General features: G+C 41.8%; 11 protein-coding genes and 1 non-coding gene across 23 annotated transcripts in view; 8 read left to right on the top strand and 4 right to left on the bottom strand.

The window, feature by feature from the left end:
- Window positions 1–5,855: 5,855 nt before the first annotated feature.
- Window positions 5,856–100,582, top strand: marchf8 (membrane-associated ring finger (C3HC4) 8). Of its 5 annotated transcripts, none has more exons than XM_086179783.1 (9): window positions 5,856–6,193; window positions 35,055–35,240; window positions 71,867–71,917; window positions 83,556–83,635; window positions 83,941–84,882; window positions 89,781–89,961; window positions 92,370–92,505; window positions 94,908–94,922; window positions 97,181–100,582. In XM_086179783.1, the coding sequence occupies exons 2-9, from the start codon at window positions 35,145–35,147 to the stop codon at window positions 97,483–97,485; spliced, it is 1,806 nt and encodes a 601-aa protein (XP_086035909.1). In that variant the 5' UTR covers window positions 5,856–6,193; window positions 35,055–35,144; the 3' UTR covers window positions 97,486–100,582. The 5 variants fall into 5 exon arrangements, with proteins under 5 accessions (XP_086035909.1, XP_086035911.1, XP_086035913.1 ...); XM_086179784.1 differs by lacking the exon at window positions 5,856–6,193 and adding an exon at window positions 6,202–6,463; XM_086179785.1 differs by lacking the exon at window positions 94,908–94,922 and having other exon boundaries at window positions 5,860–6,193; window positions 97,181–100,581.
- On the bottom strand, window positions 100,417–108,199 carry alox5a (arachidonate 5-lipoxygenase a). Its single transcript, XM_086179782.1, has 14 exons — window positions 107,849–108,199; window positions 106,900–107,098; window positions 106,741–106,822; window positions 106,543–106,665; window positions 106,046–106,152; window positions 105,799–105,971; window positions 105,468–105,614; window positions 105,174–105,377; window positions 105,004–105,090; window positions 102,868–103,046; window positions 102,663–102,784; window positions 102,294–102,394; window positions 101,539–101,709; window positions 100,417–101,308 (listed from the first exon to the last, which is right to left on the bottom strand). Exons 1-14 carry the CDS (start codon window positions 107,996–107,998, stop codon window positions 101,129–101,131), a joined length of 2,025 nt encoding a protein of 674 aa, XP_086035908.1. The 5' UTR covers window positions 107,999–108,199; the 3' UTR covers window positions 100,417–101,128.
- A 461-nt stretch (window positions 108,200–108,660) lies between these two features.
- slc25a16 (solute carrier family 25 member 16) lies at window positions 108,661–116,443 on the bottom strand. Of its 2 annotated transcripts, none has more exons than XM_086180214.1 (10): window positions 116,012–116,443; window positions 115,614–115,749; window positions 114,429–114,521; window positions 114,212–114,345; window positions 113,998–114,061; window positions 113,763–113,884; window positions 113,581–113,647; window positions 112,827–112,989; window positions 112,641–112,709; window positions 108,661–111,141 (listed from the first exon to the last, which is right to left on the bottom strand). In XM_086180214.1, the coding sequence occupies exons 2-10, from the start codon at window positions 115,693–115,695 to the stop codon at window positions 110,973–110,975; spliced, it is 963 nt and encodes a 320-aa protein (XP_086036340.1). In that variant the 5' UTR covers window positions 115,696–115,749; window positions 116,012–116,443; the 3' UTR covers window positions 108,661–110,972. The 2 variants fall into 2 exon arrangements, with proteins under 2 accessions (XP_086036340.1, XP_086036339.1); XM_086180213.1 differs by having other exon boundaries at window positions 115,614–115,727; window positions 116,012–116,432.
- Window positions 116,444–118,620: 2,177 nt separating this feature from the next.
- tet1 (tet methylcytosine dioxygenase 1) lies at window positions 118,621–155,967 on the top strand. 2 transcript variants are annotated; one of them, XM_086180055.1, is made up of 12 exons: window positions 118,621–118,961; window positions 119,563–121,756; window positions 141,791–143,987; window positions 146,086–146,176; window positions 146,705–146,798; window positions 147,575–147,783; window positions 148,257–148,407; window positions 148,626–148,715; window positions 151,589–151,726; window positions 151,821–151,997; window positions 152,449–152,593; window positions 152,696–155,967. In XM_086180055.1, the coding sequence occupies exons 2-12, from the start codon at window positions 119,723–119,725 to the stop codon at window positions 153,754–153,756; spliced, it is 6,387 nt and encodes a 2,128-aa protein (XP_086036181.1). In that variant the 5' UTR covers window positions 118,621–118,961; window positions 119,563–119,722; the 3' UTR covers window positions 153,757–155,967. The 2 variants fall into 2 exon arrangements, with proteins under 2 accessions (XP_086036181.1, XP_086036182.1); XM_086180056.1 differs by lacking the exons at window positions 118,621–118,961; window positions 119,563–121,756 and adding an exon at window positions 138,219–138,544.
- A 1,755-nt stretch (window positions 155,968–157,722) lies between these two features.
- On the top strand, window positions 157,723–168,963 carry eif4e1c (eukaryotic translation initiation factor 4E family member 1c). Its single transcript, XM_086180773.1, has 7 exons — window positions 157,723–157,792; window positions 158,798–158,883; window positions 164,143–164,238; window positions 166,610–166,673; window positions 167,444–167,557; window positions 167,654–167,793; window positions 167,901–168,963. Exons 1-7 carry the CDS (start codon window positions 157,775–157,777, stop codon window positions 168,013–168,015), a joined length of 633 nt encoding a protein of 210 aa, XP_086036899.1. The 5' UTR covers window positions 157,723–157,774; the 3' UTR covers window positions 168,016–168,963.
- A 1,781-nt stretch (window positions 168,964–170,744) lies between these two features.
- On the bottom strand, window positions 170,745–176,353 carry LOC147247510 (transmembrane protein 150A). Of its 2 annotated transcripts, XM_086181166.1 has the most exons (8): window positions 176,315–176,331; window positions 176,087–176,154; window positions 175,467–175,514; window positions 175,328–175,390; window positions 175,175–175,242; window positions 174,965–175,095; window positions 173,101–173,278; window positions 170,745–172,238 (listed from the first exon to the last, which is right to left on the bottom strand). In XM_086181166.1, exons 2-8 carry the CDS (start codon window positions 176,149–176,151, stop codon window positions 172,045–172,047), a joined length of 747 nt encoding a protein of 248 aa, XP_086037292.1. In that variant the 5' UTR covers window positions 176,152–176,154; window positions 176,315–176,331; the 3' UTR covers window positions 170,745–172,044. The 2 variants fall into 2 exon arrangements, with proteins under 2 accessions (XP_086037292.1, XP_086037291.1); XM_086181165.1 differs by having other exon boundaries at window positions 176,087–176,353.
- Window positions 176,354–177,634: 1,281 nt separating this feature from the next.
- Window positions 177,635–181,467, top strand: LOC147247509 (NFU1 iron-sulfur cluster scaffold homolog, mitochondrial). The gene is made up of 8 exons (XM_086180128.1): window positions 177,635–177,777; window positions 178,184–178,284; window positions 178,369–178,504; window positions 178,750–178,816; window positions 179,568–179,679; window positions 179,770–179,833; window positions 179,963–180,137; window positions 180,328–181,467. Exons 1-8 carry the CDS (start codon window positions 177,713–177,715, stop codon window positions 180,394–180,396), a joined length of 789 nt encoding a protein of 262 aa, XP_086036254.1. The 5' UTR covers window positions 177,635–177,712; the 3' UTR covers window positions 180,397–181,467.
- A 295-nt stretch (window positions 181,468–181,762) lies between these two features.
- ccar1 (cell division cycle and apoptosis regulator 1) lies at window positions 181,763–196,383 on the top strand. Of its 2 annotated transcripts, none has more exons than XM_086180126.1 (26): window positions 181,763–182,133; window positions 183,119–183,280; window positions 183,429–183,604; window positions 183,723–183,860; window positions 184,467–184,499; window positions 184,910–185,106; window positions 185,613–185,739; window positions 186,268–186,387; window positions 187,458–187,650; window positions 187,771–187,915; window positions 188,008–188,163; window positions 188,255–188,480; window positions 188,568–188,681; window positions 189,008–189,174; window positions 190,018–190,228; window positions 191,433–191,516; window positions 191,732–191,920; window positions 192,055–192,246; window positions 192,346–192,582; window positions 192,671–192,803; window positions 193,034–193,122; window positions 193,205–193,345; window positions 193,848–193,968; window positions 194,088–194,270; window positions 194,651–194,856; window positions 195,350–196,383. In XM_086180126.1, exons 2-26 carry the CDS (start codon window positions 183,169–183,171, stop codon window positions 195,428–195,430), a joined length of 3,771 nt encoding a protein of 1,256 aa, XP_086036252.1. In that variant the 5' UTR covers window positions 181,763–182,133; window positions 183,119–183,168; the 3' UTR covers window positions 195,431–196,383. The 2 variants fall into 2 exon arrangements, with proteins under 2 accessions (XP_086036252.1, XP_086036253.1); XM_086180127.1 differs by having other exon boundaries at window positions 192,674–192,803; window positions 195,350–196,382.
- Window positions 188,722–188,789, top strand: LOC147247508 (small nucleolar RNA SNORD98). Its single transcript, XR_015109638.1, has one exon. It is a non-coding gene; the product is annotated as a small nucleolar RNA SNORD98 (small nucleolar RNA).
- A 15,006-nt stretch (window positions 196,384–211,389) lies between the features above and the next one.
- Window positions 211,390–229,632, top strand: stox1 (storkhead box 1). Its single transcript, XM_086180269.1, has 4 exons — window positions 211,390–211,879; window positions 225,657–225,809; window positions 225,901–228,535; window positions 229,167–229,632. The coding sequence occupies exons 1-4, from the start codon at window positions 211,549–211,551 to the stop codon at window positions 229,318–229,320; spliced, it is 3,273 nt and encodes a 1,090-aa protein (XP_086036395.1). The 5' UTR covers window positions 211,390–211,548; the 3' UTR covers window positions 229,321–229,632.
- Window positions 229,633–230,883: 1,251 nt separating this feature from the next.
- LOC147247505 (uncharacterized) lies at window positions 230,884–237,969 on the bottom strand. 4 transcript variants are annotated; one of them, XM_086180992.1, is made up of 2 exons: window positions 237,792–237,969; window positions 230,884–234,440 (listed from the first exon to the last, which is right to left on the bottom strand). In XM_086180992.1, the coding sequence occupies exon 2, from the start codon at window positions 234,317–234,319 to the stop codon at window positions 232,655–232,657; it is 1,665 nt and encodes a 554-aa protein (XP_086037118.1). In that variant the 5' UTR covers window positions 234,320–234,440; window positions 237,792–237,969; the 3' UTR covers window positions 230,884–232,654. The 4 variants fall into 4 exon arrangements, with proteins under 4 accessions (XP_086037118.1, XP_086037120.1, XP_086037121.1 ...); XM_086180994.1 differs by lacking the exon at window positions 237,792–237,969 and adding an exon at window positions 237,002–237,260; XM_086180995.1 differs by lacking the exon at window positions 237,792–237,969 and adding an exon at window positions 236,811–236,830.
- A 2,333-nt stretch (window positions 237,970–240,302) lies between these two features.
- Window positions 240,303–243,980, top strand: part of ftr14l (finTRIM family, member 14-like) — a 4,126-nt gene continuing 448 nt past the window's right edge. Inside the window, exons 1-7 of the mRNA XM_086179700.1 lie at window positions 240,303–240,973; window positions 241,073–241,168; window positions 241,240–241,473; window positions 241,562–241,721; window positions 241,838–241,951; window positions 242,643–242,779; window positions 243,721–243,980. The exon at window positions 243,721–243,980 is cut by the window's right edge and continues 448 nt beyond it. Of these exons, the coding sequence (XP_086035826.1) occupies window positions 240,575–240,973; window positions 241,073–241,168; window positions 241,240–241,473; window positions 241,562–241,721; window positions 241,838–241,951; window positions 242,643–242,779; window positions 243,721–243,980 (1,400 nt within the window). The 5' untranslated portion in view covers window positions 240,303–240,574. The remainder of the gene's footprint in view (window positions 240,974–241,072; window positions 241,169–241,239; window positions 241,474–241,561; window positions 241,722–241,837; window positions 241,952–242,642; window positions 242,780–243,720) is intronic.

Here is a 243,980-nt window from a genome sequence, read left to right as displayed (position 1 = left end):
GACGGCAGTATTCTAGTTTTGACCTGATCGAGGCAACATTTGATTAAACATTGTGTTTATTGAACATCAAAAATTAAATTAAAGCGATACTTCACCCGAAACAAGTATTTTGCCTTTCAAATACTCACAAATAATTGTGTTTAGCTCACAAAGATCATTTTTAATTTTACGACTCCAGAATGCTGAAAGAGCCAGTCACGTATATTTAGCTTGAAGCTAATGTGGACTAACAATGATAGAAATGTCCAAAAATGGCGGCGTATAAACTCTCAAGCGCTTAGTCCGATTAAATCCCTGTCATTACACAGCCGTGTACTCGATAATCCACAAACAATTTGATATGATTTTAAACAAACGAACAAATGAATCTGATGTGTGTGGAAATAAACGATGTTTATGGAAAACTAGAAATGGGTTTCAGCTTAAATTCCAGATGATGACTGACCTAGAATGTCATCAGTTATTAGTCAAATTTGAATGTTCTTCCCCAAACTCATGTCGAAAAATTGTCTTAAATAGAATATGGTCAATTCTTAGATTATTCATGGAAATGTAGCCAGTGACTCAAACTCTTCCCTAGTTTCTTCGCAACAAGCGGAGGTTTTTTTTTTTGTGTTGAAATTGAGTTTAAATTTAAAAGTCAAAGACAAATATTGTCACTAAGACATTTACAGAACAGCTTTTTGTCTTAGTACCATCCATTTTCTTTACCACTTAACCGTCAAGGATTGCTGGAACCTGTCCCAGCTGACATTGGGTGAGAGGCGGGGTTCACCCTCGACTGGTTGCCAGTCCGTCGCAGGGCCATCAGGAGCCATTAGGGGTTTAGTATCTCCTCAAGGACGCTTTGACTTGGTCACCAGGGGAAGTGAGGATCGAACCAGCGACCCTTCGGTTGCTAGACAGCCACTCTACCTCTGAGCCATGCCGCTCCCTTAGCACCATATCAACATGTGCGTTAAGTCCGCCGCTGCCAATTGATCTTACGCTCCTAATTGGCAAATGTTGGAAGTACAAAAGCATGAACCATGAATGGACTCTGTAAAGAAATAAACAATAAAGGTTCCGTATAAAAAGACAAAAAGCTCTTATCACGTATGTAGAAACCCAGAGAGTGCTGATTAGGGTTGATAAAAGAACATTTCGTACCATTAAAAACAAACGTGTTTTCCTTTGCTGGTCTCTAACTAAAGAAGTTGAACTAAGTAGGGAGTGCAGCATCTTATTTCCTTTATTTACTTTACACGTGAGCCACCTCAGATAGAACGTGACCTGAGTCATATCTCACTGTTTTCAGGCTTTCATCTGAGATAATTGGGCTTTCTAGTAGACATACTTGTGAAACACTGCTTATCTCTTAGCAGACAAGTAACAGAGACAGAGTTTTGTTTCAAAACACGGACTGTGTAGAAGATGCGAACGGAGTCTTCTTCTAAGAGATAAGACAAACCTTAATTGTTTCAGATGGCCTGCAAGGAGCGACACGAGAGGTCCAATTTTACAGACGTCTGTAAGAAAATGACTCATTATTCTAATTTGACTTATTTCATCCGCTTAATATTAGCTCTGTTTGAAGTTTTGACAAGATTAAGCAGTTTTCAGATCCAATGTCGTAAACTTGAACACATCTTAGCGTGGGAGTCATTTTACTACCGGACCCACACGGGATTTGTTAAACCGGTCGTAACTTGCTGATCACAGTGTATGAATGACCTGCTGTTGATATGTGCAGCAGCTGAAAACAATTGTAATTCAAATGTCATTCTTGATATTTCCTGGTTTTGCTACAGCATAGAGAAGTATAATTTAGCCAAGAAGAGGAACTTCCCTGACCTGGACACCGAAACTTTCACATCACCTGATCAGCTGACCAATCAGTTTTGGCCGATACCCTGAAAAGCGAAATAAAAAGAAGTCGGAATATGTGTGTATGTGTGTGTAGATTGAACTCACTGGTGTACATTTTGATATTTAATTGACGAAAGACAATCACCATTGATTGATGATAACTGGAGGGGCGCTTTGCTACGCTTGCGTGGGTCAAGTGGCAGAGCAGACACGGAAGCTCCACTGGGAACATCAGAACATCCAACAACACCCTGATCAGAAACCCATGGACATATGGCGAAGTTGACACCCAAGGGAACCATGGCTCCTTGCACCAATTTTTGCCAAACGTAACATGGGGTCAAGAAAGAATGAATGAAAATTTTGGTTGAATCCCGAGTTGAATCAGTGACTTTTTTAAATTTTTTAAACATTCATTAACATTGTGAGTTTGCCTGTTGCTGAATGGAAAATTGAGAGCCGACAGTGGGAGGCATCACACACCGAGTGGGAGAAGGTGTTAACCTGCTCATCGTATCAGCCACAATATTCACTCTTCACACCTTAACAGCAAATTTGTCCTCTTTCACACATATTATCAGCAGTTACTTTTCCCGCCTTAGGTCTTTGCTTAATTTTTTTTTATAAATATAGACATCTGAAGGCATTATTTCGACCTACATGATTACAACATTGTTATAATCTAAGTTTAGGGCTTAGCGGATGGGGGATTTACCAGTCTGGGAAGAGGCATGATGAGTTATGTAAGCAATTCAGTCACAAAGTCCTTCAATGCACCAAGTTGTTACTTTTTAAATCTTTGTGTTTGTGAGTTCAAAGAACAGTGGATTCTTTACATTCTTTTACCTTTCAGATGCTCTTATCAAACCACTTTCTTGGTTTAAAAAAACCCCATAAAAGACTCCCACTGCTCCTGCTGCAGAAAGTGTCAACCAAACACACCAACCAAATCTATTTTCTGTTTCGGGATGGCTCAGCTTTCCTCTCGCTGCTCTGCCAAGAGCCGGGAGTCTATATTTTACACAGACCAAAAAAACAATGCTTTTGTGTTATTTTCTAAACGTAGCTCATTGTGGGTGGCACTGGACCTAAAATGTGTCGAGGTCTGATAAAGCTTCTCAGAAAATACACAAGTTACTAGTTACCCCTTTAATCCATGACAAAATACATGCTTTGAATAATTTCTCAGCTTAAAACCCGTAAGTACTGCGTTTAGCTACATTTGCTATGCCGGTATAGAGACTGTGTTTCATACTGGGGTAGTTAAAATACTCAGTGGTTGTCTGCCAGCTGGATTATGCAAAAACTAAAAGGGCGATTTTCTTCTTCTCTTTGCTGCGGGTTGAAGTATGGGTCGAGGAAGAACCCTTCGAATTTGGGGGCAGATCAGTCATCACCACCTTGTGGTTACAGGAAGTAACGATGTAACAACGATATTCAGCATCATATACAGAAAGTGTGTTTTCTCTAGAGCCACACAGTTGGTACAGGATATGGTATTTGCACCACAGTGCACACATTAGTCTACTCCATGCACTCCTCAGTTTTCCCCTCTCTCACGTGCTACTGGACAGACACGCAGGGACTCACTCATCACTGCTTGTGGCTTTATAAGGCCCAAATATTTGCCTTGGCGGAGTTCTCTGAGTGCTTTCTTGAGTTTGAATATGAAATAAACTCTCAAAGTCTTGAGTAAACGTGTAACGGGTCTCAGATATACAAAGTTTATCAGGAATTATATTGCACAACAATCAAGTATTACTTGTCTGACAGGCTCTCTGTGCTCCTGGCATAACAACAGGAAGGACTCTTACTGGAAAAGTCATACCTGCGAAATGTTTGACAGCATGACCACACATGCAGCTTCTATTTACTATCTACAATTAGAGTGTGCCCTTCTTACTTTGTTTTTCTCACCCTGTCCTAGATTCAATGTGAGAACCTTCACTTTGGCCCTTTTTAACAAGTAAGATGAAGATTTTTCATCCAGTAAAGACGAGGCTGTTCTGGTGTCAACTCAATAGCTGTTTCGCTCATTCAACACAACTTGCTTCGTCTTAATTTGTTCACACCATGCAGCGAGACAGCCTGTATCTCTCTGACGCAAAGACACATGCATGACAATTTGGCAGACCCTCTACTGAGGTGCCCACTTTATCCAGACAGAACACAGAGGCCCCGTTGTCCCACCCTCAGGAAGGAGTGGCAGAATGCGCATTAGCAATAAGGCCAAAGACAATGACAGGTTTCACAGTAATGGAGCCGAGCCTTCCAGTTAACAGAGGATACATTCCCTTGTTTGATAAGTGAGCTTCTCCCAACATGCTGCTGTGAGAGAGCGACTCTCTGTGTGGTATTACAGAGCTGGTCAAACACTGAGGCCTATTCATACTCGGCAAGTAGAAGTGCACTCAGCGAACATCGACCTCCCCCAAGGTCTCTGTCGTATTTCCTGCCTAAACTAACGGAAAGGTACAGACACCAGACTCTATATGTATCTTTTTTTTTATTAAAATGAATATATTCTGACCCTCTGTTGGACATATCTGATGTAGTATGGCACGTTATAAATGAGACCAGCAGCAGTGTCTTTATCCCCTGCATAGAGCCATTATTTAGATGAACACAAAAAGGCAGGACTCCAGGTCATTATTCAACAAATACATGATGAAAATAGAAAGCACTACACAGACCTTGAAGCAGCTACGGAATATGAACATGGAATAATAGAAATCTGTTCATACAGTTTCTTCCCAATCGCCATAAATAGAGGTTCCAGAACATGATGAAGAACAGTATTCATACCAGCTCCATCCATCCATCCATTTTCTACCACTTATCCTGTTAAGTGTCGTGTGGGGCTGGAGCCTATCCCAGCCTTCAGGCAAGAGGCAGGGTTCACTCTTGACAGGTCGCCAGTCCATCACATGGCCAACACATAGAGACAGACAACCATTCACGCTCACAGTCACACCTACAGTCAATTTAGAGTATCAATCAGCCTCGTCCTCTCTTGATGTCTTTGGACTGTGGGAGGAAGCCGGAGTACCAGAGAGAACCCACACAGGAACAGGGAGAACATGGAGACTCACACAGAAAGATCCTGTACTTGAGCCGGGACTCGAACCTGGAACCGTCTTGCTGTGAGGCCACAGTGCTGACCACTGCACCACCGTGCCGCCCTCATACCATCTTCTGGAGCTGTAAAATGTATCCCTCTGATCAAAATAGACTACCATAACAAAGAGGGTTTTTGGAAGCAGACGCACTCTTCTTTCAACCTGTTTCACAATGGCTGAAGGAATTTAATGAAAATTCATCAACCGCTAAATGCGCTATCTTGGCCAGTGACCTAGAACAGTTTTCATGAAGTCAGAGAAGACAGACAAGCATGCTCAGGCACTTTTAAATCCCTTTAAGGCTAGAACATCCTCTCCAGGTATTCAATAATAATTATAATAATAATAATAACAAGAATGGTGCTAATAATAAATAAATTAATTAATACAAATAATAATAAAGAGACTTTATCAAGGACACAACAGAAGGAAGTCCAATAAACATATTAGTTGCATTAATTAATTTTATTTTTTTGCTACTTGAATCCTTAAGACAAACAGCTTACCGGTAAACACGTCATGTTTGCCAACATGTAGCAGCAACATTTGGGTTTGTCCTCGTGATGAAGGGAGAGTAGAGAGAGGAATATTTGCGGCCACAAGAGTCATGTTGTTTTGATGCTTCGGCTAATTTCTAGCCTCCAGTTCATCAAAGTGTGGGAACAACTTCTATCCCGTGGCCACAAATTAATCGAAGCACGGGAACAAGTTATACATCCTGGACATCAAATCAGTTTTCTCCTTTTATAATGAGGCTACACGTCAGCAGTCCACCTGCAGCAGCACAGATGAAGATGCTAACATCTCAGCTAGCTCAGAACTGCCTTCTTATAGTCAGTAATTAAACCGACCTTTCACTGGCAATCGGAGTGGTTATTTTATCACATTTTAATCAATAAATATATGGATCAGCGGAGCTACGAAATCCTCCCCATCTCTAATAATAAGGCAGGAGACATTATCATATCATTAACATTACCCTCATCCTCCTCATCATCACTACCTTCATCGTTTGGAGTGCGCCGCCTGTGCTTTAAACGTATATGTCTCTCCTGTGTGTGCGTGCATGCGTGTGTGCGTGCGTGCGTGTGTGTATGTGTGTGTGTTTGGTTTTTTTTTTTTTCCCCCCACTCCATCTTAACGCGGAAGTCGGTGACGCACCATCCAGCTGCTCGGCGGGTGCAATGAAGTAAACAACGCGTTGTTATTCGGGGGCCAACACAGCGGTGAGTGAGTCTTCTTGTTGTGTCGCTAGGAATATGGAGCCATGCAGTGATGCGTCCGTCTCCGTCCACGCTGACGCTGCCACCGGCTCTCCGCGCCGCCGCCTCGCGCTTTATTAAGTCCAACCGGAGGCGGCTGACGGCTCGTTCGGTCGGTCGGTCTGACGGACGTTTGTCTAGTTGGTACTCGGACGTGGCTGTGTGAGAATTTACCTTTTCCTTTTTATTGCATTGAAGCCAGCAGTGACGGTCCGGTAGCCTGCAGTGATTAAGGTACGGAAATACATTTTAATATGCTTTAATGTATTCATCCATGAGGTTCGTCTATTCAGCAGGAGTGTTTGACGACTCCCGAGGACGCCTTTGTTACTTCCTTTTGTAACGCTTGATGGGACACCATGAAATTCTCATTTATTATTGTGCAACTCGGTTATGTTTCAGTTTGTCTGTGCTCTAGGGTGCTTTTGATTTGTAATTTAATATGATTTAATCAGCTGCCACAGTGCATTATGTGCACTAAGGACTACAGATACGCATCTCTCTGGGTGTCTCATCTGCAAGTGTGTGTCAGATGTACAGTCAGTGGGGCTGCTAGTGCCTATAATGAAACCAAGAGGAGCGCCCTATATAGCTGCAGTCACACTCATTCCTGCATCCACACACACTTTCATGAAGCTGCCGCTGCTTTGCCTGATAAATAGTTAGATGTGCACCATCCCTGCCCCCCTGAACGTTACAGGGGCTCTCGTGTTACTCTGCTGCAGTATCAGCTTTCTTCTCCATCCCCCTCTACTGTCCTGCCATCATAGCTACTGTATAGGCAAGATACCATCTCAGTCCTTCTTCACACTTCTGAACAGAAGGTCCCAGGTTTGAGTCCTGGCCACCCCAGATCCTTTCTGTCCCACATCTGCTTGGGTTCCCTTCACCATACATGACATGTACATTGATTTTATGCTCCTGTTAAGACAGCGGGAAGCTGGGGAGTTGATCCTGGAGTGCTGCTGCCGCCGCTCACTGCTCCCTAATGGTTTGGTGAAACGCATGTTAAATGACAATGTTTTAGTGTTCTTTAAATTGTCATGTGAATTTTAAGCAAACTTAAGAAATGTTGCAGAAAAGGACACATGCGTTAGGTGTGCCTCCATAAATTGGTTCTGCATGAATAAAATTGGCTGCTTAGTACCGCCAGAAGGTGGCGATATAGGTAACGTTACATATGGCTGTAACAAAGAAAGGAGAAGAGGAAGAAGAGCCTCCAGTCTGAAAATGAGCGGTCTTGAGGAATTACTTTCAGTTTGACAGGCTGTAATTCCAGTTTCACCTATTGGACAAATTACTGTTGTAAGGAGACTTGGTCTTCTACTGTCAAATTAAATAGTCCCATCTTCCGTTATATGTGTTAATGCTTTTTCAAACAACTCTAACACCTGAAGCAAGCTTTTTTAAGATTTTGCTGTTTCCATCAACCTTTTCCAAGGTGATATGATGGAAAGACTGGATGCCCACCAGGAGGTCAAACCTGTCTTCATAACAAGTCTTTCATATCAAAGACTGCTTTATGATCTTAATCATGCGGGGGATGCTTGTGTGTGTGTGTGTGTGTGTGTGTGTGTGTGTGTGTGTGTGTGTGTGTTGCATCACTGTAGCCATTGGTTGCAAATTGGTTGTGAGAGATTGAAGGCCTGTGAGGATGTGAAGCCTCATTGTGCCATTAGTTTCTGTTGAGTGTGCATGGATAAACTTGCTAAATAATACAATGCTTATTCTCTCGGCCTCGCTACTAATCTTGCCTCCTCCTCACATTGGATTACCGCTTATAGACTGGCTTCTTTTTCCCTGCTCTAACACTTTTTTATGTTTCGGCTTTTGAATAATGGTGGCGGACGGGCGCCTTTTTTGAAGGAGAGCACTTGGAGCTCTAATCTCAGTTTCATGTTTGAGCTTTTTAATTTACCGTCTGAAAAAAACAAAACTACAAGTCACCCTTTAATCCGTCAGCTGTTCTCAAATTACAGTGATTTCAGGTTTTGATTTCTGTACTTACAGCAGAAGTAGGAAGCCATGATCAAGAGATTTTATTTGAAGATAGAAAAGAACTGGTAATTTTTCCATGGTTAAAGCTCAAAAACTTGGAATACATTTGCACCAACCTGTCATTAGATACATGAACTTCTCTCCTTTCATACGACTCCATCCAAGTGACAAAATGATACTTCACCCATAAAATGTATTTTTCCTCTCAAGTACTGACAAATGGGTGTCACGAGCTCACATATACATCCCCCCCCCCCCCCCCCTCATTTACTTGTGACTCCAGAATGCAGGAAAGGCCAGCCTCGTAGTTTAGCTCGGGGCTAAGGGCGACTGACGGTTAACAACAGCAAGACTGGCTAAAAATGTCCATACTGTATGCAAACTCTCAAGCACACCCAAATCTTCCTTATCCAGCCGTGCTTTGTAATCCACAAACACTTTTATTTGAGCTAAAAACTATTGCGACCAGCTAGCACACTGATATGAACCACCCCTCTGGTGGTCGTCCATGTTAGCCCCAAACCAGAGGTGTTACGGTTGGTTTTTAGTGGAAGCGACCTTATCAGCCTATCACGGGCCTATCATAGTTATATTGTATCAGTGTATACGTATTCCAATATGTGCCCATATCAGAAAAACTTTAATCTAGAGCACAAATTATGCAGAAAACAATGGCTGAAAAATGGTGCAATGCCATGTGTCCATAAAGAGTGCTCTGGCACCTCAGCCTTGTTTTTGTTTTTTCACCATTTCAATTTGGTTTTTATTCAAGTGGTCATGTTTAGTTTTGTTTTTACATTAACTAAGTTATTTCTTCAAGAAAATAGCCTTCTACCTTTTTAACATACCATTTCAGCACAAAATTTATGCACAGTGAACGTTGCTCTTTTATCAGTCCAGCACAAAATTTTACCTTAGCAGTTTCAAATGTTGGTTATCAGTGATTTTTCTGCTCTTAAATCAAGGCTTAAAAATCCCATATTAGTCGGACCCCAGTTTATTATTGATTAAGGAGGATATGGATGGATAAAGACTTCATTAAGTGTACCAGGCGATGCGCTTCAGAGTTTGTAAACCAGAAATTTTTTGACTGTTTTGCTGTTGTTCGCTGTCAGTCGCTATTAGCTTCAAGCTAAACGTGGCCTGGCTCTTTCTGCATTCTGGAGTCACAAAAAAAAAAAAAAAACAGATGCAGAAGAGAAAAAAATGACTTTGAGCTCAAGACACCCATTTGTGAACACGGAAGGCAAAATACTCATTTTGAGTGAAGTATTGGCTTTGAGGCAGCATGCCGCTCTCCTCGTGGATCTTCTTCATGACTGGGTTGCCTGTGCGCCCTCTGACAACGAGGGATTTTGCTGGTATCAACAAGCATTCTGCCATTATGAAAACCTCATCTGTTCCTGAGCTGCCAGAGCTGTCTGCGGACTTTGAAGTCATCAGTCGTCCTGACAGAGCCAACTCCAGGAGAAAAGAAAAAGTTAAAGCCATAATTATGATTCCAAATGTGAGGAAGAGGGCGACTGAGCCCGTTAAGCTGCTGGAACTGAGAACGAAGGAGCCAGCAGTCTTAATGAACTATGCCATTGTGCGCTTGCAAATTAACTCATGCTTCCAGTCGTCAGAGATGCGTTCGGAGGAGAGTAATTGAAGGGCGGAAAGAATGCAGTCAAAAGTATCTGAAGGCTGCTAGAGTAGCTTGCTGCCGTCATTGTTAAACACAATAGGTTGTGATGGTGAAATATGCCTCCCACAGTGTTCCACAATATGGAACAGAGGAGGGTTTGACAGCCTCGGTGCTACTTTTCTATTGCCGTTTCAATCAAATTCAACTGAACAACTCCTGGAGATGATTTCAACAAGAAGAATGGCTCATGTGCTGGTGTTACTGCTGCTTTGGCAGTATCTTAAAGGGACAGCTCAGATGGAGTTGTGTGAAGTGGTCAGCCGTAGTCTAAGGGGTCTTACTTCCACTAGGTGCGGGTTCGCGTGTCTTCTTTGCAGGGAGCCTGGAGCAGTGGAAACTCCAAAGATTTGAAAAAAAATAAATAAATAAATCAGCAATTGCATGTATGCAATAACTGTAGCATATTCACTGCTTTACTTTTGTTATTAGACAGCCATTTTTGGGGGCTCAGCATGGCAGACACGCTGATCCACATCTACTGCAGACAGGTTCTGGTGCTGCATGATTTGGTAAAACACATGTCGCAATTATTGTGTACAATATGGCAGTTGTGATAAAATAAACAAATCTACTTATTTGTTTTTGTTGTTAAGAAAAATGCACACAAATGACTGATCAGTTTTAAAATGAGTATTTCCTAACTCAAACATACAAATTTAAATATTACCTGTGCAGGACTCGTTCCAGAATAACAGTGTTTTACATAAATAGCTAAGAACAAGAACATATCTTTTAACAAACTTAAAAACACAAATTTGAGCAGTATGCAAACGTATAATAACTCTGACATGTTTGCTTATTTCCCTGCACTGGCGCATGTAAGTGATGTAAACGAGCGCACGACGTGAGCAGACTTCTGCGTCTTTAGCAGTCTAGACGGGAACGCGACGGTGGAGCGTTTTTTAAGTTTTCCACTCTGGTGGGTTGTTCCAGTTTTTTGCGTTTTCAAGCCCCCCAAAACACCTTCGCCATCTAAACGGAAGGCACGTCCGTTAAAATATTTTGTTGTTTCCACCCGCAAGCTTTTTCACGTAAACAGGGTTTTGATGATTGTAGGTGATACTTTAAGTGTAACCCCCCCCCCCCCTAAAAAAAACCCTCTTTAAAGATTTGATTTCATTTTGTTGACAACGATGATCCACATCGTGTTTCTCTCCTGTAGCTGTGGTGGTGTTGCAGGTTGTGATCATGTTCTAGTTAACCATAACACTGTGATGGCAGCATGCATTTCCAAAGCACTCAACAGCTGTTTTCTTCAGTCTTAATATATTTCCATTTCTGATTTGAATGTCAACCCATTTCACGCATCCTTGACTCACTCTGCACCCCTACTCAAGCTGCTGACGCCCCCGTCTTCTCATTCGGGTGGTTAATCTCTAAAACAATATTGATTGCATTCTGAGAAGAGACAGGAAATGGATCCAGGAAGCAGCAACAACAACAATAACTTGATGATTTTTGTTCCCTTTTACAGCATACTGCGTGCACATTATTCAGGATGAGGGTGTTTCTGGCCTCCTGTGGCTATAAGGCAGCTCTGGTGGTGTGGGGCGTCCCCTCTTTTTTTTTTTTACTAGTAACTTTTAAACTTGATCTTCAGCTGAAATGATTAACACTATATTAACAATACCCACATGGCAGCTGCAAATGTACCACAAGGTTTCTAACGCCACATTGCCTCTGCTCAGATTTTGCTATCTGATCCTGGACTATAATCTCCTACGTGTCTTGTTGTATCAGCGTCTGTCTGGCTGTAATACAATAACATAATAATCATACTGTGTCGTTCCTGTCCTCCTCCAGCTCACTAACTCAATCCCAGCGGCCCTGCTTCTCTGTCCCACGGGGGCCGGGCTGTCTTCATCCGTAGGGAGTTATAGTATTGATCCAATCTAATGACTTCCTCCTGTGGATGATGTCATCTACACACGTGAAATAAAACTCACCGGAGTAAAGGCAGTAGTTAAAATGAATGTGCATGTCGTGTGAGGATGCAAAAAAATGATGATGTATGAGGGGGAGATGGGGGGTGGTGGTGGTGGTGGGAGGGGGGGGGGGTGCTCGACAGCTGCTATACATCAACCGTGCAGAGGTGCTGGCTCAGCTGAATGGACCCTTGTGGGATGGCACCGCTGCAGGTAGCAGTCTGTGGTTGATGACATCATTAGAGCACTCGCTGGCTCTAGTGGTGTAGGACAGTGCTGGATGCTTATTTAACTACACACTCAACACACACACAGGCTAGGCTCCGCTGGAGTAATAGAGCTGTGTGGGAGTGCCTCCTAAAACCTGGAAGTAAACTAAATGTCTGCTTCCCTCGGCTCCAAGTCAACAGGTTTTTTTGGCCGAGACTAGAGGGAGGGGACCTGTGAATGTGTTAGGGGCTGAGTGAGTGAGTGATTCCTCATTGTTGATGTGTGAATTAAGTAGCAGAGAAATTTACACTCAGGAGCTGAAGGTGGCACTAGCAAGCTGGATACTGACGTGGCTGACATCCCGTTGAGTCAGAAAATGGAGAACGAGACATCTGAGCTAGTGGTAGATTTGGGGATGAGTTGGTGATGTTGGTACAACCATGGTGGCCCTGCATGGGACCGTTGTTGATGGTGATTGTGAGCACTGACAGCCAGGTGAACAGAAAGATATAGCATGCTAGCTGTTCAGCCTGACCAACGTTGTACCAGGCTAGAAAGAGTTTTCTTTCACTCAGTCTAGTTTGAATGGGCGAAATAAGGTCTGCAGTTAACAAGGGCTCAAAATACTCTGGTCCATATACCATCCATCCATCCATCTTCTTTCACTTATCCTGTTAAGGGTCGCAGGGGGGCTGGAGCCTTTCCCAGTGGCTTTCGGGCTACAAGGGGTTCACCCTGGACAGGTCACCAGTCCATCACAGGGCCAACACATATAGACAAACAACCATTCACACTCACAGTCACACCTACGGTCAATTTAGAGTATCAATCAGCCTCGTCCCCAATTGCATGTCTTTGGACTGTGGGAGGAAGCTGGAGTACCAGAGAGAACCCACACAGGAACAGGGAGAACGTGGAGACTCCACACAGAAAGATCCCGTTCCCGAGCTGGGACTCGAGCCCGTAAACTTCTTGCTGTGCCGTCCTGGTCCTTATTCTTCAGCATAAAATACAACAGACAATACCACACATTAGTTTTGAGGTTTCATCTTTATTAATAACTTCTGTCGGTAACAAGTGGCTAAATGAGACCACAGAGGCTGTCAAGGATGTTAAATTTCATCATGGTGAAGAAGCTAGTTGGGATGGCGTTGAAGTCATGCATCTATTGTGTATTTTGTTTGTATCTTCAAGTATATTTCTGCAAAAAGTCTACTAAACTCTTGTTTGCCTCAGAGTTCATATCTTTTTTTCTTATTCTTTATATTACAATCCGATTGTTTTTTTTGGATCAAGAGAGCCTGTGGAGATGCTAACTTGCTGTTGGTCTACAACAGTACCTCATCCCTGCAGCGCTCTGAACTGTTGTGAAGAAATTTGAGATTCATCTGTGCGCATGAACAGAAATTTCCCATTTATTGTGACAGAAAGAAACTATTAAATGACACAAAAGGAAAAATCAATGTAAACGGTCTGCTTGTGGAGACGCTCCTGCTGGCGAATGAAGCCTTGCTGATGATTGGGGGAAAAAAAAACTGCTCCTAATTTGCCTCTGTTGATTGTTCTGGTGGAAGAATCATTCATCACCATCTTCAACTACTGGGTGATTCGTCATCCCTCATATAGAAGCATCACCTGTACAGTCTGTACATTCAGGTGTTTCCTTTTAAATTTATCTGAGGCACGTAGAACTGATGGTGTCTTGAAAAGCAGCGAGCGATAAACTGATGTGGCGCGTGAAACCGGAAGATGATAATTGGCTCCACTTTAGGAACAGAGGTGCTGTATACATCTTTGCTCTGCTAATGTTGTCTCCGGTATATGTGGATTCTCTCCGTATAGCCTCTAATTGTGTGCAGGCTGGGACGTCAAATGATGCACATTTAAAATGAATAATGAATCAATCAAAAACCAATTAAACAAAGGCCATGCCCTTTTTATTATCATCAAAGAGCGTGTTAACTCACATGTATGACCTCTTACGTTAATGGATATTTTATAATTCTTCTACGTGCTGAAGCTAGCTCCTTTTATTCAAGCTACAGCTGAATTATTAGACCTTGAAACTAACCTCCTACCAAACTTAACCTTCAACACACTATACATCACTGGATTTCTAAAAGATAGACAGAGATGTATTTTCATTCGTCGGAGTAAACCTTCATCTCGAATAGGCGTGTGTGATATATAGACGGGAACAATCAGGTTGTTTTTTTTCCTCTGCAAACTTTCATAAGCAGAAATCCTCCTGGTAAATAAGAATGGTTGCAAAGGTCCCGTGTATCACTCACATCTCCTGACTCCCCATTACGTCGGTTTGATACAAACTACAGTGCATTATTTTTCATAGGTTTAAGTATGAAGAGTGAATAAGATCATCCTGGGTATTGATTTCCAAGTTTTTGTCTTCTGCTGGATTTAACATGGTGATGATCAGCATTATTATTTGTTTGCTTTCTGGCTAAATGTCACTTCAACATCAGGCTGATTCACAATAGAACTGGACTCATAGTGGCCAGATGTTCTGTCCGCATCTAGTTAAACTAGTCCACCTTCAAGCTTAGACTAAAGTTAGTCTTTGCTGTGCTGGACCACTAGAGCATTTCTGGTCTGTGCAGTTTTACGATCAGATATATTCATGATAGAATATATATGCGCACAATGACTGTTGGTGACCTTTGCTTCTCAATATATTCCTCTTCCTCCTTGTCTGTCTCACTGATATTATGCAGTTGTATTTGTCTTATTGGCATCTCTTTAAAAGTTTCTGTGTTTTTCCTCCAAGCATTCGTCATGCAGCATCAGTGTTGTTTGGACTAACGGGAGGAAAAATGGCGTAATTGGCCCGAGCTTCAGCCTCTGTGGCTGCAAAGAAAGATGACTTTGTATTTTAAGCGCTGATAGTCATGCGATCTCTGGGAAGTGCTGTGCAACTACAGTGGAATGTTTGTTTTTCTTCTGGAACATTATCAAACCACCATTTACAAGACGGTTTATGTACAGTTAGAGGTGTAATTTTAATGCGGCTTTCTGCAAGTCGAGTCCCTTCTGTAATTTAACTACGGATATGAAATAAGTTTTTATTGCTAATAACTTTCTTTTTGCTGTTGCTCTGTCAATGCCAAAGATTTTCATGACTGAGATCTCAAGTACATCCTCATGTCAGAGACTTTTTACTGTTCATTGTTTTAAGAATAATTCTCCTTCGCTTCAGTGTCCTTGAATTCTTTGATTATTTTAATTAATTCCTGCGTGTGTTGAAGTTAATAATGGTGATTTGAATAATTAATTCCTTTTGCTGTTGTTTCTACAAATACATTTGATGCTTGAATGAGTGTGTGGCAAATATTATTTTAGTTGAATAAATATATAAGGCCGTGTATGTGTGTGAGAGCTGTGGAATGCGGCGTGACCGTGTTCATGGTCACATTCAGACCATTCTGGCGAGCAGCTAATGAAGGGTGAGATTGGGTATCTGTCTTTTCTGAGAGCCTTTATCATAATTCAATCTGTGCAGGGCGGAGTCAGGAGACCTGCTCTTGTACTTTCCTAGATAATGAAACTCAAGAAACCAAACATGACTGGAGTGTGTGACATCATTAGGTGTATAAAAGCACAAATGTGTTGGTCATGCCGATGTAACCAGTCCATTGTAGCCTCCAGGCTTTAATGTGTTCTGAGAAGAACAACATGTCTCATAATGGGCTCTTTGCTTTGTATATGCAGCATCACATGGGTCAGAGGAGTGCAACTGCTCCCTCTAATAAACCCAGATGTGTGTGTGTGTGTGTGTGTGTGTGTGTGTGTGTGTGTGTGTGTGTGTGTGTGTGTGTGTGTGTGTGTGCGTGTTGTTGGCAGGTTATTATGGTGCCTGATTATTCCAATTATAAAGAGATGAGGGCTGCATGTGGAGGATGCTGGGTCGCCATGTCAAACCATTCAGACATCATCATTTGCTCCGTTACCGTGGATATGGCTACTGCACGGAGGAGGATCTGGGTCTAAATTAGTGGCCATCCGATATGCAGGGTTTTTCAGTGGCAAGGAGGCCACGTATAATTCTGATTTCATGATGATGATGCTTTTGTGTTCTAGTAATAAGCTGATATTTTCTCAACAGGAATGAACATTTATTTAACATTAACATTATTGTCTCTGTTTACGTACATGCAGTCCTTCTGCAGTCTACATTGATTCCTGCCTGCAGTCCTTGGCAACATGTCACACTGTTCCTCATTTTCTGTCTCTGCTTCCACTTTCAAACAAAGGCATAATCTGCCTGTAGGGAAAAAAAAAAAATACACTGACTGCCTAAGTGTCCAAGGGTGCTAAACATTATATAAAAACATTTTTTTGTGCATTAAGCAGCATTTATTGCATACAGAATAATTTCCTTGTTTGCGAGAGAGAATCAAACATTAACAAAGTACATCTGCATATGAAAAATGTCTGCTGATGCCATTATTTCTTGATGTACCCAACTCCTCGTTCATGAATTGTTCATAAGCACAAATTTATTCTCACTAGCGGTGGGACTTTTTTAGCCCTCAAAATAGGCTTGCAGATAGGAAGCAAAGCCTGGTGGCCATTTATAACTCCTGATATCTACTTTAATGTGGACCTCATATAGCTGTCAGTCACTCAGGCTTGCAAAAACCTCACTTAGAATCGAGTTTGTGGCATGTGTCAACTGTGAAACTGTGTATTTGTGGTACATGAGAAATACCCAGATTATAGATTATAAGTAAACAGCAGCAGAAACTCACTCATATCCCTGCTGACTCACAGTGGAGTGTCTCATCTGACGGTTCAGTGTATGATATGTTTTCTTATCGGTGAGATTATAACAGTTCATAATCTATACAGGGTGAGCAATATTTTCTCCAGAAGGCTGTATTGACTTTGGTGAAGGCCAAACATGGGTTTGTTTGCACTGTATGGCGCGCTTGTGTGACAGCATGTAGCTAAAATTCATTTATATGGGGATTTCAGGAGTTTTTCCTCTTTTAACCACATTTAGTTGGCACATCAAACATACTGCCATAGAAACAACACTTGTGACGAAATCTTTAGGCGTCTTGTTAGATAAAAATGTGACTGAGTCAACTGAAGCAGCTAACGTTCTAGCCGGTTGCTTTGAGTTAGCAAGAATCACTTTGAGGCCTTTAATCCAGTCAAAATGTAAACAGCACCCTCTGTTGGAATCAAGTTTAATAGTTCAGCTTCATTATAGTCACCCCCACATGATTCAATAACATGTTGCTGTCTTTTATCATTTGTAGAGGGACATTTTGAGAATGTTGTGTACCAGCTTAGGCCCATCTGTGATTTTACGTTCTCAATATGTGGTCGCAGTAGTGTGTGTGTGTGTGTGTGTGTGTGTGTGTGTGTTTGTTTGTTTGTTTTGTGTATGTTTGTAAATTTGCTACAGTGTTTTCTGAGAGGCGAGGCAGATATTGACTTTTTTCAAAAGTATTTATTGCAGTTTTAACTATGGAAGAGAGAGAATTCAGAGAAAAGAGAGAATGCAAGAAAGGTTTGTGGCCGGACTCGAATCAGGAACATTTAAGATGAGTTTTTTGTTTATTGCTTACATAAACTAGCTTTTTTAGCCGGAGACTCATTACAACATGTGGACTTCCTGAGTGTGATTGTAGGTGTCTTTATGTTACATTTGCTGGTTAACTGCTGTGTAAGGGGCCACGCAGCCCTTCAGATACTGCGCTGCTGCTGGCCAGTCAGCGAGAAAAGCCACCGGTTCAAACCAGCAGCCTCTCAAGCTGTCCGGCAGTGTGTGGTTTCCTGATTCCTACATCCTGGGTCTCTCTCTCTCTCTCTCTCTCACACACACACAACTTTCATGTCTTGTGCTGGTTCATGCAGCGCTGTGGTGGGCTGTTACAGCCTGCTGCTCCTCCACACAAAGTGCAGTTATTCTGCTGTTGAGGGAAAATAAACACTGGGCTGAGGAATGGTGGATGTGTGGAGAAACAAGAACTTACCAGTAACAGGGATGTGTTTACTGGTAATGTCACAGCTGTGGTTCTCATTTAAAAATACTTTTAGTTTGTCTTCTGGTGAAAATATTTCTCATTTCCTCATTCTGGCACAGCAAGGGGCCTACTTGTCCTTTTTAGTCACAGTAATACTGCGCTACTGTGAACTACTGTATTCTATGACTGTCATCAACTTTGAACACATCGAACCACTGTAGTTGCCTCGAGAAATACAAGTTGCATCCTGCTTGACTGAAGGAGCAAAGTAAGTGTTGTGCAACTTCTGTACTGAATAGTGACACACTGCAGGAAACCGGACTCATTCCTCATTACTCTTCAGCTGAGTTGTGACATGTCTCAAAGTTGCTGGCGGATTAGCCTTAAATGTCCCCTGAGACAGGAGGTATGAGGAAGTGTGCAAACATGGTAAAAGATGAAGTTAACACGACGACAAGTCAAATTTGTTTTTTGTTTTTTTTAAAGCCAATTTGTTTTTTGATATGAAACAGGCGTCGGTGTGTGCATACATCATAGGCTTTGCTGTATGTTAATGTCATGGCACCATCCCCATAATCAGGATAAATGCCTTAAGCCTTGTTGCAACGCTGAATTTGCTGTATGGACGGCAGCTTTGAATAATAATCCTCTCAGATTTTATAGAGTTAGTGTCTGTTGCTGCATGTTGGTCATTAATGATGTGTTCCCTTTATCTATTGCGCCCCGGATCAGATTATATTTCGGAACAAATTATGCTGTCATTGCAGTTTGTCAGCCTGTCTCCAGCAGGATTGCAAAATTTACAAAACTACATTCAGGGGTGTACCATGAACCAAGAAAGAACAGCTTACTGGATGCAGATACACAAAAGTAAGCGTAAGCAAGCTGTTCTGTAATATTCCACTAGAAAAAGTACTTTTGATGGAATGTTGGCAAATTTCTCATCTTTTTCACATCGTAACTATCTAAGCTGAGAGAAGTACACATTTTGTTCCATGATCCTCCTAAGGTACAGCTAAAGGAGACTGTGTTTTTTTTCCAACTTATATTTACCACATTTTTGACACCTCAACAAAGTGTATATCAACAGTGCTGCAGACTCCCTCGCCTCTCACAATTTAAAAATTGAGATAATGGCAGTGATGAGCAACAGCTGGGATCCTTGTAGACTCAGGCTACACCACAGCAACTCTTAACTGGAGCTGATGCAGACCAGCTGATGCAGACCAGCTGATCCGACCAAACATTTGATTGGCGTTTCTTTTAGTCTGATTTCTATTATAACACATGCTGTAGTTTCCATCCATCCATCCATCCATCCATCCATTTTCTTCCACTTATTCCTGTTAAGGGTCGCGGGTGGGGGCTGGAGCCTATCCCAGTGGCTATGGGCGAGAGGCGGGGTTCACCCTGACAGGTCACCAGTCCATCACAGGGCCAACACATAGAGACAGACAAACATTCACACTCACATTCACACCTACAGTCAATTTAGAGTATCAATCAGCCTCGTCCCCTCTTGATGTCTTTGGACTGTGGGAGGAAGCTGGAGTACCAGAGAGAACCCACGCAGCAACAGGGAGAACATGGAGACTCCAGCCGGGACCCGAACCCGGAACCTCCTTGCTGTGAGGCGACAGTGCTGACCACTGCGCCACCGTGCAGCCCTGCTGTTGTTTCATCATGCATTTGCCCCCCCCCCCCCCCAAAAAAAATCACTAATACCCACGTACACAATGGAAAACAGTCATGAAAACAGTTTTAAATGGCATTCAGTCCAGGGTCAAATGATCCTGCTGTAGATTTACTCGCTAGACTTCAATTGACATCAGTTTGAACACAAAACTCAGCCGAACACCGTAATTTGCCGCCAGTCAAGCAGTGGTTCTCTAACATTGTTCAGATGGAAGCTAAGTTTGAAAACCAGACACGGTATCAGGAACACAGTCGCTGTCCTCCATGCTGCTTTTACCACAATTACCAAAGATTGTAACTAAGCCCAAGATGACTTCTTTTCAGTGCGATCAGCACGGAGCTCAGTGACGGTACCAGTCTATCTTGTGGAACACATGGCTAATGCAGCTGAGATGACTCTCGTCTCTGGATATTTTCCTTAATTTGATTAGGTTTAATTAAAAGTTGCTGGAAGTACCCACGTTCTGTCATTGCACTACTAGTTGCTCAGGAAGTAATTTGGTGTCGATCACATGTATAAATGTTTACACAGTGTATTCAGTCCATAAATGTTAAAGGAGATTGATGTTTGTGTATTAATGACCCCCACGCCTTTTTTGTCCTTCAACATCAGCAATGAGGGGAACAGACATATTAGCTCCTGCGCTGGACTTAAAAGAACTAATACACCTACAATCTGGGGGCCGTTATTGCATCAGCATTCAATTAATCTCTCTCAAAGCAAAACATTTGACCAGCGCCTTTGATGTTACTGCTTTGATGTGTTTGCCTGAGAAACGGCACGCGGTAAAACACAGGAACACACACCTTTATTTAACAGGACTGGGGAGACTTGTGGAATTCATTTGCAGCTGTTTGGAGAGTCAGTTGATTCCATCGATCCTGTTTTTTTTTTTTAATAAATAAAACCGAAGCTTCTGTTTGCTGGAACAAAAACATTTGCCCCTTTCTTTTTCCTGATTTTCAATTTCATCAACAATGCAATTGCAGGCTTGTATGTGATTTGCTGGCTGACTGGCTCACTTGTAGGCCAACATGTTTCAGCATCTTCCTTGCACAACACCAGTTCAACAATTTCGCAATTCACCTGCTGCTCCGTCTCTCGGTTTTGTCAGTGTGTCATTAAAATGGAGAGTTTCTTCTGCAACCACTCCTTCACCGACGGTCAACCTGACCCAAAGCACTCAGCTGAGCTGACAGTGAGAGTCCAGACCTGCGAATGAGATCCTCTCGCCTGCCTTCTCTCTGATCGTGTTCCTCCTGCTGAAAGGTGCATGTGTTGTTGTATGGAGGTCTTGTGATGTTTGTTCATCTCCGCTCATCAACAGCCAGAAACTGCACCTGCTCACTTTGCAGTAACATCAGCTTTGGCTAAATTCCCAGAATGGAAATCTGTACTTGTCGGTGTGAATTTGCATCTGTGCATTTTTGAATTTGTACGAACAGTTAAGCAAATTCGACAGTAATGTTTCCCTCATACTTGTATAAATGGGCAATAAATAGAGATGAGAAATTACTTAGAAATGGAAAAAGCAGGAGAGAAAAATCTGATTTCATGGAGTTACATGTTTAGTGTGTTCTCATACAATAAACAAGGGATCTGTGGCTTCCTGAGTTCGAAACTTCCCTTTCTCTACATTTAGGGCAGCAGAGAGTTCACAAAGATATTGAGTAGAAAAACATTTTCCTTCTCTCTAAGTTGCATTTCACAAAAAAAGTTTCTGTGGACGGAAGCTCACAGCGACCCTCTATACTCCCGAGGACTAGACTAATTTGGATTTTATATCTAATTGCAATTACTTTGGCTTATTGAGAATGTTAAGTTTTACATTATTATTTTCATTTAGAACTGCGTAAGCAGGTCTCTGCACCACCAAATTATTCAATTTGTAATGGAATTTTGACACACGATTAGCCTTTAACAAACATAACACCTTCTTTTGATTGAATTGCGATTTCACTCACATTTTGATGGATTGCGCCGCTCCGACGCTCACAGTTACTTTTGAAATGCTGCTTTCTCGTGACAGCAATCATGAGAAAACCTAAGATCTCATCCTCTTGCTTCAGCCTGTCGCTGCTTCAGGCCAATTTATTTCATTTATGTCCTGTTCACTTATGAATTGTGATGGGGGACAAAAAACAACGGCTAGACGTTCATATTTGAAATACCCATAATTACACCATGGCCTTGAAACAATTTGATATATTATCTCAAGAAATCAACCTTTTGTATTCTCAAGATAATGAGAAATTCCCCCTTTTATGACAAGAAAATTTGCTCTTTTAAATTCTTGAGATGCTGAATAATTGATCACTTGTTTTCTAAAGCTAAATATATTTGTCTCATTTCCTTTTGTTTTGTGGAGAAAAGAAAATCTATTCACCTGTTATCACAAAAAAAAAGTCGCTTCATGACAAAATGAAATAATTCATATAATGGCATCAAAGCAAGACTTATGAATAGCTGGGCTGTACAGCCCTGATTTTTTTTTTTCTTCTGCCTAGATAATTATTCTGCTTCTCTGTCAAAATCTGTATGCATTCGCTCTCTCTCTTCATCGTTATAACACACAGGGTTGTGCAGTATCCTGTCTAAACCTATCAACCTGTCTTTGACGTGTGTGGATGAGACATCATTTCCCAGTAATTTCCTGGCATTTAGACTGTTTTCTGCCTTTTCATTGCAGCTTCCTCTGGACAGAAAAGGAAGGATTTGTTTTATGTTGAACATGTTTGAGGTTCAGCGGTAGTTTACTGAATATGAAATATTCAAAATCAAAATCACTCATCATATCTGTATGGGTTTAGTTTTCAAATTTTTAGAAAGCAGGAAGGACTCAGAGAGCGCCTGTATGCTTAAGCCAAGGATAAAAATCCTGCTCATGGTTACTGTGCATCTTGCAAAGACCCTAAAACTTATTTAGGATCCGCATCCAAATCACCTCCAAAAGTGAATCACTTTCCCCCTCTAATATCGCCAACATTTGCAGCTTTTGAAGTTTTGATCAAAAATCCCTCGACTAATTTCTGAGATAGTCTTCGAACACACACACACACACACACACAATGGCAGCTCACGGTAATAACAAAATTTGATGAAAAAAAACCAACCTCAAAATCAATAAGAGATGAATCTTGGGCTGAGTTTGGAGGAAGTGTTTGGCTCATAACGATAACTATCATGTTTAAGTGCACTTTTTTTGGTTAATGTACTTGAGGAATTCATATTGATTAGCTGCAGGCTGCTGCGGATTTAATCTGCTGCCGGCTGTCTGTTTTTTCAAGCGGTAAACCAGCTATTGATACAGCTCTCAATAGAGATACAGAGGAAGGGGAGTAAAGATTCAAGGAGTGATTCATTAACCTCAGACCAAAGCAAACACTGTGAAGTTATTTGGTGGTTTGTTTGTTTTTTGTGCTGTCAAGCGATTAAAAAAAAAAAAGTAATCCAGTCCATTACATGTTTTGCAATCACTTTTGGCCGTGGCAAACATTTAAAAATGGTTCACCTGATGGTTTACGTGAGCATTTATCTTTGGCGAATGGATCTAAATATATTCATATATATATATATATTTTTGATATCTTATGTGGTGTTTTGGGCTGATACGGATATCAAGAATCTCTTTTTTTTGTGTCTTTTCAGAACAAAAGCACTTAAAGCAATTTATTGAGGAATAATTTAGCGTAATTTGAACATGTCATGTCAAGAGTTGTTCATAATGAGAGCGACATTCACCCTGTGAATGGCTCCTCCTTTATACGATGTGCGGAAATAAGAGAAATGGCTGCTCAAAGGTAATCTCATCCATCCTGCCTCATCTCTGAAGCTCATAATTAACATGTTGTATCTTGTCTGTGAGGATGCTGTTTGGAAGGTTTCCTCTGGGAGATACTTCTCAGCTCCCTTTTTGTTTTTCAGACAAAGTTGGCGACGGCTGGAAAGCTTGCATGACATGTGGGGTGTACATGGTTGAGAGCTTGAATTAGGCAAAAAACCGAAAAAAAACAAAAACGACAACATCTAATTTGATCGATGACAAAAAAGATACTGAATAGAAGTTGGGTTGCTTTATTTTGAAGGAATCAATAGATGGTATTTCTTGAAAGAATGTCCTTCCAGGCCATTATATATGATCCATCCTCAGTTACTCTGAAAGCACACATCTTGTTACATCACATTTTCATTTATTAATGGTGTTTCGGGAATTCTCTACATTCATGGTTTTCATCATCCGTGGAAAAAAATGCCGAGCTATGGTGGAGAGACAGAATCCTCTACCTCTGAAGGCTATTGAAGTTACATGTCCAGACAGTTCTAGTCATTTTTGTTGTTGTTGTTGCTGTTTTCTTTTACATTTGCGGTGCAAGTAATGCGCACTTGTGGATAAAGGTAAATCTCTGTGGTGGCCAGACTTTATCACAATAATTTTGGTTTCAAAGCATTTCTCCTCAAAGGTGTCCTGCCTTCGAGGGAGATAGGCAGTGATGCCGCTGACTTCTTTGCCTTTCAACTTCACAGGCAATGACAAGTTGCCGTCAAACTCTTCGTCCTGGGGAGGGAAACACTAAACAATCTTCCAAATGTGTGTGAGCGCTCCCTAAAGCAGCTGTGGAAGAAGGATATTTGTCATATTTCTATCACAACCTGGCAGTTGAATAATTTAGTTTCTTTTTGATTTGAAACAGAGTGCATGAAATGTGTTTACTTGGGATCTGTTGGAAAATCGATGGCGAGGGGGAAGGTTGAAGGTGGTTGAATGATTTCTCGATGCCTCTGGCATTTCAGTGATCAGGGTCACTCCACTGAGCTGGGAAGTCAGCAAGGATTCCTTGGAATAAGCAGATCCATATGAAGTATTTCAGTAAACTTTGAATGGTTCACTTTAGCGTATCAGGCGAAGAGCTGCTGTCTAATTTGGCAGGAATCCGCAAATTAAATATGAACTGTAAATTCACTGACCTTTTATTTATTTAAAGCAAGGCAGTTTCACAGTCAGTGATTGCGGTGAATTTGGGTGTCTATTGCTTTTTTCTCCATATCCTCTTGAGTTTATGGTGGCTTTTTTCTGTCTTCGTAAGATTACAGAAAAAAACTATTAAGCCGAAGCCCAAGTTTTTGTAATAGCGCTAGCTGGTGGGATCAAGTAATGGTATGGGTTTTTTTTTTTTTTTAGACGTTGATCTACTCCTCCTAGTCGGCTGATGGGATCCATCTCAAATTTTGTCATTAACACCTGAAGAACTTGGTGATACTGTGAAGACTGTGAGTTTGTTAAATGGTATTCAGGGGTCCTCTGAGGAGTCCATTTTTTTAATATTTCAGCATAGAACGGGAAACTTTGATCATATCTTTTCCATCTTCACACATTTGATGTACTGCAATCTCAGAGCCCATCATATAGGCCTGATCACTAAGCTTCTAGGAACAACGGCCAATTTTGGGGTTTCAGGTGTGGCCAGCAGATATCTGATCCAAGACTTCCTTGTTCCATTTGCCACTCATTATTTAGAGTCTAGCACCTTGTGATGTCTGCATGGAGTTTAAAACTTCTACAAAGGCTTTGTTAAATCATCAGACTACTTTTCAAACCTTGCATTTGGCCGATGCGTTCCATCTTTTTTTGGACTTTTTTGACACACAGACTGTTCGGTGGACGTGACCGAGGTCCACTCTAATGTGATCGGTCAAAGTTACTCAAACAGCAACCAGAGGCTTTCCTGTCCCGATTTTGTCCCTTTTTAATACAGATTCTGTATTTGTATGCACAATCTGTGTGATAGACATTTGATGTCAATAAACACAATACGTAAATAGCAAGTGTGTGTGCTCTGGTGCCACCCAGGAGCTGATATCTGCATCGCAATGCATGCACTTGTTTGCTTCTTCATGCAAAATCCAAATACTATCAGGTCTCAAATGCATTTGCCCCTATGGACAGTCACACTCTGGCGTGTGCGAGGGGTGGGAGGGTCATTGCTGTTTGCATGAGTTTTGGTTGAGTTCCTCTTGACGCCCTCAGGGCGCTTCCTATTTGTTTTTGCCATCCTTTACACTTACATGGGCTGCCCACAAAGTTTGTGTGAAGTTAGAGGGTTGTTGTTTTGGAATTGCTTGTAAACCTCACTAAGGGCACATTTCCTCTGGCTCGGGTCAGGTGGGGTTGGGTCGGTACGGGTACGTCAGCATGGGTGGACTCACCGGCCGACAGTTCCCCAGTGTAATTTGTGTGCCACACAACAACAACAAAGGACGACATGGAGGCAGCGTAATGCCTGTTGCTCAGTCAGTGGATTTTGCTCAAACTAAAAATGAGGGACGACAGACAGGCAAGGCTACAAGCGGCTAAACAGAACCCCCAAGAAGAGTATAAAATACTTCACCCAGCAATCGACCTGTATTCTGGCGAGGACAAGTAGATACGAAGTAGAGGACGTAAGTGGGTAAGTTAACCAATCAGCGCCCCGCTATGTGTTTATGTCACATTTTCGTCCCCGCTTGACTCGCTTGGAACCCCAGCGGAGCAGGGACCAAAATGGTAACGGTGAGTACCGTGTTGGGGTCAGTGGAATGGGGGCAAACCGATCCGACCCGAGCCGAAGTGAGCCAGTGGAAACACGCCCTAAATTTAGCTCATGAAAAACATCACGTCTTGTTTTTTTCTACACCTGTTTTTCTCATCACCAAGTATACACCTACCATCACTAAAGTGGGATTCATTAGCATAAATCAAGCATGGTGGGTAAAGGTGGTATTATGAATTCAGAAGACCTAAATATCGTAGATGCTTTTGATTAATCCTGCATGTATTGTAAATAGACTTGGAGACGTTTAGCAGGCAGCACAGAAGCCGCAGCATTATTCAGCCCGTGCTGGGTCTAATAAATGATGAAGCTACATCCGAAATGACAATGAGCTAAACACATTATGATAATTTATTCCTGCGATGTTATAAAAAGAGAAAAAGAAAAGTGTAATCACCAGTCTTCTAGCTCAGTGCAGAGCGGGTCCGTGTGTTTCGGTTCAAAATTAAACAATGCCAGTGATGGTTCAATTAATCCAAAATTGTAAATTTCATAGTTGGATTGGATTAAAAATGATCAGAAATGTATGAAGAACTGCAGTCAAACGTGAGGAAGCAAACTGCAGCAGGCATTATCAGACAAGTCCATCAGGTTTTACTGATGCGCTGTTAATCTGTGCTCAGACTGGTGAGTGTGTGAGTGTTGGCAGGGCGTTGAGTCCAATCAGTGCTGCCAACACGGCTACAGCATCTGTGCCATGATGAAATTAATGCCCCATCCCTCCACCCCTACTCTGACTGGTACCTTTCACAGAGGAAAAGTCTAAACCTGCAGGCTTATTGGAGGATTTTTTTTTTTAAATGAAGTTTAAAATGTTTAGAAGGCAACACATCACCTGAGGGAGCAGCAGACAACAGAAAATTGCCATTTACGTATGATAGGAATGTCACATACAGCGATATTACAGTGGCTATGACATCATTCTTTCCACAGCACCAAAATTATTCTCTCTGAAGCTGTAATGTCAGCATAAAAGAGACTTCCATTAGTGTTCCTAAATGTGCGGGGCTAATAGTCACTTGCCAATGAATTGAACTACTTAAAACCACCATTTGTCAGCGTTATATAAACTCATTTGTGCTCCAGGTCCATATTGTAAGCCACCAGTCTCCCTAGGGAAGACACCTCTTTAAATCGAGATTATAGGCGTAGTACAGTAATGCTAGCACTGATTGATACACAGCCCAGTTTTTCTGCCTGGTTGCACATCAGAAGAGGAAAACGGGCTGTCAGCCACATCTCAGGTCTGATCTGACAGCAGGGACTCAAAGGGGCCTCCTGGCAAACTGAATAATGGCAGAGCTCAGCTGAGCAGAACCTGGAGGAGAAGGGGCTGTGATTTACGTGTGGTAGGCTTAAAAAAAAACAACCCAGAGCCCTGTACAACATATACGTCAAGGCCTCGGTGTTGTAAATCTCTCGCAATAAAATGTGTAGTTTCAAATCATGTCTCTCTTCAATATAAGCTTCGGTTTCAGCTTTTTTAATTTGACATTTTCTTGTTCATTTCTCATGGGTTAGGAGACAGGCATTTAACAATTTATCGTTAAAAAAAATGGATGGACTCTGTTGTAAGTATTTAATTAAAGGTAGTTAAAAACAGATTAATCTGTTCTGGTTTCACTGACAAGCAGCTGTTTCACTGCTGCACAAAATCAAGTACAAGTCTGAAAGTGGGATTCCTGCAGAGATTGTGAAGAATACAATGACCCCACCGGCATCACAGGAACATTTACATTTAATGTGCAACAGCAAATGATCTTAAAAGGTATTTTTTTGCCGGCAAACTTACATTAACAGTGGATTCTTCCCTGCTGTTCAGATTGTTGGGCTTTTTCTTACAGCTAAGGGTCATGTTTGAGATCCTGGCAGAGAGTTCTTAGTTTTAGTACCATTAGAGTATCTCGCTAGTACATTAAATTCCAGAGAGGCATGAACTCTTCCTGAACTAAGAATAACAGAGCTTTGTGTCTCTGCTGTTATGGTCTTGCAGGTTTATTTAATGTAAATCTCATGGTTGTCTGTGTGTGTGTGTACGTGTGTGTGTCTGAACTTTTGTTATTTTGTTTCTTTGACTTTACTCCTCAGCTTTTAGTTTTTCCCCAATCGATTGCCTTGTACTCCTTTTTTTTGAAAGCACCAACTATCTTAGGTTGTCGTTCTGGTTCTAGTGGTGTGAGTGTGTGTGTGTGTGTGAGAGAGAGAGAGAGAGTGTGTGTGTCTCATGTCTCATAATGGGCTCTTTGCTTTGTATATGCAGCATCACATGGGTCAGAGGAGTGCAACTGCTCCCTCTAATAAACCCAGATGTGTGTGTGTGTCTGTGTGTGTGTGTGTGTGTGTACGTACAGGAGACCGCCTGCCTTTGATCAAAGGCCATGTTATTGATTTATACTAGATTTGACTCCATTCATTGTACAGGTGGGTTGGTCCCTCTGTGGCCTCCCTCAGCAATCCATTATTACTTTTTCTTTTTAATTAACAGTAATGGTAAACAGAGAAAAAAATAAATAAATAAAGACGTGTCTTCGTCCTACTTTCAATCTGCAGCGGGCCACATTCTCCTCCTTATGATGGCGATGTGGTCGCATTGGGACTAGTTTATTCATAATATTTTACTTGATGACATTTAAAGAGAGGAGGAGAAAATAATGAGTTGGTGCATAAAACATGTGGAGGAAGTAGATTGCTCAGATCTTTATTGAAGTAAAAAACTTTTTTTTTTTAATTTAAATTTTTTAAAAAACCAAACACATTTGACACCAAGTAAACCTGCTTAAGTGGCAACTGACTTATTTCCTGGATTATTTTGTCTCCTTGTTTTTCTGCCCAGGTGTGTTATGTTGCATTAAGTCTTTTTATTCATGTGTTGGTTCTCTTCAGTGTAGGAAATGTATGTTCTTAGATCTTAGCCCTAACTGCAGCCCTCTCAGCATGCCTGCACAGCAGTTACTTAGCGTGTCGTTAGTGTAACCATGGCGCGCCACAGTATAAACATATGTAGCCATTGTGGTTTTGGTTCAACGGAAGCGTTCGGCGCAGGTGACACATGCGAACAGGAGGAGCTGATAAACACCTCCATCATTTGATAGGAGCGTGCCTGCTGTACCCTTTAAAGTAGAAGACAAAAAAAATGACAGATGTCAGCGGGACTTTGTGGGATTTTTTTTTTTTTGTCTGGCCTGAAAGTGTTATTACAAGCATAAATCCTGCATTAAAATGTTATTTAAGTGTAAAGAATGTAAGTATTATGTGTAAAAAGAGCTGAAAATGCCCGAGCAGTGATGTAAACTCATTCATATGGAGCTATTTTTCATTGTTTAAAGAAAATCATTTACTTTTCACACATTATCGCCTCATATTACATCTCGATCTACTGCTCAAGTTTTTGTGGACGTTGTCAAATGTTTACTGTTAGTTCGATATATTATGGCTGCTTCATTCAGTCAAAAATACTCTGTCTCCTACATGATTTTCTTACCCCGAAGCTCAGCCTGACATATGGCTGCTCTGGCCGCATTCCAAACTTCTGAATATGCATCCACAGCTTTGATTTGTTTAGTCTGGTGTTGCAACCATCGAAGGCTGCTCCTTGATTTGGAAACGGACTAATCGGAGCTTAGTGAGCCAGCAGGATTAAGACGCGGGACATCATCCCTCTACATCATCACCTTCTTAAAATAAGTGCCTCAGTCATTTTTGGACAAAATTTGGGTCGGCATGGTGGTGTAGTAGTTTGCACTGTCGCCTCACAGCAAGAAGTTCCCGGGTTCCAGTCCCGGCTTGAGCACGGGATCTTTCTGTGTGAGTCTCCATGTTCTCCCTGTTCCTGCGTGGGTTCTCTCTGGTACTCCAGCTTCCTCCCACAGTCCAAAGACATCAAGAGGGGACGAGGCTGATTGATACTCTAAATTGACTGTAGGTGTGATTGTGAGTGTGAATGGTTGTCTGTCTCTATGTGTTGGCCCTGCGATGGACTGCCGATCCATCCAGGGTGAACCCCGCCTCACGCCTGAAGGCTGCTAGGATAGGCTCCAGCCCCCCTGCGACCCTTAACAAGATAAGTGGTAGAAAATGGATGAATGATGGATTTTAGGAAAGAGACACGAGACTGGACTCATTCTGGTATTGTTGCTAGTGACTCCATGCTGGCAATCTCCCCACGTCTGCTGTTGTTACCAGTGCAACTATCCAGTCGTAGATATTGCTTACTTCACTGGATTGTGGAAAAACAGTTCAGGGATACATTAATTGCTGCTTCTAAACAAAGAGCGCCACCTAGTTATTTGAACCGGCATACAAGTTTTGCACCAACTGGTGTCAAAATTTTTTCAAGGATATGTGTCAGCTAGTGTCAGCACTCAAAAGATACTCTAGCCTTTAGCTCTAAAAAAGGGAAAAAATCCTTAAAATTCAAAATCACATTGAATATAAAGAAAACTGCAAATTTTCAAGCTGAAATGATCATGTTCCAGTGAGTCAAAGGGGCTAACAAAGTTGAATTGAAATGAATGAGTATTGATTTATTCAAAAGTGTGTAAGTGTATCATGTCTGAACTCCTAACTTTTCAGCTGAAATGTCAATAACTCGTGTTGGTATTTTAAAGTTTGTGAAACAAAACAATTATCATATCATGACCTAATAACTTTACTTTAATGGACGAAGCCCTCCTGCCTCAGCCTGCTTAGTTTGAGTTTTTACGAGCCCTGTCAGAAAAAAAATCAATTTCTCCAGAGCGATCATCGCCTTGACATCTTAAACCAACCCTGAGAGCAGTTGCCATGGCAACAGCTCAATATTAAATTGGAACCCAGGGAGTCTTGTGATTGGTTGGAGTGCTGCTGGATTTGTAGCTTATAATATTGTTGCAGTGAACTTTGATTGGCAGCCAGCCCAGAGGACACACACACGCGTGCACACAGACACACACACACAAACACACTCACCTCTGCACACAAATCTGGAAACGACCAAATTTCACATCCAAGGGACCTTGACAGCTTGATTGACAGTTTGAGTTTAGCTTCATTAATCCTAAAAATATTCAGTGTATAAAGCTGAGCTGAATGTTTATATATATACACACACAGTGGAAGAATAATCCCAGCTATGTATCTGCACATCTCTCCGCCCATTAGCGCAATCTCTCTCTGTCCAGCCAAGACCTTCGGCTTGAAACACAATGCCAATTAAGAGTGGAGTGAAGGTTTTCTCTGCAGTACCTATTGTGTGTACAGTAACAAGTCTGCTGCGGTGGGGGTGTATGTGCGCGTGAGTGTATGTTGCGGCCTCAGTGATGGATGCCATTCATTTGATAAAGTGAACCACACTTCCAGTGTATCTGACTTATTTGTATACATCCCATCTTCGTGATGTGGAGCTGCACTCTGTAATGAACACAGACTTAATTGCAGCTCGTGCTTCAACGATTCGGTCACGTGACGATGCCCTTGGGAGGGTCATTTTGTCCCCCGACCCACGCTCATTTACTGCTACTCATTAAAATCACCCATATAATATGGCCAAGCGCTCTCCGTCCGTCCAGAGCGACCTATATTCTTCAGCTTGAACTCACAGGGAGGTCACATCCACTGATGTGATGACACAGGAATAAATGTCTGCTTTTGCATTCAAGTCATAAAATCCACTTTCCTTTCAACACGATTAAGATGAATGGCTTGAAGGGGGGAAATAGAAGAGAAGGATGAATGATTGAATGTAAACAGACCATCTTAGGTTTGGATTAGAGATTTCCATTATACAATCTGTTGACAGCAGAGCTGGCTAGAAGCCAACCCATGCAGCCAGCCTTTTAAAATCCCAAATGTTTGGTGGAACGCCAGTCAGAGAGATGAGTCATCTCTGCATCAGCAGAACCTCATCTCCTGTCAGCCCTGACCCCTACATACGGGGAAGGGCACACCGCCTCTTGCTTTACATCCGTCTAACAGAAATCTGTTTATTTTCACGGGGGAGATGCTTTTCTGCTACAACACACCGAGTTTTTCTCTGAATCAGCATTTTAAAAGCATAAATGTGAGCGAACTGAGCAAATACGCTACCTTTGGTGGTACTGAGGTAATCTTGATGCTGTTTTAACTAAGGCTGCCACTAACGCAGACGGTTATTTTTCATTTTTATCTAAATGATAAAGAAAAAAAATGGAGTCCCAAAGTGGTGTCTACAAATAGCTTCTATAGTAAATCCAACAAAAACTCTTCCTTTAATCTCTTTAATAATAAAAAAAGCAGCAAACCATGACGTTTAAGAGTCTGTAACTAGCATATACTTGACTTTTTTGTTTGAAAATTAGAATGAATCTGTTACACAGCTGGTCCAGTCAGAAGTCAATTACATTAGCAGCCTTGTTAGAGTTGATGGGTTATAAATAAAACCATTAAAAACCTCCTCATTGCTCTTTTTCATACGATCTCTAAATATCTGGAATGAGAAAGGTTTAAACATTATTCTTTTAAATCATTTTGGGTGTCTTTTCTACACAGTTTCTTGGATGTGTTCAGCGGGTGGCTGTGTGGGCACGAGTTTATTATTTTGTTTGTGTGCTTTTTCTATCAATTCTGTGACTTCTGATGCTAGTTGGAAGCATCTGAATAGGTTATGTTTACTTCTGTAATTAATCAGTTGGTTTGTCTGCAAGCAGGATTATGCAAAAACGTCCAGATTTTCACAAAATGCAGTAGACGGGTAGAGCAAGGATGAACCTAGGGGCTGTGAATCTTCACTCATTTGCTTTATGGCTGCAAACGTTAGCTCCTCAGGAGGAAACCGGCTAATGTGCGTGCCATATTTTACACACAGCGTGCATCCAGCCCATAAAAGTTCATAAAATCCTAAATGTGCCAAGATGTCTTTCAAAACCACCGGGTGTGTTTTATTATTACTTGCTGCAGGTGTCTGCCTCCTTCTGCTGTATCTCATATAACATTAGCTTAAAATGTGGCTACACAATTCAGCACATTTTCAATAGAATGGTCAATATTTGCGAAACCTTCAAGCACATTTCTTTTATATTTAATAAATAAGCTCCTGAAGATGATATGGATCATGTTCCGGAGGTATGTGCTCTCCCAGTGCGCTGTACTTTTTCCTTGAGTCTGTTGACTGGCAGCAAAAGTCTATCTGTGGTTTGAGTGGAAAATAAATCATCAAACAGCTTAAACGTAATCTTTGTCTCAGGAGTTCTGCTCTCCAAACCTTGAAGTATCTTTTATAATTGTGTTATCCATCAGAGAAAAGCTTTCATGGAACACACCAACACTGATTACAGAGATGAAAGATTATTGATGATCATTAGTTGCAGCCATAACTCATAAAAGTTGAGATTTTCACTGACTATGGTTTTATTTGAACGCCTGTAATGGGATGGATTTTCAGCTAAGAGCAGGGGCGCCAAAAGTAAACCCGCATCGTGTTGCTAAAATACCTCGTCTGTGTATCACTATTGCTGCCTTTCAGGGTTTTTTCTTAATTCACTCAGGTTTACAGTATCAATGTATTTTTTTTAAATTTTCTTATAATGGGGCCTGTTGTTACGAATATAATTTGATATCTCCAGGGCCAGATCAAAGCTTATGGAAGGTCAAATGTTGTTCTCTTGCCCCACTTTCGACAGCCCATCCATCATCAAACAGATGCCGGGTCAAAGATTGCAAAATGGTTAAGTTGTGCAAATAAACACGAGTCAAAATTTAGACAAGTGCTGCGCCTTGTTAGGGTGACGTGTGACCCTGACCTTTCCTGACTTCTTCTCCACCTCGCCACCTTCTACGTGCGATGAGCTGAAACTTCCAGCTGTTGCTGAAGAAGCCTACCTGATCCCTGACGGAGTGTGCGCGTGTTTGCCTGCGTCTCCTGTCCTACGTGAACCTGTGTAACGCTTTCTGTCTCTCTCTGTCCCGATCCAACAACATCACATCGCTCTCCTGCTGCCATGAGCGCTGGTTTCTGATTACTGCCATCCCACTGACCTCCCATCTGTCCGCTTGCTTTTTGGTTTCTTAATCCTGTCATTTTCATACTGTCGAGCTTGAGGGTTTGCTTGGCAGACGGGTGTGCGTGCAAACACATACGCATAGACACCACGCACGCGCACACAGTGCACTGAGCCTGTTGGTGCGAAGGAGCTTAATTGCTGTCAGTGGCGGTACAGATGGCTGCATTAAGTGAAGTTAAAACGACCCGCTTGTAAACCCTCTTGTGTAACTCCTCAGGACAACCCCACACTGCTGCTGCTTTCATGGCTGTCTCTCTGAATCTGTCTAAGAACGGCAGGAACCACACGGGCCGATGCCCTCTGTCTTTTGTGGAAATGGAGCTTCTGATTTTCTTTACTCGCCCAGAGGTACCCACAGACAAAGTATCACCTCTGTAGTGATTTATGACACGCTTGACAGTCACATCAAACCACGGCTCTCATGTATGAAGTCCCATGTATAGGAGAAAGCCTTTGGTGGTTTGAGAATGATGCTTTAGTGATTCACTCCATCCTCTCCAAGCTTGACTTTAATCTGTCTGAAGTCATCAACAATCCAGATAAACAAATCGCAGTGATTAAAATCAAGGTGTGATACTTAAGTATTTTCACTTCTCTTATCTAATGGTGGACTTTGATTTCAGCATTCCAGCTGATTATTTCATGTGTTTAAGTCTCCTCTGTCTAATCTGTTCGTGTGTGTGTGTGTGTCTCTCTCTCTCTTCTCCTTTGCAGGGCTAAGGTGTTACTGTTCAGACCATCATGCTCGTTCTTGCATCGGGACAGGAAGTGTGTGTGTGAGCTTCCCCGGTCAGCTCTGCTGGGATGAACATGCCACTGCACCAAATCTCTGTCATCCCCCGTGATGTCACCTCATCGCGGGTGTCGGGCAGTGGGAAAGCAAAGGATAAGGACAAGCAGGTATGTGAGCAGTTCGCACATACATAGTTTGGATATTTTCACCGAAGTCCTCAAAGACGCGTGAGCTGCGGCAACTATGGCTGGATGACGCCGATTTGTATCCAGGGGAGATCTTAGTTGAATTCATGATGGAGGATCATGTGTGCTGAACGCAGATAGCATTTTAGGCGCCTCGCCACTCGAAGGCTGTCTGCAATTGGGGAGTCATTAAGAATGGCACAACATGGGGCAATCAATTATGCCATAGGCCGGAATCGCTGTCGGAGTAGAACATGGTGTTTTCAGGGATGTGAGGTCCTGTGAATGTGGACAGCAAACAGCCAGTCAGCATTCACCGTGCATGGCCACAACAACTTAGATTAGCAAATGCTGAACTTTATCCAGACAAACAACCACAAATTAAAGCTTTTTACAACTCCATTCTCATAACACAGGAACAGTAATAGTCTAACAGCAGCTGGGTTAAGGGACTATTCACAGATTCCTCATCTGGAGGTCAAAATAAACACGAAGGATCCCGCTGCCAAAGTCAAGTGAGAAATGCTGGCAAGTCTGAGCTTCTCAGCTTGAAGAATCTTAGTCCAAATTCAGCATTTCCTCCTGCTGCAGCCTCCCGGTAAAAGAATTTAACTGGTGGTACTCACAAGCAATGAAATTTGTGCATCAGGGAGCCGAGCGCCAGCTGCTGCTGTTCATCATAATGCATCAACAGGAAAGGACAACGGTCATTTATGGTGTTTTATGACAAGGGATCAGTGTGAGATATTGTAGGAAGTTATGGAACAAGCTCAGTGAGCCAGTAGGCGATGAGCTGCAGGCGACAGGCTGCATCTCCAACTTCTCAGCGAGGTACCGACTCCTTTCACTGAGTCCTGCTGACACACAGACTCCAGTCATGTGCAGTGTGAAATCAGACGACAATACCTCAGAGGATGATGGGAAAATTACGACAGTGCTTTGGTTCGCCGCCCTCAGATGTCTTGTAGATGTATTAAGGAACCACCAGTTATCACCAAATCAAGCAGCACTGAAGCCTAAGATTGTAACTTTAACAGCTAAACCAGGCCACGCACTCTGAAGACTCAGCTGAGGATTATGCTGTGGATTTAGTTCACAACATGCATTTTTTTTCTTTCAAACCCGGATTTCGAATTGGTCTGCGTGATGGTGGGGGGTGGGGGTCTTGAACAGTTTTGTTCATGTCAAATTATAAACAGATCTAATAACACACATCTTTGCAGATTTCAAATCAATGAACACAAACATCTCGCTTCAGTTAAAAATGAACCATGGACCTTATTTGAATTGAAACGTGTTAAATTTTTAAATGATTCAAGTAGTTTCTAAGTGTGTATCTTGGCTGGTAGGAATAATAACTTTACCTATCAGTGTCTGTATGCATTCAGAGAGATGACGCACTTTCCTTATTTTATTTACAGGATGGAAAAAGAATTAATTTCCTTCAGTTTTGCTCGTGAGGTGCCTCCACTTAGTGTTGTTTTGTTCTTGACAAGCTGCTAAGTTATTATCGCTTAAACCTCTTCTCTGCTGGCAGTCACATATCCTCTGGGAGACATTCTTTCCTTGTAGCTTTATTCTTCTCCATATGTTGAACCTAAGTCTCCTATACATCTTGGCCAGTGGATTTTGATGAGAGTACAATCAGAAAGTTATTTTTCATGGCTGGGGGGTGTTAGTATCAACAAAGAAATATGAATTCTGCATGATACAGTTTCTCTAACAGACCGATCTGTCTCTGCGCTGCCTGTGGGTTGAAGAGGTTTTGCATCTACTAAAGTTGTTCTAAATGTGGTAATCATTTGTGCCTGGAACTGGCCTGGAGGCTGTCCGCTTTTTGCAGTCTAGTGGTCGAAATTTTAAAGGTAGAATTCAGTCATTGTAAGTTGTGATTCCTTTGATTTGGTCAAATAAACCTGAGCACTAACATGTCAACCCTGAGCCCTTAGTTTAATCACCAAAGACGAGACGATTGTTGACCTTGTCAGGTCTTATCAAGGAATTGTTTGTCATCCAGAATCCCTTGCAGTACAGTGATCTTCCCTTCAAAATAAAAGCATTAATGCATCGCTACTATGGTGGTTTAATCAGAGCTGGCTTTGAGAGCCTCATTCTGGAAAATGGGTGCTTCTGTTGCTAGCTTGTTGTTTACAGCTGAGCTAACATTGCTCCATCTATTGTTTGTGCACATGTTACACACTTGACCAGTGATTGGCTGTTTGCATGTTACAGGTTCTTTCTCAAGGGATATGATTGGCTGCTCATGAGCAGGGACGGAGCAACCATGAAGTTTTGTTAGCGGAGCTGACCTTAGCATATTTATGCACTCTCATGATACTTAAAATTGAACTGAATTTTTGAAATTATTGTACATTCTAAAGAACAATTTCATTATTGGGCTTGACAAAGTGTATATTGATGATATTGGCAGACGGCCCCCCACCACCTGGATCTGGCCTTTCCCATCATCAAACAGAAGTACTCTCGTGGTGCAATTTATTTTTTTGAGCTCAGGAACAAAGAGAGGTGCTAAGACAATATGTCAGTGGCGTGGCCTCCTTTTCTCTTGAACCTCATCACACCACAATAGAGTCAGGCCATCAAGTGCAGCAGCACAGGTGTTCTGAAGAGCACGTGTTCTTCAAGTGTCATGTTCAACCCTCCAGGACATGTGATCATCACACAAACTGTAAACTGGCACACACAGACACGTACACACACTCTCTACTGATAATTCCTTTTAGACACACCTTGTCCCTTTAGAAGTATAAATAAAGTGCAGGGTGGAGCAAGTTAATTAATGACATAATCTCATTCAAAAGTACATGTATGAAAAGTTTTGTTCATGCATATAAACGCTGTGTAGTCTCCAGCAGCTCCCTCTGATGTCTCTCAGTCCTGGATAAACAAAAATGACCACAGATGGCTTTTGTTCCTGCTAAATGTTTATGCGAGGTTGCCAACTGCCACAAATAGAAACTCAGAATGGCTGCACATTATTAGTGGTGGGTTTGTTTTGTTTCTTATGTTGTGTTCGATTGTCCAAGGGATGGAATAAAAATGACTAAACATGAATGTACAAAGCTGAGTGTTCCTGGATTGACCGCAGCCACCAACATCTTCTCACTCCGAGTCAAAGCCCACAACTCACATTCGTGGCTTTTAAAGCGACCTGAGGATTTTTATTTTTATTTTTTTTAATTTTCAACACATTTCTTGAATTGAAACTCGCTGGAAATTTATCAGTATTTAATCAGTTTGACTGGATTAAAAACAGGATATGAAGCCATAATTACTGATCTGGATATCTACAGGCAGGATGTTTAGATAGTGATGACGTTCCAACACATTCACCATTAATCTCACCATCATCAGTAGTGACGATTAAAGTGTGTGTGTGTGTGTGTGGGGGGGGGGGATGTGTGTTCCAAAACAAAACAGAAAACTGGTCTGGCCTCATGTAAGCCTAAATGATGGCTAAATGATTAACGCTGAATACAGGACATCCTCTGAAAATTTGGGAAAAAAAGATGTTTTCAGCTTTGTGTCAAGTGCTTTACTGCCAGCTTTATATTTAGTCAGCCTCAGGAAAGGGATCGCCTTTTGACGAAATTTCATTTCGGAAACATCAGGAAAATTAAGGATTTGACCATACTAAACAAGTAGTTAAACGGAGCGTTTTTCCTCAATGAAATCTTCATTTCAAGAGGAAATTCTAATCACACTACATCCTCTAACAGAAACTTGAATGGCCTTGTTTAAAACAAAAAACGAAAAAGAGATGCGGTGCTCGTAAAATCAACAGGCCCAGAGGCTCCGTGCAGAGCCTCTTCACAAATTAACGAGCCCACGCTACTATGTGAAATTAATCTTGACAACCTTTACCTTCCTCTATACTTCTGGGACGCATATTCATCTCAATTAATTTGCTGAACCACTGAATATGCTGGGCTGTTGTTGTGTTTACTTATATGTGGCACTGAAATATTTACCGTGAGCTTCATTATTTCTTGATTGGATATAATCCTAACAATGTAACATCCAACCCTGCGACTCTCTGCTCAGCATCAGCCTCCCGTCGTCTGACTCCTCCTCTCCCTGAGGAGCGAGCAGACAAACAACAGTGACTCCTGTCCTCCTCCCCACAGAGCCATCAGCTGAATGGAGGAAGGAGAAAGGAGAAGCGGAGAGGGAAAAAACAGAGGATGTTCAGTTGAATGCTGATCAGTTTGAGGCTCCTAGAGGTGTGTGTGTTGGGGTGTGTGTGTGTTTAATCACGGCGCGCAGGCCCATCTGGCTCTCTTGGACTGGTCTTTTTTCGCCTGAAGAGAAAAAAAATCAAAACTTTGGTCTACTTAGAATTCAAACTTGGTCAGCTGCTCCTTTTAGAGAGAATCACCCTCTCTGGCCTCTCTCTCCTCCAGCTCCACTCGGCTTCATTTGTCTGCCTCCAAATCCTCTTCAGATATGTGTTCACGGCCACGTTGTCTGCGCACTGTGGTCTTCTGCTTCAGAACTCTATTTGGCTCGATAAATGGAGGTTTTTTTTAAGAGTGTCAAAAGACTTGGGAGAGTTTTTATTCCTTGTGAAGTGTTCGCTGACAGTTCTCAGCCTTGGCGCATCATTTGGTCGGATTCACATGAGTCTGTTTTGTTTTGGGTTTTTTTGGGGGGGGATAAGGCTCATAGAGGATAGATTCAGTAAGAAATGAGCATTGATACAGGTGAGAAAGGAGGAAAACATCTTTCCTACTGAGCTCTTTGTGTTTGATGATCATATTTACCAGCATATCTGGTGCTTTACTGTGGAATATAACAACTACCTTTCACACACACATTCTGTCCAACACACTAAAATCTCATTTGCACTTGTTTTATATTTAGTAGCATATTTCTGTATGACTGCACACAAACACACACACACACAGCGCTAGAAGCTTTGTGCTTTTCCGTGTGTGTGTGTGTGTGTGTGTGTGTGTCAGAGTCAAGGACAGGGAAGAGTCCTCCTCTATCCTCTGATGTCTAACTCAGTCATCGCAGAGCTGCTGGGCACTGATGGAGCATCGCCGAGCTTTGTAGAGACCCAGATCAAACACTGACCGCCACAACAAAAAAAGTTTCAACCCCTCTCCCGGGCAAGACAGGAAGTGTTTGATGCATCTATCTTCGCTGGTTTAATGAAGCGCTTCCAGTGGTATTTCTATCCCTCCATTTTCATGTTTATCCTCAGTCTGAGGCTGGTTTCTCACACTTTTGATTCATAGAGTGCTGCCAGGATGAGGCTCATTTGTAGGCCAGCAGGAAGTTAGCGTCGCCATGCATTCCATCGACCAAAAGCCAATGGGATTGCAACGTTGGACTGAAGGCAAAAGAAAGTTTTGTTCAGAAGGATCACTTTCAGGAAGGAACACCACTTGTAGAAGAAAAAGTTATTATTATGCTCCTAATGAACTAAACTGCAGATGCATGACCTGAATGTCACACAACTGCTTCTTCTGTTGAAACGTTGAACGTTCATGATGCTGTTAAATGTCTGCCAGCCTCTGTCAAAGGGATGGAGGATATTGGATCTTTAGCTGATATTTGATATTTTTACACCAGAATTATCTATTTTGCGGACATTTTCTGATGTCAGTGGTATCCGTATAAAAAAATTTAGAAGATAGTTTAGTTACATACTGAAAATTTGTTATTCCGTGAATGTTAAAACCATTTTTTTATTTCCAAAACATTTGGAAAAGACCATTTCCTATATATTTACTGAATTATATAAATGATGAGCAATGATGACAAGACTGGCCCGATATCTGAATCGACCATCAGAACAATTTAATCAAAAAAATCCAGCTTACTTTGAGACAAGGGAACCAAACACAACAATTCTAACTTCAGAGTCGTAGGACTCAGTTCTCTGCCAGCCTATAGGAACATTTACACTCAGCATTGCTTAATCAGTGCAATATTGTCCAGGAAATACTGTTAGAGAAATTCTACAAATGTATTTAAAAACTTTTGAAAATTTGGCCAAACATTTGGATCCTTTACTCTCCAAATCAGTCCCCTCCAGATTTCTGTGCCCAGAGGCTTGCAGATGGATGGTTATTACTCTGAAGGGCTGGGAGCTCAGTCAATTAGCCATGAAATTCTGCATTACCATGAATCATGTAGCCATCGTGTTTACATAGTGTGTGTGTGTGTGCGTGTGTGTGTGTGTGTGTGTGTGAAGATAGTCACATCTCTACGGAGGCAGATTAGAATGAAAAGAGGATGTGATCGGTGAATAATTCTGTGACCAGATATATTGGTGCTTTTCAATGCGCAGATGAACAGTTTATCTCTGACTGGCACGCACATCCTGAATGTGCACCTGTATGGTAGGACCATGTAAGAGTTTGGACGCACACACATACACACTTACTCACACACCTGTACGTACATTCAGGAATAGATTTTCTGAGGCCAAGCGGCGGCTGCCTGTAAAGCAGAAGCTGTGGACAGAAGATAACACAGAGGAGGAATGGAATTATTTCTGTTCTCACAGACATTTTCAAAAAGGAATAAATGCAATGTGTCAGCAAATGAAGCAGTTTTATATGTGCCTCTCCCGCTTTCCCCCTTCATAGAGTCCCCCTCAAATAAAATAACCTTAGTTCAATCCAAAATCGTCTTGCCTGCAGACCTTGGAGGAGTATAGAAGTTTCATACCTTTCTTCTGTGCACAACCAAAGGTTTTAATTTATATTTTCATTAGCGGGCTGCACGGTGGTACAGTGATCAGCACTGTCGCCTCACAGCAAGAAGGTTCCAGGTTCAAATCCCGGCTTGAGCACAGGATCTTTCTGTGTGGAGTCTCCATGTTCTCCCTGTTCCTGTGTGGGTTCTCTCTGGTACTCCAGCTTCCTCCCACGGTCCAAAGACATCAAGAGGGGACGAGGCTGATTGATACTCTAAATTGACCGTAGGTGTGACTGTGAGTATGAATGTTTGTCTGTCTGTATGTGTTGGCCCTGCGATGGACTGGTGACCCGTCCAGGGTGAAGGCTGCTGGGATAGGCTCCAGCCCCCCCGCGACCCTTAATAGGATAAGCAGTAGAAAATGAATGGTTGGATGGATGGATTTTCATTCGCGATTTTCTTTTAATCGACTGAGAATAAAATTTTAAAAAATAATAATAAAATCACAAGTTGTCACAGTTCATGCCAGCCAGCTGTCCAAATTAAACTTAATCAACACATTCTCAACAGCTGTGTGCTTGTTCAGGGTTTTTTTTTTTTAACTGTGTGATGACTCATTGACTCATGGCTTCAGCAAAACTGGCAGGATTCACTACAGGCAGTATATTTACTGCCGTCTGTAAAGCCACCAGTGTATTTGTCTCTGGCTTTTTGAAACATTCAGGCAAGAATGTGAATTTCTGCTGCTACTCATACACACACACATGCAACCTGCCAGCAGCTGCTACTGTTAGTGAATCCATTCATGCACGAGTCTCCCGCTGGACCTGGCTGTGTTGAGCCACTTGAGGTTGAAGAGCTAAAAATCTAATTAAATGTGGAAGAGTAGACATGACGGCCAGGCCTTTGAGGGCCTCCACTGCTGTGAAGAAGGACTCTGCTTTACCTTGTTAAAGATAGCTGTAAGGGTTATTTCTTTTGTGGTGGCAATGTCGCTCTGCAATGTTACACTTTTTATACATGCAATTACATTTGACCTGTGGAAGCAGAAAATAGAGAGAAGAGAAGGAAATAATTACAGCCCTTTTAGCTGCTCTTTACACGAGTACACACGGAATAATTCTCCATGAGTCGAGAGATTTCATTTTGTTTTAAGTGTGAGGGGGCGCATTCTTTTGTCGTGTGTGTTTCAGTTCTTGGTTTTGGAAGAGCAGTGAACAGTGGAGAGATATTCAGAGGAGATGATATCATCTCATTAGCCGTGGCCCATTACCTTCCAGCGTCCCCACCCACACTCCTAGAAAACACTTCCAACTTCTTAAATTTTGTTCTTTACATAACCGAATCTGATAAAAGCGCAGCTAGTAGTTACTTACTCGGAGAAATACTTTCATCCTGTCAACGAAGCAGGAACGGGAATTGCACCTGAACTCAAGTAAAAGCCCTCACACACTCTATGAAAGCCACCAACTCGACTTTAAGAGAACCAATTTAATATTTGCGCACGACTCAGAGCTTGAATGTCTCGGTCACACGAGCGATTGCCGGTATAGCTCACAACGACACAATTGAAGAAGCGGCAGATAACCAGAAACAGCCAGACGGAGTCAGACAAAAAGGAAAAGAGATGAAGTTATTTTCTGGATTAAAGGCTGAATCGACCGCTCCTCCCCTATTTGATAAGCTGCTGCCTCAGTCTCTGCTGTTGTCTTTTCTGTCAACTGGAAGGTATCTTTGTGGCGTGTGTGAGCCGAAAATTTACGCCTATGATTTGCATGGTTTTTAAACAGCCAGTCAGATTGTTGGTGGGGGGTTTCCCCTGAACTCACCCTCCTTAGGACGTGTTGATGACTCCCTTGCTGCAGCCTGGCCCCTATCCCACTCTGTCACTTTTCATATGTAACCGATGCAGAATAAAAGTCTGCTTTTCTATTCATTCAAACTGCCCCATCATACTGGCTTGTGGTGTCTGGTGTGTGGGGACCACTCAGAAGTCTTTTGTACATTTAATGAAAGATACTTAGCCGTGAGGTGTTTGCTTCTCCTAATACATTTGCAGCGAGATAAAACCGTGAAATTCCCAGTTGTCGGTCATTTCGTGGGGAAGTTAGTTTCATCGGCCCCTGCAGGCACGCGGCCTTCATTCACAAACACATTCAATACTCCCTTACCACAAGGCTTTATTTTGGATCTTTCTCCAGTTTCCCTTAATTTCTTCATCTATCTTTCTTGAGGTAAAAATGCCAGAATTACCCAAGAGGCTATTTTTCATCTGTAGTCTTCTAGCCAAGTTGTTAAAAGGCTTTCTAAAAATAATGAACAGGAGTTTAAACGTCACCTCTACTGACAGAAATTTCAGTCAAGCGTTTTAACCTCAGAGAAGATGTATAATCAGCTGATCTCAACCACATAAAGGCTGCAACTGCAGTTGGATGTTGTCATGGTGATGCTAACTGCTTAGTTTCTACACAAGAATTCAACACACCCCTCCAATGCCTGGCTTATTACCAATAAATCTTAACTGATATAACTGGTTTGAGTCCAAGCCCTCAAAAAAATATTCTAAGTAAACATGTTTCATCCACATCACCTCTTTCCCAGACTTCAACAATTACCTGACATGACTGATGACCACTTTATAACACTTTCCTCCTTTCTCCCATTGCTCGTCGTCCACTCCTTGGCATTTCTGCTGTCAGAATAAACCACAAGTGAAACACAGAAAATACATTTCACACACGTTTCCTTACGTAAATGAGAAAAGCTCCTTCATCCCTTTCGTGTTTGTCCAGAATGAGTTGACCTCGCCCTCGCCCTCGCCCTCGCCCCACTAGTTCTGAGACTTTAACGGCCCCACGCAGCCATTATGTTTCAGTCTTTATTCCAGTATATGGCAAAAGAAAACAATTCACCTGCTGAATCAGTGAATGGAAGCTATAATTGGCATGTTTTGATCTCAACATATTTTGGATTTAAGGATATGTGATATATTTAGCTCATCCAAATTTCAAACCCCGAACTGAAGCACCACGTTGCAGCTTGTACGCTGCCTCATAGTTGGACATTGTCCACATCAGAAAAACACGTTTGCTTCAGTCAAGCTGCCGCTGAAATGAATGCAGTCAAAACTATTATTCATATTTCGTCATTCAGTATAGAGATAAGAGGTGTTTAAGAGACACGGAGAACATTACCTGGTGAAGGTACCAAAGAAGGAAAAATACCAGGTTTTTCATAGGTCATAAATATTTTTGATAGGCAACACAAATATTACTAACTTTGGATGCTCTTTGCTTTTGGACATATTCTACATTACCATTATTTTGAGTTTTTTTTATATATTTTTCCTGTTTCAATCTGAAAGGCAAAAAAATGTCCAATATTATAGAGCTCGTCGTCCCTATGCTTATTTACATACGGTCCTGTAAAAATGCACAGTGGTACCCATGGTGTAGTAGGTGCATACTACAGCTATCAGAGTAGAGAACACAGCGTTGTTGATAATCTGAGTCTGGATTAGTGACATCATTTACGCCAACGTGTGTCAACAATGCATAATTTTAAACTTTAATCAACAATGAACTAGACATTTGTCAATTTATTGTGATAATTATTTTGGCCCATGTGCCCCATTTTGGGCATCACTTCTCTAAAACAAAGGTTACCAGAGTTACCATTTAAAAAAAAAAACAAAAAAACAACTAGATTTATTCTGCTTGGTAGAGCTTTTTGTTGCCTGGAAGGCTTATATTTATCTGGTGTCCGCACAGCCCTTCTCCCTAACCTTTTAAACATAAGTTGCAGCTGTAGTGTTAGAAAAATTTGGCTGCTTGACCTTTCCACTTAGTCTCCAATTAAAGAGAGGAACCAATAACAGGGAAATGGTTTTAGGATTGAACCTGTGAAATTGTCTGCTCAGTGCCCTCCACCCCCCATCCCTTGCCTGTAGACATTACAGCTGTGTCCCTGGACAAGTAGCTGGTCTCCTGATGAAGCTTCCGAGGACTGCAGCCAGTTATTGACATTCCTTGTCTAGCGAGAGGAGAAATTGAGTGCAGGTAGAGTGAACAAGCTGGCAGAATAGGTTCAGGTGAGAGAATGAAAAGATAAGGTGCAAGAGAGCACAAGTATGGTCTGTTGTAAACAACGGGGGCAGGAAGGGAGGGTGAGAGAAGAGCATGTTGCCGTAGAAACAGCAAAGTCTCTGAATAGGAGTACTATTGGCAGCAGAGGCCGCAAGTGACTGCAGATGAGAATTAGCTTTTGGGGCAGCAGAAGGTGGAGTGGCGTCAAACAATTGCAGGGTTCCTGGTTTGGTTCCCAGCTCCTTCAGAGACTGCGCCCAAGTGTCATTGAGCACGATATTGAGCCCCTAGTTGTTCCTGATGAGGTAGGTTGGGACCTTGAATTGCAGCCTCCACAGCAGTGTGTGTGAATGATTAAAAAAATACCTTTGAGGGCCCTTTTGATGTAATTTACCATTTAAGAACAGGTTTGATAGAGGAGCATTGTCCTGCATTTACTGCTTATAGTGACTGACGTGCTGTCAACACATTTTTAAAGTTTTCTGTCCTGCATTTTAAATAAAATAGATGCGGTTTAGGCCGTATACAGTATATAACCGTATACTGTATATAAGCTACAAATCAAGATCGTGACCTTTGCATGTTTTTTTTAGTTTAAGCTACTTTGTGAAACGGTTCTTTTCCAACATGGATGACACAGGTTAAAATGAGCCAGTGACGTTAGGGTAAGTTGAGCTTTTTAACAGCTTTTCTTTCCATGCAGTTTTGAAAAATCAATGCAAAAGTCTTAATATGTTGTGTACAAAAAAAAAACACATTTAGACACATTTAGCATTTCTGTGGTTGAAAACCAAAAATTTCAGATTGAAATGTGCTGTTTTACTGAAAAAAATGTACCGAAAATGCAGTTTAACACGTGGACGCAAACGAATCGTTTAACTTCAAACTGTGAGGTTTTGCTTTTGTCAGATTTCTGGGCCGTTCTAGGATTCAAAATTATCTCCAGTATGTTTGTAAAAAAATAAAACAACTTCGACACAACAATCTTACATAAAATATTAAGGGTTGCTGTTTGCAGACAGAGGACTCAATATATCCCTCAGCTTGCTTGACGAGCAAACGAGGTGTGAACCAATCATGTATGATCATAGGGGGCAGCAAACATATTCTGCTCGTCATCCTGTGGTTTTCAGAGGATATGGGGAGTAATTGGACACCCGGCAGCCAATCGGATCAGAGTATTAACCCAGACCATGACTTAAGCTGTTATACAATAATCAAATTTGTTACGTTGAAGTTAGAGGTAGTAATTTGTCCCTTAAGTCCAAGACTAAACATATTGAATAGCTGCAGACATGCCTCAGCTGTGCCTCTGTCATGGCTGTCAGACTCAGCATGGAGGAGCGCTGGGGTTTCTCTCTCTTCTACTCCAATGAGTATTCAGGTAGTGGGCTCTCCAGAGACAGATCCCATCTGCCATCTAGACCAATGTCCTATGTTGCAGCAGATCTAAGGCCTTTAAATATTCAGTCTGAATCAGAAAATCCTCTTCACCATGAAGCCTCTCAGAGCTGTGGACACGTGCTCAGTCATTTTGATTGATGTGTTTATTTGAACCCGCAGCACCTTCCACGTCGGCCCAGGGAGGCTGATAGCTCCTCCATTATCCCTTGCTTCGGGTCACTGTGCCAGGGGTGATGGAGAATCAGGATGTGCCTTTTTTGAAAACCTGAATGCACTTTGTGTCGCTTCATATCTCTCTCAGGGCCTGGCCTCCCTCAGGCTTGCTAATAGATTAGGATGGTGCTCTGTGTGAAACATGAAAATCTCTGACGGCTGAGACAAGATGAGCACAGGGACAAACTGGGAGAGAGAGAGACTGTATCATCACCATGGAAACCACGTCCCAAGGGCTTACCTAAAGTGTTATATTACTTAAATTCTCCTTTAAACACATTTCCAACCGCGCCTGTGAACTAAGAACTGCCGTGATATAATGTCTGCAGTAGCACATATTGCTTTTATCAGCACTCATGTCAGGAACATATGTGGCCACTGCTTTGGTGCTGATTGGCAAACAGGCTGGAGCTGATGAGCTGCTTTATACAGTAAAGCATGTAAATGTGGGAGAACTCACTGGTCTCTTCGCTCTGAGTTTGCTGTCACAACATGTTGAGCAAATAGATATCTTCAAAGCACACATGCAATCAGCCGTTACGACTGATGTACCGCCGGTCGAGTGCACACCTAAGACTGCTTATTTTAATTACACGTTTGTAATCTGACATTGATGGCACTCTTCGCAGCCTGAAGGGGAAAAACAAAAGTTGGATTCCCCCACACGTTTTACAGTTGCGTTTACCTACAAGATAATGCAGATGTTTCAAACATGCCTTTTTTTTCAAAGTACTTTTCTGGGACTTTGTTTCCCTGAAGGAGATCAAGCAGGTGCATCTGGATGATCCCCTTCCATTTACAGCTACCCTGTTGACGACGCTCACATTCACACTAAACACAGTGACCAGAGAAGCCGTGACGAAACTTGAAGGGCCAAAAGTGAAACCCAATGGTGCGCCACAAGCCAAAAGCAAAATGCTAGAATTTTAAACAATAGGATCTCAAATCCATCCATCCATCCATCCATCCATTTTCTTCCGCTTATCCTGATAATGGTCGCGGGGGGGCTGGAGCCTATCCCAGCAGCTTTTGAGCGAGAGGCGGGGTTCACCCTGAAAGGGTCACCAGTCCATCACAGGGCCAACACATAGAGACAGACAACCATTCACACTCACAGTCACACCTACAGTCAATTTAGAGTATCAATCAGCCTCGTCCCCTCTTAATAAAACACTGTGATTACACAATTAGGCATTAAAAAGAAACCTATATATTCAGCGATTTTAAGTATATTTTCAAATGTTTTTTATAATTCTTTTATCAGGCCAGTTATTATTATTCTATTTGGACAAAATTAACATGGTGCCTTTTTACCGTGGCGGTGCTCAGAGTACTTTACAATGTTGGCTCATTCATCATACACACACACACACACACACACACACACACACACACACACACACACACACTGATGGTGGAGGCTGCCATGCCAGGTGCCAACAGACTCGTGAGGAGCAATCAGGGGTTCAGTATCTGGTTGAGGGACATTCATTCTACGGCTTACCCATCCTGGGACAAATTTGGCCCATGGGCCCCACTGTGGGCATCCCTGGACTTGAGTGAGGACAGTGATGGTTAATGTCTGGTAGAGGAGGATGTGTCACTGACCACTGAACTGACTAGACGAGATATCCATCCCGCTGGTCTCCCAGGGAGCTGCTGAACAAACAGCCGAAAATAGCGTCAGTCACTTCGAATGAATGAAAATGCAAACGGGTTCTTATCTCTGCTGGATGATTCCAGCCAGGAACTCTCACAAGTCATAAATGGATTCTCACGTCTCTGACATAAGCTGGACAAGCCTGCTGCTCGTCCATACCCCGATGAATGACCATACAACCGGTAATTACACCGACGCTGCACTATTTTTGTTGAGTTTAGAACACACCAGCACCTCATCAGGTCAGCAGTTTTAGTGTGATGAATCACTTCTGTGTGTGTGTGTTTATGTGTGTGGGTCACTGATGGTTGAATCATAGGCACAAACCGGATTAAGCCTGCACGATAAGATCGTTCAACTTGATCACTGAGGGTATGAAGTACCAACCGCATTGGAAAACGCACAGAGAAACAACATAACACAGCAACAAACAGCAAATCAATTTAACAAAAAAGAAAACCGTACAAAACAAACCACAACAACATCCAATTCTACTGGAAACGGTCAGGTAACTGTAATAAATGCCGTCCCCCTTTTTAACGTGAGGGCAGTTTAATTGTCGCCAGGCCAGTTAAAAAGACAGTCAGCACATCAGTCCAATCATCAGTGACCCTTGCGGCCCAGTCAGTTAATGTCATCACAATTTGGCGCGTTGCTCTTTTACAACCTATAAGTGACGTCTCATTACCGACCATCTTAGGCGTCAGGTTGTTGCTGCTAAATTTGTTTTTATTTTTCTGTTGCGTTTTCTTATGTGTCATCATGATATACACCTCAGTACCACTGTAGATGAAAGGAGAAGAGGAACTGAAGAATTGCCTGGAAGTCAATCAGGAAAGCCTTGCGCTCCGTCTTTGAGACTGTATTTCAGTCCCATTCCATATCGAAACTGCGTTTTTCTATTTATTTGAAGGTGAGTTATATTGACAGGGTGGAGTGAGATAGGAACAGTGATTGGAAATAGGTTTTCAATAACTGGAGAGTTGGTGGAAAATGGAAATGAAGATGAAATGTGGCAAGGTGAGAGAATATTTGTGAGACGTAGCAGTGGGAGATGGAAATATTGGAGGAGTGGAGGCTGGAGTGTTAGGTCCAGCTGGGAGCAATGGGATTTTTACTTCATGCTTATCACATCAAAAGAGCAGCAGTCTGCTCTCCTGCATCCCCGTCCTCTTCCTCTCTGTCTCTCTCCTACTAACCCGAGGTGAAGAGGATCATTTCTGCGAATGTGAGGCCTAATAGTTACGGTTTGACATGCGGAGCAGTTTTCTTTCACAGAGACGACTTCTATGTCCGGGGGAGCCTGCTCATTCCCTTCTACTTGAAGCGAGCAGCAGCAGTCATTTTCTAGTGTGACATTGTGGCCGTAACACTTGAAAAAACCCTCGAGGGTGATGTTTGAGTCAGACCAAAATGAGTGGCATGTAAATGTAGCCTTGTGATATCAAATCTGGCCCTTTTTTTATTCCAAACTATGAGGTTTCTCATTCATGTGATTTTATAAAATGATCTGAAAGTCACAGCTTGGCGCTCTCTCTCTCTCTCTCTCTCTCTCTCTCTCTCTCTCTCTCTCTCTCTCTCTCTCTCATCTTTTCGCCTGTCAGTCGGAGATGAGGGCTGCAACAATGGAACAAGGTGGAAGGATGTTAATGGTTTCAGGTGAGACAGTTGAGAGCTCAGTAGGGGAGGGGCAGATGATGTTAACCCTGTCGGGGATTGCAGTTGGAGATTAATGGAGAGTTCAGAGGGGGAGGAACGTCTCGCTACCCTGAGTAAGCGGAAGCTATGAAGGGATGTTGTAACTACAGCATCAGTCGCCAAAAACCAACCATACTGGAATTATACCAGCATTCGTCATGGTCATGCACGAGCTCAATGATGTTATTCTTACTTATACGCTCCTAGTTTTGCAGGAATCATTCCAAGAAAAATGACTCATAACAGTTTCAAATGTGCATCAAAGGATATTTAGATGAACAATAAGATTCCCCCAAGGTTTACAACATTTTGTGCTTTAATTTGGGAATTCACACAAGTGTGTTTAAATCCTCAAACAATGAATGTTTAGTTTATTAGTTGAGTTGACTGGGAGTTAGCCAAATAGCTCATTTGTATCTGAGGTCCCTGGGTCATGAGAATGTATTAATTGTCAACACATTTTTAACACCAGTGAGTCACACATCCATTTTTGAACAATTTGAGGAAGTAGCAGTTAAAATGGATTGTTTACCATGAGGCAGGTGGAGAGAGCACCCCCTCCCTCATGTGCATCTCACTCCAGAATTGACTTCATGTATACAGTTCCTTTTATTTAAATTCAGTTACAGAACTCCTTTACAGTTTCACACGTTTATCTGCCAATAGAGCTCTAAAATTTGGATGTTATTATAGGTATAATCCACAGTGATTAAAAAAAAAATACATTTGCAACCTTTTAAACACAAAGATGTTAATGTTTCAAAGTGAAATCATTCAACTTGTGAAGATTGTTTTTAATTATAAGGGAATAATGAATACAAATTTGTTCCACGTGAAATGTTTTAAACATTAGTGTAAAATAACCAGAAAAGCAGCCTCCATAATCGGTTTGTATCAACAACAACAACAAAAAAATGGAAAGAAAAAGCATTCCCTTCAGTGGTTTGACTCAAGGAGAGGTTGTTAAAGGGCATGTACAATAATGTGTCAGCAGGGGGCAGTAGAGCAGACAGTGTATCTGAGCTGAAGTAAGTTGGACTGTGTAAAACCAGGGGATTTAAACCTGGAATTTCCTTTTGATGACTCTCAGCTTTTCTGCACTGAATAATGGTTCAATCAAAAACATCACCCTGGTTCGAGAGATAAATGTGTCCCATTACCTCCTGACACTAAATAAACTTCAATCTGTCTTGTCATTTTAGTAATTACAAGCAAATGATAGATGATCCAGCTCATTAAATCTAAAATACTTTAGCTTCCAGAGAGTTTTTTTTTTTTTTCAATTTAAATTCAGTGTTGCTGGTTTGAGCATTTCCAGGCATTCAAAATGCAAATGTAGCTCACAGTAAATTCCAGGGATGAAGATGAACCTTTAAATGCAAATTACTGCTGCTGCCCTGGACTGTATTTATATGGAAGCTAAATGAGGCTGGACCTTTTTTTAAAAAGAAAAAAAAAAAAGTAGGAGCAGCAGGACAGATTCATTTCTCCGTCCCTCATCAATCATCGCTGGATTGAGGTGCAAAGATGTGTAAATCCAAGGTTAGTTGCCTCAGGTAGCTGCAGAGTTGCATCCCACCGCTTTACAGAACATCAAAGCATCAACAAACAAGCTGAGTTAGAAAGAAACTTTTTGTTTAATGGAGTCTTTTGTTCACAGGGAAGGTTTCTGAAGATGCTAATGCAAGAATTATGTATACTTCTACTTTGTGTAGTTTGTTTCATTCTGGTCTGGATCAGAGCAAAAGCTGTTCAATCCCAGCAGCTGTCTGCTGGAGGAAGTAGCTTCCACTCAGGTGACTTTGACCAGTTTATTTGTGAATATAGGGAGGCGAGGTTTGGGTGCACGAGAGCTTGCTTTGATGCCTTGCCAAATCCCCCTGCTGATGGTTTGCATCCTGCAGAGAAGCAGCCACAACTTCTGATCAGGTCTTTGAAGGAGGGGAAGGAAGTGGCTGATCAAGGCGTCGCTGTATATACTCCAATCAGTAGATTTGCATTGCAGACTTCTCCAGCTGTCCAGGGTCAGTCATGGGGCGCCATCTGTTTACCAGCAGGTCATGATGTCATAGCTAGTGGACGGGTGCCAAAGAGGAAAGAGCTCAATCCTGGGGCCCTCCCTTAGTGGTGATTCTTGTAGAGATACACAGTTATATTGGCATGTCATCAGTATTGGCTGATATTGATATACTATTTTAATGTTTATTGGAGCACTATTATTAAGTCCCATGTTATTGTGCCTGCCAGGCACGTCCTAATAATTACAGATTGTTAGGGTATTGTTACCTTGACACCCGAAACACAGGTTTCGTTTGGTTGCGATTGCTCTTTGGCTCCGGTGTAAACACCAGAGTTTGTCTGCACTGGAGTTACTTTTCTGACTGTACGACATTTTTGACATCCCCCTCAGTACAAAAAAAAGAAAAAGAAAAGAGAGATTCAAGATGAATGTTGTATTCCTTGTCCCGAGTAATCCTTCTCACTGCAAGTACTCATCTGAATATGTTCTGTTAGCAAATGCTAATATCTAAATCTACCTAGTTTGGCTCAAGTCTTTTCTTAAGAAATAACAGTAGGGTCAGGATTTGTGGGCTTTTCCAAGTGTTTTGCATATAAAGACATATGTTACTTTGCTTAAATGTGTCACCAGTATGTACAGAATGTGACTGGCATATCAACTCTTTAGTAGAGAAAATATTGACAATATCAGCAAAACAGTCATGTGAGTATCATGCATCCCTAGAGTGTCTATTGAAGTGAATCCTGTAGTTATACACAGGATAAAGGTACATAACTGTATCAAGTTATGAGAAGTTGAAGGGGATCAAGCATGTTCAAACATACGTGAGGAAGGCTTCTTGTGACATGCCAGAACAATAAAGGAGAGAAACTACTCACGTTGCTGTCTCATTTGTGAGAGTCGTGACATAAAGTCTTTATTAGTGCTGTCAGGCAGCTGATGTTTGTAGGAGACGGAGCTACAACTCAACAGCCTGCCTGTTGATTTGACTTCATATAGCGACTGTAATAACTGCCACGTCTTCTAACTCAGTCGTGAACAGTCTGGTCACTGGTTTTAACTTTGGGCCTCTGGGAGTCTGTTCATCTAACCTGTGGTCAGATGGATTCATAAAACTCTAATAGAATCAAATGCGTGTGCGCACAAGAGCTAAAGTGTACAGTCTTTTCATCTGATTCATAAAACTGCACACGTGATTCTGTATTTACTCGTTCACACAGGCAGATCCCTAAAATCCGCCGCCCAACAATAGCTATAAACTGACACACCCCTAATGAGCCAGTGTGTGTATGTATCTCTGTTGCAGTTCATTCATTTTTCAGACTTGAGAACAAAAACAATCGCAATTTCCCAGAGTGTAAGAATGAAACAAATGTCAGAGAGGAGAACTGTTTGCAGCAGCATTATCACCAACAAAATGAAATACATAGAGCTGCAAAAAGTGACTGAAGTAATCAATTCAGTTTAGTTCTAGGCTCCCAACCTTGAATGAAGTAAAAGAAATGGACTTCAAATGCATCAGTGAACACAAATGAACGTGTGAGCCACAGGTGGGAGGGTGGGGGGGCTGACTCCACCTCACTCCAATTGAGATGAGCGTGCGCCGTCTCCGTTCTTCTGTGACGAGGTCCTCTGTAAGTCTAACACACCACTGACCCTTAATATATGTGCTATTAATTGATCACACATCAATCCACAATCACATTTCCCACCGCTCTGCCCCAGCCTGAGGCCCTCTGTGCATAAATGTGTGAAGTGTGCAGTACCTGCTCATTTTAATGTCTTTTACAAATGCCAATGTCTGTGTATAAAAATCCATACATGTTTTTATGCATATACAGTATTAATAGTGGAGTTGTACTGAATTGATACTTGGGATTGCTGTTGGCCCAAACCTGGCCCAAATCACTAGATTGGTGAACTGAAATGTATTAAAATAATTCATCCATTAATCCAAAATTCCATGTTAATACTCTTGTAAACATTGAGCAACATTCGGTAAAGACAGACAGGAATGACACGGATAAGCACTGTCTTAAATGTTTCAGGTTGTTTTTTTTTTTTATGGAAGTGTAGAATACTTTTTTTTTTTTAGTTTAGTTAAATTTACAAATTGAATACAATACAAAAAACTGAATTAAAAAGGATCATAAAAATACTACTAACAATCGGTGCAGTTTGAAACAATTGCACAGAATCAATACAACTCACACTTGATAAACAAAAGTGCCATCCCCATGCATAGCCTCAGCAGGCTAGCTCATGTTAGCGCCGTCCTACAACCCTGAATGTCACCTATATATTCATATGCACACACATATACCTATATATTTGTCCGTGTATTATGTTGCTATGAAACTAAAAAAAAATTAAACTCATAAAATATACCATTCTATCCTACAACAGTATGATTATTCATAATACAGTCTTTACAACATAATTTAATCATGTTGAACTCCATTAACCTTTTTAGTGAGCCACTATATTGTTAGTAAATTAGCTAGTGATAATTACTGAGATGTCATTTACGCAATGAATACACTGTATTCATTTTTGTAATTGGGTAGGTAAGGAGTTCCCTGCTGACATTACAGTGGAATATTTCATTCATATTAACATGTATTTTACGTGGCAGTTGGATTGATATGTTATTAACTGCTTGGTTGTCTAAGAGAGAGAGAGTGAGAGTTTTCAACAAGGTTGTGGTATCGGAGGAGTTAACAAGTACTTGAAGCTGTGGCGTTGCAGTTCTCAAGTGAATGCACACAGACTGGAGGTTTTATGAAGCAAGGGGGATTTTGTCATCTGTAATGAGACTCTTCTGCAGCTGGAGGTATTTAGGATTCATCGATCAACTCTACTGAAAGTGCAGAATTCACCTCTGTTAACAGCTTCTTCGTCTTTATAGATCTTTATACACCAGTGAAATACTAATCTCACTGAGAAGATTATCAATAGTGCATCATGCTGATGTTGATGCTAAAGTCAGTGCTCATATCGACATCGAAAATGCTGCCCCCCCCCCTTTTTTTTTTGGTAATAGCTGATTAAAACAGACCTTGGCAGAAGTCAAGTGAACACTGCATGGCCTCCCGCTAGCACATATTTAGCTTTTATGTATTTGTTGGTTTGTTCAAATAAATAAAAAGAACAAGTGTTAGCATCTCTGTCTGCTGTGAGAAAATCTCTGTAGAGCCAGAGTTGTGTGTCATGAGTCAAAGCCCTTCATGATCCTGACGGTTATTTCCACCCTTGTGCTCTGTCACTCATTGCTGGTTCACTTTCATACTCTTTTCTGTCTGTACTGAACATTATTGCACTTCTCTTCCCTAATGATCTGTTAAAATGTGTTCATATAGCTCCTAAATACTTGCTTCCTCTTTGTGTGTGTGTGTGCGCGCGCGCGCGTGTGTGTGTGTGTGTGAATGTGGCCTTTGTTTTGCCTCTATGACTGTGACTAGCTGAATAAAGGCTACTCTGACTCAGACATTCGTAGAATTGTATACTTGCCCTGGAATTAGCTTGTGTCTCATTGAGTTAATAGCAGATATGAGTGCGTAGACTCCTGCAGTCTTCACTCTGTTTTATTATACTATAACTGCTGTTCTGATAACACACTGCAAACCTGTTTATCACCGTTTTTCTGTTCAAGAACAATGTGCTCTGCTCTATTCCTCTACAGTGAGTCATTTATTAGTGATACAGAGTGTGTGTGTGTGTGTGTGTACTTTGTACTGACGTCTGCAGCCAGGAAAACACCAGGAGACTGTGAAAAGACACAGCGTCACGACAGACGTTTGCAGATTGTCAAAGAAGAACACTGCCTTCATATTACTAGCAGAGTGAGCATAGTCTTGACTGTATGAATTCTAACATGTCTGAAATACATGCGGCAGCTCAGACTCCTCCAAAGTGTGAGATTTAAGTGACCCGAACATCACAAACTACTGTAAATGACCTCCCAATTGGGGACCATTACAGGCTCTCCACAGTCTGGAGAAAAAGCCCAAAAATGCAGGGGGAAAAAACTACAGTTTCTGTATCTCCAAACAGTAAACTCAAAAGTACGAGGCAGTACAGTATACTCAATCAGACCATTTGCAGACCCTAATAATATATTGAAATATTCATTGTTACAGTCTGAAAAGGCAAGCAAATACGGAAGTGCTGCATTTCCTTATGTGGCCACTTGAGGGTTGCTCCAAACGTGGGTAAACCAGAAATATCTGCCTTTATATGACCGTTTGGGGCTTGCATATCTGTTAATACACTTAGAAATCCTTTCATTTCTTATATAAATGTCCACAAATACTGAAGTATTTGGAAAAACTCCTTCCATTTATTTTCAGTCCAGAATTTGCATCGACTATGTTCAAAAAACTGCCATGGAGTTCAGTTAGATTGTGGACAGTGTGCAGAGAGAAACAAACATGCTAACAATGAGCTAATTAACAGGGATTTGCTACCTCTGCCGCTGTCTTTGAAGTGCATGATGATATTCCACGTGTCAAGTCAATTTTATTTAAATGATAATCTAGGTGTCAAAAAAACAGACAAAAAAAATTAGCCTCTCGTCTCGGGCTACTCAGCCGACATTTCTACCAACCTTCGGCAGCTTCCTGCATGTGTTGTTCAAAATTGCAGACTCAAGACATTTGTATGTGGAAACGAGACATAATCCAGCTGGATGGACAGATCATGTCCTAACGTAAGATTTTTTGGTTTTGTTTTTTCAGTGATGAATAAAAACTCAGGAAACCTTCAAGGAGTTTTTTCAGTGACTCGGCTGGGTCTCTTTACAGTGCATGTGTTGCTGGTAGGACAGTATTTACAGTTACACAACTTTTACAAATCAACATCCCAATTTGAAGGGCCACCCTAAGTACTTGATTGGTTTCCACCAACCTTCAGTAGCAAAATCGCTGTATCATTTAGCCATTTAGCGCTCGGTTTCATGATCTGTCCCTCCCTTGAGTTCACTGGTCCTGCTGTCAGTGTGAACGTCTGCTGACTCTCGTGTGTTCTGTTGCACACAGGTCCCCTCCACAGGCTTTGTCATCATCCTGGATAGAAATAGCATTTGAAAGGGGTCATTCTAAGCCCCCCTTTGCCTGACCACCCCTATGATGGTCACGTTCGCTCAAACACATTATCATTGGTTTTGACAGGTCAAGCTGAATGTGTTCCATTGGGTGAGAAAATCGAAAAGCTAAAAATGTGGGGCAAGAGGACAGTGGGTAACAACTCCAGTCAATCTTTTGTTAGATTGTGATGGTAGATAAACGCCATCGTGCAGCGGAACACTGACAGCCTCCATGTTTGTGTATTTTGGTCTGAAGATTGTGTCCCCTGAATACAACAGTCTTGGAAGTCATTCTCCGCTGCATCACAAAGACATATGTAAATGATGAGCAGAGCTCCACATCAAAGCCTCGTGCATTTGGTTACTGCTTCCTCTCCGAGATATTCAACATTTTATACAATAATAAGCCAAAAAAAACGTCTTTCTCAAGCATTTCCTTTCCCTGACCTTCTCCAGCACGTCTTGATTTGCATCTCGTGGCTTGCCTCTTTCTCTTAATTTGAGATAGATTTGATGGAAAGGTGCAGCAGGCATGTTGGCTGTAGTGTTGTAGTTATCAGTGTGCATGACTGTATTTGAATATGAACTGAAAAGGCCATTACAGCTCAATTTCACGCCCAGTGGGATATCTGACATGTTTCCTCCCCAGTAGAAATCAAACTGTCAAGAGTTCTCCGTCACTCTTTCTGTCTCTCTGTCTCTCCCATTTGGCCTTACATTTCTATCTTCACCCCTCCATCCACTATTTAATTTCCTTCCCTCTCCAGTCTTGTGGCACCGCTGCTCTGCCTTCATCCGGCTGATATTCATATACATTTCTTACGACTGATATTTTTTGACACAGGCTGTAATCAGTTCAACTACACAACACTCAACTGTAGTCAACCCACTTTTTCTAGAGCGTTGCATTAGAAAGCCTGTCAGTGAGGCTTTGACCTGTGATGAAAGGCTGACGGGGCTGTTCGCTCGCTGCGGCGGGCACCTTTTTTCACGCTGTAGTTTAACCGTCTTTTTAGCGCTCTTTTGTTCCCAACAGGTTTTATGGTTTCATCATAACTGAAGTGACAGCAGTGGAGAGAGGGCTGGGCGATACGATCACGATATATGTTTCCTTAAAAGTTTTTATGCAGTTTTCCTTTTTTTTTTTTTTTTTTTTTTGCAGTACTCTTCATAAAGCTTAAGGAAGTGAAGTTTTGGGAAAGTTTTTCATACTTGGATTCAAGCACTTTTTCCTGGATCACTCTTTCTCAGGTCCTCGTTCCCTCTTTTGACACAAAAGGCTTTGTGTTAAAAAAAAGTGGGTTTTTTTTACATGATGCTCCTAAACTAACGAAGATGCTTTGTTAATGATGAAAACCAAATTCAAGTGAGGAGCCAGGAAATGTAAATTTAAGTTGTTTTAGGTCAGTGTTCGGAAATGTTTCACTGGTCATCGCTGCCATCCTTCTTATCTTCAGCAGCGCTACTGTTCGATATATATTTGGAATCACAGTATGGCATTAAGTGCAATATCCACATCAGTTGGATAAAGGCAATAGGTGTTACAATATATTGTTATAGATAGAGATGTCTGTATTCTGTGTCATCAATCAAAATCAGGGCCAATCAAGCCATTTTTTTGCCTGCTCGGAATCTAAACATTTTATTTAACGTCAGCTGTCAAAGCAAAGATGTCAAACATTTGCCGATCACAGGCTCAAATAAAATGTTTTGCTGCTTTTTTTGCGTAATTAATGTCCGAAAATTTTGAGCCTTTGGGTTATGGATTGTTTGAGGCTTTTTTATTTACTTTGATATGTAAGAAAATCCATTGAAACCCATGAGTGAAGCATCGTGGAGCTACAGATTTTGCTTGTTCGGTTCCTTTCAGTGACAATAAAAATGCAAATGTGTGATAAAGTCTGTCCAAATACTCTCAGTATCACTCCTGTGAGCAATATCTCTTTCGCACCATCTGAAAGTTGCTGGTATGTTGCTTCTTATAACCAAGGGTTTGTTAAACACTTAATTTGGCATTTTTATTAGCAAATAATCCCAGGATTGTTCAGGGTTGTAGCTTTGCCCTTGACTACAGCTGGGAGGAGGTGTGATCGAAATCCCAACCCAACCTTTTGCTCCTCTTCACATCCCTGGGTACAGGTTGCAGATTGGTTGAACCAGGAACAACGGCCTCTCTCATTCGCCGACAGTGATGTTGGTGACTGACCATTTGTCTTAATACAGTCAAAGATTGTGTGTGTGTGTGGGGGGGGGGGGGGGGGGGCAGGTGTAAGTAGGGTCAGAGGGGAAGTATTTGGTGGTTAAAGTTAGTCTGCAGAGCAGAGCCAGTCTATTTGAAGGACGCCACCCCCCCTCATGAATGATTCAACAACAGTTTGCCCCTCCCCCTCACTCTCATCAAGATCAGCTGGAGGAAGAGTTAGCTCAGCCTGTGTGTGTGTGTGTGTGTGTGTGTGTGTGTGTGTGTGTGTGTGTGTGAGAGAGAGAGAGAGGGAGAGGGAGAGAGAGAGAGCAAGCCCGGACAAGTAGCAGCTCTGATTCTGTGTTTGTGTGTGTGCAGAAAATGTAGGGCAGCCGCTCATTCTCCCTCCCTCTCTCCCTCCCTCTGCCATCTCTCTCACTCCCTACCTTTTCCTCTGTCTGTCTTTGTCTCTGTACTTTGCTGCCATAGCTGCAGTCACCACGGTGACGGCTGACATTGTGGCCGCGGCTCCACTTCCGTATTTGCCAAGGCTTGGCTTTCTGCTTCTTTCCCTCCGTCTTGGCTCACCTCTTGGATTTACAGAAGGGTCATGTAACCTCCCCCAGGAACCATTGTCTGTGTGTGTGTTTGTGTGTGTGTGTGTGTGCGTGCGTGCGTGCATGTGAGAGAGAGAGAGAGAGTGTGTGTGTATGTGGGTGTGTGTGGGTGGGTGTATGTGTGTGAAAGAGAGAGAGAAAGGTGAGGTGTCTCCAGGATCCAGCCATGAATTCCTGTTGGAAAATGAAGATTCAGGTACAGATTCTTGTTCTTGCTTGTTTCATGTGTTGTTGTTGTTGATGTTGTTGATGATGATATTCATGTCCTGTGCTACACAGGGGTGTCTCCTCTTCTTCCTGTTAAAATATGTAGCTTATCCAAGAGAGGATGACGATAATAAGTGAAAGAGAAGAATCATTAGTTGCCTTTCAGTGGTTGTTATGGTGAGGCCTTCTGTCTCCGTGGTGACGGCAGAGAGCTTCTGCTGCAGTTGCAGGGAGATGAAAGAGTTGCCAGGAATGTGTGCTTTTGTTTATTTGTGTGTATACATGAAGGAGAGAGGGAATTAATAGACAGAAGCAGAATACTGTTGAGGTGATAGATGTGTTTATGTGCGATGGAACATTCTATTTGTCTTAGTAGCTGTGTATCAGAGTGTTTTAGCTCCATCAGCACTATCTCTGAGGGATTCTGAACCTTGTATTATTGTCGTGCGAGTGTGTATTGCGAGTGTGAGTGTGAGCATCTGCCACCTCTTCGGTGTGAAAGGTTGACCCACTTTCTCTGGTGCCCTTGCCCTTTGTTCAGGACGACTGGCTGTGCACAGTAGCGGGCTGACGGATACAGGGTTGTTGGGGCTGTTGTCGATTTTAGAGAACACAATAATTCAGATACATCAAAATATGCAGTGACCAAAGACACACGTGACAGAGGGTATGTAATTATGACAGGATAATTTACAGCGAAACAAACTTTATTCTCCAAAACGACATCAATAAACTGAACAGTTTAACTCATACTGGATGTTTTGGGGTGATGACGCTGTTATCAGTATCAGTGAGTAGAGTCGATATATCAGTCAATATTCTTTGTGCATTGATCTCTGAAATGGAGTCAGAAGATGTTAAAGTTTCAAAGTAAAGTTTTTTTTCCTATTTGAAGTGGTAAATTTCACTTGGGGTGCACGATGATATCAGCATGTCATCGGTGTCAGCAGATATTGGTCATATATTAGTATCAGTCCAATGGCTGATATAAGTATCACTACGAATACAAAGTTTTGCTCGTGAGGAAACAATGATTTTCTGGCTTTTTCAATTGTTTTAAAAAGTTTACCATGTTTACATGTGTTTTCAGTATGTTGAGTATTAACAAATGTCAGCTATTGGCCAAATCGCTTGTGAAATAATGGTATATAAGATACCAGCAAAAAAAAAATTCAATATCATGCGTCTGTTAATATCGCTAAGAATGTAATATTTGCAAATGACCTCTAGCATCATTTTCCGCATTGAATTCTGAAAGGGGAAAAAAAAAGTTTTGATTATCGGTTCACACCGGATAACATACGACCATGCGATACGGCTGTGACGCGCCAAGATCGTACGATATCAGCCACACTGGTATGTTGGTCAGGCTCTTATTGTGCCTCCACTGCTCCTGAACATGGTTGAATGTTATTTTTTTTGTTTTTTTGTTCACTGCTGTGTTAAGTGATAAATGGTGACTCGCGGTACTGGACATTATAAAACACTTGACATAAGCTGATACTTCTCCCATGAACCCTGTGACGTCTCTGCTCTGCTGTCCTTGCTCCTGTGCGCCGCTGCCTCACTAACACGAGTGTTGCTGTTGCTGTCCTCACTCTGCAGCGTGGTCGTGTGCTCATAGCACGCAGACACTCCACACAAACAAACCAGGCCTCTCAGGCAGAGCCTTCTGATATATAAATACATGTTCTCCTCTTGGTTCACAGCTTAGCATATCACATCAATGAATGATGCACCAAATCACAAAGCTTTGTGTCAAATCCGCAGCTGGGGGGAGGTACAGGAGAGAGTGAGGAGGGGGGATTAATGCAGTCACATGGCGTGGCACTGCTTAAAACCTGTTGGAGAAGGGAGGAGGAAGAGAGAGATATGAGGAAGAGGAGTTTGGATTTCATGGTGTAGTTTTCCTGCAGCATGATGGCGGTTGCAGTCATCAGTTGGGTATTTTGCAACTTGCCGCAGAGAAGCTCCATTTAGAGCCACATCTTCTTGTTTCCCTCAGACAGGGGCTCAGTTTTAAAGCCCACTAGCAAGCACAGTTTTAACATCCAACTAAGAACTGTTTAGTTAGTATTCAGCACACTGGATACTGCACTGAAAGAAAAAAAAAAAGAAGAAAACAGCAAGAGAAACTTGTTTCCAATGTTCCTACTCTTCAGATAAGGCTTTCATATTCCCAGCAGGGACCAGAGCTAATGCTGCTCTAAGCAGCTGCTGAGTGCTGCGAGCTATAAAGAGCTTGTTTGCTGCGTTTGGGCCTCAAGCTGTTATTGGCACTATTTTTCTTGTGTGTGAGTCCCTTTCTAACTGTTTTAGAGTTAGTGTTTTATAGCATACCTTCTTAATACAGTCAATATTTCACTATTCTTGACTCTCAAAGCATTTCTTGGTTTCTGTGCCTGTTTGCAGAATTCTAAGAATATTCAAAATTGGAATTTGAGTGGAAATTTGGGGGTAATTTATACAAACTGTGTAACCATATCTTCTTCTTGTAAGCAGACGTATGAATACTCATGCTTAATCAAGCAGTCGGCTGGCTAACAAAAGGTGGTAGAAACACATTTTTAGATAGTGTTTGCTAATTTATTCAAATATAAATGACTAAATATGTTAAGCCCATCTATATCAGCAAAATATGTCTGACTGCATTTAGTCTGTAGGGTCAAATACCATGCAGGAGATGCCGCAAGATGCTAAGAATCTGTGCATTTGATGGTAGGATGCACGTTGGATTGTAAACTAGTATAAATCACCCCAAAATGTCTGATACAGGCCTTCTAGTTAGCATGTATTCATGCAAAAACTAGAGATGTGATATCAGATCAGCAATGTTGGAATTGCGTGGTGATACTTGATGTACCTCACATATCAGCCGACTTCTTGCACAGATCATGTACTGATCCAGTTTCCTTTCCGTAGCTTTCCCTAGACTATGATACTGTGAGACATTTCACCAAACCGTACATACGCTACGGTTCATGTACGTACTTCTACATAGGTAGAAGTACTGTATGTGTGGTTCCTGCCTGTTAAAAGGAAGGTTTTTGTCGCCGCTGTTGCAGGATGTGCTTGCTCATGGAGAATTGTTGGGTGTAAATTCATTGAGGGAGTGTGGTACTGGACCTGCTCTACTTGTAAAGTGTCATGAGATAACTTTTGTTGTGGTTTGGTGATATACAAATAAAACTGACTTGACTTGACTACTGCAGCCTCATGATGCAACCTTAAACATAATGCCAACAACAACAACAACAACAATAGTAGTGATAATATTCATAACAAAAGCACACTGGTATTGTAATCACTATCAGCAGATTTGTATGAGAAACGGATTGGAACTGAAACAAATCTGGATTGGTTCCTCTGTAGTTAATTTCTACTGATTCTCATATGTTCCCATTAATTGAATGTGTTTTGCTGAAAAATAGGTAAAAAATCTTGACTTAAATGGGCGGCACAGTGGTGCAGTGGTTAGCACTGTCGCCTCAAGGTTCCAGTCCCGGCTCCGGCACAGGATCTTTCTGTGTGGAGTCTCCATTCTTCTCCCTGTGCCTGCGTGGGTTCTCTCCTGGTACTCCGGCTTCCTCCCACAGTCCAAAGACATGCGAGGCTGATTGATAATCTAAATTGACCGTAGGTGTGACTGTGAGTGTGAATGGTTGTCTGTCTCTATGTGTTGGCCCTGTGATGGACTGGTGACCTGTCCAGGGTGAACCCCGCCTCTCACCTGAAAGGTGCTGGGATAGGCTCCAGCCCCCCAGCGACCCTAAACAGGATAAGCAGAAGAAAATGGATGGATGGATCTTGACTTAAACTTCCCCTGGAAAATCTCAAAGTTTGCCGTGTGTGTGTGTGTGTGGGGGGGGGGGGGGGGGTCACAAATTAATAACAAGGACCTGACCAGGGTCACAATAATGTCATCTTGATATAGAGCAATCACTCCCTGCTGTTACTGTCTATCCTCTGTCAGATCTGCTTCTCGCCATAATTCTCCTGAATGTTCACTGGCTCTGACTCTGCTGTCACATGTCTAATACAGTACAGATGACCATCTACTGAGCTGAATATAATAGTCCCTGTCTCTGCCTGACCATATCCTGTTCGGACATACAGATGTAATTAGTCTGAAGATGAAGAGATATGAGCAACAGATAGAGGAGGAGAAGGAAGAAGATGGGAAGCTCACATCCTGCTGCTGATGAGAGCACCGACAGACATGCCTGTTCACACACAAACTGCATGCAGTCTGGGGGTGTTTCCTGTAGTTGGCTTATTTGAAAGGCAGCTTTAGTTTGATGTGGTTTATGATGCAGCCTCAGATGCTGGAGACCCACACTACAGGCTAAGACCTCATCCTGTTTAGGCTTTCTTGTTTAAAGCAAAGATTATACCCTCAAATGTTTGACAAATTCTCGTGTTAGGATCTAGAATGTCAAGTAGGTTCTTCCTGAAGTGCATGACCTGTGTGTGGAGGCTAGCTGCTCTGGCTACATGTCTGTGGTCAGTCAAGCTCTTTCCTAAATGTTGTTACTGTGCATAGTTGAGATTTCTCATCTGGTTCTGCTCTCCTGCCCAGCTGCCTGCTCACACAACGTCTGCATTTCCTCCTTTAAGCGGCTGCTGGACACTGACGGGGACAGGAAACCACATAAAAGACGACTTCCTGTCATAATGAAGCTAGATTTTTAATATGTCTGCAAAGGCGGTGGACTGTGACCTCTACTGAGGGAGGAGCTTATCAGTTACATGTCTATCTGTGTGCCTGTTTTGGGCTGTATTGCAGGTTCTGGGTGTGTGATAAGAGACACTTTTGGAGGAGGTGTGGCCATACGGTGGAATCAGTTGAGGAGGAAATCTTGTGTCAGCTTGTCTGTTACAACCCCAATAAAAAAACAAACAAACAAACCTTTGGCTTGTTTTTAAATCTGCTTTTGACTGAATGATAGCTCTAAAAGTATTTACATGAGCTATTCTGACGTAAACCTACATTATACCTGCAGATTCAGAACTTTACTGCTCCACCTGTCAGCCACATTCCTCCCAGACATTACGATCTGTAACAAAAATACGTTTTTGCTGGCTTAAAAGTCATATCAATAGTAATCTCCATCATGGCGTTCAGTTAGTATCGATGTTGCTGATGCATGTGTGCGAGTGCTGAAAGCATCCATGCATATGTTTTTATTTTACTGACACCAGACCACATGAAATGCTGCGAGCAGTGTGAGAGCGAAGGCTTCCGTGCAACATAAAGCCTTCTAATGGCTTCACGCCAAATGAGGCTCGACTTCTACTTCATCATTTTCAAAATCCCACTTCTCTCTCTGATTATAGGATCAACCCATATTTAGTTAGAAAAGTTATTATCTATAAGTGTAGCTGCAAGTATGTAACAGGAGACTCTTTAGTCATGCTTGTCTGGGGGAAGTTTTGTTGTTGTTGTTGTTGTTGTTTTTTTCTCCTGGCAGTGTCGACTACTTTCTTTTCCCATAAGTTGTACTTGAATGATCACTTTTTAAAAGCTCTTTTAAAAAAAAAAAACAACAACTTTCATATCTATCCAGATTTGAGGGATTTTGTTTAATTATACAGCATTAGTACTTCTTCTATTGAGAGCATTTTGAGCTGTCAAGCTTCTTTATAAGTCAGACAACATATTCTGTTTGTAGTTGCGCTCTCTCTGGTGGTGTATCTGGGTAACAAGTACGCTAAAACACAATATAATGCTCACATGTGCGATTTCAGAGAAGAGGAGAGCAGTTTATGTACCTCAGCGTCTCTGCCTCTGTGTGTATGTGTTTGTTTTTATTTCGGACACTTGCTGAATGGATGTAACCAAGTAAACAGTGGCGGTCAGACAGAAAATAATGGAAAAAAATTAAGAGAAAAAAATCAGCGCGTCCCTCCCTACTGACGAGGCTGAATGTATTGATACATACATGACATGGATTAATTACTCTCCCTGAATATTAAACATAATATTTTTACCCTACAACAACGACGGTAGCTGAACTCTAACATTAAATATTAAAATCATAAACACACGCACCATTCAAGGTTATTTTAAGCAGTCAGAGGCCTGCGTAAGCTGCTTGACATTGAACTGTGATTATTAGAAAATCTTCTCTTGAATGGGGAGCTGAGATGCTCTCCGAGGCCATTCAGACATGTAATTAATTTACAGAGAGAGTTAGGAAAAAAAAAAAAAAAAAAACAAGCTAAGAAAAGAGAGAGACGTTGATTCCAATAACCCGCGCACACGTCGTATCGCTCTCCATCATTAATTCCACTAATTTAATTTCTCTGACACTCACCTCATTACCACCGTCTGATAGCTATCATTCATTTGGCTTCTTTCTACAGTCATTCCCTCCTCGTCTTGTTAAGATGTCACCAATTTGTAATAGGAGATGATAGAGTGTCTTTGGACCTGTTTTTTTTTTCTCATCTGCTACATGAAACGAACCTCCAGCAATGCTTGATAAACAGAAAATTTGATTTAGGAACGTATCTTAAACGCTCCCCTAAAATTTCAGAAGGTTTTCTTTGTATTGAGAGGATTAATTAAAGTCCTTATTTTACAGATTACAACCAAATGAATCTTCTGCTTGTAGTTGCTGTTGCTCGCCTCTGGAATATTCTTCTTCTTTTTTTTTTTAAAGAGATATTCCCACTTTTAATAAGACAAATTTAATGGCCCTGAATCCATTTTTATTGTTTAAAATTTGTCCTTGATCTGACTCTTCTCCTGACGCGCTGCGTGAAGATGCCTCCGCGTATGCCACCAGTTATTGCTCCCAAAGCACTTGTTTTCTTCCTCTTAGTGGTTCTATTAACCTCTGGAAAAATGGTTGCTCATTATTACCATAGGTGGTGAAGCTGGTGTGTTTGCTTTGCTCTGTGGGTGTGTGTGAACTTTGAATCCCCCCAGTCCCATTTTCTAGATGTCAGGAGGCCGATTTGATAGCCATCTTGATCCAAACCGAATCGATGCAATTTGATGCGTTTTAATTAACCAGGGATTTGGTTTTAATGGCACTTGGCCGTGTCATGATGTGATCCAACAGTGTTAATCTTAAAATAAATACAACTGTAACAAAAGAATAATAATGATTGTTAAGTAATGAAGGCATAACATGGACTCAATGCTTTATTGAAAGGTTAATACCACTTTACAATAAGTCTCCCTTTACTGTATATATGTCCATCTAAGTTACTAGAGCTTGTTAAGGGTTTATAATGCAGTTAATAACGCACTTACAACAATGTATCTTTTTAAGGGAAGGTTTATTGTAAAGTCATCAAGAAATGTTAAGTTGCGAGAAGAAACACTGATGAAATTTTTAAATCTACTAAGGACAGACAGAGACAAGTCGACATCTCTCCGGGAATGTGATTTGTATATGCATGAGCTTCTGTAAACAAAAATCTCAGTTAATTAGACATTTTGTCAGTAGGATGTCCGTGGAGAGGAAGATATCCACCCTACCTTTTAGGCTTGAAGCTGCAGGTGCTTCCTTCGGATGGGAAAAGAGAACTAGAATCTTTATCATTAACTCAGAAAACAATCATATGCTTTCCTCTTGTCAACGCCAGCGTATTTTTTTTCTGACAGTTGCTCAGTGGAAAACGGTGATGCAGTTGTGTCCTTGTGAGGGAAAGGAAACAAGAGCAATATAATGCAGACATCCGTCGCTTGTACCAACAGTCTTTCTACTTCTGCTTCCAGGTTCAGAGATAACAGTTGAAAACCAGTACAGGCCTTCTATTTTTTTCCACTCTTAAAACGGATCCAGAATCAATGAAGAATCAAAGAAACCAAAAAGCAGAGTTGATAACACACCAACATCAATAACAGCTTATCTCATCCCTCGTGCTAGCATGCTGCCGCTCGCTCTTCCACACTGACTCTGCTGCACCTCTTGACGTGGGTCGGAACTTTAGCGCCGCCGCGTTTCACGGCTGTTGGCAGAAAGATTTTGCATCAACATCTCTCTTCTAAAAACGCCACACTCACGCTTCTTGAAAATCTAGTGGTGTTATGTCAAATCACAACTTCCTGCCAACTTTTGAGGAAATGAAAAGCAGACAGGGCCGAGGTGGGTGGGTGGGTGGGGGGGGGGCTTGTTTTGTTTGAGCAAGCGGTGTGGGCGGGCGTCACGTCAATCACAGAGAGCGAGCGCTGCAGAGAGAGGAGAAAAAAAAGGACAAAGTAATAATGACAGTCTGTTGATGCCAAAAATGAAACAAACGCATGTAATCTTGAGGGGTATTCTCACGCCACCTGCCACATCAGTTTATCCGCGATTCCACATTTTTACAGTTCTGGTGTGTTTGTATTAATCCAGCAACGTATCATTTCAAATTAAATCGGCTGAGAATGTTTACGCTCTTGCCATTTTCCTATTCAACATGTTTACCGGGTCGCTGGCTGCTGACATAAACCTGTCAAGGCTCAGTGAGATGATTCAAACCAGAAACGTCGCAGGTGTCGGTCAGCACCGCTCACATCAGTAAAGTTCTGTTGAGAACAGAGGCTTCGAGATTTTGACCCAAAACTCAGAGGTTTCATTTTCAGATTTTTGGGGGGGGGGCATTAAAGCTAGCTGAGAACAGAGCGGCAACCCTGAAAGTGGCGGCAATCCTTCTGAACATGACCCCCCCCCCCCCACCTCCTCCTTGACTGCTGCTGCTGCTTGAATCTACCGTCTTCAACTTGTGTCGTGAAAAGTTCTGTCTGCAAACAGACCTTCAGAAGAGGTGCAGATACACAGCAGACTGTGAAACATGAAGCCGCCTTCATCAGAATTATGCATGAGGAGAGAGAACAGCCTTTCATGTTGTCAGTGAAGGTGACCCTCAGAGGGTTGTTTTTTTTTTACCAGAAATTGCCTTACAGAGACCGAGGGTAAACACAGGGTTGATTCACTTCCCTCCGCGTCTTTTGTGGCATCTTCAGCTTCTGTGTTGCCTGTTGTTGAACAGTAAGGGGCCTTGTTACTCATCAGTCTGTGCACATTCACTTGCTCCTTCTTATTTAGCCAAAATGGATGGGTTTAAGGCGAAGATTATTCATTTGTTCAGTTCTTTTGCTCTGCTTGTTATCCCAGGCATTCTCTGTAAAAACTGAATTTTTTATCCTTGTTGACACTCTTACAATTGATTCGCTGCGTAAATTGCGTCCATCGAGAGCCGTATTTACCATTCTGTAGTGCTGATTCAGAGGAAAAAGCTGAGGAGGTAATGGAAGAAAACAGCTACACTTTTAGGTTTGCTTCCTTTTGCAGTTCTTGCTGCTCCAAAAAAAAACAAAAACGTGCAAACGATTTTAGTTTTTGATGCCATTCACTTTCCTGCTTTTAAACTGTGTTTTGGCATCAGTCAAGAAATGTATTTGACAGAATGTTGGTAGATTACGACAGAAAATGAATTTGTGCCTGACATTTACTTTATCAAATTGACTGGAAGTTGTGTACCCACTTATTTAGAATTGTTCATCTTCTTAGAAGTTATTAGCTTTATTTGCCTCATCAAAGTAATTTCGTTTTTAAATTTCTGTTTACACATTTTGCTCTGTAGCAGGACGTGTGTGTGTGTGTGTGTGTGTGTGTGTGTGTGTGTGTGTGTGTGTGTGTGTGTGTGTATTTATACGTACTATGGTATGGTTAATCGTAGTGTACTACTTGTTTAGTAGCTAGCTGCTTCTGTTTCTTGATTATCACTTCCAATCTGAAAAAGTCTGAAGACACATTTCCACCCATGAGAACCATCTGACGCATCATTCTTGTCTAGTAGGAACATCGCTCTTTCGATCAGTTGTGTCTCCGTAAGCTTTTCATAATTGTTGTGGGCAGTGTTCAACGTAGGCCGCAGCGACGATGCATTTGTAAACTAACATCAGGGATAACCAACCGCCTTTTATGAAGCAAACCTATTTAAAGATACATTTACCAACTTGTTCCGCTACCCAAATCTTTGCTGTATTCGCCATTTTTACTGTGTCTTTACTCTGTCTTTGTACATGCGATAAAGACTCCATGAATGTTTTCTGTGTGTATGCACGGTTCTGAGAGTTGACAGGATAAGTTTTGGAGGAGGTCAATGCTGGTCCCTGAAAGACAAACACAGTGTTGCTCTTTAACGATTTAATCCTCCTTTGCTTTGGTTTGTTCCTGAAGTTAAAACCTACGGAGTTGATCTGCTAAGATTTGTTTGTGCGTGAAGCAGCAGTCAAACCCTGCGTGAACTCGTCTTATGTAATGATTGATTACTCATTAAGGAACAGTGCGTTTCGCTCTGAATGCAGCTCACTGCCTCAGAGGCTGCCTCTCGGAGTCTCGGATGCACACCGAGAACGAAGAATGGGAATCATTCTTGTCCCCAAACAGAACTTGACTGTGCTGAACTCTGGTGCTTTGTTTCACTCTCTGGGTAATGATACAGATATTATAACGACATTTCATTTGGAGTTTGGAAAGGATGTGTGATGTAATCAGCTTGTGCCAGTTCTTTGTATACCATCATAAGATGCCAAACAGCTCAGGCTCCTGAGCTACAGAGAAATATGCCATAATCAGACCTAACTATCAAACCTAACTATCCTTTCATCATATCTGGCTGCATTTTCCTGTTGGCGTAGTTGAGAATGGATGCTCAGATGGAGGAATTATGGGGCTTGTCAAATTTGAAGGAAAACAGAAGCTTATTTTTATTTGTTTCTGATTTTCACTCATCTATCCTTCTTTTCCTGTCATTTTACAGAATGAAAAACCTCTGGGTCATTCAGCAAGCAGATCCAGCAATATATCAAAGGTGAGCCAAGCATGCAGTGATGTTATTTAAAAAAAAATGGCATGTACGACCTTGCTCTGTCACGAAGGGAGGAATGAGGGGGAGAGTAAAGACAGGACGGATGAGATTGACAGACTTGACACACATGCAGAGCAGCTGAGAGACAACCTGCCTGTCTCGCATCACATCGCCTCAATCAGAGCCGATCAACATCCCGAAAGCACAGACGCGGTGCTTCTACACCTCTGGAACTCTTCTGTGCCTTCTCTCCCTTTTTTCCTCCCCCTCTCATCCACTTCTCCCACTGCCAGAGCCACTGTCGGCATTAAATCTGGCTCTGCAGTCTCAATCCTTGTTCTCCTGAGCCTCTTAGTGGATAAACCATTTACTTGTGCTAAGAGATGTCAGGGTCACTTCGCCACCACAGGGCTGCTCTGTCACAAACGCTTGATCCACCAGTCAGACCATCTTTAAATGTGAGTGGTACACGAGTTGCCGCGCCCAAGCAATAAATATGTCACAATTACTTTCAAGGTCGCAAGAAATCTTGTATTCTAATTCTGTGTAGTGCTTGGCGGTATACCAGATACCGGTTTTCCTTTATTGTCATTTCAGCTTAAGCGCCTCCATATGTTTAAAAAAAAAAAAAAAAAAAAAAACTAGATTTTAAATTGGCTTTAAAAACAAGGAAATTGCTCAAGTCAAGTTAGTAACTAGTCATTTGGAATGAATGAATGAATACATAAAAGCCATGACTTTAGAATACTGGTAAATTAAAAGAATCTTCATATCGTATAAGTGCTTTGATATTTGAAGTACATTCGTAGATTGTTGAGTGAAGGGCCCCTTTACTGTAAGAGTCCATTTAAAGTGCATGGAGGGAAGCTCAGATTGGTGTTAATGGGGGGGGGGGGGGGGGGTTGCTAGCAGTGGAAATTAAATCAAATTGTTTTCAGCAGGGGGCGGCACGGTGGTGCAGTGGTTAGCACTGTCACCTCACAGCAAGAAGGTTCCTGGTTTGAGTCCCGGCTCGGTCAGGGGATCTTTCTGTGTGAGTCTCCATGTTCTCCCTGTTCCTGTGTGGGTTCTCTCTGGTACTCCAGCTTCCTCCCACAGTCCAAAGACATCAAGAGGGGACGAGGCTGATTGATACTCTAAATTGACCGTAGGTGTGACTGAGAGTGTGAATGGTTGTTTGTCTATATTTGTTGGCCCTGAGATGGACGGGCGACCCGTCCAGGGTGAACCCTGCCACACGCCCGAAAGCTGCTGGGATAGGCTCCAGCCCCCCCGCGACCCTTAGCAGGAATAAGCAGTTGAAAATGGATGGATGGATGTTTTCAGAAGTTAGCAGCAGTTGTTTTTTTAAGTCACAGGGGCCAAGGAAACCATATAATAATGAAAGTGATGACTTGAATGTGTTTTTTACAGTGTAAAAAAAAAACCTCTGTAGCTGCTCCTGATAGTAAATTCCTCCTCTATAAACTTATATAAAGGTCCAGTCATGCAAAAGGATAAGAAATAATCAAATCTCCAGCCACCAGTCGAGTATACGGTGATACTAAGTCAACGCGTAGGGTTTGGCTTTATAGAACCACCACCTCTGCTTGTGCAGGTCAAAGTACATCACGGTGTAAAACTGTTATGTGTACAGCAAGTACACTCAGTCAGGATTACGACAGCAAATTTTCCAACTGACGGACTGAGTTATAACTTTAAAGTCCACTTTACAATGCTGAGATCATCATGCGGTCATGTGGTTGTCCTGTGAGCTAAATCTGTCATCGCCTCCTATTCAGTGACATTTCAGAGTCCAGAAAGAAGAAATGATGTCATGTTGTTGTTTGTTTTTAAGTTCGATGTTATATTATGTTATATTATTATTATTATGTATGTAAACAAAAAGCAGACTGTTCTCTTTTAAAGGTTTCCAGCATTGTGTTCGTGGAGGAAAGAAGTCAGTAGCTGTTGTGGTATGATAGCTTGAAGGAGCTTAGAAGTAGACAAACTCTGCAAATATGCAGGTTTTTGTCCTACATATCAATATTGCCCATCAACTCTTCCCTTACTGAAGTCCAGCCAGATACGAATATTTCTGGAATTATAGAAGTAACCAAATTCCCTTCAAAATTTGTTTTAATCCAAACATTGGGACGGATAATCAGGGTCAAATTCCCTAATAATACAGTTCAAATGCATCATTATGAAAAACAGCTCAGAGAAGACAGCTTGTTCTTCTCAGGGATTAATCGCCCTCGTTCCCATTCTAATATTACTGCTGCGAGAACCACGAAACATTTGGTATAGAAATATCCGTCTGTGGGATTCAACAGCCAACTGCCTTTTCTTTGAAATGTTATTGAGTAGCCCTCATCATGAAGGTGCATGTTGATTTTGATTTTGTCTGGGGAAAAAAAGGCAAGTGTGACATCATGATTGACTCTGAGTAGAACGCTAGTAGTCGAGGCTTTTGTTTGGAAGTTTTAGAAGTCAGGAGTGGAGGTCATGCTAGATGACTATAATGCCTTTTTCTGCTTCAAACTGCATAAATTATTGTTCTGCTGTAAATAATTTGCGTTTGATCGACTCAGGTGGGCCCTTGATACTGCCGCTGCTCTGACTTTGGTCCCAAAAAACAGTTGTTTTGAAACTTTTCACAGTGCTTATTTACTCACTCAGTCCACTTATCTCCTCTTCGGGTGGCAGAATCCATATGAAAGTGCATGTGGCCATACACAGAGTGACATGTGACGTCCACGCTCTTCGCGTAGCAACCACAACGCCACAGACGCACTTTTGGTCACACAACCATGTAACATGGATGTGTCCGAATTTCAGGTTGAAGTTTCATCAGGTCCATATTTGTTTATATTAAAGGAACAAATAAATAAGTCACACATTGATACAGACTTACATTTTCTCCATATCTTGGTCATTGACTCCTTCTGCTGAATATCCTATCCTCAAGTTGTTGTTTTTTTTTATGTCATTATTCAATACTTTTATTTCTTTGCGCAATTGTTGCGCCGTCATCTTGTTTGGATGCACTACTAGACGTTAACTCTTCTATTACAAAATGTTAATTGGTTAAAAGACTTTAATTAAAGGCATCAGTCCATTAGGTGCCCCCCCCCCCCCCCCCACACACACACACACACACACACACCGCTGCCCAGACCAGCTCACAATGTGATGGGACGTCTGTACTGTAGGTTAGCAACAGGTCCAAAGAGGGTCTCCTGCCTTGTCATTGAATGTCCTACCTAGACCGCCGGTGTGTGTAATGAGTGATCAATGTAAAGTAAACATAGTTTGACAGCTTTTAATTAACAGTGTGTCTGCCAGCTGCTGTTTCCCGCTCCTTCCCACAGGGAAATCTCTCTAATTGGCTGCTGTTAAATCTGTCTGAATTTCTCATCAGATTTGGAGCTTCAACGGTCAAAGGGAACGAAATGACAGGTCGTTTTTTTTGGGGGGGGGAGGGGTGAGCAAAAAAATAAACCGACTCCCAATTAAGGAGGTACTGTGGATGATTATATTCATATGATATAAAAACGGGAAGTGGTTTGAATCCGAACCTGATCTGTGAGACTACAGGAGATGATTTTATGCATTTATACAGCACATTTAAAAGTGTCCTCGCTCTCTGCGGTGTTGGCAGGATGAGCTGGAAGATTTTCACATTTCCAGCAGTGAGTAAAATTTTCCTTTTTGCTGATAGACTATGAAATGTAGGTCAAGCTAATTTATGTCGTGAAGCTGCAGAACATGATGAATGAAGGCATGTCACAGTTTTAACGGAGAGCTGGTGAGATGTGGCGTTACCTGTCTGTACAAAACTGCTGATGACATGGATGCTTCATCATAATCGGGACCCTGCTGTCTTTCTCCCCCCCCCCCCCCCCCCCCCCCCCAGCTCCAGCCAGGTTTCTAATAGGGACGCTAAAGCACGGCTTCACATCCACGCTGAATCATATCGACTCATGTCAGATCAAATCAAAAAAAGAATCCAATTGTTGACCCACTTGAAAGACATCACTCGACATCTGTCGGAGAGGAATATTTCATAACATCTCCGTGTTGGCGCACCAGCACAGTCTGGATCATTTGAATGTGAAAGCTTTAAAACATCCAAAGAATTTGTACATTCTGTCAAACCATCTGGCCCAGTTTTACCCTGAATAACCTTTCAGATTAATCACCGTGTGTTTTGGCTTTTTTTTATATTAAGACGCTTTTATCTTAATACAGTGTTTTCTTTCATTATAAAGCAACTCAGAAAAGCATCTTCTTTCTAGAAATCCACTAACTTGAAACACTGGAGGGAATATCTATCATGAGACACACCGGGATGGAGGTTTATATAATAAAGAAGCAAGCTGCAGTGTTTAGCCGAGGGCTAGATAGTTTCATAAAGGCTGATATTGCCTCCATCAGTGAGTTTGGAAAAGACGGTTGCTCTTCCAGATAAATGCATGTGTGAATCTAAAGCCAAAAACTGTCTGCCCTGCTCTATTTGTTTGTTCATTGATTCACTTATTCACGAGGAGTTTTTCATCGAGCTGTTTACAGACGCGTCTAAAGGGATATATTGAGGGCAAGTAAGCTTTTTTTTTTTCCAGTAAAAGCCAGAATGGTCAGTGATGAATATACAAAAGCAGCTCTGAAAGCTTTTTCTGAGCTCCTAGTGTGGGCTGAGGATTGCCTGTTTGGTTGGCACCAGCTGAGTTTTCACCCTGCGAGGTCAGGAGGCTTTGCTGTAGCCGTTTCCCTCTTTAGCACAGTGCCAGGGACGTGTGCGATGCCTCCTACACTGTTCTGGGGAGGAATTAAAGTATTACACTCCTCATAAAGACAAAAAGCAACAAGCCACCACTCAGTGGGCCAAAGTTGATTTCCAGCCAAACATCTGGTGGTGCTCTAAAATTCAAGCTGCTGCAGTTTTGTAGCATTTTGTGGCTCCTTTGCTGCACTGAACAACCCGTCCTCTACTGCTCTGCTGAACCAGATCGGCTGGTCTGTACATTGGATGGACTACTGCAGATAAAGCTAGTCTCTTAGCCAAGTGATGAAGTTAAGTTCTTAGATTCGCTGTCGTTTCCCCTTTTCTGTTTTCTTCGGTGATTTGTTCAAATTTGCAGTGTTTTATTTTACAGGTCGGTGTCATTGGAGAAACCAAGACTGCAAAGGTTTCACTGCAAAATTTGTTTATTTTCATTTAAAAAAATATCCTGATTCTTAAAGTAAAAAAAATTATACTTTGAGAAACAAAAAACAATTACTTCTCTCAAAATACAATATTTTACGCTGTGGTTCAGGTCATGTTTTAGACCACAGCCTTTTGGCCAGGGAAAGATCACGGTTTGGGTTGATACAAATTAAACGGCTGATGTCACACCACCTCGGTTTTGTTGCAAGAAAAACGGATGCAAATGGACGGATATATCCTCACTTTCTGAAACGTAGGTAGAATTATTTAGTATTGTTTTTAATGGTACTCTCCCCCCCCCATCTCCATCTCCTGTGTATTGTTTAACACAGAAAATGCAACAGAATATTCTAAAACATTTTTAAATCCATCACATAGTCGCAGTTTCAGAAGCTCAAACCTGCTTTATCATCAGGAATTTGTATTTTCCCAATGTCAGGATATCAAAAACTACTGTCGTTGTGACTCTCGCTGGGAACACCAGGCTCTCCTTCAAGATCTTCATAATTTGACACACTGAAGCGCTTAAAATATCAAGCAAAGCAGAATTTTCCACATCGGCCACGTTCAGCTTTTGGAGTTTAACTGAAAACAAATGATCCGTTTACTGTGAAGCCACTGTATTTTAACAGCGTTATATAAACAGTTCTCAAATCACATTAGATGATGTGAATACTGCGATTGATAAAACGCTAAACCTTTGTCATCTGGTGCGGTCTGTGATTTGGGAGCGTGTTAAAGATTGTGTTTATCTCTGATCGTCATCTATGATGTTATTTCCCCACAAACAGCAGCTGCCTCGAGAGAGTTGCTTTCTTCGACCGTCTCAGAAGGGAACAAACATTTTACCGCATACTCGTCGAGCATGAAGTTTGAAAACATGAAAAGATTCATTTGTCTCTTTTTCATAAAATCTGTTGCCGTTATATTCTGAAGCCCATCCAAGAGCGTGGTGCCAGTTTCTACAAGCTGACGTGAGGTTCCTTCGGAGCAGATGGTCGTGCACGACTTAAGGAAGTCTCCGGTGCCAGAGAAATGATTGGCAAAATAAAATCGGACAGCTTTTCTGCAGCTTTCTGCACAAACTGCTGCCACCAAAATCATCCCAATAAAGGCTTTCATGTGCTTTTAGTGTCTCAGTAGTACTACTTTTCTCAATGTCAGTTTTGTGACTAAATTCCGTCATTTTCTCATAGTATGTGATATTATTAATATTTTTCTTGGGTTTAACCAAAGCCTTTCTTCTGTTCTATCATCACTTATAGTTAAATAGTACATTAAAGGTGTTTAAAATGCAAAGTTTGGATTGCAGCGGGATCTTGAGCCTGCCAGGTGCTTCGACTGCACCTGTAATGAAATGGTAAAAAGAACTTACTGATGAGACACTGAACATTAGCAAAGGCCTGTTGTTTTATGTGAGAGGAGGTATGTTAGCAGTTCAACCTGCAGCAAGGTTGTACAGCGACATTGCCCTTCGTCTCACGCACGCACGCATACACGCACGCAGTTATTCTCAGTAATGTAAAGCATGGTTTTCATTGTGTGCATGCGTGTCTGTGCAGTTTTCGGAAACCTCATGAAGAATAAGCTTGATTATGAGTTTACTTCATGCTTCTGTTTTACCGGAGTACAGAATCAATTTGCATTACCCCTAAATGATCGGTTCAGATTCTTTTCATGAAGGCGCTACATTAAAAACCACACAGACTTGGAAAAGATCAAAAGAGAACCCCTAAGTATTGAACAGCACTGTATTATCCGTGACAGAGAGACAAGTAAAAGCTGCATGCGACACATCTACAGGTTGTTAGCAGCTGATGAGGCTGAAAATATCCTCCGTCTGAAAGCAGAACAGCTGTTAGAACTACACATGAACACGGAGGACCTGGGAGGATTTATGTGTCGTGAAGGGGTCATCAGACCTCCATGGAGTGGAGGATAAAAATAAAACAGTTCTACTGATGATAATTCTGAATATTTCTAAAGTTTCAGTATCAGTTCATATGTTCTTGGACTGTGCGGTCCTCTAGAGATTTTGACATATAATTAAAGAGGAGACTGAATTCTTGTAGATCTGTTCTTGTTTGTACTTGGAGAGTCATCACAAAGAGTAACAGATATAGATAAAACCTATAATATGCATAGATCTGTTTACTGCTCGTGCAATGATAACTGTAATTTGGAGGGAAGTGCTTTCACGGGCACAGACGCAAGGGAGTCAAGAATGAAACAAGTTTTGAATATAGGACAGCAAAGATGGACTTGTTTCTGCAGAGATGGACCAGTTCTGCTCTGAGTGTCTACGTTCTCTGTCAAGGACGTGTTCTGACTTAATTTTCCACATAATCTGTTGTTTGAGCTACACAATTACCCACATAAACAATAAGTAATTTCACTTGAAAAGTCAATGTGGAAGTAGACATTGACTGCCGTAGGTGCAAATGACGTGTTGAGCTGTGTCTGGCTCGAATAGAAGCTGCATCTCATCCGCGGGTCAGCTTGGGCCGCAGACCTTTATTACCCCCCCAACCTAACTGGTCGTACAATCATCTGTCACTGCAAGGCAGAAATATTTACCTTTTTAAAAATGTCGATATTTAACCGGGGAAATACAGGTCGCATAAAACAATCCAACCTCTGCCATTCTTGTCGATTAACTGTTGTTAACATCCATTTAAACCTTTATTTATTTGCCTCTGTACCGAAAGGAAACAGGAAATGAAACCCTAAAAAAAACCTAAATGTAATTACTTACCTTTGCCCTACTGTTCATTGAATATTTTCCCAAAATACCAATTTACATCTAGATTGATGTGGATGGTCGTCATCTGCATACACACCATAAATTGAGCACGGGTCGTGCACTTCTAAACTTTTGCTGGCAGAAATGTTTTTTAATCTGCACTGCGTACCTCATTTGTGTACCTGCAGTTTAAAAACCTGGCTCTGCTACTGCATGTTGTCAAATGTGTTGCAGTATTTTTGAGCTCTTGCGTCCTTCATCCAACAAACGTCGCCCTGTTGAACCAAGGAATTGTTTCTGGGAGCTTTACACGCCACCATGAAGCAACGTGGCTGTAAGAGTTACTGTTAACAGTGGCGGGCCGATTTCTCTCCCTCTCTTAAATATTTGTAATCGACTGAGAGATTTTCTGTGGCAAACATACCTTTCAGACGTCAGCTGTCAATCTTGCTCATCTCTAATTTGTGCTTAATCTTCAAACAGTTGCGCAATAAGTTAAATAAACAACTTAACTTCTTTTTTTAACGAAACAGTGCCTCTTTAACCACACATAGAGCATCTTTCCTTTGGAATCTGATTGTTTCAAAGATCTAAAAAGTGATGAAGGTCCAAGCATCACAAAACAAACGGTCCCCTCCATGTATCTGGTCAGCTACACGGGTCATGAGTTTGTTCCTCAACATTTTTAAATCCAAGTGTCCATTTTTGTCCAAAGTTTTCTTCATGTGTTTATGCACATAGACACGTTCGGCATTTTATTTTCCCCATTTTGTCGTCTCTCTTCTAGAAAATCCCATTTGAACTGTTGTGAACTATTGATGCATGTTGGCATTCTTTCTTATCGCTTCAACTTTAGTAAAGAAAAGAGTGGCCTCGAGCAAATTTATGTAGTTTGCTCTTTCTGATCTTTTTATTTTGATATTATTTTTCGTCTGGGACCTCAATACTAACTTTTGACATGTTTTTAATGTTCTTTTCTGTTTGCTTGTTGTTATTACTGTTATTATTATCCCAATGTGGATTATTCTATAAATTTGAACTATGCGGCCATCAGGTCTAAATGGGATTACGTAAAAGTGTTTTTAAAAAAAAAAAACTAGAAAAAGAGGGAATTAGGAGACCTTGAACTGGGATTTATTGCACGATCTTTGATGTAGTGACACATCTACGCTGCTCACATGGAGGCAGTGATTTGTTGCTCCTCTCATACTTTAAAGGTTATTCTTTCAATACCCCCTTCTCCTCAAAGCAGGAAAACGAGTGCTGTATTTCTCCCCTGATAGAAAAGAGAGGGAAGAAGTGGAAGAGGATAATTTATGCTTAGATGAAGTGTTGCTCTGAGAGAGAGGTTACATGAGGAGTTGAGATAATGAATTGGGTGATTGTCTCAGTGAGCTACATGAACAGGTGTTCATTTCAGAGGGAGATTTCTGTGGTGAAGCTGGGTTTGATTTATTCGGTGGTCAAATTCAAGAACACGCAAGTGTCTTTTCACAGTTAAAAGGAAACAAGTTTGTTCAGGATTAGCCACCTCATCAAAGATGGTGGACTGTAATGGGAGAGCGTCGAAGTTAATCATCATTATCTCAGTCATTTTATAACCTGGCATTTAAACAGATGGTTACTCATTGGCTGATGCACAGAAGATAGAGGAATGAATGATTAACTAAGGTGACAGTGTGTTAATAAAAGGAGGGATAAAGATAGCATCAGTGCAATCATCATCCACCTTTTATCAGTTGACACTTAGGTCACATGACTAAGCATCATCTGGTTCTTTTTACTTCCTTAAACGCAGCATTGGCTGCATAACAGTAACCACATTGATCTCATCGTTTTGTCTTGACTGCGTTTCTTCCCCCCCCCCCCCCTACTTTAAGTCCAGACTCTCGCAGGAGCGCGATACAAAAGCGCTCAACTTTTTTTTTTTTTTTTAGAAGACGACTGAAATAAATAATATTTTGAGGGGAAATTAAAGGGTTTGGTAGAATTGCAGCCTTGGATGAACTATTTTAGAGAATCGATTCACAAGAGAGTCCCTGCGTGATATAGTGAGGCGTCCTGTTCTAAATGAGGAGCGCCCTGAGATAACATCTGTTACCACTGGCTGCTGTATAAATAAAACCCACTTGTGTCTTTGGGTGCAAAGGAAGAGAAACTGTGCCGTTCATCAGCAGAGTGAAGTCAGGCTGAAGGGCAGAGCTGGACATTGAATCCTCTATTGATTAGTGTCAGGCCGTGAGCTATAAATGTCCCCCTAGTTAGAGATGAAATCGATAGGTAATTAGTTCCTTGCTGAAATGACCAGGCCCCCCGTGTCTTTACGTTAGCTACCCAAACACTATTAGATCAGATCCCATTCTTTACTGTCACTGTTGGAAGCTGAAGGACTCATGGAGGGAACAGGCATGTTGCTGTTACAGACCATTAATACAACTTAAAAACTTCAGAAAACTTTTTTAATGGATTAGACAGACGTGATTTAAAGTTTTAGAGGTGCTGGAAGGAATGGGGGCGGCATGGCTCAGAGGTACAGTGGCCGTCTAGCAACCGAAGGATCGCTGGTTCAATCCTCACTTCCCCAGGTGACCATGTCAAAGTATCCTTGAGCAAGATACTAAACCCCTAATTGCTCCTGATGGCCCTGCGATGGACTGGTGACCCGTCCTGGTTGAACCCCGCCTCTCGCCAAATGTCAGCTGGGATAGGCTCCAAGGCCCCCCACTGAAAAACACACATAAAAAGTCCATTGTTGCTTCAGCATAAACAACAGCAATAAGCATGTAAATATTGGCCATCGGACCAAAATATTTTTTAAATTACCAATATCTGCTGATACTGATGACGCGCTCATAGTATCATGCATCCATTAATGAAACTACCTCGAATAAACCCTTCGTCAGCAGATCTGCGACAACGGCTGTCAACAATGCCAATTCCAGCCAATACTGACAACCTGCCAGTAAATCTTAGCCTCCCTCCATACTGCTGCTTGTTGCAGGTCTATGTTATTTGCTCTGGCCAGTAACCTTGAAAAGTTACAAAAATACCTGACTTCTTACTCGTAATTAAATTCCTCTACTAACAGAGTGGTGCTGAGAACGAGGAGAATAAACTCGAAGCTGTAAGAAACCAGAATTTTTTTTATGGATAAAAGATTATATAAGACTCTCTGACCTTGTATGTGTATGACAAACGAAAAAACTTCAGTAAATGACGCTGAAGGTGTTTATTGGATAAGCCCCTGCAGGTACACCTTTGTAGTCGTCCTCCAGTTGTGCCTGTCAGGGCCTCAAACTTCAATTTGCTTGTCTTCATCCTGGTGAAGTCGGGCTGCCTGCTGCTCTGCCTGATCTGTGATGCGCTGAGACATATTTGCCTGACATTTTATTTTTTTTTAAATCAGATTAACTGCCAGTATTTTGTTTTTCATTTTTATTATTCTCAGCAACAGCGTGTAATGCACTTGCACTGTGGGTAAAGATCAGACTCATGTGCTGACAGCGGTTTGATCATTTGAACCACAACACAGGAAAATTGATTTTCCTCTGGCTGTTGAATAATACAGTTGATATTTTATGTTTCACTTAAATATCTCATGATTGCATTGTCTGGTCTAAATTTCTTTGTGTGTGTGTGTGTGTGTGTGTGTGTGTGTGTGTGTGTGTGTGTGTGTGTGTGTGTGTGTGTGTGTGTGTGTGTTTCAGGCGGGCAGTCCCACTTCAGTTAACGCTCCATGCAGCTTCTCCAGGACCTCTGTGTCTCCTTCCAGCCAAGACATATGCAGGTACAAACCATATCCATCTCTTTTTATGTTGACGGTCTTTTATGTGAGCATTGATCTGGGTATCGACTGGTGACCCGTGTCAGTGAGCGACACAGGGTTAGTCGTGGTTTCAGGTAACCCACTATAATCAGGGTAACAAAGCCCCTAATATTCCTTTTTCTTCAAATTTCATTTCTTTTCAAAGCATGACACCTTTTCCATTTCTCTTTTTTGTCCTTTTCCATTCCTTCTCCTGCTGTCCTCTTCCACTGACACACACTCCTCTACCATGACAAACACACACACACAAACGCTAACATTTGCAGTCAGGATCAGAACTGTCAGAAGCAGACGGCTGTGGTGCTTTGGAGCTCTAATGGTAAAGCCTCTCAAGGTTCTGGAGGTGTATCAGTGACCACTGTATGTACCCCGCCAGCATCCAAACACATCAAACAACGGGACTGGCTCTCTCTGCTCCGTCCCTCCTCCGTCAACATCCGCCCAAACTCGGGTTCACTCAGGTTTTCTGCGTCTCTGAATGATGTGGGCCAGCGTGTGGACAGTCTTTATCGCGGTCTACACTTTATTGATCGGACCTGCTCTGAAGGAGAGCTGGAGCTGAAGGCTGGAGCTCCTCAGCCGCCTGCCTCGGATCGTCAGAGGGCACAGAACGGCAAGCTGGCTGGAGCATCTGCAGATCAAAACCCAAATCCTGCATTCTTAACACACACCCACCCCCACCTGGTCCCCTCGTTCACCAACAACTACAAATACATGCTTGGCATTCCTCACATTGATAAACTCCCATCTGATTCTGCTGTTGCTGCCCCTCCTCCTCCTCCTCCTCCTCCTCCTCCTTCTAATGTCCAACCATATCATTCCCCAAGCTCCAACTTCCTCCGCCTGTTCTTTCCTTTCTCACGCTCCTCTACCTCGACCAGCCTGCAGTGCTCCGAGTTAGGCAGCTACGCCTCTCGCCTGCACATCACAAAGTCTTCTAGTGCTCTCCTGGAAGGCAACGAGTCGGGACTTGGCCCCGAGGAGCTCCTGGGAGATGATGACGTGTTTGAGGAGGACCACTCAGGTCCAGCTCCAGAGAGGACGTGCCAGCTGGCAACTTCACAGACGAGCACTGTGGGGCGGGACAATGCTCGTCAAGCCCCCCTGTGCTACATGGATGAAGACAGTGACCTGGACTGCTTTCCGTCCCCTTTGTCAGAGAAAACTGGGCCACTGTCACCCTATTCGTTATCTGGTGATTGTTGCAGGTGGGTGACTGTCTGGATGGTGTAATCCACACCCATCCCCCCTGTGACATGGTAGAGCCCAGGTCACCCCTGTGCCGTGATGCCCCCCAGAGTCCTGTGGAGTAGTGGAGAGCTTTTCATACTGTGGTGTAACTCTATCCTGCAAATATTATAAAACGCAGCACTATTTGTCCTCAAAACACCTGCTCAGGGTGAAGATTCTAATCTCTGGATCCTCTCACACACATACACACACACAAACACACACACAAGCATTAAATTTAGCCTACACACACAGCAACACCATGTTCCCCCGTCCTCAGCTGTCCTTATTTCGCCTCCCATGTGTCTGCTGTGTGTCTGGAGCATAAACTTGCTTATGTGTGTGTGTGAGCGGTTGTTTTTTTTTTAAACTTTTTTCTTTTTCCTTTCATATACTACATCGATTAGACATTAAAGTGTCTTACATTGGCTGTGAAAATCTCTGCAAGTTTTTTTTTTTAAAGCTTTGAAGTAGAGGGTTGCATAAAGGGAGTGGGTGTCAATGTTAAGGAAAAGACAGGTGAGCAGAGGTGAAGGTAAAAATTTAATAGAAGTGAAGAGTCGAGTGTGTGTCTGAGAAATAGTGGAAAAGAAGCAGACGGGGTCAGCTGACGGCATTGAACTGACGGATTCTCTCTGATTGGGTCAACAGGGCTGTCATCAGTCTTTTTCATGTGCACAATTGGATTGGCAGAGGTAGGGAATGTTAGGAGGGGCAGATTGTGAGTAATGTTGGATCAGAGTGGGGGTCATGGCTGCATGGCCCCCACAGATGAGGCCTGCTAACGCTAGAAGTCATCACGAAGGGAATTCGGGGCGACAGTATCTGTCTGTAAAAGCTCTACCTGGCGGGGGGGGTGTAAAAGTCTAACACAAAAGGGAACGTGAATTATTTATGTGTGTCTTTGTTCCCTCTTAGCCATGGTCTGAGCGTGCCCTCCGTTTCAGATTAGACGACTTTAACGTCAGCTGTGGACTGATAGAGAAACCCGAGAGCTTAGAATTGGCAAGGTGATGACCAGCGATCCGAAGGCTGATTATTGGCTTCAACTATCCTTCACACACACACACACACACACACACACACACACACACACACACACACACACATACACACATCGTGACTGTGCTCCATCAGGTGGCTTAAGGAATGAGCTCAGAGCAGAAGCCGCTAATATGTTTAGTTTCTTGAAAAAAAAAGAAGACATCCCTGGAAAGGTCGCCTGTTAAGAGATACTACCTTGGAATACATCCTGAAATGTTGTCAATTTTTTTTTTTAAGTAATTTTGTTCAAGTTCAGTAGCTCTTATCCAAATGCTTTTTTTGCATGGGTTGTAAATGCCATTAATGTACCTTTTTTCAGTACAACACAGTATTTGCTCACATTTTTTATGACCGTCATGCAGTTGTTTTAAAAAATACCACTTCCATTCTACTCCTCCCCCTGATACTTCCATTAAATCCATAGTACTTCGCATCAGAAAAATAGTAAAGTAATTGAATGGTATTTATAGAGCACTTTTCTACCTTTTATGGCACTTAAAGCTCTTTGCAATGATGCCTCATTCACCCTTTTTCTCACACACACACACACACACAAACACACACACACACACACTCGGTAGTTGTGTTTCCATCGATGGATGTAACAATAGCAGGTACTAGCTACTTAAGAACTTGTACACTTTTGCTAAACGAAGGTCATTCCTCAAAAGCTCTTTCTCCATTTTTTGCAGTTACAGCCACAGCCTAGCCATTGCCTTTACTGTCATTTTCAGAACATGCACGATTGTTGATGGTGGAGTCGGCCATCTGCAATAAGGGGCTCAGTATCTTGCTGAAGGATAGGGTCTCTGGAGGAAGTGTGGATCAAATCAGCAACCCTTCCATTGCCAGATGGCCACCAGAGCCATGCTGATCAGAACAGGCCAAAAACAATCTTAGGTTTCCCTTATGTGAATACGAACTAGCTAGAGTATACTGTATGTACTTAGTTAACCTTCCTCCAGAAGATGAGACATTCTAAGCAAATGTCATATTCTCTTTTAAAGCAGAGCAAGGAATAACCTCTAAAGACGTGTTGAGATATGAAGCAAAAAAGAGAGATGGTCTCCAGTGGAGCTGATGCTAATTGAGTCATGTTTTTCTCTGATCTGCTCGTCTTTGGCAGACTGTCGAGCTTAAACTGTTCAGTCTGAGGATGGAAAAGAGAACAAAATTATGCTTCAGAGACCTAATGCGTCTCCCCAATAAACTGTTCAGCAAAAAATGCACAACATCAGATTGATGGTGAAAAATTCATTTGAAAACAAACAACTTTCAGGTCGAGGGTAGGAGAAGGAATAGCTGGAGGAGATGGAGGGGGGCTCTGCAGAGCGACACATTGAGAACGAAGAGAACGCCACGGGAGGATCGAAGTAGGAAACAGACAAGTGAGAGCAGGAAGGAAGTCTCCGAGCTTGTTTCCTCTCAGAGTGTGGTGTTTGTGATTTCCTGACTCTCTTTTGCTTCTCACATTTTAATGTTGACACATTTCAACGTCGCCTCTGCCGTTTTAGAATTAGTAGTAGACAGGGCGTGTGTTCCACTGCTAAGGCATTGCAAATTAAATTTTAACTTCCTTTTAATGTCCCAACCGTGCTTGAATGTGTCACTGCTGCTGACACACAGTTAATTTAGCTGCAAACACACAGGAAGGTTTGGGGTAATTTCCTTAATCTGTTCAATGTATGCAGTGTGACAGTTCAGAATCCGGTGTGCTACATCGGTGAGATTGTCTGTCTCTTTATATTTCGAGCAGGTGAAGCTCCGTGAAATTAAACATAAATCTAAAAAAAAATAATGTCTCCGCTTCCCCTCCCGATGTTTACGGATCAATCCCACAAGGGTTGTATGTGTGGAGGTGGAGGGATTTCTCTGTGGTTATCCCCTCCTACGGTTAAGTGGGAAAAAAAACAAATCTACATCCACATTAGAATAAAATCTGTCCGTTTTATGATCTAGAACCCCAGGCTGATTTAAATTTTTGTATGAGAATGGTGCATTACATTATGTGTGGGAAGAGACTTTCGCAATCCAAACAAACAACAACAAAGCAGCCCAGCCTTGACCTTAGCAAAAACTTCTTTGAATTGTTTTTGTCTGGCTTTTAATCCCTCAATCCTCTTCCCTCCCTCCTTTTTTTTTCAGTGGAAATCTATCTACCTATTTTTGTCCGCCTTCCATCACTATGTGTTGTAATCTTGTAAACACGTTGGCCAGCTAAGATAAATCTGGTGATCTTTATCCTCACGTTCTGACATGTGTGGCAACATGTGTGTCTTCACGTGTTCTTATCCTGTCCTGAACTGGGATTACTCATGCATTTGTTTGTAGAAATAAGTGGATTTGAAGAAAAGGTTGAAATGGCCCTTTTTATTAGTGTCATTTGTATCCATGGAGCTGTGGTTCTGCACGTTTTCATCCCTCTGCGGTTGCTCTGTTGAACCAGCCTGCCATCATTCTGACCTTTTATCAAAGTTGTGTTGTTGTGGAACAAGCAGCTTGGGGCTTATTTCTCATTCTCTGAGGACTCTGCAGCAAGGTCACTGTCATGACATTGAGGCCTGACATGATAATGACTTTAGCTTCTGTCTTACAGCAAGTGGCGAAGATGTGTCATTACCCGGACTTTCAGCGAATACGTTTTTCTAATACTCTCATTTCTTTTTGTCCTTTTTCTTCTGACTTGCTGGTGGTGGAAGTGCGTACATCTCTCTATCAATCTATTCTGGGTTCCTGTTCACTGACTGAGACAGACACAGACGAATACACCCCCTCTTTAGCGTGGCTGACGAATAGCTTCTGTCCTCCAACCTGCTAGACAGTACGTGTCCCATATGTGATCGTGAGGAGGAGAGAGAGAGATGGTTTTCCGTAGACACCGAAGCGAATGTTTCAGTGTTTGCACAGAAAACCTCCAAGAATACTTAGCATGCATGTGCAAATGAGCTGAACACATCACAAACACCTTTGAGAGGGAAGAAAATAACATGCAGGTATCTGTACTTCCTGTATGGATCAGCTGGTTGTCACAGAACATCTCCACTCACTCATCTTTACTCCTTTTCCACTTGCCAAACAACTTTGTAACATACCGATTTTTTTCTCTTTTTTTTTTTTGCTAATTTGCTCCTCACTTTCAGCGCAATGCTACATCCATCATTTTTCAGTTGTCTTTGAGCAAAAAGTGTAATTTTGTAACAACTGAAACCTTGTCACCGCACTCCAAGCTGCTTTCCACCTAACAATTTGTTGACCCTGTTTTCCGGTGTGTTTGTGACATTGAACGTTAACACGCCAGAAAAAGAGAGCAGAAAGGCTCCTGGTCTTCTATCGAAGTGAGAGGGCTTAGTCAGCTTCTTTTTTTTTAAACTGGTTTACCTCGATTAAAAAGTGTGCGGGGGCATGTGTCGAGGAAGAAAAGGGTAGAGACTCTTTCTGCTACAACTGCACTTTATCAAAGATTAGAGTTGTTTTGCTGCAGGGATACAGCTCACTTTCTGAGAATTTCATTTTGATTTGCAAGTAAAATGATTCAAATGAGTGTTTTTACTAACATGGTTGTCTTCTGCTTTCAGGGTCCTGATATGCTTTTATGATTTGTTATTTTAAATGAGACTCAAAATGTGGAGGAAACTAAACACTTTATATCTTGATTGATGATTTAAACTTCTTGAAAATGCAACAAGTCATCTCAAGATCTGTCGGCTTTGCGCGCTTCTCCAGCATTTCCCATTTTTGATCTTTCCTCCCGCTGGTCTTCCTCCTCTCGCAGCTATCCTGCTTCTCGCTGAATGTTGACGGTATTTGTTTATTTATTTATTTGCCTCTGCAGGATTTGCCACTGTGAAGGGGATGACGAGAGTCCTCTGATCACACCATGCCACTGCACAGGGAGCCTACGTTTTGTCCACCAGGCCTGTCTGCAGCAGTGGATCAAGAGCTCCGACACTCGTTGCTGCGAGCTCTGCAAGTATGAGTTCATCATGGAGACCAAACTCAAGCCGCTGCGCAAGGTAAGGCAGTTAATGTGTTTATGTCATGACAATTAACACTAATGTTAATTTGAACATTCTCACTTAATAAATCCAGGCTGCAGCCAGATCCGTGACATCCCTTCTTTTGTTATGAAACTCCAAATGCCAAAAGCTGTCTCCCATCTGTCTTGCAGATAACAGCAGCATGACACTGAGTCTCGAAGCTATTTTCATAAGTATAACTTGTCGTGCATTTTAATAGTTTAGAGGCACCATTCTTCCATTAAGGGCTCTTATCAATCGCCCCGGCCTGAAGATAGCAGGGCACTCTAATTAAAATTCCTCCATCCTTCATTAGCTGCAAAAAAAAGGCCTTAAACAAATGTTTCTGCAGTAATTGGTTCTGAATTCCTACTGGTGAGCTCTCAAGTTTTGAGTGTGTGATTGTGCACAGAAATTCAACATGATAGGGGGGGATCTTGCTATGAAGCTTTATCAGAGGATGCCTCTGTTCATCACAATAACAGACACTCAAACTCTCATTTCTGTCATCACTGAGAGCATTTGTCCGTGGAGCTTAATGACGATGGCGCTTTATTTAGTGTTTTCTGTGAATTCCTGATCTCCTGATTATTTACTGTGTGTCAGTGACAGAGTAGGAGCTGCCGGAGTGTTAGCTGAGCTGGCTGGCTGGCGGGCGGAAGGTTACCTGGCCTCTGCGTCCTGGCCGCTGTTTGCTACTTCTCTATCACACTCGCTTTGCCAAGAAGCTTAATGTAGCATTGGATCTTGATCACAGTCGCTGAATGCTCCCCATGAAATATTAAACTCACACTCGGTGCGCCTCCAGAAAATGCCCAAGAGAGCCAACGCTTATCTGCTTTAATTGTTGGCTTGCTTAAAAGTATGATTTTACTGTCAACAGTGCCAAGGTTGAAGAGTGGCTGGTGAAACGCCACTCCAGTAGTGACATATGCTGATTCTGATGTCACTGTCAGTTCGGTAGGCTGCTGTTCCCCCAGCTGTTCTACCAGCTGCTGGTCCAGGGACACACCGCTTTTGTATTTGTGTCACTTGCCAGTTTTTGTTGGCGTGTTGCTGCATTTTGAGCATCATGTGACACGTGATAACACGATACCACCCCTCACCGGCTGTGGGCCACCTGACGATGCTATTTCACAAATAGATCAGTGTTGATGGATTGGGACTGTGTAAAACTTGGCGTTAGCATGGAATCGAAGGCTAACAACAAACGACTGAGCACTGGACAAGTTTAAACCTGGAAGCTTTGTTTACCAATGGATGTTAGAATGTCAAATATAATGCACCACTGGAGAGGTGGTGGTGTCATGGACTCCGCTGTCTCTGCAGAACGATAGTGCAAATAAGTGTGAAATTGGTTCTATCGTCTGAGGAAAAACAAAGAAAAAGAGCTGTGGTATTCCCCTTTTTTTGCTGAAAAGCTAGAAAACATGAAAGAAATGGCCTGTGGGGTTATATCAGTTTTTGTCACAAAACGAATTCTTTTACCTGAAAAATTACAACAAATAGTTTTGGTTTAATGGAGGAGTCTGTTGATATGAAATAACTGGACGTTTTATGATCTTTTATAATTTTACAAAATTCAAACAAAATTTAATTTGTACTTTTAATTTACAATTGTTGAATACAGCAACCTTAAGCAGTAAAAGGTGTCATCGAAAGTGCAGACACCGCAGCCAAGACTACTTGTGCAGTTTAAAAGTAAAATAATGGAAACTGGGTGGTTTGGCTTTCAGGCTCAAACCCTCATGCTGCACTCACTTCAGATAGCACAGTCCCGTTATACTGGAAGAAAAAAAAAAGTAAACTACCCACATGTTGACATGAAAACACGGACCGATATCTGCGTCACATTGATGGATTGGGATCGTTTGCTATTCAGGTGATGTATTGATTCAAAACCTGAATTGTGTTTCACTTGTTTAATACTGAACACTTGCTATTGTACTTGCTTTGTACTCAGATGCCTGATTTACCTCGCAGGCTTTAGTCAGCGACATGGCTGCTTTGATCTTTAAGCCGTTCTTGATCTGTCCATTAAAGTATTTTAAAATGCTCCGTTCAAACTAGCTAATGAGCAGGAAACTCTAGAAGCAGGCAACATGGAAGGAACCTAAACAAAGTTCAACAGCACATTCAAGTTTCCCTCGTGTGCCAATAGCAGCAATGCAGCACTAAGAAACGCCATGTGGCCTGAAAGAGAGAACACTTCCTGTAATATGTCAGTGAGAAAAAGAATATGGAGGAGAAACATGAATGGCAAGAGTAATAAGAAGCACAAGCAGCAGCACTCCACGACATATCAATTGATAAAGACTGGTGAACAATCAGCCATGCCTCCATCTCCGTGAACCCCTCCTGACCTCTGTGATGTCGTCTGTGTGTCCTCTCTGTCTCTGCTGCAGTGGGAGAAGCTACAGATGACAGCGAGCGAGAGAAGGAAGATCATGTGTTCAGTCACCTTCCACGTCATCGCCATCACCTGCGTGGTGTGGTCACTCTACGTCCTTATCGACAGGACAGCAGATGAAATCAAACACGGTCAGCAATGACTCTGACACACACTCACACAGACACATGCATACAAACACACACACGCTAATGTGATGTTTTTGTCTCTGTTATATCATCACTCATTCATACTCTCCACTGTCTTCATGGACATTATCTAATGGCAGAACTGGTGTGAGTACTGAGAGTGATGGGTTCCTGGAAAACGTGTGGGTGTATAATTTGCTGGACCACATCCTGGCAGTAGCTCAGCAGGCATCAGGGGCCTCGGGCAGACCTGATATGAACACGCGTCTTGGTTGATCTCATCACAAGCTGACAGAACCGCATCCCTGCATGACTTCTTGTGATCTCACTTTCATGCAATGGATGCAAATAATCTCACATAAATCAACCAGAGTGTGGGTGGGGCTTAATTTTTGCCCTCCCAAAGAAAATGCACATTATGTTGTGGAAAATTCAAATTATGTAAAAAGGGACCTACTTATTGAAGGGAGATATTATAACGAAAGTGATTTTATAGTGTTGTTGTTTTTTTCATTCTATTTTACTTCGCTTGCGCAACATTTGAGTTAATCTTTAAAAGTGTAACTCTGCTTCCTTATCAAATTATGTTAAAAAAAATTCTTTTCTTTTTTAATTTTTCACCTCTGGTGAAATTTGGCCTCATTATTTTTATGCAATCCTGCTAAAAAAAAAAACTAAAAAAAAACAGGCAAACACGACCAAAGATGTCTAATAATATCATTGTGAAATGATATTATTAGACAGTCCTCATGTGGTCTAGACCTCCTCTGAGCATGGTCTAAGGGATCAAGTCTAAATCAGACCTACATCACTCCTATTAATTCCAAGTGAGAACAGGATTTTTGTCACAGTAAGAACAAATGTTTGACAAAATTTACAGTTTTCTTTTAACTTGACTTCCAGAACAAATTAGTTCACTTTGATTTCAGAGGGGGTGACTCACAGCGAGGTAATAGCTGCAAAGTGAAGTGATTTTAACTGCACTTCTTCAGTTATGTGGCAAATTGAAGGTAAATGAACTTCATTTATACAGACCTGGAGACGCAGGAGCTTTAGTGTCCTTCACCCAGTCTGTCTCTTTCTCTCTTGCTTTCTCACACACACACACACACACACGCACACACGCACGCACACACTGATTGTGGACTCGACCATGCAAAGTGCCAACCAGCTCATCAGGAACAACTCAAATGTCTCTGGAGGAATTAAACCAGTAACCTTCTAATTACTATACAGCCGCAACAAGAGCACCTTTTTGAAAAGGCCTCAGAGACAGAGAAGTGAATCATGTCTGCGTGGTTTAACAACACGTAAAGATAATTATGGTGTTGCATCATCCACGAGAACGATCAGACCAAGTTAGTTTGGTGGACAAGACCTGTTCTTAACCGCTTAAAGCTGATGAAACATTTACAATCTTTGAATTTTTGGAAGAAATGTTAAATCTGTGGCCGCTTATTCCTGGCAGCTACGTAACTTTTTCTCTGGTTGTAATGTGAATTATCTTAGTGATCGGTCAAATATTTAAAAGAACATGTCAACCTTTTGAGAAACAAGCTCACCATCCGTCCTTCCACCAGCCAGACGAGACAATAGACACCATTGTCTCCTCTGTACTGAAATTCCCATCCACTACCACTCATTGGGCTCCCTAATGCAGCACTGAGGGGAGACGGGGAATCATGCACTTTGTCTGGCTCTGGAGAGGATGGATGATAAGAGTGTTTTCAAAAAGAGTTGGCATGTTCCTTTAAATAATATTTTTTGGACCACTTATTTGAAACAGTGTGTGCCTAAATAGACTGTAGATACAACACAATCCAGCGAGTGATTAATTTTAAAATCCCCTTGTAGGCACTACACTCGATACTGATGAGCCACTCCAGTGTCCCCTAGAACCAGGGTTGTTCTGCACATCCATCGGACCAAGTTGGTCAGTAGCACTAGGCTCAGGAAAAATGGACCCTCTTGTTGTTTTAGCGCTGTGGAGGAGGGCAATTTGAATATGAGCTGTTGCACCATCGGCTGGCACTCACTGTGCTGCCACTCACTCCTCTCACGCATATCTGGTGCTTCTGAGACACTGTCCAGATGGAAGAGCAAGCTGTGCCTGTTTAGTCCAACCTGATGATTCAGACTTGTTGGAGTCCCAGAGGACTGTCAGGTTCAATCACCATAGCGACGCCAAATATTTCCTCCTGTTTGTCCTCCGCCAAGTGGAGTCTGGGTATTTTTTGTTTGTTTGTTTGTTTTTTAACCGCAGTTTACTTCTAATCAAATGTATTTCATTTTCATTGAAGCAGATGAAATGTTGATGAGTTATCTGACATCACATTCACTTTGTGTTCTCTGTCAATCTGTGTTTATTGTAATACATGATACTTACACTCTCTTTATTCATGCAGCCGGAAGAATCCCAGGTAAACTTTTCACCTTTGAACTTTTGACTTGGAAATTGTTCTCCCCGCCAGCCTATCTGTCAGCTGTATCCAGTTCTTTTCCAACTGCACTCTCTATCCCTTTCCTTCCCTTTTCTGCCTTGATTTCAGGGGGGAAATACTTCCTCGCTTCTTAAAAGATTCACATCATGAGCAAAGACAGTTGAGGAACGTTGGGTCTCGTTCATGACATGTTCTTGCACACAACTTTGCTTTCGTAGACTTTTTTTTTTTTTAATCTCAATTCAGGGCTGAAAAGTTCAAGAATAAAAAAAAAAAATTGTGTATAAGAACATTTCATGGAGGACCAATATTTTCTGTTGTGATGGTGGATTTCGATTAAATCAATCCTCACTCGCAGATTCTCCCAAAACAAACCACGTCTTAATCTCCTCTTGTCAAATTAGTAGTAAATTTCGTCAAATGGCTTTTATGCTTTGGTGTTTTGTATATTAACAATCGTCTTGTCTTGTTTGAAGCTAAACTCATTCATCATGCTAGACACGTTCGTATTTCATACTTTCGACACACAAGAGAGTACACACATCTCCCACGGAGACTAGATGTATACAGAATATGAGCATCATCAAAAGCCAATTCTAAGATATTTTCCCTTCCTTTAGAAATATGCCTTTTGGATCCAGAAAACAATCCTGCAGTTTAGTAAAAAGTTCGAAAACGCTCAGATTTTTCAGAAATATTAACCATTATATTGGCCGTAGATCAAGAATACACTCACGATTATTTCTGGAATCTGAAACGGTCATTTTTTTAACATGGACCAAAAGGAATTTGTCCACGACAAGTCTAGAAAATAGCTTTATCCTGCCAATGATCTACAACGATCTTCAATATCCAGGATCTGAAATCAAATCAAGATTTCCTCCGAATTTAATCAGTCATTCCGTGTTGTTTTACCGAATTTTACACCAAATTTCATCCTAGTTCCCACCGGTGATCACATGACCTCCTTGGTGGAGATGATGCCTACATTTATTTATTTCATCATCCACAGTTGCACTCAAATACCGACTTTCCCTGTGTTTGTTTCTTCATAAAACGGACGAGCCGACATGAAAAGACTGAAAATATTTCTGATCTGCGGCACATCAAAGATGTACTTTTCATTTGAAGATCCCTTTCAGTTTGTCGAAACCCTTTGTATAGTTGTTCGTGTATATATACTGTGTTTCTAGATGATGCTTTTCCCTCAGCCCACAATTTTAGCTTTCCACCTTCCATCAAAGCAGTACTTCACCCAAACGTGTATTTCAAGTACTCACAGATGGGTGTCTCATGAGAATGTTTTCCCTCCTGCCTTCAAGCTAATGGTGACTGATGGCTAACAACAGCAAAACCGTTGGGAAATAAAAAAGTCACTTTACAAACGCTCAAGCGCATCATCTGGCGTAATCCACATCTCCTTTATCCGGACATATGTTCAGTGATCTACAAACACTGAGCCAAAAACAAAAACCTCTCGTTCTGCGCGCCACACAAGTTGGTTCAACTGAATGAACCAGCTGGTCGAGCTGGCTGCCAGTGTGAATGAGCACTGGATGGGAAATGTTATAATCGCTTTGTTCTGAGCCATTTTGTTGTTGTCAGCTGTCAGTCTTCTGAAGCTTCAAGCTAAATATACGTGGCTGGCTCTTTTTGCATTCAGGAGTCACAAAGAAGCGAAGCAGGAGTGAAAAACGCCTATTTGTGAAATGCGAAATAAACTTTCTGGGTGAATTATCACTTTCAGTTTCTATTCATATCAATTGAAAATAGATAGTCGACTGATTAGAGAAGCATCACCACCTGCACACAGTGATGGTTTCAAGCTTGAGAACAGCGATGAATGTGTTACAACTTGTTTGGCTAACATTAGTCTGCTTCTTAGACAACACACCGCAGCATTCAGTATGATGAGATCCTGTCCATTTGTCCATTTGTCTTCCATACATGATGTCTAGAACACTGCATTGCATGACTGCATCACTGTCCTACGATGCAACACACGCACACACACACACTCACACACACACACACACACACACGTCTACTTTGTTACATGTAGATCAGTGTTGATCTGTTGAATGATTCACTGAAACGTGTCAAACTTGCAGCAGTTTACTGAGCCACTCTTCTCCCTGCTGTGTCGTTGTGCTTACGCTTCTTGTGACCTGCTAAGTTGAAGCAGATCCACCACCTTGTTTGATGTGGTGTCTCCTCTCTCTGCTCTGCTCCTTCAGGGATACTGGAATGGCCTTTCTGGACCAAGCTGGTGGTGGTGGCCATCGGCTTCACCGGCGGATTGGTGTTCATGTATGTGCAATGCAAGGTCTACATCCATTTATGGAGGAGACTCAAGGCTTATAACCGAGTAATATACGTCCAGAACCGGCCAGACACGTGTAAAAAGCTGGTGCTGGAGAAACCGCCGCTCATGGAACCAAGTCTGGACAACAAGGAGACTCTGGCGCCTACCCAGTCGGACACAAACTCCTCCCAGTACACAGAAACAGAGGACTACAGTATGGAGGTGCTCCATGTCTGAGAGAGGGAGCCACACATTCACACACACACACACACACACACACACACACACACACAAACGCGCACGTGCACCTACCGTGTGGAGCAGAAACTAAAATGGTTCACCGCCCTCCTGATTACTGAAACTTCATCGCCACAGTCGATGATCTTCATCCCGTCAGGCCCTCCACATTTGTGTCTCTGCTTTCATATTACACAACTGTTTTTACTGACTCCTGAGTCTGTCTCTCACACACACACACGCGCGTGCGCGCCCACACACACACACACACGCTTACATGCACGCACGCACACACGCACGTATGTATGTACATCTCCAGGAGAGCAGGACTGAACAAACAGACTCTTAACCCTGAAGGTCCACATTCGTAGTCTTTCAGGTTTGTTTGATTCATTGTTACCTCCTGTGAGTGGCAGGCTGACCTGCTCTGTGCATCAGATCTCTGGAACATTCCATCCACTGCCCTCTTTGTCGCTGTGATCTGTGCATCTGCCACCTGGCAGATCTCTTAGCTGGGCGCGTGCGTGGATCTGCCCAGGCCTTGATCCGGACATGCATTGAAGCACTTTTGTTTTTTGTTTTTTTGGGGTTTTTTTTGTGGCCACAGAACCCTTCTTTCTTCTTATCTCCCCGTTTTCTTCTTATCTTAGTCTTATATGTTGTACAAGGGGGAGGAGGAACACACTCGACCTGGAAATGTGTGTTTCCTCTTTTATTTGATGTTGCATTTCCTCATACGCACATCTATATATACACCCTGCCATGGATGACAAAATGGAATTTTTGGGAGGGGTTACAGCTGATAGAAGTTCTGACTTGTGATGACTAAATTATGTTCTGGCTCAGGCTCATAATATTGGAAACTCCAGCCACACAAATTCTTTACCCCAAACATCAACTTCCTGAAAGGCTTTGAGAATGTAAACTTTTTTTTTTTAACAAAAAAAGAAAATGGATACAAAAATGCAGAAAATATTTTAAAAAAAAACAAAAAAAAACAAATACAAACATTTTTTTACAGGTTACTGGAAATCATGAGATAATTTCCATGTTTTGACATCACATTGAGAGCCTTCAGGCTTCGGTGGCGTTGCTTATTGTTTTTCTATCATGCAAATGACACAGTATTTACAGTGTGATATTTCATGTGCAGTTTTTTAATATGTTGATTTGTTTGCTTAGTCATGGGATGTACCTCGAGAAATCAGCTGCTGCCTGCTGTCAGTCTACCCTTCAGAGATGGACCTCTAACCGATTCCTCAAAATAGGCTTATTTTTGATGCGCGGATGAGAGTTTGAGGTGACATCTCAGCTTATAGGATCCTCACCACAAGATCCCGTTATGAGTGTCAGACAATGGCATATTGAAGGATGTTTATTTTCGCATTTAATCAGAGGTCTTCTTCTTCTCTTCGATTTCAAAGTGTTTTTCTCTCATCTGACCTCCAGCGCCTCTGAAGCACATTCTGTCTTTAACAATTTCACAGCACATTCAGCAGTAAACATTTGGCATCGACTCTGTCTTAGGTTTTCTTCGGTGAGGAACTGCCTGCAGCACCACCTGCTGGCTTGCAGCTGAAGGTGCAGGCGGTGAGAAGCAGCTGATGATTTCTCAGGGTGGTGGGTTTTGGCATACAGTCAGTTGTAAGTGTTTTGTGTGTGCGCGCACGTGTGAGTGAGTGAGTGAGTGTGTGTGTGTGTGTGTGTGAGCACAGCAATCGATGCCAGGCTCATGTTGAGCTTCACAGCCATTCCAGCATCTCGACCGCTGTCTTTGATTTGATACCAGTGAACTTCTGTGAACAGCAACAATCCAACTTACATACCTGACAATTAACTGCTCAGCAGCAATAAATGAAATGGATCAACGCTTTTGGTTTTTTGCTGCGTTGCAAACTGTATTTGTGTACTCTGCCCTACAATGAGATATGGAGTCTAACATAATTTTTATGAGCCCAGAAAGTTTTTGTGCGTCAAGTTTTAAGATCTAGTAACAAGAGGCTTCTCTTGAAACTTTCATACCCATGAGGCTCTGTGCAATTAGACAGATAAAAAGTGCAATTACCCTTTTGTTGTTGTTCTTCTATAGTTCTGTACTGGTGTTTAATGTCCAACGTATCCTCTGGGTAAACAGCGATTATTTCTTCTCTTTGTGTTGTATTTATTTTTAAAAGAAAACAATGCATTTTACTCAGTAAAACCCCCTTTCACTAGTACTTTTATGCAACTTACACTTAGTTTCTCTTCTCAGGCATAAATACCTCCTTGTTTTGCACTTTGTTTTGTCATTTATTGTTGGAAAAATGGCTTCTCCTCTCAAATATTTAGTTTCAAGTAGTTTGTATTTGGACCTTTACTAATTCAAACATAATTATTTAACATTTCTCACTAAAGGGAAATATTGAGAGACACATTGATGGATGATTAAAGATATAATGTAGATTGTGCTTCTTTTTTTTTTACTTTATACTCATAGGAGCTGGCTCCTTTTGTGAGGTATGAGATAGACGTTTAGACGTGATGAAGATTAAGGCCACACGTGTACGCTCATACCTTCTGTCTGTTTCAACGTGAGCTCATTTCTCCAGTTTATTATCCTCCTCAGCGAGACGTCACTGGAGAAGCAACGGTAATTTCTCTGCAACACTCTTAAGCTTTTTCAGTTTCCCACCTTGTTGCTTAAATCGTCTGGGAAAAGTGTAACTTGCATAAAGCTACATTTGTTTACTACTGACTGGACTTGAACATATATGACTGTTCCCCCCTTCGTCTTATATCATTCCACGAGTGTGTCTGTGAATTTACTTTTGGAATAGTAACTGTAAAAACTTTGGTAAAAAAAAAAAAAAGTACTTATGTTTTTAAAATAAATATTGATGTGTTTTCAGTTTAATTTCCCATGTTTGATCAAATTATGTAGAATTGAAAAAGAACAACCAAATAAAAATTAAATTGCTTTTAACACTTTTTTGGGGGGTCCTTGGTAACTTGTATATCTGAAGTCAATAATGTGAAATGAAATGTAATTGCATGAGATTCTGGTACTGACCTTTGCTGAGTAGTTGAGCAGTTATTTTATTACATTCATATTATTTATTCTTGTTGTGTCACACAAATAATAACCCTTCTCAGTCAATAAAAGTTTGACGCAATAATTTTACACATTAACCTGGTGGAGAAAAAAGATCAGCAACCGGAGTTGCAATAAAAGTACACAAAAAAAAAAATCCTTAAAGCAGTGAAATTATGAGCATTAGTACGAATCAACAATCCAATTCTTTGTCATTTTGAGTGTACATCTCATTTGATATAGATAATACGAACCCATAAAGACAATTCCTCTCCCACTGCTCCTATTTTACATAATTTTCACAATCCTCCTGAATGTTTTTAATTCTTCCTAATGCAATGTTTATGTTATAATTATTATTGCAATTTCTGGCTGGTGTGTGGACAAAGTTAAAATGACACTGCCCGCAGCCATAGATATAGATATTTGAATGGGTAGCTCAGGATTATAACGCTTCAAATTTTCTCCTGCTGACAAAAAAAATCAATTATGCATTAAGTATTAAAATCCTGTGCTAAGATGACAGGGGAGAACGTATTTGGGCAACTCGTTGGCAGAACATCACTTCAATTCTCAGACAGCGACACTGTTAGGGATTTTGTCAGGCGACATGTTGTAATATGGCAGCCTCTTGCCCTCGTTCCGGTTCTTGATGGTACTGCTTATCTCTACCAGCTGCTTCCTGAACTTCTCCATGGCCTCTTTCACAGGTTTCTCAATGAAGTGTTCGTCAGGATACATTCCCAGGTAGAGCTGCGAGGAAGAAAGAACATGCTGGAGTAGAGCAAAGCTTCCTGGGAAATCAGACGTTCATGTCAAACTTGTGATTACTTTGGCTGGTCCTCAAAGCGCGGCACTCTTCACTGAAACGTGTGTGTGTGTGTGTGTGTGTGTGTGTGTGTGTGTGTGTGTGTGTGTGTGTGTGTGTGTGTGTGTGTGTGTGTGTGTGTATGATCGCCTGTGTGTTTGGATGTGTTCCACACCTCATTCTCCTGATACTGGCTGAGAGCCCAAACGGCCCCCAGGTGCCAGCTGGAGCGTCCACGATCAGGGAGGCTCTCGATGATCAGTTTCACATCTGCCAAGCCTTTCTTGTCAGGCGGGGGCTTTCTCATGGTGGATGGAGCGTTGGGAATCCAGGAACACCAATCGTACTATAAGATCCAAAGTTACAGGAAGTGTGCAGTAGTGGAATACATGAATGTGCACATTTGAAGTACATTACACTATAGTTATGTTAGAGCTCTAGTCAGCTTAATATTTAATTTAAAAAGCTTATAAAACCGTATGCATTGACAAAGGATGAAACCAGTGTTTAACTTGTGACCGCTCACAAAAAGGTTGTCACTATGAGCTCGTAGTGTTGCCACCACACAGACACCTCTTCGCATCTTGCAGTCGACATTCCAGGTCATATAATCCGTTAGGCCATACACAGTGTTAGAAAATGTTAAGAAAATTCAGGGGTTCCCAGATTTTTCTGTTCACAATCACCAAAATAAAGGTGCCAAGCACTTGTGTCTTCAATGGCTGTACAAACTAACAGACCTGGGCAGATACAACCCTAACACGATGAATGATAAGTGCTTTTCAGCCAATCAGAGAACTTTAGACGTTCATATTCGAACACTGACACACAGCCAGGGATGGAATCAGAAAACTTCTGATTACCAGATGAATCACACTATTTCCTGAACCGCAGTATTTGATCAGTCACTGATAGTAATCTATTACTCACTTGTCCAAAGTTAACAGCTGCATGTTGGGCTGAAGCGGTGAACACGACTGTGGTAAGGTACTCGATTAGTTCCTCACGGGTTTTCAGGGACTTGGGGAACTCTGCATAGATGGAGAGAAGGTAAACTGACATTAAACCTTACAAAACTTTTTTTTTCTTTTGCAAGGACTGCGGTTTTAAAAAAAAAAAGGTTGCTTAATGGACTCAGACAGGCAATGATGACATGCAGGAAGGTGGTTTCAACACTGGTGCTTGGTCAGTAACACTGTCAGACTGCTGCAGCCAGAGCGGAACACTTGTCCTTGTTTTCAACTGGAAAATTAGACCTAGATCAGTGAAATGTTAAAGGGCTGTGTAATGTGTACCCACCACAATGCTCCGTGTCTTGCATACCAAAGTTGCGCACGTCTTTAACAAAGGCCTGGATCTCGTCATCTCCCTGCACCCTCTCATCGCTGGTGTAGTAAATACTCATCACATCAGACACAAAACTGCCAGAGAAGACAGGAGAGCAGTCATGTAAAACTGTCCCTCATCATTAAATCTCTGTTGCCAGCCCTGGCTGTTTCCCTACCTCCTGGTGGCCTCCCACACCTTGTACCCGTCATCTCGGTAGAAGTAGGTGGGCAGCTCCTCCTGCTTCTCCACTCCGCGGCTCTTGATCATATCAGGGAAGCAGAGAGATCTGTAGGTCAGGCTCTTCATGGCCTTCTGAACCAGCTGGACGTGGCCACCTCCGCCAGTTGCGTTCGCCTTGATCAGGACAACAACAACAACAAAAAATCCAAAAACAAAATTCATGTTTCATCCCTGCAGCTTAATCATTTGTTTGTTTTCTCCTACCTGTATAATTTGCTGTACATTGACGTTTCCTCTCTTAAATTCAAGCAATGCTTTTGAAGCTCATCACTGCCGGGTAAACCTCTTAGGATTTCACAGATGACAACATGGAGTTTTTAAATTGTTTTTTTTTTTTCCTCACTAGCACCCCTATAGTGATGCGTTTACATCACCCACTAATCATGAGTAAGCATAAGTTAAGTAATGTGATGGCAGTGAATGCTCCAGAGGAAAGAAAAACTCAGCATGAAGATGAAGGATTGAAGTTGAAATAATATTGTGAGACAAGGGGAAACAATGGATGTAACTTTCCCTACTTGGAGAGCACTAAAGAAAACCCAGAGGAGAACGCACCACTGCTCTTGGATTGGTTTGAGAAATATTTGGAGATTATGTAGCTATTACATTTATTTCTATATAATGTACACTACCAGTCAAAAGTTTGGATACATCTTCTCATTCAATATTTTTTCTTTATTTTTAGTACTCTCTACATTGCAGATACATACTGAAGATGTCAAATATATGAAGCAAGATATATGGAATTATGTAGAAAAAAGTTGTTAAATAGCTCTAAATACGTTTTATATTTCAGATTCCTCAAAGTAGCCACCCTTTGTTTTGTTGACAGCGCTGCAAACCCTTGGCCTTCTCTCACTGAGCCTCCTGGAATGGTTTTCACTTCTCAGGTTCGCCTCATCAGGGTTCATTTGTGGAATTTCTTGCCATCTTAATGGGGTTTGGACCATCAGTTGTGTTGTGCAGAAGTCCTGTTGGTACTCCGCTGACAGCCCTATTTGACAACTGTTAGAATTCATATCATGGCAAGAACCAATCAGCTAAGTAAAGAGAAATGACAGCCCCTCATTACTTTAAGAACTGAGGATCAGCCAGTCTGGAGAATTCCCAAAACTTTGAATGTGTCCCCAAATGCAGTAGCAAAAGCCATCACGCTCACATGAGGACCGTCCTAGGAAAGGAAGACCAAGAGTCTCCTCTGCTGCTGACGATGAGTTCATCTGAGTCACCAGCCTCAGAAATAGCAAGTTAACAGCACCTCAGATTAGAGCCCAGATAAATGACAGACAGAGTTCTGGTAGCAGACACATCTCTACATCAACTGTTCAGAGGAAACTGCGCCAATCAGGCCTTTATGGTCAAACAGCTGCTAAGAAACCACTACTAAGGAAAAGCAACAAGCAGAAGAGATTTGTTTGGGCCAAGAAACACAAGGAATGGACACTAGACCAGTGGACATCAGGGCTTTGGTCTGATGAGTCAAAAACTTGGGATCTTTGGTTCCACCCACCGTGTCTTTGTGTGTCCAAACTTTTGATTGGTAATGTACATGTCTTATAACTGTGGAAATGTTTGGTATTTGTTCGACTTCGGAAAATGAGTTAGCCAGCTAGTAAACAAGCTAGTTAGCAGGCTAGGGATTTTAGAAAATCATTTTGAGAGAATAGGTGACTTTTATGTTTAAAAAAAACAAACATCAACACCGATAATGCACACGCTCAAAAAAATACGTTTATCCTGGCTGATACAACGTACACCTCAGCAGGTGTTTCTCTAGGGGATATAAGGCTCTGTGTTGTTGTGATTACTCTTAATTCCTGAAGGGGGAGACAAACATTACACCATGTAGCTTTAAGGCAAAAAACTGCATATGTATGTTCAATTTTGACTTTTTTAAGATGAAAGATGTAAATACATTTTCTCAGCTCATTGTGTCATGACTAAAGTGTTCCTTTTTGCGTTGGACGACTTTCATGGCTTCATCATGGAACTTTTTTAATTAACGTTTATCTGTTTATCGCTCTTATTTGATTTAAACAGAATCAATTAATACCATTTACAACAACCTCACCTTGTCGAAGATGCCACACTCACAGATGAGCTGCTCTCTGGCTTTGGTGTTAATGGCGATGGTGAATCGGACATGGGGGATAAGCAGCTGGAGGGAGGACCATCCATCAGTGAGCTATTTCCTCAGTCCACCAATCAATCCACCAATCAATTCATCAATAAGAGTTTTACCTTGTAGGCAGGGTGGACAGCAGGGAGCTGCCTGTACATGGCAATAGCAAACATCTCTGTTATCAGATGCGTCCTGAGCAGGTGGGTGACGGTCTGGTGGTGCTGGAAGTCAGCAGAGCGGACCCAGATCTTTGCCAGCAGCCAGTCGTACTCACCATCAGTAGGCAGGAAAATGGGGTTGTCCTTACCTGGAATCTGTCCCAGCTGGAAGACACAGATGAAGAAAAGGGAAGAAGAAGAAGAAGAAAGGACAGCAAGAAAAGAGCAGTTGTCCACTCACGCTCATGTCTTTACCTGAATGGCTATGGGCATGATCTTGTTCTGAATGTTCTTGTAGAGGAGACAGATTGGAGCTGCCAGGAACTGCTTGGTGCACGGGTCCGTACAGTTAGGACAGATGCCGTCTAACACCTCGTAGTCCGCTATGTATATGTTACCTTCCTGGGGCCACAACATTCATAGACATGAAAGTCACAGAGTCGACCTCACATGACAAATAACCTCCAAATTCAGTACTGTGACTATAAACCTCAGAAATGAGAAAGAAAATGAACAACGAGAGAGAGAGAGCGAGAGAGAGAGAAAGAGAGAGAGAGAGAGAGAGAGCTCACTGTTACTAATGCACCTTTATTTCCTGCTGCAGAGTCAAATCTCTCTCCAGGCTGACAGCAACCATCTCGTTTTTGACAGGGAACTTGTCAGGAAGTTTGGTGCATTTTTGGATCACTACTGGGTTGCAACCATTCAGGAACTGGTACCCAAACATGAAATCTTCTTTCCAGTGTTTCATCACATACTCTGGAATATACCATGATATTATGTAATAAAATAAAAACTACGATAAAACAAGATCATTTGAAATCAAGGCTGACCTGAGATTGTGTTTGTGATTTTCACAAAGATCCTCTCAAAATCAGCAAAGTCACTCCAGGAGGACTGGAACATGTGCATGAACTGGTTCACAAACAGGTTCTCTATTCTGAAATGGATCAGAATTACCATCTTCATCGTCAGAAAGGTCACAATATCTCGATCAAATTCATTTTTTCACAACCAGTGAGGAATTATGTTGGTTTCTCACATGATTCAGGAGCAAAGAAATTTTACTGGAGCAGTTTCTATCAAAAAAAGAGGTACGAAGACACTGAATGTGAAAAACAGGATCTATTTCTGTTTCTCTGTGAATGCTAACATGATTGTATGAAGCAAGTGAAAATGTAGTTGGTGATAAAATTGACAGAACCGCCTCTGTTTTCCCTCCTGGGTAAAGAAAATACCAGCATCATGGAGGCGTGACATTGACAGAGACCTCAGAGGTTGAAGCCTAAGGGGCTTCATCTTTTCATGTTTTCAAACCAGGGGCACGTACGCCTTACTGTAGTTCAGGACAAAATCCACTCCCTTCTCACTGTCAAACTGGATGTCCCGGGGCAAATCCTTGTGTCTTTCAGCATCTATGCTCATAGGAAAGCCCGGCTGCCACTCACTCCATCTATGAGGACAGCAGTGTTGTTAGAGACCACTCACAGCCTCCTATCACATCCTAACATGTGCAGATATAACATGCCTGTAGGTTTTACGCCTCATTTTCAGCTCTGATGTTCTGTGCTGCTTCACCAGGCTGGTTTTATCATCCTGAGGCAAGTGAGCTACAACAGACACAAGACAAGGGTGAAGAATGGAACTAAAGCGGGGGTATATTCTATCAGTGTGAGCAAATGATTACCTCGTCCATTCCGCAGCACCACCTCGTTGTCCTGTACCAGCCAGCGGAAGCAGGGGAACTCCACGTAGTCTCCACTGGGGGTCTTGACCGTGATGTACCTGCAGTACCAGTCATCGTGCAACCAGTACTTCCTCTTCTCAATCTTTACCAAAACAATCTCCCCCAGGTTCTCCTTCACTCTCACCTCATAGGAGTCCACCTGCAATTTAATCAGAAGCTGACTGAGCGGGAAGAGATGTTTATGTTTTAAGGAAAAACTAATTTCACATATCAACATGTATATGTGATACTCCACACACTCATCTGCAGTTAGCAGGAAATGGAGTGATGTAATGTCTAGACCCTCACACCTGCTTAAGAATTCTTTTTTTAACATGTGGAAGTCTCCTTGTGCACCTGAGGGTGTGTATGAGTGTCCAGTTATTATTAATTAGTTTTGAAGACATGATTGTACCTGGATTCATAAAAAAACAGTATGCTCCCTCTTCTTTTATGAATATTTCTCATATCCTCCCTTCCCTATATTACTAAGGTGCATTTAGCTGAGGATTATTTAATGAATTTTTGTTCTTTTAGACGATTTGACCCGATCTGGGGAGAAGAAGAGCAGGACACTGCCCACTCCTCTTTCACTAACTCCCCTCACCTTCTCTTTCATGCTTTTAAGTTCCTAAGTACGGTCTTTCCTGGCAACCTGTGGACTACCTGAATGATCATATATGGACAGATTGGTCTGTGTGTGCTCCTTTCAACAGCAGCCAATCACATTTTGAATAACTTTTGCTTGGTTTTATCCATTTGATTTATTACTTTTCTATATCCTCCACTATGTTTTTGAAGTGAATATGCCCGTTTACTGTAACCATCTCTTTTCTAACTTCCTCTTTTTTAAACAGTATGTAGGAACCTCGTTATTTGATGTGTGCTGATTCTGAAAGTCACCACTTACCGCCCCCCTCTCAAAGTCATTGTACAGAGGTTTGTCCAGCAGTGTTCTCTCACTGCATCGTTCTGTGCCCACCAGTGTGATGTAGATGTAGTCATCTGTCCCCGCGAACCACTGGCTCCCTGTGGCAACAGTCACCGTGTATGATGGCATGAGGACTCCCAAAAAAAAAAAAAAAACCTCCCTCGAAAGAAATGTGCAAAAAAGAGAAAAAAAACTCTCTCTAAAGTGATCCTCAATATTTTAGCAAATTTCTCCCTCTTGCTGAAAACAGGTTCTTCCACCGGGGAGCACTTCTCACTTTGCAAATCTCTCAACTTCTCTTTCACAAACACCATGAAGATTTGTAATTCTGTCTATAGAGGAGGGAGGTGCAGGCCACAACGCACCCATCACGCGGGAAATAAGGTCATAAAACAATCCGTCACTTTGTTCCACCTGCCACTCCTTCATAGAGATGATCTCAGTGGACAACAGGTTATCAGTTTTTTTTGTCTGCTTACAAAGAGGCTCCCATTCGCTCTTCTTTTTTTAAATACAAAAATGAACTATTGAGAACACGGACACACAATACGAACCACATTTACCAGTCAAATGACACTGGACAACAACGTGTAACAGGTTCCATGTTGGTTGCCATAAATGCAAATACCTGATAGAGGCTTTCTGTTGTTCTGCTGATGAAACCTTCATGTGACACCGAAATTAAAGATAGTCGATGTCACAAAAGACGCCTCTTCTCCTGTTCACTGCGTAGTAATAAAGTTCAGTTCACACCTGAATGGAAAGAAGAGATCAAAAGCTCTGCGGCGGTTTTAAGACGATATTTAATGTAATTCTCACACTGCTTATAAAAAGCATGGCTGATAAAGACAGAAAATAAGATGGATATGACTTCTTTTTTTTTTTTTTAAAAGGCAGTTTGTTTGTCCAGTCACATAAATGGCCTGATGAAGTAGTACAGCACATTATTACAAGCATAAGTGATGTGATACATAATTATCAGTAGCACTGAGCAGCAGGAACACAGTGAGCTTGTTCCTGAAGGATTAGTTAGAAAAAAAACCCAGCAATAACAGAGACACTGATTGGAAGATCAAGGACCATAAGATGGGAGCTTGTTTATACTGCAGTACTCCAGATAAGCGAGTAGCTCCAGACGCGTGGCAGAAAACTTTAGTTTTTTGAATGGCAGCTGCCACTTACAACCAATCAGTGTGTGTGATTACACTCATTACTCAAGGTTCATTTATTCTACACGCATAGCAATGATAGAGACTGACTCACACTTTTCCAAGAATTAAGGGGGGGGGGGTTATACTTTGAGATTTTAGATCAGACTGAAATAAATCAAGGGAAAAAAAAAATCACATTACGATGTTTACAAATGCTTGAGGTCCTCCATGGGTTCAACGCGGTGGTTGATTGTGACTGTGTGCTTTTCAACACTCTACTTCCTCTGGAGTAAACATCTTTCAGTGTTGAGCGGTCTGAGCGAATTCATGGTTTTACTTTGTATTCATTGTTCTTTATTTTTTTGTTGGGGTTTCGCGTTTAAACAAATAGCAGAACATGATGTACTCATAAGGTTCGGAATAAGAACCAATCTTTTTTTAGTATCTGCAATCAGTGATCTAAACATCAGACGGTGAGGTAGAGATGCATGATATTATCGGCACATTATTGGTATCAGCCTTTTTATCATAAATCTGTCTCAGTCCCTTGAGCAAAGTTTTATTCAAGACTCTTATTTCCTCATCATCTGGTTGTGACAAAGAAATAATGCGTTAAATATTTATGATTTTCCGGTTTCGCAATGTTTCCATGTATTTTTCAGTATGAGCACAGTGTGAATCTCATTTAAATGTGGTTTAAGATAGATAACACCTTCAATATCGTGCATCCCTAAAAGACATCAAATGCAAATGAAGGCAAGAGACTGAAAAGAGCAGGATGTCTGAGGCAGTGAGGGTCAGGAGACCAAAGTCATTCATTCATGTTCAACCTTCCTGGATGCAGCAGCTCTGGTCATCTGGTTCAAATTACTGCATATATCCGACTAACTTAGGTAAAAATCAACAGATCCTAAAGAGGATCATCTGACATGTGTCTGACCAGAGTTACAAAATGTGTATAAAATGAAGGTTTTGTTCATCTCTGATGGTAAACAATATAATGTGTTCAATGCTGCCACCCAGTGGCAACAGGTCGCTAAATCAATAAATAAGAGAAGATAAAAGTATTTTTAAAATATTGAGTGCAAATTTCTCCTTAGAACCTTATATGAACTCTGTCAAAGAATGTCCCACCTACACCCATAATATAGTCACATACTGACATCTTAAGAGGCAATGTCAACAACAACAAAGAAAAACAAACTCAACATCAGTGTGTCGCTTAGTGAACATAAAAAGAGCATTTTCGGCAAAATGGTTTAGACGGCTCCATTCAAGGTTTGGCATAAAACTGTCTAAAACCAAATAAGATTGTACATAGATTTTAGATTGTTGTAGAAGATGACAGCAGAGGCAAAAAGCTGTACAAATGACTGCACCCGACATTCATGGTCAAGCTGTAAAAACGCACTAAACCTGGGATAAAGAAAACATTGTAAATATAAGCAAATGTTTAAAAAAAAAGGGGGGGACATGAAACACAAATATTAAATGTTTCTTCACCTCTGTGTGTGTGTGTGTGTGTGTGTGTGTGTGTGTGTGTGTGTGTAGGGACAGCAAGGGCTTCCTACAATCAGCCAGATGTTGTAGTGTCACCATTAGTCGCATTATCGTCGTAAGTTATCCAACCCAGCTGGACCAAAGGTGCCGCTGTCTGCTGTATCCATGGCGACGCTGATGAGGGAGCTGCTGATTCAAGCCAAATGTGGAGGAGATGAACAAATAATCTCTTGAGGAGGTGGCAGGAAGTAAGAATGATGAAAAAGGACCTTCTGTCCTCAGGTTTCTTCTTTCAGCTTTCATCAGTGTCCCCTGCTACCTTTAATGATATAAGAGAAGGCCACGCCCACACCAACCTCTTTAAGACATAGGGAGTGAGCCTCCGGTCACTTGATGGAGGAAGCACCAAGGTCAGGCTGCTCTGAGAGCCCCAGGAGCAGACTCAGAGGGTATCAAAACGAGGACTGGTTTAGGTGAAGAACCTGTTTCATGAACTCGTAGGTGGTGAAGGCCACAGCCTGAGAGGGTACACAGCGGATGTAGTTGAGAGAGAGTCCTCGGTACAACCCCCTCTTGATTCCATACTCCTTGTATACGTACGACAAGGTCTTGGTCAGAGATCTGGTCGGAACAATAGAAGACATTTCAAATGCCAGAAAAGCACAGAAACCTACTGTGAAATGTGATCCAATCAAATTAGTTCCCCTTGCAAATTAACTTTTTATTAATTTACTTGATTAGTAGACTGGAGGCATTATGTCTAAAGGTTGTTCTTGCTCATTTGATTTCTCTAGAATGTCTTGAGGACATTGCTTCAGATTTGGCTCAAATGTCCACTGGGACTCCAGGATGAAGAGAAAATGTCCCGGTGGTCAAAGGTCAAGGTCAGTGCCATCTCACATGTGGGCTGTGTCTGTCCAGTTCTTGTTAGTGTGATATTTCTGAAATGCCTTTGTAGAATTTCTTCAAATTTGGCACCAAGGTCCACTGGGACTGGAGGATGAACTGAAAATACTCGGACACTCAAAGGTCAAGGTGGCAGGCACGTATCAGGGAAGTGTACAAATGCAATGCAGTGTTTCTAGTGAATTTTGTGTCTTGGGTGGAGATGTTTTATCCTCCCTGACATTACACACACGATTAATCAACTTTTGTTTATTGCGGTCTACCACAGACTGTCAGCAGACCTTCAAGAGCTGTGATGTACTGACTGGAGCTTGTGAACACATTCTTTACAACTGTTCAAAATCAAAGCAGACGATGCCAGAACAATGGCGAGAGATATGTGAGCCTGCACAGGCATGAGTGGCATGTTGCTGTAGCTCTGCTGCTCAGCTGCTACTATACTCCTTGAAGTTATCTTCTGTAAACAGCCTGGACCTCTGGAATGTTCCGGGTTTAAGCATTAAGTAAACCTCTGCTTATGAAACCAAAAGAGGGATCGACTATTCTGAGCGTCCAACACACAGGAGCTCTCAGCTTCTTATTTTTAACAATGTGGCATCCAGGCAGCAGAGACAAGAAGAGAAAGAAGAACTACATTTCACAACAACCCAAGGCAACGACGGGTTCATTTATTTAACAACTTCACCAATTAGCAATTCAGACTGGGTGTGAATCACTGCCAATTACTGCATTTTCTTGATTACCTAACCTGATCTCACATCTAAGCACTTAAACTTTTATTACTACAGCATAATGAGGTTCTCCTACACTATGCAAGAGGTTTTCTTTACGATTACTATTATCCTAATCAATCTTTCCTAAATTTTCTTCTAAAACTAGAAGTCATTGCGGTTGTATGCCTCCAGATGTGTGCCTGTTAGACAGACCTCGGACGACCTAAATCTTATATTTTTTCATAAGAATCCTGGTGGGTGTTTGTGGCAAATTTCAGAGGCGCTCCTAAGAAATTATGTGTTTCCAAGAACGAGACAGGCAAATGGACACCCCTGAAACATAATGCCCGAGGACCGTGGCCGTCACCTAGAAAGATGCTTTAAAAGGATCACCGACAAGACTGTAAGTTCATGTTAGTTTGCTTTTTTTGTGGCACGTTACCCAGAACAATAGTAAAAGCAATGACAGCTAGAGGGAGTAGGAAGATTGGTGGTACTTACGAACATTTCTCAGAGTCAGGGAGAATAGCTCCCAGCTGCATTCTTCTGCGAGCCACATCCAGGGGGTACCTGGCGAGAAGAAACACAATATAAAAGCGGTATAATCAATAACACATCCGGCCAGCAACATCGTCAGCTCATCATTCCTGAGCCATAAAATTGTTGGCTGCCAGCCATCACACTTACGATATTGTTTGAGCGATGGCCCCGGCGACACCTCCACAAAGCAGGTTGACGTAGCTTTTCAGAATGAGGACATCGGGGTTATCTGAGGACGGGCGTCCTAGCGTCTCTGGGAAATGTTTCAAGCCGAGACTCTTCAGGGTACCAAAGGTGAAGAATGAAAAACCTGCAGGATAGAAGGAATGCAACACAAACATGTGAAGAAGGCCATTTTATATTCTTGTCCAACAAGGTCATAAAGATACAAAACTGGTTGTAGACCTCAACAGTGCGATTCTCCATAGATGAGTTGATCAGCAGCTTAAATGTGTAGGGCTGATAGATTTTTTTTTTTCACAATACAGTATCGATATTCTACCGATCACTGTCTGCCATTTTCCGATGGCACAATTCCCTGAGAAGAACGAGGAGACAGAAAGGTGATTTCCCTTTCTGGTGAGGAATTTTGATGTCAGTGACAAATTGGCAAGCAGCAACAAAGGTGGTCCGCTGGCAATGACATGTATTTTAAATTTGCAAGGGCTTCTGGTGAGTAGCTCCTGGTCCTGTTCACTTGCCCTCTTCTGTTTTCTTGTTATCTTTTTTCTGCCAAATAAAATATTTTATAGTCTTGATTCATCTGCTGGCTGGTTGTCTTGGTTCCTGTTGCAAAACTCTTAAAAACGTATCTGCTTTCAGTGGTGGAAATAAATTGGAAATTTAAGAGGGCAGTCACTGTGAAGCTCTCTTCTTACATTTTTTAAAAAATCAGAATTACCTGCATATGGGGCCATTCCAATAAGAGTTGGAGTAAGTCCTCGATAGAAGCCCAGGAAACCACCCTCCTTTACGGCAGTAGAAAAAACAGGTCAGACCTTACTTAGAGGAAACACTCTATCAACAACGCTGCCCTGATAACTTCAGTAGATCAATAGACCAAGATCGGTACGAGCAGCTCACCTTAAGATAGATGGTGTGGAAGGCGTTGGCGATTCCAGTGTAGCGATGCTCCCCTGTCACCTGGAAGGCCAACCTGGCTCGAACCATGTCCAGGGGGTAGGTGCATATCACTGCTGTCATTCCTGACAACACACACAGCAAATTACAGGATATGAGTCTGGATTCTTGTGATTCGTTGCCATTATACACTTCAATTGTAAAGATATGATGCTCTGCACCACCAAAGATAGATTACCTGCCATCGATCCAGCCATGAGGCGGTGAATGTGACCAGAGATCCCGAGCTTTTTACTCAGCAGCTGGTAAACGAATGGAAATATCGGCGTCAGCGGGAAGGAAGCAGCAATCAACAGTTTCACGACAAAAACAATGACGAAAAATGCACACAACAAATCACATTTCTCATTTTTCTGACACCAGGACAAAGGTTATTCCAAAACATGATGTACCTTTTTATAATTGTCAAAGGCCATGAACTGTATGGCCCCATAAGGAAATATCCTGACCATCATGGCCCCATTACCCTTGTATAAGCCCAGGAACCCTTCTTTCTTTGGCACGGCTCCAAGTGTAGAAAACACTCCTGCAAAAGAAAGATCAGATGTTTGAAAACTGTAGAAGTGTGAGAGCAAACAACAGTTAGCTTTACATCTTTGGGTGTTTTACCAAGATGTTTGTAGTGGGGGTTCTGGCCCTGAAGCAGAATCTTGACTCTGTCTAGAGGGGCGATTGTGGTCTTGGCACAGCATCCTGCTACACCTACACAAATCAGAGGAAGACTGCATTAACATATTAAATCTTAATGTTAATACTTTTATACTGTATTACACAGATCATCAAAAAACAGACAATCCAGTCGCAGTAATCTTTGTTTTTTTTAACTTTAAATCTCTATAATTCACTGAGACAAACAGCCTCATTTTATTTACAGTAATACGATGCCAAATACGGCCTTCATGTAAAGTGGAGAGACCAGTATAATAACACTCTATTTATGTGAAACAGAGGTGTCACCGTTGGTGTCAGACCTGCTTTATAAGATCAGTATGAGTGCTGATACTGAGCCACGAAACTATGTACGTGATGAAGCAGAATAACTGACATCGATATTAAGCAGACTGCCATTTACAGATAGTTCTATATAATGTTCAAGTAACAAGAAGTCCAAAACAAAACATTTTTTATTTATTGATTTAATTCAACACTACTTTGTTGTCTCTCAAAAACAAGAGGAACGTAAAATGTTAAGTCCAATTTCCTTTGGATTTTTTTTTTTTTTTTTTTACAAAGTTTAATTTTCCATACCAGTAGAATTTTATTTTGATGCATTTGTATTTCGTGGAGCAACTGTTTCACCAAGTTAATTTTTTTTTTTTAGTTGATACAGATATTTTTTGATACAACAGGTTCAACTGACCTCTTTATTCATCACTCAAACTTTTACGATCAACAATCATAACTTTCTGCATACATCGGCTCAGTTTACAGCCTTTTTATTGGTTAGCTGCTCACGTCTCTCTAGTAGCACACTCCATGATGGAGGGAGCTACCAGTCTGATTCTGAGCCAGGAAGGGAGCAGGCTTTGGTTTTGTGAACACGACCAGATTGTGAAGTGCTTTAATGCTGGTTTACATTTCATTAATTGACATGCATATTCCATTTGACACTTCTATCATTGCTATAACTGAGCGGTCTTCTACTACTGCTCCTACTGCTACCATTTTATTGCTCAACCCTAATCTGCAAAGCTATAAAATCCGAAGGCTGTGCGGACTCAGGGGTCTGAACCTAAGTCCAAGTATACCGCTCAACCTTTACCATGACAGTACGAACTGATGTGTCGGACCCACCTCCAGCTATGAAGGAGCGAAGCCAGTAGTAGTCCTTCCTTGGCGGGGTGGTGCTGATGGAGACTGCTGCCTCCGAGGTCATCCTTTCTACTCAGGAATCTGCTGCATCCATGGCTGTACAAGTGCACCACAAACACTGTAAATATACATACGATTGAGAGTGGTATGATGGTGCTAGTTTATACTCTGCATGTCATCACCCTAGTAAACGACATTTCTTACCTATAAGAGAAAACCAAAGCCGTTCCTGTTTATTTAATTTCCTGTAATGTTTGAACACTATTTGCATTACAATTAGGCTACACAGTCGAGGTTAGCTTTCACAAACAACAGGTAGGTGCACTTTATATCTGCAGTAATCTTAATGGAATAATTTTATATGAACAATATGGACTTACGAAATAATCCAAACCGAAACGAATCAGGACCAGCAAAGAAGAAAGTCGGTTGGTTTGTGCTGCCAGCAGCGTCTCCTTTTCTCGCTTCCTCAGGAGAAGTCGGTCTGAAATGTAACGTTACCATGGAACCCAGCTGTATCACGCCAGTAAGCTCGTCGTTCACTGTCTGACATGAAAAATTGTCAACAAATGTTGCTGCTATCAGGTCGGAGGCACTTTCAGGGTTTGTGTAACTCGGATTGTGCCCTTTGGTCGCGGACGGTTTCGGCTTGTGGCAAACAGTCGCACCTAAATGACGTATTATGACGTTGGTCGGTGGAAGGGCGCAATAATGTGATATATTGGTCTAGTATTGACCTTTTATTGGATTGCGTTTCTTGGCTTTTCAAGATTTCATCTTTAATATCTAAAACTGAGCGTTTGTGCAATATTTTTTATACTTCTTTGAATCCATTTGAGTAACATGAAAAGGAAGATACAGTATGCATATATATATATATATATATATATATATATATATATATATATATATATATATATACACACACACACACACACACACACACACACACACACATATGAACATATATTCTTCCGCTTTTCCTGTTAAGGTTCTGGGAGAAGGTGAGAGGCAGGCTTCACCCTGGACGGGTCGCCGAGTCGGGGCTCAAACCCGGAACCTTCTTACTGTGAGGTGACAGTGTTGACCATACACTGCACCACCATGCCGCCCATTTTCATTCCATTCAAGTTTATTCAGTTTAATGTTGACCTTTGGCATCATTTGTTTTGTTATATTTTGTGTAACATAATTCTATTTATCCATATTTTCCTCATATTGCCTGGAGAGGCACTGTTTGCTTCCTTTATTGACATGTATAATCCTGACTATGTTCTGAAGTGGTTCTTTTTATTTTTATTTTAACAATGAAGAGGTCATCCCTAATATTTTGTTTATGTAAAATCTGATACTTTATTATATGGAGGACCAAAATTGCCCTGTCAAAAATGAAGGAATGAATAAATGAGCTGCTAAAGAAATTATTACACCATCAGCTGAAATAAAATTATATGAATGACTGATAAAGAAGCCCAATAAAATGTGACAAATTAATTACCCTATTTTAATTTACTTCTGTATTTAATAACGGTTGTATTTGATCTGCTATTTATTTACTTCCTTTGTCATTTTTACGATTAATGTCTTTAGGGCTTGCTTTTAAAATCTCCCTTTAACATTATTTTCAATGTATCTATTTATTTTTATTCATCTATTAGTTTTCTTCCATAAACAATTACATAAAATGAGCATATATTATGCTTTTAATGTTTATTAATTTTACCTTTTTTTATCATGATTAGTAGTTCATATTGTTTTGTATTCATTTCAATGACATTTTCATTGTTTTTTGTCTGAATTATCTTATTTCATGTGTAATAACTCAGGTGCTGTGGATTTTTTTTCATCATATTTGTACTCGTTATTGCTCTCTTTGTAAAAAGTGACTTCCTTTTGTGCCTCATGTAGTTAAAGATAGATGTGTTTCAGTGTCAGTGTCTGAAGTCTTGTGTGGTTGAGGGGTTTGTCTGAGATTCTGTTACAATGTAACTTCCTGTAAAGCAATTAGGAAGAAATGGAAAAAGCACACAATTTCTTTGCTTGAGTAAAGATTGAAAAAAAAAGCAGATATAATAGTACTCTCCCAAAAGTTAAAAGTAGTCATTCAAAATTCTGCTTATGTAAAAATAGAGAAGTATTTGATAGTGTTTCCTGTATTATTAAAATTCAAAGTACACCTTTTAAATGGTGCTTGATTATTCCAGTACTTAATGATAAATCCTTGAACCACTGACTTCTTAAGGTCATGTTATCGTCACGTGTGTTCAAATTGTGCTGCTCTATTTGTGTCGTCTTGAAGTTGGTAGATCTCAAATTTGAAAGCTCATCATCTTCATCAGTCGTTTTGTATGCAAAATCTGTCTTTTCATGGAATCTTTGTAACATACTTTTACAAAGTTATAAAAATAATAGAATAAATGCTATAATTTAACGAGAGAGAGGGGTGAAAGGGGGCGCATTATGTTTGTCTTACTCTTCTCTGCTTCATTTACCAGCCTTGCATCAATGGCCTGGTGTACGTATCAGTTATGTAATTGACAGTTTACTGTAGAGACACACTGGCAGAGCTTCTGTGAATAAGATAAAGCATAAATGGTAACAAAAATAATTAACTAATGACTGCATATTCAGATAAATGTAGTTAAGTAATACGTATAGTCTTCCTCCGAAATGTGGAGTAAAAAATATGTACAAAAGTAAAGCTCCCTCAAAACTGTATTTGAGTAAAACTACTTAGTTCATTTCCATCTATGTATGTATCATTATCAATGAATGCATTTTAGAGTATCTAATCAAGTGCCATCTCTCTTATTGAGAGATTCTTCACGTATTTCTTCAGTAACACGGCTAATTGTCCTCGTCAACTAGCATAACACTATTTTCATTGCTATCGCACTATCACGTTAGCTCCGTCGACATTAGCTAGCTTAAGACTGATCCGGGTAAATCCGGGTAGCTGATCCATGCCAGGCTTTCCCGTCAACTCTTCCCTCCAGTGCGACGAGGAGTTGTAGGCCAGTGGAGACCGTAGGTTGCGTCTGGTGGAGGGAGAGAGAGTGAGCGGGGCTGCCCTGGATGGATTGACAGAAGAGGGATTTACATTTTAACGGGTCGGTGTCGAGCTCCGCAAAGACTCCACGCTGAAAACACCGCTCGACATCGGTCGACTCGGCTGCTTCTATCATGTCCGTGTGTCATCGTGGTGAACGGATTGAACTTAGCAGCAGCAGCAGTCTATATTTGCCGAGGAGGGAAAGCAATACGAGGTCTGGCTGTCTCGCTGGAGCGGAGTATTATTAGCAGTTCAGACAGTGCAACTGTCTCTCTCTGGTATGTAAAGCATTTCAGCCGTAAACGTGTAAATAAAACCGCTCGGGTGACAAAACAACCTCTACCAAAGTGCGGTTTCGGTCATGTTGAGGTCTAAATCCGCACGGCTCTTTAAAAGACAGCGGTCAAGTGCAAAAATCATAATAAACAGCGACGTTTGTTAGGCGGTAATAACCCCCTCTTCTGACTGAGAGGAAAACAGGATCCGACCTCCGACCAGAGCCTACTTCTCAACGTGTTTGCCCTTTAAACTGTTAAAGCCACATTTGGTAGCCAAGCAGGAAGCTCTACTATTGGTTTGTATATTGTTCTCAGGATTTGATCACTTCTTCTTTTAAGCTGTCCAGCTCAAAGTAAGTGCACTGGGTCGTGGTTTCTGACGTCAACGTTGTAGCACTTGCTCGTCCGAGTAGAGTCAGGCGTGGCCAAATAGTCATTTCCAACCAACAAGGTAAAGACTAAATAGATTAGGCTTACATAGCCTATTTTTCAGTCTCTCTTTAATAACTTGTACGTTTTTTATTGAAACTCGTTTTCATTTTTTACATTGAATATGTGTTTTAAAGTATACTTTATTTATTTTTATACACTCTCCTTATAGGTCATGCACTGCAATTACACTGTATCTACAGTATCAGCAAGAGTAAAACAGAAAGGAGGAGGATTTTAAAAGTAAAAATTGTTTGTCAAGTCAAGGTTACACATTCATCTGGCTCCCATGCTGGCTGTCAGAAGCCCTCCCCCTCATACCCTCATCAGCCATGCCTGCAACTACAAGACCCACCAGGAGACGGACACCTGCTCCAAGGAAAAATGGTCAGAAAGTGATCAGTACCAGAAGGCAAACCTGCAACTCCAATAAACCCAGAGGAAGAGCCACAGAGAGGAAGACGCCACCAGCAGCACCCAAGAGGTCAAAAACGAGGGCTCAGTCAGGCCGAAGCCCCCGAGGTAGAGAAGTTAGTGGGCCTGTTGGCTCTGGAAGGTCCCCTGCCAGAGTTAACCATGCCCTCAGTGTAACTGGATCTGTAAGGCTTAGACGCCTGAGCGGCGTGCCTGACCACTCTGCTGAGTTAGAAGATCCCCTACAGCGGAGGAAGTCCCTGCGGGGCTCGCAGGTGTCAGCTTCTCCCTGCCAGCCTCCAAAACCTTGCAGAGGTAGAAAGAACAGCAGGGGGAGCGCAAGGAGAGGAGCAACATCCCAGCAAGGTAACACAAGAAAGCTGCCCTCACGCACTAGCATCAAAGACCCAACTCCTGACGAGGAAAAACTGGAGGAAATCCACCCGGTTTCTCTGAAAACTGATTTGGAAGTCCCTGCTAAAGTCAAAGACGCGGGTTTGGGACTAAGTAATGCTAAAGAGGGCAGCCCTCTCAAAGCTGACTCACCTCCGTGTAACGACACACTGGAAGACTGTGTGCAGTGCAGCTGTGACAGCACCCCCACAGAGCGAGACAAAAAGACAGCCAGTGATAACAGTGAAGTTGACCTGGCGTGTGTGAGCAAGTCTCCTGCGTGTGACGGACAGCTCTGCGGTAGCTGGAGTAAAGATAGCCCCTCTGATCTGGCTGCACTAACGAGTATTGGCTCAGCAGGAGGCAGTGAGGGAAAGGAAAGTTCATCTATCCTAGGAAATAATCTCCATTTTCTTGTCAGTGATGGAAAGCAAGATGATGTCCATCAAGACGAAGGTAACGAAGACAATAGGACATATGAAAGAGCTGACTCTAACAGCAAGGTGGAAATCAATCCGGAGAGAAGTTTCGTGGCAAAGAATGCTGTCCAGAGAATAGATGATACTCAGCAAGAGACGGAGGAGCTGGATGAGGGGTTGGAGAGAGAAATACAACAAAAGACGAGTGATGGCTCCATCACTCCTGTTGAGCCCCACCCCAGCAGTCCTGCCCCTCCCCCTCCAGATCCACCTTGCTCTGATGCTGGGCTGACCCAGTCAGGATCACTCTTAAAGGTGCTACCTGTCTCAAACACTGCTACCTCAACCCCCACCAAAACCCCCTCCACTTCAGAGTCACCTGAGCTTCTGGGGCAGGGTAAGACAGACATGCAAACTCATGGTGCTAAACCTGAAAGGTCTTCTGCTGTCCCCGAGAGGTCTCTGTTGTCACAGACCACTGCAGTTGCAAGAAGTACCCCTGTTATTATTCGTAGTGACTCCCTCAAAGCTAGGAGCTTTAGGGATCCCAGTCAGTGGGCACAACAGCAACTGCAAAGCCTGGGGAACCCACCTCCTCAGGGGGAATGGCAAGCGTGCCCACCAGCAAAGACACAGACCAAAGAAAGTGAATCCTTTCGAGAGCCATGTGAACCCCTCACCTGGGAGGAGACATCTTTGTTGCCGCTGTCACAGTCAAGCACACTACCACCTGAGGGCGAACCAATCCTCAGAGAAGAGAACTTTTTGGTAGAAGTACCAGAGCAGGACTCTGTGCCAAAGATCTTCACTCCCTGTCTGGACAGCAGCTCCACCTTCTCCTACAGCTCTGAAAGTACTCGCTCCTCTTTTTCTTTTGATACCGAATCTGAGGCGGGGTATGGGGAACCCAGCTGGGGGCCAGAGGGAGCTCGTCTACCCTCCTGGACCACTCCAAAACCACAGAGGAAGGAGAGGAAGAAGCGTAGCAGATGTGGGACGTGCGAGCCATGCCTGAGGAGGATCAGCTGTGGCCAGTGCAGCTGCTGCCTCAACCGCAGGACTGGACACCAAATCTGTAAACTGAGGAAGTGTGTGGAGCTGAAGAGGAGGAGACCTTCATCCACGCTCCCTGCTGCACAGGTGAGGCTTGTAACTGTATTATTACATTTGGTAACAACACATTTCTGAGGTTTTTTTTTTATTTCTGGCAGTAACTCCCATGAGGCAGTTTATTCATAAATGGGAACTTATTTAGAGTGTATTTTTGTTCATGTAAACAGTTGAAGGGTCTGTGAGAGTGGTAGTTACCACGTGACAGGCACTGAAGAAACAGTCTTTCATTTTCACAATGGGAATAACCTTCATTTGGTTGAAATGCTCTGTGTGTGTGTGTGTGTGTGTGTGTGTGTGTGTGTGTGAGAGAGAGAGAGAGTTTGTGAATTTTGGGGAACGTGTTTAGTGGTAAAAGGGGAAGTGTTTGTTCACATGTGCGCGGACAACAGAGATCAGGTGGGAATGCGTGTGCAGCTAAAGCGTAGTGTGTGTGTGTGTGTGTGTGTGTGTGTGTGTGTGTGTGTGTGTGTGTGTGTGTGTGTGTGTGTTGAGCTGCTTTCTTGTAAAGGGGAAGGTGCTATCACATGACCAACAGTAGCTCAGCATGTGGTTGGTGTGTGTGTGTGTGTGTGTGTGTGTGTGTGTGTGTGCGTGTGCGCGTATGGTGACTGGTTGGACGTGAATGCTTGTATAAGTAGATGCGCGCGACTGTGTAAATAAAAGCAATGTGAGCTGGTTTGTGCAGTGTGCTACTGAATGGCTTTCTTTCTACAAGAGAGATGGCAGACAACAGGGTTCATAGGGTCAAGCTGGAAAAGTCATGGGATTTCATAATAGCAAAAGTTAGGAATGTTAATTAAAGGAAAAAGAAAATTTGCTTCAGAAATGTATTAATAGTAGAATGTATTGGGTTTAGATTTGATTGACTGAGAAAATCTGAGGATTAATGCATTTTTTTGTATCACACCATATTAAATATATGCTGTTAAATTTCAACATGGATATCTGTTTATTTTTCATGAATAAACAGAAGATTCTGGCATCATAGGCAAAGAAGATCACGGACATTTATTAATAAAGATATGTATGAACCTTGGAGCTTACTTATCAACCAATTCTTTGTAGCTCTCTATGTGATTTATCACTTAACTCTTCGCCAGCGGTCAGCTTCCTCCACTGCATGCCGTATGTTTAGTGGAGAATTTTGAAGAAAATGGAACCGTTTAATGTTGTGAAAGGTTCTTTTTTGTACCCAAACCGTGGTGTTTGCCTAAACCTAAACAAGTTGTTTTGTTAAGTCGTGACAGAATCACCCAGAAGCACACAGCGCAGAGAAGACGATCAAACTATCTAGATGGAGTAAAAGTCGTAATAAGGTTTCCGTAGGTGAACCTGTGGAAGGATCATTACCGGTTTCTCTCATCTGCCAGAAGGATCAGCGGGATCAAGATCAAGCAAGCTTTTGCCCCTCTGCTCCAGAATTTGTAGAATTTTTTTGCCAAAAGCCTCACATGGGACTCAAACATTGACCCATCATAAATTCATGACAAGTTTAAATTTGCTACATGGAAACAGGGTTTTAGGAAGTTGGTGGCATTGTGTAACCAACACGGTTAGAGTGACCAAAATGGTTCCGGGGTTAAGAGGTTAGGTGTTAGCACAACTAAGCTAGCTAGATAGCCCATACATTTTTTGGGGGGTGTATTAATTCAGAAAATATACCATTCAGTTTGTTTGACACTCCCTGTAGTACATTCATCAGTCTGCCCCGCATCAGAGGCAGCCATCCTGGTTGCAGATAAAATAGTAGACGTGCTATCAAGATTGATTTACTATCTGGAATGTGTTTATCAGCTTGTTTCAGGGATATTTCACCACCTAGTGGCCAAGTTGGTCAATGCAGCTTGTATGTCTGTTAAATTCTTGACGTTTGGAAGTATAATACAGATGATTTGGATAGTAGCTTTAAACATTTTTTAAAAAAATTGACGTTAAACAGCAGACTAATAGACATCTTCTCATTCATTCCAGTAGAATAAGAGCTTAGTGTTGCAACCGGCTACTAGACCTGCTACATAACCTTGTACAGACTTAAATCTAGTCCATGTGGCTGGGGGAGGGCTCTGTTGAACAACTGTGAGTGAGCGTCCATGTGGCTGTGGAGTGTGCAAGTGTGCATGCGTGCACTGACTGAGTCAGTCAGAGTGGCAGTGGCAGATTAGGACTGATTATATAACACCTGCAGAATTAGTAGTGGAGACCTTTGTGCTCTATTTCTGAGTAGAGGAGGCAAGGGGAGGGGGCTGACAGGCAGAGCAGAGATTTACAAACGTATTATTTGGAATGCCCTGAAATGTGGGTCAGTGTGTGTGTGTGTGTGTGTGTGTGTGTGTGTGTGTCTCTCTCTCTCTCAGAAGCAAAGATTAATTCATGGTATTATTGTTTGTGGGGTGTGTATTTACATGTGTGCAAGCATGTGGGCTGTTGTTAAAGGACAGTGTTTCTACATCTCTCTCTGTCTATATTGGCCATGCCTGTGTTTGTGGTTTAGGAACAGGTTTGTTAGATTCTGTGCACCTATGAAGTTGGAGCTTGCGCCAGGTTCCACTGTCAGGACAGCTATCATCTTAATAGGCTGGCTGCTTTAAATCCCCACTTCCATCCTTTACTGGTTTCTAAGGCTAAACAGGTAGGGCGAGGCCATCCTCCTTATGTATCCAAGGATATCACCCAAGAAATCACACTGTGGGTGTACTGAGCGTGAGTAATATGTTAGTATACTTGCTCGCCAGTCTTGCTGATCAGGCTTACACACCTTTCCAACGACCGTTCCAACGACCGTTCCATCAACGAAACTGTTATATGTGTCATATTACAGCAAGCTCAATTGATCATTACAAATCTTCCCCATGAAGAATTGTTCATACCACCACTATATATTTGTACGAGCTAAACATAATTTGCTTTCACAGAGGAAAGATATTTCACAATTTCCTCCAAGGGTTGGTGTTTGTTAACCTGTATTTTTTCAGGCCCAGCACTACAGCACCACCAGTCAGATGATGCTGACGCCAGGCAAAGAAAGGGCAAAGTAGCACCCTTTATAACGTATTCATATTGTCAATAATCAGGTTTTTTTTTGGAAATGGATCCAATGATCAGCTAGGTCAGTAGTCAGTTTTTTGCATTTTCACTAGAATGGTAATTTGTGACTTATTCATTTGAAGTGAAGTATGAAGTTTTCATATCATACGGGTGTTTGGATGATTAAATGCAAGAAGAAAAAAAAGAAAAGAAAAAAGCAAACGCCCAACTCACCAGTACAATTACATGAATCAAAGTCATCACCTTCCATGGCTGGTGCGACTCTATGGTGCAAGAAGCTTGAGAGCGGAGGTTTCCTTTTTAAAATGTCTGGTTTCACTCAGGCTTGATGGGTCCCTCATGGCCTCCTCGCTTTATATTGGGCAGTGAAGACAAGGCTGAGAACCGGCCCTTAACGCACCCCAGCACATAATCACCAGAGACAAAATAGTACATTTCATAGAGTGCAAAAGCTCCTGTATTAGTTGAGTGAATTTGACTGAAACCGTCCTGACATGTTTATAGCTGTAGGCTGCATAATTGACTCACTCTTTTTTTATGGACTGACAATGGGGATGTCAGGCCTCATAGATAATGTCGCTGATATTCGCATCTCAGCAAAATTGTGCAAACACACATGGCCATCATCTGTTTTTTAAGAGGAAGTGGCCTATTTAACAAACATTTGGAACCCTGAAGGGAGTCACATTTGACTTTAAGCGCAAGTCCTTCCAGACCGATGGCTAAGCACATAAATTAAAGATGCAAGATCTATTCATTTCCATTGTTCCTTCAGTTTAACATTTTTCAAGTGTTAGATTATTTAAGATACGATAAGATAAAATGTATTCATCCAGTATTTGGGAAATTTTCTTGTTCCAGCAGCATGGGGGAAAAAGACAGAAAATATAGTAAGGACTTAAGATAAGAAAAATTGGCAATTTAAAAAATATACAAATTGTCGAAAAATAATAAACAGGACAAGTATTATTCGGACCATTTACAAGTATTCTGTTTGTGCACCATTTATAGGTGCCTGCAAGATAGCACAAATTACTTCAACTTGTTAAACTTAAGTCAATCGGAGAGCTACTGCTTTGAGGCGCTAGTTTCACAAACATTAACTGTCGTTCTTCCAGCTAGCTAACCAGCTCAGCTCCTCCTGCAATCTAATTTATTTCCAGCACTTTTCCACTCCTCCTCCACCCTTTTTTTTTTCTGCTGCCATGCATTTACTTGAGGAGTAACCCAGCTGAGATAACACGTGTATCAGCAAAACACTCGCCAACCCCTCAGACGGCACTCCGTAAGGGAGGACAAGCAGTCCGCAGCACCCAGCAGTGATTGTTTGCTTTGGGCATTTAATAAGATATTCCAAGCTGTGTCTGTGTCACCTGCTCGTGTGTAAATGTGCATGTTTATTCATATGATTCCCAACCCACAACAAGGCAGAAACACGATGTATGTATCAAACCAGAAATTTAGTTCCATACCTCAAATAAGGTTAGCACCCGTTAAAAGGAGCCTACGATTTTTGTTTGATTTTTTTTTTTTTGTATTTTCTGTTCTACAGCATAAAACACTTTAGTAAATATCGCAATTGAGGATTTTGAAGCTTTTTTTGTGTGTCTTATAAATGATGGCCTTTCAACGTCATCACAGTGAAAACACAAGAAATGCTAAGCTAATTATGGTGACAATGAAGTCAAGCATCTGTTCATTTGTAACATAATGTTAGTTTTGTTCTTCTAAAGAGGGCATTTAAACTTCAACACTCATGAAAGTGGGGTTTATTGTGAAGATTGTTCTGCTGAACAAAGCTTGTAAGCCTCATCACCTTTTGTTCACCACTGAGTTTTTTTTCTGCAGTGTGGCAAGAGGGGGCCCATGGAGATGCTAACATCCGTGTGGGCCTACAGGAATACTTCATCCCTGCAGCGCTTTGTCATCTGCATCATCTTAACAGCGGTGCAAAATACTTCCTGATAAATGCCACCAGAACAGATGAAATCACTTTTATGAGTCAAAACAAAAGAGCAACTGTTTTAATTAAAGTATCTTTATATGGGAAATATCACAATATACTGCAGTATGAATATTTTTAGTATCAACCTTGGGATATCAATAATAGCTGCAGTAACACCCCCACCCCAACTCCTCATTGTCCTCGAATAGAACCTGCTTAATATGAAGTGAGAGTGATCTGTCCAAGCAGACACTCCTGTCAGACCTTAACAGCCCCCCCACCCCCACCCCCACCCTCTCACACACACAGCCATGGAGGTCTTCAGCTCTGACGGTTGCCATGGTGAACTCATTGTCTGTTGCTGTCCTTTGACCTGCCACGGTTGTCTGATGGTGTATTCTCAGGGTTGTAATGAGGATTACGGGAGATAACCATTAGAGACGCACCACTATGGGTTTAAGGCGTTGAACTCAGTGACCTACATCCAGGTAATTAGGTTAAACTACTATCTTTACGAATGAACCATCTGAGAGCAATCATCATTTCGGTTAACTTGTGGAAGCAATGCACTAAATAAGCTGTCTGTCATAAGGGTTGAAATATATGAGCTATATTCTACACAAGAACACAGTGTGCACCTCCGTTTTTACACTGCTGTAGTAGCGACTTAATCTCATGCTCCTTAGTCGATTTATTAACCAGCCACCATGTGAACAAAGACACTTAAGGCTCTTAAACGCTGATAAGTTCATCTAAATTATTTCAAGCTGTTGTACTATTGTCTAAGATGAGCATAAATGTAACTATATTGACCCATGGTTCAGTTTTTGTTGTTGTTGTTGTTTTATTTATTAATATGAGCTCAGCCAAATACAGATATCTATATGCGGTACATTCAACCATAGGAAAATGATTGTAGTTCTTTGCCATTTAAATCCCATTTATTTGTAGTTTAATGCATGAAGCGTCAAAGTCAGAATTCAAAACACATACAAATTAGTTTACAATAAAAATTAAAAAAAACAGCTGATATGCACAAAATAAGTTTATTCAAACCTATGAATATCTCACTGGATTGTCGATAAACAATATGAACGCCTTGAAACTTCAGCTATGAGCTTCTCAGGAGGTATAGGTGTAGCACTAATAAGATTCCCCCTTGCAACACATGTCAATGAATAGGTGCCTTCTCCACTGTGTAGAGGAGTTACTTGAAAAATTGGACACATGATAACAATAATAAAGAGTATATAAGCACAAAATAAAAAGTGCAAATGTGTGATGCATTAACACAAAACATTGCAAGTGTGAAAGAATAAAATGTTGCAAAAGTTGGCAAATATTGACTAGCTCAGCTGTCATGAGATAACTTTTGTTATTTATATAATGTGGCATTATATAGATAAAATTATCTAAATGAAATTGAAGTGATGAAAAGGTTTTCAAATAAACTTAATGTAAGCGGTTGACTGTTGTTTTGCAGGGAACTGCCGCTTTGTATCTTTGTCACCTTCATTGTGTGTCTTTTAGTCAAATGAAATTTGCACTCAAATGTTTTTGGACTGAACATGAAAAATATAACGCCCAAATTCCTAAAAAGGAAGAAAAAACACGCAGTTAGAAGTGCAGATTGATTTAGGCAGTAATAGCATGCTGCAACAGTGACAAACATGGACTGATATATGAGCAGGGTGGCACCATCTGGTGTTCATAAAAGCAGCAAGTCTGCTGTGTCTGTTCTTTCCTCTCTTTAATTCATTCCTGTCCATCTGAGGATCTTCATGTCTCCGTGAGACACAGAACTCTACACTTCCTCTTATTCTTCGGCTTGCCCATTGATCTGATATCACCCATAATAATAGAAAGGAGATGTGTCTTAAATCTGCTCCAGCAGTCTGGACCCAACTCTTTTCCTCAATGCCTTTGCTCCTCCTCTGCATCCTCTGTGTGTCCTCATACTGTCTTTCGGGATGTTCTTTGTTGTGGTCACTCCCATTTCAGTGTGATCTGCTGGTTGTCTTTCTTCCAATCTGGTGCTGCTGTAGGTGCAGGTTTGCTTTCACAAGGTATTAACACAATATTTTTGATAAATATTCACCAACAGTGTGAATTTAGTGTCTAAGTGATTAAAGGAAAGTATAAGAACAGCTAGAGCAGTCCAGTTTAGTTCAGAAATATACATGTCTTCACTAAAAATGTAGCCCTTAAAACCACAATATATCTTACCTATCAGTCTCATTTGGGTTTAATATATTACCCTTACCGAAGCATGGGTTTTGTCTACTGAGTGACACATTCTGTCAGCGCAGAAATGGAGCTGTTTCTATGGAGATTCTGTCATTTTAATTGCCTGAAGGATTGCAACGTGGCGCAACAGAGAGAGAAAATAGACGCGCCATGAAAAAGTAGAGATGTGTTCTGTGGTGGCGTTTGTGTCATGTATGACAGACGTGGCTGCTCCAGTTGATTACAATGATTACTGAGCACAACAAACGCTGCTACACTCATGATAAGACACAGACGAGGCTTTACACCCCTAACAGGTTTGAATATTCTACTTTATTGCTCCTAGTAATCTTTCCTTAATTCTACACTCTGGACCTGTCTGTTAATCTAATGAAACCAAAGGCAGTGTGCAAGCTACATGTCATTTCCAGCATAAGGACAGCACACGCTCTTCCTCTTAGCCTCTCTCTTTCATTCTGTATTCTGTTTTTGTCAATGAAAAATAACCTTTCCCAAAAAAAATGCAGTCTTCCCCACGCACAAGCAAGTGGGCACTTTAGCAATGAACTGAAGGACATATGCACATCCTCTTCATTACGTCAGCGTGTGGGACAGAAGGTGGCCGATGTGGCGAGAGTGCAAGATTCATGAAATGTCAGAGACACTGCGAACAGAGCCAACTGGCTATGACGAAGCAGTGCACTCTCTTTCCCCGGACATCCCCTCTTCCTGGGCACAGACACACTTTTTATTACACGGGTTTGCCTCTTATTAGAGCTGCTTTGTATTTTCTGTCAACCTGGTCCAAGTCTATTAAATCTCCAACAACCATTTGAGGTAGTTATCAGTAATAGCTGCAGGACTTGGTTAGCAGCCCAGGAAAAGGCTCTGTGGATAAGGAGGAAATGTCTGTTTTATTTGATTTTGGGGCTCAGTTATTTGGCCAGAGCCCACTATACATCAGAGCAGATGTATGGCTAAGCCAGTGCCAGGTTAAAAGGCTTACATCCAATCAAAGACAGTGATTTAATGATGGTAACTTTGCTCAGAGGCAGTCTGTTGGCTTTAATGCATATCCAGATGCCAGCCATTTGCAATCCTTTCTCTTCAACAACAATAAAGCAAAGCAAGTCATATACTGTAAACAAAAGCCAGTTGGATGTGTGTTTTTGTATTATTATACAGTGGGATATTTGCTGACTTAGATACCACAAATGTTCCTGTGCTGAGCCCCGAGTTTCATCGCATCTGTGACTTGGTTGCCGTGTCCTGTAAAGCTTTAAGTCCCTGGATAAGCTTTGAAGTCGTGCCACTTGGTTTCTCTGAGTGAAAAGAAATCCTCACTTTGCCCTCCAAAAGAAATGCCACTCACATCTTACCAGGGGCACACAATGACCTCCATCTGGAGAGCTTGTTCATGCATCGGCCCACCTCATTTAGTAGCTTACACACCTGGGGCCTCATTACAGAAACCTCCTAAAGTCTGAAATCGTATGTTATCAAAGTCAAACAAGATCCTTGATATTACACAAATGTGACACTTAAGTGTATCTAGAAAAAATACTATCTTTTAGGATAGGAATGATGCTATTACTGAAGAATTTACTAAGTTATTTGAACTTTAACTGGCAGAAATGGTCGCGTGTTAGTTTGTCTCACAGTAAAGATGGGGAACAATATGAACAGTGAAATATGATGCTTGAGAGGCGACACTAACCATGATGACGCTGTGAATTTTCTGGACGAAGTATTAATATCTGTGGCCACCTCCTAGTTAAGTAACTTAGCTACAGTATGTCTCATTGATGTGAAACTGTGGTCACTTTGGCAATGAGTTTAGTTTTGTTTCTGTATTACAAAGATGTGATTTTCCTTATCTTTGAAACGTAAGATAGGACAAGAATTTAGGATTTTCCTCTGTAATGAGACTCCGGAAGAGGATCAAAAGTGCCTCCCTCATGGCCTGGAATGACTTCCATGCTGGATGTAATGGTATCATGTTGATCCTGTTGCTCACTATCTTTTATCCTCTCAGCTTTGTCTGTAGCTGTGTAGCATGTGCAATTACTCGCGAATGCCCCACAGTGCCATCTTTATGTGAGTGCGTGCGTGCACGCGTGCAGTCATATCATGGCCAACATACCTACTCAGCATGTTGCACTCACACAAACTTAAGTAAGCCTTTTCCTGTCTCTTTGTGAGCAGCTATGGGGCCCCCAGGCTGCTCCGCCTGCGTAGTGTAAGTGTGTTGTCGTGTGTATTTAGGTCAGTGTGCGTGTCAGGTTTTACATAAACTGACGGACCCACTCACCTTTTTATGTCCTCCACAAGGTGAAACACCATATTAGCTAAGCCAGCGTCAACACAGCAGGGCTAAGATAACACTCTGCTCTTTATGGTGAGCATGCAGATGTTTCTCTTAAATTTACTGAGCAGTTAGAAGCAAAGCAAACACTAAGTTAAAGACAACTTTGTTGGGGTTTTAAAGCTGATTTCTCTTCTGCCGGATGAGTTAGAGTGACCTACTCTCCCTCCGTGCTGACCAGACACTGTCTGCTCGTAAATTGAGTTCATGTGGATTTTGGGTGTGGTGTTGCACGCTTCTCATTTCCGTCCAAGAGTGTGACTGTAGTATGTGACATAACAAATTTAGCATTTGTGTGTATGAAGTAGAGTATTCTTAAATTAGACTCACGAGTGTAAAAAGCTTTGAAAGCACTGTACATGTGTTTTTAGTTGTATTTGTTGTGGAGGCTAAAGGCATAGAGAAGAGTGAAGAAAAGTGTTTCAAGCTTTAGAAATACTTAACCCCAAAAGAATCTTTATTTTACCTTTCAGGAACTCACAAACAGGTGTCTTGAGCTCCCAGCCATATTTTTGCCTCTCGAATCACTTCTTTGTGACTCCAGAATGCAGAAGGAGCCAGCCATGTATATTTAGCTTTAAGTTAATGGTGATTGATGGCTCACAACAGTAAAACTGTCCAAAAATGTCAGTTTGCAAACTCTCAAGTGCATCATCTTGTATAATCCCTGTGTTCTTTACCTAGTCGTATGCTCAAGAATCCACAAAGACTTTGATTTAAGCTAAAAACAAACTTTTAACACTTCTGCCTTGGCGCTACGATGAAAAAGTGTGGATAAGTGCGAGCGAGTTGACAGCTGTTCATGTTGTATGCTACCCTGAACCAGTACCAAACCAGATGTCGTCTTCATCGTCGTCGTCTTCCTCTTATCCAGTTGGTCTGTGTCATGGGGGCAGCAGCCTCAGCAAGGAAGTCCAGACTGTCCTCTCCCCAGCCACTTCTGCCAGCACTTCCGGGGGAATCCCGATCCCTCCAGTGTGGAGGGAATGACTGACCTTCTCTCTAAGGGAGAGCCCAGCCAGCCTGCAGGAGAAACTCATTTTGTATTTGCAATCTTGTTATTTCAGTCATTACACAAAGCTCATGACCAAAGGTGAGGGTTGGAACCCGCATCACTGTGGATGCAGCCCCAATCCGCCTGTCAATCTCCCACTCCATCCTACCCTCACTCATGAAGAAGACGCTGAGATACTTAAACTCCTCCACCTGAGGGAGGACCTCCCCCCCTACCTAGAGTCGGCAGGCCACCCTTTTCCAGTGAGGACCATGGCCTCAGACTTGGAGGTGCTGACTCTCATCCCAGACGCTTCACATCTGGCCGTGGCCACTTGGAGGTGCTGATTCTCATCCCAGACGCTTCACATCTGGCCGTGAACTGTCCCAGCAAGAGCTGGAGGTCGTGGCTTGATGGAGCTAAGAGGACCACGTCATCCACAAAAAGGAGAGGCGACATCCTTCTGCCACCAAACTCGACCCCCTCCACCACCCAGCTACGCCTAGAAATTCTGTCCATAAAAGTTAAGAACTGAACCGGTGACAAAGGGCAGCCTTGGCGGAGTCCAACCTCACCGGGAACAGGTCTGACTTACTGCTGGGAAAGCGAGCCAGACTCTCTCTCCTCCGGTAGAAAGACTGAACTGGCCCTTTGTAAGGGGCCATCCACCCCATACTCCAAACCGGATGTTATAGTTTTTTGTTGTTGTTTTTTGTTGTTTTTTTTTAGCTCAAATCAGAGTCTTTGTGAATGACAGAGCATATATCTTGATAAAGAAGATGGGGATTATACTGGAGGTTGCGGTATGAATATCATTGAGCAGTTTTGCTATTGTTTGCTGTCTGTTGTGCAAGCGAGTTATACGTGACTGGCTCTCTATGCATTCTTGTGTCACAAAGAAGGGATGCAGGAAGGAACAATGTCTTACTGAGCCAAAGACACATACTCATGAGTACTTGACTGAGTACACTTTTCGGGTGAAGCATCGATTTAAAGTAAGAGTCAATTTTCCTTCAAAGGTTTGTATGACAAAATCAGTTGCACTGTCTTTTTGTTAAAGACGGGGCCACAGCTAACACTCTGTACTGTCCATCAGTAGCCAAATCCTCTGATCAGCAGCACTAATGCTCGCTAATTAACACATTATCTCATTTGTCTAATCTGTATGAAAGCCAAAAAAAAAAAAAAAAAAACAGCCACTATTTCCTGCTTTAGATGGGGTTATGTACAAGACTTTCTACTGGCTCAGTTGTCATTCAACTACTGAAAACTCCTGGAAGTGACTGATCCAGGGTAAGAAATAGTCCAGCAGCACACACGGACAGAACCGGAATAACTGTTTCCAGCTCCGCTACGCCAGCAGACTAATGGTTCTAACTTAATCTTGTCTGAAACGGGAGTCCTATCTACCACCTGCTTCCTCCTTCAAGGTAAAACAAACTTTATATTTCAAGCTCCTCCAGAGAAATCAGACACACATGGATTCCTCTTTTCTCATAGATGCTTATTCTTAGTTGTTCAAAGCTTCTGTGGTTGATTTTGGACTTAGACCTGAACAAGAAGTTTTATGTGACCTGAATGTGCTGCATGCATGTGGGCATATCCAAGCATGGACTCGTGTATTCTCAGTTTCCCATGGTTGTCACTACTGACTTCAACAAGAACTGTGACTTTGCCATGCAAATGAGAGACAAGTTTTCATTAGCGTCAGCAGTAATGGCATTAAGGACAACTATTGGCAACATTCGCATTTGGCACAGTTCCATGACTGGGCCAGTCTCCAGTGGTTCAGCCTCCAGATGTTTCAGAGACAGTTTACGACTATACAGCACAAGGACTTTCTTTACCTCACTAGCATGCTCTTGTGCTGCACTTTCAGGTGATTAATGTCTAGACTACTTGTTACTAACGAGAGCCCAGCAGCTCGTGAAAGTGAAAAACCTGTTTGACTGTTAAACAGCTAAAAATGGAGGGTGTGGTGGAATATTGTCAGTTGTAGTGGAGCATTCTCAGATGGAGAAATAGACACAGCAGGAGGTTAGGAAACTGACATGCTCAGTAAAGCCACTGCACCACATACAAAAACTGAGATACTGTTCATGTGAACAGTAGAATACCTGCCTTGATACTAGAAAATCGACTGAATATGACCTAATCTGTGCTGGAGCCTATACTATGAAGCAGGATTAGACCGCTTGCGAGGTCAAATCAGGTTCAACCTTTTTAATCTAGCTTTTTATCTAACCTATACCCTATGTGCAGAGCTAACCTTCTCGGGAGAAGGCTAAGAGGTAAGATATGAGGTCAAAACACATGAAAACACCACCTACTGTCCTATCATGTCTTATGCACAATGTAGTCACCATTCCTAGAGGATCCCATTGACCTCAGAATGCAGATTATTGGAGCAGGAACAGTACTGATTTTCCATGAAGGGAATGATTGACAGGTCCCAGTTAGTAGAAGCATATGTAGCCAGTTAGATGAACCCCAGTCAGGCTCTTACAGCCCTACAGTTGTTTCCCAAACACAGATGCAGCTGTAAGGGTGATACTAACAATAATTAATAATCTACCCCGGTCATTTATTTAATTGCAAATAAATGTAATTATCATGAGTGATACAGAGCGCCAGCTAATTGACACTATTTGTTGCCAGCTTTACTTCCTGCTTTGGCTGCAGCTATGTATTAGAGATTTACATTCCTCATAATTGTGATGGATTATAGTTTGTTTCTGTTGAGTGAAATATTGGCCCTTTTATGTGAATGGACTCACAAACAGGTGGGGAAACACTGGATTGAGTGTTTGTTGACTTCTCTTTGACAGCAAGTCTTGAGAGGGGGTTTGCTATTTTTCTATTTCATGTATTCACATCTAGCTGTTGGTTCATAACACCACATGAGAGTTTGACTTGTAGTCTAGTTTGTTGACTTTTTCCATAATTGTCAAACCTGTTGGACTAGCTGTGACGGTTCTCACTCAACTGTAACCGCCACGGCCATTTCACTCATTGGTCGACGTTTCTTTCATGCCCTAGAAATATCTTAAGGTAAACTAACTAAACAGTGAAACTCCTGCACTGAGCTTATTTTGTGAACAGGTGTTCATACAAGTAAAGCATTTAAAGCACTGTTTATACACATGGTTTGGACACATGAATTGTAAACCTGAAAGCAGAAAAACCCCCACTGGGATTTGATTATTTGCAAATATGTTGAGGTTTTGTGTTTGTGTGAAGGAACATTGTTATATGGGGGAATAAAGTTTGCTTCAGCACACCACATACACGCCTGCGCATATTTCAAATGTTTAGTCTACATCAGTGTTTATTTTACGGTGTGTGTGAGAAACGTCGTGATTGTTAATGTTGGGAGAAACAAATTGAGTAAGTATTTGTTGATACAGTACCCACGCACAATTAGCAAAGGGTATCTGGGCGGACTTTTTAAAGTTTTACAAAATAAATCAATTAAATAATTCTGCAGTTATACATTCAAGTCATGCAATGTCTGGAAATGGTATCACAAGCCCACCTACACTTAAAGTAACAGCTAGCAGGAGTTTGGGCTTGATAAGTTAGCATCTAACTGACAAACTGACTGTTGACCTCTGAGGTGGGGTTTAAATTAAAACAGAGCTCAACCTTTGGACTAAAACTTGCATGCTTTTTGTAAAACATAGAAGCTGAATGTCAATATGTGAAAATGATGTTGCTGAATGTTTGCTATGTTGTCACAGAACTGCATATATTTAGTATCTTAAGTTTATTTCGATTTTTTTTTATTTCTTAACGAAAGACAAGATAAGTATCAAAATAAGCAGACATAAAGTTCATCAAAATTCCTGTATTTATGAATAACTGAAACAAGGAGTTTCATGTTTACAAAGGAGTAAGAGGAAGTTAAGAGCTAGCTTTGCTATCCCCTTTTCTTATCCTTTAGCAGTATTTTGTTTTTGTAAAATATGTCTCATCTTATCAATCTGTCCCTTTAATCAGCCTCATTAAATTAAGTGCCATACACAGTGATATAAACACCCCTTCCACATGGCTTAATGCTCCATCCTCCATCAAATGATGTGCTGGTGCATTTGTTCCATGATGTTGCTATGTTTTATTTATGATCTGCTTCTATATTCGTTGTGTTTGGGTGAAGCTGCTCGTTCTCTCTGCCTCCTCTATCAAACATGCAGCTGATGTTAGCGTGTTACAGACCGGCACTGCCTCAAGCTCCCCTCATGTTGTCCTGGTGTGACCTTGGTGTCTTGGCCACATGGTTGCCTTTAAACGGGCGGAGTTCTCTACTTTGTCATTTGGTTTGTTTTTTTTCCCTCTTTGTTTTTTGCTTTCTGTTTCCCCGTTCTTTTCAAACGGCAAGTTTTTCCTCGAGGAATCACGTAGAAGGAAGGAAAAAGTCTTTTTGGAGGTAAGGGAGCTTAAGGGAGGGAGGAGTTGTTGAGATAATTTGCAAGAAGCTGTGAATGTCTCCCTTCTCGTTGCCACAGTAGATCATGCTGGAATCAGAGATGCTGAAGAAAATCATGCTACTGTTTGTAATTGTTCGGGGAGGGGAGCATAACGCTGATGAGACAACTAATAATGCTTTATTATAGTATCAAAGATCACATGACTCAAGACCCTGGCTTCACAGGGACCGAGATGTACACAAACCTACACTAGCATCAGTCATGTGACCTTGGTATTTGCCTTCGGAGCATTCTAACAGCAATCTCCTACATTTCTGCTGGGCTCAAAAAGTCACATCAGTCTTGTTTGCATGTGATGCGCTGCGTGTGAACATGCCTCTCGTTCATTATTAATCTTTTAGTTTCTAATATGGCATCTTTGAATCACTTTTTAAGTTCATAACCCAATACTGTTACTTCGATGTAAAGAGTGTAAAAGACGCATTCGATTTGCTGTAAGATGTGAATATTTCACATTTTTGCTTAATATCACCGTCAAGTCAAGACATGGTTCATACACAGTTTGCAAAATCTTGAATTACATCATCAAGAAGATCAAGCGATAACCTCCCTGTTAGCAGGATATCTCTAAAACTAATAAAACAGATTTTGATGAAATTTGTTTGTGAGATAGGTAATATTACAAGGAACAATTGATTAAACTTTGGAGATTGCTCTGGATTAAATTGTGAATGCTGAAGACTGTTCTTGGCAGGATCACCATATTACCAGCTTTTTTTCTGGACATGTCATGGAGAAATCCCCATCAAATCCCTTGAAAGAGTAATCTTTCAGCTTCTTGAAATCATTTAAATCAAATTCTAGATCCAGGAAAAACTATTCTCAGTGATGGATATCTCAGAAAAATAATCCCAGTTCTAATCAAATTGGTTGTGGACGTGTATTTTTCATAACAATGTTTAGAAATGCATTTATAATGACAATTATAAATGTGAAGATTTAGAAACTTGTGATTTAGTTCTTGAATTATACTTAAAAAGCAGTAGGAACCCTTTGTAATCAGTCACCTTAATTATGATTTTAGTCCCAGTAGGAGCTATAGTGAGCAGCTTCAGGGTTAATATATCAGAGGCCAGCGAGTTGTTGTCCTGTGGTCCAGATCCAGTGTGTGTGTGCAGCCCGTTCCACAGCTTGCCTCCAATCCATGCACGTAGGGCTGGAGTAAAAAGCCCACATAGGGGATCCTTTGTTTAGGAGAGTCTAGGCATGGAAGATAATTTACAAGCCACTAAGGTCCTCATGCCATTGGCTGATGAGGTTCTGTCTGCTTCTGCGAAAGGCATCTCGTATGTGTGTGTGTCTATATGTCTGTGTGTGTGTGTGCGGCAAGTGTGTGCGTGTCTGCTGTAGCAGTGTTTTGCTACAGCGGCTCACAGTCACCCTAGTTATGACACCCTGGAGCTTGCCCTGCACTCGGTTACTGTAGCCAGCGTTTCTTTTGAGGCTGAAGGAGGCAAAGCAAGATGGCCACCAATACCTTTTAGGGATATGCTACCTAAACCGGAGGGGCTTCCTCCGAGGACACACAAGGTAAAGACAGCCTGAGCATTAACCCCCGGGTCAATTGTCTCGCTGCAGATGGGTCCGCTGCTGTGAGGCTCATCTAGAGGTTATCCTCTGTTGTCTGTCTGTCTGGTTTCCAGCCTGGATTTAACTAATTGGAGCGCTTTATTTTGAAGATGATGTTATCATCCTTACGGAATCACCAAGGACCGGGACTCCTGTGTTTGATTGTTTTGCTTGTCTTTTCCAGGTGAGTTTAGAGGATGTGACAACAAAGTAAATAACAAAGAGACCAGTTTCCACGGCAACAGACACCAAGACTGATTTTCTTTTTCCTTTATGCATGTTAAGAGCCCCTTTGCTCTTTTCATTTAATTCTTGCATTTTTCTTTTTTTGAATAGCCATGTTTCTGCACCTGCTGTTTTCTGATGCAAGTGAAGCGGAGTACTTATAAGTCTTAGGTGGTAATTACTGATTTGGTTGCGGTAATAATGACATTATAATTGTGTGGGTAGTAAAGGACCTGCTGTTACTGATGCCATCTTCATTGGTGCATGTTTACAATTGATTAAACTCCAGTGAAAGAACCAGTTCTATCAAGTTTCCTCTATCCGTGTTTTCATTTTTCTGTAGCGTGTTGACTACGTGACTCTGGGACAGGAAACGCTCTTTCAATGAATGAAGGAAATTCTCACGTGCTTTGAGAAACACACATAAACCTCTACTTCCACTCTCAGTCAGGAAGGAAGCGTGCCTTTTTTCTGCATCTTATTGTGAAAGTGTAGACCCTGAAGACTTCAGAGAAGAAGGGGAGTTTATGTTGTGAAAGTCTGTTGGATTTATTTGTGTATTATTTACCGCGTGTGAAAATGTGCGTGTGTTTGTGAGTTCAGTTAGGAACGGTTACACACCTCCTTGGATACTCATCTCTAGAGACGGAGTTAGCATTCAAACAACGGTTACACTTTTGTTGCTAGCGTACACATCTCTGAATGTTTGTGTGTAGGCTCAGCTACTCTTGTGAGTGTTTTGTTGATCTGTGAAGCATTGACAGGCGCTGGAATTATGTGTGTATACCTGAGAGAAAATACTACGTTTGCACTTAAAGCAGTACTGTAGTCTCAAACGTGTGTGTACAGTTTGTAGGGCAACCTGAGGCAGACAAAACAAGCTGGGCACAAAGACACAGCCCTAACACATCACAGACGCTGCTGTTTCCAGAGACCGGGTCACTAAATGAGAGCACATGACTCTGCATTTACATCCTTAAGTAAGATTCATCAAAAGACCAAATGTAATATAATTAAGGATATGGGCTGTACTTTGAAGTCAGCTTTGTATCGTGAACACTTGGATGCACACACAAACGCACGCATAGAGACACGCACAGAGACACATGCATAGAGACACGCGTGTGTCTGGTGCAGAGCTGGAAGCCAGCCAGCGCTGCTTTGTCATTGAAAGCAGTTTATTGTGACAGACACACTGCCCCCCCCCCTCCTCTTTGCCCCCCACCCCCATGTTTTTCTCACTCATTTGAACGTCAAGGCGGCATTTCCACAAGCTGTGTGGTGCGGATATCTCACCCTGTTGCATTGGCAGATTCAGTATTACCTCAGCCTGAGTTGAGCTATCTGTTGCATCAGCATTGTGTTTCTAGTGGCACAGTGGCGACCCCCATGGAGAGGACGGACTGGACGAGAGGGGGATCAGGAATAATATACCGGTCAGAAGGTTTAGTGATAAATCGAATTCTAATAATCTCGCTGTTGATGATTTCATAAAGATACTGTAGCAGGATGATCAACTTATTGGGATCGAGAAGAGAAAAGGGTGTCTGTCATCTTGTCCTGGTGTGGAGAGTGTGGACAAAAAGCAAGTTTCCCAAAAAGTTAAGCAAATGGTTAACAGCTTTTGGAAAAGCGCATAGACCTGCTTCAAAGCATGCGCGAGGTGTTTTCATATTGAAATATTTGCAGCATTCTCAGCACATCTACGCTGTTTACACAGTTTCATCATCTCCAACCACTGTTTGTAATACTTTACAGCTGAACTCATCACATTTTGTTTGGATTCCTTGGCTTCAAAACAATCTTTAGCTACTGCACATCAATCATACAACATATGCAACAAAAATCTCTTCTTGTCAGAAGTCATGGTTTAGAGTAAATCAGTTTAGCAAAACAAAACATGTCTATACTTCACTTTGAGTATTGCAGATTGCAGAGCAAAATACCTCCTTAATGTAACTTTAACAACCGATAAAGGAGATTGCTCGGTATTAATCCTCCTAGTCCTCAGCACCATCTTCCACTGCTACAAATTTAATTGAGGGATTTCAGCTTCATGAGGATTTTTACACAATTGTTCCTGCTTCATGTCTTATTTTTAAATGCTGTCTTTACCGAGAAAAGAAAAAAACGTTCTTCTGCTCATTAGCAGTCACATATGGGATGTAATTTTCTTCACTCAAAATGTTCTTTGTAACCCATATCAAGTTCTGGATGTCTCCAAACTTCATATGTGGACCTGTTAGTGATCGATTTTCAATTGCAATATGGCTTTTGAGAGTTGTTGTGAGAAAAATGGGACAACTTGCATATGTGAGATGAAGCATTTTTATGTTTAGACTCTCTTAATTTGCTGTCTGTATTTGCTTTAAATATACAAAATACTTCTTATTCCTTGTCAAGCGTTTTATGTTTGTACTTGTATTCAAAAAGAAACTTTGTAGTTTCTTTTTGAATACTTGCAGTTTATATCACTCCTCAGCTCTCAGTTTGGAGTGCTGTATAATGAATAATAATAGTTAAAACATTTGAAAAACAACAACGAATATCAAAAAATTCCATCACAATGTAAAATAACAACAATAAAGCTAAGGATTAGCCACTTTAGGTGTCAGCAAACAGTTAGGAAAAGCAAAAGCTTTTCAACTTCTACCCACTAATATTCTCAAAGTAATGGATATGATTTTTGTGTGTGTGTTTGTGTGTATGTGTGTGCATGTTCAGCAAGGCTGGAGCCAATCAATGCGTCAATACTATGCGCCTTTGGATGGTCTTTGCTCTGCTGGCAATCAGTTTTAGCTGAAGGGTCAAGCAGAGCTGCTCTGACAAGGTTAATCACTCACCTAACAATGCACAGTGGTTAGCAATGGAGGGAAGCTGTGTGAATAATCACATGTTCTTGTGTACGCATGCAAACATGCCCAAGAACACACCTGTTCCCTCATGATCCACCGGTAGTGACATGTTCAGGCTTCCTCTTGAGTGAGCTGAAAGGCTCTGGTTTCTGCAATATTTATGGAAAGCAGATTCTTTGTTTTCACATGCCATTATATTTTCCACAGCCTTGGTATTGGTGGCAACAAATGCTCTTGCCATGCTGGGAGGCAATCTGTTGTAGTGTGAGTGTTGAGAACAAGCTGAATCACTGCATGCTGCCAGATCTTGTTGAGTCACCACTCTATTCTTGTTTATCTCTCTGTCTCAGGTGGTTCCAGGGAGTGAGTCAGTAAATGGCAAAGGCAAAGCACAGATGGATGACACCCACACGGCAGCAGAGGAGGAGGAGGAGGAGGAAGGCCACATACCTCATACACAAGCTCCCCCCATCATCCCCTCACATGCCCACAACCTGGCCTCAGACCAAGGCACACGGCCAGCACTTATTAAAAGAGAGCCCGGGCTCCAGCTGACCAGCATTGCACTTCACCAACGAGTATGCTCTTCTGTGAACTTTCAGAATGGTTCTGTTGAGAACCTCACAAAACCCAACGGTGCTAATGTGACCACCGGGTCACCCTCTGACCCGAAGTCTGCATATCAAAGGACTATGATGGCATCAGAGCCTCAGAGGTCTATAATAGCTGCCATCCCTAAAGACTGCTCTCAGAATGGACCTAAGACTCCACCAGAGGACACCGAAGTTCCACTAAAGAGGATCAAACTGGAGGAGCCGTGGGCGTGGGTCAATGAACAGACCGCTACACAGCTGAGTGATAAGGACGAGGTCTGTGAAGACCCGCTGTCAACGTTGGCGGCTGTGGTGTGTCTGTCTGTCACAGAGAGGAAGGGACTAGAGGAGAAACTTTTCAGCTCACGTTCTTCCATTCTTCGCTCCATCAAACATGAGCCACCAGATTTGCACTTAATCAAAGAAGAGCCAGAAGATCTGCAGAGTGATTTGTGTCACAAAAGCACTCCCATTAGCCTGCAAAGAACACCCCAGATTATCAAAAGTGAATCTCCTCCAAATGTCTTGCTTCCAAGTGTGCAGTCTTTAGCAGAGAAGAGGAATCTTAGTTTTGATCAGGCTATTGCTATTGAGGCCTTAACTCAACTGGCAGCTATACCTCAAAGCACCCCAGTGTCTATTAAAGCTGAAAGCAAGTGTGAACATCCTATCTCTGCGGCTTCCCCATTGACAAACTCCAAACCTACAGCAGCAATCCGCTACAACAAAGTCTCGGTCATCAGCTCATCACTTCACCAGACGTCTGTAATACACCCTCCTGTGGCCAGACAAGGGAATGTCATCCAGCGCTGCCAGGGACCTAACTCTCACACAAAGCTGTCAGTACAGGATCTCTTAGAAGCCAGCACAGACAGCAACAAAGCACCCTACAGGCGGGCAGAACAAAGCTTTGGCTCTCATGTCATCAAATCAGAAAGCAGCTATAAAGATCCCAGGTTCAGTAAAGACCATGAGAGGCTGTTTTGGGAGGACAGAGAAAGGGTGGTTGGTAAAATGAGTAGGGGCCAAGATGAGGAGGAGGTGGCAGCTCAACTGGCAGACCTAGCCTTCATCATCCAGTCCCGACAGAACCAGCAGTCAGAGAACAATCCCCCAAAAGGAACCCCAGTGTCAGCCATCAAATATAACTACAACTCACAGCTACCCCCCAGTCAGAAAAGGACCCTCATAAAGAAACCTAAAACTACTCCTTCTAAGCCAAGAAAGAAGAAAAATGATGGACTACATGAGGGGATCAACCGCAGAACCCCCCTTTCAAAACGCATCGCAAATGGAGATGCATCCCATAGGAGCAGAGGCCAGAAGTTTCTCCAGCAGGGGAAATCCGGTCCCCATAAGAGAAACCTGTTTCTACCTCAGGCTCAAATTGACCTGAAGAGATACATGGCTGAAGCTCAGGAGAAACTCATCCATCACACTCACACACACAATACAGCTCCGTTGGGACAGCCGAATCCTAGCTATAGCACTCTGACCAGGATCAACCACACTCTTGATCAAGAGAACCAGGCATTTATCTTCTCACATGGTCCACTCCACCACCATAACCACACTACAGGAGCAGGACAGGAGAGTGAAAGGTGTTTGTTAACTCAGGTAGTGCAGCCCTCGGGCAATCCTAACATCAGCCCAGCTAGTGCTTCTTTCCTCAGCCATGCATCGTACCCTGGTTTGACTAACGGCTTCTCAGGGGCTAGTCAGTCACCCCCTCCAAGCCAGCAAAGCTACTACAAGCTGGAGAGGTCAGGACCGGTCACTGTCCTGTCAACATCTACTGACGGGGATCAGGGCCACTCAGCGGAGTCGACTCCATCCAAGAACAGTGTCAACAGCTTCCTGGAGTCTCCTATGGCTTTCCTGGACACGCCTACAAAGAACCTGCTCAATACACCTTCCAAAAAACTGTCTGATCTTCCATCCTGTCAGTGCATGGGTGAGTTGCTGCTACCTCAGAACAAGCTGGTATCACACTGGATACGCTTCCCTTCACTTTGTGATTAATTCTGAACTGCTAGTTTGCTCATGAGTAATATTAACCCTTTCCACTACTGCCACTTTGACCTACAGAGTAAACGCAGGTGTGATAAGTAATGTTTACTATGGTCTTGCTCCATTTAAGCAGAGTCTGTGAATAGCTGTGACATATAATACACAATAAATCAATGATACATGTGTTTACATCCTATGAAATGTCAAAACTGCTGCTGTGAAAAGGGCCTGCTGCCTTAGACCTCCCATTTTCTACTCCTCTTGGTCTCTCTGATGCGCATACATATAAATACACACTTCATGTCCTGATAATATGGCTGCGTTTCTCTGACAGGAGTGGTGGATATATATACTGTTAAAAGTTCGTTTGATTTTCGACAGAGATAATGTGATTTTACATGGCCAAAAAAAAAAGTCACCACCTTGTTTTTTAACCCAAACTGGGGAAGAGAGAGGCTCCTCATTTCTCAATGTCGTGACATATATCTGGTGGCTGTGGAAAAAGTGTTGCTGTGTTTCAGAGGAATCAGATTATTGGCCTGCATTATGCAAAGAAAACATCTAAGGAGCTTGCTGATACTATTAAAATTGGGTTTAGAGCTGTTCAATGCAATATTAAACCTTGAAGGATAGTAGTGGACCATCATCTTGGTGGAAGAAATTAGGTGGGAAGATCCCTATTTGCGAAATGTAATCATTAAAAAAAAATCAACAGTAGAACTTCCAACTATGTTTAATACTAAAAGTAAAAGCATTTCCATATGCTTGCTGTGAAAAGAACTCGAGGGATTGTGACTAAACAGCTGTGTAGCCTTAAGAAAAACATGTATCAGTGAGGCTCATTGGAAAAACAAAAAAGGGTTCACTTTCCTAGGAAGCATAAAAATTGGATTCTGGGGCAGTGGAAATAGGTCATGTGGTCTGATGAGTCCAGATTTACCCTGTTTAAAGTGATCAGTGTGAGAAGGGAGGCAGATGAAGTAATGCAACCATCATTCTTATTGCCTGCGTACAAGCCAGTGATCAGCTTCAGCTAGTCAGGTCGAGGTTTAGCAACATTATGTGCCCCCCAGCTAAACACCTGTATATACTGAATGACCAGGATTACCATCAATGGGTTTTTTTCTTCCCTGATGGCGTGGGCTTATTCCAAGACGACAGTGTCAGGATTCATTGAGCTTCGAATGTAAAAGAGTGGTTCAAGGAGCATGAGGTATCATTTTTACAAATGGATTAGCCACTACACAGTCCAAACCTTCCCCCCACTGAGAGTCTTTTGGATGTGCCGGAGAAGATTTTGTACAGCAGTCCAACTGTCCCATCTGGACAAAAATAAATAATGTTGCATGGCGTAAGCTTGCTAAAAGTGGTCCAACAAAATATTAGCCTGCATGACTTTTCTTTCTTTCTTTCTTTCTTTCTTTCTTTCTTTCTTTCTTTCTTTCTTTTTTTTTTTTTGCTCAGGCAGTAACTATTGTCAATTTTTAACTCTCTGTCCCTGTACATCCACAATCCACTCCAATAATACAATACAGTAAAATACTCAGACCTCAATAAATGTACAGCACACACCAGTAATATTATAGAATACTTTTATTTATCCAGGATATCTGTACACGTTGTACCAGTATCTCATGGGACTGGGGCCCTCAAACAATCAGGTCATTGTGTTATTTTTAAACACAATTAGCTCTTTTCACAGCAGTCATTTTGACAGGTCATGGCAAGAAAACACAGGTATAATTACTCTACACTTAGTAGGGTTGCTCTTATATCCAATAGAGGTCAAGGCTGTATCAATGTGATATAATTTCATTCATTATGTTGATTTGAGTATTTGCTCTTCTAAATCAAATTTCTCACAAAATATTTTCATAAAATTTTGAAATTTTAGGTTTCAATAGACTGTACCATTATGATGAACACGGTTTTAATTCCTTGTTGTGGGATTTTTCATACGTAAACAGATATCGTGATACATTGATGTTGAAAATATATATATATATATATATATATATATATCTCCTGGTATTTCTTTACAGACCAAATCAGTGAAAAGGAGGAAGGCCCTTACTATACTCACCTTGGAGCAGGACCCAGTGTTTCTGCAGTGAGGGAGCTGATGGAAAACAGGTAGAACGATTACTATCACAACTACTATCTGTTTACGGCTGGGCATGAGTGGGTGTGTTTACCTCCAAACATGCTGTTAGTCTGCTACTCAACCGTAGTAGTGGAATGGGGCAAAGTTACAGCCAAGAAGTTATTAAGGTTATTAAAGGAAGTGCTGCTGAGCTGGCTCAACATGTGCTGCTGGGTGCACTCCATGTCTACACACACACACACACACACACACACACAAACACACACACACACTTGCACACTCACACCCAGTATGTTGAAACAGGAAACCCCCCTGACAATTTGGCAGAAATAAGATGACAGTCTGTTAAAACTTAAGTTTTTTTTGTGACAAACGCTTGAGTATTAGTACCTGCTGCCTTTTATTGATTGACCCGCATTTGTTAATGCCTAGGTTTGGGTATTGTCAGTTGCTCTCATTTATTTGCAGTGAAGTCGTGTCGAATATGCATCGTCAGAGGCATTTTGTTTGTGGTTCTCCTGTACACATTTCATTAAAGTTGCTCTTGTGTGTCACAGGTATGGCGCCAAAGGAAATGCAGTAAGGCTGGAAGTGGTTGTTTACACTGGTAAAGAAGGAAAGAGCTCCCAGGGGTGTCCAATAGCTAAATGGGTATGTGGCTGGTGTTTTTGTTTATCGTAACTGATCCGATCACATCCACTGATGTCCTTTGTTTAAGAGGAAATATGTATCAATTCATGCACAAACAGTGACACACTATTTGTATTATAACACATTTCAAAAAGCCTGTAGTGATATAGTATAAGTGGCGCAAATATATAGGTCAATTGGTTTGTCAGGAACACATCCAGGAATAGACCCAGCCCATTGGATTTATTCTTCCTTGCATGTCTTTCATGTCTGACTGACACAGGTAAAGTAAATATGTTTAATCTCTGCACAATCTGAGCGTTAGACCTGCTTGTGTTGCTTGTAATGAATACGAACATTTGGAAGTTGAAACTTCACAAACAGAGGTAATGTTGGTGTCTGCTCCACACGTGGATACCAAGTGTAAGTTAACTCACTCAGAGCTGTCAACTTGTGATCAGATCACCTGGGATGCATTTTAATGATGGGTCTGAACAGGACCTTAGTGTCCTGAGAATGTTTCCCATACATTTGTGCATTTTGTGGGACCATTTTTTGTGTATTTAGAGGCAGGGACAGACTCACTCTGCGGGTCTTAAGTCGACTACACACAGCCCTTTTCTCTAAATATAACTTTGTTCAACCTCTAAACTTTGACATGTTTGAGATTATATCTGCAAGTACCCATTTAAAATTTCCTTCACCCAACAGTTTAGTTTGGAAGGCCTTTAAGAGCAAAACTTTCGCCACCTAAATGAAAAACTGTAATTTTATTATATTGATGTATCATCTGATAGGTGATCCGGCGTGGCAGTGAGGAAGAGAAGCTGCTGTGTTTAGTCCGCCAAAGGCCGGGTCACCACTGCGACACTGCTGTGTTGGTCATCCTTATCCTGGCATGGGAAGGAATCCCCCGGCCGGTGGCAGACCATCTGTACAGGGAGCTCACAGAGACCCTCTTTAAATACGGATCCCCCACCAGCCGCCGCTGCGCCCTCAATGAAGAGTTAGTGCTTCTTCTGTTGCCTTCAAATAATAGTGTATTTTGCCTGTAATGTTCTCAAAAATATATGTCTTGAGCTCACAAAGAGGTTTTTTTGCCTCCTGCATCACTTATTTGTAACTCCTAAGTGCAGAAAGAGCAGCAATCTGTTGAACCATCTAGCTCACTTGTTCATGGTAGCACAGAATCAGATGTGCATGATACTTGAAGATGCGAGTTTGTCAATTGATGTTTTAGGATAGTTTTGCTGTTGTTAGCCATCAGTCAGCATTAGCGTCAAGCTTAATTTATGTGGCTGGCTTTTTCTGCCTTCTGGAGTCACAAATAAGTGCAGTATGAGGGAAAAAAAAACACATTTTTGTGAGTACTTGAAAAGCAAAATACACTTTCTAGGCAAAGTGATGCTTTACTAAGGGCAATATGTCTTCCCAGCTCTTGCCTTTTCTTGATCTTCCTTGCTCCCTTTCTTTGTCTAGTCGTACATGTGCGTGTCAGGGTTTGGACCCAGATACCTGCGGAGCTTCATTTTCCTTTGGCTGCTCATGGAGTATGTACTTCAATGGATGTAAGTTTGCTCGTAGCAAAGTCCCCCGCAAGTTTCGTCTGCTTGGAGACTATCGGGAAGAGGTGAGTCAGAAGCCATCACCTTTTCTCCCTATTTGTTAAAGTTTCCTGGTTCTATAGCGATATGAGGTTGAAGGCATGGTTTCTAACGACTTACTTGGGCAAACGTTTGCCTCCTGGTGGCTCTCGCTGAGTATGACAGTCACACTTGTAGGCAGACTTTGAAAAAAAGGAGGATTATGTATTTCCTTTCTAATCTACAGCCTCTCTATTCCTTTCAGGAGGAGAAGATAGAGGGCAACCTCCAGAGTCTCGCCACTGAGCTCGCACCACTCTATAAGAGTCTAGCTCCTGAAGCTTTCCAAAACCAGGTATGTAAAATTAACCAGCTCACACACTCACCACACACAGTCCTTCGCTCTCTTTGGCAAGTATTCATAAAATTCCACTAGATTGATTTCAAGGTGCCTGTCTTTGTTTTCAAATTCCTGCACAGTTTATGCTCCAGATCCCAGCATTCCACTGACTCTCTCTGACATTAGTTGTTTGTCTCTACGGCACGCAAGTCTACGGTGATGCTTCATTTAGCTCATACACACCCAGACTCTGGAACAGTCTGCCTGTAGATTTAAAAATATGCACTCAGTTGGACAAGAAAACCTTTTACCTACAAAATGTTACCGTTTTAGCTTCAGTGTAATATTTGTTAATTTTCTCATTCATTCAGACCTTCATTTAAGCCTCCAAAATCATTCAGGTTTCACTCACCTGGAATAGTGTTGAGCTTCTGGTTCCCTTGTCTCCAAATCAGTGCCTGAAATATAATGAACTTTACATGACACTTCATCCAAAGAGTATTTTGCCTTTCAGTTACTAACAAATGTCTGTTGAGCTCAAACAGATGTTTTTCAACACTGCATCACTTCACTGTGACTCCAGTATGCAGCAAGAGCCAGCCACGTATCTGGAGCTTGAATTCAATGACATGTCATGGCCACCTACTACAAACAACAGCAAAATAGTCCAAAAATGTCAATCCATCCATCCATCTTCTTCTGCTTATCCGGGGTCAGGTTGAAGGGGCAGCAACCTAAGCAGAGATGTATTGTCGGGTATTGGACCACCTGATTCGGGCGGTCCAATACCACATACTCCCTGAGCAGCCCCCACAGGATTCCCCGAGGGACACAGGATTCCCCGAGGGACACAGGATTCCCCGAGGGACACAGGATTCCCCGAGGGACACAGTCCTCGTGGATCCAAGGTTCGACTGTCTGACGCACCCTCCTCTCCATAACCCCCAAGGAGACTTTACCAGGGAGGCTGAGGAGTGTGATCCCACGATAGTTGGAACACACCCTCAGGTCCCCCTTCTTAAAAAGGGGAACCACCACCCCAGTCTGCCAAACCAGAGGCACCGCCCCTGATGTCCATGCAATGCTGCAGAGTCGTGTCAGCCAAGACAGCCCCACAGTATCCAGGACCTTGAGGAACTCCAGGCAGATTTCATCCAGCCCCTGGAATCTGCCACCAAGGAGCTTTTTGATCACCTTGGCAACCTCAGCCTCAGAGATAGGAGAGCCCATCATAGAGTCCCCAGGCTCTGCTTCGTCATTGGAAGATGTGTTGGTGGGATTAAGGAGGTCCTCAAAGTATTTCCTCCACCAGTCCACAACATCTCGAGTTGTGGTCAGCAGCACACCGCCCGCACCATACAGGGTGTTGACAGTGCACTGCTTCCCCCTTCTGAGACAGCGGATGGTGGTCCAGAATCTCTTCAAAGCCATCCAGAGGTCGTTCTCCATGGTCCACTTACTGTAACTCGTCCTATGTCTGAGTTTTTGCCTTGGCAAATGCCAAAGCCGCACACCGCTTGGGCTGCCGGTACCCGTCAGCTGCTTCCCGAGTCCCCATGGCCAAAAAAGTTCTGATAGGACTTCTTCTTCAGCTTGATGCTGTCCTTCACTGCCAGTGTCCACCAACGGGTTCAGGGATTACCGTCTCGTCCACCAAGTCAAACTCCAATGTTCAGGGATTGAGCTGAGGGGCAACAAGTATTGTCACTCCTGCCCTTTGCCTCGCACTGTTGGAAAGGGTAATTGAGTTGAAGAGTCCAATCCCTCTTGAAAGGACTGGTTCCAGAGCCCTTGCCTTGTGTTGAGGGGAGTCTAACTGTATCTTGCCAGAACCTCTCAACCTCATGCACCAGGTCAGGGTCCTTCCCCACTAGAGAGGACATTCCGCGTGCCCAAAGCCAGTTTCTGCAGCCAACCGCTCTTGACTGCCACCCATCCCACACAGCACCTGACCCCTTTGGCCCCTCCCAACAGTGGTGAGCCCATTGACAAACTCGATCCAACTTTTTTTGATCATCATTGGGATCTTTAGAGCTACTCTTAGTTTGGTCCCTTTCCGCCTAGGACCTGTTTTTCTTGGGTGACCCTACCAGGGGCATAAAAGCCCAGGCAACTTAGTTCTTAGGATCACTGAGACATGCAAACTCCTCCACTACAATAAGGTGGTAGCTCAAGGAGGAGAAAGTCCAAAAATGTGTTACAGTTTATTTGTTCTTCGCTCAAATCAAAGAGTCTGTTGATTACTGACCACACAGATGAATAAAGAAGATGTGGATTGTACCAGATCATGCAAACAAACACAGTTTTGCTTTTTTTAGTTGTATTAGCTTCAAGCTAAACAGCCGGCTCTTCCTGCTTTCCAGAGTCACAAAGATGAGATACAAGTGGCAAAAATGACTTTGTTAGCTGTAAACACCTTTTTGTGAGTACTTGAAAAGCACTCTTTAGTTTTTTTGGTGAAGTATCTCTTTAAGATATTTCACTTTTTCACAGTGCTAAGAAGTGGCTAAACGAGGCTACAGTGGTTGTTGAGAACATGAAACGTCATCACCTCAAAACACAGGTGAAACGTGGAACTAGTGGTGGTGACGTTTCATTGTATTTTCAGAATTGTTGTCATCATTGATATCAGTTTGTTTTACATATGTTTTGTACTGATTTGTATTTGTTTTACATTATCAATTTAATGTCTGTCTTTGTTTACTTTTTCATCTTTTGTATTGAATCTATGACCATTATAGTTCCATATAGATATATTTTTCTGTGTTTGTTTCCCATTTCTCTTGAACATTGCTTTAGACTTTTTGGTTTGACTGCATCTAGTATCTAGACTGAGTCATCACCACACACCAACCTTTGGTCATGTCATGTCTTTTGACCTCTGCTAGGTGGAACACGAGGAGGCTGGGGGAGACTGCCGGCTGGGCTGGAGGGAGGGACGCCCTTTTTCAGGAGTCACAGCCTGTGTGGATTTCTGTGCTCATGCTCACAAGGACACTCAGAACATGAATAATGGCAGCACTGTGGTAAATATTCGTGATCTACCTTTCATGAACCTACGTTACCTTCACCCTACCTCAGTCTGGTCAGCCAGTTAAATGTCTCCATGCTCTTTTTCAGGTTTGCACTTTAACAAAGGAAGATAACCGTGCAGTCCGCAACATACCAGAAGATGAGCAGCTCCATGTTCTTCCTCTGTACAAGATCTCTGACAGGGATGAGTTTGGTCAGGTTGAAGGACAGTGGGCCAAGATCCGCAGTGGTGCTCTTCAGGTTCTGTCTGCTTTCCCTCGAGAAGTGAGTGAACATAAAAGCAGCTTTTGCTATTTATTTCTGTCATTTTTCTTCTTTTTTTTTCTCACTGCAACATTACTGGTTCAGGGGATTTAGAGCAAAAAAAAACCTAAACAGTAAATATTTGTGGATACTAAGAAAGTACAACAGCCTTGGTCTGATGTCCACACACCCACACACACAAAATTGGCCATGTATGCAGTTGGGAAGCTGGATGAGGGTGTGTCCTTGTCACTGCACTGGCACCTCCTCTGGTTGGGATGGAGGGGAATGTAGGGAATATCATGATCATCCCACTCTCTGTGTCCCCCCTGGTGAAATCTGGTGAAAAGATCCAACCTGACACATGTAACCGAGGAAGCATGTGGTAGATCACACAGTGCTCCAAACAGTGGCAGAGGATGTGAAAAATTTGTTGAAAAAACTGTCATAATTAACATTTTGTATTTACCAGGTGCGTCTACTGGCTGAGCCTGTGAAATCAGCGCGTAAGATCAGGCAAGAAGCCCGTCTGAAAGCTCAAGCAGAGAGGTTGGAGAAGAAGCTTGGGTTGACCCCTCTCACACCTTCAAAGGTCAAGAATGAAACCCCCAGCAAAGGTGGGTCCTAGTCTCTGGTTATATTTATCTGCTTAAATAGGTAATTCATCAAGGCTTCTGTTTGAGATTTAAATATGTTGTTCTACTCTCTCTCTCAAACAGAGCAACCACCTTATTTTAACTCCTACAAACTACCACCCAGACCTGCCAGCGCTGGAAGATGCCAACCCAGCACTTATAGCCAGAGCACCAGCAACTATCCCTCTCCAGGTGCAGGGGTCACCTCACAGAGGGAGGTCATGTCCCCCAGCCACCATAGTCTGCCTGGCCTCCAGCTTGGACACAATGGCTCAGCTCTCACGTATAAGATCATGAATGACAGCATGAATGGTCACTCTCCAGCGGACCGGAACGTTCCCAAGAACCACTTTGTGGATCCAGCAGAACGTATCCCTTTACATAACTCCCTTGGTGACTACCCTCATGCTTTTAAAACTGAGCCCAACGAGGTGCACTCTCCTCTGCGGAGACCCTCCCCCAGTGGGAGTGCTCCTCCTCCTCCCTCCTCCTTCTCTCCTAGACCTACCTCTGAGGGCCTCTACAGCAGGCTCAACGGACTCCACAGGGCTGTAGGAGATGTCAGTGCAGAAGTCAGGGGTCATGGCCCCTCTCCGCTCTCATCTCTCCCCCTTCCCCCACAAACAATCCCCCTTGAACCAGAGGAAGTTAAGCAGGAAGAGGTGTGGTCAGACAGCGAGCACAACTTCCTTGATCACGACATAGGTGGAGTAGCTGTGGCACCATCACATGGCTCCATCCTTATCGAGTGTGCACGGCGGGAGCTCCACGCCACCACCCCTATTCTCAGGCCGAACCGCAGCCACCCCACGCGCATCTCTCTGGTCTTCTACCAGCACAAGTCTTTAAACGAGCCAGGCCATGGGATGGCGATGTGGGATGCTAAAATGGCTAAACGAGAACGGGACCGGGAGGAGGAAGAAGAGAGATTAAGGATGGAAGACTGTTTGAATAAAGGGATGGGGAATGGCAATGGTGCTGGAGGGGTGGAGCTGGAGGAGGAAACGGGGGAGGAAGCAGTGGAAACAAGGAGGATGATGAATGTTCCTACTCGACAAGCATGGACTCTACCGAGGGACGGCGTCATCACTGTGTCACCTTATGCTCTTACCCAAGTGACGGGTCCCTACAACCGTTGGACTTAGTCGACACGTTTTACACACAAACTCCTACACCCCCGTGCTTTTGCCTTACCTCAATCAACTTCAAACTGCTATGTCGTTCTCATTTTGCTTTTCTTAAATCTGTCTGTTCACTTTGTCCTCCTTCATCTCTGCCTTCAAAGCGATGAGGGAGACCAAAGTTTGTTGTTTTTTTTTTTTAACTGTGAGTTTTTTGGTGTTGGTTTTATTGTAAAGAGATGGTGCTTTGAAGCATTTTAAAGACGTTTTTAAAAGTTTTTAAAACTGGTTTTATATACATGATTAAGAACAACAACAAAAAAGATGTGATTATTTATTCTGATCATAACGATTTCTATTTAATTCCTGGTGTAAGCCTGTTTACTGCAAGATTTCTATGATAACCTGCATTATGTGTTGATGCTCAGAATCGATGTTGTACAGTAGGATTATGCTCCTTATTTCAGCCAGTAGTTCTTCAGAAGAGGAATTTTACTGGCTTTGATGTTTGTGCCATTCTCACTGTACCCTTTGTTGAGCAAACTCATTCATAGCATCATTTAGACTAATATCACAAATATATTTACTACGGATTATCACATGTAGCACTGTGCTTTTCCTTCTGCTGCCTCACACTTTCTGTCGGCAGTTAATGAAAGAAATGTACTTCTATGGTTTGTTGTTTTGATTGTTTTCTCCATGTCAGGATGGTTTGTCTTTTATTTACAGATGTGTGACATATTAAGAAGCACTTTTTTTTTTTTTTTTTTCCTAAACTTAACTTGAAAAAAGGTCCCAATCCATAGGCCTAAAATATGTATGTACAGATAAGAGATATATATGACCTGTTAAGCATGAACCCTGTTTGAGTTCACAGTATTTTTGAGTTTATTCGATTGAAATGTGGCGTACAATAATTTAAGGAAATTTACATATTGAAAAAATGATGAGAATTACTGAATTACTGCAACATTAAAGTGCGTTTCGTTACGGGCACTTACTGTACGTTCTGGAAAATGAATTTTAAAGTCTTTCAGAGGGCACAAGAGTTATTATAGGATTTCAAAAGTTCTGACTTACTGTACATTTTATTGGTGCTAAAGAGACCTCTTACGGAAATTACAAAGTGTCAGACGTGTCAACAGAATATCAAGTTTTACATGTTCATAAGTCTGGATTTCTGTGTTTGTTCATTCTGAGTCATCCAACTCTTTCCTCTTTTGTCTCCTCTCTCCTTTTTTTTGGAAAACCACTCATAATGGGTCATTAGATCCCACTTGGATGGTTTTCTAAGATAATTTTGGGTGCTTGACCCTTGTGAAGACTTTGTTTACAGCTTTTTATTAGCTTTCTTACAGGGTCTGAATAAAGGGTGGTTCCTGGTGCGTCAGGATTTTACTGATATCACCCTTAAAGAAAAAGATTTTAAGAACTCATCAGCGAATTTTCAGCACAACTGACCTTCACACTAACACTGGCAGCATAATGTTTTCTATGCTAATGTATTTGGTGCTAATAGGACAAGATGTCAAAGTTCATTCATTGACTCAGCCTGGTTTTATACTGAACAGTGATGACATGGTGCTCTGCAAACGCAGCACAGACTGATCTCGTATATAATTCAACACAAAAGTTGTTTCGTCAATTCTTTGGTTGATCACAAGCTGACAGCAGATCAGGATGCTGCTGGATCTCACCTTTGGTCATGTGGATTTTTTTAAAGTTCCATTTAAATGCAAATTATTTTCCACTTGAGTTAAAAAGTCTTCCACAGATATCCTGACAGTTCCCCAATACTTAGCTGGGAAACTCACACACCAATTAATTGAATGTAAACTGTTTGAAATCAGTTGATTTAGGTCGAAGAAACATTTTGAACAAAGCAAATTTACTGTAACCTTTCATTTTGATTTTCTGTGGGGATATTATCAGTCCAGATTACACAACTGTATTGAAAGTCTTTTTATCAACGAGGAGCTATCAACTAGCACCAGCATTCAAAAATTAGAGAAGAAACCTTTAATACTCAAAACTATGTAAATATGTATGTGAATTATATTGTTTTTACTGTACTGTGTTTAGACAATGGATGCTCTTGCTTATTTTGAAACAGAATTACTGTATGTCGCTAAAAGTATATCCATTTTAGACTTGAGAAGAGAATAAATTTAGCATTCCTTTTACGGATGGCTGATCTCTTTCTGGATTGTGAAATAAAGTCATATTTATATTTTGAACTCGAAAATTATGTCTTCTGTCCTCATTTGTTTTCTGCTTTTGCTGGTTTTTATAGACATATAGGGCATCACGGTGGTACAGTGGTCAGCACTGTGGCCTCACAGCAAGAAGGTTCCGGGTTTGAGTCCCGGCTCCAGCATGGATCTTTCTGTGTGGAGTCTGCATGTTCTCCCTGTTCCCGTGTGGGTTCTCTCTGGTACTCCAGCTTCCTCCCACAGTCCAAAGACATCAAGAGGGGACGAGGCTGATTGATACTCTAAATTGACCGTAGATATGAATGTGAGTGTGAATGTTTGTCTGTCTCTATGTGTTGGCCCTGTGATGGACTGGCGATCTGTCCAGGGTGAACCCTGCCTCTCACCCCGAAGGCTGCTGGGATAGGTTCCAGCCCCCCGCGACCCTTAACAGGATAAATGGTAGAAAATGGATGGATGGATGGATTATTGACATATTTGACAGCTGTGTTTACTTGATTTCTGCAGCTTTCAGCTTTTTATTATCTATTAGGGCCTGAGCCTGAAGGTACTTCAGGCGAAGACCCTATTATGTTTGCTTGTTCTATTTATTCTGACAACTTGCCTCATCTTGGACGTCCACCTGAAAAAAAAGCACAATTTCTGGGTTAACTCTTGAGTCACCACAGTGGAAGTTCATTGTAGTCATGTAGACTTTGTCCTCTAAATTTGAGCATAGTTTTCTTTTTAGAAAACAGAAAAACAGAATTGTTTTGAATTTCCCTTTAATATCACATTAGTGTGTTAAATCAGTTTACTTTTTGAAAACAGCCCTGACAATTGAAACAAAACACACAGCACAAACATTAACAAATCAAAGTTTGTGGATTATTGCGCCCACAAATGATCAGTAAAATGAACCCTGACTGTCACTGGGTTGTTATATGTCTTTGTTTTACTGTATTTATATCACCTTTAGATTAAGAATCTCCTTTCACAGTACTCTTCAAGTTACAGACAGAAAACAAATCATAATAAAAGAAGAGAAGGAATGATCAAAAGATGCTGCAAACTCAGAGCAAAAGTCAAGTCAGCTTCAGACAGTTTGTTTATACAGTAGAAAGTGTTTTATTTATTGGGTCACATAACAAAGACAGAGTTTTCTCAAATCATTACTTTAAGTTGATTAGTCTGTTGAGGCTGAAGATCCGTTGGTGCTTTCGTATTGGGGAGCAGATTCAGAGGGTGTTCTCTCAGTTCTCCTCTTACATGAAGACCATGGCCCGGGTGACAGGTTCACCCACATGCTTGAACTCTCCCTTCCAGGTAAAGTATTCCTTTACCATGATCTTGCACGCTTTCGTTTTGGGGTCCAGCCTTTGCCAGTCATACTATTCATAGTCCTCCTTGTATTCTTCAGTCAGGGAGAGGGGCACATCCTGGCCTTTGAAGAGCCATACTCCAGAGATGCTCCTTCTATTCATGGCGCCAAATATGATAAGACTGGCAAAGGCATGTTTGCGAAGCTTATGCAGGCGCTTGAACATATCCAAAATAAGGTTCATAATAGTAGTCATAATAGGGTCTTCGCCTGAAGGACCTTCAGGCTCAGGCCCTAATAATGAAAAAGCAATACATACATAACAGAATAACAGGTACATTTCATTCAAATTGCAAAGCGAACTTACTCTGCGTTAAGTACAATGGGAAACAGAGAATTTGTATCTCTGTTAGTCGGCGTCATTTTTTTTTAGTCTGCATTTGTTTTGAACTCCGTCGCATTCCGTACATGCGTGCGGGGTTGCTGTGACGCAGAAGCGCTTAACGGGCAGAACATTTCTACTGTCAAGATGGCGACATCGGAACCGGTAAGAGAAACAAGAGATAGCCGTAAAATATGGTGTTATAAGCATTTAAGCGAAAGTCAGGCCTTCTCAACATTTGGCAACGCCGTTATTCGATAGTACTGAGTCAAAACGTTCCGATATTTTGCGAGAATCGTTCTGTTTGTCCTCGAGCGTGTGTTCGTTGGCGTGGATCACTGTTAGCATTAGCATGCACTGCAATGTGATGGAGCAGCTAGTAGCTGACTTTGTTGGCAGGGAGGGACTGACTGACTCAACGTCGCTCATTCAAACTCCAGGTTGTGATTTATTTAAGTCTGCCTCTTTGTTGCAGTCAGTATAATATCCCAGAGCTCACCAACGAGAAATACATGGAAGAGACCATCTTACGACGCCTCTGATTAAATTTGTGACACGTGTGAACGTCGCTTGTAGCTAGCCTAGCTAAAACTAATGCTAACTAGCGTTATATGTCTTAAAATTTCTTCGCGTTCACCCCTTTGTCTTATCAACTTACTATATGAAATCTCTTTGCTCCTCCGTTAGCTGCTGTGTATAGCCAATGCATCAAATTTGGATAATCCAGAACTTTCCATTGCTGTCACTCATCAAAGTTAACAACGCACGCTCAGGGGTCTTTATACTGATATAAATTCATTATATTTAATATCTGTTATTCCCACAATCAAATATGTAATGTTGACATAAAAGTCTAAAATATAGAAGAACTACTGTTGGATATTGTGTTCAGTTTAAACAGACTTCCAGAAAGCAGACTTTGGATGTTACCAGGATGTTACCTTTTAAATTTCGGAAAATAATGACAGTTCGACAGCACTGTTATATGAAAGTTGACATAACACCACATCTATCCTAATATGGCAATACTGGCTGGCCATTTCTACATCCCCCATTTTAAATTGACAATTCAAGATGGCTACTGTGGTCTTCATAGGTTTATGATATATGATACATTGGTTTTTTTTATTTGAAATGAGTAAATGACTAGTTTGTAATTCTCTCCTTTAGAAAGCACCTGAAACTGAAGATCAATCAACTGAAAGCCAAGTTGTTGCGAATCCTGAACAGTATATTAAACACCCCTTGCAAAACAGGTGAGTGTGTATGTATATGTATGTCTAAAAATGTTCCCAGCCCCCAATATAATGCATACGGTTTCAGTCAACAATGAGAAATTGTGACTTTTGCATGTATATTACATGTGCTATGGACAGTTTATTTGGCTTGTGCATCTGGTTCATGCACTTAGAGGCTTTTCAAATAATTTATAAATGCAAAATGATTTGCAAATTTATCAGTTAAGATTGATACCACAACCACTGAAATGTCTCATGAGTTATTGTTATTGTTATTAGTATTTTTTGTTAGGTAATATCTCAATAACATATCCTTATTTCCAAAAAAGAATATTTGGAGTCTCTGCAGATACTATTTAATCACTTTGTGTGATTTTGCATCAAAATAATCCACCTCAAGGAAGACAATATACAACACTTAAGGGTTTTTTGAGACTAACCATAGATAGTAAGGATTTTTGAGTAATTCAATGTGGAGGTGGCTGCTTCAGTCTCATAAATGTTGAGGGTTGTGTTCAGAATCGCCTACAAATGTACTTTTTATGCTATGTCTATAATATGTAGTGTGTTCCACCTGCTTAGTATGTGTTATAACCAGAATTCTTGAATATGTACTTAAGGTAATGAGTAGGGTTTTTGCTGTGTTTGAGAATATGCTGTTTAGTTAAAAAGCAAATGTTAAACAGGAAAAATTATCCTGTCAGGTGTGGGTATGAATCTCATAATGGGGAGACCTGCTTCCTGCCATGCATGTTAGTGTTGCAATTGTTGTTCAGTATTGTCCTTTTACAAATGTTATCATAGTTGTCCAGTGGTGATGACCTATTCAGGAGCATTGTACAGAGGGTTTGGGAAATGCTGAGTAGTTGACTTAGTAAGTCACTTCCAGCCCATTCTGCTTGTTCAGCTCAGCCTCAGAGGTCAAGGTTGTCCTGCCCTGCTGCTGTGAGCCTGGCATTCTGAGTTAAGGCACTCAGATTTGATTTGAACACACAGCAGCAGCAGCACTTGGCTAGTTCATTACACTTTTACCCTTAATAGGTGTCTCTGTAAAATGGCCCACAGTGACTTGCTGAATTAATTGGATTTTTGTGGGAATGATGTGTTAAGAAAATGTTAATCTGCAACTAGAAGGGCATTCTGTACATCCTGTACAAAATGCTACACAACAACATTAGGTTTTGTCGTTAAATCTGGTGAATGAATGGTGTTTAAATTCAACATTTTTCAAATTGTCTTGATTTAAGTTATAAGAATTGAACAATAATTATCAATAGACTGAAATTAAGTATTTATCCCTGTGTGGTTTTCCAGCTGTTTTGCCCAGGCTTAGCTGAACTTCATTAGCATTTACAGGAAACATCTGTCACACAGCATAATTCAAGTCATTTTCAGAAGATCATATTACTTCCTGAAAAAACACTGGAGATTTCAGGCTGTCTGTGTTAGTGGGGGGAAAAGTGCTTGATCTGTCCTGTGATCCAGTACATATTCCAACGAAATTTTAAATCTTTCCAGTAGTTTTTCCATAGTCCTGCTGACTAATGGAAAATTTGCTTAAGTTAGGGCCCCCACCTTCCTTGGTGTGGAGGTAAATATTAGTAGTTAATCACCTGGTGTTACTATCACAGTTGCCCTACAGCAGCCTAGTCCTTAATGAGCTGCTTCACCTCAAAGCAACAATATGATTAGCTCAAACCTGCTCAAACAGGTTTAGTCAGCTGTCAATGCGAGAAGTTGTTATTGCAGTCATTGGCAGCGCAGCAGTATTCATGTATCTGTTTCCCGTTTTGTCAAGTTTGGTTTTTCTTCTTAACTCTGTGGTCTGTGAATGGGAATCCACAGATGGATTCAAAGAACTCGCTCAGCTCCATTACCTCATCATCATCAGTCACCCAAGTAGACATAATGATCACATTCTACACTGCATTCTACAAGTCTTGCAACATGACTTTGATTTGATACTGTACGAAAAGAGAACCATCTGCTGACGGGAAAGAAAAACACATGACAGTTTCTGAAAACCTGCAGTGTACTGTGAGCAAGGCATGAATAAAGTGGTCTGTAGCATATGGGGTAAAATGCAGTAACTTTTTCCTAGACTTGACTACAAGTCCCCCTGAGGAAAAGATGAATTGTTGTTAAAACTTAATGAACAGCAGTAATAACAAGTAAAATTGATGGTAAATGTCACAATTACTTTGACATGTTAATGCATGCACTGTTTTGATGACCGAATGAGGATGCACGACTTTGTAAAATTAACAAAAGCAAAAGTGGCTGCAGAGTAGCTGTGGTCTCAGGAGACCGTTGAACTTCACGTAGGAGTTAGCTATTTTGGGGTAGCGGCACATAATTTAGTTTAGCAATGGCATCATCACATGCTTTGACTGTTATTTTTAATGGAGGTTGAGAAAGGGTGTGCTGCGAAAGTGCACCTATCACTTACACAGGTCGTCACATGTAGGAACCTTAAGGACTAAGCCAGCATACTCAGGTGGATGTTACAGATGTGTACAGACAGCTGCTGTGTCGTACTAGTGTTTCGAGACTCCGTGCTCCATGCGTTGTTTCAGCACAACCAGAAGGAAACAAATGCAGATCTGATGACTCATTGTAATCATCTCTGTTTGTGACCGAACAGAAATCCACCTAGAAGTGCTTTTCTGTTGGTTGGCATGCTTCTAGGTTTCACTTTATTCTAAGTCTACATGTGGTCACATGACATTTTGCGAGTCTGGATATTACTGAGTTATTTTACATTCATTTATGTATAGCGTATAAGAGTATGAAGCACTAATTTGATTTTAAGTCATGTACAGTGGCTTGCAAAAGTATTCATACCCTTTTAACTTTTCTACATTTTGTCACATTATGACCATAAAGAGATATATTTGATGAGAAAGACCAACACAAAGTGGCACGCAATTTTGAACTACAAAGTGAACTAAACATGACTTTAAGTTTCTTGTTTTTTAACAAATACTAAACTGAAAATTGGGGTGTGCAAACGTATTCAGCCCACTTTTCTCTGAGTGCAACCAACTGCCTTCAGACGTTGCCTGATGATTGCTGAATGATTGACCTAATGACTAAATAGTCCACCTGTGTGTAATCTAATCTCAGTACAAATACAGCTGTTCTGTGACGGCCTGTGAGGTTTGTTAAGAGAATATCGGGGAGCAAACAGCATCACGAAGTCCAAGGAACGCACCAGACAGGTCAGGGATAAAGTTGTAGAGAAGTTTAAAGCGGAATTAGGCTATAATAAGATTTCCCAAGCTTTGAACATCTCTCGGAGCACTGCTCAACCCATTACCTGGAAATGGAAAGAGTGTGGCACAACTGCAAGCCTACCAGAACATCCGTCCTCCTAAATTTACAGGCCGAACAAAGAGAGCACTGATCAGAGATGCAGCCAAGAGGCCCATGGTGACTCTGATGAACTGCAGAGATCCACAGCTCAGGTGGGGGAATCTGTCCACATGACAACTATTGGTCATGCACTGCATAAATCTGGCCTTAATGGAAGAGTGGCAACAAAAAAAACATTGTTAAAAGAAAACCATAAGAAGTCCCGTTTGTAGTTTGCCAGAAGTCATGTGGGGGACATGGCAAACGTGGAAGAAGGTGCTCTGGTCAGATGAGACCAAAATTGAACTTTTTGGATTAAATTAAAAAATGCTCTGTGTGCCGAAAAACTAACGCTGCACGTCACTCTGAACACAGCATCCCCACTGTCCAACATGGTGGTGGCACTGTCAGTCTCTGGGGGTGCTTTCCTTCAGCAGGGACAGAGAAGATGGTCAGAGTTGATGGGTAGAATACAGGGCATTGTTGGAAGAAAACCTGTTGGAGTCTGCAAAAGATTTGAGACTTGGGCAGAGGTTCACCCTCCAGCAGGACGACCCTAAAAATAAAGCCGGGGGTACAATGGAACGGTTTAAAACAAATCGTATTCATGTGTTAGAATGGCCCAGTCAAAGTCCAGACCTAAAACCAATCAAGAACCTGTGGCAACTGAAAACTGCTGTTCACAAACGCTCTCAATCTAATCTGACTGAGCTTGATCTCTTTTGCAAGGAAGAATGGGGCAAAAATTTAATTCTCTAGATGTGCAAAGCTGGTGGAGACACTCCCCAAATGACTATCAGCTTTAATTGCAGTAAAAGGCTGTTCCACCAAGTATTGGGGGGGGGGGGGGGGGCTGAATACTTTTGCACACCGCACTTTTTTTTATACAAATAAAAATTTGTATTAAAAAAAATAATATTGTATCCAATTTTCTTTGTACTCCTCAATTGTGTGCCACTTTGTGTTGGTCTTTCACATAAAACTCCAATCGAGTATATTTATGTTTGTGGTGGTAATGTGACAAAATGTGGAAAAGTTCAAGGGGTACAAATACTTAAGCAGGCCACTGTACATGTCAAGTCAGATTTATTTGTATAGCGCCATGTCACAACATAAGTTATCTCATGACACTTTACAGGTAGAGTTGGTCTAGCGCCACGCTCTTTCAATGAATTTACTCCCAACAATTCTCCATGAGCATGTTAGGATTTAGTCACACTGAGTAACAGCAACAAAAATGTAGATTAAAAGAAAAATGAAAAGCTTCGGTGAGTCCTCATGGGATTCTTGACTTCTGGATTGACCTCTATTTCAACAGGAGCCTATTGTTAGCCAACACAAGACACAGCTACACTTGGCCTGATCTGGCTTGGCTCGGTGTGATGTTAACATCGATTTTCATGGCACATAAATGGGGTTGATGGTTGGTTATAGCTGCAGTTGGTTGGGATGGGGGTACAGGGTTCAGCTGAGGTTGTCGCATTGCCCTACTAACCCCACCTCTCCTCAGAACAGATGAAAGAATAACGTCACTCATCATAAACAAAGGCTGCATTTGTAGAGCTGCTCATGGCCGGCTTTCTCTGGACTCTCACATGTGCATGCTTTTGTAATGAGCTGCTGGGCTCTGTTTTGCAATAGGGTGTATAAATATGTCATCAGGGGACTTCAGTAGATATCATATAATGGCAATCAGAGGCCTTTAAATTAAATAATTGTACTAAGAATTGTAAGAAATTAAGCTTTACTTCCCTAAGACAGTGGATGAAATTTATTTCTCTTGTCAACTTTGTTATTCAGTGACGGTGTATTGTCCCTGCTAAACACCAAAATAAATAAAAATTGTAATGCTACATACTGTCTCTTTAGCTGTGCTTTTCAGTCCTGTGAATTCTGACTGGGTTCTGGTTGTCTCTCTATCAGATGGGCCCTGTGGTATTTCAAGAACGACAAGAGCAAAAGCTGGACAGAGAATTTACGTCTCATTTCCAAGTTTGACACAGTGGAAGACTTTTGGGCGTAAGTGTTTCTACTTATCCTGATATGGAATCATTATTGTGTTATTATTTCTGGTTTAACACATGAGTAAGAATACAGATGAAGACAAATAACCCATTCATATCAGATTTTGGTTACTGTACCAGCGTGTAGGATTTAGTGACATCTTGTGTTGAAGTTATAGCACTGTTTGCACTGTCACCTTACCCCTTGCTTTCCTAGCTCATGATAGAACCTTTGGTAGTCTGCAACCTAATTTGCATATGATGCAAATTATATGATTATTTTAAACCTCTCAGAGTACTAAATGAGTTGCTAGCACCAGCAAACACTTGATCATAATCAGGAAAATCATTAATTCATTCCTGCAGGGAATACTTTGTTAGCCCATGTTTGCTCCAACACAGCTAGGAATGATATTTAACAATTGTCCAGTCTCTGGAGACCAAGAAGAGAGCGTTAGGGTGCTTCAACAAGGATGCCTAAAACTAATCTTTTTGAAAATCAACAGAGACACTTATAGGGAACCAAATGCAACTAGCCTACAGGGGATTTACGACATATGTAGAAAATTAAACATAGATGATGCCTAGCATTCTGTAACCTGGTGCAGACAGTCATAGCAGTCGCTAATGAAAATGTAGAAAATCAATTTCAAGAAAACGTTTTGAAGGTTGTATGCTTGAGTTGGGGTGTGTGTGTGTCTGTGTGTGTGTGACAGGACGACTGAATTATGGTGCATTCTTGCTGCAGCTGTCATCAAAGTGCTCCAGGGTGCTCTTATTGTTGAAGTTCTTGCTTGGCTACTGCTGTGACATGTCCTTTCCAACTTCCATAGAGCACCACATTGTTAGTTCTCATTAAATACAGTTGAAAACCAAAGTTTACATCCACTCTGCAAAAAGACACACAACTTCATTTTTTTCTCACTGTCTGAAGCTAAATCAGACTAAACCTCTTCTGTTTCGGATCAGTTAGGATTACCAAAATTATTTCTTTTTGCTGCTGTAACTGAGTCAGGTTTGTCGGTCGCCTCGCTCACACACGCCTTTTCAGATCTGCCCTTTGGGATGGCCACTCCAATACACTGACTTTGTTGTCTTCGAGCCCTTTTTAACTTTTTTGGCAGTATGCTTAGGGTCATTTCCCACTTGGAGGACCCATTTGCACCCAAGTTTTAGCTTCCTGGCTGATGTCTTGAGATGTTGCCTCAATATTTCCACATAGTGTTCTTTCTTCATGATGCTGTCTATTTTATGAAGAGCCCCAGTTCCTGCTGCAGCAAAACAGTCCCACAACATGATGCTGCCACCTCCGTGCTTCACAGTTGGTATGGTGTTCTCAGGTTTACAAGCTTCCCCCCTTTTCCTCCAAATGTAACGGTGGTCATTATGACCAAACAACAACAACAATCCACTTTAGTTTCATCAGACCCCAGGACATGTCTCCAGAAGTTAAGGTCTTTGTCTTGGTGTCTTTTTGCAAACTGTAATCTGGCCTTTTCATGTTTCTTAAGGAGTAATGGCTTCCTTCTCGCTGAGTAGCCTTTCAGCCCATGTTGGTGCAGGACTCGTTTTACTGTGGATAATGACACTTTCTTACCAGCTTCAGCCAACATCTTCACAAGGTCTTTAACTTTTGTTCTGGGGTTGATTTGCATGTGTGGGACCAAAACACGTTCATCTCTGGGACACAGAGCCCGTCTCCTTCCTGAGCGGTGTGATGGCTGGACAGTCCCATGATGTTTATGCTTGCGTAGAAGTGTTTGAACAGATGAGCGTGGCACCTTCAAGCATTTGGAAATTGCACCCAAGGATGAAACAGACTTGTGGAGCACCACGATTCTCTCCCTGATTTCTTGGCTGATTTCTTTTGACTCTCCCATGATTTCAAACAAGGACGCAGAGTGTTTGAGGTGTGGCCTTAAAATACATCCCCATGTTGTCAGTTAACCTATCAGGAGCTTCAAAAGCCATGACGTCATCATCTGGGCTTCCCCACATTGTTTTAAGACTTTTACTTTTTGTACATGTAAACTTTTGACCTCGAAAACAGTCATATAAAATTCTCTAAGAAGTTCTCTCATTGTTGTGGCATTTAGCAAAATTAAATCATTTTGGTAACCCTAACTGACCTGAAACAGGAGAGGTTTAGTCTGACTTAACTTCTGACAGTGAGGGAAAAAAAAGTGTTTTGTGTCTTTTTTGCACAGTGTATTTAAACTTCTGGTTTCAACTGTATAGTGATTAATGCTCAGAATGACCTGTGAATGAACTTTTTGTTAAATTGGTTCGTGAATTCTTCTCAGTCTTAATTCTTCAGAATGAACCTCCAAACTCCAACCATCACTGACATCAAAAGTTTTGACAATACTGCTCTGTGTTTGTTGCAGATTATACAACCACATACAGCAACCTAGCAAACTTGGCTATGGCTGTGATTATTGCTTATTTAAGGTAATAACTTCTTTTCTTTTTTTTTTAAATCTCCATTGTCGCCATCTATCATGAGATGTTTACAGCTCGTCTCACTTGACCAGTAGAGATGAACATTTTTCTGCATGATCACGTTGTCGCTGCAACTTTAAGAAAGCATGAAGTAGAGTTGCACTGTAATACAGTAACATAATTTACCGTCCGGGGTTAAAAATAGCAAGAGTGTCCATTTCATTAGTCGTCAACATAGTCTGATGTGTAAGGGCAAATTTAAATGTCATCATTTACAAAGTGTCAAGTCATCTGCACAAGGGGGGAAATCATGTCCACTAGACGGAAAAAACTAACAATGCAACAATGTTGCTGTTGTTGCTGAATGTGTAGCAAACTGACATTGCAACATCAATGAAATATAATTCTTAATTGTTAAAAACCTACATTGGATTAATTTATATAGAAGTGCATTAAAACAAAGCGTCACAGTTAAACATTTACGGTCCGATGTCAGCAGACCTCCCATGGAAGGCACTGGCCAGCCAATCGGGAACAACAGGGCTCTCTGCCAATGTTAGCTACATGTTAGCAGGTCTCATAGGTCTTGGACTTGTAGAACCATGGTTGCCTAAAACTGAGATGAACAGCAGATACCTTCGAGTGAAAAAGGTGCTTTATTTTCCTCCTCAAACTTGCTCTCTATTTGTAAAATGAGAGGATGATTTTGAGGTGTAATGCCCTCTTGATTTTTCCCTCTTAAAACTTTATTTGCTTCTTTTGTTGATGTCGTGTGTCAGGATGGGATCAAGCCGATGTGGGAAGATGACAGGAACAAGCTTGGGGGCCGATGGCTGATGACCCTCAACAAACAACAGAGACACAATGACCTTGACCGCTACTGGATGGAGACAGTAAGACTGTTTTCACAGAATGGTTCTGAGGATTTTATTTTTGAGTATTTAGCAGAACAATACAACTGAAATGGCGTGTCATGTTTTGTTTTGCAGCTCTTGTGTTTAGTTGGCGAGTCGTTTGACGAGGCAAGCGAAGACGTGTGTGGAGCTGTTGTCAACGTCAGACATAAAGGTGACAAAATATCGATCTGGACAAGCAACTGCCAAAACAGGGAAGCCATCATGACGATAGGGTATGTTGGAAAGTCATTCACTAAATGAAACACTCATGAGCGACGGGAAGCAGGTGGCCACTAGATGGCAACACAAAATTAGCGTTGCTCTTTTTGTCTCCCAACAGGCAACTTTATAAAGAGCGTCTGAACATCCCCATCAAAGCCATGCTCGGCTACCAGTCACATGACGACACGTCCAGCAAGAGTGGCTCCACCACCAAGAACATGTACTCTGTTTGAAAAATGTCTTATTTCAACTTGCTGTAGATTTAAAGAATTACACCCCCACCCCCATCATCACATCAATTTGATTTGTCCACGACTGTAGTGTCTTCCCCTTCACTAAAAGCAGACTTGTTCATTGTGTGTGCAGCTGGAGTTTCTCCCAACATGATTGATGGTTACAAATCAACTGAAAAGGAGATTTGGATGATGTTACATGAGGGCAAGAGAACACATTTAATTTCCTTTTAGCGTTGAAGAGTTCTGTGATTAATACCAGTGATCTTCCATAGCGTAGCTGACAACGGGCTTTTCCTTTACTACTTAATGGCTTGCAGTTGGGATACAAGACTAAAACTGACATGTTTCTTGCCTCACAGGCAAAGATGTTAGACAACTGTTACTTTTGCAGAATCAAAATTTTAAGGGCAATTTTAACTTGGTTTATCCAGACATGTTAAAGTGAGTTGAACTTACACGCCAGCTTGAAGAATCTACAGTATCTTAAAGTTTTGCAAAAGCTGTGGTCACACTCCAAAGTGTAGGATTTGGATTTAAGGCCACTTATTGTTTCAGCCATGCTGGAATTGTGGAATATTGCTTGTGTTTGAACTTTTCTTTCCTCCCCATTACATTTATTTATAATGTATGCATTGCAGTTGAACTACTTAGTTGAAAGACAACCATAAAATACTTTTTTTTTTTTTTTTTTACTTTTTCGTTATTAAATGTGGACTACTGCATATTGATGACATTTTTTACAGTGTACCATACAGTAAAGATGTTGACAGAACTAGGTGTGCTTTTCACTGTTTGACTCCTAACAAAAACTGTAGATAATATCGCACTCCTCTCTTGGTTGTTGCGAGCAAAAGATGATATTCATTGTGAAATGACTTTGCTCATAATGTATCTTTATTATCTGTTATTCCAGGATGTATATTACCTTCTTTCAAGTAAAGGTTAAGTGCTTTGCATTAAAACCAGAACTGTGTTGTCATCTTCTTTTGTGAGGAAATGAAATTTTTGACAGTGTTTCATCATCTGGATCCAGAAGTTTTGGCCAACTACAGACCAATATCAAATCGTCCTTTTCTCTCCAAAATTCTGGAGAAAGCAGTTGCTGAACAGCTCTGTGCCTTTCTCCTTAGCAACAGCCTATTAGAGGATTTCCAGTCAGGTTTCAGGGTTCATCCTAGCACAGAAACAACACTAGTCCAAGTTGCTAATGACCTACTAGCATCAGATGAGGGCACATCCAACTATGGAGACTAGAACATGTCATTGGCATTAAAGGAACCACACTAAATTGGTTTAGATCACATTTTCTCTGTTGATCTCTGTTTGTACTTGCTAATGATAACCCCTCTGAGACCACGGCAGTCAGCTACGGTGTTCCACAAGGGTCTGTGCTTGGACAAGTCCTCTTCAGTCTATCTGCCTCTGCTAGGTCACATTGTAAGGAAACTCGATTCACTTTCACTGTGAGGCAGATGACGTGCAGCTGTACTTATCAATGCATCCACATGAAAATAATAAGCTGACTAAACTGGAGGCCTGCCAAAAGGAAATAAAAACATGAATGACTAACAATTTTCTTTTATTAAACTGACAAAATTGTAGTTACTGGCTCAAAACACTTTAGAGACACCCCATCTAATGAGATGGGTACCCTGGATGGCATTATCCTGGCCCCCAGCACTCCCATAAGGAACCTAGGAGTTCTCTTTGATCGGGATCTGTCCTTTAACTCCCACATTAAATAAATATCCCAGACTGCCTTCTTCCATCTATGTAACATCACTAAGATCAGACACCTCCTGTCTCAAAAAAATGTAGAAAAACCAGTCCATAGTTTTGTCACTTCTAGGCTGGATTACTGCAATTCCCTCCTATCAGGCTGCACCAGTAGGTCCCTAAAGACTCTCCAGCTGCTCCAAAACGCTGCTGCCCTCGTGCTGACGAGAACTAGTAGAAGAGATCATGTCTCTCCTGTACTGGCTTCTCTGTTTTGGCTCTCTGTCAAATTCAGAATCGAATTCAAAATTCTCCTTCTAACATACAAAGTCCTCAACAGTCAGGCTCCTTCATATCTGAAAGAGCTCATAGTCCCCTATTATCAGCTAGAACCCTTCGCTCCCAGGATGCAGGGTTGCTTGTGGTCCCTAGTCTCTTAAAGTAGAATGGGAGTCAGAGCCTTCAGCTATCAGGCTCCCCTCCTGTGGAACCGTCTCCCAGTTTCAGTCCAGGATGCAGACACCCTCTCTATGTTTTGAGCAGACTGAAGACCTTCCTTTTTGACAAGGCTTATAATTAGGGGCTGGCTCAGGTTAGCCCTAAGATGTGCTGCTATAGGCTTAAACTGCCAGGGGATCTCCCATGGTGCACTGGGCTTTCCTCTCCTCCTCTCTGTCCTCTGTTCCCCATTTCCCAGATCCCTGACTGATGCTGCTGCTGGAGGAGGCTACAGACCTGAAAAGGCTCAAGCTACCACCCACAGCACCACCTGCTCACGTCCCTGTCCGTCCATCAGTCTCTTTCCTTTCTCTCTCTCTTTATCTCTGTCCCTCTCTTCCTTCTGCATATCTCTCCTCCTCCATTATCTGTCTCTGCCCCGCTCTCCTGCTCTCTTTCGCCCAACCAGTCAAAGCAGAAAGCCGTCCCCATTGAGCCTGGATCTGTAATTAATAGGCCCATTTATACAATTACATTTATATTAACTTAGAAAAACAACTACAATTGGGTTTTACCGTTTATTCTTTAGCTCGTAAAACATGACAATGAAACATAAAATTTAAATAAAGATTTTTTTAAATAAATAAGGTTGACTGTGGTCAAAATTTAAGTAAACCTGCCACAATAAAGTTTCAAAAAAGATGCATCATCAGTCTTCCAGTCAATAACACATGATGTAAAGCAACAAACTGAAAAATGCAGATAGGTGACTAAAGAAAACCCTTGCGAGAGTGTTCTTTTCAAGAATAAGGCCTTGTTTTTTGGGACATGAGGGTTCACCAGATATAAACCCAATTGAAAACCTCAGGAACATTTTGAACTCAAGCTCTTCTCCGTTAAAATACCTGATAAGGGCAAATTCCATCCAGTAGGAGAGTCTTCATTGTGGTCACTCAAAAACCTTAATAAGATGCATGTTGTTTTTTTCCCTCTTATTTCTCACTTCGATCAACATCACGTAGCTCAGTCCAAGTCAGACGTCATGCCTCCGGTTTGCCCTCTGTCACAATTCACATTCACATTTCATAAACATACCACTCCTAGCAACACCGTAGTGGAAAAATACAACAACCAAATGTATTCAAAAACTAAATCTGTTGCCAACAGTGGTACTGGTACTGCTGAGGCGATGACATCCTTCATGAAATATTTGTTGTACGTCAACTAAATTGTCTTTGTTTGACTCTTAAGGAGGCTGCATGGTGGTGCAGTGGTTAGCACTGTGGCCTCACAGCATGGAGTTTCTGGGTTCGGGTCCCGGCTTGGGATCTTTCTGTGTGGAGTTTGCATGTTCTCAGATTGCTCTGCTGTATTTATGACAGTTTCGATCTGTTCCAGTTCAGAAGATATTGTTAGTGATGTAGGTCAATGTGTATAATATTGTGAATTAATTCAAGAGGCAAAACCATAACCACCAGCTTCCATCAAGTAAATCAGTGGGATTTTAGGTACTTTTTAAAACATTTGCAATGCTAACTTTGATTTTAAAAGAGATATCAAAACAGTGAGTATGGCATCTGTTTGCGCACAAATATATCTTTTTTTCTTGTTCTGTATTTAAAAAAAAATATTTTAACACTATAGTATAGTAACAAGTATAGACATCTTGCGTAGAAAATCATATAATTTAATATCAAAAAGCTGAAAGTGGTTCTCATCCATTTGTGGATATTCACAAACCACTCCAGCAGAGAGAGAGAGATGTGAGGGAAATCATTGACCCTGGTGCCACGTTCCAGCCACTGTCTGGACACACGTCTCCCTGGTGTCCTGTGTAGTGCTGTGCCTCTGCTGGACCGTAACAGGGTCATATCAGGACACGGTCAGCATCAAGGGCTTCTCCTCTTCTCGCTTGGTCAGTAGATTTGAAAGCATGAAGGATGAGAAAAAGCAAAACTCCACGGCGTAGCTGAGCTCAAACAGCTCCAGGTTCGTGCTGAGCATCCACTCAAATACAGCTGACAGATGACCATAGTGATATCCCATCTGGGCACACAAGACCGTATCTGAGGGGGATTAGTTGAGGATGAATGAACAAATAGTGGTCATATTTCTTCTAATTTCACTGTTAATTATAATTTACATCACAAATTCTACATTCATTTGGCCAGAAGCACAGAACAACCATGCATGAAGTTCTTTTTTGCTTTTATACACCATTTTATCATGATTGGGAGCTAATTTCCCCTGTTAAGAGGGGATACAGATACTGGATTGGGAACATCAGAATCGTTCTTGACATATCGGCTGATTTCATACAAGGACCAGACACAGAATGATGGTATTGACCCACATGCTGTTCTTGATTCTATTCCATTCCTTGCACTGGAAGAAGAATCCCTGTAACTGTCAGTAGAAACATCACTGATCTATTAACAGTTCACAATAATTGCTCAGTTTTGATCAGATCCAGGTCAGACTGGAAGCTTGAAGGTGGGTCATTTGGATTTACATGATATCCTCAACTTCTCCAATGGAGGAATAAGTGTGTTGCATTTTTTTTTTTAGAAATGTAATACAGGGTGTTTGTAAAGAATGGTGGCTTAAGACTAATGAGGTTCAAATATCGTTGATCCAATAAATGCTGCGTAGCCTACCCACTTCTTTCCTGTGGAATGTTGTGGCCGATCCTACTTTGTAAACACTCCAGCAGACCGGATCATAATGAGTGACAGAGCAGCCGGGGTGTGTTACAGGTGTCACTGCTGAATTCTTCTGCTATTAAATCCTGTTTGACGCAACACCAAAGGAACAACAGTTTACTGTCATCCACTATTTCCTACACAAGAGAGATCGCACAAAAATCCTCAAATACAAAGGTTTACACATAAATACTATAGTTTAGAGCCAAGATCATTAAAAGGATACAACAGATGGTGACAATGATTTGGACAATAGTGGAGACGGTGCGGAATGGGAAGAGGATTCTCTCATATCCTGTCAGCACACACCTCCTGGTCAGGTCAGTTAGCAGGGCCGTGTAGAAGCAGATACACAGGAAGCTGGTGCCGGCTCCCAGGTGGTGCAGCGGTGCCAAGTAACCAGGCTGTGAAAGGTCAAGAGATAAACAGGAGGGACAAATCGTATTGCTATAGAAGGAGCCATATCTTATTTTTTTCATCGAGAAAGGGCGTGGGATTTAAATTGTAAATTTTCCATAACAACAGCGAACAGGCGCCAATATAGGCTAACACTTCAGTCTGGAAGTCTTTGCATTATTACGTTTTTTTTAATCATTTCCTAGTTAAACAAAACAATCTGTAAAATAGGGGACCTTTTTTTTTTATTGTTGACCATTTACTCATTTCTGTCACATTTTAAAAAAGCCCCATCTTGCAATATGAAGAGGAAATGATTGCATTCCTCCATGGCAGTAAACAAAACCACAACCTATTTAGCAGAAATTATGCGTGTAATGAAATCAAGCAAAATTTTTCCCAGTTAGGAGAAATGTTAGAAAAAGGAAAAAGGTAGGTATACAAATATGTCAAGAATATCACCTTTCTTTATTTCTTGACAGCACTGTCTGCAAAGCTCACAAAACAAGCCTGATCACATATTTGAAGTTTGATGTGTTCTCAGTGGCAATTAGGGAGTCTCACTTCCTGCAGGAGTGTTTGGAATCACTGCCTTATGTGCCAACTGGCAAATACAAGTCATGCCAACTGTGAGGCCGATCAGATGCCTGTGCCTGATCATGAACGGGCAGGTTCAAACTGAAAGCTTCCAGATGTGAACCATTTTCAGGTATTTACAGGCTCTTAAGGAATGTCAGGGTTTTTTTTTTTAGTGATCCACGGCCCGGTGGCGTTCCATGTTCAAGCATTAAATAGTTTCATTCGTCACCTGTAATTTCATTTTTGAAAATACATGTATATATATTTATTGTTTAAAAATAGCCAAATTCGTACCAACATAGAGAAATATGATTTTTTTTTTATTAATTGATCTAGAAATTAAAGTAGGGCCTATCTGGTCCGTTCTGTTCCTTTTCAAATGCTGGAATGTGTCAGTAATGTCGCACATGTTTGGTTCTCTGGTTGCTTCAATCAGTGGTTTAATCTGTGTCCCAATCAGCAGAGTTTGATCCTTTTGAAACCCGATCGCTGATATCTATTATATCTCTTCAAATGAATCCATTCAATCAGGTGTAAAACTCTTGTAATCTGAAGTGGTTCCTCTTCGCTCCAGTTTATCTTTTAACACATTTGAAGAGTTCATTTGGCTAAAACAGATCAAAGACCAAAAACAAAATAAAAAAATTAATAAAAACCTAAAACATACTCAAAAAATAAAGAAGTACTATTTTTTGTTGTTTCATAATTTTGAATACATTTTTGTAAATTATGAAATTAATTTATTAAAGAATAAATACAGTTTTAAAAACTATTTTACAATTTTTGAACTAGCAATTTTATATTATTTCAATATAATTTGATGTTATGAGTTTATTCTGAGTGTAACTTGTCTGTTTTGCAAATAATTAAAATTTCATCTGGTTTTAAGGAATAACAAATCTTATAAAGGTAATTTTCCAATATGGTTTATCATGCTGACATCTGTTTAGTAGCGTTGTGTATTAGCCTTTGTTTGTTCTTTCAGCACAGGTAGAATCACAGTGTATGATGTCAGATCGCTGTTTAGTGGAACGAATTGTCCCTAAGAGGTAAATACACAAATTTTCCCTGAGGATGCAGTTCAGTAATTCAAAAGGAAAACCAACTGTACTTACATTGCAATTTCCAGCTGCAAATGCCCCCAGAGAAGCCACCACACCAAAAACTAGTGCAAACTTGCTCAGCGTGGAGTGGCATGAATATTTCTCCAGGATGTGGGCATGGTGGAATATACAGAAGAGGAAAACTACAACACAGACGACAGCTGTTATAACATCATTTTCACTCATGTTACGCACAATGCGTCGCTGAATCTTGAAACTCACACAGGAAGGCTCCAGCGTTGATTGTTGCTGTGAAAAGTGAATTTTCTGGTGCATTGGCTCCACTTGTGCTACAGTCACAGAGTTGTTCAGTTAATTTTAGCACTTTTTCAGCATTCAAATTAGGCAGGAAGACAGGATTAAGTGTATTTTTACCTTATGGTAGGGATGAGACAACAGCTATTTGTCCAATTTGCTTGACAGAAGTTGGCGCCCTGCCTGAGAACAATTTAACAAGGACATTAGGAAACCATCGTTATTAAAATATTGTCAACAATCATGGAACTTAACTTACCAGTCATTAAGGGAGCACACATGGTTGTGATAGTATGCCAAACCATATCTGTCAACAGAAGAAACAAAAATGGAGTACTGTTGTTTTGCATTATTGTATACTAAAACATGTGAAATGAGCATTATCCTCGTGTTTTTCCAAAAAAGGGTTGTATGTTTATATTTTTGATATATTTGTAGTAATATAACAAGATATAAATCATAGTTTCTGTAAAACCAATACAATCCTATTTGACTTTATTCTGAAAACCTGAAATTTTCAATCAGTATGAGACACACACACATATATATATATATATATACATATATATTCAAGTGGGTGTCAAGCAAGAAGACAAAATGGAGTAACAGAATGAGGAACTCATCATCACTCATAACTAACGATGTCTCAAGGAATTACTTGTAACAATAAAGGAACTTTAAGAAATACATATTTTCATAGATAGCTATGGAAAAGAAATCCTCAAAAATGAGCTAAGATATGATCGTGTCTACTGAAGCTTTGAGTTGAGATTATCACAGACGCGAAGATGTACTGGTTTGCTATGAAAAAAAAATGAGCTAATCATTTCACCAGAGTGTAAAGACCCATGAGAAAGAATTCTTTTCTGGAATACTTACACGGCCCACGTTCCGATAAAAGACACCAGGGAGAGTAAAATAGGGAAACTAACCCAGACCTGCATGTCCTAGTAAGAGCAATGTCAAAATTACAAGAAGAATTTCAAGTGACTTGAAAGCACTCCAAGACAAATCTCTTCATGGGTTGGCTGACAGTGTCATACTTATGAAGTGCTAAGAAATCCTAACAACAAGCGTCACGTAGCAGACATAATTACAGTGTTTTACCTCTCCCTGCTTTTACGTTTCTGCCTCTACAAGTCCTTCTGAGCACCACCTCACTAGCAGAGACAATATTGGGAAATATGGGGTTGGCCCTGCTGACGCTGTCATATTGTTTGTTTAATTCCAAAGTGCCTCACTCCCATCTGAGAGAACATGCACGGATAAGAACAGACATTGACTCTTCTCAAAGAAATGTTTTGAATTTCTTTTGTTTTTGCAGTCATACAGTGTTTAAAAAAAACAACTAAATCCATCTACACAAGTGTATTGTGTCTATTGCAACACAATGAAAAATAAAAAAACTTCAAATGGCTGTCATTGATTGTTTTTTTTTTCTCTGGTCTTATTTCTTGATTTATTTCACCACTGGCTCTATGTGTGACCAAAAACTATTGAAACACAATCCTAAAATTTTTGCTTGCAAAATAAAAATCAACGGCGGCACGGTGGTGCAGTGGTTTGAACTGTCGCCTCACAGCAAGAAGGTTCCGGGTTTGAGTCCCCGGCTCGGGCACGGGATCTTTCTGTGTGAGTCTCCATGTTCTCCCTGTTCCTGTGTGGGTTCTCTCTGGTACTCCGGCTTCTTCCCACAGTCCAAAGACATCAAGAGAGGACGAGGCTGATTGATACTCTAAATTGACCGTAGGTGTGACTGTGAGTGTGAATGGTTGTTTGTCTCTATGTGGTGGTCCTGTGGTGGACTGGTGATCTGTCCAGGGTGAACCACGCCTCTCGCCCGTAGCCACTGGGATAGGTTCCAGCCCCCCCCCCCCCACCCCCCCCAATAAGCAGAAGAAAATGGATGGATGGATAAAAATCAACACATTTTTGTTTTTAGCACTTTAGTACTGTGTTAGCAGTGATCCCAACACAAGCACCTCAGCTCAGGCTTGGCCTCAGGTCCTAATTATTAAAAAAAACAAAAATAAATTAAATTCAAAGACAATATAGCAGTTTAGGTGACAACACTCTTAAAGATGTAGGGTCCCCCATTTTTCTCTTTCTATATGTGATCTGGCAGCACTGTGACATTTGTTTGGGTTAAGTGAAGGAAAAATAGAAAATAAATACGAAAATGCCATTTAAACAACCAAATATTTGCTTTATGCTTGTGGCTCATCCTTTAGTTTTAATTTTGGCCCTCCAAGGAAAAAATTTTGGGCACCCATGCTCTAATCTTTTGTTCTGTCAAGGGCTTGACATCAAAATGCTTGTGAATTCAATAGCGTCATAACCTTCACCGTGTTCATAATTTTCTCAAAATTATTTTACAATACATTTATAGCCTACTTTTAAATTTTTACCACCTCTTAAAAGTATTTGAATACACTGCAGCTAACACTATGGATAAGGATTATCTGATGTCGACCACACGAGGGCCTCATTTCCAAAACAAACAAAATGGCGGCGCACATGAGATGGGGTCTTCATTATTTGTTACGGACTAGAAATACGGCACAGTTTAGGTTGGAACGTTTTTCATCTCCTTTTCAGCAACACGCGTCCTCCTGCTGGTATTATAAAATTGTATCGTAGGGACTTGAAATTAGCGTGTCGTTGAGAGAGTAACCTACGTGAACCTAGCTAAGTAGCAAACTACGACATAAAGCAGCCGCTCGAACTTTCGTTTTATAAATAAAAAGATATTCGGGAATTACTACATTTATCATCTGTTCTGTCGTCTTCGATATCTTATGTAATAGTTGTGTCTTTTCGGAGTCCAAGCCTGTAGCTTAGCCGTTATTGTTAGCTAGCTGAATGTGGAGTTATTAAATGGTTGAGTATGGGTGGTGTTGGCGGCTTTTGCTAACAGCTAGTTGAAACACTTGTCAAGTCAGTACTGTTAATTCGAAGCCTTTCTTTGACTAACAGACGCGTCTCAAAGTTGTCAGACGTGACGGGAAGCTCATACCACACACCTTGCTGGAAGAGAGTCCAGTCCCAGTCCAGCACGGGAACAACATTCCTTTCAGGTGAGTAAGAGATCCACCTGCCCTCTATCATCCCGCCATGAATCTCAGCTAAATGACACGTTGCTCTTTTTAATTGTATTTTAGTAAGAAACCTCTCCATTCAGACCCAAGACACTCCAAACCCCAGAAGCCTGAAGTTTCTCCCTGGTAAACCCGTTTTGGGAAGTGGCACAGTTGAATTTCCTTCTCAGAGCTCAGCAGAATGTTCATCTTTAGCCAGGTGCTCCCTTCTTTACAGATAATGCTGTGAAATTCAATCTGATCTCAACTGAGTCATCAATGCAATTTAGCCTCAGTGGGTGTTACAAATGACAAAAATTATATAATTAAAAAAAACAGTGCAATTATCAGTAACATCAAATAAATCAAAAGCAAAGCACAACTACATGTTTTTGTTACCAATAATGGTGTCATATATTTTTTAGATTTAGTTGAAACAATAACATGACATGGTGTTTCTTTCAGGGACCTCTTTGAAATCGAGGGCGTGAAAAGTGTGTTCTTTGGCCCTGACTTCATCACAGTCACTAAAGTAAGTGTTACATGTTCCTTTTTGATGGAGAGATTGTTACATTGTGACAGCTGACAGGATATAAGAAGACAGAGAGTGGTCTGTTGCTGGTATTGCACTGTGGGACGCTACCGTGAAGACCCTGAGTATTGATGTAAAATAGGAATCTGTATTTTAGCTGCAGTGGCCAGTCACATTAGCCAGAGATCAGGCTGTTGGACCACCACGGGAAGGACCACTTTATTACCTTGTAGCGTTCTGCTGCTTCTCCAGCATCAGAGAAAATGGAAGAAAAATTGATTGCTTGTGTGTCAACCGTTCCAGAGCTGCCCTCTGGGAGTATGAAGACATAAATTGTTGTGTCAGTTGTGTCCCTTCCCAAGTTGGGTATTTCAGATGAAGAGGAACTACAGTTAACAAATGACACATTCACACCACGGAAAACCCCTGTCGGTTCTTGTTTGTCATGAAACCTGCTTTAGAGTTGCAGGCCGCAATAATGAAGCTGGTTTTACCACACAATATTGAGCTTCCTCGTGGCAGGGTTGTACGGCTTGTTTTATGGCATGACTTTGACAGTCAGTCATGACTTTGACAGTCAGTTGCTTTTTCAGTTTGTGTGTTGCTTGGCAAACAGCCAAATGTTATGATGCTACCTACCTCTGGATGATGATTGGCCTTCACAGCATGGTATCAGGTTGTGCTGCTGTGGCCTGATTATGTCTGAATTGAGCCTAATTCGGTGACAACGTGATGATTGATGTCATATCAGGCAGATGAGGATCTGGAATGGACAGACATTAAGCGCCATGCTCTGGATGCCATTGCTAAATTCTTTGAAAGCGGCGATCCCATAACAACGGGGGCGGTACATCATGAAAGTAGTGAGTATAGAGCTTCTCATTCTTCTAGTTGTTATGGCACTACTTGATTGCCTATCATGTATACGATAACATTCTGTATTTTTATTTTAGCTCTGTCTGAAGATGATGATGAAGTTGTGTCGATGATTAAAGAGCTTCTTGACACCAGAATCAGGTACAACTGTTTGATAGTTGAGACATTAGCTCTTTTGCACTTAAAACAAAATCCATGTCTATCCTTCCATTGTGTTGTTTAGTTCTGAATTATGATACTGTGTGTGTGGCCCCCCCCCCCTTCCACAAGACCTACAGTACAGGAGGACGGAGGTGATGTCATCTTTAAGGGCTTTGAGGATGGCACTGTCAAGCTGAAGCTGGTGGGTTCCTGCACAGGATGTCCCAGCTCAACAGTGACACTGAGGAATGGCATTCAGAACATGCTGCAGTTTTATATTCCAGAAGTCGACACGGTGGAGCAGGTGATTATCAATTATGTCACTGTCTTCCTTCCTGAAGGGTTTGCAGTTGGAGATTTCAACATCTTGTGCTGAAACTCGAGCTAAATCAAATATTAACTTCTACGAGTAGGTTTTTGTGACTAGAAGAATAGTAAAAATAATTCCCAATATCGATATGGGGCATAATTGGGTTTTTATTTTTGTCAACCAGGTGGAAGATGAAGTGGATGAAGTCAATGCAAAGGTCTTTGCAGAGCTGGAACGCAAACTTCAAGACTAAAAGCATCATTCTTGTTCAGCGAAAAATATGCACCATGATATAAAGGCACCACCATGCATTCAAATGATATTTGAATCACTATTTTAAAATTAGAGTTATTGTCATGCTATTATTTCTGCATACTGTATATTGTAAGGAGTAGTAGTAATGATGAGTAGTAATGGACCTTTTTTCACAGCAGACAGGAGCCAGCCTAAGTATCATAGTATAGAGGTAGCCAAAATGCTAAAAGCATCCCTTGCTTTAGGGTCTATTTTATGTTAATTGGGTCCATAATTTATAAAATGAATTTTACAACGTTGAATAAGACTTGAATCTTGCAGGTTGAGCAACAAACTTGTAAGGAATATATTTCCTGAAGTAATAAATTCAGACAGGTTGGGTCATCCTTTTATGGACTTCATATAACCAAGCTGATTTTTTCAACAGCAGAAAGTCGCCCCCTGCTGGCCAGTAGTAGGTTGGCCGCACTTATATATTTATATATCGGATAATATTAGTGTTACTGTGAATCCTGTTAGATTTTCCAAATTCATTACCTGTTTTTTCCCCTGACAGTTCACCAGTGTGGCTTTGGGTACACTTAAATTGGATCTTGTTCCACACGTGCTTTACTAGCATGACATGTCAAAACATCAGCTGTGAAAAAAAGTCTATTTAATTGTAAATACGTTTGTCCCCTATTACTTAGGAAGAGAGCTCTGTACAGAAAATGTGATCATTTTTCTACTCTCTGCTGGGTTGGCAGTAAATGTTATATTTATTTTCCAGAAATATTGTATAGTGTTTGAACGGTTTGACATTATTGTCACGCAGAATGAAGATGAATATACTTGAATCTGGTATTCATGTTATGGTCCCAATATGCTATATAGAACTTTTAGCTGTTCACGCTTAATACATCAGCTTTATACAAAAGAAATGTTATCAATGCTGTGTCATGCATCAGTGAAGTGGAAGTTCTCTTTAACATCTTAACAGATCTATATACTATATTGACTGTTATTCATTTTTCTGATTTTCAGCATCACATTAAAGTTCCCAATTTAGAAGAAAATCTTTGTTCATGATTCCTCTTTTTCAAAGTGATAATTTTTCTATTATATGTGACACCAGTATAAGTATATTTTGTTTTTTTTCTCTCTATCCACAGAATGAAAATAGTCAAAACTCCATGCAGATTTTTTTCCCCCTATTTTTCTGTCTTTTTGTCTGTATTTGAATATCTGATGGTTTGGGTACATGGGCAAGGCACCAGTGTTAACTGAAGGTGAAACGCACTGAAACTCCTCTTTATCAACTGCTCAGTCTGCGCATGTGCAAATCTTGTCCACATCGGCCGGTGCAGGGGACAACGGTAAGCAGTGATGACATTGTTTTAACTGAAATGTAGCTTCCTCAGTTACTTCATATAATAGATACAGCTCAGTGTGAAATGAAATTTCTAATGTTTGCGGAAGTTGATGCCATTATTGCAGAAGCGTGCTTAACCCTAAAAACCACGAGCCAATCTGAGGCTACTGCCCGTCTCCGCGAACGTCAGTTAAAGGCCTTTCTCGGTAAATCTAGCACGAGGCTAACCTGCCCACAAAGCTAAGGTGCTAATGCTAAGTTTTGGATAGCAATGTGTTGAGACAGACTTAAAACTGCACGTTTATTGCCACCTCCTTGGGTTTATGGCAACAGCGTAAACGAACCACATTTGGGCAGTGTTCACGAAGCTATAAGAACCCAAAGGTAATGTACCCGTGAGCTGGAATGAACAGCATCAATAAAATCAGTAGCCAGACAGATTTGAAATAATAGCTAACGCTAGCTGCCTGCGCTATCCCACTGTTAGCTAATGTGGCTAACTGAGATCTAGCTAGCTAGCTTAGCGTTGAGCCCGACGAGGTTGCTGTGTCAGCTGCCACTAGTTAATCTGCTGAACCCTACAAAAAATGGGGTAAAATGTTATGGTTATTTGTGAATGCAATAGTTTGATTAATAAATCTTGCACTTTAATGGTTTACCCATAATTTCGTTCCGTGTTTTATTTGTATATGTAGTCATATTTTTAGAGAGCGTTAAAATTGAGTCATAAAGTGAAGAATTGTTTGCGCGAATGTGTTTTATCTTTTCCCCCGACTGTAATCACTACCAACGACCTCAGTTGATATGCTAAATCGGACGACGTGGTAGCAGTGATCGTTTACCTATCGCTGGTTTTGTTTTGTTCCTGTAACAAGAATGCAATTCATGACATATTTACACAATACAGCTCCTGATTTAATGCTGGTATCTGCTAATCTTTTTAGTAATGTACTCGCTGAGGCTCCTTATACTTGATCAAACCTGAATTAAGCTTGAAATGAAACGGTCACTGATGCATCATCTCCAGTCTTTGGATTTATTTCTCCGATGCAACCCTATTAATGTGCCTCTGGTTCACTGCCCATGGTGATTATCTTGCTTTGGTTAAAGCTTGTCCCATAACAGTTTATCTTTGTATTCAATATGATGTGCCTAAAATGTTCCTCACTTCTTAAAAAGATTGTTATTAAACTGTGAATACGCTAGAATAATGGAGTAAACTGGAGTAATAACTGGTAAAAGAAAATACTGATGTGACATAATAGATTGAATAGTCTACCCTAGATGTAAAACATATATCTAAATCTGTTCATCAATTACTAATCATAATAAACCACATAACTCTTTCAAATTTATGTCTTGGTATTAGTGAAAAGCATCAGTTTGGTGAGTAGAGACGGCCCCTAACGTGAGCAAGTGATGGCCCAATTTGGGGGACAGAAGAATCCACCATGGGCGACTCAGTTTGCCGCGACGGCGGTGTCCCAGCCAGGCCACTCGGGACAGTCACTTGACCTTAACAGCTTGCACTGTGAGTATATAGCAGGCCTTGTTATGAAAACTGTTTTATTTTCACTCTGAGTATATCTCCATAGACTAGTTCGTACTCACTGCTATCACACTCCCCCCATCCCCTCCTTTTTCAATTAATGTCTGTGCACTTTCCTGTCTTTGTGCAGCTCTTGGTGTTCAGCAGCCATCCCTCCTGGGAGCTTCTCCCTCTGTTTACTCTCAGCAGTCAGCCTTGGCAGCAGCTTCTCTCAGCAACCAGTCTGCTGCTAACTATCAGCTGTCTCAGCAAACCGCTGCCTTGCAGCAGCAAGCTGCAGCAGTTGCTGCCGCAGCACTACAGCAGGTCTGTCAAAACAAGGCGATTGAAAGCTGTCAGTAATATGAGCTTCTGGCCATTGTATATTCACATGTAATGGAGTTTGATCTGCTACTTTTCTCCTGTTTTGATTTTATATGAATAGTCTCAGATCAACTCAGCTCTCCAGCAGTATCAGCAACAGCAGCAGCAGCAACAACAGCAGCAGCAGCAGCAACAACAGCAACAGCAGCAGCCTCCCCAGCAGCCCCCCCAACAGCAACTCTACAATGTACCGCATCAGGTGAAACACAAACTCCTTTGGCTTTGCCCCAGAAGAACATGAAGGGACTATAATGTTAAACTGTGTCTGTTGTTTTTTAGCTCCTTGGCTGATGTGTGCTAGAGCTGCGATTCATTTTGTAGTATGATGAATAATATCAGTATATAGTCCCTTTACAGTAGATTTATAGATCACAATCAGAGCCTCCCACACACTTATGGACTTTGATCCCAAACATTGCTGTTCTTGTTCTACCTCCAGTCCAATTTAAAGGAGAACAGAGGATCTTCTAGCACTGGGAAATACACTCTGTAGACATTCAGTTTTCTTTAAATACTTTGGAAATGTGTTGATTACCCCCCCCCCCCCTTTTGATTATGGTAATTTTGGCGATTTTAATTTGTAGTAATAAAATGAAACTGAATAATATACTGCTTATACTTGCAAGTGTTCCTGAATCACTTAAAAGTACTGTAGTGTGTGTGTGTGTGTGTGTGTGTGTGTGTGTGTGTTTTCCTGTTGTCAAAAACTTTAAGTGAACACACATCCTTTGACTTGTTCCATTGCTACAAGGAACTCGTTTGTGTCAAGTAATGTTATTTTTTTGTTCTACTTATTTTGATTCAGCTTCCACAGCCTCAGCAAGCACTCATCTCTCAGGTAATGTACAAAAATACACAGTGATCTGGCATATGAAGTGTTTGGGTTTCTTTTCCTCCATAAATATCCACTTATACATATATCATGTTCAAGGTCAAAAGGACATGTAAATGTAGTTTTTAATGTTTTGTTAAGGCTTACTAAATCTTTAAAAACACCTCAGGGCACTTATCTATTATCTGTTCGTTATCGTTTGAAACCGAAATCCAATTTAGAGTTTTTCGTACAAGCATTTTTGCCTTCCTGCTTATTGGTGGATGTTTCCATTTGTTTCATAGCTTTGTGTTCAATCAGAGAATACTCTGCAGTTGGTACAGATCATTTGTGACAATTAAGGGTCTTTCTGAGAATGAAGTGTGTTTCTAGGAGCAGATTATGTGATAGTTCCTTTTTTCTCTCCCATCCTTCAGCCTCCAGTGGCTTTGCCCACTAGCTTGAGTCTGTCGAATCCCCAACAGACAGCCCAAATCACCGTGTCCTACCCGACGCCACGCTCCAGCCACCAACAGCAGACTCAGCCACAGAAGCAGCGAGTCTTCACTGGTGTCGTCAACAAGTTACACGACACATTCGGCTTTGTGGATGAAGATGTCTTCTTTCAGCTAAGGTGAAAAAAGTGTGATGATTGGCTATCACACTGCATCAAAACACTTAAAAGCATCAAACAAGGAACTCAATTATGCTTGTCATTATTTTCTTTCAGATATTTGGCCAAAGTGTAAATAATGGGTTAAAAGCAGCTCTTGTCACTGATGTTGTTTTGCCTGCTCCAGACACAGCATGCCCACAAAATTCAGCTAGCTGTCCCTCAGCAGGGGCTACATGAAAGGCCAGAATAAGATAAACATTCTTTTACTCCAAAACTATGGTTGGGGAGTTGAGATATAGCTGGAAATAAGTCAGGGTCCCCTTTACAGTTTTTTTTTTCTGCATGCAGTGAGTCTTTCTAAAGTTTTTTTTTACTAAGTTTGTCATTTCCCAGGCCATTATTGGCACTAAACAACAGTTGCAAAAAAACCCATGTTCCTATTTCAGAAAGAAATATGGACCTGGTCAGAGAAAAGTTGTTTTTCTGTGGCTCTGTTTAATCTTTTTTTTTTTTTTTTTTTTAAGTGCTGTGAAGGGGAAGACCCCCCAAGTGGGTGACCGGGTCCTTGTAGAAGCTGTTTACAACCCGAACATGCCCTTCAAATGGAACGCCCAGCGCATTCAAACATTACCTCAGCTGGCTAACCAGTCGGTGAGAGAAACTCAGATTCATGCACAGAAAAGTAAAATGTATCATGGGGTTTAAGTGTAAAATTTCACCTTTTTATTTGCACTATGTTATCTCAGTAAGGTTGCCTTTAGTTTTTATCCATACTGTTAGGGTGATTATGTCATATCAAATCAAATCTGACTGATACTTTGAGTTACGTAAAATGTGAACAATGGTCACAAAAAATAAAATCACTCATATTTTTTCCAAACTGAGGAAACATTTAAAACTTTTGTTATTCTGTACTTGGTCAGGTTGCTTCAATTGATTTCAGCCTTTGGCCTTTTTGATCCGAGTGAACACACACACATCTGTGAGAAATACAAATGTAATCAACAGGTTGGTTGTAAACCACAGGCAGTTGACTTATCCAAGTCTGGGAAAAGTCCTAACATGTTTAAGGCCCCCCCCCTTTTTTTTTTTTCCAGATTTGATCTTATTCCTGTGCTCTCTGCCTGTCTGTCTGTCTGTCTGTCTGTTTCTGACTGTTGTGTTCTCAATCCCTCCCAGCATCAGCAGCAGCCTCAGCCTTTACCTCAAGCTTCCCCACAGCTCGGCAGCCTTTACAATGAGCCAGGAATGCAGCTGCGCTACTCAGACATGCACTCCACAGCGGACAACAGACAAAATGTAACCCCATAGCCCCGAATCACACGCTTGTTTGGCCTTTCGCTGTTCTTCCTTTTAATTCTGAAATGTTTGTCTCTTTGTGTCTGAGTATCAGGACATTCATTTGCTCGTCATTTATAGGTTGGTTGCCCACCAGTCAACCTAGATGTTATTTCGGATCACTCAAGCAATTATCATATCGGACTGTTTGTGGAAAATTTAATTATGTCAATGGCATTTTTGTTAACTGACATTTATGATCGTAGTCTTTTGGAGTTCAGGTAACTTTCTGCAGTCAGCAGCACAGGTACTCAGCAGTACCAAGCTAGATAACTAACTACCTCTTTAACTGCAGAGTCAAGTGTAATCAAATGCAAACAGTATAATCTCCACAGGCGCAGCTACACACCTCACATTCAAGCAAAGAGTGCCATACAGTTTTCCACACTGAAACACACCTTTATTCTACAGAGTGGACCATGTTGCTTTATTTTCTTATTACATTATTTTAACAAACTAGAGAACTCTAAAGGACCACAACAATATTGACCCCCTGCCCCCCCACTTACTTGAGCGGTCAGGAATGCCCGTACTTTCCTGCTCCTGTGTATTTCATGTTAGATATTACAAACATTTTGACATCAATAAACAACATACTGTCAGACAGGTAGCAATACTGTTTGTTTGTGGTCAACTAATCAAATATAGGACCCAGTCCTGAGTGTCATGTAAGAAGTGCAGGCCACTGTTTACTTGTCAAAGTTAGAGGGTTTTTGGCTTTGTTTGCTTTATACAGGTCACATCTGAGTTGTTAACTTTGGCCAATCAAACTGAAGTCGCTCTGCGATGTAAGAGCTGGCAGCAGACAGCCTGATGCCCCCTGAATTGAGATTCCTCTAATTTTTTGCAGTCATGCAGAAGTTCAGACGGTTTCCCTACTTCTTTCTTTCAAGCAGCCGCTGACTGAGATTTATTACAGTTGATCTTATTTCTCTTGGAGTTAATGGCATGTTTAAATTGTCTCATATCTTTGAATAAATGCTCACATCTCCTCCTTTTTCCTTTTTTATCTTTTTTCCTTGTTTGTCCAGAGCCAGCCTCAGGCTCCTAATATGATGAAGGCAGCGCCCACCATTCTCCAGTCACTACCTCCGCCAACCACATTCAGTGTTCCAGCCCAGGCTCCCCCTCCCTCCTTACTGCAGGCCCAGCTGTCCGCTGCTTCCTTGGCTCCTCTCCTCCAAAACCCTCCTCAGCCCTTGCTGCCCCAGCCACCGCCTAAAGGTAAAATAGTTTTCACAAGGAATGTGTGAAATAGTCAGGCCAATTATGTCCACCACTACACTGCTGTTTGTATATGAAGTGGTTAACCAAGAATGCTTTTGGTGTTGTTTTGGTGTCTAGATGTATTCCCTGGGGGTCTGCTTCAACCTCCAGTGAGAATGATACCACAGCCGCAGCCAGTTAGACGCATTGAGCCTCCACCTCGGTTCCCAAGTCGCAACGACCGTGGCCCTGAGCTCATCCTGCGGAGTAAAGAAGAACGGAGGTCAGATAACAGAGAGATTGTCTGAGATAATCTCAGTGAAATGACCTGGATTACACTATTGGTGATACTTTTTTTTTTTCATTATTCGGCAGCCGAGACCGAGACCGTGAGCGCAGGCGGTCAAGAGAACGCTCGCCTACTCGAAAACGTTCTAGAGACCGTTCCCCAAGGCGTGATCGCTCACCTCGACGACCTCGCAGGGTGGTTCCTCGCTACACAGTCCAGTTCTCCAAATTCAGTTTAGATGGGTGAGTCAAAGCTTCTGTGTATCCTGCTTTTACTTGGTGAAAAAAAAACATATTTTTGCAGTTTTGTAACAGTCCTTTTTGTGTTCTCCAGGTCAAATTGTGACATGATGGAGCTGAGGAGACGCTACCAGAGTCTCTACATTCCGAGTGACTTCTTTGACGCCGTCTTCACCTGGGTGGAGGCCTTTCCTCTTACACGACCCTTTCAGTTTAGTAACGCCTGTAACTTCCACATCTTGCACAAAGAGGTGGATCCTCTAGTGAAGAACACAGCTTTGCTGGATCCACCTGATGCCAACCACACCTACAGTGCTAAGGTAGCACTTATATCCATACAGTGTGTGCAATGCAGCTGTGTCAATACAATACACCTTAGCTCAAAGCTGATGTGCTGTCTGTTTCAGGTGATGCTGCTGGCTAACCCCAGCATAGAGGAGCTTTATCACAAGTCCTGTGCCCTGGCAGAGGATCCACAGGAAGTCAGAGACTCCTTCCAGCATCCCGCTAGACTCATTAAGGTACACTGCACTTTCTTCACCTCTACTGTGCACATGAGCTGACAGTGATGTCATAATCCTATTCCATTTCTGAGTACAACACGGTGTGGAAAAATCCTAACTGACGTCGGCTGACCTGCGTAAATGTTCTTGGTTGTGGATCCTCAACGGTATGATGATAAGAACATGCAGCTGACCTTTTCGTCTTTCCTCTCTTTCTCCATCCTCCCATTTTTACTCTTTCCACCCACCCCCCCACCCCCCTTTTATCCATATTATCATTCCCCATTTCCATCTAACCTATACTCTGTGGCTCTCCTTTGTACCGATCTCTCTCTCTCCTTCAGTTTTTGGTGGGAATGAGAGGTAAAGATGAGGCCATGGCCATCGGTGGTCACTGGTCTCCCTCTCTGGATGGCGCTGACCCAGAGAAGGATCCCTCCGTTCTGATAAAGACAGCCGTACGCTGTTGCAAGGCTCTCACAGGCATAGACCTTAGTCTGTGCACGCAGTGGTAAGCACAATTTTTGTTTGTTTGCTGTCTGTTATTGCATTTCTGTTGGAACATATTAACTCTGCTGCTACTAAAATCCCAAATTAAGTATCTATGATATGCTGCAACATTCTGCTGCCTCTAAACTAAATCCCATCTCAGATACATTGGGTGGTATAATTTTTGTTTTCTACTTTTGATTATTGTGTTGTTATTTTGATAACAGTTAATTTACTTTTATTTGTTGTATTTGTGCAATGATCGTTTTTGGTCTTTTGTGTGTTGTCGTCTTGGCTCTCTCTTTCTGTCACACTCTTTATACATATTAAATCTATACACGTATTTCATTGTGATGAAAAACCAAACGCATGGACTGTGGCTGGAAGCAGTAGCCTGGACCAGAAGACACTGCCATTACTTTTTGTTTTGTTTTATTTCTTTTCCTATTCTCTGTTAAATATATTACATATTTAACTGGCTTTCACTATTGATCCTGTCTCTCTTCGCACAACCCTAATATAGCGCTTTAAGTGTATCCTAGGTTAAATGCAGAGCCCTCCATCTGTAATTGGCTGAAGCTATAATGGGGATGACTATAGGGTGTGATTTTATATTGTGATCCTCTGTCAACCTTCTCAAAATGGCTGCCGTAACCTGTGACAACAGTTGGAGAGCTGCAGATTGGGTCCATTTGTCTCTGCTGTGTGTTGTGTGGGAGACGGGTCACTGTAATGATGCGTACAGTCATTCAGTGACCTCATGGGAGGGAGTAGCTGTAGAAGGCTCGCCTTAGCAGGGCTTGCCTTTTATACTGTGCCCTGACCAGAATGTTTCTTTCCAATGCACCTTCTTCCTTTGCGACAGGTATCGTTTTGCAGAGATTCGCTATCATCGACCGGAGGAGACACACAAGGGGCGGACAGTCCCTGCTCATGTGGAGACAGTGGTTTTGTTTCTTCCGGATGTTTGGCATTGTCTTCCTACCCGCTCAGAGTGGGAGGTGCTGTCACGGCGACTCCGGGAGCAGCTGGCTGAGAAGCTGTCGGCCGAGCGAAAGGAGGCGGATGGAGAACAGGCACTGAACCGCTAATCCCTCTCTTCTCATTTCCGCTTCTCACAGGAAGGCACAGGAATTACAAAAACAAAGCCCAGATATACATCATACTCTAAGCACACCTCACCATTCACACACGCAGACATGAACACAAGGAGATTATTGCTCCACCAAAACCGCACCTAGGCCTCTCCACCTGTTTCCCTTCTCCTCTGCTCCTCCATTCCTCCATCAGCACTCCCACCTTCCCTCACATCCAGCCGACACACACAGTGGAAGCAGTGAGACTAGGTTGTGTTGTGTAGGCCCCAAACGCAACTGATAAAACAGCTTCCAGCACCTCGGTGAACACCGTCATAATTGGTGCAAATCTGGGTTTAATCACCCGTCTTGATTCTTGCACTCATTATTCCAAACAACTTCTCCTTAACCTGCTGTGGGTTCCTCATTGGTTGAGTAATGATCTCAAATGGTTTGAACCAGTGGTGATCGTTAAGGCTGCGATGAAGAATTTCAATTATGCTGGAACCTGTGGAGTCAGTTGCGTGTTAATAACATGTTTGTTTTAGAAATGTTTTTTTCTTAAATGATTTTCACATCAATTTGATATCTGCAAAAAGATCCCCCTAAGTGCTGTTTCTTGTCTGTTCTTGTTGTTGGATTCTACATTTTCATTTGGACTATCTGTAGAGTTTGGTTCTTCCAGGGCAGTTGGTTGGGCTGCAGGACAGGTGACTCCTGTCTGATAGAGGTGGTTAAATCCCATAAATGGCCAACTCAGTACTCCAGTTATAGACCATGCTAGGGCCACACTATCCTCACTCTGTTTGGAGACCAGCGTCAGTTCACCTGATGTACCTACCTACCTACACACCTTTTGGACACACCTCTCATTGATTTTTACCTTTTTTGTGTTCCACAGATTGATTGATTGGCAGCTGGGGGGAATTTCTGTTGGTTTTTATAAGAGCTAGAGAGCTTCCCTGTGCACGCTTCAGTAGCAGTGGACTTAAACACAGTCGAGAGCTCACTAGGACGAGGCAATGAAAGACAGATGTGACCTTGCTTCTTGCACGGTTCAACTTTAAAGCTCACTCGGATCACAAGTGGTGTTCTGATTGTTTGCTATCCTTCCCCTTCTCTGCCTCTCTCTTGCTGTCTCTCGCTCTCTCTTTCTTGCTCTCTCTGTCTCTCGCTCTCTCTCTCTCAATGATTTCCTGTCAAGGAGGAAGAGGAGAAGGACGATGATGAATCAAAGGATCTCAGCACGCCTACTCACTGGGCTAAACTTGATCCGAAATCAATGAAGGTGAGGTTTAAGGGTCATATGTAAGCGTCCATAGAGCCAGAGCACCTGAATTTGTGAGCACATACGAGGAAAAAACACGCTGTGATTACTTTTGAGCCTTTGGGCTTAAAATATTTACTGACGCACTCAGCAGAAATGACCACATCCTTTCTGCAATGGAAGAAAGTTTTGGCCTGCTTCATTGCACTTACTTGTATGCATTTTCCATTCTGTAGGTTAATGATCTGCGCAAGGAGCTTGATTGTCGCTCTCTGAGCTCGAAGGGATTAAAGTCGCAGCTGATCGCCCGACTCACCAAGCAGCTGAAGGTGGAAGAGCAGGTGGAGGAGTCCAAGGAGCCCGAGAAACCAGAGAACAAAGCTCCAGAGGAAGAGGAGCCATGTCGCACTGAAGAAGACCGAGAGGTAGAGACGCAGGATGTCACAAGAACACAATTGATGGTTTATGTCATACCAAATGACTATACAGTGTCTTTTAACATTAAGAATTCACAGAATATAGTTTAAAATTTGTGATTTGACCCCTCTGACTCTGCCAGGAGGAGGAGAGGAAGAGGCAAGAGGAGCTTGAGCGGCAGCGTAGAGAAAGACGCTATGTCCTCCCTGAAGAGCCCACCATCCTCGTACATCCTAACTGGGCAGCCAAGAACGGCAAATTTGACTGTAGTGTCATGTCCCTGAGTGTCCTGCTGGACTACAGGCTGGAAGACAACAAGGAACACTCGTTTGAGGTCGGAATCAGCATTTTTAACTATGTGCTGCTTTATAGCGACCGTGCAAAACTGTACTGTGTGAAGCCGTGAGTCTGACTGTCCTCCATATCTGTCCAGGTTTCCCTCTTTGCTGAGCTGTTCAATGAGATGCTCCAGAGAGATTTCGGCTACCGCATATATAAAGCCCTTGCTGCAATTCCTGTCAAGGATGACAAGAAGGAAAAGGAGAAGAAAGCCAAAAAAGAGGCTGAAAAGAAGGAGGCTGAGAAGCGTGAAATTAAGAAGGAGAAAGAAGATGAGAATGAAGAGCCAGCAATGAAGAAATACAAAGATGACGATGAAGAAAAGAGGAAGGTGAGCCCCTCAGACCTGACTAATATTTTTATTAGCTCTACTGATGTGTGTTTCAAATGCGGTTGTGTTATTTGTGTTTTTTTTTAAGCAGTACGATGATAAAGTTGTGAAAAAAGAAGAATCACGTGATGAGGAAGAGAACGAAGATGATGGCAGTACGGCTAATGCAGAAGAATATGACCCCCTGGAGGCCGAGGACGCTGATGATGACGACGACGATGGTGCTGCTTCACTCTTTCTACGATCATTTATTCAGTCAGTTCCCCACAATATGACCTGGTCAATGATGAGAAATCATGCACCACGCTGAAGTTGTGATGGATACCATTTCCACACTCTCTGAGGCCTTGAGAAGGAAATTCATCAACTTGTTTTCAATAATTTAAATTCGTATTCATCAATAATCATCAGTTTAAGTTGTGACCACTTATATTTCACGCTGTGTTTTTAGACAAGGATGATGACGATTCAACCGACCGAGACAGGAGAGATCGCAAGGATGACCGCAAATCATCGAAGGAGAGGTCCTCTAAAGACAAGGTCAGTTGCTTCCTAGGCTGCTTATACTCAGAGCAACACCAAGACACTGACAGGACACACGTTTGTTTGTTTGTCTTACCAGGAAAAGAAGCAGATGGTGACACACAACAAAGATCTGCTCATGGCGTTTGTTTACTTTGACCAAAGTCACTGTGGCTATCTGTTGGAGCGAGACCTTGAGGAGATCTTGTACACGTTGGGACTGCACCTCTCTCGTGCTCAGGTAAACACGCGCACACACAACTACCTCGTCATGTTGACCGTCCATTTGTGAATCTCAGCATAGTGGGCCGCTTTCATGGCAGCCAGTGATAGTACAGGTGTAAACACTAATACAGAACTCAACAGTGACCATCCAGTTCCACAAGCGCTGGTAGGATTATGGGTAGTGTAGTATTTCTAAGCGAGAACACAACCTTGTTTTAAGAAAAACAGATTAAGGCATTGTTTTTAGCATTGGATCACGACCTGCTTGCTATAGGTGAGTCAACCTTGGATGGTTGTGATATTTAGACCGATAATCATGTCCTCTTCGGAGAGTATGAATTTGAGATTTTCACTTCAAGAACCATGGAAGGCGGTCACTGTCGAGCTCTATCAGCGATGTCTCTGAGGAGGCTTGCTTGGTATCAGAGTGCTGTGTCTGAATGCAGCCATCATTACTGCTTGTCTGCCATGAAAGGCCTCATTCTGAGTCTGCCATTCACTCTGGTGTTTTGTTCCAGATAAAGAAGCTGTTGAACAAGCCCGTGGTCCGAGAGTCGTGTTACTACCGTAAACTGACCGACAGAGGAAAGGATGAGCCTGTTCCTTCTTCTAATGAATCCCAGTTAGAAAACCTCCTTGGTGAGTTATTGTGTTAAACACACTCAGATAATTATCAGGATACATGTCATCAAGTAAGATACCCCCAAGATGGTGTAAGAGACTTCGTTGAGAGTGTTGTCTCGAACTGTCCCCCTCAGGTAACCGAGTCCTACTTCCTGCTCCAAAAGCTCGTGCTCAGGCGGAGGCCAGTGAGTCTGGTAATCTGATCGTGTACAAGGGAGCACTGGTCGACATTGGCAGCATGATGCAGAAACTGGAGAAGAGTGAGAAAGCAAGAGAGGAGATAGAACAGAAGCTCATGGTGCAAGATGTCAAAATGGGTAGGACTTGGACTTGAACGGATCTCGTTTTTAGTCGTGCGAGTTGCAAGCTACACTCTGTGTCAGTAGTCCATCAGGACCATGATCTGGCTCAATTTGAGTTTTGCTACAGAAAAGCCCAGTTTGATGTCACTAAGCAGTCTGTCTCCTGTGGTTGCTGTGGACAAGTGGACTGGCACACCATTGTAGCAAAAAGGATTCAGCGACGTTATTATTGATGTGTGTGTGTAATTGTTGAGCTATCTAGCTTAACAAATAAATATGATCAATTATGCATTTTGAAAAAAAGAGATTTGGAGATAGCAATCCCTCAATCAGGGAAAGAAAAGCTGGATTAGTTACTTGATGACTGAGAGACTGCTGTTTGTGCCTCCTTCTAGATGAAGATGCAAAAGTTAAAGCCCAGCTGGAACTAGCCAACAAGTCCTTGTCTCGGGAGCTGGAGGAGGTCAAAACCACGCTGAGCCAAACTGAACAGACTCTGAAAGCCACTGAGGAGCAGAAGATAATTTACCACGAGCACCTGAAGAAGACGTGCAAGACTCTGGCGGACTCGGTTAAAGGACTGCTGGAAGTGGTGAAGAAGGTCAGCCAATTGAAAATTGTCTTCTTTTTTTTCCGTTTTCAAGTTAACTGGAGCAGTGCTGCAGGAATAAGCTTGACATTGGTTATTATTTCAGATGGCATTCTCCACCCTTTCTGTGTGCTGTTGTTTTCAAGGTCCCCATCGCTACATGACACAACAACAACAAACTCTGAGTTCGGTAGTTAGCTAGTAGCAACCTACGTATTGAAAACGTTAAGTTTGAAGAAGGCACATCTGTTATTTTGGTCATTTAAACACCGTGATAAATCAGACATAAACATCTTTCCCAAATAGAGCGTCGTTTCACTTGACGTTTATTTACGAGGACTTACCAACAAGGAGGACGGTTGTGATGGCAGGTGGAGGCAGACGCTCCCAAGCAACGTGGTGCAACGTCCTGCTACACGGCTTGGTTTTTTTTGTTTTTTGTTTTTTTTTTCATGTCACGCAATGATCAGACATTCACGGATCTTTTTTTTCTCCTCTTTTTTAGGATCAAGACGGAAATGAGATTTGTGACGAAGCTTTCAGAGACGACGTCCTGACGTGTCAATCCAACGGTGCTGATGAATGATTGACAGCTTTAAAGCTGCACTGTGACACTGAGGATCTTCAAAGACGTGTAGATATTCACTAAAGAGACATTTGCAAAGCAAATGTGAGAGTTTTGTTTGGACCTATTGTCTGCCCTTACATGTTTGAATTAGTTCCCTTGTGTTAATTTGACCTCCGTCTCAGTGTACAGATAGTTCCGTTCCTGACTAATTTTAATTAAGCTTTGAAGAGCTTATTTTGATAGTTTTAAGTCATTTCAGTTAAGTCGCTATCTTTTTTTTTTGACATTGCTTTAGGTTTGTTGTGCTACTTAGTAAATAAAATGTGTGATTTTGTGAGTTGTACTTTTCTTATACTTTTTTTTCTAATGAGCAATAATGAAGCTATTTATGTGCAAGAGAATTCCCCCCCCCCCCAAAAAAAAAACTTTAAAAAAATATATTTAAAAGACACTAATTTTAGATGGATAAGAGTGGGAGGGTGCTTGGCGCAGTTCAGACAGAATTTCTTTGTAAACCGTCTGCATCCGCTGTTCAACCAGACTGTGCTCAATAAACACCATGTTTGTAGTTCCCCTGTTGGACTGATTGAACTGGTTTCCACTTTTGTTTTTCCGAACACACAGCTATGCACGTTCCCTCCTGTCCTCGCTGTATCCACCAACACGTTACTGTGATAAACTTCAGAAAAAGGAAACGTACCAAATCCTCAGCTCAATGAATGTGTGTGTGTGTGTGTGTGTGTGTCTCCGCTGAAGGAATGAAATCCATATTTAAAATGTGTGCATCAGTTTGGTTTGAAAAGAGTCGGTTACTCTGAAATGTCCTTGAAGCAGGTAATTTATTTTTCTATCGCAAATGAAATGTACTCATATGGATGTCTTGTGAAAGAGTAAAGTGGTTCATTTTAACCTCAAATGTGTCGGCATCTTTCCACCTGTCTGTAAAGAAGCCAGCTGAAAGATTTTTAATGTACCAAGTAAACAAAATGAAGCAGCTAAATGGAATTTGGATGTTGATTATTAATTTCTGTGGAACCTTGAAGACCTTCGCGATCTGAAATAGTCACCTACAGTTGTCGTGTTGCATCTCACCAGCAGGGGGAAGCAGAGACTAAAGTCATTAGATGCCAAAGAAAAAAACCCTTAAATTATCAACCCTTTCCCAGTCCTGTAATCATAGATCCAGAAACCAAAATGTGTGTGTTGTCCCCTTTTGAGATGTGTGTCTTTCACAGGAAATTTAGCAGTTATATCACCACTACTACAGTAACCTCTAGTCGGGCTGGAGGTTGTGCGTAAAACTTCACATCACCGGAACAGTTAAGCCTCTTTAACAAGTCCCGGGACCCCCACAGACACAGACCCCTTATCCTCTCCACCCATATGCTCTATACACTCACCATGATTGCAGCCTCAGGACTTCTACCCAATACTCCACATCCCCCCCAAGCATGACCTTACCTGATGAGGATGATGCACCCTCACCTTTGAAGCCTGCCAACTTCAGTAAACTCACTATCAAATATCCCTCTACTTTAACTAATGCAGAATTTTGAATGGAGACTTTTACCAGAGTGCTATTTTATCTGGGTATTACCTGGGTCTGCTTTTATTTAAGTAAAGGAACTGTGTACTTCTACCACTGATTATTTCTAATTGCATTCCAGGTGATCTTATCCTATATTTATACCTTCAAATGTTTATCTGAAGCAGCTCCTGCAGAGACCCCACTACTTAGCAATGAGTCTGACTCAAATGCATGCATTATTGTATGTGTGTGTGTGTGTGTGTGTGTGTGTGTCTGTTTTTTGTTACCAACTGAGATCTTTCCTGCTAATAAACACTAACCTTGTCAGGTCCTCTCATCCTCATGGGGACCAATAACAGCCCTAATGCATCAAAACGCAATTTCTGGGTACTTGCTTAAGGTTAGGCATCAATTGGTTAGTATTAGGACGAGGATTAGGGCTTTGGTTAGGATGTGCATATGAATTGGAAGTCAGTGGTTTACGAATGATAGCTGCTTTTTGTGTGTGTGTGTGAGTGTGTTAGTGCAACAATGTCACCATTATTAATGTTATTACGGAATTAAACTGTTGAAGACTAAAATACTGCAGTGAAGAAGACACAATCTGAGGCAGACGGTGTGTTCAGATTTAGATCCAAGCATTAAAACTTGCTGTCCTTTCAAGCGCATTTTGTTCTAAATAAGTTTAACCAGACACGTGTAAAAAAAAAACAACCCACCGTTGGTCCTGTTCTACAGGTATGTCCCACTATCAATGACACTCGTCATTTGTGTTTTTCTGGAGATCTAGATTTACACCTGACCTTTGAAGCTTTGATTTCCAAAGATGTCTCTAAAACTTGTGTCTCTCTTCTTCTCTTGTTGATGTGCGTTCATTCACCAACAAGCACGCACACTGTCTCTGTCCATCATATTTGTCTGTGTCCATTTCTGGAAGCAGTGGGTCTTTACGTCCTAACCTATTGAATATTTTTGTGTCTTCCATTCTGACCATTCATACTCTTTTGTGGCTCCGCTGGGGATTATCAGGATTGTGCCTCAATTAATCCCACTGGTGTCATCTCTCACTGAGCTGCACGTGAAAACCTCGAGCCCCTTCAAGACATGAAACTCAGCAAATCATGGCAGAAAACATCTCGGTCTGCTCTTACAGCTCATCTCACCATTTCCTATAGAACAATGACCGACTGTCAGCCAGCAGTCTTGTCATGTGACTGTCCTGGTGTCCCGCTCTGAATACTGAACAAACAAACCTCATTTGTCCCCCTTGAGGAACCACACATGCAGCAGCTACGTGTGTGTGAGGTTTTGCACTTTCTTATTCATGTGACGTGTGAAATTAGAGCCCACCGCAGAGAGCGGGGCAGGTAACCCCACTCCCAGGCTGCAACAGTAGGCTTTTGTAGCCAGTCTCCCCTCCGCCCCTCTTGAACCCACCCTGCTATCAAAGAGCTGCTGCACTCCCAGGCCGCCCTGCTGACAATCAGGCCGTTTCAATGCGGGGTCATGGTTTCCAGGGGAGGGGGCAGACAGGGTGAGTAGAAAGGGAGTTTAGTTTGTTAAGTGATCACGTTGCTGTTTCACCATGTGTTTGTGTGTGTGAGATCCTTCATGTTAATGAGTCCTCTGAAGTGTTTGGGTGCGGTTGTGGAGCAGATGTAGTATAACATTACACTCCTCTCTCTGTTGAATTCTCCTTTTTAAGGTGTGTTTTTTCCCTCCTCATCTTCTTTGTCATGTCTTTTCCATTAATCCTGCCATGTATGTGCATATGAAAAGTTCAGAGTTGTAGTTAGCATGACAAAAGCTGCCTCCCCTCCAGCACAAAGCCTCAATAGGATGGCTTTACAATCCCTGTCAGGGGTCAGTGTTTGTTGGACCTCTGCATTGTTCGTGGACATCCCGTCTGTGATTGTGACATGATTAGAAACAAATGTGTGTCTCTGCACGAATGCAGCCCGTTTGACTGATGCACAATAAGAGTCTGTTTGTGCCAAAAAAATTTTGACTTCTGACTTCTTACTGAACCTCAAACTGGGTCATTTGTCATTTCACAGCAACACCAGGTCAGGTTTCAGTTTACAGCAATATTTCATTAAAAAAAAAGTTTTTTGCCTTTCAAGTTAGTACAAATAGGTTTTAATATTTTTCCGAGAAGAACTTTTTCTGTATACTCTAAAATGACCGTAGTTGTGACTGTGAGTGTGAATGGTTGTCTGTCTCTATGTGTTGGCCCTGAGATGGACTGGCGACACGTCCAGGGTGAACCCCGCCTCTCGCCCGTAGCTGCTGGGATAGGCTCCACCCCCCTGTGACCCTTAACAGGAATGAGTGGAAGACAATGGATGGATGGATGGAACTTTTTCTGTCCTGCATCACATCTTTGTGACTCCAGAATGCAGGAAGAGCCAGTCACCTATATTTAGCTTGAAACTAAAACTATTCCCACAAATTTGACCGCTTGATCATTTGCTTTTATTTGCATCATTCACATGAACTCTTTCCCCAGCGAGGAGAATTTATTTCCAAAATTTCTTTGCATCATCAACCACGGCTGCGTTACAGCCGTTGCTGACTTGTACCGGCTGTGGAAGTCCCAGATGCGGCAGAAAACCAAATGCACAGAGCACACAGCTGGGTGAATTTCACTGGGAACTGCACCTGGATGACGGCCGTTTCCAGTGGTACTTCAGGCTGACGAGGGCCGTTTGATGACCTGTTGGTGAGGATTGGTGCCAGGATATCACGGATGGACACCAACAACAGGCGCCAGGACCGTTGACGTCAGTGACGTCGTTGATGCCAGGGGAATCTCAACGCTGATAGGCTCTCTCGACTCAACGTCACGCGAATGGGTTGCTCAAGTTGAATACTTTCAACTTGCACGTAGACGCGAGGGTGAGTATACATGCAAATTCGTGTCTATTCGCCTCTCCACATAGACTTTACATGTAAACTTAACGCACGAAAAATTCACGTCACGTTTGGTGTGAGCACGCCGTAATGCCTACTGACATCTAAAAACCCTGTTAACAAAACTCTCAAGCACTCTCAAGTAATCCATTTCTTCCTCATTCAGCAGTATACTCAGTAATCCACAGACACTTCCATATGAGCTAAAAACAAACAAAAGCAACTAAATAAAACATTTCCAGTTTGGCTCTCGCTCAAAGTAGTGTGTCCACCTGGTGCGCTCAGCAGAACAAACTTGCTCGTGCTTTGTCTACGGCGGCACCCAAAACATGAAGTTTTGTCGTTTGTTTGTTTTCAGCTCAAATCAAAGTGCTCATGGATTAGTGAGCATACTGTACAGCTGAATACGGAAAATGGGGATTATATGTGCTCTTGATTTTGGAAGCAGAGTTTTAAGACAGTTTTGCTGTAGTTCAACTTCATTGGCTTCAAGCTAAATATACAGTATGTGGCTGCAGCATTCTGCAATGATTAAAAAGTGATACAGTAGGAAAATATGTCTTTATGATCTCAAGACACGTATTTGTGAGGACTTGAAAGGCAACAAAAAACCTCTCTGGGTGTATTGCTTCAAGTTTGGTTCATGGTAAAACTATAAGATTTATTCTTTTTCCGTCTTTTGTCTGACATAGAATTGAAATTCTTTGCTGATGAATTCTAATGTATAAATCATTCAGGCAGTAAAAATGTGTAGCCTCTGGTACAAATAAGTTTTTCCTGACTCATTGTGCGTCTCAAGAGTTTGCCAGAAATGATTTCCATCGCCATCACAGTCAAATAAACAAACCAACCACCCTCTTACTGACGGTGATATTTCTGGTACTTGAGACGTGAGAGGCTCCTTTGCTTGTCTGCCTGTGAGGGTTCCTGCTACAGGAGAGAGAAGGGCCTGTTCAGCTTGATGAGCCCGTCGCAGGAACCCTACTTCCTCTGGAGCAAAGTTGTCGCGGAAACAACAACCCCCAACCCCCCCCCCCCCCCCCACACACACACACACACACCGTTCCCTGGGAATACTGGGTTACAGATTGACAAAGTTGTACCGTTGTCTGTGACACGGTGCCTCCAGGGCATCTCCTGGTGGGAACATAAGAGCACATCAGTCCTGCACCACATCCACAACCTTCACAACACCATCCAGAGGCAGCCAAACAGAGTATCCTCCTCAAGTGCATGAGCCATTGGATACTTTAAGAGAAATCGGGTGGCCTTTTAATGCAACTGTACACCGCTTTGCATCAATTTGGTGCAAGTTTCACATTTCACTAGATAACAATAGCGCAGCATTCATCCTAGCTTAAGATTTGCACTTAAAGGAAAAAGCGGATATACCCTAATTGCAATACTGCATGCTGCCCTGAAGCAAAGCATGTCACCCAATAAGATAATCACACAGTGAGAACCATTGATTGGCAGAACCAGTGTGCAAAAATTTCCATTGTAAAATAGCTTAGCTTGCATGCAAACACGGGTCAACACCGAGCAACAGTGTGTGTGTGTGTAGGTAGGTAGGACTTAAGCCATTTTTAAGGGACACAAACCAGACATAAGACCATTTAATTATGGACAAAAGCTTTGTAATTGCAATTAGTAAAAACACTGATTTGTGGGTCATTGGTGAAGGCTAGGGTTAGCCAAGTAGTATTTGGATAAGTCTTCAGGAAATGAATGTAAGTCTTTATAAATACCCGTGTGTGTGTGTGTGTGTGTGTGTGTGTGTGTGTGTGTGTGTGTGTGTGTGTGTGTGTGTGTGTGTGTGTGTGCCTGTGTGTGTTTTAAACAGGAAACATTTCCAGCTGGTACAGTAACTACCAGTCAGCTGCAGGTGTGCAGGGTCAACAGGGCACGAACGCAAACCAGTTTAAATATACTTGACAAACATCCTAGCCTGGTTTGAATTTCTGTTTTTCCTACACGATCCCATAAATATCATGTACACTAATCGGATAAGTTTCTTCCTTCTGCTTTGAGTACAGGCCTCATAGAGTTTTATGAATGAGTCACCCTGCTGCCCTCCATGACAGCTTCATTCATTACCACCATGGACATGATTGATGTATCGATGTTTATCTCCCCCCTCTCTCTCTCTCTCTCTCTCTCACACACACACACACACATAAATACATACACATCAAAGCCACACGCTTTAGAGAACTTTTTGGTTCACAAAATCGCTTTGATTGTGTCCTGGTTGTGACGTGTTTTTCCATATAACGTTGAATATCCGTGTTGCTCATACTGAGAGATGGATGCTCTCTCTGAGTGCTTTCTCACTTCACATGAAAAACTTCACTCATGTAGTTGCAGTCCTAACATGGCTTTACTGAGACATTGAGTGATAAAGTCCATCCCACTGTAAATATAAGAATGTCAAAATGTCCTCTTGACTAAGAGGCCAAATATTCACTGTTCTTGTGTCATAGAACTACTTAACAGAACTGGCATGTTCTAAATATTGTACCCAATGTGACTGCAAACCTCTTCTGTGAATTCTGTCCTCTTACAAAAAACAGGACAGGAAGTCACCAAGGGGCATTTCCTGAGTCTGAGCAAAGGGTTGCTGGAAGCAGAGGAAGCTCGCTCATCCTAACAGCAGCGTCCTCTGTGTCTTCCTCCATGCACGTGTTCCTTCACGTCTCCCTCTCTGCCTCAATAATGGAAGGTTTTTGTTTTTTAGCTCTGCGCCTCACTAATGAAGCTCATATGCAGCCCACGTCTTTGATGTCACATTACCATCGAGGCTTTCAGGCTCTGCTGCTTCAGTTCAAAGCTCCAAATGTTGAGATCCTGTTTTAATATAGTTAGTGGCTGCCTGCATGTTAATTTGGTGACAGGTGACACATGACAGACCCCAGCGAACCTTAATGTTGGTGAAATCTGCCAGTGGTTGATGGCAACTGAGTTAAGCTGCATTAAGAAAGAAAAGTTCAATGCCAAGAAGCTGACACACACAAAATAATTAATGAACGCGAGGATTAGATGAACCCAGGACAAATCTGCCTCAAGGGGAGAAGTTGTCTATAAGGCCGATGTTGAGAAGTAAGATTAAGAGACGGTTCTTGAACCTGCAAACAATATGATATAGGTATAATGAGGAATTCAACATGGATTTACAGGACAGTATGAACAAAAAGTAGAGACAGGAGGACGCATGGCTAAGGATCAAAAGTGCGACTGGTTTAATAATTTTATTCAATAATTTGAGCAAAGACAACATGTAGTTATTGAATAAGAGAAGCCCAAGAAGTGAACCTTGGGGAATGCCACATGTGATTATTTTTTTTTCTTTTAGTTTCCCATTTCGTTACTGACACAAAATAGGCCTGTAAATGGGAACATGTCAACAAAAGAAACTGAGATGGTGTACAAGGTAAAGATCTATATCTTATCTCGAGTTAGCAGGAGTCCAACAAGCCCAAAGACCTGTAGTCGAGTATGAAGGTTGATTCATTTCTTAATCAACCTCGATTGACAATGGATGGATTGTTGTAAAGGCAGGACACGATACAACGAGCAGGTGATTTGCTTTTGGAGTTTATCTGGGATAAATTCTACATGCTGCACCCTGAAAACTCATCTAGGTCTTTAGTAGAATATTAATGATATTGTTCTATTTTTCTGGTTGTGTCCAGGACAAATTTCCATAAAATTTCTTTAGTCCAATCAAAGACAAACATTTGGCCTCTGGAAATCATCCATCCATCCATTTTCTATACCGCTTATCTGTTAAGGGGGGCTGGGGTGGCTGAAACCTATCCCAGCTGACCAACTGGGGGGGGGGGGGGGGGGGGCTGGTGAGATCTCCAGTCTGTAGACAAACAACCATTCACACTCACAGCCACGCCTACGCTCAATTTAGAGAATCTGATTAACCTAGTCCCCTCTTGCATGTCTTTGGATTGTGAGAGGAAGTGACATTACCCAGAGTATCCGAAGAGAACCCACACAGACCCAGGGAGAACATGCGCACTCCTCATAAGAAGATCCCGTGCTCGAGCCGGGACCCGAACCTGGAACGTTTCGCTGTGAGGCGACAGTGCTGACCACTGTACCACCATGTCGCCTCTGGAAATGAAACGGAGCTTGATAGTAGTATGTTCATATTCTGCATCCATTTAGTCTCAAAGGCTTTCAGGAGTATCAGAACAACTTTGTTATAATAAATCAGCCTTCACTTCCTGCCCTGTTTTGTCTGCTCCTCCTAAAGCGGTGAGAAAACCGTCACGTGGAACAAAGGGAGCTACTTGTTCATAAAACGAGGGGCTGTTATGGCTTTACGGGGGCCGGTGTTTGATGAGAGCAGGTTGCACCTGTAAACTCGTTTACACTGATGGTGCCACCTCAGTGCACAAACGCTGCACAACACGCGGAGGACAGACGAGCCTCAACCATCAAACCATCCTGTGCTCTCTCACATTCTCAAAGTGCAGCTGTAGACGTCTCTCACATGGCTGTGATCTTCAGCTTGTCCGCAGGCTCTTTTGAGAGTGTGTGTATGTGTTTGGTATAACGATGTGGGTGTAAACCATCACTCATCACTTTCCGAAACCCTACAAAGTGCTTGCAGCCATGTCTGTCTGCATTTTTTCTTTTTCTCCTCCAAACCTAAAGAGAGCTTGTCCCCCTTCCTCTTAAAGGCTTTGCTGTGTATCCTCCTTGTCCAACACATATTAAAACAACATGGGTTAATTACAGTCCCAGCTCTAGTAATCAGGTTCAGAGTAAAACCACTACCATTAGGTTTGTCATCTGCCGCTGTCCTGCAGGTTTTACTTAAAACACGATGGATTTGTGCTGCGAAGCACTCGAGCGTGAATACGTCACTGTCTTAAATGTCGATACACGCCGCAGAGACACAATGCAAACCAGCCTTCTCTTCCTTTGATCTCAGCTGCCTCCACAAAGTGCTGAAATAATGAAATTGTAATAACAGAGTACCAGGACTGATGTCGGGACATGCTCACTCAAGCAATAAGATTAAAAAAAGAAGAAGAAGAAAAAACACTGATGAACAAAAGAAGGAGAAGGAAACAAGGTTGATGAAGGAGTCACAAAAAAAAGAGTACTTTATCATCTTAAATTTACAGCATCTGTTCTCTTAAGTTCATGCTCAGCACCTGCAAGACGTGGTTTAATGTAGGGAAATGTGTCAGAAAGTAGTAAAACACTTGAGTTAGAGAATAGCTGCCTTAACTGTCACCAGAGTTTGAGAACATGTCTGCCAGCTCTTCAAAATCTTACCGCGTTATTTCATTCATTCTTTTTTCGATCAGAACTCTGCTACTTAGCTAACTGCCTCCTGGCTCTGTAGCTGATAAGACAGAATAGTGCCGATTGTTTTATTTTAACCCAAAGCAAGAAAGTGAATTTCCCAAAACATAGACATGAACAGCCTCATTGCATTACTTTTGTGAAACCAAACTGGAGTAAATGTTTTGGTTCTTCTTGATGGCTGCAGGTTAGCTTAGCGTCAAAAGGGCCAGTGCATAGCCCAACAAAACTGGAGATTGTTTAGAGTTCATCTTTCGTGTTTCTTTTTCGCTTGGAAAAAAAATGGGATAAATCCAACTTCATATTTACGTGGTAACATTTAGGCTACATACTGTTTGAATCTTCAGAGTACGTGGCTGATGTAACAATCATGAGAGGGAGACGAGATGGTCCAAGAGCTGAGTTTTGAATATTGGAAAAGAGAAGCTGGTAAAAAACAAAACAAAATTACCCCCTCAATTTCACATAAATGTTTTTGTGCTTGCTTGAGGTGTTTTTTTTTCCTTTAAAAAAACAACAACAAATCCTAAACTCAAATGACTGACCATCTGCTGCTGTCCTCCATTACGAAGTCTTGAGTTTGGCATTTTGGCACGTAAGAGCTCACCACTGCCTGAAATATAATTGGGTTAATAAACTATTTTACTCAGGGTGGGGGTAATCATTTACGAAGTTACATCTTGATGTTCTGAAAAAGATTTGAAATTTGCGAGTAAAAGTATAAACTCATTTAAAACCATCTCCACAAAAGTAATATGACTGATGCCCCCTACTGGCCATCAGAGAGAAAGCAGGTTTAAGTCACATGGCTTCAGCTTCACTTCATCACCGTCTCCCTCCATTCTTTTACGCAGTCTCTAGATGACATCTAGGCCGCTGAATGTCACTGAATCCACAATAAAAAATATCAGTTAAAGCGCTGTAGCCTAATGACTCACATGTGTCCTATCAAACAGTTTTTCCAGCATTGAACACTGGCTAGTCACTAAATAAATGGCCTCTACTTGACTCGAATGACCTCTGACCTCCACCATATGAGGCAACACACTGACCTTTTGCATTTCCTCTCTTTGACAACTCACATTTGAATTCCTTAGGGCCATGCTTGGCCGACAAAGACGCTCTCTAAAGCATATGTAAGACATATGAAGTGTTCCAGTAATGGTGACCTTATACTGTATACATTCTGGCTGGAGAGAAGGAATTCGGCTGAGGTTTAGGGATGATTTGGGTCATATTTATTCTTGGCACGATGTAAAGAGGAAGCCCTCTGGAGGCATTTTAGTCAGAAAATGTCCTTAGAGCCAAGATCTTTTAGCAGGACCAGATGTTTCGGTTTGAAAAGTTTCAGTTCAGGATTGGGGTTCACTGAAATTATCATATTCAAAATATACACATGTGATCACATCAAGGTTGCTGGTTCTCCAGAGACACCTGATACTACTTTGAAATTGCTTCAGTGCGCAAGGAGACGCAGAGATATGTATGGAAATGAGGGTCTGGAGCACTGGATTTCATGTAATTATGGTAACTTGGTGAACTTTGCTGCTTGATAATCAGTCCCACCAGCAGACTAAACATGTGGAAGAAAGAACCCTCAGATTTAGAATGCGGGGCAGTCTGGCAGGTCAAGTGGCATTGTCCAAGCTTAGATAAAACAAAGTTCCTGCCAACATTTTTATCTGGAGGGTATCGACAGCATCAAACAATGCAGGCATTTCTGCAAACTTCCTGCTAATCCAGATAGTGCAAAAATGTTTTCATGTGTTTGTGTAATAACACACAAGCTTTTTCCTAGGATACCTGAGGTAAAATAGTAAGGTTTTGTTGTAAGTTTAAAAAGACCCAAACACCATTTTCCCATTGGATTTTTCAATATTTTCTTGTTCTTTATATCCGTAACTGTGATAATTGTGTTATGTGTGTGCGTGCATGTGTGCGTGCGTGCGTGCGTGCGTGCGCAGACGCACGTCTGTTTCTAATAGATAGAAGTTTACTACTACATAAAAAAAAATGTTCAGACCCAACATTATGACTGGAAAATCATTTCATTCCATCGCCCTACACCGTCTTGGATATTCTGCATCAGCTGCTTTGCACATTCATGAGTAGAATTTTACAAGTTTTATACTCAGAGAAATGCTTGAAACCAATCCATGAAAGTCAAAAGTTCTCGATCACTTTTTCCACACAGTCAAAAGTTTGGACACACCTTCTGATTGTAAGGGTTTTCTTTATTTTCATGACTATTTACATTGTAGATTCTCACTGAAGGCATCATAACTATGTAGGAACACATATGGAATTATGTAGTAATCAAAAAAGTTTGAATTAAATCAAAATGTTTTATATTTTAGATTCTTCAAATTAGCCACCTTTTGCTTTGATTACGGCTTTGCACACTCTTGGCGTTCTCTGGGTGAGCTTCACGAGGTCGTCACCTGGAATGATTTTCCAACAGTCTTGAAGGAGTTCCCAGAGATGCTGAGCACTGTTGGCCCTTTTGCCTTCACTCTGCGGTCCATTTCATCCCAAACCATCTAGATTGGGTTTAGGTCAGGTGAATGTGGAGGCCAGGTCATCTGGCGCAGCACTCATCACTCTCTCTTGGTCAAATCGCCCTCACACAGCCTGGAGGTGTGTTTGGGGTCATTGAAAAACAAATGATGGTCCAACTAAACGCAAACCGGATGGGATGGCGTGTTGTTGCAGGATGCTGTGGTAGCCATGCTGGTTCAGTTTACCTTCAGTTTTGAATAAATCCCCAACAGGGCCACCAGCAAAGCACCCCATTACCATCAGACCTCCTCCTTCATGCTTCACGGCGGGAACCATGCATCTAGAGACCATTCATTCACCTTTTCTGCATTGCACAAAGACACGGTGGGTGGAACCAAAGATCCCAAGTTTTTGACTCATCAGACCAAAGCCCTGATGTCCACTGGTCTAGTGTCCATTCCTTGTGTTTCTTGGCCCAAACAAATCTCTTCTGCTTGTTGCTTTTCCTTAGTAGTGGTTTCTTAGCAGCTGTTTGACCATAAAGGCCTGATTGGCGCAGTTTCCTCTGAACAGTTGATGTAGAGATGTGTCTGCTACCAGAACTCTGTCTGGCATTTATCTGGGCTCTAATCTGAGGTGCTGTTAACTTGCTATTTCTGAGGCTGGTGACTCAGATGAACTCATCGTCAGCAGCAGAGGAGACTCTTGGTCTTCCTTTCCTAGGACGGTCCTCATGTGAGCGTGATGGCTTTTGCTACTGCATTTGGGGACACATTCAAAGTTTTGGGAATTCTCCAGACTGGCTGATCCTCAGTTCTTAAAGTAATGAGGGGCTGTCATTTCTCTTTACTTAGCTGATTGGTTCTTGCCATGATATGAATTCTAACAGTTGTCAAATAGGGCTGTCAGCGGAGTACCAACAGGACTTCTGCACAACACAACTGATGGTCCAAACCCCATTAAGATGGCAAGAAATTCCACAAATGAACCCTGATGAGGCGAACCTGAGAAGTGAAAACCATTCCAGGAGGCTCAGTGAGAGAAGGCCAAGGGTTTGCAGCGCTGTCAACAAAACAAAGGGTGGCTACTTTGAGGAATCTGAAATATAAAACGTATTTAGAGTCGTCCTGCGATGGACTGGTGACCCATCCAGGGTGAACGCTGCCTCTTGTCTGAAGGCAGCTGGGATAGGCTCCTGCCCCCCCCCCCCCCCCCCCCATATCCCCTAACAGGATAAGCGGTAGAAAATGAATAGATGGATGGACAGTTATCTAACAATTTTTGTTTGCCACATACTTGTGTGTTCATTTATTGTTTTGATGCCTTCAGTGAGAATCTACAATGTAAACAGTCATGAAAATAAAGAAAAACTATTAAATGAGAAGGTGTGTCCAAACTTTTGACTGGTGGTGTATACCAGGCTTCAACCTCACAGATCCCTGTTATGATTTAAAAAAAAAAAAAAAGTCGTGTGTATAGGATTGAATAAAGTCTGACTGCAGACAGAAATCTGACAGAACACTCTGAGAACGTCTCCCCTGGTGTAAAGGATGTTGTGTTCCTAGAGAATTCCCAGATGGTCTCATTACTATCTAACCTTCAGTGGGGCATTTATTTTTTTTTGGGGGGGGGGGGGGACTTTTATATAACATTCAGGATGTTTTGGGAACATGTAGGGAACATTTTAGGGGAACATTTACAGGATATTCTCTCCATGTCCTCTGTAGACAGTACTTGTGATGTTACTTACATTTATGGAAGGGCGATAGATGGAAAGAATTACAGAACTAAAAAGGAACATTATTGGCAAGTTCAGTAAAATCAAACATTCTTGGGAAGTTCCTTTAGTAATGATTCCCGAGACATTCACAGATCATCTCAAATAACCCCTGAGCGTCCTCCTACCCTTCAAAGAACCGTTGGAACGCTACAAGATGATGTCGTTCACACCAATGAGGATGTTCTCACAAAATACAAAATATTTGTATCTGGAGAACTTTTACCCTACAATAAATATCTGCAGGCAATAGTTTTACATGACTTAAAGTGTCGCATGGGAACATTTTCCTTATGACCAAACAAGCAATGGGGAATTGTTACCATGACAAAACCAAGAAGGTATGTTCCCTCTTAGTCATGTACTTTGAACTTTCAAAACCAAAGGCGATGTTTTATGTTCCGTAAAGAAGTCTTTAGAAGAACTTACATGAGATAACGCTAAGCGGTACAGCCCAGGATGTACTGACCAACCGCATTTGAAAATGTGAAGGTTTAAGAACAAGCGAAGATTGATGGGAATTTTTAAAATTTACTTTCAAAGTGGCAAGTCACAGAGAATCTTTGAATCTCATTTCTTATCAAAGACATGAAAATCTTTAATGCCTCATAAAACCTTTGTTTTAACCTTCAGCTGTGTCTCTGCAGGACATAAGTCATCCTGTGTAGGCTGAGCTGATGTATTCTTTTCATGTACAGAGGAAGCACAATATCCTGTTCCCGCTCAGGCTCTAATACTAAGTGAAGCAGACTGGCCCCAAGGCCTCTGAGGGGCCGGAGTGCTCCTGAAACCAAAGCTTTGGCTGTGATATATGAGGTGTGTGTGTGTGTGTGTGTGTGTGTGTGTGTATGTCTGTGCTCCATTCTGCTTGTTACAGCCTCAGTAAAAGCAAAGCCTAATGGGGTCCCTCTCTTGAAGGCACAGGGGGATGTGGTTCTCATTTTAGTGGCAATCGGTTCCCTGAGGCAGCGGCTCACTGCTGAACCAGTGTTGGCTCTCGTTAAGTCCTTGTTGTCAAATGAATATTTAAAGAGTCAGTTATAAAACTGCAAATGAGGAGAAAACATGTGTTTTGATACATTGTGAGTTGAAGCTGCTTCATTAACTGGCAACAACTCATTCTGCCTTTACAAAGATAATATACTTCAGTTTTCATTGACAATCCACACACTTAGTATTTAAAGGTGTTTCTAATATTTTGGCCACACCATTTTCATAAATGAGATGGGAAGAATATTAAAAACATCTTCTTCTCGAACACACAGTACGTCACCATCATCTCCTATGACCTCAATAATAAACATACATTAGCTTGCACTTTTGGGCCTAACCTGGGGTACTTTTGGCACCAGTGGCTCAGTTCCGGGAACTGAGCTGGACATAGCCCAAGTTTAATGACTTGGGCCAGATGTGGGCCCTATCAGGTGGAACCAGTGCTCAGTTTAAACACAAATCAAGGGCTCAAGGAGAAATGGACTGAAAACAAATTTGGGTTATGTTCGGGACAAATATTCATTGCAATATAAATAGAACATGCGTTAAAGTAGCGGAGCTGCTGTATCAGATCTGATTACACTGACTCAGTGACCATTGAGTGTGAAGAAATATTGAAAATGTTCCAAATCCTTCAAGTTACCATTTTTAATTTAGACCTGTCTATGGTTACTGGCTGTGTTCTGGCTCATCTTGCAACTTGGCTACCTTGGTCCAAATATGACAGCATTGGAGAACCAAAACACACACACACACACACACACACACACACACACACATACACACACACACACACACACACACACACACACACACACCTGTAAGGAGTCAGTGGGAGGTCCACCTGTGTGTTCCACCAGCAGCAACGGGCTGATGGACCCTCCTACCTCCCCCTTCAGCCACAGTCACTGGTTGCTCTGGACGCGGAGAGAAACCAGTAGGACGGACGCTGCGCTCCGGTTCACACACTGAGGGAATGCGTGGCAAACCCCGGGCTCTACCTGGATTTAAAGAGGACTAGGCAGCCTTGTAACGAGTGTCTTTTACTCCTAGCATGCCAGCTCCCTCCTCCTGGAGCCGGTGAGCGGGTCAGAAATGTCTCAGCAGCCGCGGGTCGTCCAGCTCTCCGCCGCTTCGCTCGCTCTCGCCTTCGGGCCAGACGAGGAGAGTCTGCGCGCCGGCGGAGGGAAACTCAACGCAAACACCACAACGGGACAGGAGATCTTTGCTGAATTCAAAGCGCAGAATTTGCGCAGTTTTTGGAATAAACGATTGGTCAAGGCTGTAGCCGAAGTTTACTTCCAAGGATGGATGGAAAATCTGGTGCTTTTCATTCAAGGGAACGCAAACAACCTGGAGGTGCTGAGGGAAGCGTGGATGCGCAGAGCCCTGAGGTCACCCAGGGGGTTTATCATTAAAGCTGTTGGTATGTAACCTCACTCTTGACCATCACAGCAGTAGGATCCATAAATATTTGTGAACGTTAGAATGTAGAAGCACAGCTACGAATGCATACAAATAAGTCCAATATAGATAAAGATGAGCATCACACCCATAGTATAATATGAGGGGTCACATAGGAGACATTTGGTGATTGCTTGGAAACAAATGTGTGAAAGCTGCAAATTTTGATTGTGGAACTGAAAAGATCACTCATCTTTGTCTTTTGTGGTTTAGCTCAAAAAATATCTTGAAAAAATAGTGAAAAATAGTGGTATTTGTGGCATCAAATATCATTCATTTTCAGTGTGTTTTTCCAACACAGACAGCAGGTTTGGACCACCCTCTTGTAAATGATAGGTTTCAAGTCTTCCATATTGCAAAGTTGAGAAGCATACATTTTCCTTATGAAGCAAACTTTAGAGCCTTATTTTGAACATCAGTGACTGAACATCTCTTTTCCTTTTTGTGCAAAGACTGACAAATTCATCCGGCCAGAAGAGATGATATTAAAATGTCTCTCCCCTCAAACATTGCCCGTATTGTGTCAGAAGACAACATATCCCATCAGCCACCATTGTTGCCAAGGCAGTGTCATGTTTACTGAATCTTTGTATATCTTGTCATTATGTCTCAGATGGGTTTGAAAGCAGCCTAATTTCAGGGGCTGTAAATGTCTGACAACACCAGAAGAAAATGACAACCCTGTGTGAAGTTTACACCTAATAACAGTATTCTTACCAGATACACCAGCCAATATGCATTTTTGCTACTTTAGAAGACTTTAGATTATAGTAAATATATATGGGATGTACTGATTGGATGTTTCTGACACAAACGGCACCTTCTGCTCAGAAAGTGCACAATTATGCTGGAAAGTGTTTGAATTCCTCCAAATGTTAGGAGGAGAACATTGCAGGTTCCTCACCGACAAAGTAAAACACACTCTGAGTTGCCATTTGTTGCAACTGCCTTGTCTCCATCACAGGTCTTAAATTCAAACGAGAGAGCATTCAGATATAGAAAATCTCCAAGAAACATTTGTTACACTTTCATGCTGGGGTCTGAATTAAAGCCACAAGCAGGGATGAGCAGGCCCTCACTCACTCCCACACTGGAGTGTGTGGCTGTTCTGTAGAGTGAGAAGGAGGTGAAAACGGATAATTGTATTAATTTGCACGAAGGAATGGACTTTTTCCTGCACTTTGGTGCAAATGTCCCTTCCTGCATCCACTAGGTGGCGCTAGAGAACACACATTACATGGTTCAGCCCCTATCCAGTCGATGAATGAATGATAGAATCAATCATCAGGAAGTGTGCATCAACGCTGCCGGCACCGACTCCACTAGCCCTCTGCGCAACAATTAATATAGAATGAGGAAAACAGAAATAAAAGTTATGTTGCACTGCTTTGTCCTGTATTAGTTGTGGTCACTTAAAAAAAGAGAAATGCAGCCTACCAGCCTTGACGTAACCATGGCAATGGTTGTTTCCAGGGGACAAGGGTAAGGGTGTCCCCAAGCTTTTACACCCTCTGCTTTGATAAGGAATGCCTGTTGTAAGTGTGTCTTTGTATTTGTTGCACCAGGTTTACTTCTGTAACCATTGGGTGGTGCTATGATTATAACTTAAATTCAGCTTGTAGAGTTCTTCATGCTTTGACTGTCAACAAAGGCAGTTTGGACAAGATCTATGTAGAACTTAGTTACTAGGGTGGACACCTCACCATGGTAACGCTGTTTAACAAAATCTCACAATCAAAACAGCAATCTATCACCAAGTTCTTGAGGTGTTTTTGACCAAATTTAAGATGTTCATCAAAGAGTAAAAAAAACAACAACAGTTCCTGTTGCAACGGAGTGGTTCTGTGATGAATCTGCCCCAAAATGTAAAGCATTCATCCTTGATCCATTCTACAGCCCTCCACTAAGTTTGGTGGAACTTAGTATTTGTGAAATCCTGCTGACTGACAGACAAATGCCACTTAAATCATGACCTCCTTGGGGGTGCGTATTTTTGTTGGCGTCTACCTGCAGACCAGTATCAGTCCAGCTCTGCCAGATTGTGCACAGACAAGAGAGGAATGTAAAGAGGAGGCAGAGACCACACAGGGGGAGACCTGGGAGGGCATGGAGCAGCAGGGGGGGGGGGGGGGGGGGGGTCGAGGTTGACTTGTCATCCTGCTGTGAGACAGTTTCAGACCTGAGGCTTCAACTAGCAAACACCCAGCAGGCCAAAGGTGATGCTTAGCTGAATATGAAGCGTTTTTGTGTGGACGTTTCACCTTCTCCTCCTTAAAGTCCTTTGCTTGACACCACAGCAATTTGTATTTAAATCAGCTGTGTGTGTGTATGTGCGCGCGCCTGTGTGTATGTGCGCGCGTGTGTGTGTATGTGCGCGCGCGCGCGTGTGTGTGTGTGCACCCGCGTACGGAGGTCGCTGGTTTACTGTCTGAATTGTGAATCACTGACTGGCTGCCGAGCACCAGAATTAATGTCCCCTATTTCATGGCCAGTGAGAAGCTGTGTAACGGCTAGATTGATATCAGGCTAGGCCTTGACTTTGTCCTGGTATAAATATGTCATCTAGAAACAGGACAGTTTATGAGATATTGGCTGCAGTGAATTCCAAACAGCTTTATTTCCTTCCTCATGTCAGAACAAGGTCGGGACATGACTGAGTTTTTAAAGCAAAATTAAGGGGCTTATTTAGGAACTTACCAAGTAGGGTTAAATGACAGCGTTGCAGAATTGTAGACGTGCTAAAACAAAGTTTGATTTATTACCTCGACTCCTCATTCATCCTTCGTGGGGACAGATAGTTCTGTGGGCACCGGCACCTCACATGGTGGAGAAGGAGGATGGTGTTTGAACAAGCACGGCTGTTGTTAACCCGCTGGGAATGGGCCTCGGTGGTACTGAAGTTTACTTCCTCGCTTCAACCCATGAATGTCTGCAGGCTGTTTTCGTTCATCTTCTCTGACTCTGAGATGATCTCTTCTTTTCCTCCTCGCCGTCATGTATAGATGAATACCACATTTACGACCGGAGTTTATCATTCTGATGTTAACACTGTAACTGAATTCTGCAAATAATGAACCTTTATCCTTCCTTCTTACATTATTCCACAATTGAGATGTAGAATCCTGCAGAAAACAGTAAATAGGAACATAGGAAAACATTAAATAGCAATGTGGCTAACTGTTAGCCAAACTATGTAAACAAGCAAACCGCCACTACAGTATAATTTTTGACTCTGTATAAAAAGAGAGTGTTAATGATTATTTGTTGATCCAATAAGTCAGATTGATGATTATGTAACTTTCATGTGTAGTGTGGTTGCATCAGTTATGGATAGTCTTAAAGAAATGGAAAAAGGTACTGATTTTGGTTTGATTGTGTCGGCTGAAATTTTGAGATGCTTTGTCAAATCACGGCACCCAATCAGAAAAGTTCTCAGTTTGGGAGCACTTCTAAAAATTACTCTCAGGTTTGTTTTTTGTTTTTTTTATCACTTCGTAGCGAAAGTTATGCAGAATTCTTGTTACATAAATGCAGACCAAATTAATTTTTCAGAAAATTGTGTTTTTAAATCACTTTTGACAGAGTTAACCTAACACCTCCACCGACTCCCTTTTGATGTACTAAATGAACCAGCAGCCAGCTCGTCGTTGTGGTTCCCTAAGTCAGCACAGAGGAGAGAAGTGTATCTGTCTTCTCGTCAGGCTCTGGGGAGGCTGGACAATATATTTATTGACCAAAATATTGGCAGCTCATTCTAAGAAGACCCAAAATGGCCCAAAAGAGAACCTTGCAGGCTGTCCTGTTGAAACCAGAGGCTTCACTAAGACTGTTGGCTGGTTCTACATTATTTAGTATCTTCACTGTTTCTTGCAGCAGTACGGTCATTGATGCTCAAGCTTAAACATTAATGGATTCAGCCGGTGGTGTAATGAGGTGTCCTGTGTCCTTTCTACAATCAGTCCTCTTTGAACATGGACGTGAATGGAAGGGACTCTCACTCCTGCTACAGCAATGACTTCTGTGGCTGTTAATGTAGGTAACATCTTGTAGAATTTTGGAGACGTTTCTAAAATACGGTTTCATTTAATTGGCCATACCATCAGATGGTGAAGCATTCCCGCAATGCTTCATTTATTTCTGAGGTCATTTCCTGAGCTGGCCCACTCTGAGAGCCTCATTTCTGCCCTTTTTCTGTCTCACTTGAAAGTGTTGTATTTTCACACACGCGGTGTCTCCTTTCATGAGGGTATTTTGTCAAAGTCTCAAAATGCTCCGCTAATGGTCATAACTCTTCCAGATGTTAGCTTATTAACCATGACACCCCCACACTGGGTTAAAATGGTCCACACAAGCTTAAATGAGCAGCAAAGGTCAAAGGTTAAAAACCTTGCTGCTAACAAGTCACCTTGGGTCAGTTAGCTTTAGACACAGCAACATACATCAACACAGCATCCAGGTGTTCTTCCTCGCTGGCCAGCTCTTCCATGGGTGGTTTCGGTGTTTGTGTGCCATATGGTGTGTGTTTTTGAGGGTAACCAAGTATGAAGTTTGCCAGTATTCATCATTCTCTGATTAAATTAAAGGACCCTAACTTCATTTATTGTAAATTGACTGGAGATTAATTCAGTTCTAACATGAAAGGTTTAATGTGATGGTTAGAAAAGGAACCATATTGCTATCAAATTCCTTTATAGATTGCATTGATTAAATTAATTACCTATCTACCTAATCTATATCTATAATTTATCAATAATATCTTGCTGTGTATTTCCTACACATTCAAAAGGTTTCTTATACCAGTCCTTTATCTCCTCCGTTCTCAAGATTTGGCCTCACATCACTGAGAGAGCATGGAAATGTGTACCTGCATAGTTCCCAGTACTCCATTTGTTTTCTACATCCTTTCCCAATGAGCAGGAAGCTCGCTCCCGGTGTGCATCAGCGACGACGGCCCCTCTATCGACCCAAATATTGGCCTCACCCGTAGCGAGGGAGTGGAGCTATGCCAACAATAACAGCTGAAGAGTTTCCTCAGTATCCCTCAGCTTATACTCTCTGTCAACAGCTACTTGGGTTTCCGTCTTCATTAGCTCTCTGGTCAGACAAATGGGTCAGCACAGATTTAAGGCTATAATGCATTAAATGTGGTTTTTATTTGCTTCATTTAGTATTGATAAAAGGAACGCTTTGCTAACATCAGCTCTGTGTTAGCAAAACGCAAGAAAAGCTGTGTTCTGGGAGCATGAGGAAGGAGTTGATCATTTAGCAAGATGCTCGATGGGATCTTTGTCAAAATTCAGGAATAACAAACACGGGCATCTCCTGCAGCTTGAGGTGGGTAAACGCAGGAGGAGGAAATGGGTTTCATCTGCACCCAATGACTGGCATCCGTCCTGAGTACTGGGTGTGGATCTGCTAGAAAGCGAAGTGTTTTGGTAGGAGGGTGGATTGTAGTGAAAATACCTGGAATGTTGAAGAGTACATGAAAACTTTGCCATTTCTAAGCGCAGCACTTTAAAATGATATGCAGAGTCCAGTTTCATCAGCAGGAAAATAGTTCTTAAGTATCCAAAAAAGGGGAAAACTGACACCAGTGTTTACATGGTATAATTCTTAAGATAGGACCTAAAATTGTATCCTGACACCAAATATTTCGTTACACAGAACCATCTGAGAAGTTGCCAGCAGAAAGTTTTTGGAAAAGGGCTGATGCTTTAAATACAAGTATTTGGTATATGACTGGATGAACCATCTGTCTATTACAGTCTAACTCCAACCAGTCAGGTCAATGAACTGATGTTGAAGCTGAAGAGTGAAAACACCTTAAGAGTGGAGAAAAGCCTTCACTGGTGTTATTTGGTCTTACAAAGAAAAAATCTTTTCCACTTCTGATGTAACTGTTGCAAGAGCAGCATCTATGCTAACCTCTTCCCTGTCGTTTTGAACCTTCAGTCTTCATAACAGCTAAACCACGCGCCCATCTTTTTTGAAGGCTACTGATCAGCTGAATCACTTTGGTGCGAACACAACCAATGCGGTCAGAAGAATATTCATTGGATCTTGCATCTCCCAAATCCAGCTGCCAGGCAAGTTAGCGAAGATGAACCTCGGGGAAAACACCAGTCAAAAAACTCCTATCAGTCAACAAGTTACCGTTGGACCAGTTTTTCATATTCGCCGTCTACTACAGTCTTGTGATTATGGCTTCAAATCAAGACAAGCAGGAAAATACCCCACTGATGTTCCAACAACAAACTCCCTTCCTGTTTGTACTCGTAACACGTCACTGGCAGCTACACTCCCACCTGCTGGCATCACTAAAACCACCCTATCATTACACACGTAACATTAGTTGTCCGTTTGTAGGTTCACATTTTTGAACGCAAGCCGAACCAGCCAAAAATCCAAACAATGTATTCAACTCGCCTCCAGTGTGCGCCAAGTAAACAGACTATTGGGCGCGAACACGACTTGGAAACAGCAGTTGCTGCTGCGGTGTATCAGCAGATTAGCCACCTAGCTGTAGGGGGTGTGAAGAAGGCAAAAATCCCGAAGAGGTCAAAAAGTCTGGCCACACATGTGACTGACCCTGATGACGCCCACGAGCTAAGACACACTGGCGGAACAACTGAGCAGGAGCATGTTTGTAGGAATCTAAATCTTCTACATTCCATTAAAAGATCATTAATAAAGGTGAGATAAAAGGTTTGGAGTTAGCAACCAAACTGACAACAGATGAGGAAGAGGAAGGTATTCTAACCAATGTTAAAAACATGCATGTGACTCCTGATGAATAAAAGATTTCTGTCACGTCTGATAAAGTTGTGCTTTATCTCCTGACGCTGCCATGTCCTAGAGTCTTATTACAGCAAGTACTTAAGGCTGTGCTATAAACTAAATGTCTGTCTCTCTCTCGCTCTTCACTTTATACCGGTCGTGTTAAAAACCTGGTCAGGTGTTTCCTGTTTCACAAGATGATAAGTGGCTCACTAGTCCAGAGCTCGGTCATTTCATTGTTATGGCCTCCGCTGTTTAAACAGTCCTTATTGTGAGTCAGATGGAGGAAACATTAGTGGTGTTGCAGCTGCAGAGATTTGCAGCCAGCATGTGTGGTGGTGACATGATTATAGATGTTTTAGGCTTCGTGGAGTCGAGCTCAGTTAAAGGCTGTTTCTACTTTCCTGCCAAGCATACATTTATCGTTAAAGGCTTGGTTTGCAAAGTCTATAGCTGCTTTAGCGATACACACAATACTCTTTGGACTGGACGTGGCTGGCCGTTGCCACAGTTTCTATGGTGATGTGAGTCAAAACAAAGCCTCCCTGTGTTCCTCTTCATCGCTCAAAGTTTTAGCCCGTGAATCCTCTTCAGTCATAGAGAAGTCACAGTACATTCAGAGTATGTGGGATGTAAATATCTCTCCGTTATTCAATTAATGAATGCAACATTCGGGTCTAACTAGCTCAGCCATTACAAGAGGGCACAGTCCAAATGGCTCACTTATTAATGTTTAAACGGCATACGGCAAAACATTTACCTAACGTCTTCTTGTTTGAGTGGGTTTTTTTATTTCAAGTCAATAAAGTTTGGGATCGATCGGTTCATTGTCTGCATTTTATTGCTTATTGATGTGTTGGACACAATTTGTGGGTCGAATCCTGCCAACAGGTTCATTATATATATTGATCATACAGTATTTAACTACGTCTGCTCGCTGTAAACACGGTCTAAGTGGTGTGAGAGTGGAAGGACAGGAAAGGGCAGTGTTGTTAGACAAGGCGAGGCTTGGTTGTTAGGACATTTGGGCTGTGATTACTCTCTGAAGGGGTCTTTTCACTCTGTTTATTGGGCCGTTTGACAGCAACACCCACATCTGTCTGCTCTATAGAGGTGAAAGACATGAACTCGTAAAGTTCAGACACACAGGCATCAGAAGGCGAGGGAGGGGTCCTTGAATGTGACTGCATGAATGTTTATCGTGATCTCAGCAGAGATTCATGGGGTTGGTCTCCATCCATGGGAGGGTCTTATAGCAAGTTCATAATGAATGGCATGCAGTGTGTCCTTAATGAGGGGGAGAGAAGATTAGCCTGTTTGCTCACTGTAGTAGTCAAGATTAGATGACAACAGGAGGAGATAAGATGGTGTGTGTATGTGTGTGTGTGTGTGAGAGAGATTTCAGTTCCAGATTTTATCTGTGATAGCATGAAGGTGACAAGTCAAGTGAAGGATTTAGACTCAGTTTGAGTTGTGTAAGGCCATGTTGACATGAAAATGGCCCTACTGGAAACAAAAGTTTCTCATTTGCACAGTAAGAAAAAACCTGTGCTAATACATCCAACCGAAAGTGCTGTCGAAGGGCCCGACCGATATATCAGTCAGCTGATATATGTGCCGTTATTGGCCTGTCACAGATATAATGTATCAGCATATATGTTTTCCGATATTAAGAAACTTTTTTTTTTTTTTTTTTTACAGCTTATAAAACAGAAAACATTACTTATAGTGTTTTAAAAATGGTGTAATGTAATACTTCTAGCAGAGAGCGCTCCGGCACCTTTGTCAGACTCAGCAGTGGCTCCAGGCAGCGCATGACATCATGCAGCTCCACTAGAGGCAGAGTGGATAGTTTTTGTTCTTGGTTAGCAGCAGCGTTGAGCAAGTACTCCTGGAAAAGTAAACAAATTATTGATAAGTCCTTAAAAGTAATGATTACTGTACCCATTACTTGATTTCAAATTAGTAAGGTCCGTAGTAGTGTTACTAATTACTCAGTTGAGGGTGAGTCAGCGGTAGAAATGGTAGCATCTCTTCTATGATATACTCTACCTAGCAACAAGCTTCATCAAACCACCTCCACTTACTGCTGGAGTTTGGGGGGGGGGGGGATCTGAAAACAAATTAATTTGGTTTAAAGAATCCCAACATTTCCCCAACAAAAAACAAAACAGTAGGGCTCAATATGGGCAGGTAACTTTCTCAACCAGTCAGGGCCCAAGAGACAGGAAGAGAAGACACAGAGATATTTAGAGAGATGTGTCTTTGGTCTCCTGTCATTGTCTCTCCACATCTGTCGACCCAATTTTTACTGACAGGACAATAAGAACGTTCAGATGGTTTCTGTCTACTTATTGAACAGGTGTTTCATTTTCTGCTCCACTCATATTCTGAAAAAATACCAGACAAATAGCTAAAATGTACATTGACACACATGTGTGCTTGCTGTGTTTCTGCATATCTGATTTTGATTGAATATGGCCCACAGCGTCACTTTGGCGCTGGCTGTTAGTAAGGCCAGTTTTGAAAGATTACAAGGCTTTAACTGCCAAACGTTATGCATGACATAATGCTCTGTTCATTTAACCACATATGGAGAGGTCGATTCCCTGGAGAAAAACCCTCTCTTAGGTAAGTAATGCAATCAGACTTAGATGGGACTCATGCGGCTCAGAGGCCAGCATACAAGGCGGTGTTGTGAATACATGTGGCGCTGATCAGCATCAGCAGCCAAGAAGAGATCCAGGAGAGAGGGCCTTTGTCAATCATCTCCACATTCTGAACATTTAGCGTCAGACATTTTTCATTTATATTCCCCTGACATGCCCACAAGCAAGATTTATGACACAGTTCTCCAATCTTCATCTCATGGAAAATAGAATAGTCACTTTTAATGCTGAAGTAAGTAATCGCAGGCTTTTTATATAACGTTGAAATGATTTTTTCGATCCTAAAGCGTACATTACACAGGTTTCTCACTGTGACACTGGTGATTTATAGGGTTGCAAAAATATCATCCTCCTTCTGCTATACTAAATCAAACAACATCTCAGTGGCGTCTCCATTTATTTTTGCATAACATCACATTGGAAGATGTGAGGAACATGCTTTTTTCACCGGTGTTGGGCAAATTGATTTATCCTCCATCCAATAATGGAACTGAATGAGATTTGGCTCTAGCACCAGAAAAATGGTCCCACCGTTATTACATCTAGTGTTCTGAATTATCTCTCCTGACTGACCCTTTCACCGAACTGTCGATGTGACGCTGTCACCTCCACTGAGGTAGAAAAGCCTATTCTGTCTGTTCTTTTATAGAATTGCTTAGGTGAAAGGAGTGTCTATTCCCATTCTGAAAGCCCGTGTCGAGGGTCCTTTACATACACCCTGTGAAAATGGTAAACAAGAAGGAAAATTCAAAGTCAGTTGTAGGTGCAGAACAGAAGCACGAGTTCAAACATAGAACATAAGAGTCCACACACTAGATAGTGCTCCCAGCCTATTTAATTACATCTCACCAGTGAGTGTGGACTCCCATTTCATATCCTCTCTGGTAAAACTCCACGCCCTCAGTTTGTGGACTGGGTGTTTTGTAAAGCCTGTTTTTCAGGACAGGAATATCACATTGCTTTTATACCTTGCTGTCAGTATAAAAAAAAAAAAGGTGACTGAGTGAGGGAACAGCTTGTTACACTTCTAAACCACCAGCAGATTCAGAGTTTGCGTGAAACGAACTCTGGAAAGGGAGCTTGTTCAAAACACAAGTGCTGGGGCACCATTACACACAGGAATTGCTTTGACTTATGAAAACAAGAATACTGGCAAAGCGGTGGGGTCATTTTTAAGGCGACTTTTACAGAATCTCTGTGTTAAGGTGGCGTTAGACAGGTGTGGTCTATCATTTCAAATTGATGAGGTCACATTAGCATGTAGAAGTGGTGATATGCCCATTTAAGTAGTCAACACAAGCCCAGTCCACTGTTTGACACTCTAACTGCTGTTTCCCTCCCTCTTCTCCATGGCACAGGGTCCTGTTGCCATGGCATCTGGCAGGGTATTCATGCTGCATATGACAAAGAGTGTGAAGTTGGTGGCCTGGTGTTAGATTACCCAAACACAAGAGGTCCGTTCCCCCTGGAGGTGAGACGGTTACCACAAGAACCTCTCTGACCGTCACGCCTGCTAATGTCAGACTCAATAATCCTCTGCCAGACCCATGCCTCTGTCACACCACATTTTCCCATCTGGGCTCAGTCCAAAAAATATCTGTCTCACTGCGACCCGGACCAACTGGATAAGCGGAAGACCACGACCACGACAATGTGTATTAACAGTCTTGTTGTCTTTTTTTTTTTTTTTTTTATCTGTGATGCATCCAGGCTGGAATTAATGTAATGATTGAACTTGTTTCTATTAGGAAAATGAGGAATTTCAGCAGGCGTCTGTGAGGATATCCTGCTTGGACCAGAAACTCAAAACTACCTCTGTGTAAAGATGTGTGGAAGTCTTTCTTAATGGCGTAGTTGTTTTGAATGACTTTATTCCTGTGTATTGATTCATCTCCTTCCTCGCCCCTGACCCCATCATATCCTTGCTGATCTTTCCCCCTCCTCTAGCAGTTAGTGGTGGTTGCTATGTGCACAGCCTAGCAGACATTCCTATTGGAAGTTAACAACAACGAGCAGCCAAGTCAGCAGCACTAATTCTCTGCCCGGGGAGACGGCTATTGAGATATCCGCTCTGAGGTTTAGTCAGATTAATGTCTTCTGCTGGAGCAGAGGGAGGGCCCATGTTTTTTACAATCCCTCTGTGTGTCATAGGATCAGTCTCACAGAGAACACCCCCCCCCCCTTCCCGCCTGGTGTGCCTTTAATTGTTTTTTTTTTTTAACTTACTTTTCAAATTTCTATTAAAATAAGGCACTCATTCATAGGTGTGTTTAAGGAATAAAGGCTGACCTTTGGAGTCAGCACCAAGAAGTCGGCTTGATTGTTGGTAAAAATGAATCTTTAAGTGATGTTAAGAGATTACACACTTGTTAACAGGGTTGCTTGGATCCATTGGTACCTATGTGTGTGTGTGTGTGTGTGTGTGTGTGTGTGTTCTGTCATGTGCCACCATGGCAGATATTCCTTGTTTATTTTCCCTGTCTTCTACTTAAGTGGTTCATATGTGAGAGTTGTAAATCTTTAGTTTGCATCAAGTGCAAGCTTTTTGTAAAATTCTGCTGTTTAAGCTTACATGCAAATTCACACATTGGTACACAAAGTGTTGTTTGCAGGAACACGGATAGAAAACCCACAGAAAGGTGTTGGACCTCCCTCTGGTTAAATATCTGGAATTAATAGTATATGTGTGTGTAGTATGGCATACATTTAAGAGTGTGATTCACCACTTCATTGTCTCCTCCTACACCCTACACTCATGAGGTGTAGCTGACTACCTTTTAGTAATTTTCCAGTGCTGTGGCTAAGGTGGAGTTCATGCTCTTGTGTCAGGCGTTCATATGAGGGGAGTTGGTTTTAATCCAGGCCAGATGCTAATCATTCACCAGCAGCTTTGTTTTGGTGAGCTCACTGAACTCAATTCTGATTAGAGAATATCACTCTCTGTGCTTTGTGATGGATTTGTCGAAGTCATGGTGTTTCTGGTGATGTACCAGTCTTTTAAGAGACCTGATAGCAGTTAGCAAGATTGCACAAAGAAACAGTAGTGGGCTTTTTTACTGGCATTCGTTTGTAGGTTTTTTTGTGTGTGTTGTTGTTGTTTTAACAGTATAAATAAAGAAGTTCTTTTCTTCAGGTTAAAAACAGCATGCAGAAATGAAGTAGGTCTGGGGATTGGATCGGATTGGATGGATTTTCAGCCTTGGCAGAAGTGTGCTGTCTTTTACAGCTCTTGTTGTTAAATTAAGGCTACTGCAGCTAAGCAAACATTTCTTCATTTTTAAGCCAAACCATCTGGTTCAACACGTCAACAGCAATTTGTCTAAAGACCCTTGTGGGATTGAAATTATTGTATCTGTGGTCAAAATTGACAATGACACTTTTTTTGGGGGATATATACAATTTTCCTTTCATGATCTGGCCTAACTTGAGATGCCATTTGTTTTAAAGTTGTGGTGAGGGGGATATATATATATATATATATATATATATATATATATATATATATATATATATATATATATATATATATATATATATATATATATATATATATATATATATTCCTGTTTTGTTGTGGGGGAACAATTTAAAGATATAGCAGTCTTGTTCAGTTCAGTCCTGCTCCTGTCTAATCATTACCAATTTGATATTAATCAGGATTTTTAGAGTCAATCATGGGATCAAAAAGCTGTTACACAGTTGGCTAAGGGAGTTAATTTGTAATATTCCGCTTGTGTGCTGTATGTGTGAAACAGCCAGTGTGATTTGGAAACATTCATTTTGATTTTTTTGGAAACCCTGTGACCGTTGTCTAATGGGCTCCACAGTTTGTTTGTATGTCCGAGGAATGCTGACTGCCCTCAGACTTGGGAGGAGTGGTGGGATCTTGGTGTTGGACATGGAACATTTCAGACTCTGAGACAAAACATGTCCAAGACTGTCTCTGTCTCTTTTCTTACACTCTCTCACGTTTGTTGAAGGGCACCTCCATGACGTGTAGGGAGCTGGATATCTGATCTGTCCAGAAAACAGACCTGTGGTCATTTTTGTGGGAGTAATGGAATTCTGCGGTCTGTCCCAGCACTGGTGGAATTTCAAAAGCAGCCAGGCATGGTTCAACGCATAAATAGACCACCTTGGTCATGATTTAGAAAGTGGTTAGGGAAGGAATGTCAACTTCAGTACTCAGAGTTGTTTTCACTGGCAGGACAAGTCAGAGAGACCTTTCTACCCCAGGTGTGTGTACGTCTGTAGGTTCACCTGTTTGACTCTTGGTTTCTGTGTGTGTTTCAGGTGACCTGTCCCCATTGCAGATGTCCCCTGTTCCTCAGTCCCAGTTCATTCCCTTGGCTGAGGTGTTGTGCTCAGTCATCTCAGATATGAACTCCTCTCAAATCACTGTCACCCAGGAAGCTCTTGTTAATTACATGAGCAAAGCACATCCAGGTAATTATAAAATAATGATTTTTGCATACAAAATAAACACCTTAACGTGTAAGAATTAGCTTGTCCTCAACATTTTTGTTCTGTGTCTCAGGGATAACCATACCCACACAGGACATCCTGTACAATGCTCTTGGCACTCTGATCAAGGAACGCAAAATTTACCACACAGGTGAGGGATACTTCATCGTCACGCCTCAGACCTATTTCATCACCAACAATATGGTGCGAGAGAAGAACTGGTGGACTTCCAGTTCAGCAGATGACCCTCCATCGCCGCCAGCCATCACTTACCTATTGAGCAATGATGCCTGTGTTGAGAGCACTCAGACATCCCCCGTGGCGCACTGCAAGTCTTGCAGCTGCTTCAGCCCACTCCAAATATCCACCAATATGGCCGCCAGTGCCATAACAGCAACTGTTCCTCTGTCCACAGTCCCGGATCAGCATTCTGTCTCTGTTTCCATAAGTGAATGCACAGGAAAGAGCTTAAAGTGGCCTCGGCCATCAGACCACAAACCCAGCGTGCAGCATCAGTCCACCTCTACAGCGGCAGATTGTCAAGCAAGTGAGATCAGCAAAACTACTGGCACAACTAATGCCACGAACCGCAAAGAAAAGGACAATAAGCCAGCAAGAAAGTTTGGTCTCAGTTTGTTCCGGAGGACTGGTGGTAAAAAAGAGAAGCCAAAGAAGGAATATGCATCATTTTCAGGTCAATTCCCACCAGAGGAGTGGCCTGTCAGAGACGAGGATGATCTAAACAACTTACCCCGTGACTTGGAACATGCCATCATCAAGCGCATAAACCCTGAATTGACTGTTGACAATTTGTCACGTCACACAGTGTTAATGAAGAAGCTGGAAGAGAGGCGGGACAGGGCTTTTGGTCGAGTGCTGGACAGGGGTATGGACAAAGATGATAAGGGAGTAGACAAAGGAATGTCTACTGAGATCCTAGCATTCTCAAAATCTCGACATCATCACTCATCCAAAACAGGGGCAGGGAAAAGATCTGGTCCGAAAGCCTCTCGCAGTAAGAAAAGGCTCCACTCATCTAGAGAAAAGTACAGGGAAAGAGAGAAGGAGAGGGTTAAGAGTAAGGCTCCCATATGTACGGACAACTCTCCAGAGGGAGAGGACTTGATCCCCACTGGGCTCAGAGTGGAAATCCCTGTTGATGAACCAGATAAAGTAGAAGACGTCGGAGCTGGAGAGGGAAAATCTCTATATAAGAAACGCATTGAAAACCCTTTCCAGGTTCACAAAGACCCAGCTGAAACTGTATATCCTCCTACAATCAACAGAGAGCATAGAAGGCGAGAGGGCAAATCTTCAGGGTCAGGGAGGAAGGAACGAACAAGTCACCGCTCTAAATCGTGGGACCCGCATCGGGCCAAAAACATCATAGCGGATGACGATCATACAGGAAAATCCCCCATATCTGAGGACAGGTATGACCATGGGGAGTTTACAGATCAGGCAGACATGAAGCTCAGCAGAGAGCTTCCTTTGGACTACAGCTCAGCGTATCCACAGAACGGTACGCTTCGGATAGATGACAAAGTCCGAAATCAGCGGGAGGCAAACAGCAGGGAGACCTGGGAGAGAGAAGTCAAACATGAGCCTTTGCAAGAGGCAGAGTTTAACACACAATCTATAGAGGAGGGCCTCTCAAACACCCAACAGTACCCCCATACCGGTCCTTTTCATTCCTCTGAACCAGTAATACACCACTCATCTGACCGAGCTCTGCCCTGGCCCAAGCCTTCTTTACAGCGGAAGCACTCCCTCAGACTCTCCAATCCACAAAGGGAAGATATTCAGAGGCTTGAGACGCTCTCTTCTCACCATCAGGCCTACGAAACCACAAGCTCCCAGGAACAAAAGGAGATGAGAGCCATCACCATGAGTAACAGAGAGCAGAGGATCGTGGGTCTGGGAGAACCAGAAGTGGACAGCACTCCCTCAATGCCAGACACTGATGGCTTCCTAGAGGATGACTACAGGCTCTATCGGAGAGCAGATGAGCAAGAGGAGGATGCCTGCAGCTCCTTGTGTCTGAACGAGGAGGACATTATTGATGCTGCAAAGGTTTATCATACAGGTGTAGCCGACTACCATCAACCGCAGTCCATGCACCATAACTATGAATCTGACAACCAGGGACCTCACAATCACTATTACAGTTCCAGCGTTCATCCCCCTGAAGTCCGACTGACGCAGGTTTCAAGGGAAGACACTTTCAACAGTCACTCAGCTGCCCAGAGGGAGGCCTCCCTCAGCCCCAGCCAACCTGAAGCCACATGGAGGCACCACCAGCAGCAGCAGCAGAGGACTATATCTCCAGGCACCCACCTTGAGCCCAGCTTGAGACAAGGACCTTTTATTCAGGGGGAAAGAAAGCATGAGTGTAGCCTCAATTTGAACTGTCCTGAACCTCCTGAGGTGGTGGACAGTAGCATCTTTGACTACTGCCAGACCAGTGAGATTGAATCGGATGCAGAAACAATCCGCAAGTCCACTGATGAGGGGGATGGTGAATCTGCTCACTGGGCGACTGAGGTGGAGGAGGTGCAGGATGATGATTTTCATGAGCAGGGAGTGCCTCTGCCTCAAGGGGCTGGTCTAAGTATGCCCAGTGTAGCCAGAGGGTCAGGGATGGGCGAACCAGTGGAACTGGGAGAGAACCAGAGCATTACAGGAGACAGCGGTATAGATTCTCCACGGTGAGTGCCTCTCTTTATTGCTGTTACATAAGTTGTTGTAAAGTATTGTATTTCCTTTCTCTTAGAGCCCCATGAGGCCAAGGGTATCTTGAAATTACAGCCAAAAATTTGTTTTGAAAGGAAAAAGAAGGTCCAAAACCACTAAATAAATGCCCATAATCCCTCAGCCTGGATCAACTTCATCCCCAGGCCAGTGTAAAACAGGTTTTCACACATTAGATTCTTCTCTCTCCACACCATAACATATCCACAATATTCTAGAAGAGCTTTTGAAACTGAGAAAATAAACACTACACTGATGTTAGGTAACCCCCAGGTTACACCTCTGTACTTGGCTGTGCTCCAATTTACATTTCTTCCCTTGAATTGCAATAAAGCTGAACAAACACCTTGTAATGAATGATAACATCCAGTATTTGGACAGAAGGGAGTCGTTTGGACAATTATCTGTAATTGGTGTGCAGCTCTTAAATTCTCATGTGATAATCAAAGAGGAAGCGGAGACTTCTTTTCTGACTTTGAACTCAGTGTAACCCCAGTCTGAAGGTGGACAGATGGGGTGCATGAAGATCTCGTCGTAATGGCATATTTTTTTAAAACCTCATACTCTCCTCCTCTTCCTCCCTTGCAGGACCCGTGTCAGTTCTGCCTCCAGTAACACCGTCATCCTGGAGGGTCTCAAGAGAAGAGGGTTTTTACAGAACTTGGAGAAACTACATTCAAAGAGCAGCGCTATCAGACCGCAGAGCTCGCTGCTACAGCTCACCCCTGTCATGAACGTTTAGCAGGCTCCTGAAGCTGACGCGTTACTCCGGATGAAATTTAAATGTAATTTCTTTACCGTCAGACACATGAAGTCATTCAGGAGGCTGTCCCTTACCTCCAGATGTGGTGTTTGTGTACAGATGTACAGTGTATATTTTTTGTTGTTGTAAATAATCCTTAAAGGTAACATGCTATGATTTAATCTGTCATTGACTACTTGGTGTATGTAAGTGGTGTAGCAACAATGTTTGTCGCATATGTACAGTTTTGTCTTTTAGTCTACACGCCTCATAACAGCAATAACAACTGTCTTATTATTTCACGAATTTAATTTCTATGATCAATTTACTACAAATAAAATTGTATGTTAAATACGGTGTCTTTCTTCTGTTAGTTTATTCCTAATAAATAGGGGCCATTTATGACAGTCATAGGACTTATTTCCGTTTTTGGTGGGCACTTCAAACCACAGTTGCTTCAGTAGTTAAATGTCAGACATCAGGAATGTTGAGCCTGAGGGCTTCGTATTGGTGTTTTTCAGGGTTCATACTGTAACCCAGGGAAAAATTGCAGAAGAGCTGACATTTTTGCAGCGCCACTACAATGTCCATACAAAGATTTCATTTATTTTTTAGGGAGGGGATATAACTTAATCTCTCATTTTTGTTATTAGAGGCTAAAAAAAATCAAACCTTTTCAAAAATTTAAAATAACTGGGAACCAGTCTATTTATGACACAGTCTAGGACATTATGATAACATCATAGAAATTTATTTTACTGTTGAGTTAGGATCAACTGAGACAAATGTCCCACCTCTCTTTACTTATTTTATCTGGACTTATCACAAACCTGCCTCTCACCCAGTCAGCTGGTATAGCCCCCCCCCCATGCAGTATAGAAAATGGATGGATGGATAGTATCATGTAGCTTGTTGCTAATTTCAGTTAAAATTGTTTATTTTTTTTACATGCATTTACTTATTTCAAAGAATATATGTTTAAGAGAATTTAGAAAGCTTTCCTCACAGAAATGAAGTTGGTATAAATGTATATGAACCATAGTTTTCAGGAGAGGATTTCCTGTCTGGGGGTGTGAGAACCACTGGACATTTGAATCAGAAAATTATGGAAAATATCAGTAACGTAAAGAAGACATGACCCTGCGTCCTGATAGCTGATAAGCACCGATTGTGTCTGAAGGTTGCAGAAATGGTAGAGCCCAACCTTGAAAGTCTACTTCAATGAAAAACTGGTCCGACCTTCAGTTGGAAAGGAATGTAAACTAAATGAGGGAAGGTGGGTAGTTTCTGGACAAGACATTCCACCACCATAGCTTAAATCACAACTTAAACTCAGTTAACGTATGTTCATGAGACATAAGTTCAAGGGGAAAAAATGATGTGGCACCTGGAAGCGTCAAGCACCAAGGACCATGTTTTCACTTGACATTTATGTGGAATCACGGCCGCTGGGGGGCTGGGAGTAACTTTTCATGTGGCAGAGTGCCACCATGTGGACTTTTCCAGGAGTGCAGGTGGATTAGAAGCAGATTAAATTCAGACTCCACTGATGAAACACCAAAAGAGAGTCAACAACCTTTATTTATCCATATATGTGCCACTCAGCAATTGGGAAAAGGTGTTACAGGATTTACCCATAAGAGAAGCCTTTATGGATCATTTACAATTTTTCTCTCTCAAAAAAAAAAGAAACGAGGCCATTGACAAGAATGAAAGGGGGAAAAAAATAAAGATGTCGTAACAGTGTAAACACATGGTAATATACAAGAAAGCAAAAAGCAATATGCATCAGTGACATCAAATTAAAACGTAGGGCAAGTTAGTATGAATAAGAACAAAAGACTCCTGAAAACCCTAACTTTTTTTTCCTCAAATAACAGCTCGGCATACATTTCTACATAGCATGCAATAAGGCACCTATCTAACACAAGGAAGAAAACTATGCTACAGTTTGAAGCACAACTGTTATCCAAATAAAAAGGAAAAGAAAATATTGCTCACCAGAATGTTCATTCCCATAAAAACTGTATATCTCTTGCTCCCTTTCATATAAGCCGAGCCATATCTAAAAAAATACATCAGTTTGTAAAAGATATTTTACACAGAACAGTAAATAGAGCGCAATCCATTGGAATTCAGAAAAAGTCCTGTAAAAGAGAGCTTTTTGTATTTTTTTTTAAAGTATACACAACCTTTTAGATCAAACTGTTTAACATTTACCTATATTCTATACACAGGTAATTGAATTAGTCTCCAAAGCAATATGCTGGGCACAGAGGACAATGCACAGTAAATAATTAGGACACAAGTCATGTTGTAGTAATATGCTCCCCAGTAAGTTTTTTATTTTCTATTACCAATTTTCTCAGGGCTTAATTGCAGGTCATAATTGAATCAGGGTGCCATTATTGCTCTCTGTACAGTCGATGCAGCAGTGCCAACCCACCGTAGACAATACAAAGAAAACAACCTTATAAATATACAACAACGGCTCCTGTCTGACGAAGCCCAAACTCAAGCCGCATGAGAACGCTTGCAACATGTTGATTTCCAACACTTAAAACAAATTAAAGTCAAAAGGGAGGGCAGAACACAAAAAAAAAAGAGTGGAGACAAAGGTGGATCTTACTATCAAAAATGCAATCTTTTGAAACAGCACACTAGTCACCTATACATATATAAAAGAAATCATTAAGTATTTACAGTGGATTTTTGTCATTTGCTTCATACCGGTTATGTGGGTGAAAAAAGTTAAGCTATTTAAATTGCAACAACAGTTCCTGTGTTGGTAGCCTTGAATAAAGTTGCAGCTGAAAAGCAAAATGTGCCCGCTTGAAGAACTGAATTCTTTTATCAAAAGGATCAACAAGAAGGTGAAGCATTCTTTCACCAGGTAACAATTGTATCATGTAGATCGTTAAATCACATTTTCTCCCTCTCTTTTTTTTTTTTTTAATTTTATTTAAAAGTGTTCAAAAGAGGGCCTGTGTCAAGTGAAACACAATCACAAACAAGAATAGAGGCTCCTTCAGAAACTGGTATTATACCCTCTTCAAACCAAGAACAATGTCCGGGGTTCAGCTTTGAATTACAGGTTCTAAATCCTTTTGGGCCAAGCCTTTTCCTTTTGAAGACCTGTGTGTTTCAGTCCATTCTATTCTCAACTGCTCCACTTCACTCCAGCAGTCGATTGGCCGGACCACTTCTGGTCATTGAAGCCGGCCTGGATTTTCTGGTGGTGTGGCAATGACTGGTCTGATAGAAGCAGGGAGCAGGGGTGTGTGTGCACTTACATGGGATAGCACATGGGTATTGGAAGGGTGATTGGGGGGTCTCAATGATCTACATGGGTCCTATGATGCCTAGAGAGGGAAGATGAATGGTTAAAGCCTTTTCCACACTGGGAGCACCTATAGGGTTTCTCCACAGACAGGATGCGTTGTTTAGGAAAGGCATTGTTAGGGAAGGCCTTCCCAGTGGGGATGGGGCTGTATTGCTCGGGTGGCGGTGGCGGTGACTGCGGCGGTGGCGGCTGCTGCTGTTGCTGTGTTTTCTCCATGTGGATTCTCTGGTGCCTTCCCAGGGAGGACGAGTGATTGAATGTTTTGCCACAGTGAGCGCAGGTGTAACTCTTTCCCTCCGAGTGGACTCTTTGGTGGCGGGACAGGGAAGAGGAATGATTGAACCCCTTGTCACAGTGATGGCACATGTAGGGCTTCTCTCCTTGAATGTGTACCCTCTGTTTAGGAGGGGTGCCAAAGGTCAAGGTTTTCCCAGGTTGAGGCGGGGAAAACACTGGGGTCTGCAGGTGGGTCTTGTGGTGGCGAGAGAGAGAAGAGGAGTGATTGAAGCCCTTGTTGCAGTGTCTGCAGGTGTAAGGCTTTCCTCCGGCGTGGACTTGCTGGTGCTTCTTCAGATGGCGTTTGCGGACAAAGCTCTTCCTGCACATGTTACATTTGTAGGGCTTTTCACCCGAGTGGATCCTCTGGTGTTCCCTCAGAGTGGCAGCAGCTGCAAAACATTTACCACACTGTGTGCAGCGGTGGGGTTTGTCTGCAAGCACGACTGCAGCATGGGTCTTCTGGTGTTGCTTCAGGTTGGAGGTTGTGGCAAAACCTTTGCCGCACTGACCGCAAGTATATGGCTTCTCGCGTGCATGGACCTCTTGGTGCTTTTTCAGATGCCTTCTGCGGACAAAGCTCTTCCTACACTGGGTGCACTTATACGGTTTGTCCTCTGAATGCATCTTCATGTGTTCTCTTAGGGTGATTGCAGCTGCAAAACTCTTGCCGCATTCAGAGCATCTGTGAGGCTTATCTGGCAAGTGGATCATCTGATGGGACTTGAGGCTGAAGGCATCAATAACATCTTTACCCATGATCTCAACGCCGGGGGGGACGTAGGGCTTTTCTTTCATATGAATCTTCATGTGCTGCTTGAGGCTGGCCTCCACAGCAAAGCTCTCACCACAGTGGACACATATGTAGGGGTTGAGGTCCTTATGTATCTCAAAATGTTGGTGGAGATCAGCTATGCTGCCAAAAATTTCTCCGCACTCGTTGCACTGCAGGCCATGGGCTTCATGTATGATGACACCATTCTCCGACTCCACTGTCAACTCGCCGCCATGGTCGGACTCCACTTTCACCACGTGTTCATGCTCTGTCTTAAGCAGCACCTCTCCCAGCAATGTTTCAGTTCCTGACGTCTTGATCTCTGCGCCTGTGAAACAGTGCATCTCACCGTGTTCCACCTTGATATAGTCATGGTCTGTCTCAGCTACAATTGCATCTACACAGGCTACACCTCCAAGTTCCGTCCCCAGTCCCTGGATCTTTAAGTCTGAACCGTGGATCTCTAGCTCCAATCCACGCTTTTCTTCAGTCATAATTTCCGTTTCTGCTCCATAGTGAAGGTCGACATGGCTGTGGGCTATGACACACTCCGACCCAAGTGTGTCAAGGCCGGGTGTGTCACATTCAGTCTCTGACTCGGCCATGAGAACACACTCCAGCCCCACGACCTCCGTTTTATTGCCGGATGTTAACTCAAGAGGGAATCGGGTATATAGATGTTGGTTTTTGGTCGTGCAGTGCTGGCGCTCTTGTCAGTTTGTAGACCTGCAACAGAGAAAACAAAGCAGTAAACACCACAGCACCATAAGTTAATCTCATTTATGCCTTTTCGAGCTTTGATAGACATTACATATTTATGAATAACCTCACGCCAGAGAGGGCAGTGAGAGCAGCTTAGCCTCTAACAGTAAGACATGAAACCACTGCTTAAATCCAGACATCTATATAAATGGCTGATGGTAAGTGATTTGCCTCCAGTTTATCATTTAGATATCTGATATTTTACTGTTTATACATTTCTGAACATGCATTTAAGAGCGAGTTGAGTAAGTAGCATTTCCCTTTCCTACTTTGCTGGCTAGCAGGTGAACAATTATAAATTTCATTTAACCATTCAAAGCTCCACTGAGCATCTTATGAAAAACAATTTATGACGATGTGCGCATAAATCTGAACTCAGCACAGGGTTAGTAGAGAAAAGGACAGACACAAAGACTGGCTGTCTTGTCCTGATCAACCCCTTGTGCTGGTTAAAATGTATACATATTAAAATGTTATATGTGTATATGTATAAAAATCAAACTACATCTTATGTAGCACAAGACAGCTAAGCTACATGTCCACTGAAATCACAGCAATGACCATGATACTGGCAGCGGTGATTCACTGTAGTATTTAGTCAAAACTGGATACAGTGGCTTCTCTAGTGGGTAGTATGATACAGTAACATTATCAAACAAACATTTCAATTTACCCTGTAAATGTATCTTGCACTGGTCATTTCGAATCAAATCCTGTTGCAATCGTGTCAGATAGAATAGTAAATGGATTGAAAAAAGGCTGTACAATACATATTTATCAGTTACATGGAGAAAGATGACCTTGCCTTGGATTATCATCTACAAATCAAGCAAAGGCTTAACTATGTTGGGTATAGGGACTATAAAATTGTCATTTTACGAGGTTGAAACCAATTCGTAAAGGAGGCACATAACCGATATTTGCAGCAAATATTCTGCAGAGACAAGTGTTAAACTTCAAGCACCAAGTGTTTCACCAAAACAAACCACAACACTTGCCAGTCTTTACATTATGATGCATTAAATCAAACGCATAAGGGCTATTAATTTTTTTAAAAAGTATGTCAATTGTAAGCTTTCAGCAGACTAAAAACCATCAATAAATGAGGCAATTCCTAAAATCCAGACTTAGATTTCACCAAACTGACTAAAAAATGAAACCACCACCTTAAATCTTTCAGATTCCATGCAGAACAATGTTTCAAGAACAACAAAGTAAAATTGAACAAAGTATTTTCCCCTACCTCCTTCAAGGACATTGCTGTATTGAAAAAAAATTTCATTATGCCAATTAATACCAATGATATGAGCAATGCCAATGTAAGATACTTGGTCTAACTAGTAACTGGCCAACTGCTCATTCACTGGAACAGAATGTGATATGTGTGTTTAAAAAATCTGTGTGACAGAGGGGGGGTTCTTAATATTTGATAATACACTCTTTGCTATATATCTAATGTTTAGTTATTTAACACCGGAACATGTTCATTTGTAATGAGCATGAACCAAGACAGTGATGGATTTTTCCTAATACCCACTGAAATAAGTAGCAAGGCTCACATGAACAAATATTTTCATAAACACAAACAGCTGATATGGAAAGCCACTGTGCAAGCTAATTGGCCAATTTGCTAGCCAGGTTAGCTTAAAAGGCGAGCTACACTTCACTTGCTAACACAATTGATAATATCAAAGTGGACAACATCATAACCGAGCTCCCGTTTCTGACCTAATCCGCATGCCAATGCCCGGCCGGCCTAAACGCGCTTATCTACGCACTTCGTTGTTCGTGAATTTAAATACAAGTTGACGAATGTACATGCAATTAACATCAATGCGTTGATAATAAACACTAAACTGTTCGTTGCTAGCTTTCCAAAACAGCTACAAATAGCTTTCATAGCCGCTAGTTAGCTGGCTGTGGTCGAAGAGGACTGGTTAACGACATAACAGCATTGTGTTAGCAGCTAATGTGTCCACCATTTAGCGAGCTAACTAGCTTCATAGCAAAGGCGACACGCAGGCTTGTCTAGTTAGAGGGAAATGAACACAACATACTTACATTGAAGCTACAACTTTGGTTGGGTGATTTAGGGTAAATTATGATATAGCTAACGACGCGGTTATTCTCCGTGTGCGAATGTTAACAGGCCATCTTGTTGTGCCACACCAGCACTTTCAGCTAGCCAAGACTACAATGCTCCCCTAAGATGGCTGCCACTGGCTAACATTAGCTTCCGCCCTTCAAAACACATTGCATTAGAGCAACACCCGAAGCCATATTCAAATAAAACAATAACACACAACTTTTGCAAATATGAGGATTTTAACTCACAGATAACATCGATCGATGAGTTAATCTACAGTATAATCGAGGGGGTGTCGAAAGCTAATGGTATGGAAATTAGCAAGCTAAAAGCCACACCGTAGTTCAAGCCATGGTTTGGATAGCTGAAACAAAGATGGCTAACAGCAAGAGCGATGAATGCTGTTCGAAAAGCCCGGGAAGGGGTGCATCTTACTTACATAGAATTCAATTTGTGACATAGCCTTAAAACAAGTGCGGCCTGACCTACATTCACCCAAACGAAACTCCAATTAGAAGTTATTCAATTCCTGGCAGAGGTAGCATGTCGAGTCATTGCTACCGACATGAAGCACTCCTTACTGCGGCAGCACCATTAAGCCCGCACAGACGACTCCAATGGCGGCCTTGCCTGTGTTAGCAGCTATCCAGCCGAGACAATATTAGCGTGTTGGCTACGTAGCCATGATGCCAAGCTAACAACCCAGCTAATCCAGTGCCCTAGCCCGGCTAAAGCCCCGTCTCCAGTTTACTTCTACGCTGCAGATTGTAAAACATTGGAGCGGAAGCTTTGCCCAACCGCCCATCCGACCATGTTAAGTGTGGTTTGGCATGCAAAGACGAAATGAAGTTAATTCAACACAGATGGATCAATTCGACATTTAACATGCATCAAGAATAACCTGTAAAAGAGACAAAACTAAAATAGTGCCTCATGATAGTGTTGGCGCTGGAGACTGCTTTCTAAACAGAGCATAATGTTACCACCAGTGCGAGCCAAGGCCTGTATTTTTCCATTACAAAGTTGGGTAACGCTAAGAACACGAGACGCAAAAAGCTAACATGTTGGCTCCCACTGCATATGATTCATAAGATTATACTCTTCACATGTACCTCATGGCTTCTCAGTAACTATTCGTGGAGTAAGTTAAACGATGAAATATCACCAGGGGTACAAATCATGTCAGATCCTGTAAGTAAATCCTTGCATGCACAATGCCGCACACCCACCTTTGTTTCCTAATACGTTTGGATTGTTGAAGGAAGAAAAGAAATCGTTACAGTGCTTCAAACTCCGGGTTGTAAATGGCTTTGGACGCTGTTGTGAGCCTCTTCGAGCTGCTGTGTCTTCCTCTCTCTCTGCCAGTGTGTGTAGCTGGCGCCACTGCTCATCTGGCGCCAACGTTGGACCACCGACGCACTTTAGCGAAAGCAATCGTCGTGGTTTCAATACAGCACGGAAACTCCTAGCGCCCTCTACAGTTTCGGAGTGACTGTTACATGTATCTGCCACCGACGACAAGAAGTCAAACTGATACTTAGCAGTGACATTTTCTATGTAAATGTACACCATTTTGAGGGGCGATTTTAGTGTGTTACTCATATACCAGTAATGTGAATACTGATCCAAAACTATGATAATAATAATAATGTGCCTTTATTTAAGACTGTAATGCTTTTCAGTTTATTAATGAACCTACTTACTGCATTTTTGTCTTAGCTTGTTCACCATTTACTACAGCTTTTACAATAATAATAATAATAATAATAATAATAATAATAATAATAACAATAATAATAATAATAACAACAACAACAATACTACTACTACTACTACTACTACTACTACTACTACTACTACTAATAATAATAATAATAATAATAATAATAATAATAATAATAATAATAATAATAATGTTGAACAGCATACATGTGTTTGAATTGTTTGGGAATTTTAAAATCAGATTTATATTCACTATCCAGGCTTTCACCCTAGGATCAAAGATTTTTAGTTGTAATATGAATCTGGGCTCAAGCGGAGTGTGCCAGGTGCCAAAAGTTAGCCTTGGTCAAAGTACAGGCTATCTGAGTCCTGTTTAGTTCATTCAGTTATACAAATAACTGGTAAGTAATTTTACAAATTGTGTTGTATTGAATGAATCATGAGACTGCAATAAATTGATATCAAACATACAGTACTGGCTTACTGGGGAAAGTATAGGGTGAATATTGCTGTCTTGTGGCAGTAATAATTCAAAGAGGAGTTGTTGTTATTTCCAAGTTTAATGATGAACATCATCTAAGTGTGTGTGCACAGTAACTTGTTTTTAATTTATTGTTGCAAACAATCTCCTGTAATTTGTTTGCAACAATCAACCATTTGTCTAATCCAGAGTACAGCCAGCTATTTCTAACAACAAAAACTAGTTTATGTTAATAAACAATGTGTTTATTATAATGAGTGGGAACATTAATAAATCATTATGTGTATGTATTATCCTGAAGGCTAATACATTTTTGCTCATACTCTGTGTAATAGCTACATCTAAATATGAATTTTAGTTTGAAATTCAGTTACTGCAGAGCAGAAGGAGTAGAACATCAAATCATACATCCAGTAATCTTGTTTCTCTTTGTTTTATTTTCTAATAAACTAGGACATAAGCGTCTTTCCAGCCTGAGAGATCATCAAAGAGCAATACTATAATTTGTTGGTTTTGTGGTTACAGGCTGGAGCAGATTGATCAACACCGTGTAGGACAATTCTGAATGTGAAAGTGCTGCAAGAAATGAAATGAGTCTTTATTCTTTATTTTGAACACGTGAAATTAAAAAAAAAGAAACAAAAGACAAAAACAAGTAAATAAAATAGACTCAACATGTCCAAAAAGCAGTGGAGGAGTCTACACTCATTTAGTCTTACCTTTTCTCCACTACTGAACATCTAATCATCTATTGACTTCCATGCAATATATTATTATATCCTATATTATACAGTTATGTCTACACCCATACACATTAACATCTACTTAACATTATTATGAAATAATATGAATGAATCTATTATTGTACACTATACCAATATTATTCTTTTTAAAATTTATGAAAATACATTGTCCTCTGAAGAAATGTATATGGTAAATGGTATAGTACTTTTCCACCTCGGCTGCACTCAAAGCATTTTACATTGTCAGTGTGTGTGTACCACGTACACGATACACTATTATTTTATTGTGTATCTGGAGACATAGACGCACAAAGGAGGGATATTACGTAATGTACCAGTTCCACAAGATGGTGCTATCCTCCTTCTGCCAGTCTGAGACCACGTCCTGCCCTCAGGGCAGCAAATTCAACATGGCCAGAAGCCCGAAACCAGGTCTTGAGACTAAAACCTCCTGTATGAGGGCATTCTAAAAATAAATCTTTAAAACAGCTCCAACTAATGCTTTTTGATGGTAACAGTGAGCCTGATTTGTTGATTTTTTTTGTATTAAATTGTCCAAGTTTTACTGATATTCATCAAGCCCATTGGTAGTTACATAAGTCATTAAAAACTGATACATTTTCTTGGTGACTGCTTGCCTTATTTTGCTGGCTTTTATTTCACCTGCCATGACAACTAGTTTCTGCATTTCACTGACAAACAATTTGTTGTTCATAAGGTTTTGTCTGTTATGTTCACTTTTTGAATAAGATTTATCTGAAATGTACTACTTTAGTCCAGATCCTCCCCTTTTTTCACACTTTATTATGTCTGTGTTTCAGTCGAACCACCCATGAATATTAAACATCAAACCAGGAATACTGGTTTTACCACGTGAATAGACAACATAGTTGACATTCTGACACACACAGCTTTCATCACAGTTTCACTGTAGCTGTTAACTTCAGGCACTCCTTCTCTCCAGTCTTTAACTGTGGATTTCAATATATTTTATCAACTTTTTCTTGCTGAGGCAAAACCACCTGTGGATTCTTAGTGATCTACTGGACATCTCTTTGAAGAGAAAATGTCCCACCCCAGCACTCTTGACTTAGACCGATACAGCACCTTGGAAAAATCCCGTCGCTCGACCAGCCGAAGCCAATCTAGGGCGCAGACCAAACATGGGGATGTTCTGTGTGACTTCTGCACAACTAGAAAACAGAAGGCCGAGAAGTCCTGCTTGGTGTGCCTAGCGTCTTACTGTGAGACGCACCTCCAGACTCACTATGACTACCCTGCGCTGATGAAGCACAAACTGGTAAAAGCTACTGGTCAGATGAGAGAGAAGATCTGTGCTCAACATGACAAGCTGCTGGAAGCTTACTGTCGCACCGATCAGACATCAGTTTGTGTTCTGTGCATGATGGATGAACACAAACATCACAACATTGTTCCAGCTGGAACAGAGAGGACTGAGAAACAGGTGAGTGGTGTGTCACAGACACTCAGTGATGTAAAGATTATTCATATAATGCTTGAAAAAAAATGATGAAATGAACTAATGATGTGATTCTCTCTTCAGAAACAACTTAGCACCACACTGTACAAATCTCAAAGCAGGATTGACCAGAGAGTTAAGAAGTGGAAGGATCTCAGACAAGCTGTTGAATCAGTTAAAGTATGTGAAATCCCATTACCATCCCTCTACTGATTCTTTCCTCCCATATAACAAACTCTCTTCCTCATCAGCACTCAGCCCAATCAGCCCTTGAGGAGAATGAACGTATCTTCACCGAGCTGCTGCTATCCATTGAGAGGAAGTACAATGAAGTCAAGGAGATGATTCTTTCACATGAAAAGACCACGGTGACACGTGGCGAATTAGTGCTTGACCGTTTAGAGGAAGAGATCACCCTGCTAAGGAAGAAACATACCGACCTGGAGAAGCTGTCACACACTGACGATCACATACACTTTCTGCAGGTGAGACAGAAACCCAGCCGCACTGAGTGAGTAGAATGGCGAATGACATTCTCCTCTCTCATCTTTGACTTTGACTTTACTTTACCAGAGCTGGCAGTCTCTGTCAGGCCCTTCCGGATATGAAGACCTCAACAACATCAATGTCGCTCCAAATTACTCCTTTGAAGCAACCAAGAGAGCCATAGCCGCAATGAAATTACAAGTGGAGGAAGTCAGCAAGAAAGAGACGAGCAAAATCTCAGCAGCAGGTTTACAAGTTTGCCTTTATCTGAAATAGGATGGAGGAATTTCTTATTTTAGAGTGTATGGTTTGGTGTTGCTTTTATCAACCTGTCCTGTTCTTGTTAAATCTGTTTCCTCACAGTGAAGGAAGTCTACATCACGCAAGAAGGTGAGACAAAAACAAGGAGAGAGTCAGTTTTCAGAGAAGAGCTGAGAGCAGCTGAAGAGCCAAGAACAAGAGAGGATTTCTTGAGATGTAAGTTCATCTCCTGACTCTTTACAGGACAGAATCAAACTCACACGGCAACTTGCCAGCTTTGAATGGCATTTCAATTAGTGACATTTCTTTGTCTTATTTTGTTGTTCTGGTCATATTGTGGGAGCATCTCCATTCTTAACAATGTCATATTTTACAGGTTGTGTTAAAAAGACTGAAAATCTTTGTAGCGAGCAACAGAACAGGTTTGTTGTTAGGCTGCTTGTAACTGTCCTCAGTACAAGTTGCAGAACAGGTTTGGTGAAAAGAAAGAGAGAAAACCTTCATCTCAGGATCATTTAAGCAAACACAGGTGTTCCTGCTGCTTTTACCGCAACTGGTGGGAAGCATTCAACAAGCTGTTTCATAGAAAAAAAAACAAAAAAACAAAGGTTTTAGTTGGCAAACTCTGTCTGCAACATGATTTAATGCCTGGAAATAAAAGGACTGTTGATGATAATAGAGCTCTGGTAAAAGCTTGGCATCACCAGACAAATTACCCACGAGGGTACTTTGGTGTCTAAATTAACATCTCTAATCTCAGGGAAAAAAAAGGAGTGATACCTTGAAAAGCATTAGGAGGAAGAACAGATTAGACTCACAGAAACAACTACCAAAACAGCTAAATGTAAAAGCATGTGACAATATTGAATTAGTCTTGAACATTTTTGTCTCCCCTGGATTTGGACAGATTCATGCCAGTTGATTTTGGATGTCAACACTGCCCACCGAAGCCTTCACCTCTCTGAGGGGAACCAAACAGTCACAATGAAGAGTGAGCCTAAAAACTACCCTGACCACCCAGAACGATTTGATCACTGGCAACAGGTAAGCACTTCCTGTCAGGATATACTTTCCAAAAATCTTTACTAGACCTAAAACTAAAAAAAACACTCAAAGAGCACATATCAACCAAATCAAGCTGATATCTGCATCTTGTTGATAGCCTAGAAGAGTCTACAGGATCCTTTTCAGCCTCTTGATTTGTATCTTCTCTATTTTATAGACATGATAATGATTTGAATTTGTTGAAGAGTTCAATCAATTAGCACGAGAAATTCTTCAATGTTATTCTCATTAATTATATAATGAGGATATAATGTGATTTCTCAGTTTATGTTCTCATATTGTGTGTATACATGTAGACATCTCCAGAGTGACATGATTTGAAGCTATTTTCTATTCTGTTTAAGTCCACTGCAGTGACAACTTGTCAGACACACAAGGAATCTAACTCTTTTTTATTGTATATTTTACTTTAAATGTTACATTAATTACCAAAATGAACTGATGAGGAAAATATTTACAGAGTTGTAGACATCTGTTGAATATGACTTCTTCTTCTTGTAATCGGTGGAGTCGCCCTCTGCTGGCCATTAAGCAGAATACTGGCTAAAGTTCCTGCATCGGCTACACCTTTGAGACTTGGAGGCTCTTCCCAGTCAATCCTGCTTGTGATTACACATGCAACTATTTCCTAGTTTCAGAAACCTGGAGTTGCTAAGGTACAATAGAAACCTGAATATGCTGACATTACAACTTTATCCAGCTTTCAGAATATTTTTAGATAAATGAGTGGAACTGAAACACAAATGATAAGGAACCTGGATACTACTAGATTTGTGTGCATGCCAGCAACTGGGTTGTGCTTGTTCCAGTTTAAAAAAACACAATACTACTCTGCATGTATCATTAGTACAGCTGCTGTAATTAGCTATGCACAAACCAACACTGGGGCTTTTAATCTCATTTCATCCATTTTATTTCAGGTGCTGTGCAAGGAGAGTGTGAGTGGGACTCGATGTTACTGGGAGGTAGACTGGAAGGGAACAGAGATAGACGTGGCTGTTACCTACAGGGGAATCCGCCGTAAAGGAAATGCCAATGAGTGCAGCCTGGGCTGGAACAACAAGTCCTGGAGTCTCTACTGCTCTGACTCCAAATTAACTTTTGTGCACAACAATAAGAGCAAAGACTTGCCAGCTCCAAGGTCATCTCGCATCGCTGTCTACCTTGATCACGCGGCAGG

The sequence above is a fragment of the Aulostomus chinensis genome, chromosome 16 (genome assembly GCF_037954235.1).
Source record: "Aulostomus chinensis isolate RoL2024-O1b breed Wild chromosome 16, RoL_Achi_v1.0, whole genome shotgun sequence".
In the NCBI taxonomy this organism is placed as follows: domain Eukaryota; kingdom Metazoa; phylum Chordata; class Actinopteri; order Syngnathiformes; family Aulostomidae; genus Aulostomus; species Aulostomus chinensis.
The sequence above is the reverse complement of the archived record's forward strand: the minus strand, read 5'-3'. Positions and strand labels throughout refer to the sequence as shown.

Bases quoted from the DNA above. Each gene is read 5' to 3' on its own strand.
- LOC147247505 (XM_086180992.1), bottom strand. From the start codon at position 234,319: ATGGCCGAGTCAGAGACTGAATGTGACACACCCGGCCTTGACACACTT.
- LOC147247509 (XM_086180128.1), top strand. From the start codon at position 177,713: ATGGCGGCGCACATGAGATGGGGTCTTCATTATTTGTTACGGACTAGA. The intron at 178,285-178,368 runs GTGAGTAAGAGA...ATTGTATTTTAG, and splicing joins GGGAACAACATTCCTTTCAG to TAAGAAACCTCTCCATTCAG. The intron at 178,505-178,749 runs GTGCTCCCTTCT...TGTTTCTTTCAG, and splicing joins GAATGTTCATCTTTAGCCAG to GGACCTCTTTGAAATCGAGG.
- stox1 (XM_086180269.1), top strand. From the start codon at position 211,549: ATGTCTCAGCAGCCGCGGGTCGTCCAGCTCTCCGCCGCTTCGCTCGCT. The intron at 211,880-225,656 runs GTATGTAACCTC...TGTGTGTTTCAG, and splicing joins GTTTATCATTAAAGCTGTTG to GTGACCTGTCCCCATTGCAG. The intron at 225,810-225,900 runs GTAATTATAAAA...TCTGTGTCTCAG, and splicing joins CATGAGCAAAGCACATCCAG to GGATAACCATACCCACACAG.
- tet1 (XM_086180055.1), top strand. From the start codon at position 119,723: ATGCCTGCAACTACAAGACCCACCAGGAGACGGACACCTGCTCCAAGG. The intron at 147,784-148,256 runs GTTAGTGCTTCT...TTCTTTGTCTAG, and splicing joins CGCTGCGCCCTCAATGAAGA to TCGTACATGTGCGTGTCAGG. The intron at 151,998-152,448 runs GTGAGTGAACAT...TGTATTTACCAG, and splicing joins TGTCTGCTTTCCCTCGAGAA to GTGCGTCTACTGGCTGAGCC.
- marchf8 (XM_086179783.1), top strand. From the start codon at position 35,145: ATGAACATGCCACTGCACCAAATCTCTGTCATCCCCCGTGATGTCACC. The intron at 71,918-83,555 runs GTGAGCCAAGCA...TGTGTGTTTCAG, and splicing joins GATCCAGCAATATATCAAAG to GCGGGCAGTCCCACTTCAGT. The intron at 84,883-89,780 runs GTGGGTGACTGT...TTGCCTCTGCAG, and splicing joins TTATCTGGTGATTGTTGCAG to GATTTGCCACTGTGAAGGGG.
- ccar1 (XM_086180126.1), top strand. From the start codon at position 183,169: ATGGCCCAATTTGGGGGACAGAAGAATCCACCATGGGCGACTCAGTTT. The intron at 189,175-190,017 runs GTAAGCACAATT...CCTTTGCGACAG, and splicing joins CTTAGTCTGTGCACGCAGTG to GTATCGTTTTGCAGAGATTC. The intron at 190,229-191,432 runs GCACTGAACCGC...TTTCCTGTCAAG, and splicing joins AGGAGGCGGATGGAGAACAG to GAGGAAGAGGAGAAGGACGA.
- slc25a16 (XM_086180214.1), bottom strand. From the start codon at position 115,695: ATGACCTCGGAGGCAGCAGTCTCCATCAGCACCACCCCGCCAAGGAAG. The intron at 114,062-114,211 runs GTACATCATGTT...TTCGTTTACCAG, and splicing joins CCTTTGACAATTATAAAAAG to CTGCTGAGTAAAAAGCTCGG. The intron at 113,648-113,762 runs GTGAGCTGCTCG...ACTGCCGTAAAG, and splicing joins TCCACACCATCTATCTTAAG to GAGGGTGGTTTCCTGGGCTT.
- eif4e1c (XM_086180773.1), top strand. The intron at 158,884-164,142 runs GTGAGTGTGTAT...TCTCTCTATCAG, and splicing joins AAACACCCCTTGCAAAACAG to ATGGGCCCTGTGGTATTTCA. The intron at 167,794-167,900 runs GTATGTTGGAAA...GTCTCCCAACAG, and splicing joins GAAGCCATCATGACGATAGG to GCAACTTTATAAAGAGCGTC.
- alox5a (XM_086179782.1), bottom strand. From the start codon at position 107,998: ATGCCATCATACACGGTGACTGTTGCCACAGGGAGCCAGTGGTTCGCG. The intron at 105,615-105,798 runs GTGCATTAGTAA...TTGTGGCCCCAG, and splicing joins CTCTGCAGCAGGAAATAAAG to GAAGGTAACATATACATAGC. The intron at 103,047-105,003 runs GTGAGGTTGTTG...GTCCTGATCAAG, and splicing joins AGTGTGGCATCTTCGACAAG to GCGAACGCAACTGGCGGAGG.
- LOC147247510 (XM_086181165.1), bottom strand. From the start codon at position 176,151: ATGCAGGTCTGGGTTAGTTTCCCTATTTTACTCTCCCTGGTGTCTTTT. The intron at 175,243-175,327 runs GTAAAAATACAC...CTGTGACTGTAG, and splicing joins TGTCTCATCCCTACCATAAG to CACAAGTGGAGCCAATGCAC. The intron at 172,239-173,100 runs GTATCCTTTTAA...AATCCCCCTCAG, and splicing joins AATCATTGTCACCATCTGTT to ATACGGTCTTGTGTGCCCAG.